At 46.2% G+C, this 223,156-nt stretch overlaps 4 protein-coding genes across 6 annotated transcripts; 1 reads left to right on the top strand and 3 right to left on the bottom strand.

Annotated features, from left to right (window-relative positions):
* Nucleotides 1–8,092: 8,092 nt before the first annotated feature.
* COLQ (collagen like tail subunit of asymmetric acetylcholinesterase) lies at nucleotides 8,093–57,875 on the bottom strand. 3 transcript variants are annotated; one of them, XM_004588312.2, is made up of 17 exons: nucleotides 57,696–57,875; nucleotides 36,598–36,710; nucleotides 35,096–35,197; nucleotides 32,181–32,225; nucleotides 31,817–31,843; nucleotides 29,861–29,932; nucleotides 27,620–27,682; nucleotides 27,149–27,175; nucleotides 26,532–26,576; nucleotides 26,317–26,352; nucleotides 22,318–22,398; nucleotides 17,875–17,980; nucleotides 14,452–14,591; nucleotides 13,422–13,541; nucleotides 12,041–12,161; nucleotides 10,942–11,044; nucleotides 8,093–9,487 (listed from the first exon to the last, which is right to left on the bottom strand). In XM_004588312.2, exons 1-17 carry the CDS (start codon nucleotides 57,799–57,801, stop codon nucleotides 9,418–9,420), a joined length of 1,377 nt encoding a protein of 458 aa, XP_004588369.2. In that variant the 5' UTR covers nucleotides 57,802–57,875; the 3' UTR covers nucleotides 8,093–9,417. The 3 variants fall into 3 exon arrangements, with proteins under 3 accessions (XP_004588369.2, XP_058513119.1, XP_058513120.1); XM_058657136.1 differs by lacking the exons at nucleotides 36,598–36,710; nucleotides 57,696–57,875 and adding an exon at nucleotides 36,386–36,521; XM_058657137.1 differs by lacking the exons at nucleotides 36,598–36,710; nucleotides 57,696–57,875 and adding an exon at nucleotides 36,220–36,329.
* Nucleotides 57,876–68,084: 10,209 nt separating this feature from the next.
* HACL1 (2-hydroxyacyl-CoA lyase 1) lies at nucleotides 68,085–99,898 on the bottom strand. Its single transcript, XM_058657248.1, has 17 exons — nucleotides 99,766–99,898; nucleotides 99,531–99,635; nucleotides 96,903–96,943; nucleotides 93,194–93,274; nucleotides 92,109–92,181; nucleotides 90,278–90,355; nucleotides 88,358–88,452; nucleotides 86,777–86,889; nucleotides 84,242–84,377; nucleotides 80,844–80,949; nucleotides 79,281–79,364; nucleotides 77,694–77,795; nucleotides 72,811–72,965; nucleotides 72,255–72,413; nucleotides 70,867–70,974; nucleotides 70,169–70,355; nucleotides 68,085–68,236 (listed from the first exon to the last, which is right to left on the bottom strand). Exons 1-17 carry the CDS (start codon nucleotides 99,853–99,855, stop codon nucleotides 68,204–68,206), a joined length of 1,746 nt encoding a protein of 581 aa, XP_058513231.1. The 5' UTR covers nucleotides 99,856–99,898; the 3' UTR covers nucleotides 68,085–68,203.
* On the top strand, nucleotides 99,770–123,096 carry BTD (biotinidase). Its single transcript, XM_004588383.2, has 4 exons — nucleotides 99,770–99,903; nucleotides 116,129–116,399; nucleotides 120,598–120,747; nucleotides 121,886–123,096. Exons 1-4 carry the CDS (start codon nucleotides 99,854–99,856, stop codon nucleotides 123,056–123,058), a joined length of 1,644 nt encoding a protein of 547 aa, XP_004588440.2. The 5' UTR covers nucleotides 99,770–99,853; the 3' UTR covers nucleotides 123,059–123,096.
* Nucleotides 123,097–136,581: 13,485 nt separating this feature from the next.
* Nucleotides 136,582–213,386, bottom strand: ANKRD28 (ankyrin repeat domain 28). The gene is made up of 28 exons (XM_004588310.4): nucleotides 212,359–213,386; nucleotides 211,294–211,377; nucleotides 191,441–191,519; nucleotides 181,801–181,871; nucleotides 178,467–178,667; nucleotides 177,114–177,201; nucleotides 172,442–172,584; nucleotides 169,583–169,795; nucleotides 166,485–166,563; nucleotides 165,570–165,684; nucleotides 163,840–163,922; nucleotides 162,442–162,505; nucleotides 160,572–160,640; nucleotides 158,617–158,757; nucleotides 156,728–156,839; nucleotides 155,399–155,425; nucleotides 154,980–155,054; nucleotides 152,867–153,068; nucleotides 149,178–149,265; nucleotides 148,365–148,482; nucleotides 147,758–147,977; nucleotides 144,054–144,141; nucleotides 143,881–143,964; nucleotides 143,393–143,538; nucleotides 142,754–142,836; nucleotides 142,157–142,239; nucleotides 139,888–139,979; nucleotides 136,582–137,097 (listed from the first exon to the last, which is right to left on the bottom strand). The coding sequence occupies exons 1-28, from the start codon at nucleotides 212,470–212,472 to the stop codon at nucleotides 136,817–136,819; spliced, it is 3,243 nt and encodes a 1,080-aa protein (XP_004588367.1). The 5' UTR covers nucleotides 212,473–213,386; the 3' UTR covers nucleotides 136,582–136,816.
* Nucleotides 213,387–223,156: the final 9,770 nt, after the last annotated feature.

Here is a 223,156-nt window from a genome sequence, read left to right on the forward strand (position 1 = left end):
CACCTGTGTAGCAGTGGGTTTCGGGCTGGAGCCCCGGGTGTCAGCTGGGTGCAGCCCTGGAGATGCGTTGGCTCCAGCTGGGGGCTGGAAGCCCAGCGTCCACCCGCACCGCAGGCTGCCCGGCTGTCACTTCCCTTGCATTTCATTTGCTGAAATCAAAGTTTCTCACACAGGCTCTTTTAGGTATGCATTGGAGCTTTCCATGGACCCTCACAGTCCACATGTTGGACACTTACAACTAGAATTTAGAACTAGACAGTCCCTAAATGCATGCGGCCAGGCCAGCAAATGAAACCAGCAGCCACTGTGCTGGTCACGTGATTCAGGTATAAGGGGGCTTTAATTCCATGTTTGGTCCAGGCTGCGTCAGTCTGTGGACACAGAGAGGGTGTGGCGACACAGCCTCTGAGCAGATGAACAGCAGAGCCGAGACGGGAGCTCTGTCGCGTAGAGCCAACAGTCTTTACGGTCTTTCTAATCGTGCCCTTGTGCTGGAGTTGCTGCCTGACTCCCAGACTATAATGTGTGTTTTGTGTCCAACCAAAAGAAAGTCACAAGGTTGCCTTTTTTTGTGAAGTTTCCAAAATGATCTGTCTTCGCAGGAAACTGGTCACTAGTAAATGCTCCATGTTGAGTGATGTGTGGCAGTTGTCCTCTAGTTTGCACATGCTTGTCTGCTTCCATGGTTAGAACAAATGTGTCCTGAGAAATGTCCATCTACTTTAATACAGAGAGCATCACACCTTAGTACTTCTGTCCTTGGGCCCCTCCACACAGATGGCCTGTCGGTCTCCTGTCAGCGTGGGGAAGGAAGGGAGATGGTCCGGAAACTCAGACCACCTTGCAGCGTTGGCTGCTGGATGTCTAGAGTGGCCCAGGGAGCTGGAGATGGTCAGGCGGCCGCTGCCACTCCACGCACGTGTAGGAAGAAGCGAGCTGGTCGTCCCGAGGGTCCGGTGGATTCAGCGGCGGGTCAGGACATATCTGGGGGGGATTACTTCTTGCTTTATGAGTCCTTGGTGATGACAGCTCAGGGTAGGTGCAGTCATGACTAGGAAACTTGAATTGTAACTATGTGGGAGTTGTTTCATTTCTCTTAACTTGCTCCTACTTGGGGCAGATTCCAGGAACTTGAACTAAAAATACCTATTTAAGTCTCTGCCTGTCTCTCTCCTCTCTCCTTTCTCCAGAAGTCTTGACTTTCATAAATATAGACAGACCTGTGGTTTGTAGCACAATGGGTCGAGAGGTTTGTTTGCACGTGGCGCTGGGCTTGGTGAGTCAAGCTTTCTGGGCCCTTCCCTGTCCCGTGTCTGACCTGGCATGGCCAGTTCTCTACCAAGGCTCCAGTTTTGCTCTGCACAAAGCCTTTGGTGGTTCAGTGCCCCCACTCCCCGGTTTATCTAAAGAGCCAAAGTGGCTCAGAGATAACTTCTCATGAGAATACTTGCGCCACCAAAATAGGAGTCAGCCCTCCTGCCGCATGCCTTCCTGGCGGCCCCTCCCCACTCCTGAGGCTGTCCCTCGTGCCATCTGCACGGCCCTTCCTGCTGGCGTCAGCCTGCGGGCAGTGCCCTCTGCGAACACACTGCGCTCTCTTGCTCCATCACTGTTTGGTGCAGCTCCTGCTGCAAGGAGCAAGGCGCTCTGTTCTTCCCAGGGGGGCCGCAGGAGTGGCCGTCCAGGGGCTCAGCCTGGTGGGGGAGAAGACGGAAAACTGCCCAGAGGCCAGACAGAAAATGTCTGGAAAGACCCTTATTGATTGCCTTGATTCTGAAGTCCCAGAAGTGATGATCTCTGCGGTGTCTACTATCCTGGGGGTCCTCTGGGGGAGGTGAAGGGAGTGAGGAGCAAGGGTGAGCCATACTGGAAACTCCGTCTAGGGGCGATGGAGTACAAATAAGTTAGAGGTTTGTCATAATGCCACTTGTGAGCTGTTGGTGCATTGTTGTAGCAGAACACCCCCTCCCCCCCGTGTGTGATGTCTGCCTCAGTGGTGGGAGAACTTGAACCTTCCAGAATCCTTACTTCCCCATTTGAAAGACTGGTTCAGCAGGGTGTGTGCGTGTGTGTGTGTGTGAGAGAAGGATGTATTTATTACATTATTTTAAAAGAATGAACCTGTTATGTGGAGATATATATGTGCATGGCATATATATATGTGTGTGTGTGTGTGTGTGTGTGTGTTAGGTACAGCCAAATTGGATGTTTTCCATTTGGCAAGGAAGATAGGATTTCTGACACTCAGGCCTTACCCAGAAAGTAGGCAGAGAAGACCAGGTGAAGCCCTAGGAACTCTGTGGTGGTTGTTGCTCCTGTTATTTCTGGCTTAGGTTCATTGTCTCATTCTTTAATGATTTTTCAAATCTTGCACCGAAAGTTTATTTTGCTTAATTATGAAGTAGACGTGCGTGTTTACATTTATGTAAAGTATTTGCTGTGTGAAGTTTTTTTTTTTTTTTGGTTTATTCTCTTGAAAGATCACTATATTTAAATTAAAAATAAAGGTCAGCAGTACATTTAATGTCTTATTCTTACAAATACTGAGCAACCTAGGGTTCTTTTTAAAACTTCAAGCTTAAACCTAATTTACTAAATTTGTTCCTTTTTAATTTGGCACTTCTGATCATTGGTATGTTTATCTTGGTTTTTAAAAAAGTGTCAAGTTCAGAACTGTAAGATGACTTTAGTAAACCCCGTGGCGTCTGACACCATTGTACTTGATTAACAGAGGCTGAGCTCTGGGTCTGAAACCACGCAGGGGTTAAACTGAATCCCTGGACACCATGTGGTCATCTTAGTTCACCTGGTTCTTTCCATGCAAGCCGCGCACACACACCCACTAGTGGACATTGCCCCTGAGACTGTCCTGCCCTGCTTGCGTCCCCCTGCTGCCCATCTCTGAGTGTGATCTTTGGTCCCCTGCCAGACTGTGAGCCCTGGGCAGCAGCGATCCATGGCGCCTCTTGGCCACTCCCTAAGGTTCAAGGAGGCATGGGCCAGCTCAGTGGGGACATAAGAGGTGCATGTCCATCCCCTTAGGGAATTTCATCTTTAGGGAACCATTGCCACGCCAGCGCTGTGTAATAAGCCATCTTGGAATACAGTGGCTTAACACAGCGTTTCTTTTGCTCACAGGTGGATTGGTGATTTAGATTTGGCCTTGCTGGACAGTCCTAGTCTTCAACAGATCTAGAGTGATATTGGCTATCATAGCTGGAGTATCAGCTGTGTTCCATGTGTCTCATTCTTTACAACCTATCCTGGGCTTGTTGTGGCAAAGGCAGAGATGGGAGAGAAAGAAAATTTGAAATACCTCTGCCACACTTGGTAACGTGTCACTGACCAAAGCAAGTCACAGGGTCAAGTTTTTAAAAGTCATGTGGTAGAGAAATGGACTCCGCAAACTGAGAAAGGGTGTGGCTACAGGGAGATGGTAAGAACTGAGCTGTTAATCTAGTCACCTTCAAAACCAACCTGCAGCAGCCCAACACCACATGTCCCTGCCACGGCTGAGACACAGACGCACCTTCTGCAAGGCGCTTTAGAGCTGGCGAGTTCTTTCTTGCCTGATTAAAGTCCCAGGAGGAGCTAAGCCAGCTTTGTGTTCATGCTTCCTGCAGAGGGCACCCAGTGCAAGCCAGTGACTGCTCTTGGTCTGACTCCCACTCTGGGTAGTTCACTGTCCTCCCTACCCTTCCTTACTGGACACTATTCCAGTTTTTGTTTTTGCTTTTTTTTATTGCTAAGTATCAGACTACTCTAAACCATAATGTCTTAAAACTACCAGCATTTTATCTCACAGAATCGTTAGAAACTGGAAAGAGTTTGGCTGCACAATTTGCTTGTAGCATCAGCTGAGCTCACTGTGCTACTCAGCTGCTCCTTGGGCTTGAACAGAAAGGTCTGAGCTGGCTTCACCGACATGTCGGGAACACTCAACCAGGAACATGTCCCGGCCCTTCAATGTGACATCTCATCAGCGTGCTCAGCCTTCTTCCATGAGAGCCAGTTCTTCTAGGAGGAGAGTTCCAAGAAACCATCTAGCCCTCTATGATGTGGCCTGGGGAGCCACATAGCATCACAACCACACTATTTGGTCCAAGCACTTAAAAGCTGGGGATTAGAGAGGCGGGGGCATGGACCCCACTGCTTTAATATAGGAGTAGCAAGGTGCTGTTCACCGAGTTCCCGGCTTCTAGTATGATCCACAGGCAAGTCACGTCACCAAAGCAGTGACTGAAGGGCTCTACCTACATCAGTATTTTCTGAGACCTTGTCAGGAATGCAGATTCTTGGGGCTGGTACAATAGCTCAACTGGCTAATTCTCCACCTGCAAGCACCAGGATCCCATATGAACACTGGTTTGTATCCTGGCTCTCCACTTCCCATCCAGCTCCCAGGCTGTGGCCTGGGAAAGCAGTCGAGGACGACCCAAAGCCATGTGGGAGATCCAGAGGAGGCTTCCGGCTCCTGGCTTTGGATCAGCTCAGCTCTGGCTGTTGTGACCACTTGGGGAGTGGTCACAGATGGGAACAGTAAAGACCAAAATCTAGAAGAGCTGGGGAGGGGCCAGCTATGCCCTCCTTGTCCTCGAAGGCATTCCAGGGACCAAAATGACCCCTGAAACTTCATGATCTATCGATGCCTTGAGAAGCAAACTTTAGGTGTTGTACATGACCCCTTTTCATTTGTACAAATTACAGAGGGTGGGGCCAGGGCAGAGGACAGTTCATCTCTTCCTTTAGTGAAGCTGTTTCTTGGGACCCAGCATGATAGCCTAGTGGCTAAAGTCCTCACCTTGCACGCACCAAGATCCTATATGGGCACTGGTTCGTGTCCCAGCTGCTCTACTTCCCATCCAGCTCCCTAGTGTGGAAAGCAGCAGAGGATGGCCAAAGCCTTGGGACCCACGTGGGAGACCTAAAACAATCTCCTGGCTTCAGACTTCAGATCGGCTCAGCTCAGGCCATTGCAGCCACTTGGGGGGTGAACCAGAGGATGGAAGATCTTTCTGTCTCTCCCTCTCTATGTAGATATGGCTTTCCAATAAAAATAAATATTGAAATAATTTTTTTAAAAGCTATTTCCTTGAGGTTTGAATCTTTTTTCTTTTAAAAAAGATTCTTTTGATTTTAAAGGCAGAGCCACAGTAAGCAAGACAGAAAGAAAAAGCAAAAATTTGCATCTGCTGGTTAACTTCCCAAATGCCTGCCCCAGCCAGGGCTGGGACAGACGGAAGCAGAGGCCAGGAACTCCATCCGGGTCTCCCACAAGCACTCCAAATCATGTTCAGCTGCTTTCCAAGGTGCATTAGCAGGCAGCTGGATCAGAAGTGGTGCAGCTGGGATTTGAAGCGGTGCCCAGGATGCCAGCATCACAGGCAGTGTGTTAACACACTAGGGTACAATGCCGGCTACACTTGTCTGACTTTAAGTCAGCTCTAAGTCAACCCTGCAGAACTCGGAGTCAATCCCTGGAGAAAAAGCACTCCCCCGAAGACAATGTGAGCCCTTCCCACCCTCCTCTGGAGGGCTGGCCGAGGTGAGGCTGGGAGTCCTCAGCCCTCGCGCAGTCTGGTACAGTCTGCAGCTCAGCTCTCTGAATTGTTCCACGTGAAGACACTCTTGATCCTGGAGCCTCTGGGGCCAAGGGTGGTCAAGGTAACGCTCGTGGATGCACAGCCACAGAGTGGAGGAACTGAGCTCCACTGACACTTCAGATTGGCCAGTTAGGAATCTTGAGAGGGGCAAGGGGCTGGGTGGCCCCCGTTACAGCCAGGATGCAGGCCGTGCAGTTGGTACAATGGATTTGGAGATCCTTTCATAGGCTGACCCGCGGGGGCTCCTGTACCGCTCTTGGAGTGACCTATGGCCCTGCTCCAAGCACACTCAGGAGACTGCCCTATGTTCTTACGGCTCCCCAGCTTCCTTCTGAGGTCATGCTAGGCTTGTAAACCTGTCACTTGAACAGCTTTCCGGGTGGGTCATGTGCTGGGGCTGAACCTTGTCCTCCTTCTTTGCTGGCTAGTCCAGGAGCTCCCGGACCAGCCTGGAGCATCACAGCCTGGCTCCTTGGCTCTCAGTCAGGCAGATCCGGGGCCTCTGTTAGTGGTGAAGGCATCCACCCCAGTCCAGCACTGCCTCCACGTGAGAGGCCACTGGGACAGCCCGGGGCCCAGCTCCTCATCATGCTGGGTTGGCCACTCACATGAAGTCAGCCTCAAGGTCATGGGATGTGGCCTTTCTCCCTCTGGAATGCCCTACAGTTACGAAGTGTCCCAGTCAGGGCTCCTTGGAGCGACCACTGTTTCCTTGAAGAGGCCAGCCCCAGCCTGACCCACCGTGAGATGCTATGACTGAAAGCTGGGAGGCTGTTACAGCTTGGCAGCTACAAATCCTCTTGGTGAGAAGGCAAGCGGCCGCGTTGGCCTGCGGGATCGCAGCCTGGCAAGTCCCTCTGATCCCTCTAAACCAGAAGCAGGGATGTTCAGACTCAACACTCCCGATTCAGCTTCACTCCCAAGTCCCCTAGGAATTAGGATCCAGGTCCACTCTGCAGCCCAGGCCTGGAGACAACCTGTTCCTACACAGCCTGCCCCACTCTTGTTCTAAACCCTGCTTCTCAGTTGGAGGAGATGCCAGCCACAGGTCAGCAACCCGAGCTTTGGGGGGCTTGTCCCTCCCTGTTGTGTATTCTGTGTCCGAGGGGCCGGCGTGTAGCCCAGCTTGGGCGCCTCCACTCCGCTGCATCGCTTTGCCATAAAGCCTGTGGTTCCAACTGCTGCTGCTCCAGTGAGCTCACAGAGCTGGCCTCTTACGGGAAGGAAGACTCCCCAGGTCTCCACAGACATCTGAGTCAGGCTGAGTCACAAAGGATGCCGTGATCAGACCCAGCACTGCTCATGCAGTGTGCTAGGTGTTGGACCAAGTGGCTCGGGAGACATCTGCCTGGCACAGGGGAACCCTTGCATGCCTGTTCTGTGATTGCCTGGTTCACTTCTGGGGTCCAGGGTGTGATCCTGGGAAACCTACTCCCTACATCACAAAGTTAGTGTTTCCAGGGAACCTAGGGGGCTTGGGGGCCGCACCAGTCTCCCCTTTGCCATTTCACAATGGCCACGGGGCAGAATTCTTGTGATTCTCCACTGGCTGAAAATGTTGACCTTGAACGCCTTCATGTCCTTAGCCCTTCAGGATCCTCCCATGAAATACAGTGGGGAACAGGCCCACCCTGGTACTGTGGGGCTCAGACAAGTATTGTCACGTATTAGATGTCTGAATAGCTGTGCTATAATCAAACCAACAGACGACTGATTCAACACCTTCTACCAGTCTACCTTGACGGAACCTCTTCCATGGGGACCCGAGGCCAGGTTCACATGTGCAGTGGCTAGACTGCACAAAGGCCTGCAGGGGGAGGGCAGGACCAAGCCCACAGCCTAAGCCCCTTTTTCACCCCCTCACTGAGGAGCCTTGTGTACTGTGGAATCCCCAGCCTGCCTAACCGGCACCACTTGCAGTCTCTACAACGGCTTCTCCCTGGCCACCCTCAGGTTCAGTGGCAAGAGCAAGCCACATCCTGGGGGACAGACATTAGAAAGAGGCCTGCACAGGTCCCGGGCACAAGCTTAGGACCGCTGCGGTAAGGGACTGTGACTTCCTGGGTGCTGCAGCCCGCTCTGGAAAAGGGGTGTGGCAACCTCCAGAGTTGTGTTGCTTTAGCCCATGGACTCCTGGTGGCAGGATTCTCTTGAGAGGACCGCCGGAGTGATACCCTGTGAGGCAGGGGACCCAGGACAGGGCCCCTCTTGGTCGGCTTCAAGGGTGCTCTTGACTCTCCAAGCGCGGTCCTAACACAAAGGCTCTGGGGGCAGGGCTTGGCTAGCAACTCCAGGCTTTGTGACTGGGCAAATCCCACTGCACCTCTGGCCTGTCTCCCCTCATCCCTGAGGAAGCTGGAATGCTGCCACATTCTAGCACCCTCTATAGAACTCAAGAAGCAGAACGAATCCAGAGCCCTCACTGTACCCAGCAGTGCAGCTGTGCCCATAAGGAAGAGACCCACAGTGGGTAAATGGACGGCCTTTATTTCTTGATTTCCCTTCCAGAAGCCCCAGCATGATGGTGGCAGCAGCACGGAGGCCAACCTCCCAGGGCATGCAGCGTAGGCAGAGGGGGCCGGGCTGCCTGACAAGCCCTGCTCTGCAGACTGCATGGGCTTGTGTCACAGCAGCGTGATCTTGAGACCCCTTCCTCCCCCCAGGAGATGGCCACTCCTGTGCACAGAGTCCCCAACATGCAGGATCACTGAATAGCTTCGTGCCCACGTCCACGGCTGTTTCTGGGTCTAGTGGCTAAAAGTCTGCTGTGCTGGTAGTACAGCTCAGGTACACACGCAACTTGGCCATCTTCCAGCACAGGGAGGGCTCTGCTGCACACATGGGAGGCCAGCTACATGGAACGCAGGCACAGCGGTGCCAAGGGGGCACGTCCCTAGAGTCCGCAGGGACGGGGGCACCTGCACAGGAACATTCTCTGTCTGTGTTGGGGGTAGACGAGGGAGCCCTCAATGGAAACACGAGCACCTGCCCACTGAGTCTCTTGAACGGAAGTAGACACGATGGGCATTTACACATCAGGAATCAAGGTGCAGTGGGAGCCGTGAGGTCCAGATGCTGCCAGGTGTTTGCAAACCACAACCTTCGGGTAACATCAAGCAGAGAAAGGCCACTGTGTGGTCATTTTCACATGACCAGTAACCTAGCGTGCCTTCACCCTCTGGCTGGGTGGCCGCCTCAGTACTATTCACAGTTGGGTCTCTTCCTGCGGGCCCCTTAGGCTGGACTGGGCTGTGGACAGTGGAGGGGTCCTTGACAGGCGGGCAGTGTGAACCACACCCAGAGAACGTGCCCAGCCTCCCTGCCTTGTGGCTCACGTGCCTTGAGAGACTTGCAGCCAGCTGCCCTTTTTGGGAATGCCCACAGGTACAGAGGTCCAAGGGGTGGGGAGGCCTGAACACCAGACACCCCCAGAACAGGTCAGGACCAACCACAGCAGCCCCACAGGGTCTATAAGAGTGTCTAACAGTGCGAAGCCAATGCACGGCCTGAGCCATGGCATTCCAGATGAGTAGGGGCATCTGGGAGCCCGGCCTTTCAGCCGTATGGTGGCAGTGGGCAAGTCCCCAGGGTGGGCATGCGGAAGGTGTTCTGGAAGTTTGGGTTAAGACAGGATGCAGTGGTCCTAAAGTCTTCCAGTCAGACTGAGTTACAAGCACATCTTAGCAGCAAGAATTCGTTCTTGTTTCTGTCACACAAAGGTTGGTGGAAGCCAGACCAGGACAGCGGAAGGCCAGCTGCAGGAGGGCAGAGGAGCTGCAGCTGGCACCGTGGGGGCCCACCCGTCCTCCCACCCTCACGTGAAGTAGCGGCAGGGAGTGGAGTCAATGTAGCAGTACTGCGTGCAGCGCAGGTCTCCATACGATCTGCGGGAGGCAAGGAAACCGGTCAGGGTGCAGGTGGGAGGCAGGCAGGGGCACCCCTGCTGAGTTCTAGGGGACTTGCGGACAGACCACCATGACTGCGGCCACCAAGGGCCACCACAGGCCAAGCACACAGCTGTGGGGAGGAATTAAGTCAGGGGGCTGATGGGCCCGGGCCTGGCAGTGGGCAGCCCTACCTGGACTGCACAGCTGTGGGGGCAGCACCTTTTGCCAAGGCTCGCACAGGAGAAGCATGGGAGAACTGTCAGAAGTCAGCATCTCCACAGGCCACGACAGCAGCCACTTGCCAGATGGGGCCGCCGGGTACTTGAAGTACATGAATTCTAACTCCATTTAGTGTGACTGGGGCTGCCACACAGCAGCGTAGATCACACCTCCACACAGCCCAGCCATGACCTCAAGACACGCGTGTTCACAGTGAGCCTGTGGGTAAGTCGTGGCTGGGCTCCACCCGAGACTCCGCACACACCCAGCTATCCACACTTAATGGCCTGCAGGAAGATTTCAAGCAGCTCAAACCTGCCCCTCTTGGCAGGTGCCTTTAACAAGCTGTCCTTGCAGACAGGGAGCAGCGCACCCACAGAGAAGTGTGAGCAGTGGGCACCTGCTCCGGCCTGAGTGGGCTTCAGGTCTGAGTGCTATACTACTCTGACTGTGATAAGTCAGCGCCATTCCACAGCAGGAGAGGAGCCCCGAAGGCTCCATTCTGGACACAGAAGCAGCACCCACAGGGCCAGTGGGGCCAGGATCCTGGGCAACGCATCCAGGAGCAGTCCTGCCGGGGAAGGTTTTCTTGGGGGGACCACAGCCAGCTGATGAGATGTGAGGGCTCGCACCACCTCATGCCCACCGGCCTGCTGGATAGGTGGGTGGGGCATTCAGAGTGCAGGCTACAGCCAAGGGTCCTCTGCCAGGTCAGGATCTGTGTACCCTCAACAGGCCACTGCCCAGGAGGCACCTGCAGCCACTGTAACCCCGGGCACAGACTCTCCCCTTGGGGCTCTGTCTGCCTAGTTCAGAAGGCATCAGGTGGCTGCTCCCATCTGCCCACAGATGAACAGAAAGCCCCAGATGAGCAGAAACCATGGGCTGTCTCCACTCCCATCCCTCGGTGTCCTCAAAAGTAACAGGAGAGACACTCAAAAATATGCGTGCAGCGTTGTGGTGCTGGGGGTTAAACTACTGCTTGTGGCGCTGTCAGCATCCCCTATGGATGCTGGTTCAAACCCTGACCATTCCACCGTCCATCTAGCCTCCCTACTGATGTGCCTGGGAAGGCAGCAGCAGATGACCCAGGTCCCTGGGCAGTAATGAGGGAGACCTGAACGAGTTCTTGTCTCCAGCCCGGCCCAGTCCTGATCACTGAGGCCACTCAGGGAATGAAAGCACACGGGAGGGCTTGCGTAAGGCTCCCGATGGCCCATGGGGCTGCCTACCCGGGGAGATAGGTCTCACACGTCAGCTGGCCAAAGTCTGAGCCGTCGCAGGCCTCCACGCCCTCATGCCGGTGACCATCTCCACAGTAGGCCCGGTGACAGTCTGCAAGCGAGTACAGTGTGAGAAGGGGCAGGCCTGGGACAGGCTTATTTAGCCTGCAAGGACTTCTGGCCCGCAACACCCGCCCAGAACACTGTACCAGCTTGAAGGCCCAGCCTCCACAGAGCTTCTGTCCCCTCCCCTCAAGGGCGTCTTGTCCTCTTGCCCCGTATCCCACAATGCTGGATGCCGCCTCCCCTGACATAACCAGCCTTGGGACCCAGGCCGTGGGGGCGTGTGGTGCTCCTTCCTGGGAGGGCCAAGCCTTGCATCTCCAGGGCCCTGTGCTGTTACAGAGGGAGGGGCTTGCAGCGCGCAAGCCAGGCTGTGTGCCCACATGAGTGAAGGGATTGCCCACAGGGGCAGAAGGGATTGCAGGCAAGGCCATTCTCCCGGTGTTGCCAGCCCCAGACACAGCACTCATAGCACCGAGCCACACGCCCACCCCTTGGCACTGACACCATCCCTGTGAGCTCTTGAGGGCACAGCACTGGCCCCCCACCTCCACTCACACACACCAGAAAGGAGTGCACACTAACCGCCCAGGTCAGCTCACTGCACCTCTGCAGATCAGCATAGTACCCATTTCACAGGCCAGTATAGCAAGGCTGTGAGCTGTAGCTGGCGCTCCATTCCCCATTCCCTGAGCCTGGTTGTCTGGGAGCCTGGCAGTGAGCTGGTTGGTGGCGCCAGAGCCTGCCTTCCCACTGCCTCCCTGGCTCCAAAGCTGCTGCTGTGGCAGGGCCCAGAGGCCGGGCTGTGGCCTGAGGCAGCCTCTGCTCCCAAGCACTGCCTGGGGACTATGAGAGGCCGGCACTGCCACCTTTAGCAACTGCAAGGTAGGTTTCCCAAGAAGTGGGACTGGGGACAAAGGCAGACTCTGGGACAGGAAGGCCTCTCTGGGGGTAGGTCCTGGCCAGCCACCCCCGTTGACATGCACAGGTGTTGCACCCACCCCACCTGCTGCCTGTTCGGTCCTCCTGGCCGGGACCTACTCACAGATGCAATCGTCCCCCACGTCGGTGTTACCGTCGTCACACTCCTCCCCGGCCTGCAGAACCCCATCCCCACAGGTGCCACGATGCTCTGCAGTGTAGTCCACAGGGTAGAAGGGCGTCAGCTGGCCAAAGAAAGGCACGGTTAGCCGGAGGCTGGAGCACCCAGGCAGCGGCAAGGGAGGGAGTTCCCTGGTGCTAGGAACCGATGCTTAGGCTGTGCTTGGCTTCCTGCTGGGGCTTAAAGATGGCAGCCTGGGACTAGTGTTGTGGCTCAGTGCATCAAGCCACTTCTCGCAATGCTGGCATCCCATATTGGAGGACCAAGGGCAGAGTCCTGGCTCCTGTGCTTTCCACTCAGCTCCCCACTAACGCACAGGGAAAGGCAGCAGAAGACGGTCCTGTGCTTGGACCCCTGAACCCACAAGAGACCCAGATGGAGTTCTTGGCTCTTGGCTTTGGCCCTGGGCTGGCTCTGGCTGCTCTGGGCACTCAAGCAGTGAAGGACTGGATGTAAGATTGCTCTTATCTCTGTATCTATCTGTTTCGCTATGCTCTTTCAAAGAAATAAATCTTTTTTTTAAAAAGATTTATTCATTTTATTACAGCCAGATATACACAGAGGAGGAGAGACAGAGAGGAAGATCTTCCGTCTGATGATTCACTCCCCAAGTGAGCCGCAACGGGCCGATGCGCGCTGATCCGAAGCCGGGAACCAGGAACCTCTTCCGGGTCTCCCACACGGGTGCAGTGTCCCAATGCATTGGGCCGTCCTCGACTGCTTTCCCAGGCCACAAGCAGGGAGCTGGATGGGAAGAGGAGCTGCCGGGATTAGAACCTGCGCCCATATGGGATCCCGGGGCTTTCAAGGCGAGGACTTTAGCCGCTAGGCCATGCCGCCGGGCCCAAAGAAATAAATCTTAAAACCAATAAAGGATGGGGGCTGGTACAGTGGTATAGCAAGTTAATTCTCTGTTGCACCAGCACCCCATCTGGGTAGCCATTTGAGTCCCAGCTGCTCTACTTCCCATCCAGCTCCCTGCAGGCGCCGGTTCAATTCCTGACTGCTCCACTCCCCATCCAGCTCCCTTCTTATGGTCAAGGAATGGAGCAGAGGATGGCTCAAGTTCTTGGGACCCTGAACTTGAGTGGGTGACCCAGAAGAAGCTCCTGAACTACTTTGAATCAGCTCAGCTCTGGCTGCTGCATCCATTTGGGGAGTGAACCAATGTGTGTGTGTGTGTGTGTGTGTGTGTGTGTGTATAAAATCTGCCTTTCAAATTAAAATAAACTAAACTAATATAATCAGGCTAGTGGCAGAGGGTGGGAGCACTTGCCCCGGCGCTGGCTCTCCCTCCCGCCTCCTGGGGATGCAGCAGGGCTACCTGGATAGGCAGCCAGCCAAGGCTGTCCTTGAAGTACAGCGACCTCTGGTCTCGGCGGAAGGCAATGGCGTTGTGGGTGCTCAACCTCTCGAGCTCTTCCTGGTTGTTGACCACAAAAATCTGCCGGGGAAGGCACTTGGTGAACATTCCAGAAAACACATGCAGGAGATGCAGGGGCACGCGTTCCCTCCTGCCAGGGCTGCCTGCCAGCAGGAGAGGGCCTCACAGGACATGTCCGTGTGATTTCCCACTGCCTTGCCCAGGCCCTGGAATCTGAGTCTGAAGGCAAAACACTGTGCTTCACCATTTTCAATCCCTGGAATGTTCCTAGGACTTGAATTAAGAGGGATGTCACACAGTCAAGTAATTTAAGATCTGGAAATGGCCTCAAGAACAGGCACACTCGAAAAAGTCCCCGAGCGAGTGGCTCAGGTGAGTGGCAAGGTGCCCTAGGAATCGCCAGGGCACCGTGGGCACCAGGGGAAGGGAGCCTGGAGGGGCTGCAGGGTGCCCGCAGGACTGCACACCCATCCCAGCGGGATGTGGGATCAGTTTGTGCCCTGTGTCTGCTCTACCATGACCCCAGGCAGCCTGGGCAACAGCGGGCTAGCCTGAGGGGCACACAAGGCAGCAGGTGAGCCCCGGATGGTGGTTGGTTAAGCTGGGTGAGGGCACACCAGCTTCATGGCATTCTCTATTCTGCCCTGACATTCATTTGACATGTTCTGTAACCAATAACCAACAATTGAGAATGGAATTTATAAGCGGGCAGAAACATGGGGAGCTTTTGGCCAGAGACCACCCAAGCACATTTTTATGCAAATGAAAATCATTCTTCACAAGACAATGACAAGATCCCAACCTGGACCTGCAATCACAGGGAAGCTGAGGCGTTGTCTCCTAATTTCCCTACGCCACAGGGTGTACCCAGAAGTTAGAGGAACTGCAAACTCCACCTAAGGATTTACAAAACCCTGAGAGCCTGGGGCCTCGTGGAGAACCGGCCTGGACCTGCTCAGAGCAGCCTTACCACAGGAACTCGGGGGGAGCTGGACCCGTACACGGAGTCCCCATAAGAAGGGTTGTTCACACTCAGTGGGGGGCCACAAAGGCATCTTCCCGGAGGCCCGGGAAAGCCTCTTTCCCCCTTGGGTCCCATGACGAGTTGCCCTAGGAAGCAAAAGAAGCTGTGTTACTAGAGTTGGAGATAAGAGCGAACAGCCCAGCAAGCTGAGAGCAACCCTCTCAACAGAGGTTCAGGACCACAGTACTTTAAGGTAGGCCTGAGGGCAAGATTCTAAGAGATGATTTTTTTTTACCCCAAATATGGAGGAGATGAGGGAAGAAACACAGCTGTTAGGAGACACAGTGTCCCACTCCTGCCTTGAATTCAGACAAGATGTCTGGTGCTTTAGCAGCCCTTTTGTGACCATGAAGGGAGAAGACTGCATCATGAGGCGCATATGAAGTCTACATTAAGACACAGATCTATGACAGACAGGAAATGAAATCATACCAGATGACAGAGTGAAACCCCAAGGCAGCAGCTGCGGTTGCAGAAGAGCTCCCCGAGGACAAATCCAGACCCCAGGAATCTTCCTGAGCTGACTGGCAGACGTGCCCAGAGCCCAAAGGGGAGAGGAGGTTTGCCGCTCTGCATGTCCGACTGGGACTGTTTGTCCCAATAATGGACAGGGACACAACTTTGTGAGTTTCAGAAAATCCCAAGCAGCTCCAGAATGTTCCAGGTAACGAAGCATCCGGGCAAACTGAAGTGAGAGATGCTCCGTAGTCATGGGCATGAAGCAGGAGCTTGGAACAGTCTTCTGGAAAGTTCTGTGACCCCAGTATCTCCTCCAGAACCCTGGATTGGAGAGTCAGGAGTCCGTCCTATTACCCAGCTAATTAGTGGTGAGGCCAGGACTTGAGTTCATGTTTGACTTAATTAACACCACGCCGCCCTAAGGTCCAATGTCCAAGAATACTGATGGCCCAGGAAGCTGGCAATCCCCGGGTGCCACACTGATTCACTTATACCCTGTCTGGGTGCAGGAAGGACTCAGCCAAATGTGTAATGTAATTACTGCAAATTACATCTTAAAGGCGTCTTGTCTTTATTCCCTCCCTGCCTGTCCCCAGCCCCTCTCTTGCTGGGACTGGGGAAGGAAGCAGTTTCCACCTCCCCAGCTCTGCCTGCACCACCTGGTCCCGCTCTGGGCACCAGAACCTGACAGGATGTGGCAGGCAGCCTGCTGCAACCACAGCAGTTTGTCGCTTCCTCCCAGCTGTCAGAGGGGCATCTATTACCCTGCCCATTTCCGGCTAGGCAACCCCGAAGGGCACAGCAGCCTGAACTTCCTCACCTTGACCTCACAGCTCTGTGCCCTTGCCTGGGGGGAGGGAGATTCCCACTTGTTCTGGCAGTGACAAGAGTGGGTCAGGAGAGAGACCTGAGGAAGGCAGGGGAGCTAGCATCCCGTCTCCCAGGGCTGCATGGGGGCCGTGGGAGTCCCAGGTAGGCCCTGAGCTGGGGTGGGCCCCATCAGCTCTGTGGCCTGTGGAATCACTTCTGAGCTTCAAGGTTCTCATCTCTTAAGAAAGGGCAGGACAGGTCTGTGGTCTCTACAGCCCTCCGATGTTACATGACGGACTGCAGCCTGGCAAACCATGAGCACAGTGCTGGGGCTAGGACGCCCACGTGCCCACCTGAAAATGGAGAAGTCCCCCTGGGGCCTGGTCCGGCTCAGATCACTATCGCGGGCCCAGGCCCACAGGTGTCTCTTCAACATTCCTCCCTTTGCCCCAAACTACCCCAACAGGATTACTGGGGCAACACTGCCCCCAAACTACCCCAATAGGATTATTGTCCCGTTCTGCCTGTCCCCTCCCATCCCCCTGGCTCTGGGCCTTGTCTCAGAAAGTAGGTGGTACAAAGGCAGGCATAGGGAGGGGCATCCATCCGGAGAGAGGGCACGCACTGCCACCCCTCACCCCTACCCAGCGCCGTGGGGTGTGGTACTGACTCAGCCTCACACCCCTCCCAGGCAGAACAGCAGAACCTGCCCTGTGTCACAGGCAGGGGAAACACGTCATCGGTCACCCTGACCGAGAGGCCACGCATGGTCCCCTCAGCCCTCTGTGAAGACAGGGCTTTGAAGAAGGCTGCAGATTGTGCTGGGTGGGGAGGTGGGGAGCAGTGTCAACTCGAGCCACACAGGGCCACAGAGAGCAAAGGAAGATGCTCCAGCTTAGCAGACAGCATGGTGTTCGTTGGGGGCAGAGGGCAGCAAAGTGGGGGTCTGGCTAGAGGGTAGGAGGTAGTGGCAGGGAGGAAGGGGGCATGCTGGGCTGGAAGGCCAGGCCAGTCAGCCGGGTCTGCAGAAGAGATGCAGTTGTCACACTCCAAAGCTGGGAGCAGCACCAGCAACTGCAGCCTGGCCATTCTCCTCCAACCCCATGCCCCGGGAGGGAACCAGAGCGCGAGTCTGATGGGGCTGGGCTTGGCAAGTGGACAGGCACAGGAGACCTTTAAGACTCCATCTGCTAAGGACCACACTTGGCATCCTCGTGTTCCTGGATTAGTTCCTGGTTTTGTGCGCTCCTAAGCACTCAAAGGCTACAAGGGTCCCGCCCAAAGATGAAGGCCAGGCTGCAGGCCACACTGTGTGGTCGCTGGAGTTGGCAGCTAATGCTCATGAGGCAGGGGACAATTACACACCAGAAATATGCAGGATGAGTCATTAAAACAGATACATACATCTCAGACCTAGTTCCCTTAACAAGCTGGGGGTCCCCGAAGGCTGTGAAAGGGACTGGGAGAGAACCCTAAAACGCCTGCTGTTGAAGTCTCTGAGTCAGCTTTAATTGGGTGGAAAGGTTCTAACACAATGCCATTCCTTACCATTCCCTGGTGGGGTACAGTGGCCAGAAACATTTGTGTAATTCTAAAATGCTTTCATTTTCTTTAGAACAAAGTTGTAATGAAATTGCTTTGATTTTTTTTTTATAATTAAAGACAAAGAAAGGAGAAATCGTGCTGCTCAGCAAACAGCCTCCCTGGCCAGGGCGAGGCTGTCTTTCTCCGGAGGCCAGGCCCCAGCAGGCCTCACATGGCGCTGGCTAGGGAACACACGCAAGGGCCGATCGAGGCCAGCAAGTTTAACAAGGACCGCAAAGGGCCGCTCTAGCTTCACTCTCTTCAGTACTAGACTTCCGGGTTCTTTCCAGACATTTCTTTCCAGTCATTCCTTTGCTATAGTGAATGAAAATACATTCAGGACACTCTCCTAACACTGTGCCAGAATGGCGATTATCCGTCTTGTGTAAAAGGTGATGAGCCCCATCGTGGAGAACTTCGATGGAGACATCAGAGAGCCCCTGATCCCTTTCTGCTGGACCCTTGGGCCTTGTCGGGGGAGGTTGGGCAGGCTCAGTGCTGTAGCACAGCTCTTACCTGCAGATGGGGTGCCCGGCGGCCCACGAGGCCCCGGGCTGCCAGGCTGACCAGGCGGTCCAGGCTTGCCAGATGGGCCCGTAAGTCCACTGTCTCCTTTTTGTCCCTGCCAAACAGAAAGAGCCTGATTTGACAGCATGCCATGCGAAACTTCCTTCCTCACCTCTCTCTATTAATCAGGCAGTGCTTAGGCACAAGAGCCCAAGACAAGATGCAGCCTTAAGTCTTGACAGCCAGCTCCTAAAACATTCAGGCCTGGTGGTGTCTGCGACAGGGACAGACGCATTGCAGGCCTAATGGCAGCTGGCCTAGCAGCATGGCATAGGACAGCCGAATGGAGCCGTTTCCACCTACTGCCCTCATGGAGCAGAGGGTAAGTGGAGACTCAGAAAGGGCCAGGCTTCAGGGCACGACGCAGCATCCAGGTGGCAGAGCTGGGCTAGGCCTCAAGCCTTCTGCCTGCTTGGCTGGACCGCATCACTTCATCCCACTCGATGCATTCCTGTTGCTCCAGGCTGCACACCAGTCAGTTCTTGATTTGCCTTGTGTTGCTCCGCCAGGTCAGACTTGCCCATCTCATGCCAGCCTTGCCAAGTGTCTGGCCTTCCAGCACCACACCTCTAGTCCCCTTCCCTCTAGTCCCTCCACCCTCCTCTCTGCCTCCAGCACTCAATTGTCTTTGTTGTAAGGCTTCGCTGGCCTTTTCACTGATGCCACTCCCTCCATTGGAGGTCCACATGACTCATCCCTCCTCTCTCAAAGTGCACGCCCTGATCATGGCAGATAGACTACGTATGCCATTTCCGCAACATCTTCTCTGTGGCCCGAATCTGTTTTGTTCGCCTCCCTTGCCCAGGTCAGATGAGGGAGGAGAAAGAAGCTGAACACACGAGGCGAAGGTAGTTTGGTTGATTTGCAAGTTAGATTTAACCTTGATGGTGAGACCTTGGCAACTCGGGTTTTGTAATCTGTAAACTGGGAATAACAGACCTACATCCACAAGGATGCATCTAACAGGTGTCTCAGGGGTCCAAATGGGGCTTGCCTGGATGAAAGGGCTATGTTAAACAGCTTGTAGGCTGGCCCATATGATGAAATGGAATCTTCCCCAGGCCTGGGAAGCTGGTATGCATAGGACTCCTTCCCAAACGCAGCTGTGACTTACAGCCTGCTGTCTTGTCAACGTGGCCCTGGGGACTGTCCTGCTCATGTGCAGGGATTTCCTGAACTCTGTATGTGGGAGCCACGAGGTCAGAGTGTGTTTACAGCTGCATTCTTCTGGGAGACTTCTCCAGCCCCAGCCCATGCTGCAGCATTTCAAGATGGGTTCCAGAACAGCAAAGGAAGTCACACTGTCTTAATATAGCCACAGCTCAGGGATGTTTTTCTGAGAGCCATGTCAGCTGGCTCTGAGCACAGAAAGTGCCAAAGATTGAAGGAGCTGAAAATGCTCCTTGACTCTGACACCAGTGGTAATGGAATATTCCATTACGGGGTCACCTGCTGGGAACCAGCCACGCCACCATCAGCAATGCTCTCCAGAAAAAACTTCAAACTTCCCTTCCTTGCCATAAAGTCGAGTAATCTAGGCCAAGAAAGGTGTTTACTATCTCCTTAACTGCTGTTTGAAGACAAGTTTATTTACTTCATCTTATGTGTTTGCAAGACAGAGTGATAGAGATGAAGAGATGAAGAGCTCTTTCTTCTGCTGGTTCACTCCCAAAACGACTGAAACAGCCAGAGCTGGGCTAGATTGAAGTCAAGAGCCCGGAACTCCCACCTGGGTCTCCCATGCAGGTGACAGGACCCAAGTTCTCGAGCCACCACTGCTGCCCCCAAGGTGCACACTACTAACAGGAAGCTGGCTCGGAAGCTGAGGTGGGACCGTATCTCAGATACTTCTGTGTGGGATGTGGATGTCCCAGGCAGTGACCTACAACAATGGCAGGTTTTTCTAATAAAGTCAACAGGTGCTTCTCCAAGTTGCCCAAGGGCAAGCTCTGAGATGTGTGTTGATGAACTGAAGATGTGTCCTTAGGAGAAGACAATCTCGGCCCTCAGAGTTCTGACCCTAGGTGGAATGGCTGAGGGGTCTTGGGCAAGAACTCCACTTACCTGACTCAAGTTTCCCCGTGGATAAATGGAGGTGATTATGCTAAAGAGCTCTAAACTCTAGGCTTACAAATTCTGCTCTGGATTTCTGACTCCTGCTTTTGGATTGGTCTACAGCAACCCCCAGAAGCTCGTGGTGCCACTGGCCCAGCACACCTGACGCTCTCCTACAAGATCGCACAGTTGGAAGTTGCATCACGCTGAAAAGAAAGCACAGTGGCAGGTCCCCAAGACCAAAAACTCAGACCTGCAATACCTCAGAGTCTGGATCTCAAGGGTCATTCCAATATCTGATAGGAAAGAGGAGCTCGTTCTCCCAACTGCTCTGTGCTCCCAAAGCAGGATCAGGTGCAGCTTTCAGGGGAGATAAAAAATGGCCTTCTGGGAACTGTGTTTGGTCTAGCGGTCAAGACAACAACTGACATGTCTGCTTCCCATATCACAGTGCCAAGGTTAAATCCCAGCTTCCTGTGGATGTGCACCCTGGCAGGCTTCAGGTGCTGACTTAGGTACCTGGGTCCCTACCACCCATTGAGAGACCAGGATTGTGTTTCTTGGCTTTGGCTTGGCGTAGCTCTGACTGTTGGCAAGCATTTGCAAGCTTCCAGCAGACAGAAACCGTCTCTCTCTCTCTCTGCCTTGAAAATAATTTTTAACTAAAAAAGAAATGGCCAGTCCTAGCTATAGCTCTCACCAGGAAAAGATAAGCACTGTTCTAAACAGTTAAGGTACACAGCCCAGAGCCTAAAACCCTCTGCGTTGAAACTATCAGTGGGTAGAAAATGATACAAGAGTCCTAATTCTTCTTTATTTTTCCTTTTTCTGGGTCTAGTGTTTAGGCACTAGCTATCTGTGGTGTCACTGTGAAACCATGACTGTGCCACACACCGGACAATTCTGGAATCTACTGGAATGCTGTGACTTGGAAAGTCACTGTGCATCTTCACCATCCAGATCGGGTGGAGAAGACCACAGTTAGAATGAGTGTTGTTGTGGTTCTGAGGCCTGCCTGCACATTAGAGTCACAGGGACAGCTTCTAAAAACCAGAAATTCTCGCTGAAGGCCCAGGACTGGGAGAGCCAGCCCTCTGGAACTAAGGCCTGGGCACTGGGGACAACCACCAGAGGCAAAGTTGGAGCAGTGGCCACTGGGCCTGATGCAGGAATTCTGCATTTTAATCAGCCCCCTGCAGTTCTTGAGGTAAGCTCAAGTTTGAGCACCAAGGATCTAGATCAAGGAAATTACTGAATGATGGAAAAGCCTTTGTCCCCAGTGGGATTGGCTCTCAGAGCCAATAGGGTGAATGCTCAGTGTGAGGTCTTTAGATGGTTTCCTCTCTCTGTTTTTCTGAATTTTCCAAGCTTCCTATGAGACTGGATATTATACCTATAAATACGAACAGAGGCAAAAAGCCAACAAACTGAATGGAGTTTAAATACTCTCACCACAAAGACATGATCAACGCTGATGGTGATGGCTATGTTCATTGGCCCGATTTTATCATTTCATCATGTATCCCATACATATACATAGTAAGGATTTATCTATTAACAATAAAACTTTAAAAGTGAAAGCAAGCATAAATTAGAATGTACTTATTAATTTTTAAAATTAAAATTAAAAAGTAAAGGGGCACATCTTGTCTCAGAAATAGTTACCCATCAGTGAAAATACCTGAAGTTTCCCTGAGGCACTCAACACAGCTCTAGTGCTAACCAAGGCTAATACATGGCTCTCCTTCCTAAGAACCACTCTCTCATGTGGCTCGAAAGAAGGGCCTGCTGGCCAGGGGCTGGAAGAATGAGCAACATCCCTGAACTCATCATCAGACCAATGCAGAAGGTCACTTGCAGACTGTGGGCCTGAGTCGGGGAGCAAACCACCCTAGACTGGAAACCCACAAGACCTTTCACCAGCACAGAAATATTTGGACTGTTCTCTGAAAAACTCCATTTATGGCTGTGACATTGCAATGACAAGCAGGCTGCCTGGGTAAATGACCACCTCTGTCTGCCACTCCCCATTTGCTTTGACTAACATAGACTTGTGCTCATGAACCAAGACCCACCCTTCCTTCTGGTCTCGGACACAAGTTGAGCAGGGCCTCCTACTCTATCCACTTCCAATGGTAGGTAGCCTGGAGGAGCCAAGAGGCACCTGGAGAAGCCAAGAGGCTCCTGGATGTAGTGTTGCTCCAGTCCACCAGCTCTGAAAAGTGTGGAGTTGGGGACGAGGGAATAGCCAGGATGTATCTCACTTGCCTGTTCTCCACAAACCCTCTGCCCAGGAGGCTCCGACCCCAGGGGTGTGGCCAACCCCAGGATCCTTACCTGCTTGCCTCGTTTCCCAGGTCTCCCAGTGGGTCCTCGGTGTCCTGCTATTCCAGGCTCCCCCTTTGGGCCCATTTCACCCTGGGAAGAAGAAAGAGGAGGAAAGGATTGGAACAAGCCATGTTCACACATGTGTTGATGCAACCAGCGGCTCCAAGAACACTCCTCCTGGACTCTTGCAACTCTTCCTGGAGGGCTGCTTGGGAGACTGATGAGACCACGCGAAAGGGCAGACACATCTTCCAGAGCAGAGCAAGACAGGAGAGAGCGAGCACCGGGTGAGCTATCTGGGAACAAGGACAGCCAGGAGGTAGCACATGTGTTGGTGACCAAATGGGAGACAGAAACCATCATGCAGTGCGCTGATGTGGAAAGCCTATGCAAATTCCATCACACAGGGGCCTGTGACACAAGAAGCTGTCCAGCAAAACACTTTCTCTTTCAGATTTTCATGTTGTGCTGTGTTGTGGGTTATTTTAAACACAAATTCAAATCCAAGGATGCCTGAATGATCGGACAGTTCTGCTCATTCAAGTATCTTCAATAAGGATCACATGTTGCCACACCTCAGAAAACATCAGTTTGAGTTTGGGCTCATATCCACTTGCAGGGCATTTTCTAAAAACTTGGAGAAATGTTCAAAATATATATTGAAGTGGTCTATACGATTACTACAAAAATGTAAAAAGCAATGTCATAATGTTTTTAGTTGAAAAGCCCTGTGTTGAGCCATCAGAATCAAATGCAACCATTGTAGAATTCCACAGTTCCATGGCAATCTTTGCAAAAAACAAATTTGTATTTTCATCTTAGTTCCTCTCCTTCCTCATATTCTTTTAGGTTTCTAACCCCACCTACTGTTTCTTTGGGGCATGAATCCACAGACTACATCATTTCTACCCACAGTAACACCTAAAGGCAGCAGCACCCATGAGTTCCTGTTGGTCAGCAGCCGGCCCCCATGAAGAGCTACCAGAGCCAATCAAAGGAGAGTACGTGGCCAGGTACCCTTCTATGTGCCCCTTTCTATGCGACAGTGGAACTCTCAGAGAACACCGGTACACAGCAAGAATCAAACAGAAAGCTCTGGAATGATCTGTCAGCTCAGCCACCATTACAATGTACTCAAGTCAAACCACCAATGTCTTGCCTCACCAAGAATCATTCTTCAATCTGTGAACTGTCTGCAGCCATGCAGGCAATGAGGGCATGAGAGGGGATATCGATCTGCGTGACCATGAGATCTGTGCACTGGTTTCCTTTGGCTGTCTAGTGGGCCAGGGCTGTCACGTTTGCTTGAGAGAAAACAGCAGCAGCAACAGCATAGCCTGTTCAGAGACTAACAGAGCGTGGCCCTTCTCTTCACAAACTGGAGGCAGCCAGTAAGTTCTTGATTTAATTTCTCTCTTAAGACCTAATTATGGTTATCATATCAGCTCTGTCTTAAAGGCAGCCTGCCATGAAAAGGGAAGAGAACTCTTCAGCAGGTGAGTCTAGTCTGCAGCCCGGTGGCCAGAGCAGAGGTCTTACTTAGTTTTACAGAAATTCATTATTCTTTGGTATTCATCATCACACTGAATGAACACCTCGCTGAAATGTGTTTAGATTGACCTTTTTCTCTTTCACGTTTCCTTTGAGTTGTTTCTGTGGGTCCACTATTTGTAAACACCCAACACTCCAGCAAGGATAGTAGAAATGATTTATGATACCTTGAAGTGGTAAAAAATCATAATCAATGAGTGGTTCGTGACTGGAAAATATTTAATCTCACTGACTAATTGGGCATGGGCAGACAATTTATTTATGTAAGTTAGGAAAATGAAACTTGAAAGTGAACTTAAAAAATTAAAAACACTAAGAAGGCAGCCCATTTTTCAAAGTTTCAAGAACATTACAGTCTGAGATCTATACATAAAAAGAATGATTGCCACCGGCAGTTCCTGAGGTGAGAGGAACTCGCACCATGGGAGCAGCGCAGGAGCTGTTCCAATTGACCATTTTAGCATTTCTCCCAATTCTGAGGCCTCCTCTCACTCCACACCCATTGGTCCCCTGCCCAGATTTTAACCATAAACAAATCTCTCCAAAAAAACTGTCAATTACTTGTTACCTTCGCAGTTTTTATCTGCATACCTCTCCATTTGCAATTAACAGATATTTTTGAGTTATCTGAAACTGTCACCTTTAATTTTTAAAAAACATTTATTTATTTCTTATTGGAAAGGCAGATTTACACAGAGAAGGAGAAACAGAAAGATCTTCCATCTGCTGGTTGGTTCACTCCCCAAGTGGCCGCAATGGCCTGAGAGAGCCAATCTGAAACCAGAAGCCAGGAGCTTCCTCCGGGTCTCCTATGCAGGTGCAGGCTTTTGGCCATTCTCCACTGCTTTTCCAGGTCACAAGCAGGGAGCTGGAAGGGAAGTGGAGTGGCCAAGATATGAACCAGCGCCTATATGGGATCCTGGCACCTCCAGATGAGGACTTTAGCCATTAGACTATCGTGCCAGATCCAATTATTATTGTTGTTGTTGTTATTATTATTTTAACTTGGAAGGGGGGAGAGAGAGATTGTCCTTCTATTGGTTCTCTTCTAAATACTTGAAACAGGCAGGTGTGGGCCAGCCTGAACTCAAGAGCCTGGAACTCCATTCAGGTCTCCCGCAAGGGTGGAAGGGACCCACGCCTCCCAGGGTACACATTCGCAGGAAGCCAGATCATAAGCACAGCCAGAACTCAAACTGGGAGACAGGGTGCAAGTTATCCCAAATAGTGACTTAGCCTCTCTGCTAGATGGCTGCTCCAGATTTCTTTTTTTTTTTCCCATTAAGTCTTGTCCTAAGCAAGATATCCACCAAATATTAAACTATTTGCATATTTAGCTATAAAAATATTTCCTGCTACTTAGTTAAAACAATGCTGTGCCCCATCCTTAAAGAAGGACTGGGTTGGGCCCGGCGGCGTGGCCTAGCGGCTAAAGTCCTCGCCTTGAACGCCCCGGGATCCCATATGGGCGCCGGTTCTAATCCCGGCAGCTCCACTTCCCATCCAGCTCCCTGCTTGTGGCCTGGGAAAGCAGTCGAGGACGGCCCAATGCATTGGGACCCTGCACCCGCGTGGGAGACCTGGAAGAGGTTCCTGGTTCCCGGCATCGGATCGGCGCGCACCGGCCCGTTGCGGCTCACTTGGGGAGTGAATCATCGGACGGAAGATCTTCCTCTCTGTCTCTCCTCCTCTCTGTATATCTGACTTTGTAATAAACTGAATAAATCTTTAAAAAAAAAAAAAAAAAAAAAGAAGGACTGGGTTAAGAACTCAGGCAGGGGTGGGCATTTGGCATAGCAGTGAAGTCACTGCTCAGGATGCCTACATCCCATACCCGGGTACCTGGTCCAAGTCCCGGCTCCTCCACCTTGCATCCCTCTACTGCTAACACACATCCTGAGAGGCAGGAGACGACGACTCAAGTGCTTGTGTTCCTGCTACCCAGGTGGGAGACATGGATGAAGCCCCAGGCTCCTGCCTTTCACCTGGCCCAGTCCTGGCTGCTGTGGGCATATGAGAAAAAACAACAGCAGATGAAAGATGTCTTTGTGTCTTTCTCTCAGTCACTTCGCCTTTCAAATAAAATGAAAATAAAATTTTTAGGAAATTGAAACAACAGTTACATTGCACCAAGGAAGCTATACTTTGCACTGGGATCTTGTGGACTGGGTGTGGCCTTGCCCACCGTAGCTCCGTTCTGAGTCTTTTGTCTAATAGTTTCTAACTTTTGAACATTACCGTGGCCTTTAAAGAACTGGGCAAACAAAGGCCTCTGTCACCCAGATGGGTGTCTGTTCCCTCCCACCAAATTAGAGGAGAGTTTTGATGGTTCCGCCAGTATGTAGGGCAATGTGCTCCCCACCTACCCAATGAATCAAGAAGGCAAACTCTTTGGTTGTGCCTGGGAGACCTGACTTTGTACACTGAGGTCTGCTTTCGCTACTTCTAGACACTCACCTTCTGTCCCAACATTCCTGGAAATCCTGGGAAGCCCTGTGAAAAGAGAAACCAGTGCTGTGATGGGCTCTGAGGACCCCCTGTGCAAGCACTGCCCGTGGATGGGCCTGGTCTGCCACCTCCAGCAGGGAGGCTGCTAGGAGATCAGGCGCCCACAGCAGGGCACAGGGCCACCACTTCCACCGGAGCTGGTCATTTTAATGGAAACGCCATACCTTTTCTCCTTTGGGACCCAGGTCACCTCTTTCACCTCTGGATCCCTAGAAGGAGACATGAGAGGTCAATGAGCCGATTTCATAGGGAAAGTCAGGGATTTCAAACTGAAAAGCTCCCTAAACCAACACCTTGTCCTACACGCACAGAGAGAGGTGCTGAGATGTCATTAGCTTGCCAGGGAAGGAACACTGTGTGAACTAGCTCCTCTTTGGAACTCAAAGACCTCGTGGATGAATCAAAGACAATCCACAGAATTCTAGGTCCCAGCTCCTCTCTCATCCTGTAGGAAGTTTGTCACTAGGTTCCTGCTCTGTGTGTGTGTGTGTGTAGCGATATGACTGAGGTCTGATTATCTTTTCCCAGCCTGCCTAGGAGAACATCTGCAAGCTGCTCCTCCCATGTGCAGGGCCTCTGCTGCACTGGGAACTCCTCCCTGCCTCACTTGCCCGGCCTCCGGAGGCCCCCACATAGCCCCCAGCTCGTGGACAATGACAGGGCATGCCAGAGCATCCCCTGAGCTGCTAAGAGAGACCCGTACCCACCCTCTGCCCAACACTGACTCCGGAGTCCGCAGCTCAGACTAGGTTGGGGAACAAAACCAGAGACACACACTAACCTTCTCCCCTCTGGATCCAGGGTAGCCCTGAAAGAAAGCAGAAGGTATGATTATAGTCTGTCCCGTAGAGTCTCCAGATTCAATGCTAGACTGGAAGACTTCCTGGAGGTGGTGGTGGGTAAGGTGTGCCTCTACACTGTACTGCAAGTCTCGGGGGGAACTACAGCATTAAACACAGTCACCCCAGAGGGCTGGCTTATACTGGATCCCAAAAGAGTATTGCTCGTCTCTTCCCCACAAAGACCCAGATAAACGTTTCCATTTGCTCTATTGCCAGAGGTTCCACCTTGGCTGTTCAGGAGAGCAGCCTGTATAGCACCCCTGGCATGATGTCCCCCAAGGGCTGGCAAAGGCAAACATCCTGGCACTGAGCTCTGTGGAACTGGTGACATTCCCCAGCCCAGGAGAGCAGCCCCTGTTCCAGAGCCTCGGGGAGAGACCTGGCCATCCCTCTCAGTGGCTCCCACTAACCTTGGAGCCCATGGGGCCTCTGGAGCCTGGCAAGCCCATCAGCCCCAGGTCACCTTTTTCACCCTGTGAGAATCAAAGGAAGGAAAAGAAAGGTCTAAGTGACACTGCTTCCAGAAACCAAACCATGGGAATCATGCACAGATTTGAATAAAATTGGACGTCAGAGCTGGCGTGTGAATCTGAGGTCCCCAGGTGCTCTCCTCCTGAGGATCCCCAACTCCACACTCTACATGACATTCTAAGATTTAATATTTAATTATAAATTGAGGGCCCAGTGCCATGGTCTAGTGGCTGAAGTCCTCGCCTTGAACGCGCCCGGATCCCATAACGGCGCTGGTTCTAGTCCTGGCGGCTCTGCTTCCCATCCAGCTCCCTGCCTGTGGTCTGGGAAAGCAGTCGACGACGGCCCACAGTACTGGGACCCTGCACCCGCGTAGGAGACCTGGAAAGAGGTTCCTGGTTCCTGGCTTCATATCGGCACAGTACCGTCTGTTGCGGCCAGTTGGGGAGTGAATCATCGACGGATCTTCCTCTCTGTCTCTCCTCCTCTCTGTTTATCTGCCTTTCCAATAAAAATAAATAAAACTTTTTTTTTTTAATGTAAACTGAACATTTCTAAAGTGGAGCTGAGTTTTTAAGTTAAATACTTAGATGAAAATGGTGACAAAACTCGATCTTTTCTGGGAAAATGCATGAGGCTGTGGTAGACTCAGAAGACGAGGTGGCTACACCAAACACTGCCTGCTGCTGTCTGCACGGGTGGGGGCTTTCAGATACCCCGTGTACTCTCCCTAGCTCAGTGACCAAGAGAGCCAGTCTCACGCTCTGGGTGGGAACTGTGAAAGTGGGGACTAAGTCAAGGGCAAGTTCTGTATTCCCTCAGAACGGCTTGCAGCTGACAATTTCAAGCACCTGATGTACTGAAAAAACTATACACCAGGGCCAACAAGCATGCCAGGGGAGCACCATGCTTAATTCAAAACTTTTCATGTTTAAAGTAGAACTAAGCAGGTGAAGTAAATATTAATGATAAATTCCATTTATTTATTGAAACATGTAATCAATGTAACAATGACTGAGACATTTTATATTCTGCTTTTCATATTAAATTCTTGAAATAGTAAGCATATGTATATTTACTATTTTAAGCACATCTGAATTCAGTCAATTTTCATCCAAAATACTTGATCTATATTTCAATTACATAAAATTTATCATTGAAAAAAATAGGTTCATGCATGCAGTTTCCTCCAAGCATAAACAGAACTGAACTGAGTAGAAGTGATGTATTAATTCATTTATTTGAGAGCAGAGACAGAGACACACAGAGAGAACTCCCGTCACTGTTTTACTTCCCAAACGGCTACAATGGGTAAGACCAGGCCAGGCCAAAGCCAGGAGTCTCCTCAGGAGAGCAAGAACCCAAGTGCTTGAGCCATCACCCTCTGTATCCCGGGGTCTGCATTAGTAGCAACGTAAAGTCAGGGGCTGGAGCTGGGCACTGAGCCCAAGCAAGCTGACACGGGTACAGATGTATTATCCTATATTATAATAACAAAGGTCTGTTATAAAATAAGACATCTCAATTGTGAAACCAAACACTTGCCCTTGGACAGTAAACTGAAGAAGAAATCTCCTTGGAGTTTTCGCCAAGAGGATTAGAAATACCATTTCTACCATTATACATGCAATGGTGCAGCAAGTCCCCTGACCCGCCCCAATCTGTGCAGGTGGAGTATCTGGCCGCGAGCTCTGCTCTCGGCAGCCTGCAGCTATTGGGAAAAAGAACGTAAGCAGAGGGGCCTGTGTATGTTTCCTTTCATATCCTGACCCAGGAAGGAACCGTGGCAGCCTCCGGTAACTTCCCTCTGAAAGCAGAACTCCATCCTTCCAGCCAGCCGACACCTGCCGAAGCCGGAGGAGCATGGCAAGCAGGAGCTTCCCAGACTCAATTCCCTCTTGTGTCACTTCAGGAAAATCAGCGAATAGGTTGCTAACTTTTCAGGGCAAAGGAGAATCAGGGTGCCTTAATAAAGCGGAGTGGACTGTTTCTCCTCGCACAGGGCTAACGCCATTACTCTGATGAAGCCCTTGTGGTCCAAGTGCCGGAGGACATGTTTGGGGACTTACAAGGAGCCCTTCCCTCTTGCGGAAGCGATTCCCTGACTATGGGCCAGGGACCAGGGGAGTTCCCATTACCCCCTGTTGTTCTGACACCACAGAGCCCAAGAACATACTTACCCTGGGTCCTTCTGGGCCTGGCCTGCCAATGGGCCCAGGCATGCCAGGAGCACCTGGAGGGCCAGGTCTACCCTTCAAAAACCAAGAATAAAAGTCAGGACAGCCGGGCACGTTTCCCCCCTTCCAAGGATGGGATCTGTCTCTGGGTCTCCAGGGATGGGTCTCCAGGACCTGTCTCCCAACTCTCCAAAGACTGATGGCCTGAAAAGCGGCTCCCTTAGCTCTAAGAGAAAGTCCTGGGTGTCACATGGTACCACCACACAAGGTCTGGTTCCACATTCAAGAAATGAAAAGGGATAGGAGAGGGACTCTAAACTTCCTTGTTTTTCGATCTTTGAACAGTCCCTTGTACTCCAGTGGATGCTCCCCCAAGGCTGTGCTGTGGAGAGACAATATTATTTTAGGTGAGAACAGTAGATGCTCCCTCAAGATCTTTCACCCGCTCATGCCCATCCCAGGTGACCATCCAGCTTGCTGCTAGCAACTCATTCCTGCATGCTGCAAATATGCAGTTCGCTCCGGGCAGCTGCAGCTGTCCAGTAATTCATGTCAAGGCAGGATGGACTGTGGGCCACTGGCACATCCACACTCCCCTAGGGATCAAGCTGCTGAGGCTGGAATGAACCTGATACTGGAGCCTTGTTTAGTTTTGCTCACTGTTTGAGTTCACCAACTTCATTTATATGATATATATATTTCTGTCTCTGCTTTTCAACCACAGCCAGGGGCCATGCTAAATAGAGTGAGAACAGGGGCTAAGATCCTTGATCCTTGCATACCCACTGGCTAGTTCCTTTCTTTTTTAAACAAGTTGATGTATCCATCTAAAAGGCACAGCAACAGAAAGTGGATGGAAGAGACAGGGAGAGCTCTTCCATGCACTGGTTCACTCTCTCAGTGACTTGCAATAGCCGGTCTGGGCTAGGCCAGTCAGGAGCTAGGAGCTCCGTCTTGGGCCATTTTCTGCTACCTTCCCTGCAGCATCACCAGGAAGACGCACTGGAAGTAGAAGAGCAGAACACTCAGATGTGGGATACCTGCACCACCCTGTGGGTCCCCGACTGGCCAGTTTGTTGGATGGAAATGTGGAGGACTCAGCCTCCTGCCGAGAAGCACCAGTGCTGCCACAGGCACTGGTTTCTGCTCTTGCCTTTCACATCTGGGGCAGACGTCATGGATCAATCATGGTCCTCGTTAGGTCTGAGCGTGAATTCCTTCCAGCTCAGCACCTCAAGCAGCAGCTGAGATAGGGCTGGGTTTCCACCAGTCCCCAGCAGAGCTGTAACCCTGCCAAGAAAGTGCCTACTTAGGGCCCGTGTTGACAGTGAAACCATTTCAATAAAACATGTAACTAGCAATGTAGTAATTGTATTTGGAGTCATGCATATCCTTCTCTTCCCAAGTTGTGCACCTCTTTCAATTACAAGACCTAGAATATCAGGACTGGAATCCTCTGACCACAGTGAGTGGAAAGGGCTGCTTCCTCCCTCTTGATGCTAATGAGAGTCTTGATGACATGTGTTTGGTTCAAAGCTGCTTTGACCTCAAGTAACTTCCATTTATTTTTGTTGAGCTCCAAAGCAGAAGTCATTTGTTTCTGTCTGCTGTGTACTTTATTTCAGTGTAATCAAAGAGACAATGACAGTCATTTTATACCACTGGAGGTTTGTTCTAATGGGTGGCAGAATGAGACAGTCTAAGGCTGGGGCCAATCTGGCCAGGCCTGGCACCCTCTAGAAGTCAGAACACTTGACAGTAGCAGACTCCAGCTAAAGGGACTGGCAGAAAGGGCAAGGTCACACTACCATCCCCAGGGCAGCAGCACCATCACTGGGTGCTGGATTTTGCAGGCCACAGAAGCGCACTGCTGGTTCACACTCCGGGAGCACACATAATCATTCACACGCCTGGGGCACCGGTGCCCATGTGGCACCAGTAGAGCAGTATGAATCATACCTTCCTTCCTGGTCGGCCAAGCTCCCCCTGTAGAAGGAGAAGACAGGTGAACCAAAGCTGCTTTGGAAGAGAAGTGAAAAAACAAAGGCTCTGGTAGGGCTGGTGACGGGAGGTAACCCACAGTTGTGTCTCTTGTCCATTCACAGAACCCCAGTCATCTCAGCAGCCAAGTTCAAACACACCATGGAACCCTCACCCACAGAGCAGTGCTGTCATCAAGGTACTGTTTTCATGCATGAAGGCAGAATCTGCACACGTTTTGAAATCTCAACTAGAAAATTCTCTGTGTCACTCGCCTCCCTCCCCTAGGAAATAGCCTGGAATCATCCAAGAGAGGAAGACTAAAGAACAGAAAGGCCCATACCTTTTCTCCCTTTGGTCCTGTCTTGCCAGGAATCCCAGGTGGACCCTATACAATCAAGGTAAGAAGCAAAGAAATACATGAGATCAAGGCAGGACTGGTGGGGAGGGAGGCACTTGCTGCCTGAAGCTCCTACAGCTGCAGCCTTGCTTGGGCTCCCATGGGAGAGCCTCCCGCTGCACCCCTCCCCCCAGTGAGCTCTCTGAGCCGTATCAGTGCTCCCACGGCTGCCGTGCTCTGCCTTCTGCCTGCAGTTGTCCTCCCCGGAGGCCTCGGCTAACAGAAACATCCTGGGTGCTTGGTGAGAGCAATTCAAGAGTCCTGAAGAAATCCTGCTTGCTGAAAGCAAGGCGTGAACCACTTCTCCCGCGTTTTCAGCGGCTCTTACCCAGCTTCCCAGGTCCTGACAAGGGGCAAGTCTAGCTCTGCTCACTGCAACGGCCCAACTCAGAAACTCCTATGTTTGATTTGTGGGTCCCAGAGATCAAATAATCCTCTCCTTCCCACTTTCAGCATCATTTTTCGTTCAAGACAGTGAGAATGTTGGCAAGGAAATAGTGCACTCTCGTCCTCTTTCCATCCTCAGGAGTGGGCTGCCCCCAGCTCAGGGGTTCAACTCATTGTACCAAGTCTCTGCACACCATCAGTCTGCTCAAGTGTCTGTGAAATGCTCGGCTGGCACCTGTTTTCCAAAATCCCCAAAAGAGCAGAGAGGAAACCCCTCAACATCCCTCAGGGTTCGTCTGCACAATGTAGAGCCTGACGTGAGTGTGTGAAACATGGTTCCTCTGAGACTTGTCCAAATGACCTACAGCCTCACCCCAGCCAGAGGTGCCCGCGCTTGCCAGCACCTACAACTCCCCTGGGGATCCCAGAAAAATCCCAAAGCCTAGGCCATACTTTTTGGCCAAGTGAAAAGCCACATTAGAACAAGGCAGAGTGGGGCAGAGAGGAACAGACTGTCTAACAAAGTCTCCAAGGGCTCACACGTACATGGCTGATTTATCCACCTTCTGCTTTGGGAAGGGAGAGGGAGAGCATTCACTCACTCTATTTTTTAGTATCTTAATTTTTTTTTTTTTTTCATTTCGTGAGCCATTTGACAAGAATGTTGTACTCCAGCCCAGTGCTTCTCAAAGTTTAGCCTGGAAGCAATTCACTCTATTCATCATGACGGGAAGGTGATTGGCTGGTAGGCCGGAGGGACATTCTGCATTTCTCATCAGCAACCATGCAGTAGCAGCGCAGCTGGTCCACAGGTCTCACTTTGAAAGAGATAAGTCCACACTGTTTTAAAGGAACAGGTAGCAGTACCGTGCAGTTTCCATGAGACTCAATGGGGCTGCACAAGGTTTGAGTATGCAGATGTGACTCAAGAGAGGTGTTCTGGGGTCAGTGAGGCATCTGCCTTCTTTGCCACACTCTGTGGGTGCCAGGTGCCTGGAGCTGGCACAGAAGATGGCTGCAGGTGGGAAGGTGGGAATTCAGCCAAGAGGTTTCCCTCTTGCCTCCCGCAGACTTTCTAGCCCCATAAATAGTAAGTAGCATCTGGCCAACTCAGGATTCAAATTCTCATTTTCTTCATTGTATCCTACAAATATGTATGGGAATAGACTTCAATCTATGCACTGCACACAGCAGTGAGCCAGATGAACAAGTTCCTGCTCCTAGAGGCCAGCGCAGAGTTCAGAGCTTCAGCTTTGTGGGCCACAACTTCTCTATCCTGCCCTTTCAGCTCATGAGCAGTCTTAGAATGTCAGAGCTTCATCCACAGCCCATGGGGATTTGACACACCGCTCATGGTTTACAGAGGAGAGACCAAAGAGACCAGGAATACCACTACTCACAAAACCCAAAGAAACTAACAGTACAAGAAGATTATGCCAGTACTAAAACAGGTCATTGTGGAGGAGTGTGATCCACAGGAGCTGGGGAAGGGCACCACTTTAGATTGGATGGTCAGGAAAGGCATGGCCAGAAGGCAGCAGGAAAACTCAGTTCTGGGCAACTAGAAGGAGCTACCCGTGATAAAAATCAGATGTAAGATTGCCCCAAGCAGCAGCAGGCGCAGGTGCAAAGGCCCTAAGACTGAAACAAGCTTCAGAGTTTGGTGGCTTAACAACCCAAGAGACACTGGGGGTGATGTAGCTGGTGTATGTCGACGGGAGATGCAGGCCACAGGCAGCAACGGAACACACATGAGGCTTTGCAAGCCCCGATAAGGGCCCTGCCTCTTACCCTGCCAGCAAGCAAAAGCACCGAAGGGTTTGCTCAGTGACACGGAATCTCAGGGTATGGAACAGCCTTGCTCCAGCATTTTGCCTGTTCCTCGTCTTGCCTTTAGCTTTAATAAGGAAGGGTAATTTACCTGTTAGCCAGCTGGGAAGCCCAGGGAAGCTCAGAATAACAAATTTCTCTGTCTCCAAGCAAAGTTTGGAAATCGACTCACACTTTTTGTATAATATGCATCTCTATCAACTTTTTAGAAAATCCTTTGTGTGCGGGATTTCAAAAAAATTCTGCACCAAAATTAATTTATTTTGATTTCATTTCCATAAGCGTCTTGAAATATCCATGCATAAAGGGTATTGTCATCAAGTATCTGATGACAACTGTAATAATAACCGCATCCCTCCAGGTGGCATCTCATTTCGTCTCCCATTCCCCACACGGCCAGTGTGGCAGGGACAGTCAGCTACTGTGTCCATTGTTAGATGAGGAAATCAAGGTTGGGAGGTCAGAAGTCACCCAGAGAACCAGTACTCTAACCAGGTGACTCAGGCTTAACTAGAGGGATGTTACAGAAGACAAAATAGCCCTGAATCACTCTAAAAGGAAGAGAGACTAAGAGGCCATGCCCAGGGGTTTCCCTGCTCTGAACTGAAGCCAGGGGACAGAGGTCAAGAGAGCGCACCAACCTGCAGGCCAGGCGGTCCAGGGGAGCCGGGTGGGCCTTGCATACAGGGGGACTGCGAGGTCTCAAGTTCCAGGAGGAGATTCTTCACATCTGGGGAGAGAAGCTTTAGTACACAACAACACAGGGTTAAAGGTCAGACTGGCCCCGAGGCAGGGTCACCTTCCTGGACACAGACAGATCCGCTTCAAGATCAGGTTCCCCAGACTGGCACTCCCATGACACTCCAATGATCATTGCAAGACGTGTCACCAGCTTCTCTCATCTGCTCTGGTTTAAATGGATCAGAGAGCTAGGATGACCACTTTGGATGGAGTGAACATCTCGTTTCCAGAACTCTCTCCCATGTTCACACAGTAATGGCCAATAAAAATACAATGTGAGCAACTGATGAGCGCCCCATTGTAGTTTTAAATTTTCTGCTAGCCACATTCTTACCCTAAAAAGAAAATAAGTTAACTTTATTTTGTTTTTTTTTTTTAATTATTTTTGAATGTGTTTTTTGGAAGCTATATTCAAAAATTCAATATAAAATTTTTAAAATTTTCTACCACCCATTGCTTTAGGTTTGATGCTTAATATCTGACTGAAAAATCCATTCTTTTCTTTTTTTTTTTTTTTAAATATCCTGACTACTTACTAACTGTCAGGCACTGTTCTCAGTGCTAAGCCCAGACAGACCAAGAAGGCTGTATGTGTGTTTTAGGAATGTTATCAGCAGCAAGTAATAGAATAGGCAATGATTGTGGCAAATAAGCTTAATTTTAACAATGTACTTTACTCAAATATACCTCAAATACTAGATTATAAACATCGTAAGACGTTAAAATATAGAAAATAAGACAAACATGTAACATGTAAAATATGGAGTATAAAAATTACCAAGACTTTTACGTCCCCCTTTTTCATACTAAGTCTTCAATGTGATGTATTTACAGTACATTGAAGTATTTTTTAAAAAGAACAAGTGCTCCACAGACCCAGGCGGGTCTGGCCCGTGGTCCTGGACAGTACAGGCCTAAGAATCTACCCAGGGCTGGGAGCTCCCTAGGCTACCCCAGCCCGTGGCGTTCCAGCCAGCATCCCGGATTCTGTTCTTTTCCTCTCCTCCCAAATTTCCTCTCACACCTCAGGGGAGCCCGGGGAGGATGATTTTCTGTTCCCCTCAAGGGAGTGGTCCATGTCAGCCACCAATTGTAGAAAGCAAATCCATACACACTTGAGGAGACGGAGAACGAAGGGGGACTTCCGGTTTCTATGCTGCCCATGGGAACTCAAAATATCACAAATTCACCTCAGAATTTTCGAGTAGGTGGTGCCCTGTGCCCAATCCAGTCCCCAGTTCAGAAGAATTTCCCTCCATCGTTTACTTAGAACATTAGGAGACCGGCAGCACCCTGCACGCGACAGCAAAGGCTCGGATCTCTCAGGGAATGTTCTGGAAGCAGCCCCGCCCCGCCCCCGTGAGCATGCGCAGCTCTCTCCCACCCGGCCCGGGGTACTCACCGATCTTCCGCCTCCTCGGAAGAAGGGCGGCGGGAAGAGCGGGGGCGGAGGCGGCGTCAGCAGGCAGCATGTCCTGTGGCTGCCTCGCTTCTTCTGATCCAGGCCGGGAAGGGCTGTTCCAGAGAAAACCGCCGCTCCTTAGCGTGGGGTGCCGGGTACAAGTCTCCGCCCAGCCGGTGGTGCCCCAGGGGAGTCCCGTGCTGCCACCCCAGCCTCCAACCTGCTGAGTGGACCGCCTGTCTGCTGCTTTCCTGCCCTGGATTCGTGGTTGTTAGACAAGCTGACGGTGGCCATTTTGTCCCTCTAGAGAGGCTGGCTTGTCGCTATTGTAGGCAGGGTAAAGAATGCCAGGTTCACGGAGACACGTGGATCCCCCAGGAGGGCCAGCCTCTGTCTGTCTTTCCCTCTTGCCTCGCTTTCTACCTGGCTGACCTGGTGGAAGCCCTCCTCTGTTCCACCCTCCACCCTAATCAGTAGGTCTGTGGGATCTTGCATCTCCAAAACTGTGAGCTGAGTAAAAATAAACGTTTTGTCCTGTTAAAGTTAATTGCTTCAGGCGTTTTGTGTAGTAACCCAATGCTGAGTAACCCTAGTTAATTTTGGTCCTCTCCTCAGAAGGAAATTGTTTAGACGAGGAGGCGATGGGGGATGGGGGGCAGCATCCATTGATTCCTGGAGCCTTCCATCTCCTAGTTTGGTGCCTCAGTACATGGATGGCACACAACATCCAGCACCCAGACCCCCTCAGGCTCCAGTCCCTCCCCCCACAAACCACCACCATCCTGAGCACTCCCGTTGGAGTCCCATGTGTGACCACACCATAGGCGTCCCTGCCTTGGACCTCTCCTTCCAATGAGGTATGTGTGGCAGCCATCCCGAGTGTCATTTGTTGTTGCTGCTGTTGTTGCTTCATCTTGTGACTCTACCACGACCTGCTCATCTGTTCTGCTGAGCCTGGATCCTACTGTGTACCTGCCAGGATGGCCTCAATGAAGAGAAAATGACTGGTGTGGCAAGGATGTGTATCCACAACTACCATGTTTGGGTGGGTGGAAGGGTCAGTTAGTGGAACATCTGTGGAAAATGGCTTGATATTTTCCAGTGAAGTTGGACACACATGGATGCTGGAGCCTAGCCGTGTCACTCTCATGTATTTGTAACTGGAAAAGTGAGTATATATTTTCACCAAACCTATGTACTAGAAGGTTCCTAGCAATAATACTCGTAATTGCCAAAGGCCTTCATCTTTCAGCTCCCAGCTTTAGTCTAAAGGTGGTCCCCTCTGATCTTACGGTCAACATGCTCACTGCCCACCACATACCTCTTGGCCCTGATTCCAGTTTGTAGTTTGTTGGTTCTCCCACCTACCACCCCCAAGGTTCAAAGATTTATTTATTTGAAAGTCATAGAGACAGAGAGATCTTCCATTTGCTGGTTCACTTCCTAAATTCCCTCAGCATCCAGGCCAAAGATAGGAGCCTGGAACTCTGTCTGGGTCTCTCGTGTAGATGTTACAGACTCAAATACCGAGCCACCATCTGCTGCCTTTCCAGGCACATTAGCAGAAGGAAGATGGATCAGAGCAGGCTAGCCAGGCCTCCAGACGGCACCGCAGGCAGGCAGCTCTGTCAGCAGCCTTTTTTTTTTTTTTTTTAAGTATCTTTTTGTTCCTTGAAATTAACTTATGCTATAGTGAGAGAGATCTTCCATTTCTTGGTTCACTCCCTTGATGGCTACATTAGCCAGGCCTGGGCTAGGCCAAAGCCAGAAGCTAGAAGCTTCATCTGGGTCTCTCATCTGGATACAGGGACCTAAGCCTTGGGTCATTGTTGTACTGTTTGTCACAGGCAATTAGCAGGGAGCTGGACTGGAAGTGGAGCAGATGGGACACAAACCAGCACCCATATGGGATGCTGACATCGCAGGTGGCGGCTTGACCTACTACGTCACAGCAGCAGACATGAATGGACAGATATAGGGACAGAAAGAAATGGACTGATCCCAACATTAGAGGGGAGGGAGAAACCGGGGCCAGTGTGCTGAGAAAGGCTAGAGGAAGAAGAGTCAAGGGTGATTTTGAAGGTGCAGGGGCCCCAGGCAGTAGCTCTTGGAGAGTGAGATAGGAAAGCCAGAGGAGCACTGGTTTGTGAGGAAAGCAGCCATTTTGGCGTTGGATACTTGTTTGAGCACACACTCTGCCAGGCCCTGGTTTGGGCCTTGTAAGAGGCACAAGATGCCTCTGACTATAGAAGGTGAGGCCCGCTCAGCTTGGTGGCCCTCCCACAGGCAGCACTGCCCTGGGTACTCCTCCCAGGTATGGGAGAATGTGTGCTGCCTCCACCAGGAAGGATTCCGTGACTTGCCAGACCAAAGTGGAGTAGCCCAGACTTGTACTTCCCTGAGTTTCCCCAGTGTCAGCTCTTCTCGAGTAGGTCAAATGCTTTCCTGGTATGTCCCTGTGGGAGCCAGGCTTAAGTCAGAGGCTAGCATTGTACCAGGCTGAGTGGTTGATACCAACATCCAACTCTTAGACTACATGCATGGTGCTCCTTGAGCAGTTCCCACATGAACTCACCCAATCCTCATGGCAGCCCCTAGAACTAGGTACCTTAATCGTCATCACCATCCCCATTTCACAGGTCAGCTAACCGAGGTAGAGGGGCTAAGTACCCTGCCCACAATCGTGTGGCTAGCCAGTGACAGAGGCAGCATTTGAATCCAGGTGGGCAGTGTCTACAGGTAAAAATGAAAGTTGGGAGGTGAGACCAAGGCGAGAGGCTCCATGACAAGTAGTTGAGATGATGCTGTGTCTCTGGAGACCGCTGGGACATGTGTGGGGACAGAGTTGAAGTGTGGTGGCTCTTCAGGAGAGGGAAGGAAGGCTTGCGGGGGGCGGGACCCGGGGCAGCTCAGGATGAGGCTGCTAGAAAGGATGCATGCTTGCTTGGGTCAGCCTTTTACCCGGTGCTTTGCAGAGGGGCTCGCTCAGGCTGCCTGGACTCTGGGTTGGAATCTGTCAGGGGACCAGGCTGTCCCCTGGGTCGCTGGCTGTCTTCATTCCTGCTTAGAAGACTGGAGTCGCACTGCTGCCGGGGCTGGTGAAGCGGCTGCCATTGTGCACATGCGCCTGGGCAGGGAAACGCGTTGTCATCCGATAGGTAGCTTGGGGCAAGTCTCATTTTATCTGCATGCAGTGATGGCCACCCTAGGGTGCTCTCGCCTTGGGCCCTGTCACAATCACCAAGAGATCCTGTCTCGTGCTGGTTTCTGGAACATTATTTATAAGCATCTAGAGTGTACCCTGCCAAGTGGGGGCCCTTGTGTGGTCACAGCACACAGCGCCAGTCCACTCCCAGAGGGTTCAGAAGCTGGTGCTGGGCAGCTCAAGGTTTCACCCTGCCTAGGTATGTGGGTGGAGAGGGCTGGCAGGCTCGCCCTCCAGGGCCCTGCTCTACACTGTTCCCTGGCCTCTGTTCTGCCGTGGCAGCTGAGCCTCCCCTAGCCAGGTCCACACATACAATTAGCACTCAGAGTCCCAGTGGGGTGTGTGTGACTTATCAGCCTCCCTCCTCACTCCCTTCCCCAGGCTTTGTATGGCTGCCTTTATCCAGCACCCTGTGCTGCTTCCACTGATGTAAAGCCAGTGCCGTTCAAAGCAATCACTTCTCTTATCCCTTCTTGGAAACCAGAGAGCTCTTCAGTGGGCATAGATAATCAGTTGCTGGGTTAGCATGATGGTGCAGTGGGTTAAGCCACTGCCCGTGACACCAGCATCCCATCTGAGCCATGGTTCAAGTCCTGGTTACCCTGTTTTTGAGTTAGCTCCCTGTCAGTGGCCTGGAAAAGCAAAAGAGGATAGTTCCTGCCACTCATGCTGGAAGCCTGGCTGGAGTTCTGTGTTCCTGGCTTTGGACTTGGTCCAGTCCTGGCAGTTGGGGCCATTTGGCAAGTGAGCCAGCGGATGAAAGATATCTCTGTTTCTTCATCTCTCGCTCTCTCTCTCTCTGTAACTCTGCCTTTCACGTAAATCATTTTAGAAAATGATCAGCTGCTTTTCCGGCTGAGGCATCGGCATTGTTCCTTCCCCATTCCCACATCACCCACCTGGCCTTCCTTCCACCCCAGCTGCCTGTCGTGGACCTACTGCATTTCAGCAAGTGAAGGCTGGCTATTTCCGCCCTCCCCCAGTGCCCGGAGCTGTTTGTTTTTAGCACGGTCTGGTTTATTTACAGCCCATTCGATCTCAGAATATTTCCACCAGGTGGACGTGTTTGGAGCAGTTCTGCCCACTCCTCCCTCCCTCCCGGTCAGCTAAGCCAGGACTTCGCATGTCTATTTTGGTGTCACTGAGTGGCCTTCGGCAACCTCTCAGGACCACATTGTCTCCATGCAAGCGTGTCTGGGCTCAGGGTCCAGTCTGGAAAGCTGGGGCGGACTCTGCTGTAATGGAAACAGTTGTGTGTGTACACAGAGCCTGCAGGAACCTGCACGCACCACAGGGCTCAGCCCCGGGCAGCCACTGTGGCAGTGCCTGCTCTCACAGAGGTCAAGATGTCTGACGATCATGCCCCAAAGCCAGCTTACCTTCCTGTGCATGGACACTGCGTCCCATGTCACGGATATGTGCCTAACGCAGGCTTTGGGCAAGCATCGTTGTTTTTCCCCTTTCCAGTTTTGCCCTTTGGACTCTATAGCCCCTCTTGGACAGGGGGGCTTTCTCTTGCTGCATTTCAGGAAACTGAGGCACAGTCTTAGAAAATGTTCTGCTCCTTGTCATTCTTGGAAATAGACAGATTTGGACCAAAGACCCCGAGACCAGGCCCACGTGGCCATGTGGCCTGATACAACTGACTTCCTCAAACTGTCACTCAGTGTCCTTATTTCTATCACAGAGGATTTGGCCCGAGCCTTCTCCAAAGTCCTTTCTTTTTCTACAGTTAGGACCTCACCTTCAGCCCATCACTGGTAAGACCCCCCATCTCTGGGCTGCTCAAAGGCAGCTTTTTCCACTTGTGTCTTCTGTGCTTGCATCAGGCAGCGTCCTTCACATCCACCAGAGGTGTCCCGAGAAGCCAGCAGGGCAGGGAAGTGACAATATCCCCAGCGCGATAGCTCAGTGGCTAAATCCTCTCCTTGCAAGAGCCAGGACCCAAATGGGCACTGGTTAGCATCCTGGCTGCTCCACTTCCCATCCAGCTCCTTGCTTGTGGCTTGGGAAAGCAGTAGAGGATGGTCCAAAGCCTTTGGATCCTGCACCCCTGTGGGAGACCCAGAGGAGGCTCCCGACTCCTGGCTTTGGATCAGCTCAGCTCTGGCAAATGCAGCCACTTGAGAAGTAACCCAGTAGATGGAAGATCTTTCTGACTCTCCTCTCTGTTCGTCCGCCTTCCAAAAAAAAAAAAAAAAAAAAAAAAAGCGCCTCCTGCTTCAGTGGGCTGGGGAAATGAGGTAGGGCCATGCCACAGGGAAATGGCTCTTTTTTTTTTCTGTTCTTCCTGCTATGGAACCTTTCTTTACTGGCCCAAGAAGGAACCCCTGGGTGGGGGTGAACAGGAGAAGGGCACTGCCAAGGGCACCCCCGAGTCGCTGACCATGAGCTGATCACGGAGCAGGGAGTCCTCAACCCCACTGCAGTTGGCCCTGGTCTGCCCTGGCCTCAGTATGTGGCTTAACCACTGTATCACAGTGTCTACTTCTTGAATAACTACAAGATAGAAAAACCAAGTGGCTAACAAAGGCTTGAATGTGTGGAAGGATTTCCAGGAAGAAGAGATGAATACCTGTTGAAGGGGAGAAACCAGGGAAGACTTTCTGAAAGAGGTGCTGTTTCAGCCAAGCCTTGACTGCAGTCTTGCTGGGACCAGGATGGGAGGAGCTTAGGGGCAAGGGTTAGGCTCCATTCCTTCCCTAACGAATTTTCCTTGGTATTTCTCAGAAATGGGGTGGAAGACATCAGAACAAACAGGCGCAGAGTCCCAGGCCGTTGCCCTGGGGCCACCTGCAGCACATTTCCCGAGATGCCTCCATCACACACACTCCCAGTTCTTGGTCACAGTCCAGCAGATCCTGTTCGCTCAGACTTCACAATGGAGACGCCAGTTTGGCCCCTTTCACATCGCGTGATTCGGCCACGTGGTAGCAGACTTCTCCCGAGAACGTCTGTGTCAGTCACACAGCTGCACTTGGTTTTGTGATTGTGAAAATGGAGGCACTGAGACGGACCATCATGTGCCTGATGGGCTCTCTACCTAATTAGTCCACCTAACCAACATATCATGCTCGTTCACTCTCCTCAGCTGATCTCTTTTCTCTGTGTTTCACAGCATCTCTGTCTTCCCAAGCAGTGATTGCTGCATTTCCTTAAGTCAAATGCCACCTTGTGTCCTTCATTGTCTGTAACACCCCTCAGCCAGGTGCCAACCGGGGAGGCTGGAACCTGCCATCTAGCACTGGTGATACCTCGCTGGGCGACCTTAGATGACTCACTGCCCGCTCTTCATCTTGACTTGTCCAGATGTAAAAAGGGGAACGTTGGACCAGATGGCCTTAATCGCTCTGCAGCATTGGCTCTTACCAGGCACTGCGATTGCCAAGACCTGAACGATCCCTCATTAGGACCCTGCCCAGGGTAGAGAGATCTTGCTCTCCTCCTCCAAGTAATCTCTGCCCTCAAGTTCCCTCTGGTGCCCTGGCCCGGACACCAGCTCAGCACAGCAGAGCTGCCTGCCAAATCAAATTTGTAATCAAAGTTTCCGGTGCCTTCATGCAGCTGTCTGCAGGTGTAATCTTCACAGTATTTTGTCTTAATTGCAGGTCTGCGATTGATCAGCCTGGCCAGAAGACCCCTCCTGGAAGACTGCCACTCTTGCGCAATGTTCCAGACGCTCCTGACCCCACCACTGCCACCCTCAGGCCAATTGCCACCGAGGGGCTCAAGAGACTGCTTCTTTGTGTCTCCCACTACATAGAGATGTGGGCTCCGGTCACTCCAGCACCCTTGCCCAGGACTCATCACCCTCATGGGCCACAAGGGCATCTACCTGTCTGGGGACAGAGCCAGGGTGCCCCAGCCCTAGGGATCAATCTACTGTCTCAACCCAAGACCTCAGCAGGCAGAGAGGTAGATCAGAGGGCCTAGGGTTTGTTCCCACCGCCCGAGACTCTGCTTGAGAAGGCTTTCCTCGGGTTCCTTGGCCCATCAAACCTTGGACTTGGGCTCTGGGTCCATCCTTGCTGAATCCAGTCACAGCAAGGTTTCAGAGACCTTAGTTTAGAGAAAATTCTTAATTTCCGGAATCTGACCAAATCCCCGATCGTTCCTGTCTGCCTTCCCACAGAATCCCATTGAGGAGGTTAATCAGAATCCCCCAACCTTGGGGTCTCCTCTTAGTAATTTTGCATCCACTCCCCAACCCACTCCTCAGCTACAAATCCACACTTGTAGGATGGGCACTTGGCACAGCAGGTAACTTACCAATGGGGATGCCCTCATCCCATACTGAGTTGCTGGGGTTGAAGTCCAGCTCCACCTCGGACTCCAGCTTCCTGCCAGTGTGCACATCAGTGGCGGCTCAAGCAGCTGAGTTCCTACCCGTTGCTGGGAGACCCGGACAAAGTGCTCGCCTCCTGACTTTAGCCTGGCCCAGCCTTGGCTGTTGGAGGCATTTAGGGGACGAACCAGCAGATGAAAGCTTGCTGTCTCTTCCTCGATTTCTATATTTTTGCCTTTAAATACACACTTTTAAAAAGAGAAGAAAGAATGGGTAACTTTTGTTTGCTTGTTTTAAATACCCACTTGTCCTTGTGTGGGTGCTGAGCTCTGTGTGCTATTGTGTTGGTCTTGACACCCAAGGCACAGCCTGAAATAAAGTCTCCCTTACCATTTTTAAAATGATGTTTTTAATGTATTTGAAAGGCAGTGCGGGGGGGTGGAGGGGAGAGGGGAGAAAGAGAGAGAGAAGGCTTCTATCCGTTGGTTCACTCCCCAAATGCACGCAATGGCCAGAGCCGGATCAAGACCTTCTTCTGGGTCTTGAAGCAGCGTCCATTGGGGATGCTGGCATCACAGGTAGCAGCTTTACTTGCTCTGCCACAATGCTGGCTCCTCCCTTGCCACTTTAACAAGCATCAGAATCCGTTTTCCTTTGATCCCAAAATCCAGTGTCTGTGTCTCTTTGGCTGAGCCCTGTAAGAACCTTCTCATCCCCACAAGCATGTGTTGAGTGTTTACTGTGTGCCATGCCACCAGCATACAGAGATGAAGAAATATATGATCTAGGGGCCCAGCACAATAGCCTAGTGGCTAAAATCCTTGCCTTGGATGCTCCAGGATCCCATATGGGCGCCGGTTCATGTCCCGGCGGTCCCACTTCTCATCCAGCTCCCTGCTTGTAACCTAGGAAAGCAATCCAGGACGGTCCAAAGCCTTAAGACCCTGCACCCGCATGAGAGACCTGAAGAAGCTCTTGGCTCCTGACTTTGGATCAGCTCAGCTCCAGCCATTGCGGCCACTTGAAGAGTGAACCAGTAGATGGAAGATCTTCCTCTCTGTCCTCCTCTCTGTATATCTGACTTTCCAATAAAGGCAGAAGTGCATGATCTAGCTTTTGGGGGACTAAGAATTTTCCTCTCATCTGCTGAGTTCCCTGGTCAGGGTGCATTTCCAGGAATACTGGTTGATGGCGGAGACTGAAGGAGAAAGGCGTTGCAAAAAGGTAGTACATTGCTGAGATGAGTGGCAGGAGGGACACTTGCTGATCCTTGTGCAGCGGAAATGCCAGGCATGAGGTGGCAGCAACTTGGCTCTGCGTTTCCCACGAATTCTTGCCTTTTCTTCCTGGTGGATGCTCCCTAAGCCTTCCCGGTCCCTGGGGGATAGCTGGCTGTCTCTTACCACTTGCCCCTTCCCTGTCATCCTCAGGACAGTTGAGGGGCAGGGAAGCTGGCTAGGTCCTGCCTAATCCTCAGACATGGCCTTGAAATCCCAGGACCTCCTGAAAGTGGGGTCTGGGCAGAGAAGGCTAGCCTTCCAGAATGTTCTCCACATTTGTTTCCTCCCCCCTGCTCATGAGCCAGAGCTACGCCTGAGAAGGCCTGTACTTCCCAGTCCTCTGCAGGGAGGACATGGAGGTGGTGACTGTGCCTGCAATGGGTCTGCCTGGTACAAGGCACTCAGCTCCAGGGAAGGTGGAAAGGACCTGCATCCCTGAATGGCGGCAGGGAGGAGCAGCCTGCAACCAGGGATGCCGGACTGCTTACTACGTGGGCAAAAACCGAACACCAGGGTCTTTGTGGTGGTGCAGTAAGCTAAACCACTTTGTGCAATGCCCAGCACCCCTATGAGTGCTCAACACTGGCTGTTCTGCTTCTGGACCAGCTCATGCAACCAGGAAGGGATGAAGAATGACCCGAGGCCTGGGACCCTGCACCTGCATGGGAGACTTGGGTAGAGTTCCAGGCTCCTGGCTCGTCTCCTGGCCAGCCCTGGCTGGCTGTTGCAACCAGCATGGGAAGTTCTCTCTTTCTCTCTGTCTCTCTGTCTGACTTTTCCCTTCAAGTAAATAAACAAATAAATCTTAAAAAAAAAAAATGCTGGCCAGCTTGAGCCCTCCAGTGCTGCCCAGGCCAGCAGACAGCAGTGGCCTACGCCCGGCAGCAGGGGACAGTGATGAGGGACGTTCTGTGATGATGTCATCCTGTTGTCCTCTGAGTGTCACCACACACAGTCCAGGAGGGTGTCAGCATCTAAGCGCCCTTGTTTTCAGACAGGGTTGGGGAGGCCGGGGAGGCACCTAGCGTCGCTCGCAGCTGGTCCATTGGAAGCCAGACCTGTGGCAGAAAGGGGCCCTCTCCTGTCTGGCTCCACCACACCAAGAGTGACCAGAAAGTTATGGGAAAACAGCAGCTGAGATAGCCAGAGGGGTCGTCCCAGCCAGCCAGCGTGGAGCAGCTCCCCAAGCCCCCAAGATCGTATCTTTCTGGCCACATCTGAAGATCAGGCCTCTGGGTCCCCATTTCCTGACCTCTAAGTTTCATGGGAACCTCAGTGCCCCCTCCCCCTCCCCGCATGCCTACCAACTATCCATGTCTCAAAGAAGGCTCCCTCTGACCTGACTTTCCCTGCCTCAGTGTGACCAACAGAGTTGCACCAAGCCTACTTGTTACCCATCGGGGCGGGTGGGTGCTTGGCACAGTATTACATCACCACTTCAGACCCTCATATCCCATTTCAGAATGCCTGGTTCAAACCTGGGCTCCTAGGCTTCCGTTCTAGCTGCCTGCAGGTGACAACTTGTCCCTCTCACCTGTGCGGGACACCTGGCTAGCAATCGGGGTCCCTGGCCTCAGCCCACCTGGCTCAGTGCCAACTCTTATTGTATTTGGAGAGTGAACCAATGGATGAATGATCTCTCTCTGTCTTTCAAATCCAAGGCAAAAAAAAAAAAAAAAAAAAAAGGAATAAAAATATTTCAAAGATAAACCCTTCAAGAAATAAGATGGATGGATGAGCAGATACATGATGTCATCGTTAAGCTAAACAACACCCACTCTGGGGATCTGTGTGTGTGTGGCTGGGAGCGGGGGTCCGGTGCGGGGGAGTGGTCTACTGGGGCCACAGGCTGGTCGCCTGACCTAGCCACCATCACTGGCTCCTGGCTCAGTCATCGTTTCGAGTTTGTCGTTATTTTGAGTGAGTCCTGGATCAGTGGTGCTTCCTATGCACGCATAGACTCAACCGAACAAACTCCGCCCCTTCTCCTCCCGCAAGGAATTATTTTGGACCTTATCTGAAGGAAGCCATCTGCTTTTTGAGTTCAAGTTCTAATTTGACCAAATGGTATGCGGTAAGTAGCGAGGAAAGAGGAGACAATGTTATTAGGAGCCAAGGGAACATAAAGAAACCTCCCCACGCTGGCTGTGCTGGGCGCTGAATTCGATTACGTTGGCCAGCATAAATCAACGAGTGCTATTAAATCTCTTCAGCCTTGACAGGGAAGGCCAAGTTCCTAGGATTACTCAGGAGCTCTGGCCTTGGGGCAAAGACAAAAGCCTGCAGCTGCATCGGGCCCAGAGTGGGTTATTTCCAACAGCTGCTGACACCTGGCTGAGCAGAAGGGCCCTGTGTGTCCTGCCCCTTCCTGCAACAGTCTTTTTCCCGAAGGGACGTTTCAGCTCTGTGGGCCCTTGTCATTCAAAACCACATGACTCATTCAACCCTTTGCCCTCGCCCCTTCATGGCCACGCAGAAGGGAAGAGGCTGCTCCTGGGAAGTCCCTTCCTGTCCACTGAGTCACTCACACCCCTTGCGTTCAGAAACCAGCCAGCCTCAAGCCGACCCGTGTGGACTTCATGGAGAAGGAGATCTGCCCAGGTGACCAAGCTGGCAAGGCGAACCCTGAGCTGCAGGCAGCCACTCCGGAAATTTTCCGACTCTCAATTCCCTTCCTGCTTGGAGTCTGTCGGACTTTGGAAAGATGGAAAAACCCCATCTTGCGTTCCAGAAGAGAGACAATACTTCTGTGTAGATGCAATGTTTGGCTTAATCCTTTACAATAGGTCAGGTACATATGCCTGGTTTTCAAAATTCAAAATCCCAGTGCCTGTGTTTCTCTCACAGTACGTGAGGCTGAGGTTATTCCCAGCTACCTTAGAGCCATTTATATCCCGGTCATGTTCCCACTAGGCTGCTTGTCCTTTTCCTTACAATGTTTTTTCTTATAAGTAAAGAATGTAGCACTTTATGATAAGACTTGCAATGCTTTTTCCTTGGTTTGCTTTGGGTTTTTTAATTTTGTTTTTGCTACACATGGCTTTTATTTATTTGTTGTATTTATTTATTTATTCATTTATTTATAGAAAAATAAGATATGGGCCTAGCACAGTAGCCTAGTGGCTAAAATACTTGCCTTGCATACGCCGGGATCCCATGTCGGGACTAGTTCATGTTCTGGCAATTCCACTTCCTTTCCAACTCCTTGTTTGTGGTCTGGGAAAGCAGTCGAGGATGACCCAAAGCCTTGGGACCCTGCACCCCTGTGTGAGACCCAGAAATAAGCTGCTAGCTCCTGGCTTCAGATCAGCCCAGCACCAGCTGTTACAGCCATTTGGGGAATGAATCAGTGGATGGGAGATCTTTTCCTCTGTATCTCCTTCTCTCTGTAAATCTGCCTTTCCAATAAAAATAAAATAAAAAATTTAAAACAAATGAACAAGCTGGCATTGTAGCACAGTGGTTCAAGCCTCTGCTTGCAACACTGGCATTTTGTAGCAGAATATCGATTCAAGCATCATCCACTCTGCTTCCCATGCAGCTCCCTACTGATACACCTGGGAGAGTAACGCAGGATGACCCAGGTGGAGCTCAGGCTCCTGATTTCGGCTTGGCATCAGGCCCCTCAGTTACATCATGGAGATGTCACTCAAGTCCAAAGCCATCCTAGCTGGACATTGTACACATGGACTCTCAGAGTCAGAGCCCAGCAGACACACACGCCCAGATCCTGCCTCTAGGTACATGCTACTTCAGTAAGGTAGCAAACGGCTTGTGAACCACAACACCAGAGAACAGCTAAGGCCAAAAGGATCCTTGCAATCTGGTCCATGTCTCTATCTAGGATGAGGACGCTGGCTCTCAGAAGACAGCAAGTGGCTTATCCCATACTGTTCACGCCTGGGTTTTACTCCTGGGCCCCGGCACCATGGTGCGATGCTCTCTAAGGACATTAGTCAACAGGCAAGCTACCAGGCCTTCTGCAAGCCTCTTCCACAAGCTTTTTCCATTGGCTGTGCACAGAAGCCCAGGCTGGCAGATGCACCCTTACTCTTGGGGCTGTCCAGCAGAGAGAGGGCAGGAGCAGTGGAGCAGTGGACTCAGAACATGGATGAGAATAACAAGGCAAGGAATGACTTGCCAGAGAAACACTGGAGAAAGATTTTTCGGGTCTTGGAGTGTGTCTCAAGCTGCATCTGTCTGCCAAAGGTGCAGGTGCACCCAGCGGGTATGGTGATGCCTAGATCAACCAGCCTTCGCAGGGCCCTGCTACTCTCCAGGTCCAGGGCCATGCATCTCTTCTTCCCTACACCGCCCCTGCATGGCCATGCCCATTGCAGCTCTTGGGAAGACCAGCAGAGGGTGAAGCTTGCTTTCCTTGCTTGGAGCCTCCCTCTATCCTGAATATAATTCTTGGACACTGGAAAGTTCGGTTTCCGAGACAGAGAATTTGAAGTCTTTGGAGGGGGCATCCCCATTGGGCTCACCCCAAAAAGCATGGTCTCCAAAACGGGGTTAGTCTTGAAGAGACACAAAGGGGGAGTCTCCTTTCAGCTCTTGCCCAATGACCTATCCCACACGCTCTCATAGTGGGGATAAGTTCAAATACAGGGAGCAAGAACAGAGAAGCCCACAGCTAAGACAGCAGCCTGCCTGGTCCAAGAGGCCTGAAAAGAGTCCTCTGGAAGTTCTGGGGCTTTCCCTACACTTCCCTGAGAGATGCCAAGATGACAGGTGGCAGCAGGAGATGGGGCTGGAAGATGAGGAGCCTGTGTGGGGGTGGGGAAGAGCCTGCACAGCTCACAGGAATACTTCCTCCTCTTTTCCCTCTCTTTCTGTCTTCAGGCCCCAGCTGGTGGCCAGGGCAAGTGGGCAGCAGCCTGGAGGCCTCCACTCCAGCTGTCACCGGCTCGTGTTTATGTTGGTTGCCATGAGAGGTAAGTGCGGTGTGAATGGAGCTGTAGGCTCCGGGGCAGGACATGGAGCAGGGCCAGGTGTATTTTTAAAGCAGCCAGGGAAAGCTGGTTGGTCACCAGCACGGAACTGCCTCTCCTCCTAGCACCCATGGGTTTACAAGCACAGAGGGGATGGACTGCCCGAATCACTGCACACTTTCAGCTCAAAGTTGCTTCGGTTGTGTTTGGAATCTTTGGCACTATTGAAAGTACTTGATGTTAAAATTAGCCACATCGGTCCTCATAATTTCTCTGAAAGTTAAATCCTACTTTGGGCCCCATTTCATGTATGAAGAAACTGACATATAGTTTGAGAAATTTGCCCAAGGTCACAGTGTGAAGAGAAATGCAGGGGCCTCTGGAAGTCTTCCTCCTAACTACCTCGTAGTTCTGCCTCTACCATGATGGGGTTTTATTTGGGGGGGGGATGGAAGTGGGGAGGGAAGAGAGAAGAATGTCCCTCTTCCAGCCATGGGAAGTTGTTTGGGGACAAACAGGACGATGAATAGTTTATGTCCCCAGAGTCAGGTGAGGAAGTATCCCCATTCGCCATCTTTCTGAAGGCCTCAAAGAATGAGCTCCAGTTGTCTTAGCTGTCTGCCTGCCCCTCTGAGCATTCCCACTGGTGACCGTCTCACTCCTCCACTGCTTTATTGGGATTGCCATGCATGGAAACTGCTAGCATCCAAATCCTATGCCAGGGTCCACTTTTGGGAAGGCACCCAAACAGTGACAGTGCAGGTGCCTGCTCCTGGGATATTCTTGGCACTGATGGTATTCGTAGGCCACTGTACCCAATGGAAAAGATATGGGGAGGGGAGATAAGAGAGGGTGAGAGAAAACAGAACCTGGAATTATTACTTTACCTGGACAACAGGTAGGTAATTAAATTAAGGTATTATTGCAAGGCAATTAAATTAAGAAGTATAATCCAAGGTGCTTAATCTGAGCTGGCCCCAAATGCCTCCACCCATGACATCCTAATCAGAGACACACTCAAGAGAGCAGTGTGACCCTTGAAGCAAGGTGCTGTGGCGCTGGCTTTGAAGACGGAGGAAGAGGCTGGGAGCCAAAGATGACCAGAAAAGCAACCTATATCCCAGACAAGGCAGGAAACCGAATTCTTCCCTGGGGCCTTGCCCACCCCTTGGTCTGTGCCTGGTAATACAAACTTCAGACTTCTGACCTTGAGAGAGCATGGGCGTGTGCTCTTGTGATTTGTCCTAATGTGGTGACTCCGGGCAATGCTGGAACAAAGGCTCTCAGAGTGCGACCACAGACCTAGCTGTATCAGCAGCACCTGGAGTGTGTTAGACATGTAGGGTCCAGAGCCCTGTTCCTGATTTACTACGTCAGAAGCTCCTGGAGGTAGGAATTGATCCCAGCGATCTGCCTTTTTCCGGGCCCTGCAGGAGGCGCCTGATATTGTCTTGGTTAGAACCCCGTGGGCAGCTGTAAGCAGCACCCACAGCTGGGGAGATTCAGGGTTCTGTGATGCGACCCCCAATGATTCTGGCTGCTGGGAAAGCCCACAACAGAGGCCAAACCACTACAAAGGGTCCTGCCCAAAGGGAGCATGTGGTGTCCTAAGGAAGGCAAGACGAGGGCACAGCTGGATGGGGCTGAGTCAGCGGCAACCCTCCGATCTGCTTGGTCCTGCTTTGCAACAGACTCGCATCAGCAGAGGCTGGTGTTGTGGCGTGGCTGGTAAGGCCATTGCCTGCAGTGCCAGCATCCCATATGGGTGCAGGTTAATGTCATGGCTACTCTACTTCCAGTCTAGCTCCTTGCTAGGTTGGAAGGCAGCAGAGATTGGCCCAACTGCTTGGGTCCCTGCCATGCGAATGGGAGACCTGGAAGAAGCCCGTGGTTTTCACGTGGCCCAGCCCCGGCCACTGCAGCTGTCTGGTTTCGTGAACCAGCAGATAGAAGATCTATCTCTGACTATGCCTCTTGCTCTCTGTAACTCTGGCTTCCAAATAAATAGAATTTTGAGAGCGAGAGATCAGCAACACTTTTCTTCTTTTAAAATGTCAGATCACTCAAGCTTCAAATACTAACTATTAACGCAATTTTAAAACTCTTCCCCACAAAAGGCTAAACATGTAGCCAGGATCTGGTCATTGGGCAGCTAGTTCAGGAGCTCCTTCTCTGCTTCTCTCATTCACTCAGACCGGCAGGCCAGCCGGGTAGCTCCAGCCTTGGTGGGAGTTTTGTCTTCTTGCTCTCAGCTGCATCTCATTTGTAGCCAGAGGGGGGGCGCTCCTCGCTCCCCAGGACAGTCCTGAGAGCGAGCGAGCCAGTCACGCCTATTGCACAGAGGAACTGACTGGCTCTTTCACAACTGGCAGGATTCAAGTCAGGATTCAAGGCCAGGGCCGCTTGCAGGAGTTGCTGCTGAGAGGTGCAGCGCAGATGAAGCGACGGCCTGCTAGGTCATGGGTACCAATCACGCAGTGCTGACGACCATGGGTGGCATTCAAAGGCAGGTCCAGCCTATCAGATGTCGGATCTGAGGCAGAGGAGCTGAGTCCATGTGGAGTTGCACGTTGTTTTTGGAGTGTGGATCTGAAAACAGGTTTGAGTGTGGTGAAGGGTAAGGTGTATTTGGTCCCAGGTGTCTAAAGGGAGAGCCCCCATTTCCTCTCACCTGCCTTCTCTCTCTGTGTGTCTGGGCTGCAGAAGAGCCTGCTGATTTATGCCAAGCCTTGGGATGAAGTGAGGCGGGAAGCCTGGGATCCCTGGAGAATCCTCTAATTTAAGAGCCTTCTCTAATGTTATTAGCAAGAGGAAATACAAGGAACTAAATTGGAGGAGACGGCTGGCAAGTGCATTACAATGCTGTAAACAGTAGCTGAGCAGCCTCAGACACCATCAAGGCATCTCCTACAACCCAGTGCCAAGAGCACGGATGGTTCCAATTGCACATCTGGCTGCTTCCGGGCCGGGGAGCACAAGGCTGGACCCTGGGCCCCACAGACCCCATAGCACCTTCCCTGGGTCAGGTCCTGGCTATGGCAGAAGGTTCTGGGGCCTGATGGCAATGACACAGCATCCTGCCGCCAGGACTGGATTTGTGGGTCTTGCTCACCAGCTGGTCTCTGAGAGTTCCTGCCCGCCGAGGAAATCCTGCATTGGAAGTCGGTTGGTCTGCAGTGCCTGAAGAGCATGTCTATGAAGTGGGACTCCCCTGGCTCCAGGAAGGGTCCCACTCCTCCCAAATCAACTGGCTGCAACTCGTCTGACTCTTTGATCATCCAAGGAGAGACAAGGCAATATCCTTTATCTTAGTATTAAGTAACTAATATTCAATAATCTTCTGCTAGGGCTTTAGGCATTGATGTCTGAAGGAGAAAGTAGGAGAGAATGGAGACTGAAGAGTCCACAGTTTTCAGAAAACAGAAGCCCAGAACTCCATCCAGGTCTCCCATGGAGGGGCGGGAACCCAACCACTTGAGCTTCCCAACCATGACTACTTCCCAGGGTGTGTGTTAACAGGAATCTGGATTAGAAACAGAGCTGAGTATCAAACCCACACTGTCAAATAGGAGATACACACAACTCAAGGAGTAACTTAACTACAGCACCAAAAGCTACCCCATTGGCAAGATCCAAAAAACCAATCTATCTGTCCAAAGACACAGCAGGTTTGGTCTCTACTAGCAAAAGCCCTAAATGTAGACAAGAGACAAGATCGCAGCCTTCAGCTCTGCCTCATAGCAGCCATGCAGCTTTGGGAAGGTCCCTTGCCCTCACTGCCAAGTGAAAAAGAAGCCGCATCCATATCAGGGTGCTGTGAAAATTACCTAAACTGGACTTGTACCCTTCTCTCGATACTATTGTCCTCGGGTCTGTGCTTCTACCATCTGGAAACTGTGCAAGCTGCATCTGTTTGGATAAATGTTGAACTGAGTAAGTCTACAGACCTTCAGTGAGCCAGCAAGCGCCAGCCAAGCCCAAGCTAGGTCAGCTGACCCTTGATTGGTCCACAACTGTGCATATCAGTAACAAATGACATTCAAACCACCAAGTGTTAGGGTGATTTATTAGCTATAAAGACGAAGCTTAAAGCCCAGATTCAGAACTCCTGACATTCTTACCAATTGCCTTCTTTGACAGAAACCACCCTGAGCTGATTGTCAGTCAGCTCTGCTCTTCAGCGGATCCTTCAGCGGATCTTGCCTGTTGCTCGTGCTAAAGCCCAGTCATGTATTATAAGCCGGCGACACCCTGGGGTTAGCTGCATGACAACCGTTCCACATTATTCCTTGGGAAACCTCAGACCTCATCCCCCGTTCGTCATCACTTGTCTTACAATCTGTCTTATCTTGCTGTTGTCACTGCATCTACAGCTGCACTGTCTCCCTCTCCAATCTACAGGAACTCACCACACTTCAGAAAGGGGGCCAAAGTCAGAGGCAGTAGGCTATGAGTAAGGCGCAGAGGTATTTTTTTGTATTTGTGTTTCAACTGCTTGTGTACTCATACTGGGATTCTTGTCTACAATGGCCTCTGATGCTTTTGGCTCCCATCCTGGTTCTCCTCTGCGATCCAGCAGTGGTGGCTGCAGGCAGTAAGTTTCTACCCAAAGAGCTGGTACCTGGTTGGAAGGGCTGGCTGAGCCTGCAGAGGCCCACCTCCATTCCTGGCTGCCTCTGGGGCACTCAGCCCAAGGTTGCTCAAGTACCGGATGAAGGAACCCCAGAAGGCCCGTGGAGTAGAAACCACATCCTCCTAGTCTCTGGGTCCCCGGTGGACTCATCACAGCGCCAGGGACTCAGCAGGACTCACGAAGGGAAGGGGTTAGAAGAAAAGAGTTTCCTGGAGGCTGTCATGTCTATGCCCGATAGAGCGCCCCCTGGCTTCAGGTTGGGTTTGACCAGTGTGTGGCTGTGACAGCAGGTGTAGAACGAGAGGAGTCTATTCTCCACTCTCCTGCTGGGGGGCCTCTCCTACAAGGCTCCACACTTCCCTGGGATCACTTCCCGACTTTATTCTCTTGCCCTTTCAAGCACAAAAGCACAGATTCTGGCAGGTGCTCATCTCTAGGGGCCCCAGTCCCAGCTCCGGCTCTGAAAGTGATGCCCTCACTTAGGTGTTTGCTTTTTTCCCTGGCATTGCCCTGACTGGCACAATGTGCCAAAAACCCATGCCCTGAGATGTGTCTAAGCCATGCCAAGGCGTTCTGTAGAGCAAGGGGTTTGAACATAGTCACAGGATTGTATCCTTCCAGCTTTCACAACTCCTCAGTCACTTTGGTTTTATCTAAATATAGTAATGAGGGGTTGGGCATTTCTTACTTGAAAGGCAGATTTACAGAGAGGAGAGACAGAGAGAAAGAGAGATCTTCCATCTGCTGGTTCACTCCCCAAGTGGCCGTAGTGGCTGGAACTGAGCTGATCTGAAGCCAAGAGCCAGGAGCCTCTTTCTTTACTTGTCTCCCACACAAGTAAGTGAAGGGTCCCAAGGCTTTGAGCCATCTTCCACGCCACAAACAGGGAGCTGGATCAGAAGTGAAACAGCCAGGACATGAACCGGCATCCTTATGGAACGCCAGCAAGAGGTTGGGCATTTCATACAAGTGTTAAGATGAAACACTTGTATGGGATGACTGAATTTTGTACTGGAGTGCTGGGAAGAGTCCCAGGTCGGCTTCCGCTTCCAGATTCCTGCCAGCGTGTACCGTGGGCAGCAGCAGATGGTGTGCAACTACTTGAATTCCTACCACCCAGTGGGAGGCCAGGATTGGGTTCCGGGTCTTGGGCTCCTGGCTTTGGCTTAGCCTAGCCTTTGCCTGTCTCTTTCTCCCTTTCAAATAAAAATTTAAGAAATGTAAGAAAGTAATACAACATGATGGTGTCAGCTTAGCAATGAACAAAGTTTCTATTAATGAATCCATCAGTTATTGTGCCAGGCATTTGCCTTCACCCTCCTCCCACCCCAATTATTAATAATTTTTTAAAGTCAAGGCGATATGCAAAGACAGAGAAATTCCATTCACTGGTTCAAATGTCTGCAACTGCCCGGGACTAGGTCAGGCCAAGCCAGGAGCCAGGAACCCAGTCTGGGCCAGTGATGTAGGCAGCAGGGGCCTGATGGTCACAGTCCTTGCCCACAGGATGCTTCTGATCCAGTGCTAGCTGCCTCCTCCAAGTCTGAGAGCCCACCCAAGGCAGGATAGGCACCGGAATCCAATATTCCTTAACCTCTGAACCTTCAGCCACTTCTTCTTTAAGAAATCTATGAGCCAAACAAGCTTGTGAACAACCGCATGGCACCAAACTCACTACCTTAACTGGAAAATAATGATTTTACCCTCTGACCAGAGTCTGGTGGGAGGCAGCTTGCTGCTCTCGGCTGGAATCCATCGAGGGGGAACCACTTGGCACACCCCCAGGTGGCACAGCCAGCCTCCCTCCCCCCACATTTTCCCTGTTCAGCCCTTCATGCTTTTATAATTAGCTGCACACCAGCAGTCAGATCACTCCCTTGGGGCATGTAACTCACCCAGGGGGAGGAGCTGGGTTTTTTATGAATGGGCTGGGGTGAGGACTGGATCGGGAGATAAACCTCCCCAGCCAGAATGGCTGCAAATGACAGCGGGACTTCTGCCTTTACATTCAGGCCCCGTGGGAGGGAGAGAGGGAGGGCTCGACTCCCAGCCTCTGGGGGTGCAAGGGTGGTGTGAATGGTGGGCAGTGGAACCTAGGGTCTGCAGGCCTCTCCAAAGCTCCCCTCATCAATCCCCAGAAAAGTCTCAACGGGTTACACCAGCGACTCAGTGTGTCCCCTGCCAGGGTCAGGCAGGACAAGGACAACAGCTTGGAGCCCTCAGCGGGGACGGCCAGGCTGGCCCCCTTCCCACAGCTCCACTCACACGTGGATGTTCTCTGCAGCCCCCGGTTTAGGTCTGTCTGCACCCGCAGCTGCCTTGTCTGAGGCCAACAGCAGGCTCACCCTAACAAGGTTTGCAGGCTCAAGAACCCATTCCTGCAGCCGCAGGGAGACCCCGGCCTCACTGTGTGGGCAGGGACCCAGTCCCCTCGGGAGGGGTCAGCTTGGAACTCCCCCGAGGAGTTCACATCTCTCTCCTTGGCACATGTCTCTTTTGAGCTGTGTCTGGAGGTCCTGACCAAAAGGCGACCACAAGACAAACGGGAAGAGAACGAGAGAGGTAGCAACAAATGCTAGAGAATCCGGGCAGGGGTCAGTGGCAGAGAGAACAGGAACGGCTTTCAAGGCCAGCTCGGGTGACAGGAAGCAACAGAGGTGGCTGGTGGTGCCCTCCCAGTCTCTACCCGCAGAATTATATGGACCCCTCACGCAGAGCCCTGAGAGAGAGGGAGAGGGGAGATCCAGTCAGTATCGTTTACCTGCTGAGATGGGGAGGACGCTGCTAATGAACGCTGGTTGAGACACGATGGAGCGCAGGAAAAGCTGAAGATAAATTCCCAGGGTCATTGGATTCAGGACCACCATGCTGGCCGGGGGGCTGCAGGACGGCAGGGGAGCCAGGCAAGGCTGCCACCGAGCCCTGCTCACTCCTGCCTGGCTTCCTCCTTCCTCGCTGCTGCCTCTCTCTCTCTCTCTCTCTCTCTCTCTCTGTCTGTCTCTCTCTTTCTCCCTCCCTCTCCCCCTCCCACTCTCCCTCACTCGCCTTTCCCCCCTTTCCCCCCACCAGAAAGAATGCCAACCATTTCCCATTAAACCTTTTCCATACTACACAGGGTTATATTTATCTCAAGCATTGGATCAAATGCCCACATTAAAATGAAGCTGTCAGAATTTTCTTTTTTGGAGGCTGAGGTCAGTGCCGTTGGAGAGAGTGGATGAAGAGGCAGCCGTGGCTCTGCCGCTGCCAAGGGCAGGGGTGTCTCCTGTTGGATTACACGTCACATCCACCTGCTGCGAGCTCAGCGGTCCTGCAGCCCCAGGGCCACTGGGTCCCATGGTCTCTCAACACCAGTGTCCCTGTGTCCCAGAGGCAAGACCCCTGCCACCAACCCCAAGATGGTGCTACCCCTCCAGCTGATCAGCCTGAAGGTGTGTTTGTTTTCCTTGCCCTACAAGAGGGGATTGCTGTTTCTGAAACTGCGTCCCTGTTGTTCCAGAAATGCCACCTTTTCGTCCCACACGAAGTCCCATGCAGGACAGCAGTAAATGGTTAGGAAAGGAAATGATTGCTCTGCAAGCCAAGCCAGAAATCTCCAACAAGTTTATGAAAAATACGCATTATAAAAAATAAACCTGCCTGGATTTTGCATTTCTTGCACCCAAACTTCTCTCTTTTTAAAGAGATTCATTATTATTTTTATTGGAAAGACAGATTTGCAGAGAGAAGGAGAGGCAGGAAGATCTTCCTACTGCCAGTTCACTCCCCAAATGGCCACAACAGCAAGAGCTGAACTGACCCAAAGCTAAGAACCAAGAACTTCTGGGTCTCCCACATGGATGCAGGGTCCCAAGGCTTTGGGTCATCCTAGAGCAGCCAGGACATGAACCAGTGTCCGTATGGGATCCTGGCGCTTGCAAGGGGAGGATTAACCAGTTGAGCCATTGTGCAGGACCTCACCCTCCCCCCCAAAAACTCATCTTTTAATTCCATTTTCACAGACTTTCTGGGGTTCCATCATATGTGTGGCAATCACATCGTGGATGTGGTCTTTGGCTAGATGAACTTCTTCACATAGAAATGATTACCTCCTTTAATCAAATACCTTTCATGAATTCACACAGCCTGCCATAGAGATTCCTAAAATAATTAAAAACAGTAGTTCACAGCATTGTTCATTTAGCCTCAATATACACAACCTGTTCTCAGGGTGTCAGTGGAGTTGATTCGGAATCGGTTTTGGGTTGGTGGGTACAGGGTGGGCCCCGCACTGACCCTCACCCTCGGAGCAGGTGCGGCGGCCTCGCGTGATCACCACAGGTTTTTCACCACGCTTGAGCTTGGCCCCGGCTCAGAATGCTGGTGGACAGATTGATCTCGCTGAAAAACCAATTCGTCGGTGTTGCCTTTCTAGGTTCAGCAGGAAGGTTAACCACAGGATGAATCACACGTGAATTAGACGTTTTCTGTGGAGACGGTGGACCTGAAACCCAAGAAGCTCTGGTGGCAGCTCCAACAGCGCTCCTCCCCTCCGCAGCAGGCAAGCCTGGTCCTGTCCACTAGGTGGCTCTGCTTCCCATCGTGCCAGCCTGGGCTGGTTTTGTGGCTTATCTTGACCTTGGCATGGGCTCTGTGTGCCATTTCCACACCCACATCTTCTGAGGCCCGGTAACCATGGCTTTATCTCGTAACTCATGCAGGCAAGCTTGGATTATTACAGAGCTGAGCTCATCCGAAGCCAGGGACCAGGAGCTTCTTCCGAGTCTCCCATGTGGGTGTAGGATCCTAGGGTTTGGGCCCTTTCTACCCTGCTTTCCCAGGCCACAAGCAGGGAGCTGGATGGGAAGTGGAGCAGCCAGGACACGAACTGGCATCCATATGGGATCCCGGTGCTTGCAAGGTGGGATTGCTTTTTACCAGGCCCAAAAGCACAAATCTTACACATGAAAGTGGCACACTGGATTTCCTTTTTTTAAAGTTTAAACTTTATTTTTAATCTATAATAAACTCAATCACATGCATGCAAGAAGACTTGCAAATACAGAAGCAAAAAAAAAAAAAAGTAAATCCGTAATTTGGAAAGTTAGCTCAAAAACTAGTATAAAATACTTGCCAAACACATGTATAATGGAAGATTTGTATCCAAAGTGTATCAAGAATGTTTACTACAATTCAATAATAATATGAACAACCCAACTAAGAGAACTGGGCAAAAGATAAAAATAAATATTTCATCAAAGAAGATACGTAAACAGCAAAGACAGGAAGTGCACCCTCAGGGGTGACTCAGGGACAGCCATTTTGGGGACATGGGAAAGAAGGTATCATGTTTTCCTCTGGGAGTGCAAAAAAAACCCAGCAGCCCCAGAAGCCTGCAGGCCAGGACACCGCTTCCTCGGCCAAGTCCCTCCCCTTTGCACAGGTGGGACGGGACCCTGCAGATGCAAGGAGCCCACAGCAACAGGGGCAGCAATCCAGCTTGTGATGGCTCGGCACACCTCGCCACCCCTCCAGGCTCTGGGTAGGGAGTCTGTAGTCTTCTTTGCCTGTGCATTGCCTGCTGGTTTGCAAGCGGTCCCTGGCCAGTTGGAAAGGAACTTCCTTCGCTCTTGTCCACTGGAACCATGGAAACAAGGGGAAGTAGGGAGGAGAAATTAGACTGCACCACAGGGAACCTTGCCTCAACCTCAGCTGATATGAAGTGACTTCAAAATGTGTATGGAAAAAATGGCATGAAAGTATAATGGGACTGGTGTTGTGGAACAGTGGGTTAAGCCACTGGCTGTGACCCAGGGTGCCCCTGTAAGAGCTGGTTTGAGTCCCAGGCACTTTACTTTTGATCCAGCTTCCTGATCGGTACCTGGGGAGGCAGTGGAAAACGGCCCAAGTACTTGGGTCCCGGCACCCATCGGGGAGATCTGAAAGGGGTTCCTGGTCCCTGATTTTGAACTAACCCTTCCCTGACAATCGCAGCCATGTGGAGAGTGAACCAATGAATGACAGATCCATAACTCTGTCTTTCAAATAAATGAAACAAATCTTCAAAAAGAAAAGTTTACTTTGATGCAAAAAAGTGAAATCCATTCAGTTTATCTTCCATAGCTTCCAGAAACTTCCCGAGCACCCCTTCAGCTGCATAGATTTCTAGCTCATTCGCACCAACATTCACTTGTCCTTTCATTGCATTTTCTGTTAAATTTTTGAAGTCCATTTGTAGGATTCAGATGAGTGTGACTGGACTGGGTGTGGAAGAACCTTCTGGAATGCTAATCCTGTTTCCCACCCACACCTAAGGGATGGGGACATGGACAGTTGTGTGTGTAATAGCACAGGGAATGGAGCGCAGGAGCTTGTTTCTGTCAAGGTAGCCGTGTCAAGTTCAGCAATTCTGTGAAGTATGTGTCTGCCACCACGCCTAGGCACAGGCAGGAGAGAGTGTGTGCCAGGCATGAGGTATACAAACACTCACTAAGGAAAAAGCATTCCTTGTGAGTCTAAACACTAAGTGGCCGACAAGCCAAAGGGGAACGTGATGGACCATGAAATTTAAGACAAAGATAAAAAATAGAGTGGCTGGCATACTCATTCTTAACTCCTGCTTTAACTCATTCAGTTTGAAATAGAGGGACATCACTTTGGGGTCATTGTCTCTGCAATTAGAGCTGGAGGGAAGCTTTAAAATCATCTCATACTGGTTCTCAAATGGGGTTCCATCCTGGCGTCACCTGGGGAACTTTCAGCCTGGCACCTGTCACACCTGTGAGATTAGGCTGTAATTAATGGGAGGCTGACCGGAAGCCTGGAGTTTTTCAAGCTATGCTGATAATTCTAACATAGCAGGGTATAGCCAGCTAGTTAAAGTTTAGGTATTGGAGTTTTGCGTGTATGTGTGTGTGTGTGTGTGTGTGTGTGTGTGTGTGTGAAACACGTTCATACATAGCATTAAAAAAAAAACAGTTTATTTATTTGAAAGGCAGAGGTACAGAGAGAGAGTGGAGACAGAGAGAGAGAGATCTTCATCTGATGGCTCACTCTCCAAAGGGCTGCAAAGATCCGGGCTGCTCTAGCCCAAAGCCGAGAGCTTCCCCCACGTGGGTGCAGGGTTCTGAGCACTTGAACAATCCTCGGCCACTCGCCCAGGCACGTTGACACGGATCTGGATGAGAAGTGGACAGCTGGAACTTGAATCGGCACCATACGGGATGTTGAGCTGAAGGCAGTGGCTTAATGCACTGTGCCACAAGGCTAAAGATAGAATTCTTGTATTCCTGTAAAATGACATTATCTATTTACGGATTTGATCTGCCTACCCTCTCAGGATCTGTTGCACCTGGGACCAGGGTGCGGGCTCAAACCCCATTTCATTCGCACATCCCGTCGAGGCACCACCCCCTTCCTTACAAAAACCAGGTGGCTGGTGGGAGGAAGGACCCTTCTCGCTTTAGACCCCAGGGCATCACTCTAGTTTTCTCCCTTTCTGCTGTGGAGCGCCTTCACGTGGCTGTCTCCCACTCTCCCATTCCCGCTCATGGATGAACCATGCCAATGACAGGTACCAACGTCGGGTTTTCCTTTCTCCGAAGTTCATGGGCAACTCTTGGACCCAGTAGCATTGGGGATTTCTGTGGGTGGGGGGATCCACACTTGTGCATGAACGTGTTTATTCCTGCTGTGCTAAATAAATTCTGCTGCTGTTTATGCAAGATGCCCACTCTTTGCAACATCAACATCCTCATCGCCCACAGCAGCGGGGCTGGGGCCAAGAACCCTGGCAGCCGAGCTCCACCTGCCTCACTGAGGAGCGCCCAGAGGCCCTGCGTGGGCAACTGGTGCGCTCTAACTCCGCTAATTGGCGACAGCCAGTTTTCCCTGATGTGCCGGCTAGCGGCATGGATAATCGTAAGGAACCAATCATTTGCAGATAATTTCTGTTGGGGCCGGGAAAGCAGCACATGACTTCCTGGCTGCAGACTGGCCTGCCTAATTCAGTTTGTACCAAATGAATGTGCCTTCGCCTGAGGCTGCCCAGCTTCTAGCCCCGCGCTGAGGTGTGGGAGGAGGTGGCCAAATTAAATGCCAACCAAGGTCAACTCCCTGGCGGGCAGCGAGCAGGCTTTCAAGGGCATACGGCGATGATAATGGATATGGGGGACTTTGCTTGTTAGAAGGATCCACAATGTGGCAGAGTTGACTTGCTCCTGTGTGAGAGCTGTAGCCTGAGGTGGAAAGGGAGATGGACTAACGATCGTAAAGGAGTTGTGTGAAGCTGGCTTGGTGTAAGAGGCATGCGGCAGAGACAACTCTGTAAGGAGGACCTTCTGTCCAACACTTACACAGGTGGGCAAACTGGAGCTTGCGGTTCAGCTGCCCAAGTAGAGCCGGGCTGGGTCACTGAGCTACTGCCTCCAATGACAGCAGCGCCACTGCGCCCAAGCCTGGCTGCAGGCTGTCCAGTGGGCCGCCCAATAGGAGATGGAGGATGCCCCTGATGGACAACTGTGCCCAGCCCACCTGCCTTCCCTCCATCACCGCTTCTCACTCAACCTTGCATTCGGCGGTGGTGCTCTCCGTGTTTGTCCGGCTCCTTCTCTGTTGTCTCTCACCTGAAGTCCTTGCTGTTTACTCTCACTCTGGCCTCTCCCAAAACAGTATCCCTCCCTGCTGGGACTCCTGCATCCAGGGAGAGGGTGAGGAGGAGTCTGCTGACTTTCTCAAAGAGTCCGCGAGCCTGAAGGAGATAACGGTGGAAGAGACTTGCCTTCATCAAGAGGAAGCCAGGTTAGATGGTGCCGGATGACCAGCACCTGCCACAAGCCTGTCTCCTCCTTAGAGTAGGCTGCTTCACTTCCAAGATGGCCACAACCATCAAGGCTAGGGTAAGCCAATGCCAGGAGTTACATCCATGTCTCCCACATAGGCGGGCCATCTTTCATTGTTTTTCCTGGGTCATTAATGGGGAGCTGGATCAGAAATGGAGCAACTGGGACAGGAACAGGTGCCTATGTGGGATGCTGGCATCACAGGTGTTGGCTTTACCCACGGCATCACAGTGCCATCCCCTAGGTCGTCACAAGATGGCAGCTGGCCCAGGGACAGTAGGTATTCTTCCTGCACATTGGCATGCACCTTGAGGGTAGCCAGCCAGCACCATAGCACCACTCAGGTTTGCTCATCAGCCTTTATTCCCCTACAGGAAGGAAGTTGATCAAGGCTGCGTGGAGTCTGAAATTGCCCAGAAACTCCAATGAGTCTCGTTCTGAAAGCATCAGCTAGAGTCAAAAGAGAAAGGAAAGAGAGCGGTTTTTGTTGTTGTTTAAGATTTGTTTATTTTTATTGGAAAGGCAGATTTACAGAGAGAAGGAGAGACAGAGAGAAAGAGCTTCAATCCTCTGGTTCACTCCCCAAGTGGCTGCAATGGCTGGAGCTGAGCTGACCCAAAGCCAGGAGCCAGGAGCTTCTTCCAGGTCTCCTACGCGGGTGCAGGGTCCCAAGGCTTTGGGCCATCCTCTACTGCTTTCCCAGGCTACAAGTGGAGCAGCTGGGTTACGAACCAGTGCTTGATTGGGATCCTGGCTGCGTGTCAAGGTGAGGATTTAGCCACTGAGCCATCACAGCAGACCCCCATGATAGCTTTCTCAATCCCCCAAAGCACCCCTGAGAGGGTGAAGGATTTTGATAATGCAACCCATAGAGAAGCTAATCAAAGAAATTACCTCCATCATGTTACGAAGTGCAAATATATGAGGCCCTGGAGGTACTCACATGTTTGGGCCATGCTCAGCTTAAAAACCAGGGACAGGACCCCCGCCATAGCCTGGTAGCTAAATCCTCGCTATGCATCCTCCGAGATCCCATACAGGTGCTGGTTTGTATACCAGCTATTCCACTTCCCAACCAGCTCCCTACTACTGGCATTGGATTGGCTCAGCTCCAGTTGAACCAGCAGCCGCAAGATCTTACTCTCTGCATTATCTTCTCTGTATATTTGTCTTTCCAATTAAAAAAAAATTTTTTTAAAACAAATAAACAGTCAATGCATTGGGGAAGACAGAACAAATCGATCAGCTCCCCCAGTAAAGAGTTCGCAGTGAATACCCAGGCACAGACTCTAAGGTGGACTATGGCAGCCAGTGGAGTCTGGGGGGATTTCCTCGTGATTGGGGTGGCGAGATCGGCAGCGATGTAGAGCTGTTGAACTATCAAAACCACTTGGGCAAGACCCTCGGAGCGTATGTAAAAATTATCAAAAATAAAATATATACAATTAAAAAAAACCAAACCACTGCTCGTGGAATGATCCGTTCTTTATGCGTTTAGCCTGCCCTCTGCTGACACTCTAATGACCTGCAACATCTTTCGCTTCAAGGCAAAGTAGTTAGGAAAGGGGCGTTTTCCCCAAGTTTAAGTTAGTATTTATGAACAGATTTATACAATTCAATTCACAAACATTTAGTAATAGTCCACATCACTCTTCATCTAGCTCTCGTATTGCACTTGGCCGCCAGAGGCCGTGCGTAAGGGCACCGAGGAGCTGGTGGGCACTGCCATGTCTGGACGCTGGTTTCCATCTCCACTGGCCGGGTTCCTTCACAGTGTACGCCAAGCAGCCTGCTCCCAGGGCCGGAGCCAAACCACAGCTCCCTCCAGCTCTCTCCCAGGCTCCCAGCTAAAGCTGGAGTCCACACCCTGAGATGGTCACATGGGCCCCTGTCGCCACCGTCCAGCAACGGCAACACTAAAGCGACACAGCAAACTCTTGAGGGTCTGGGAAAAGTCGGCAACTGGGCTTCTCACTGCCAAAAGCAGCTGCGTTTAAAACCTTCTCTCCGCTGCACCTATACCCATTGGTTTAAGCTTTCCTACCCGCTTCTTCCGCCACCCTTCTTCCCACATTTCTTCCCTTACTCTGCTTCATTCCCCAGTCTCCTTGTCGCCCCCCAGTCTGTCTCCTCGTCACCCCCCAGTCTTTCTTCGTTGTTGTTGTCTGTTCCGTCCGTCAGTCCTCTGTCTTCATCCATCTGTCCTCCCACTAGCTTGTACCTGCTTTTATATAGTTCTCCACCAATCACTTCTCCCCGTGGGTCCACTTGGCGCTACGTGATAGGCCAGTAAACACAGGGAGGGGGGAACTAGCTTATCCTGTTTACCTGCTGGAGAGACCAGCTCCGCCTCCTGGCCCTGGGCCAGCTGCCATCTTGCAACGTCCCTCCCAGTCCCAGGGGTGGCTTTAGCACCCCGCCCCCCACAGGCCCCAAGCTAGCACATGGAGTTCGAGTCTGAGACATGCTGTACATGGATGCATTTTATTATGAAGCCGTAGGCATTGATTCACAGCTGCAGAAAGGTTGTGGGGAAAATATTATGAAAGGATTATGTGTGGATTTCCAAATGTTTTGTACCACAAACTTACCTTTCATTTGATTTTCTAAGAACTTTTTTGAAGTGTCCCTGTGTATACATGAATGGCTCTGAAAATGGATATTTTCCATTTGTAACATTTTATTTGTTTATTTTTCTTTATAGAAAGGTTTCTTTTTTTTTTTTAAAAGATTTATTTATTTTATTACAAAGTCAGATATACAGAGAGGAGGAGAGACAGAGAGGAAGATCTTCCATCCGATGATTCACTCCCCAAGTGAGCCGCAACGGGCCGGTGCGTGCCGATCCGATGCCGGGAACCTGGAACCTCTTCCGGGTCTCCCACGCGGGTGCAGTGTCCCAATGCGTTGGGCCGTCCTCAACTGCTTTCCCAGGCCACAAGCAGGGAGCTGGATGGGAAGTGGAGCTGCCGGGACCAGAACTGGCGCCCATATGGGATCCCGGGGCTTTCAAGGCGAGGACTTTAGCCGCTAGGCCACGCTGCTGGGCCCCATTTGTAACATTTTAAAATGTTTGATGATATATACCTTATGCTAAAAAAGAAAAAAACCTATGCTTCAAAAAAAATAGCTATAATCCCATCATAAAATGCCATTTTGGTTTATTTTGTACCCATCTTTTTTCTGTGTAGTTACATGTTTGTACACGGTATTATTTCCTTATTTGGCTCCATGTCATTCTATAGCTTGCCCTCTTCATATAATACAGTTTTTCCATTCAAAAAAAAAAGGTAATTTAATTCATGTAACCAATGTCCCATTAAGTATTAGGGTTGTTCCTAAGTAAAACTAGGCCGAATGGCCTTTCATACAAACATCCTCGGGACAGCATCGTTTTTCCAGGACAAACTCCTCAGCCTTGCTGCTTCCAAAGTTACAGGGTATGAGGTTTTTTCGTTTTTTTTTTTAAGATTTCTTTATTTTTATTGGAAAAGCAGATTTACAGAGAAGAGACAGAAAGATCTTCCATGCCCTGCTTCACTCTCCAAATGGCCGCAATGGCCTGAGCTGAGCTGACCTGAAGGCAGAAGCCAGGAGCTTCTTCCAGGTCTCCCACGCGGGTGCAGGGTCCCAAAGCTTTGGGCCGTCCTCTACTGCTTTCCCAGGCCACAGCTAGGGAGCAGGATGGGAAGTGGAGCAGCCTGAACACGAACCCGCATAGGATCCTGAGATGTGCAAAGTGAGGATTTTAGCCACTGAGCCATCGTGCCAGGCCCAGGGTATGAATATTCATAAGATTCCAAACATAGGCACTGGCAGAATAACTCTACTGAAATGCACCCATTTCAGTACTGCCTGGAGCACAGGAGTCCACCTGTCATTTCCCATGCCTTGAGAGTAATTTTCAAAGTCCTTTGTGAAGCAGAAAGTCAAAGGTTTTCAGCTTAACTTTCACATTCATTTATAATTACTTCTACTGACCATTTGTACTTCTCTGAATTATACCCGTGTGCCTTTTCACAACTGTTCTCATTTAGAAGAACTCTTTATGTATGAAGGCCAACTCGGCTGGACCCACCCAGCACGAGAGAGGTAAGGTGTGGGGTGATCAAGAGATGATAGGCAAGTGGAAAGACCTTGCACCCCAACTTAGAGAAAATGAATCCACACTGGATGATTCTTAGTTGCTTTCTTTAGAAGATGTTTTTAAAAAGACATATAACTTTGAGAACAGATTTACTTCAAGAAATATTAATGTAACAGCATTTATACAATTACAGTTTTATTTATACAACTGTCCATACTTTCTAAGTGATCACTCCTGTGCTAGACTGCTAGTACTCTTTCATTTTTATTGAACTCTCTTTCTTCTTTGTACAATTACAACTTGATTGCAATTTTGCTGTGAGAAGTAAAATGTGATCTTGCAGACCTCCATCAGCATCTTCATTTACATATTAGAGCGCGTGAGCCAGTGGAAATCCTAGAAAAGGCAAGACGACAAACATCATTGAAGACAGCAACTGCCTCAAACCGGACCCGCCTCGCTCTGACACGCCACAGTCCCACGCAGCTGACACCAGCCTCAAACCGGACCCGCCTCGCTCTGACACGCCACGGTCCCACGCAGCTGACACCAGCCTCGAACCGGACCCGCCTCGCTCTGACACGCCACGGTCCCACACAGCTGACACCAGCCTCGAACAGGACCCGCCTTGCTCTGACACGCCACAGTCCCACACAGCTGACACCAGCCTTGAACCGGACCCGCCTCGCTCTGACACGCCACGGTCCCACACAGCTGACACCAGCCTTGAACCGGACCCGCCTCGCTCTGACACGCCACGGTCCCACGCAGCTGACACCAGCCTGTGCTTGCTCCCGTGCTGTTCCCAAACGGAATTAGAAATCCACTAGAGTACTTTGCTGCCTTTTTCTGCCAAACACCTTAAGATGATGCTGAGTCCTCTCCCGCCAGCACTCATCAGGGCACAACCAACTGGAGTCTGGGTGAAGCAGACAGGACAGCAGATGAGGGAGGGTTCCCAGGGCTGAACTCCTGATCTGTGAGGCCACAGCAAGACCTGTGTGCCCTGGTGCACAGGCACCGCAGGACGAGGCAGCGGGCCTATGGCAGGTGGTCCACCTTCGGCTGGCCTACAGCGTGCAGCTGACCAACAGCATGCAGCTGGCCTCCGGTGTGTAGGAAGCCTACAGCATGCAGCCGACCAATAGCATGCAGCCGGCCTCCGGTGTGCAGCCGACCAACAGCAGGCTGCCTTCAGCGGTCAGGCTTTTGTTCCTGGGGCAGGTGTGCTGCATGCTGGTTACACTGCCCAGGTGCGGCCCTGGTGCTCCAATTCCAGGTCAACTTGTGTAACGCACGCCCTGGGAAGGCGGCAAACAGGAGTTAAGATTTTGGGATCTTTTCTGCCCAAAGCAGAGACCAGATGGCATCCCAGCCTAGTCCGGCCCTGGCTGTCATGGGCATTTAGGGAGTGACCCAGAGGACGGAAGATCTGTCTCTTTTTCTCTACCTTTTAAATATATTGAGAATATTTTTTAAAAAAACTAAATTTTAGATTTTTTTTTTTAGGAAAAGAGATGATGAGAAATCCTTCATCCGTTGGTTCACTGCTTAGATGCCCACAGGCAGCTGGGGCTAGGACAGGCAGAGGCCTGACAATGGAGCTCAACCCAGGACTCCCATGAGCGTGGCAGAGACCCAAGTATTTGTAGAGTTGTGTTCTGCCTCCCAGGATGTGCCCCAGCAGGAAGCTGCCCCAGAAGCTCAGCAGGCTGCGTGCAAAGCAGGCATCTGATATGGGATGCGGGCACCCCGGGTGCGGCTTCCTCCCTGTGCCATGTCCCTGTCCCAAGGTAACTGACTCAGTGCACAGCCCATCACTGTGCCACTCCCAGTCCCTCTGCTCTCCTTCAGCTCTCCAGGTGGCCCTGCCACCTCCTGCCACAGGCCCTTTGCATGTCCCTTTTCTTCACTCAATCACCCCTGTCTCATCTCTGGGGTTTCAGTTTCAGGGTTATTTTCTCTGCTAAGCCGTCACTGCAGCCCAGAGGTAAATCCAATTCTTCCGCCATGTGCTTGCTGGGAACTAGGTTTCTTTCTTTCCGAGCCATCACCTCCGTGATGTGCACTTGGGTCAGGAACTCAGGGACAGTCTCTCTGCTCTGGCGGCCTGTAAGCGCCACGGAGATGACAACTCGGCTTGGATTTCCTCAACCACGCTCTTCTGAGCACCTAACACAGCACACCAGTGTCTCCGCAAATCCTGACTAAATAAACAAAGCACCACACTCAGCAACGGCTGGGAGAGCACTGTGGCTCCCAGCAAGCTTTCTGAAGCGGGTAGGGTCAGGTGCACCTCTCGCTTCCTGCTCGGCAAGCGTTATGTACCTGGGCTTTCCTTGTGCTCTGTGGCTCAATCATGATGTTGATAAGAGAGGGTTTAGTTGTGTCTGCCAGTGCCTGCTTCAGGGATTTCTGAAGTTCTTCCGGTGTTTGCACAAAATACCCTTGGCCTCCAAATGCAGTCATGACCTGCTCATAATGCGAATTTGGGAGGAGACACATTGGAGGGGCCCTGAAAAAGAAGGCCTCAAGGTCGATGACATTGGAATCTGAAAGGATTCAGAAAAGAGCCACTCTTGGAAGTGACACAGAGAAACACGATAAGTGCAAGATAACCTTAGATCGCCAACACTCAAGGCTGAGAAGCTAGCACACTAAATTTACGCAAAGTCCGTACAATAGACCTCAGTAATGGTGGTAACGCTTTATAGCTGCCATCTGGCACAGCTGCCATCAGCCATCTACTGGGGTGAGCACTGGAAATGTGATAAGAACTGAGCAACTCAAATTTTATTTTAGTTGATTTTAACTAATACCATGTGACCCAGACAGCGCAGAGCACAGATTCTACTACCCGAGCCCGAGGAAAGCGCCGAGAATTACGAAGAGTTTCTGGCCCTTAGAGGGACTGATGATTTAAACTAACAATGCTCACACCATGCAAACACCTGCTAACACAGACACCTTTTTAGACCAGAATTAAAACAGATGAAAGTTAATACGCACAGCTCTGGACTGCTTACCCCACAGCAGCATCTTGAAACTTTAACATTTCTTTCCAGGTATCTTCATTGAAACCTTGGTAAATTCCATTATTATTCACCACCAAAATCACAATTGGCAAGTTGTACCTAAAAACAAAATGACACGAAAATAGAAAGAAATTCTTTAGTCTCAAGAAATTTCTTTTCTCTGGGCCCAAGTTTTAAAGTTTTCTATAAGCTTTTTATAATGTTAGAGTAACACCAAAACTTATTCTAGTAAAGATTATCAATGAACAGAAATATTAATAAAAATCTTAACGCACAGAAATCTCACAGAACAGTAGAGAGAATTCACGACAAGGAGTTGGTAGACCTGGTGCCACGATTTAGCTGTAGGCCTCTGGTACGTATCACTGAGCTTTTCTGTCTTGATTTCCACAGATCCAGCTGGTACTAGGAAAAGCACCTTCCATCCGGAATCCTCCCTGGCACAGGGCTTCTGCAGGGCCCTGGCAGCACTGTGTGCAGAGCACAATCTTTCCCTCATGCCTGCTGGGAGGGACTTACCCGCGGTGGGCACACTCAGTCTTCACCCATCATTATAAACATATCACATGGTGGACTCAGTACGGAAACAACCCAAAGAGGCTCATTATTGAAAGGCGGAAAATATTGTGGACTTTATTTTCTACAGATGCAACAATGCGGGCAGCTGGTAAAGACAAAAGCCAACTGCACCCTGTCAGTGAAAGGACTGTGGTCCCAGTGTGCTCTCTCCACTGCAGAGAGAGCTGACTTCTCTGTGCTGTCACTGCAGGCTCCGATATGCTCGAACAGGCACATACTTGGCCCTGATCTTGGGAGTTTAACACAGCCCTAGAAACCCCAGAACGCAATTCACAAAGGCTTCCAGACTCCTGACTAAGAACAGAATGGATTTATCCAAGTTTAAACACAGCCAGGAGAAAAAATGCCCACTTCTCCCCCTGACCATAACTGTCTGAATGACTCATATTGACCTGTGTGTCTGCTTGGAAGGTACTGGATCAACTCCCTCGTTCATTACAACCACCTGTGCCGTACGCACTATTCCTGCTCCAGCTTTACAGGAGAGGTGACCAGGCTGGTATGACTGGTGGGAGAACCAGTAATTAAAGCAAGGCTGTACCAGATCTCCCTGCAGGAAACCAGCCTTTCTCAGGCCAACACTTATCCTCCAGTGACCTCAAAATGACTCGTTAGTTCTGCAGCCTTTTACCATGCAGTCAGGAGGCTGGGAGCCCACCGTCTTGGGGAGAAAGACTGGTCTGATTGACTCCACAGTGTATGCACAGGACACTGTGTGGGGGCTGCATGCCTGCCTAGCACTTGGTAGGCAAGCCAGGCCTGTGTGAGGGGCAGCTCTGTGGTTCAGGGTTCTGCCTTACCTGCAGATGGTCTCCACCTCCATGCCAGAAAATCCAAAGGCGCTGTCTCCCTCCACACAGATGACCCGCTGCCCCGGGCTTCTATCTTTAGCCACTAGAGCAGCTGCAATCGCAAATCCCAAACCGACTCCCATTGTTCCAAAAGTACCAGCATCAAGCCTGTCAGGGGAACAAGGCTAAAATAAAACTCTGGCATGTCCAGAACCGCGGTTGGAGCAAGCTTAGTCATACCCACTACATGGTTCATGGAAAAATAAAGAACTGTAAAAACATTCTTTGTTAAAAAAAAAGTTGCAGACTGTGAGAAGTTATTTGTCAAGAATAAGCTAAATGCGAGACAGTCACAGCAACTGCCTGGCGACAGTAATACACCCTTGGACGTACCCAGCACAGACTGCACAGGGCACCATGGGCACGAAGCGCCATGTCTCTATTCCACTTCTCATGCTACTTCTGTGAAGTCCGCCCGCATCGTTCTCCAACGTCTTCTTCATCCGCATTACTGCAGTTGGAGTTAGACACAATCTAACTGCCACTGCCTTCTGGCGAGCCTCACCTGTGCCGAGGAAGGTAGTTGTGAAGCACGGTGCGTCCAATGTCCATCGTGTTTGCTCCTTCACTTACTACAAAGCAGTCTTTGGGTAGCTGTTCCTGAACACTGTAGAACACTGTGTAATAATTCATGGGCACAGACTTCTGGGATGCTAATTCCTAAAACAGTAGAGGGGGATTTCATCAAACTGGACAGGGATGACATGAAAATGACTACGGAGCCAACTGACCTATCAACAGTCCAGGACAGGCCAAAAATGCATGTCCCCAGTCCCAGCCTGAGACACAATCAGTATGCCTGGGGACTAGCCCTCTTCCCGGAGCCTATGATGCACACTGGCATATGACAGCACCTAAAGCCAGCTTGGAAACACTGGATTAACCCCAATAATCCTTTGGAGAACTCGTAAGAAAAGTGAAATTTTCATTCTAGAGTATTTTCCCTTAAAATCTGACCCTAAACTTGAGACCCAAGGCTTTAGCCTAGTGGGGATGAGGCCAGCTAAGACCACCCCGCGTCCCACACGGGAGTGTCTGGGTTCAAGGACTAGCTCTAGCTACTGACTCCAGTGTCCCAACAGGGCAGAGCACGGGACGTGGCAGTGACAGTTCAGGTGACTGCTTCCTTGCACCCATGCAGGAAACCTGAATGAGCTCCTGGTTCCTAGCTTTAGTCCTAGCCTAACCCAAGCTATCACAGGCATTCATACCAGTGAATGGAAACTGTCTCTCAAGGAAAAACAAAAAGCAGAGGTTGGGGAGGGGCAGGACTGGTGCAATGTGCTAAGCTGTGGCCTGCAGTGCTGGCATCCCATACAAACGCCAGCTGTTGTCCCAGATGCTCCACTTCTGATCCAGCTCCCTGCTAACGGCCTGGGGAATCGGGGCCCCTGCCCCCTATGTGGGAGACCAGGACAGGGTTGCCGACTTGGTTTGGCCCAAGCTTGCGGCGATGGCCAATCGGGGATGAATTAGCAGACGGAAGCTCTCCTCCCCTCTCCATCACCCTGATTTTCAAAATAATATTAAAAGTTCAGGAAAATGCAATTAAAAATAACATGAACTTTATTTTTAAAAAAGACTTTATTTATTTATTTATTTATTTTTATTTTTTAAGATTTTTTTTATTATTATTGGAAAGCCGGATATACAGAGAGGAGGAGAGACAGAGAGGAAGATCTTCCATCCGATGTTTCACTCCCCAAGTGAGCCGCAACGGGCCGGTACGCGCCGATCCGAAGCTGGGAACCAGGAACCTCTTCCGGTCTCCCACGCGGGTGCAGGGTCCCAAAGCTTTGGGCCATCCTCGACTGCTTTCCCAGGCCACAAGCAGGGAGCTGGATGGGAAGTGGAGCTGCCGGGATTAGAACTGCCGCCGATATGGGATCCCGGGGCTTTCAAGGCGAGGACTTTTAGCCGCCGGGCCCAAGACTTTATTTATTTATTTATTTGAAAGGCAGATTGATAGAGAGAAGAGGAAAATCTGTGTGGACCCTGCTATCCATGTAGGAGACCTGCAAGAAGCTCCCAGGGTCAGCCAGGCCCAACCCCCGTGGCCATGAAGGGAGTGAGTTAGTACCTGGGAGAGCTTTCTCCCTCTCTCTCTCTGTAACTCTGCATTTAAATAAACAACATCTTTAGAACAAACAGCTCCACTGAAGGCTCTGCTCCTGTCCGCAGCTGATGTGGACACAAAGGTTTGACACCTGTGCAACAGCAAGTTTGATTCCCTCTTTCAGAATCACACGAGCTGAGCCAGCCGAGATCTCTACAGGCTGAGCTGTTGTTTCTGCCGCTAATCACTGGTCCTCTTCAGGTAGGGCAGCAAAAGGATTAAACTCTTCCTCAAACTGAACACCACCTCATCCTTCTCAAAATGGGCTGTCTGAGCCCGGCGCGATAGCATAGTGGTTAAAGTCTTCGCCTTGCACACGTTGGGATCCCATATCGGCGGCAGTTCTAATCCCGGCAGCCCCACTTCCCATCCAGCTCCCTGCTTGTGGCCTGGGAAAGCAGTCGAGGACGGCCCAAAGCCATTGGACCCTGCACCTGTGTGGGAGACCCGGAAGAAGCTCCTGGCTCCTGGCTTCGGATTGGCTCAGCTCCAGCAGTTGCGGCCGCTTGGGGAGTGAAACATCGGATGGAAGATCTTCCTCTCTGTCTCTCCTCCTCTCTGTATATCTGCCTTTCCAATAAAAATAAATAAAACTTTTTCAAAAAAATGAGCTGTCCATTGGTAAACTGGATACTTTCCCTGTAATGTTTTTCCATAAAGCATCAAGAATCTCATTATTCTTCGCCTCAAGCTTCACCGTTAATTCGCTGCTTGTTCTTGTTTCAATGTTAGCAGGATTCATGCTGCTGTCCAGGACTTATTAAACTGACATCCTTCTACTGCCTCACATGTAACACTGTGAAGACATCTTAACGAGTTAGTATGACGGTTTATTTGTTTGATTGTTGGTTTTTGGTGGAAATGTTGAATTCCATGCACATATTCATCCATGCAAATATTCAAGATGTGCAATATGCATCTTCCGTGAATTATTTGAAAACCCCACCATTATCTACACAAAGCCTTTATCTTTCCTTTGAAAGGTCTATTTATTTGAAGGAATTAACAGAGAGAAAGATGGACAGAGTGCCGGTTCACTCCCCAGATGGCTGTGACTACCCAGGGGCTGGGCAGGCAGAAGCGGGGAGCCCTCTCCAGGTCTCCTGAGAGGCGGCAGGGCCCACACACCTGGGCCACCTTCTGCTGCTTTTCAGTAGCGAGCTGATGGCAAGTGCAGCCGTGACAGCAGCACTCGTGTGATCCTCTACACCACAATGCAGGCCCACACCAGGACTTCCAAATGAGCTCACCAGGGCTGGCATTGTGGTGCAGTGGGTTAAGCCCCTACCTATAACACTGGCATCCTATACAGGCACCGTTTTAAGTCCAGACTATGTTAATGTGCCTGGGAAAGCAGTGGAAGATGCCTCAAGTACTTGGTCCCCGACGTCCATGTGGGAGACCCAGATGGAGTTCTGGGTTCCTGGTTCCCACCTGGACCAGCTTCAGCTGCTGGGACCATTTGGGCAGTGAAGCAGCAGGTGGAAGATCTCTCTGTCTCTATCTCTGTGTGACTCTGTATTTCAGAGAAATAATAAACCTTTAAAAAAAGTTCACCCAAGCTTACAGCAGGTGCACATTTTTATTCTAGCAATGGATGATGTGAGTCTCAAACATTGTTATGGCTTACAAGCCGTGGCGATGAGGCAAAGCCATGAATACACATGAGAAAACTACAAGGAATTTTCAGCAGTGACACCAAAATTGAATGAAAAAGGTTGAATACTGGATCAAGTTTTCAATTTTTTTTCCAAGTCAATGGATCTTTTTTATTGCACTACTGAAATATAAGACAGATTCATAATGTGGGTTCCTATTTCTGTAGCCAAACAACTTGCATATCTTATTCATCAACCTGCTGAACTGCTCCTTTTTCAGGGACAAAGATACCAACCAAAATTCTTCCGACACCCCCCTTTTTTTTAACTGTCACTGCCTGCTGAATCAAAGCAGCTGAACTTGAGATAACTTCAACGTCATTTCCTTCCAGGACTAATTCATCTTTCTGGGCCGAACATCCTGAACCAGTCAGTAGCGCCTGGCTGCCTCTAAACCTTTCAGAGGTGCTTTTCTTCCAAGAGACTGCGGGTTCCAAGCAGAGAGCCGTTCTCAGGAATCGCCATGTTGATGCAGAAGTGAACACGCACAGACGTCGCCTTGGAGCGGAGCCCACGGAGCCCCCTCGATCCTGCTCTGCAGCTGATTACAGACGATGTGCAGGGGACCAGTTCCTCGCCAGCACCCTCTGCAGCCTGGAGCCTCCTCTTTTTCCTTTCCAAGGAGGTGGAGTTCCATACTGATGTGTCTCAAGTACCCTCCACACTAACTGCGTGCCCCTTCAGATTGGTGTCAACATGTTCTGGAATGTCAGGACATGACTGCTGAGAGTCATCTTCATTCTCACAGCAGATGTGACAAAGAGAGCACGTTTTCAATTGTGATGAAACGGGCCCGGCAGCGTGGCCTAGCGGCTGAAGTCCTCACCTTGAATGCCCCGGGTACCCATATGGGCGCCGGTTCTAATCCCGGCAGCTCCACTTCCCATCCAGCTCCCTGCTTGTGGCCTGGGAAAGCAGTTGAGGACGGCCCAATGCATTGGGACACTGCACCTGCGTGGGAGACCCGGAAGAGGTTCCTGGTTCCCGGCATCGGATCGGCGGGGCATCGGCCCGTTGCGGCTCACTTGGGGAGTGAGGATCTTGGGGACGGAGGATCTTCCTCTCTGTCTCTCCTCCTCTGTGTATATCTGGCTATAATAAAATGAATAAATCTTTTTTAAAAAAAAAAAAAAAGAAGGTTCTTGATTTAAAAAAAAAAATTGTGATGAAACAGTTACCTACTACACTCGCCTGCCTTGCAGGGAAAAACATGTCCTAAAATACCTCAGCATCTAAGGTTCCAAAAGCCCACGCACCTGTGACGTTCTGTGTCCAATAACTGCAGCGTTTCCCTTCTGCTCTTACGACTTTTGACCAGGCCTCAGCCATGTCAGCTCCTTATCACAGTCACCCACAGGTTGCAAGCATGGCTCCCCACACCCACTTCTCCAAGAAACCTCACCTGTTTTTCAAGGTAGATTCCAGACTTACTTTTATGTTTTCTTTTACAAGGGCTTTTAAACTTATGCCCCACCCCTTCCACCACGAGGCCTGTGGCTCTGGCTGTGTGATTTCACAGTCAGTGACTTTCAGGACTGCGTACACTACATGGTGTGGCAGAACTAATCACGCCATAAACTGGCAGCTCTTGGATTTCTGGGAGTCCCGTATTACCTTGGATGCGGCTTCATTGCTTGCCATTTTCTCCCTCAGAGTTCTCCACCACTTACTCTCTGGGGGATACTGCCACATTGTTTTGTTGAATTGTTCCAAAAGCTGAAAAGCAAAGCCGGTAATTTTAAGTCTTGGAAAGAAACTTAAGTCATGTTAACATAAACATCTCTTCCGGAAGAAGGCAGTGCTGCTATACCTTCTATGCTTCACGTCATTGAAACCGATTCCCCCTGGGTAGCAGTCAGCTTCCGTTAGTGTGGGTGTGCTGTTCTTCCCCGAGGCCAGCGAAAAGCACCTGTCTTCCCCTCCCGCACAGGGAGTGCTGTCTATGGGCTCCTCAGCCTTCAACACCAGAAGAAAGATCACTCCCACCAGACACTCAAGCAGGAAGGCTGACAAACTATGATACAGACCAAATGCTCCAGAGGGGTTTAATTTGTGAGTAGGGATGGCATCCTAATACTGTATAATTGAGACAATAATACTTATTTGTGTCATACAAAATGAAGTGCAAAACGTGACTGTACTTAGAAGCTCCCATCACAGTGAAGCGTATGAATTATGTACTAAGAATCTTGACAAGCCAGATTACACTTTAAAGAGCAAAACACTCTTCATTAACTAAGGAAATATTAAGTTAGATTCTTTCCAGTGCAATCATTGCTTGGCTGTAAGTTCAGTTTCTTTGAAAGTTGCAGCATAATTCTTCAGATAGCTGGGTCCTTCCCACTGAATCAGTTTGCCTGCTGAATGACTTTAAATTTTCAACCACCTTCTAAAAATGTGTAACTTACATAAACATGAGCTATGTACAGACATTTTATTATTTATGAAGTTCCAAAGCTGTATTTTGGAATATTTTTTTCATTTTAAATTTTGTTACAATAGATATCGGAGGTTGGCATTCTGCTGTATTGGACAAAGACACCACTTGTGACACCAGCATCCCACATGGGTGTCAGTTTGAGATCCGCTGCTCCACTTCCAATCCAGCATCCTGCTAATGTGCCAGGGAAAGCAGTGGAAGATGACACAATGCCTTGGACCTCTACATCCACGTGGGAGACCCAGATGAGTCTCCTGGCTCCTGGCTTCAGCCTGGCCGTCAGTGGCATGGCCACTGAGGTCATTTGGGGAGTAAACTGGTAAATGGAAAACCTCTCTCTCTGTCTCTCCCCATCTCTCTGTAACTCTGATTTTCAAATAAATGTGAATAAAAACTGAAACATTTTCAAACTTTTTTCCCTGAAGTCCAATCCAAGGACAGGTGTTGTGCTGTTTCGCCTGGTAGACAGGACACCAGTGTCCCCACCTGGAGGACCTGAGTTCCCTCCTCAGCCCCGACTCCTGACTGCAGCCTCCTGTTAATGCCAACCCTGGCAGGTGGCGATGATGGCTCTAAGTCATTCCTGGCTTCAAGCCCTGGCCTGGTCCTATCTCAGCTATTGAAGGTGTTTGGGAAGTAAACCAGAGACAGGGATGTCTCTCTCCCACTCAAGAAAACAAAATGAAACAGGACAACTACCACCAAAACAAACAAACAAAACCCAAATCCACATAAGTTAAAATCCAGGCCAAAGTTCTCACCTGCCTGGTGACAGCATTTATGTCTCCTAGCAAGGTCACAGCAGGCTTTACGTTATTTCCCAGTTCTTCAGCACAGATGTCAACCTAAGAGAAAGACACAGCTGACAGACAAAACATGCTCATTCTTAAAACCCCTGGAGAAACTAAGCCTAAGGAAAGGAACTGTGCATCTATAACATACAAGGAAGACTGATAGGAAAGAAGTTCCTTAACAGAAGGAAAAATCCACTTATGAGTATCACTTAGTATACACAACCTCATCTACCATCACCTGGTAGATAGTGATGATGGCCCATCTGATCACAGAGGAAGACACATCCCCTTAGGGCATTAAATTATCCCTCTGTGGCAGAAGCCATTTTCACTTATGATAAGCATCTAGAAACAAAACTTGCGAGTACATGGCAGCTAATGCCAGGCCTAGGAGTGCCCTCAGAAAGCAGCTCCTGGGCTGGCAGCATCAGAATCACCTGGGAAACGTGTCAGCCACGCCCACAGGCCTCCTGCAATCAGGGACTCAGAGGTGACTCGGAAACTACGGTTTACCATGCTCACTGGCTCGCTCAGCAAGGACACTTAGGTACAACACATGGCCTCGCCTGTTTGTGCCAATTAGGTTTCAATGGGTCCATGCAGAAAGGGGGCTACTAGAAGTTGATTTCTTGGGCCTCGTGTGATGGCTCAGTGGCTGAACCCTTGCCTTGCACATGCCAGGATCCCATATGGGTGCTGGATCATGTCCCGGCCATTCTACTTCCCACCCAGCTCTCTGCTTGTGGCCTGGGAAAGCAGTCGAGGACAGCCTAAAGCCTTGGGATACTGCACCCACAGGGGAGACCCGGAAGCAGCTCCTGGTTTTGGAAGAGCTCAGCTCCAGCTGCTGCGGCCGCTTAGGGAGAGTGAACCAGCAGATGGAGAGACAGAAGTCTTTCCTCCTCTCTGCAAATCTGCCTTTCCTACAAAAATAAATAACTCTTTAAAATGAAAAAACAGTTGATTTCTTGAGAAGTGGAAGGTAGACTGGACAAGATAGCAATTATCGCTGGGTCATCAAATATCAAATGGAATGGGCCAATGGTGCCTGACAAACAGGTCTGCCTGCCACATCAGTAAGGAGCTTGGTTTTTGAAGAGGGTCCTAACAGTGCAAGAATCTTCAAGAAGTCCATGCTTGTTCCTGACCCTCTGTTTATGACACAGGTTAAAGCAGCACAGCTCCGAGATTTTGGAAGGCAAAGAACAACTTCCTAACGATACTCCAATCTGCCACCCTACTTACTTTCTTCCCACCTGAAGATGTGTTTGGACTAAGCAGAACAGGCAAATTATACTTTCCAACTATTTTTGACTTGATTTTGAAAGGTCTTCTGATTCAAAGTAAAGTGGCATATTATGTTTCATCAGCTAAAAAGTAGCTCGCTTTGGTACCTATAATTATGTTAGACAATTTATAACATTCTTCTTTGATTAAAATAAATACAATAGGAATAAAAAAGAAAGCAGAAGGAATAATGGCAGAGGGAGAGCAACGGACAGCTCTGAGTCAGCTCCCCGCACGGAATACCTGGATGAACTTCACATCTGGCTGATAGCGCGGAGGCAGTCCAAAATGTAAAATCCAATTTAGTCTGGCACCAAGTAGCACAATTACATCAGCAAACTGCAAAGCCCTATCAAAGAAAGAATCTGATATAATACACGTGTATCTACAGCTCTTATTCAAATTAGTTTCCAAAGTAGTTGTCAAGTCTTGGAACTTACATTAGAGTTCAGGTCAATATGATCTTTAAGGTAAACTAATTTATTCAATTATCCTATTTGAGTAATTAAAAGATGAGTTGCAAGAAAAATTACAAGGTGCAGCTATGCTCTATTAATTTTTTAATGACAAAAAAGTAAGAGTTCCTTGAAGGTAATTTGAAAATAACAGAACATAAATAAAGAAAAAAAAAACCAAATAATCTATCATTCCTCAATTTATAAGCTATTACTAATATCCCGACATATTTTCTTCTATTTTTGTCTATGCAAGTACATTTTTAGTTTATATTTTAAGTTCATATACTAAAATATTGTCCCATGTACTTTCATAAACTTTTTAGTCATCTATATTTGTCTTAAATTTTAAAGACTATGTATTTTGCTTAATGTGTATCCCACGATTTATTATTTTCAGAATTGCTAGGTAGTTGGTATGTTTATGCACTGCTTTTAAAGCATATTGCTAGAAGCAGATATTCCCGGAATGACTATTCCTCGGAGATATTTCTCAGACTATAAACTTATATTCCCAAATTACTTTCTAAAACATTTGTTAGTTTGGCCTTATATATCTTAAAACTTGTGTCAGTCCAACCCCTAATGCTTTCCTAATCTATCCTGACACCCTTACACATCTCTGCCCGTCTGGCTTCCCAGGCTGCGTTCACCTGGTTTCACACAGACCTCGTGCACCGCACACAGCTGTTGTTATCCAATCAGAACGCCCGCCTTGCCTCTAAGGCTCCATGACCATGACCGCGCTAAGTTCTGCTGTGACACTTACTGCTCATTCTTCTGTTACGTGGATTTTCTACCTTTTGTTATTCCCTATCTACTTTGTTTTTGTCTTCTTTAGGGATTAATTTTTCTTATCTACTTATTATTTCAAATATCTATTCAAAAATCATCTTCAGATACTATACTCGTCCCATGAGAGCCAATTTAATGATAAAAACTAAATTGCAGGGTTGATTTGCATGTTTATGCTCCAAAGTCCTTGAACTCACAGATTCTAATGTGTCTGGCACCTTAGGGTTTTTTTTTTACATTATCAATCTCATTAACACTGTTTTTTAAAACTTGGCTAGAATAAAGATAAATTCAGCTAAAGCTAAAATAAAAAAAAAGTGGTATAAGAGTTCATCTCATTACTGCACAAAGTGTTACTTGAACAAAAAGAATGGTATGTTCCATTAACACAGCATGAAATGGGCAACAATTGAAGACAAAACAACCATTACATGTCAGAAAAATCCTCACAATTTTGGCCCCTGCATAAGAATATGAGAAACACCAAGTACATGGAAGTGCTGAACTACGAAGAGGAATGACATGAATATAAGACTTCAAATAAATTTTTTAAAGGTTCTTCACTTATTTCAAAGGCGGGGGTGGGGTGTGGGAGAAGAGAAAGAGATCCATCTCTGTGCTGGTTCACTCCCCAAACGTCCGTGACGGTCAGGGGCGGACCAGGCTGAAGCCAGGATCCTGGAAGTTGTGTAAGTCTCCCACGTGGGTGCAGGGGCCCAGAGCTTGGGCCATCTTCCACTTTTTCCAGTCAGAGGGAGCTGGATCAGAAGCAGCACAGCCAGGACTCCCACGGGCCCATGTGGGATGTGGGAATCACGGGTAGAGGCTTACTCTGCCACACCACAACACCAGTTTGCTTCTTTAAAAAAAGAACCCTATGGAGCCTGGTGCGGTAGCCTAGTGGCTAAGGTCCTCGCCATGCATGCGCTGGGATTCCATATGGGTGTCGGTTCTAATCCCGGCAGCTCCACTTCCCATCCAGCTCCCTGCTTGTGGCCTGGGAAAGCAGTCGAGGACGGCCCAAGTGCATGGGAGACCCGGAAGAGGCTCCTGGCTCCTGGTTCCTGGCTTTGGAACAGCTCAGCTCTGGCCGTTGCGGCTCACTTGGGGAGTGAATCAACAGATGGACCATCTTCTCTGTCTCTCTTCCTCTCCGTATATCTGCCTTTCCAATAAAAACAGATAAATCTTAAAAAAAAAAAGAACCCTCTAGCAAATATGATATATTTATATTAAATGAAGTTCAGGAGTTGTTACCCAACATATTAACGAAATTATTTTCTTCCTGTTGATATTTTTAGACTGTTTCATAATAAAGAAATGTCAAGAAATTAAGAGGAAAAAAGCTATACTATATAAAAAGTGTCTTAGGCCGGCTACAGCTTTCTCTCTCCCACTGACCACAGCGGGAGGCCTGGAACGGAACCCAGAGCGCGCCTGAGGATCCTGAAAAGTGAACCATTGCGGGAAGCGTTTGAGGGCAGCTAAATGTCTGCAAATCAACCCACACAGTCAGTGATTTCTAAGCTTCTTCCCACCCAAGAGGAGCCAGCCCTGGTTCACAAGTGCAGGTAGAACATTCCTGGCTTTCTGACCTCAAGATCAGGGACAAGGGGTCCCTAGCAGCTGAAGATCATAGGCGGAAAGGCTCATGTATTTCTTGTTTTTTTCCCTTGCCCTACTTGGTGGGCAGCCCCACCGTACAGCTCTATCATGGTGGTTGCCAAGCAGGTAAAATTCCCAGAAAAATCCCTCAGGCAGGAGGTGTTAGGAAGGGCGATCTCCGTGGTCCCAAGAATAGGAGGCAACTCCTTGGTCCTTCGGCTTGCTCAGAGGGCAGCCGTGCTGCGTGAGGGGACTCCTGGCGGGGGAGCACGGGCCTGCGGGCTGTGGTTAAGAAACAGTTTGGGATGTCTACTTCTCGTGTCAGAGTCCATGGCTGCAGTCTTGGCTCCAGTCCGGACCCCAGCTTCCTGTTAACGTGTGTCCCAGAAGGCGGCAGGTGATGGTTCAGGTTTGTGGGTCCCTGCCATCCCCATGCGGGAACGTGGGATGAGTTCCTGACTTGAGCCTGGCCCCGCATTTGGCGAGTGAGCCAGTGGCTGGATCTCTAGCTGTCTAAACAAGAGAGGGCAGGGGAGGGAACTGGGGAGTTGGAGTAGGGTGCCTGAGAGGTCACAGGAGAGACAGGACAGAAATCACCGCCAATGCAGGGACATCGGGCTCAGCCAAAGCTGAGCATTGGCAGACAAGCCCAGTGTAGCCCAGCAAGGGCTCTGCAGTACTGCCCCAGAACCTGCAGCGGCCTAACCAGGCCACAGGCTAACCAACGGAGTACATGAGCCTCAAGTCAGCTGAGCCCTTGGACTTAAGCTCTGGAAGGCGACATACCTGGATCTGGCAGCAGCCACACAGTGTGGATGGTTGTCAGGGACAACGCCCTTCCCCATGGGCGTGGGCAAAAATGGCAGTTTACATTGTTCCACCAACTTCCTGACGCTCTCTTCTGCACGGGCATAGGCGGCACCTGGCAAAAATGCAAATGTACTGGACTGATTCAGTTAAGTGGCAGGCCCTGTAAAACTCATGTCAAAGCACTCTTCCATGGCAAATATTCCCCTGTGACCCAGCCTGTGCTGATGCATAGATTTCAAGTCAAAACCACCAGGACTGAGGCTTTTTATCTTCAGGGTTCTGAAACACTGAGGAAGGCAACGGTTTTCATTCCCCCCCCAACGATAGCCTTCATTATTTTGAAAGATGTCTACCCCTCACAGATCATCTTGCATCTCCTGCTGCCGTCACATACCCATTTAATGCCTTGGCTCCATGGATTACCCATAATTCCCTGAACATACTAGTTTTCTTGGAGAGGAGTTTGCCTGAGGCAAACAGCTGGCTCTCCATCACTAGAGACCCCATTTTGCATTCTCCTGGTCCAGGCATGGAGATTCTAAGGAGCACAAGGTCCCAAAGCTTTGCAAATCTTCTAGGTTCCTGCAGTTCTCGGACTGTTACGAGGGCGCCCCAAGAGAGACCCATCTCATTTGTTTTCACAGTTACAAGCCCACAGAACAACCATATACCCTATTCCACTGAAAGCAACTCACTGTTTCAAGTCAGAGACGCTTCTATTTCTAACATCTCAAAGGCCACTTCCTTTTTGGCCATTTGTTTTATATTCTTTTACAGAACTAGCAGAATATCACTCCAAGCTTGGAATGTATAATTCTCTACTGAACCTTAGTGTACTTTCAATATAACACTCCTCCGACAGATCACCTTACAAATCTGACATGATGAAAACAAAATGCCTTCTACTTCACCCAGTAAGTTTTCTGTATTCTCTTTCTTGCCCCAGTGTCTCTCTCATGTCCTCAGTTCTCTCTCCCTAGATATTATGGTTCTCTCTGCTCAGTGAACTACTATTAACTTCTTACGGGGTGTCACCTGCCTCTTTTTCAAAGACTGATTTTATCTGAAAAGCAGAGAGAAGGAGAGAGAGAGGTGGGAGGGGAAGAGGTAGAGTGGGAAAGAGAGATCCTCCATCCACTGGCTCATTCCCCAAAAGCTCTCAATGGCCAGAGCTGAGCCAAGCTGAGGCCAGCATCCAGGAGCTTCCTCCACAAAGGACTTGAGTCATCCTCTGGTGCTTTCCCAGGCCATGAGCAGGGAACAGGATCAAACATGGAAGAGCTAGGATTCAAACCAGTGCCCTTATGGGATGTCGGTGTCGCAAGGTGGAGCTCAGCCTCCTGTGCCACAGCACCAGCGCTGTGACATTTCGTAGTCATCACTGTGTAACAGCTGGACTGTTTTCTGCTGTCCTTGCACATCTGCTTTAGCCGCTCAGAACGCACCACTTATCAGCATCCTGCCTGTTTGCTTCCATGTCTACTTCCTCCCCAGTAAGAACCACAATGGACTGATACCCCTCAGGACCGCTTTATATAATCCTTGCGCTACAAGTATTTGTCAAATGTCTGTTAAAGGAGGACTGGGGTAGGCAGAGGCCAGCAGTTAAGATCCCCATGTGCCGTGGCAGAGGATTGGGGTGGGCAGAGGCCAGCAGTTAAGATGCCCATGCATCGTGGCAGAGAGTTTGCCTGATTCAAAATCGGCCTTTGGCTTCTTCCCAGTGCAGCCCTGGAAGGCAGCACATTACAGTTCAAGTCACTGTATCCCTACACCCACTGGGAGACAACTGCACTGGCTGTGCTCCTGGTTCCGAGCTGCAGTCCACGCCCTGCCCTGGCCACGCATGGGGACTCTATATGTGTATCTCTGTCTCTAAAAAAAGGTGCGGACCTGGCGCAGTAGCCTAGAGGCTAAAATCCTCACCTTGTACATGCTGGGGCCCCATAGGGGTGCAGGCTCATATCCCAGAGGCCCCACTTCCCACCTAGCTCTCTGCTTGTGGCCTGGGAAAGCAGTGAAGGATGGCACAAAGCCTTGGGAGCCTGCACCTACATGGGAGACCTGGAAGAGGCTCCGGGCTCCTGGTTTCAGATTGCTCAGCTCCAGCCATTGTGGCCACTTGGGGAGTGAATCAACAAATGGAAGATCTTTCTCTCTGTCTCTCCTCTTCTCTATCTGCCTTTCCAATAAAAATAAATAAATCTTTTTAAAAAAAAATTGGTTGCCTTGAAAGAAGAGTTTTTTTCCTTTCTACTCTTTTGGATTTTCTTACAGGAGAAAAAAAATTTCATTCATGAGACAAAAGCAATGTAATGGGTCAATATTGCCTTCAAGGGTTAGATATTTGGGAATCTGAGAACAATTTTATCACTTCAAAACAAATAATGCTAGATGAAAAAAACTCTTCTTCCAAACTCAAACATTATTAGTAAGCAATGCAAAATATTCTAAAAACAATCTGTGTTATTTGCAAAGCCCGCAGGAGTCCCGAGTGGCGCCCGCTGCTACCTTTCCCGATGACGAGCAGGGGCTGTCTGGCACTCCGAATGACCGATACGGCCTGGCACACCGCCGACGTGTCTGCCATGCTAATGGGAGGGGGCAGACAGCACGCCTTGTACCTGGAAAGAAGGGCCCTGTTAATAGTGAAAAACTCAAATAGACACAAAGGGAGGAGAAACGGAACATTAAACTCCACGTACCCCCCCAGATTTCACAACTAATATCATTTTACTATTTTGCCTCATACATACGCAGAGACATGCATTTTTTTCTTGAACCATTTTCAAGTAAATTACAAGCATCAAGACAGTGTGCCCTTAGAAAATTCCCCACAAAGCACTGAAGAGAACACCCTTCTCGCACACAGCCCTGACCATATCACTATGGCAGCTAGCAAATGAACGCTCACCCCCTACAATCAGCTAACAGTCAAAGGGCAGCTAATCCCCAGGAAGCTTGTACTCCTGAACTTACACAGCAGTAGTAAGAAAGCTGTTGCAACAACAGCAAAAATCATACTAAAACCAGTAGTTGACACCCATAATCTGCCAATTACTCTCAGATGATTTCAAAACACTGAAGTTAGATTTGTCCATTTCAGCAGAAACAAGAAGGACTCAGAGGAAGCAGCTTGTCCAAGGTCCTCGGGCAGCACGTGGCAGACGCTGGACTTCAGCAGTCACTCGGTTCCAAAGTTCAGGCATATAACCTCTTCTACTCTATTTCTGCTCACAGGATACGTGAGGGTGTTAGTACAAGAATTACAATTATTTGTCACAGTTAAGTATTTCTGGACACAAAGTTCTCACTTTTCACTTATTGTAGTAAAACTAAAAGAATTAGACTTTTCATATGATCCAAATATTTGGATATATAATACAAAGGGACAGTCAACCTTTGCTGCTACGGAGTTAGCTGCACTGCGGGAGGCCTGCCCCGGCCATGCTCAGGTATTCGATGCAGACTGGGGGCGTCCTTTCCCTCTGCCACACGGAGATCCCTGCCAGGCCCACTGACTAGAGAGAAACTAAGGAACCATTTGGCCGAGACCGCAAGAATACACTAATTGGCACCCAGGCTGATACGTTAACCCAAGCACTCATCATCGGGGTGATTCAGAGGCCCCAAAATGATCTTCACAGTTCTTTTCACTGTTGAGAAATGAGGGGACATGTCAAATCACGGAGACATCTGTGCTGGAGTGATTTTAAATTGCTGAGAGACAGAACTAGACAAACACTTCTCACACTAGCAATTCTTCAACAACCACCTCACCTCCTGGCTTCCACTACACTCAGTAACACACCACATTAACAGGAAGGTTAGGATTACGGCCACCAGGAGAATCACTGCAAACAGAGAACTCAGGAGGCTCCAAGTGTTTCATGATGAAAAGTATAATTACTAAATAATGCCATTTTAATTAACAGAATTAATCCTTTTAGCTAGGATTGAGGTTAATTATTACATCATCAAAAGCTAAGACGAAGGGAGATTAACTTACAGACTACTGTAAGGAAACCTTTGAGCAAGGCAAGCATTATGACGGTACAATGAAGCAAGCACTCCAGTGGTGCTCGCACTCACTTCACGGCCTCTGCGTTCACCGGCAGGGTCACGAGATCCGCAGGTATGTCAACGTAGCAAGCGCCCGGACGGCCGTACATGCTGCTTCTCACCGCCTGGGTATTACAAACGCAAGACGAGATGCTTAAGATCCAAAGCCTTATTATATGCCACTTGAAGCTAGCTTAAAATTTTGAAATAAACGCTGTCTTTTTTCTGGACATGTTTTGTTGGAGAACCAATTACCATCTACAGTGAGTCTGTATCTTTTTGGAAGGCATTTCTGTTTTGAAAAAGTAAGCATTCACTTAACACTTTAAAATTCATGTTCTAGGGGTGGGCATTTAGCCTATCAGTTAAAAGACCATGTCACATCAAAGTGCATGAGTTCTAGTCCCAGCTCCAGCTCTTGACTCCAGCCTCCTGACAACACAGACCCCAGGGACAGCCCGTGATGGCTCAAGTAGCTGGGGTCCGCCACCTGTTACTGAGCTCCCACCTCCTGGCTTTGGCCCATCCGGCCCCAGCTTGTTACTGGCATTTGGGGAATGGACCAAAGGACAGAAGGTCTCTCTCTACCTCAAAAGTATTTTAGAAACATTCATGTTCCACTACACTTCAGAATGGGAATTTTTTTTAAAGATTTATTTATTTTTATTGGAAATACAGATATACAGAAAGGAGGAGAGACACAAACGAATATCCTCTATCTGCTGATTCACTCCCCAAGCAGCCACAATGGTTGGAGCTAACTCAATCCAAAGCCAGGAGCCAGGAGCCTCTTTCAGGTCTCCCACGTGGGTGCAGCATCCCAAGGCTTTGGCCCGTCCTTGACTGCCTTCTCAAGCCACAAGCAGGGAGCTGGATGGGAAACAGGTCGCCAGGACTAGAACTGGCACCCATATGGGATTCTGGCGTGTGCAAGGCGAGGACTTGAGCCACTAGGCTACTGTGTTAGGCCCCGAGAATGGGAAATTCTTCATTAGAGTATGCTTGACAAGTTGTAATGCTGTAACACATACTTTCACCTGCTTCTCGATTCTAATGGTTTGGCAAAGTTCTCAGAAACTATCATGTTGTAATCTATGTCAGAAGGCTTCTCTAACTCACGGATTTGAAATAGCTCAAAGGTAATTTCACAATAAAAACTGGTTAGCTAAAATTAGTTTGTAACATGCTGTTTAACTAATTAACTAATACATTTATGTAATTAACTAATACATAATCTTGTAAGCACTAGCGCCAACTTTAAAAATAATCTTTTGAAACAAGATAAAAAGTTGCTTAAGAGAAAGCATGCCGCCGGGTGGGGGGTGCCTACATGCTTTTATCTTTACTTTTATATAATTAAAAAGATAATTTAAAATACTAAGCAAAGGGGAAATGGCTCCCTAAAATATCTTATCTCTCCTTTTCCATCATCAGACAGAATGACAGTGCACGTTAGAACACAAATCGCTTATGGTAACAACGGCACTTGGAGCAGCACTTGTGGCACAGAGAGTTAAGCCACTGGTTGGGACATCTGCATCCCAGAACAGGAGCTGGGTTTTAGTCTTGGCTTCTCTGCCTCCAATCCGCTCTCCTGCTAATGCATCCTGAGAGGCCATGATGGCTGCAGATGCTTGGCACTCTGCCACCCAGGTGGGTGACGGGATGGATTGCCAGGCTCCACATTCAGCCTGGCCCAGCCCTGGCTGTGTCACGTGTCTGAGGAGTGATCGGGCATCTGTCTGTCTCTCTCAGTCTCTTTCTGCCTTGCAAGTAAATGAAAAATAAATAAATAAATTAATTAACATTTAAAAATTTTTTAAAAACATTTTAAAACTTTTAATAGCCTGATTATATTCCTAGTAATTTTACTGAGAATAAAAACAATGTAAGAATGAGAAAATGAGAAAAATATCACTTGACCTGGGAAGTTTGTCGTAAATACTGTACCTTTTCGATAATAACGGGGATAGCTTCAACGCTGTTTGGCCGAGCAGAGAACTTGCTATATAATCTACAAGCTTCAACCTACATGGAAAGTGAAAATCACTTTAAAATTCAGCTCACAATCATAGTTCTCTTCTGAAGGAAGATAGAACTGTTACATCATGACTTTCTATCTTGTTTAGAGGCAAGTTGGAGAAAATACACTACTTACAGTGTTCCCAAACACAACTTGCTGCTTCAGTCTGACTGCGGTAGCAAATGAAAACAAGGCGTCATTTCCGATTCTCCTGTTGGCAGCAACTAGAACATTTCCCAGTACCCACCATGCACCCCAGTACACGACACAGGCGCTCTAAGACTGCTGTGGGACAATCAATGGAGGGAAGCTCACCCTGTCCGGGCAGAATTCCAAGGAGCACGCCCTTGGATCTAAGAGTCCCACAGCCAGGAATACACAACTTCATCTTTGACATCTTGCTACATTAACAATTTATTTTTACACTTCTGTCAGTTTTCCTTCACCACACTTGGTTGCTTGGAACATGTGAATTTAATAATAATTTTTAACGGAGCATTATACAGTTTCTCTTGGTACCTTCTGCTGTGAAATCTATGCAGCAGTTGTACTATTGGTCCCACTGGCATGTCAATGTTATCTCCCCCACCAAATTTTCAGAAATTACCCTTACTTTTTTTTTAAAAAAAGGATTTATTTATTTTTATTACAAAGTCAGATATACAGAGAGGAGGAGAGACAGAGAGGAAGATCTTCCGTCCGATGATTCACTCCCCAAGTGAGTGCAATGGCCGATGCTGTGCCGATCGGAGCCAGGAGTCAGGAACTTCCTCCAGGTCTCCCACACAGGTGCAGCAACCCAAAGCATTGGGCCATCCTCGACTGCTTTCCCAGGCCACAAGCAGGAAGCTGGATGGGAAATGGAGCTGCCGGGATTAGAACCGGCGTCCATATGGGATCCCTGCGCATTCAAGGCGAGGACCTTAGCTGCTAGGCCACGGCGCCGGGCCCATTTACCCTTACTTTTAAGGACTTTCACAAGAAATAGGCGTTTGAGGGCCAGTGTTGTGGTGCAGCAAGTTAAGCTGATGCCAGCATCCCATACTGGAGTGCTGCTTTGAGTAGCAGCTACTCTGTGTGTGGTGCAGACTCCCGCTGATGTACCTGGGAAGGTGACAGAAGATGCCCAAATGCTTAGACCGCTGTCACCCAGGTGGCAGAGCAGGACGGCGTTCCAGGCCCCTGGCTTCAACCTGGCTTCAACCTGGCCCAGATCTGGCTTTTGCAACCATTTGGGGACTCCTCTCTCTCTCCCTTCTATTCTCTCTCTCTCTGTATCTCGCCTTCTCCTCCTCCTTTCTCTCTCACGTGCGCGCACGTACAAGTACATTACCTTGTAAGCGCCTTTACTCTCAGCTATCTGCTATTTATAACTGCTGTCAAAATGCATTCTTCTGACAAATTCTTTCAGGTTTCTTTTAATTTTGACGTATTTTCCTTTTGACAATAATCTTGATCCACGTGACAATCATATTGAGGATTTTCTCTCAACTTCCTGTTCCTTAAACTCTGGCAAGCTTGGTTTAAAATCATTTTTATTCCTACTGCTCCGTTCGCTGAGGAAATTATTTTCAGAGCTTAAAATCCTGTCAAAAAGGTGTATTTCTCAAAATTTTTCTCCCAAGCAAGGATTAAGTTTTTTACCATCGGCCCTGAGACTGTCTTCGTGCGAAACCACGTCAGGTGCCTCTAATGGACTGCCCTTTCCGACCCTCCCTGGAGTGCAACTGTATTACCAACATCCCAGAGCTCGCATACCTGAGGAAATTCCTGGAAGGCTCCCATTGTTTCTTGATTTCTCTCAGAGGAACCACCAATCACAAGCAAGGGCCTGAAATAATCAGTAAAAAAATAATAATTAGAAGCAAACCCTCAGACAAACCCGCAGCAAGGTGCCCAATGCATAACGCTCAAAACATAAGGAACGAGAAAAACCCGTATCTGTGTTTAAGCATGTGTGTCTTGGGCCCGGCGCGATAGCATAGTGGTTAAAGTCCTCGCCTTGCACACACCGGGATCCCATATCGGTGCCGGTCCTAATCCCGGGAGCTCCACTTCCCATCCAGCTCCCTGCTTGTGGCCTGGGAAAGCAATCGAGGACGGCCCAAAGCCATTGGACCCTGCACCTGTGTGGGAGACCTGGAAGAGCTCCTGGCTTCGGATTGGCTCAGCAACAGACGTTGTGGCCGCTTGGGGAGTGAATCAACAGATTGAAGATCTTCTTCTCTGTCTCTCCTCCTCTCTGCATATTCGCCTTTCCAATAAAAATAAATAAATCTTAAAAAAAAAAAGGTAAAAATAAGCCTAAAAATCCCTGATTTTTAATGAATCATTTAAAACTGCACAATCATATTTATACACAGAGGAAATTCTAAAATGCTAACTGTTTATCTCTAAGTTAAAGAATTACTGAATTTGGGCCTGGCACCAAAGCCTAAATCCTCGCCTTGCATGCACCGAGATCCTGAATGGGTGTCGGTTCGAGTCCTGGCTGCTCCACTTCCCATCCAGCTCCCTGCTTGTGGCCTGGGAAAGTAGTAGAGAATGACCCAAAGCCTTGGGACCCTGCACCCGCGTGCGAGAACCAGAAGAAACTCCTGGATCCTGGCTCTGGATCAACTCAGCTCTGGCCACTGGGGCCAGATGGGGAGTGACCCATTGGCTAGAGGATCTTTCTCTTTCTCCTTCTCTCTCCACTCCTCACCGTCTGACCCTTCCCATATCACCCGTCTACTGTGTCTGTACATTTTAGTTTTCCACCAAGTCTTTCTACCCTTACCCAGCTCTGTTGAGGTCGTGCAATGACATTTGAGGAAATGTTATCAGTAATAATAATTCATTACCAACAGTTCATGTTGGCGTTTGCCATACCACCCAGGGCGTGGATGAGACCTGGGCCGGAAACCACAAGGCACACTCCTGGCCTACAAGAAAAAACAATTATTTTATTTAAACAGTATGACATCCTTCCTGACTTCAAAGGAAGCACATACAGTCGTTACTATACTTGGTAAACAATTATTAGAGTACTTCTAAGTAAAACAGAAAATAAATATCACAAGAAATATGGCATCTAACATCTTCATATTGCATTGCACAAACTTCTTTGTATATTGCTCCTGTTAATAATTGGCTAAAACAAGTTGATTGCTCGTAAAATATTGAGTACACTGGGATAGGGGAATAAGGTTCTTTTTTATTTCTTAACAAAGAAATACTAAGTATTTTCAAATAGTTTATACAAAATGCATATTATGAAAAACTATCACGGATTTAAAAATTATTTTGCACCGGACCCGGCATGATAGCCTCGTGGCTAAAGTCCTCGTATTGAATGTGCCGGGATCCCATACAGGTGCCGGTTCTAATCCATGCAGTCCCACTTCCCATCCAGCTCCCTGCTTGTGGCCTGGGAAAGCAGTCGAGGACGGCCCAAAGCTTTGGGACCCTGCACCTGCATGGAACACCCAGAAGAAATTCCTGACTCCTGGCTTCTGATCAGCAAAGCTCCGGCCGTTGTGGTCACTTGGGGAGTGAAACATCGGACGGAAGATCTTCCTCTCTGTCTCTCCTCCTCTCTGTATCTCTTCCTTTGCAATAAAAATGAATAAATCTTTAAAAATGTATCTTGCACCAAAATAATTTCTTCATTTCATTTTCCAGGAACATTTTAAAGTAGTCTCATACAATTTAAACCAATCTTCAACAGAAAGTAATTTTCAGGGCCCGGCATGGTTCAGTGGCTAAATCTTCATCCTGAACGTGTCAGGATCCCAGTTACAAGATACGGGTACCAGGATACGGGCGCCAGATACAGGTGCCAGATATGGGTGCCAGTTCGTGTCCAGGCTGCCCCACTTCCCATCCAGCTCCCTACTTGTGGTCTGGGAAAGCAGTCGAGGACAGCCCAAGGCCTTCAAACCCTGTACCCATGTGGGAGACCCATCTGGCTCCTGGCTCCAGATCGGCTCAGCTCTGGCTGTGGCAGCCACCTGGGGAGTGAAGCAGCTGACAAAAGATCTTCCTTTCTGTCTTTTCTTCTCAAGAAATCTGCCTTTTCAATAAGATAAATAAACCATTAAAAAAAAAAAACAAAACAGTGAAGCAATTCTGAATGCAGTGTTCTGCCTGAAATCTAAGAAGGAACTTGAATACTTTAATCTAGATGTCATTTTTTAAGCTGAAAGCACTCAAGGAAATCTATGTCCATACAATTTGGTTTACTATTTCACAATTATAAGGTAGTTACCTATAAATCTCTATGAAGGCAGACTTTGAAATAAGTTAACTCAGTTATCACAAGGTAAATTAACTTCCCTAACAGTGGATTCCAAGAGAACCTTCTGCAGTGCTATAAATACTTCATATCCGCCCAGCCAACTATTGCACCTGACTACTGAGCTCTTAGCATGTTTACTAGGCCAGCCTTACGGCATACTGTGTTAAGCCACCACCTGCAGTGCCGGCTTCCCAGAGGGGCGCTGGTTCTAATCCTGAATGCCCCACTTCTGAGCTGCTAACGTGCCTGGAAAAGCAGAAGATGGCTCAATTGTGTGGGCTCCTGCACCCTCGCCGGAGACCTAAATGAAGCTCCTGGTTCTTGGTTTCGACCTGACCCAGTCTCAAGAAGTGGAGGCCATTGGGGAGTGGACAGATCCCTTTCTATCTTTCCATTAAGTACTTTTTAGAATAAATAAATCGATGTTTTTAAAAAAGGGTGAAGGTTTATAGGAAGATGCAAATAATTTTTTTTTTAAAACTCAAATATAGGGACTGGTGCTGTAACATAGTAAGTTAAGCTTCTATCTGAGACGCCAACAACCCATATGGCAGCCTGTTTAAGTCCTGGCTGCTTTAGTTTTTTTTTTTTTTTTTCAGGTTTTGCTTTACTCATTTTGCTTCACTTTTAGTACAGTTCCTTGCTTAATGCTTGGGAAAACAACAAAAGATGGCCCACGTGTTTGGGCCCCTGTATCCATGTACGAGACCCTGAAGAAGCTCCTGGCTCCAGTCTGGCACAGCCCGGGTCACTGTGGCCATTTGGGAAGTGGACCAGTAAATAAAGATTCTCTGTAACTCTAAATTTCAAATAAATAAAAAATAAATCAAAAGCCCTCAAATATAATAATTGGAAAAATTATCAAAAAGAATTATTTAAACAAGTGCTTTCTTTAAGAGCAGCTATAATTTAAATGTTATTTAATTTTAATTAATTTAAATGTAAAGAGTCATATGTGCTGGTGGCTACTATACTAGCCAGCGCAGTTCAAGTTCAATTTCAAATGAAAGATTCTTCAGAATATGAGCTTGCAGGGTGGGCACTGTTACCCAGTGGGGTCAGCTGCCTTTTTTGGGACAAGCACGCCCCATGTGAGAGGGCCTGGCCTCAGTCTGCCCTCTGCTTCAGACCCAGCTGACCACTGCGCACCTGCCAGGGCTCAAGCACTCGAACCTGCCACCCGCAGGAGGGACCTGGCTGGAACACCTGCTATAGGCTTTGGGGAGTCAAAGAGTAGATGGAAAATCTCTCCCACTCTCTCTCTCTCTATTGCTCTAATAGTGAAAAAAAAAATTTTTTTTTCAAAAAAGTATAAACTCTATTTCTTAATAATTATAGCACATTCCCTTTTTTTAAAGATTTGTTTTTATTTAATCTGAAAAGCAGAGTTATAGTCAGAGAACGAGAGAGAGATCTTCTGTCTGCTCGTTTACTCCCTAAATGGTTGCAGTGACCGGGGCTGGGCCACACTGGTGCTAGGAGCATCTTCCGGATCTCCCATGTGAGTTCAGGGGCCACCAGCAAGAAGCTGGACAGGAAGTGCAGCTGGGACAAGAACCAGTGACCATACAGGATGTTAGTGCTGCAGACAGCAGCTTTACACACTATGCCACAGTGTCTGCCTCCATTATAAGAGTTTCTTCTCTCTCTTTTTTTAAGGTTTATTTATTTTACTTGGAAAGCCAGTGTTACAGTGAGAGAGGGAGAGCTAGAGAGAGAGAGAGAGAGAGACCTTCCATCCGACTGTTTCCTCCCCAAATGGTTGCAATGTCCAGAGGTGGGCCGGTCCAAAGCTGGGAGAAATGAGCTGTTTCCACATAGGAGCAAGGTCCAAGGACCTGGGCCATCCTTGGCTGCACCCCCAGAAGGACTGGGAAGTGGAGCAGCTGCGACTCAAAACGGTACCCACATGGGATGTTGACACTGTGGGTAGAGGATTAGCCAGTTAGGCCACCACACCAGTCTCCATCATAGCCATTTTCTGCATGAAGGTATCAATGTCTGTAATTTGAATGTTTATCAATATAAATAAAAAGATGAAAATACTGTTGATATGTAAATAAAGTAACAGACTGGTGAAAAGTGATGTCCCATCCTAAATGCTTTTCTGGGATGATCAACCTTTGGATCTGACACTCAGTTCTAAATTTATTCTTCTTTATTATTAATACTTTCTATAACCTTTTCAAATGAGCAAATTCTTCAACTGGAAGCCATAATGGTGCTACTGCCAAACTATCAAAGTAACAGAAATAAAGCAGATTTTAGCTTACCTGCCAGTCAGATACCCAACTGCGGAAGCAGCATAACAAGCCTGTGGAGAAAGGAAACTGCCAAGTCAGCGAGTACGGCTCCTTGTAGCAGGAGCACTTCTACAGACAGGGAGTCCTCCAGGAGCACGCGCTGGCTCGCTCCTGTCTCCTTTAGTCCCCGTCCCCTGGACTTCTGGCACAGCACCTCCCACAGTACAGGAAAGCCACCTGCTTGCGCCTGTGCCCGGGAGGACAGGAAGGCGGCGTCACTCGTTTGCGGAGCCCAGCACCGCACCCAGGCCCTCCCAGAGCCTCCACTAAGCTCCGGGGGCTGAGAGAGCAAGTCGCGGCTGTCTGCTTCCTGTTCCTGCTGGCCCCCACTCCCTGCTCCCAGGAAGCCTGTCTTCCCACAGGACACACCCAACCATGCCCCTCACCTGCTGGGAGAAACCTTCCCAGTCCTCCCGGGGAGGACTCTCCTAGCGCCCCCTGTCTCCTGATGGGTCAGCTGAACCCCGTCAGTCCTCCAGGCCACCCTTGCTGTCCCTGCTCGTCCTCACAGGCACAGCTGCTCTGAGAGATCTGAGATCTGTTCTGCAGGCACTCACTTTCCCAGAGTGCGATCACCATGAAGGCCCTCTCTCTCCTGCTCCATTCCTCTGCCCGACAGGTCATGCAGCACGGTGCGCAGCTTAAACCAACTGCGCACCACATACGTGCTGTGCAAAAAAGTGATCAGCGGCAGATATGTCACCTTGAGAAAAACTAGTAACATGCAGCCTCATGAAAAGATCCTTCACCTTCTCTCACAAATGCAAGAATGGAATGTTACTCCAACCTTGTACAAGGGAGAGCAAAGCAAATTCAAGACCCACTATTTCTTTTTCAAAAGGTGGAGAAACAGAAAAAGAAGTGGAGTCAGAGAGAGCTATCTTTTACCCACTGGTTCACTCTAAACAGCCACAACAGCCAGCCTGAGCCAGGCCAAAGGCAACAGCCATGAACTCCACCCTGGTCTCCCACACGGGCGGTGTGGGCCCAGTCTGCGGCCATCCTGCGCTGCTTTCCCAGGAGCAGGAGCAGGGAGCTGAACTGGCATTCCAATAGGAGATGTCAGCACCACACACAGTGGGCTAACCTGCTGAGCCATAATGTTGGCACCCAGGACCCTCTAGTTTAAAAAAAAAAAAAAAATACAAACCTCCACAGTGGTGTAACAGGCAGAGCTGCCAGCAGAGACACCCAAGTCCCACATCCAAGCACCCAGCTTGGATACCTGGCTGGTCCGGTTACAATCCAGCGTCCTGCTAATGCATCCTGGCCGGCACTGGGTGGTGGCTCCAGGGCTTGGGGTCCCTGCCACCCACGTGGGAGACTCAGATGGGATTCTGAGCTCCCACCTCCGGCCTGGCCCAGCACTGGCTGCTGTGGGCATTTGGGAAGCAAACGCGTGGAAGAAAGCTTTCTCCTCTGATGCTCTGCCCTTCCAGTATACAAAGTAAACAGCACTTTAAATACAAAAAGCAAACCCTAACCATGAAAAGACAGAGGACAAAACAAGTCAATCAACCACCTTAGCTATATGTTGGCAGTGAAAAACTGAGCAAATGGAGACTCTATGATGGACTATGTCAATCAGTGGATTCTCCAACGACCTCATCATGCTTCGAGTGGCGAGACTGGTAGCAATTCATAACTGCTGAACTATCAAAACCACTTGAGCAAGACCCCCGGAGCATGCCCCACATCCGGGACCTGGGGTGGGTGGGACACTGTGTGGGGCTTCTTCCTTAATATCCTCCTTTACCTCAGATACATGAAGGAAACAATATGGAAATAATAGTCTTACCCACTTTCCTGTAAACCTTGAACCTTTTTACCCTAATTAACTATGTAAAGATTGTCGAAAATATAATAAACAAATGGAAAAAGTTTAAAAAAAAACCCAAAAATCAAAACTACAAATCCCCAACCTTACAGATGAGGAATACCACTGATAATGTCTTAAGCATCTACATTATGCAACGCCCCCCTCGGAAGCCAGGCACTATGGAGATATAACGAGCACCACTGTTCATCTCTAGGGCAATGGAAAGTAGGATGACTCAGCCATGAGGCAAGAGCAACACCAAGGAGGCACAGCAAGCGAGTTTTCAAAATGTCTCAGGGTCAGGCGAGGTAGAAAAGCACGAGACTGGGATTTGGGACATGGGAGTTTCAATGCGGGTTTGCCCTGCACCTCTGGTCTCCCACCAGACCTGGCCTGCACCCACTCATCCCAAGGCTGGCCTCCTGAGCACCTGCCACGTGCAGGTGCCACCCTAGGCCCTGGGGACCCGGCTGTGAACCCTAAGAAGCAACACTCTTGCTGCCCTCACTCACACTCAGGTAGTGGAGCGGCCCCTTCTCATTCTGACCCTGGAATCTGAGCAGGGTGTAATGCGGGATGGGAGGTGGGGCATGCATGGACTTCAGGGTTTAAATCCTGGCTCCGTCAAATTGCCCTTCCAAATAACCGCTGACCCCCGGCTGATCGTCCACGGTGGCTGACAAGGCAGGTGGTACACGCCCAGTGTGGCTGGGCACACGGGCTCTCTCTGGGCAGCCATGCCCACCCACGACCCCGACTGCCCGAGTCCCGCTACTCACCGCCTGCTCATTCCTCATCCCGATGTACCTGATGCCCAGCTCCTGCGCGGCCACGGCGATTTCCGTCACCGGGATGCCCACCACACCGAACATGTACAGCACATCCTGCAGGCCGGAGCAGGAGGGATGCACGAGGGGTCTCCCCCGCCCCGGGGACCACCGGACCCCATAACCCAGCCCAGGCGCGGCCACGCCCCCCGTCGCCAGGACAGCGCCCCGCCGCCGCTCTGCACACCTGCTCTTTCAGGGCCTGGGCGATCACGCCAGCTCCGGACACCTGCTTCTCTCCTTCCTCGCCGCGCCGCTGCAAGTCGCTCTCCGGCATGTTCCTCCTGCCAGTGCTGACCCGGCTCACGCACTCCGCAGACCCCAGGTACGCCGCTCAGGGCCCTGCGAACTCGGCGCCTCCGACGGGGCTGCACGGCGGCCGACCGCGCCTAAAGAGCCCGAGGGAGGGACGGGGCGGAGCAGGGGGCAGCGCCGCCCTCGCGTGAGGTGAGGCCCGGCGCCCCGCTCGGCCGAGGGAGGCGGGACCTGCAGAAGGCTGCGGCCCACGCCGAGCAGGTGAGAAGCCGAAACTTGGGGGAAGGCCGCCATGTTCCCGGCCCTTGAAAGGGCCGCAGAGGGCGGCTGGCGCATGCGCACGGTGGGGCGCTGAGGGGCGCGCGCGTCCACACGCCTGGGGTTGCGCGGAGGCTGCTGGGAGACGCGCTGGGCGCTGGGTACGCCGCGCTGGGTCTTTTCTGGCGTCGCGCTGTTTTCACGGGGGCTCGTCGGGGGTTTGGGCCCGAGGGCCGGGGTCGTGCACGACGGCGCAGCTTCCGGGCTAGCTGCGCCCTTGGAGGATCCCGTCGTCTCCTCACACCCTTGTGTTCACGCCTCCACTGCAGCTCCCAGACCCACCACGTGTCCCACTTTTACCTACAGCCTAGTCACTCATTTTCCGAAGCTCCCCTCAATTAGCCATAGCTGGATTGCTGGCATTTTTTTATTTCTGTGTCCGGATTTAGGGTATTGTTTAGGTCAGAAGAAGAGAGACGAGCGGGGGGTGAGGGCATGGGTAGCCAATCGAATGAGCTGCGTGGGAAGTGAAAACCTTTCTAAGCGCAGAGGTTTGGCAAAGCAGGACGGGGCTTGCGTGTGGTTCCCGTTCCAAGCAGAGGAGAGAGGAGTGGCTGCCTCCGTGGGGTGGGAGATGGCTGGGGGGAGCTTCGTTGTTTGAAACTCCGAAACTTAACTACAGGCTCTGCCATGCTGCTCTAGGCTGCATCCGCGTCTCGGTGGAAACAACATGGTGCGGGGCGGGGAGAATACTACGTCGCTAAATGCTTGGGTCTCTAAAGTCATGGCAGTTTTTGGACAGGAAGTTTTGGACCTACTGTAACTAACCATCACCTCAAATAAAAGGAGACATCTTGAAACTGCCCACGTGCCAAGTCAAATTGGCATTGCAGCAAAAGGCAAAGTGTGTGCTCTGAGCAGGTGCTGGCACAATGGCTCGTGCCCCTGCGAAACGTGGGCTCTGGCCCCATCATGGTAGGGTAAGGGTGTGGATCACCACCTCTGTGCCAGCCTCTCCTGTCACTGCGAGAGAATCACTTGGAAAGGTTTTTTTTTTTTTTTAAACATCACTGCTCTTCCTTTTCCCAGACCTGCTGCAGCTCTGTCCAGGACAAGTTCAAGCAGCTGTCTGATTTTTGCCTAAGAGCCCGAAGTTCAAAGCCTTTGGCCCCGTACTCCCACTGCAGGAATCCGTTAATGATTGAATATGTGGTTGCTCAACTATTTCCACAGTGATCCTGTTGGGTAATTGGACTCAGGTTCAAGGCTGGCTTGACACTGGCAGCAAAGGCAAGTGATAGTGGGTTCACAGGACCTCGTGTGTACTTCTCACCTGGAAGACGCACTGACAGACCTCCTCAGGTGCTGGCGATGATGGAGCAAGCCCCAGAATTCCAAGCAGCTGCTTCCCGTCCCATAGCGAAGAGGAGTCAGCAAGCCTTAGATTCACTCTCACCTTTGCACCTCCGGGTCCTGGTTCAGGGCTGTGCGCTGCATGGTTCACTGATGCTGTCAAGCCTCCGCAGCCCCCCGTGCTCGCAGGGTGAAGAGCTAGGGTCCAATGCCCTTTGCACAGACTTTAGAAGCCTTAACTGCATTCTTTATTATTTTCCTTGGCAGTAGGTCACAGAATTTTGTTATCATTTTCTTTGCTTTTGTTTGTTTACCCCTTTATTCCTCCAGGGAGGAATAAAACTAACTTTTGTATTTTTAAAGAAAAGGCTAAAAATATTGATACCATACCTCCAAGAGAACCGGTCATGGAAGAGTCTACACATATCCATGCTTTGGGCTTTTGGTTTTGAGGCCGCGCAAAGGAGCTGTCTATCTGACCTTCTTCCTTTTGGATGAAAAGAAAATAGACTCCACTAAAGACTGCCACATTTCAGCAAATAACCTAAAAAAAAATGTATTTATTTGAAAGTCAGAATGACACAGAGGAGAGACAGATCTTCCATCTGCCTGTTCACTCCCCAGAGGATTGCAAAGCCAGGCTGGAGCCAGGAGCCAGAGCTTCCAGGGCTTCCACATGGGCAGCAGGGACCCAAGGACTTTAGCTGTCCTGTGTTGCTTTGCCTAGGCTGTTGGCAGGGAGCTGGATTGGAAGTGCAACGTCAGGAGCATGAACTGGTGCCCTTGGAGGTGGCTTCATCGCTACCCCAGGATGCTGTTCCAGCCAGTAACCTTTAGCCTGAAATTGTAATACATTTCAAGTTTGTAGGCTAAGGATACTGAGATCCTTGTGATCATGTTAAAGTATAACATTAGAGTCTGATATTCACACAAGCATGTTATCTTGGAAGTTGGAATGTTTGGTTATCAAAGGAAAACTAAATTAAGATTATTTGTGATAAAGGATGGGCAAAGGTCCTGTTGGTTAAAATGAAAGAACTGAAGCTGCAAATCTTCAAAACAAAAGGGCCAGTGTTGTAGCAAAGCAGGAAAGGGAGCCACCTGTCATGGCAGCATCCCAATAAAGGCAGTGGTTCGAATGCCGACTGCTCCTTTTCCAGTCCAGCTCCCTGCTAATGGCCTGGGAAAGCACAAGATGGCCCAAGTGCTTTGACCCCCCACACCCAAGTGAGAGACCCGAGGGAAGCCCCTGATCACTGGCCTGGCCCAGTGCTGCCCATGGCAGCTGCTGCGAGTGAATTAGCAGATAACAGATCTTGCTGGCTTTCTGGACTGCTTTTTTTAATTGACAATGCTGACAACCACACAGCAGAAAATGTGCTTTTGGAAGAAAGCATCGACAAAGGAGTACACAAAATAAGGTAATAAAAAGGGTTGCTGAAGTAAAATAGGTTGGATTGATTTTGTTTTGGTTCTCAATAAATGTGTGGGCTGCAAGTGCCAATGCTCAGAGGTTGGCTTACAGCAAAACCCCTGCACAGTCACTTGATTGACAATAGGCTGATGGTTCCAACTCCTGCTGCCTGCACCCAGCTGCTGGGCACCTAGGGCCTTTCCTAGGGAGCTTGTGGCTTAGAGAGGAGGCTGGATTCCTGCCCTGGGTTTGAAAACATTAGCCTTTGTTCTGAATTTTAATGCCAGGCAGACCTGGCCCAGGAGCAGAGAACCTGATGGGAGGGGGAGTGCAGGGAACAGCACTTTGCTGTTTTACTTTGCCTGCCCTCTGCTAAGTTTTGGCATTTTTGTTTTTCCCCCAAGCAAATTAGCATTTGACATTAGCAGTCAGGGAGGTTTTATTCTGTGTAAAATGCATCATGAAATGGTGACAACCCAGTTGTAAAATGAGGACATAACAGATTTGTCTCAACTGACTTGGAAACCAAAGTTGAATGTTTCTGACTGTGATGGACCCTCTTAGGGGGTTCCCCCCCCCCCCCCCCCCGACATGACACTGTGCTGGTGCTGAACAATACCTCCTATTGTTGTTTGTTTCTTCTGTGTTGCCACTGGTATTCTTCATGGCTTGAGCCTGTTAAGTTGTACCTTTTTGCTTTGCCTTGCTTTGATCCTGTTCTCTAGGTGAGCCCCCACAGTGCGGTGCAGGGCAGAAGCTCTGAGTGTGAACCCCCACAGTGCGGTGCAGGGCAGAAGCTCTGAGTGTGAACCCCACAGTGCGGTGCAGGGCAGAAGCTCTGAGTGTGAACCCCCACAGTGCGGTCCAGGGCAGAAGCTCTGAGTGTGAGCCCCCACAGTGCGGTCCAGGGCAGGAGCTCTGAGTGTGAACCCCCACAGTGCGGTCCAGGGCAGGAGCTCTGAGTGTGAGCCCCACAGTGCGGTCCAGGGCAGGAGCTCTGAGTGTGAACCCCACAGTGCGGTCCAGGGCAGGAGCTCTGAGTGTGAACCCCACAGTGCGGTCCAGGGCAGGAGCTCTGAGTGTGAACCCCACAGTGCGGTCCAGGGCAGGAGCTCTGAGTGTGAACCCCACAGTGCGGTCCAGGGCAGGAGCTCTGAGTGTGAACCCCACAGTGCGGTCCAGGGCAGGAGCTCTGAGTGTGAGCCCCACAGTGCGGTCCAGGGCAGGAGCTCTGAGTGTGAACCCCACAGTGCGGTCCAGGGCAGGAGCTCTGAGTGTGAACCCCACAGTGCGGTCCAGGGCAGGAGCTCTGAGTGTGAGCCCCACAGTGCGGTCCAGGGCAGGAGCTCTGAGTGTGAGCCAACATCGTTCTTCCTTAGGATCCTCAGCTCTTTGGAGCACGGCTGTGATACACTGTTACGCACTGAACACTTCGGACCTCTCTCAGACACTTGGGCAGGAGTGAAGACCTGTGTGCCCACCCCTTGCTGTAAGAAACACTGTGGTAGGAGCACCGGAAGCTCCCTCTGTGTCCCCCCTGGAGGACATTTGTTGCAGCCCCTTGTTTAGGCTTTCCAATGGGAACCTGCTGTTTTCTTTGGCGTTTAATCTGTCCTCTGTGTCAACAACAACAATGGCAACAACAAAAAACAAACCCCAGAAACGGAAAACAGTCATCCCTGGGGCAGAATCTCCGTAATTCAGAGGATGTAGGGTCGCACTGGGGTGAAACCCATGGTGACAGAGTAGGCACAATGTTGAACTGGTATTTCTCAGTCTCACCTTATACATTCTTGAGGACTTTGTCCTAATCGATTTGTTTTGTTATTATAACCGAATGCCTGAGACTGAGCAATTTATAAGGCTCAGGGTTCCAGAGGCATGAAGTCAGCATGCCACTGGTGTCTGCTCGGCTTCTAGCAGGGGCCTCATGGTGGAGGGGGAGCTCATGGTTCAAGGACAGGCAACATGGAAGAGAGAAAAGGACAGGTGTCCAACTCCTGCACAGCTGCCCCATTCCTGCAAGAAAAGGCGTTGCTGCATTGCCAAAGATTCCATCTCCCTGACCCGCACCTCTCCCTGCAGGTCCCGCCTCCTAACTCTGCCACACTGCAGAAGGTTTTAACACATGAGCTTTTTTTTTTAATGTGTTTATTTGAAAGGCCAGGTGACAGATCCTCCACTCATTGGCTCACTTCCCATCTCCCCAAGTGGCTGCAGAAGCCACAGGGCTGAAGCTAGGCTTCAGGAACTCCGTGTGGGTCTCTCCCACGGGTGGCCAGGGCCCAAGCACCTGGGCTGACCTGGGCTGTCACCGGCTGCTTGCCCAGGTGTGCTGGCAGGGTATCAGAAGCAGAACAGGTGAGACTTGAACTGGCCCACAGTACACCACAAGTGGTGTCTTACCTGGCTGTATGCCACAGGCGGAAGCTTAACCCACCATTTCATGGTGCTGGCTGCTAATCCTTTGTCTTTTAACATTGCTCATAATTACTTTGGAGATACAAAGTCTTTTTTTTTTTTCAATCATACTTACATGTGACAATTCTGTTCCTTTGTGCTTTGCATTTTTGGTATGTTGTTTAACAACCTAACTTAAGCTTATGAATTGTTTTCTGCATCAAAAAGTTCAATGTCTGGGGATGGGTACTTGACAGAGTGATTAAGATACTGCTTGAAACATCCACACCCCTATTGAAGTGCCTAGGTTCGAGTCCTATCTCTGCTGTCTGGTTGTAATTTCTTGCTGACACACCATGAGAGTCAGTAGGGTCTCTGCCACCCACACAGGAGACCCAGATGCAGTTCCCAGCTCCTGCCCGAGCCACAGCCTGCTCCTGGCCATTGCAGACACTGAGGGTGTTAAATACTGCATGGGACAACTCTCTCTCTCTCTCACTGTTTGCCTGTCTGCCTTTCAAATAAAAAAAAAAAAAAAAATAGAAGTTTTACTTTTCATGTTTGTATCTAATCTACCTGAAATTGGGTGGTATATATTGCAATAGTTAATTTTCCTCTATATAATGTCTGTATCAAGCAGGTTTCCTGTGTAACAAACCACCCCAAGGCTTAGGTGCTTGAAATGGCCAGCTTTGGTTGGCTCCGCCCCCCATGAGACTGGGCTCAGCTCAGCTCGCTGTGTCTGGGCTCAGCTGCCAGTCAGCTGGCTGCTCCGCGCCAAGAGCAGCGATAACTTAGTATGTTCCAACATATGTTTATCTGAAATTCCAGTGTAACTGGTACTGTATTTTACCTGGCAGACTCCCAATTGTTTTTGAGATAATAATCATCAAGCCTTCTTTGGAGCTAAGAGTATGTCATGTGGCCTCATGTGGGCAAAGGTGATCTGAATGGAGGCTACCACACAGGGCTCTTGGGAGAAAAACCTGATGAAGTTGTTGGGCACCCTCAGTAGAGCTTGGTACAGAACGCCCTTTGCAGAAGTGATTTTGTAGTCTCAGAGCACTCTGTTCGCTCCAGGCCAAGCACATGAGGCAGAGGGAGAGGAGGAGCCTGCCCAGCTCTCGCCCTTGCTGTTGCTAATGGAGTTCCATCACTATGTAAGAATCACTGTATACTATACAGACTGTATGCTGGAACACATTAGATAGTAATGGAGTTGTTTTCTCCCTTAAGAGTTAGAGAATTCGAGGCACCTTACTTCTACCCCACTGCTAGCATGCCTAGGCAGCTTCCGGAGGCCTGGGGACTCATGCTGGGGTCTGACAGAGTAGAGCAGAGTGGGCCTGGAAACTGTTACATGTGTTGGGATCCAAGATAGGTGGGTGAGGTGTTGATAGGGCCCCAGGCTGGCATGCTGGCGTGTTGTGCTGGTAGACCGGGCTTGGGAACTTGCTAACATGTTGAAGTCCCAGCTGGGAAGAGGGGTCGGGTGCCAGGCCAGCATGTGTGCTGAGGACTGGATCTGGGGTCTTGGGTAGGCAGCCAGGGCTCCAGGCCAGCACACCACGTCGCCAGAAGCCCTGATTAGAGAACACATGTGTTCACAGGCACAGGGGGTGTAGATGGATCATGGAAGGGGCTATAGGATGTATGGGAGGGGTACCACCGAGGATTATGTTACAGGCAGGTGAGGAATGACTTCTGGGGGACTTCTGCTGACAAGCCAATGTACTTGCCAGACGAGCAAGGGCGCTGAGGCCAAGCAGTGTGGAGGAGGGAAGCTGGAGGACCTTTCTGGGTCAGACCGATATACCCATTCGTGTGGGAGATGTGAGCTGGACTAGTTAGCATCGACCACCACTGATCACCATTCTTGGGTGTGCACTAAAATAAGAGCTGGGGGCCTACCTGGCAGGGCTGTCCTGTCCAGCAGGACAGTCAACGGGGTCGCAGCCACCTAGGAGAGAATGAAGGGACAAGAGACACAAAGAATGGACAGCAAGACAGTAGGTCTGATCAAGCTGTCAGTTTATTGATTTCAACTGAGGGTTTTTATATTCTTGAGTAACTAAGGCTCAGGGAAAGAGAAGCTGGGATGCAAGCCATGGTCTCAAGACCGATTGTTCTTGAGCAGCCACCATATCAACAATAGTAACCAACATATCGACAATAGCGTAGGTAATCAGTAACAAGATGTCGGTAAGTACAGCATCAATCACATTCTGAAACAGTTGCTAGGAACAATTGAAGCTAAGCGTGTAATTAGTTTCATAACTTCTTTCCCAAGCATCTAGCCAACCGGGGGTTTCCACTGTCCCATAGGTCTATATTCAAAATGGCTTCAGTGTGGCTATAGTGCACGGCTCCTGACATCTCCCCCTTTTTTCTGTATATCAATGAAAGTGGCAAAAAGAGAAAGGTTCGTGAAGCAAGGTAAGCGCTGCCTGTCTTAGGTTCATTCTGAGGGACCCTCAGCTCTTACCTGTCTCTGGGTAGCCCTGCCAGTCATCCAGGGCTCCCTGTCTTAGGTTGGCGGGGTATCAGAAAGGTGCCTGTCATTGGCTAAACACTTATCCGGCAAAGGCTGTGCCCCATTATATTAGACAAGCCTCTTTGAAGACTGGAGCCGCATGGCATGATGTGGGGGGTTATCACTTGGAGAGTCCCATCAGATCTTATCTGTCTCTGATCACCTATTAACACATCATGCTCAGCCAAACTTGAGTGCTAGGATTTTCCACAACCAGTGCCATCATGGCTTGTCCAATGACAACTTGCTCCCAGGCCTGCTGTTTGCGCATGCAGTACAGGAAGAGCATGGCAACTACTAGTGCAGCAACCATCGAGGTTTCTAAGGCCATAATCCTGCTCCATTCCTTGAACATGCAAGCTGCCAGTTTAATGCCATTTAGAATAACTTCTCCTGACATGAGTGGAACTCGGGTCTCATTTACTTTAATTATACTGGTGGCTAACTGGTGAAATTTAGGAAGGTGCTAGACCATTGTCCCCGGAGGTATTGATTGATTTCTATCACTCTGGCCGAAATATTGTGGACTTTTACTGGGGTGACACATATATGATGGTATATTGGGGAGCAGCTGGCTGGTGAGATTCAAAAAGACATACTTAACAATGTACAAGTATTGTTGAAAATACTAACATTCAAGAATCTTATAACACTAACATTGTTACATGTACACAAGACAGTTTTACCAGGAACCGGAGACCCTAACTTCCCATTATTCCATCTAGCTCCTACATTTCCAAACACAGAAATGGACCCCAGCTGCTTTTAGGGAAAAGGGACGCCGTCATCTGTTCTTAACTACTTCCTGCTGAGGGGGGGGCGCCGTTGGGTAACAGCAGCTGTAGGGGATCCATCTAGTGGTTCCTGATAGAAGGCAGAAGTCATTAGGTGTTCGATGTACATTCTGGCACTTGAAAGGTTTCTCTTTCTTGAAGTCTAAATAACAAGACATAACATAGTTAACTTTCCCAGCCTAGCAGGTTGTGAGTTCGGTTAGCAGTTTGAATACTTGAGCTTCAGAACTTAGATGTAAAAGAATTGTTAGGTTTCAATCTTTGTCAGAGTAAACTTTAATTTAAGACTATGGACTAGATTTACCTCTGTCTAAGTTAACTCCTTTAAATCTCAAATTTTGGAACATATTCAATGAGCTCAATGGAACACATGAAACTTTTTTTTGAGCTGCATAAAATTGCTAACCTAGATCAATCAGAAGGCACAGTAACAATGTAAGGATTAGCATACAGCATCAAGATATAAGCCCATCACAGGACAGGTAAATGCAAACTGACTTCTTAGAGCAAAAGAGTTAAATATTCAGACCTAACCAAAACTGAGATGATAAATCTTTATACTAAAATACAGCAAGATGTACTATTACTTTTACTATAACTCTAAATATATGGTCCTGCATGGGAAGTCAGTGTACACAGTGACTCTAGTGGATTTAACAAATTAGCACTCTTATATGTGACGTCAGTTATCACCTGAGGCTCCAGACACGCAATGTTTAGGCTGTGGAAGCCTCTTGAATCAACAACAACCCCATCAGACCTGGCAACACACAAAGTGGAAGTTCTCTCCTCCATTGAGAGAAGAGCACAACCATCCTCGGTGGTTGCTTCTTTGCACTGGGGCGTGGACCACTAAGCTCCTTCACGGAGGGACACTATTAGTAGCAGTGTCCTGGCTTTCCACACCTGATATGCTTGCTCTCTTGCTGGCTCTCCTGTCAGATAAGAATGCCTTTTGGGTTGATTCTGAGGCCACTGAATGCTTCTTAAAATTGACAGTCTATGAGTCTGCTGTAAGAGCTGTTTCCCATGTTAGAGCATTTTAGCATTCTCTGACATCTGAGTTATCATTAAACACTTGCATACATATACCCATATATTTTCCATCTAGCTTATGAGGATTTGGGCTCCCATGGCCAATCTTGAAACTGTATGCTAGCAGTAAGTCCATTTAAAATCGTGTAGAACTATTGAGCTGAACAGATCTTGTAGGTCCTAAGAAAACAGTAACAGACATGACTCTCTAAGAGCCTAATTATGCATCTATACATAATTTTTAAAAAGGATTTAGCTTAGCAATTTTCATTCATAAACATGTACATGCATATCAGATAACACACATAAAACAAAACAGCTTTTGTAACAGCTACTTGAGAATTCTGTTAAGTGTGTTAAAGTTACTAATTGTTTAGAGTTATATTTTGCTCTTACTAATCTGAATAAACCATACCTATAGTTTACAATTAAACTTTAGCTTTAATGAATACAATAGGCTTGCTGGAATCCTAGAAAATAAAATATCTATGTTTAGCGTTGTGATACCACCTGTAGAATTTTACAAACTCTTGTACTTTTTAGACTTAGCCATCCTGGCTCCCCACTGGCAAGGTTTCCCAATGTCTTTTCTGCAATTGCCTCCTCCCCCACCATTTTTTTTTTTTTACAGATCTAATCAATTATTTGTTCTATAATTAATTTCACTAACCGAAAGATGCAACCTTTGAAACACATTCTTCTGACTTTGAGACTACTAGGGGCCTATTTAAAAATTCCAGAACCAAAAGAGTTAAACCTATTAAATATGCCAAGAGTTCTTAAAGTATCTGATCAAAGATTCCTCATTATAATATCCATTCATTTAGTCAGACTGATTCAAACAACACATCAAAAAAAAATTTTTTTTATCACTTATAAATGATCACCCAAACATTTTAAAGTAAGTACATACCAGAAAATACCCTTAAACACAGTTCTTTTAAATCATGAGAATTTAACAAAGACAATATACAGAACACAAGGGATTATCTAACTGAAAGGCAAAATGTATATTTCCTTAGTCAGTCACCAAAAGGGAGATATAACCTTAAACATGGGAATTAGTGCATAAAATCATCTCTTAACTGTTTAAGAACTGTAACAAACTCAAAGGTTGGAACAAGGTCAAGCCTCACGGACTGTGACTTGTTTGTACAAGTAACATTCGTTGTATTGTTACTAGTTTACCGTGATGTTTTCACAAATTTTATATTTTTAATAGGACCAGCTTTCATGTTTCTTTTTGTACATAAAGTATCTCAAAGTTTTTGTTTATGTTTGGTCTGCTTGTTTGAAGCTGTTCTTATTTATAGTCTGTGTTGACTTGATGTTTATGTTGTGCATATAGTTTTTGTCAATCTGTGTCTGCTGTTATTTTAACTGCTTCAATTTTTTAAAAAGTTGATTCATCAAATTTCTAATACCTCATTCTAATTTATACTAACTTTGCTGACATTCGGAGTGTAACTCCTGATTTTGATTCTATTTTTGTGTTTGGCTTAAGGTTATTATTATTCAGCCACCTCAAGATCACTTATTTAATCAATCTTCCCCCCAACATTATTTTGAGTATACTGGCAAAAAAGGTGGGATTTTAAAAAAAGATTTATTTATTTATTTGTTTATTTTAAATATTTTTAAGATTTATTTATTTTTATTGCAAAGTTATATATATAGAGAGAGGAGGAGAGACAGAGAGAAATATCTTCCATCCGATGATTTACTCCCCAAGTGACCACATGGCTGGAGCTGTGCCAATCCGAAGCCAGGAGCCAGGAGCTCTTCCAGTCCTCCCATGCAGGTGCAGCATCCCAAAGCTTTGTTCGGGCCGTCCTCGACTGCTTTCCCAGGCCACAAGCAGGGAGCTGGATGGGCGGTGGGGCTGTCCTCCCCCTGGGCATCCGTGACTCGCTCCTGACGACTGCCAAGAGCAGAGGGACTTGATAAAATGATGTTGCAGCCTCCTTCTGCGCACTTAGAGACGTCATGTGCATCAGTCGCTGCATGGAATTTCTCTGCAGCCTGCCAGCCGGTGGGCACTGAGGGAGCCTTCGCCCCAGGCGGCCATGCCCTCGCAGAGTGCCACGTGTACAGTGGGCATGGGCAGCGACACTTGCTACTCCCACCACATCCTTTGTGGGGTGCAATGGTAGGATAAAGTACTGCACCAAATTCAGAACTTGGAAATGCAGCAGGTGTAACTGTTATAGTACAGGGAAGAAAAAAACAGTTTTCATGAAAAATGGTGGAAAGTCAAATTCTTCCTGTTTTTTTTTTTTTTTTTTTTTTTTTTTTCCCTGCTGTGAAACAGACAAATCATTGGACAGGAAAGGAAGAAAGAAACCATCCTTTTGCTGCCATTGAGATCCTGATCAAATCCTGCCCTTGGGTTCGTGGTATTCTGTATCCACAAGGTGGCAGTAGGGAGCCTGCAGACTCCCTTGTGGTCAAGCCTCTCTGTGCCCAAAGTATGCAAAGGCAAACAAACAAACAAAAACAGAACGAAACAAAGCAAAAACCAGTCTTTTCACATGAAACGCCTGGGAATTTCAGGAGATGCTTCTGTGATTTAAATTGCAAAGCGTCCCACCTGAGTTGTGTCTTGCAGGTGGTGGGAGGGTGTGCCCAAAGGATACCTTTTCCGGAGCTTGTTCTGGGGCCGTCGTGGCCAAGCTCCTGAGCCGCACACTCACATGGAAGGACTGGAGAAAGGGCGTGGGGCAAGTAGAGGACTTTCTGAGAAAGAAATAAAAGTTCTCTTTTATGATCTCCTTAAATGCGAGTATATCAACTCGGTGGAGATGGACGTTATTACTCCCTGTGTAAAAGGATGTAGAGGAGAAACCATACAATTGATGAAACTGGCTTTTGGACTTTGTAGAACTTTACCCTAGACTGTAGGTGGTTTCTGGGTGCTCAGCAGGTGCCCCAGTTCCTTGCTTTGCTTGTCTCCATTCTCAACCACGGGCCTGTTACTCTGTGACAGGCTCTGTTCCTGGGAAAGGTCAGTAGGTGGCTATATAAGTGCACATACCAGCCTGTGAAATCACCTCACTAAGAACGCCTTCATAATGCCCCTCCACTTTATTGCTGAAGGCACTGTAGTTTTTTAAGAAAAAAAAAAGAAAAAAAAAAAAGAACAGAAGCAGGGCTAATGAGGAAGAGAAATGGTTTAGCAAGTAGGAGGAAGGAAGATTGCCTGGTGGCCACCTCCTCCACCAAGTGGGTTTCAGGGTAACCGCAGAGCTCGGGCGGGGGGTTGGGGATCCTCCGTGGGGAGCCCGAGGCACAGCTTCCACCGGCTGTCTGGAACACCACCTGCCGATCCCCTCCGGCCGCCCCACGCCTCCCTGATGGCTGCTTCACTGCAGGACCTGGGGAGCCACTGGCCACTAGCCCGGCCCCCCACCCCCACCAGATTCGTGGCTGCTCCAGTGAGCCCAGAGGGTGGGGACGGAGCGAAGGCAGGGGGACTGAGGAAGCCCCGGCGACCCCGTAGTTCTTGCTCTGATTCCTGTCTTGCCAACTCTCCCCTTCCTCCATGCTGCTTTGCTGCGCCCATTTCTCTGCCACGTCTCCCGCTTGCTGTGTGTTTGATGCTGGCTGATGGCTCCTCCATCCGGAGTGTGGGTTCTGAGGGGAGAGGACGCCCTGCAGCCCAAACCTCCTGCCCCAGGGCCTGGAACAGCTCCCGGCTCTACACCTGCTCCTAGCAGCATCCAGGGCACCTCACGAATCACACGGCCTGCAGAAAATGCCTTTAGACAAGCCCTCCACCACCTCCTTGTGCTTCCAGGTGCCTCCTCCCATCTGTCAGCCCAGGCCCACACACCTCCAGTCACCATGTCCTCAAAGGGTCAGCCCTGGGCCAGCTCTCAAGATGAGTCAACTCTTGGATTCCCAAGATTCCCCCAGGGCTTCCAGGACCCATGTTCCCAGGGATCCCTACGCCCCCAGACATCCGCCCCCACCCTGCCCACATGGTACATCCTGTCATGAGCCGGACCAGGAAACCACTGCCTAGTGTCTGGTCTGGGGGATGCCTGGGCCCCTCCAGCGCTGCCACTTAAAGATTCAGTGTCCCCTCTGTGGTCAGCTGAGCCCTTCCAGGTACCTCACCTTCCCGAGCTTGCTTTGTGTGGTGCCAGATCAAGAGGAAAAACCAGCATTTGCACGTCTGATGGAGACGTGTGCACTGTGGTTTGGGCAGGCCAAAGTACTCCTGCCTCTTCTGCCCCCTGCCGGGCTCCCTGCAGCCCGACCACCTGGCTCAGTCTACCAAGCTTCTGTCTCACAGTCCTGGCTTTGTTCACACACAAACATGCTTGCCACTCCCCAGTCTCCTGCCAGGCTCCTTGTGGAAATAATATCAATTGTATCTTCTCAAAATAGAAAGAAATGGCTCAGCAGTTCCTGTGCTTTGCTGACCTGCAGGTTTCCTTGGACAGAACTTCCAGAACGGTGGTGCACTTGGTGCATGGCTCTCGGTTAAGGAAAGGGGATATGGCCCTAGCAGCTGGCTCCACCAGGGCCCGCTGTGCACCCACCGCCGGCCGAAGCCTCAGGCTCCACACGCCTAATGGGGCTGTGGCTGCCTTACACTGTCAGGATGACCTGGAAGCCGAAAGGCTCCCCCAGCCTCACCGGGCCCCCATCATGTCCATTCTCCAACCAGAGCCGAGATGGGCTTGGTTTTTGAGACATCTAGCGTAGCTCTCTGGCTAGCAGGTCCCTAGAGGCGACATACAGCTAAGAAAGCTGATCCGGTCTACATTATACTTCTGTGTGTGTCATGACTGCTCACTCAAAGGCCCCTCGTTCTCATCCTAAAAGCACTGTCCACAGATCTGGCAGGGGACTGGGTGGCACATGGGTTCCCTGCAGAGAGAAGTAACAGTTTGAGATGGGGCCGGCTCGGGCTGGGGGTGAGAGCTCACAGCTCAGTCTCCACGCTTAATTTGGCAAGGATTCCAACCAGCATCCTTCTGCAGCTGAGAGCCCCTGCAGGCTGGGATTTCTGACCAAACTGGCAGGAGAGCTCTGCAGACGGGGAGCTGCGCTCAGAGCGTGTGTGGCCAGGGCAGTGGCCCCTTCTCCAGCATACAAATCCCCCTCCCCGCCCCTGAAGCATTTGGGGCACCCCCTGCATGATTCCGCAGGGCAGGTGGCCCAGCTTGGGCGCAGCTGAGCACTGCGGTGTGGGTGGGGGCTGCAGCTGGAAAATCAGGCTGATTTCCCAGACGGGGTTGGAGTTTTTTCACTGCACAGCACTCAGCTGCTGGAAACAGACATGGCTCATGTTGGGATGGGGGAGGGATCGCAGAGAGGGAGATGGGAACAGAAGCACCATTGACTTCTAAACAACCGTGGCAAGGGCTGAAAACTGTGACATTTCTGGAAATTTCTGGTTTATTTTCCGGAAAATGCATTTTATCATTAAGAGAGAGAGAGAACAGTGTGGTAGCTCAACAGGCTAATCTTCAGCCAGCAGCACAGGCATCCCATATGGGCTCCAGTTCTAGTCCCAACTGCTCTGATCCAATGCCTTTCTTACGGCCTGGGAGAGCAGCAGAGGGCGGCCCACAGCCTTTCTTACGGCCTGGGAGAGCAGCAGAGGGCGGCCCACAGCCTTGGCACCCCGCACCCATGTGGGAGACCCGGAAGAAGCTGCTGGCTCCCGTTTTGGCTCTGTTCAGCTCTGGGCATTGTGGCCATTTGGGGAGTAAACCAATGGATGGAAGATCTTTCTCTCTCTGGCTCTCCTCTCTATAAATCTGCCCTTGAAATAAAAAATACATCCATAAAAAAGGATTTTATTTCCAAGGATATGCTGTCATGCCAGAGGTTTGGCACCACAGAGGCGAAGCCCAAGAAAGGCCAGATAAGTGAGGAGTCGGGCGGGGCGGGGCGGGCTGCGCTGTGATTGGGGGACACAGCCCAGTGTTGGCACATCAGGGGAAGTCAGCGGCTACGCAGCACCAAATAGAGCGCTGGTGCTGAATGAAGGGAACGCTTCGCACGGAGCCAAGGGAATGCGCGGAGATCACCCATCAGGCCCTGCAGCCAGGAGAGCTGAGCTGTATCGCTGGGTTTATGACAGCTGTAGCAGGAATGGATGGGCAGGTGACCTGTGCTGGACTGAGTGTGATCACAGACTTATGTCACATGACTGGAATCATTATTGCTGCCTCAAACTTGAGAGTGCAGCTCAAAAAGCAAGCTGTGACGCACTGCCATCTTCCTGAGCACTGGAGGAAAACAAGTCCCCAGCAAACGCGAGTGTGTCTTGGAAATATTCTAAAAGCAGCCTGTTGACACAGCGAGCCATTTTAGACCTGGCTTGCTACGTGTTTGGAGAGAAACGCGTATTCTTTTATTAGGCACACGAAGCAAACTCTTTGAGCTGGGTGAGCTTAATTGCTGGAGCGAATATATCACAGCTGCAAAAGTTACATTCTTGGCCGGTTTCTGTATTCAGCTGTCTTCCCCTCGCCCCGTTACATTCCAGAACAGCGGTCTGCAAGATGTCTGGAGCCAGCCGTCAGCTCACCCTCCTCCTCCTCCTCCTCCGCTGCTGCGTGGCTGCCCGGGAAGTCCACGCTGGGGAACAGTGCGCGGCTGCAGGCTGCGAGGCCGGGTACTACACAGCCGCCGTGTTCGAGCACCGGCCCTTCTTGAGCCCAGACCCTCTGGCGCTCGTCAGTCGCCAGCAGGCCTTGGAGCTGATCAACAGGAACCTGGACATGTACGAGCAGCAAGTGGCGGCCGCGGCCCACAAGGCAAGAGACACTCTAGGTCATAAGCCAAGCTTGTCTCCCGGCACAACGCGCCAAGCTCTCATTTAACCCTTGAGCAGGGGTTGTTGGGTCACTTCAGGCTCCCGCAGCCTCCCTCTGGGAAATCAGTCCAGCTCGTGAGCCGGAATCAGTTGGATAGCTCGTGCCTGACCACTCCCAGAGCGGTGTATGGGCCAGCAGCCCCAAGGAGCTTGTTAGGGACCAAGCATCTCGGCCCCTCCCCAACTCTGGGCTTTAGAACCTACAATCCAGTGTGCATGAGGTTAGGGAAGCTGCGCCCTGGATCCCTGATCCCAGCGTGGTAGTGCAGGGGCGTCCCCAGCTAGAAGTGAATGAGTAGGGGTTCCCAGGCCCTGGAGAGGGTGGATGGGATGGGAGCCAGTGGAGGATGAGGTCTGGGCATTGGGAAGATGTTTAGGCTCTGCTTAGAATCCCAGGGAGCAGAGACCACTGGGCCCCGTGAGCTCTCCTGCTCCTGGAGACAGAGCTGAGCAAGTAAGCACCTACAAGGCTGCCACTGGTGGCCGGCTCCTGGTGATCCCGGGGCTCGTTGTCTGGCCTGAGTGCAGTCTGACAGCTCAGCCCTGCCAACCCATCTCCCACCCCTCCCTGCCGGACAAAGGGAGTGCCCCTGCCAGCCTTTGTGATCTCTTCCTGTCGGCCAGCCTTTCCCCCTCGTGCGGAAGGGTGGGACCAAGGAAAGGCACCTCCTAGGACAGAGAAGGAAAATGGTAGTGCCAGATGCTGCCTTAGAAGACCTACTGGGAAAGCCACAGCCCAGGGCAAATATGGGATGTTCTCCTGGGGGCACGTGACCCAGCCCAGGTGCCTGTGCTGCCCGAATCTGAAGTAAGCCGGATGGATGGGAGCAAGCCTCTCCTTGCTGTCTGCAAATTCAAAGGGCAGGACCAGTCAGGCTAGGAGGTCCCCACAGCACCTGTCCCTGAGCAGGTTGTCAAGGATGGCCTGGGTTGTTGCAGTCACCCTCAGCTATTGCCACTGAAAGAAAGTAATCAGGCTGGCGATGTGGCATAGCGAGTACAGTGCTGCCCGCAGTGCAGAGACTCAGCCACTCTACCTCTGATGCACCTCCCTGCTGGTGCACCTGGGAAAGCAGCGCAGATGGTCCAGGTGCTTGGCACCTGCACCCATGTGGGAGACCCGGAAGAAGCTCTTGGCCCCCGGTTTCAGATTGGTCCAGCTCCAGCTGTTGTGCCCATTTGGAGAGTGAACAAGCAGGTGGAAGATCTCTCTGTCTCTCTGTAACTCTGCCTTTCAAATAAATAATTTTTAAACATTAATTTTTATTCACATCTATGTATTTGAGAGCCAAGAACAAAGCTCCTAACTGCTAGTTTGTTCCCCAAATGGCCAGGGTGGCTGGGGACAAGCTAGGCTACATCCAGAAGCCAGGAATTCAGTCCCAATCTCCCATGTGGATGCCAGACAGTTCCTGAGCCATCCCTTGCCTTCTCCCAGGGCGCACATTAGCAGGAAGCTGCAGCCCAGGCCAGAGGCGGGAGTTGAACCCAGGCCCTCTAGTGGGTGATGCTAGTGTGCCGAGTAGGCACCTTGAGTGCTGTGCCACCTATATTGTAAAATCCTAGCCTGTGTCCCCAGAAGTGGCGTTGAACGAGAGCTTGAAGATGTGGCCCTGTTTCTTCTGACAGGTTGACACTTCTCCCTTCTGTCTCATCCTGACGCCCGGCTTCCCCTGGGACACCGTCATTGGCCCAGAGCTCTGTGTGTCCTGGCAGGTGCACTCATTCTGGTGGTGGGGAGTGTCTGGAAGGCTCGTCCTCTCAGTGAGCAGCAGTGAGCCTCTTGGGAGCTGCCCCTGTAGTTCTGTCCTCAGAGCTAGAGGGACCACGCCACTCCCGGGCATGGCATCTCCTCTCCCTGTGAGGATGGTGTGGCAGCCCGTGGCCTTTCCCCTGCTGTGACTCCCGGCTCCTCCGCAGTTCCCTAGCACTGTCGGATTCCTGCCCCTGCCACCCAGGGAACACTGCCCAGGTCTTCTCCACATTGCTCACTGTGGGCGGGCCTGTGGCCTCGGGGCCCCACCACCCTCCTAACGTGGTCCCCGAGGCGCCTTTGGCAGCCCTGTCGCACTGCAGGTTCATGAGGCAGTGACTGTCGCTAGCCCCATGTCCTTCCCCATGCCTGGACTTCACAAAGCTTTCAACCAGAGAGCAAGACTTCTTGTGCATGGCTATTTAGGAAGCCCTTATATCCATTACCTTAACGTCATTCTCGCGTTTATCTGATACACACCTGACTTGTCTCGGTGCTGAAGTCAGTGTAAAAATATCCCAGCCGTGCCCTCGGGGCTCCTGGTGACAGTGGAGCTGCCATCCCCCAAGGGCAGCATGTTCCCCTGGCACAGGCCCTTGCCCACGAGGCCCCCGCACCTCACACACCTGACACCTTATCTGATCCCCAGGCCCTGCTGAGACGCTGGGCACATGCCACGGCAACAGTTACAGGTGGTAGCTGCCTTTGTGGCTTAAGAGCCTGCCCCCAAGGCCCTGCACTGGCCGCAGGCAGTGGCTTCCCCTTTGTGTGTGGCTGCACAGCGAAGCTGTCACTGCAACCATGCCTGGTGTTTGCAGATAGCTCAGCTCGCCGGCAGGAAGAATAGCTGCTTTTCTTTTTTATTTAATTAAAAAAATGTATTTTAATTTTCTGTGATACAGTTCCACAGGCTTGGCGGTTCCCCCTTTAACCTTCCCGATTCCCCAGGGAAAGCAGCTTTCAGAGGGCAGGTGTGTGTCCGTGTTTCATGCCAGCCTTGCTCTTGGGCAGTGTTCTGAGCAAGCTGGCTGAAACGGGTCTGGTTTAAAGAGGAGTGGGCCAGATGCCCCCGGCGTTGGGAATCCTCGTCCTTCAAGGGCTGTTGATCCCGTCCAGGTCCTTCCAAGGTGACCGGTTTGGCCCACGCCTTCCATTCTGCCCCAACCTCAGGGTGGGTTCCCGCCCCCATTCCTGGCCGGCACATGCTCAGACTACGCAATTTGTCTTCCCTGTTCATGTACACCATGAACCTAGGGAAGTGTTCATCTCCATCAGACTTCATTCTATGCTCTCCAAGTTTTGTTTCTAATGGAGGAAAATACATATCCAAGTAAAATAGAAAGTTGAAAATATGACTCGTCACAAATCCAGAATGAGCACCACTTGTTTAACTCATCAGTCAGGAAACCAGCAAGATGGGAAGCTGCTTTGAAAGAGATGCGAGGGGCTGGCACTGTGGCACAGCACGGTAAGCCACAGCCTGTGACTGGCATCCCGTGAGTGCCAGTTTGAGTCCCAGCCATTCCACTTCTGACCCAGCTGTTACTGAAGCACCTTGGAAAGCCGCGGAAGGAGAATCGAGTACGTGACCCTGGCCACCTCTGTGGGGGATCTGGAGGGGCTCCAGGCTCCTGGACGCGGCCTGGTCCAGGTCCAGCTTTGCTGCCGTGGGAGAACAGGTTGTGAATGCAGGATAGAAGTGAGGCGCCTCTCCTGCTGCTTGGGACTCGTGCCTGCCCTGCTTGCCTGCTCTACCTTCCTATGGTGCTTGGTACTTAGCGCTGACTAGGTGCAGAGCCACAGAAGGACAGGACTGCGGTGCCCAGTGCTGGTGGCTGCCCTGTAGGCGTTTCCTTGGAGGGCTGTGCCATCACAGCCAGGGAGCCCAGGGTGTCCCCAGGTGTGGGAGAGGGCACAGAGTCCCACGGGTTTCTTCCTAGCTCCCAGTTGGGCAGTGAATGTTCCCAGTGACTCCATGTTTCTATGTTGGCATCGACACATCTGGCTGCTACTGTACAGTCCCCAGGTGACCCACAACCACACATACACACACACCCAGCTACTGAACCAAACTTTAGGGGCAGGCCCCTTGGAGTTTGTTCAGAAATCCCGCAATGAGTTGAGAGGCATGGGGGCTGAAGATACCGCATCTGCTAATGGGCCCAGTGGTCCCCCGTGGCACCACCCAGCACCCTAGTCTCCTCCCAACTGTGCGCTTTGGAGTCAGGCACCACCCCAGAACTCCAATCCCTGCTGGAAGCCCATCCAGCCACCATGTTTGTAGCCCCAGCTCCGGGCCAGGACTTCCTTCCTGCGGGTTGAGAACAGCGCTGGTGTCGTGCCTCTTCTGCCCAGTGAGAGACATGACCGGTGTGTTGGTTTGCAGGGCGCCCAGATCCTAGTGTTTCCAGAAGATGGCCTGCATGGATTCAACTTCACAAGGCTGTCCATCTACCCGTTTCTTGACTTCCTGCCACACCCCCCTTTGCTCAGCTGGAACCCGTGCCTGGAGCCCCACCGTTTCAACGATACGGAGGTGTGTGGGGACCCCAGATGTCCTTCCCTCTCAACATGCTGGGCCCCAGGGGAGGACTAGACTGGGTACATCTCCTAGGATCTGAAAAGTGAAACCTCAGACTGCACCCACACATTCCGTTTAAGAATGTTGGCTGTCAGGAGGGTCCTGGTTCTTTCTCTGTATTGTACAGGAGTCTGACTTGGTTGAACAAACTGGCCAAGTAAAAGAAACAAAAGCCTCCCCTGGTGCAATGGCCTAGTGGCTAAATCCTCACTTTGCACATGCCAGGATCCCGTATGGGCAACGGTTTGTGTCCCAGCTGCTCCACTTCCCATCCAGCTCCCTGCTCGTGGCCTGGGAAAGCAGTCAAGGACGGCCCAAAGCCTTGGGACCCTGCACCTATGTGGGAGACCTGGAAGAGGCTCCTGGTTCCTGACTTCTGATTGGCTCAGCTCCAGCTGTTGCGACCACTTGGGCAATGAACCAGAGGAAGGAAAATCTTTTCTTTTTCTCTCTGTAAATTTACTTTTCTAATAAAAATAATCTTTTTTAAAAAGTAACAAAAGCCAAAGCCCCTCCTCCCCACAGGCCACCCTCGTGTGATTTCCTTTCCAAGAGAATCTGTCGCTGGCACCTCGGTGTGCGGCCACCTGTCTCCTGTACATTTCATATTTATTGATACGCTGCTTGTGGCATGTTACATGCTTATTCTTTTCTAACTCGTACAGTGGCAAACAGTTTTCCAATGACTATTCTCAGATGTGAGATTTTTGCAAACTTTCCAGAGGACGAAATTTCTAGAGAGGAAATTTTTTGAAGTAGGTGCATGAATGTTAAATGCTGACTTTTGCCTTCGATTTTAATTGCAGTAGGAACAGTGTGTAAATGCCTGTTCTCTTCAAATTTAGCCCTTGCAAGATGCAGTAAGTTTTAAAATTTGTGCCAGTCTCAGCAGGGTGACATGATGTCTCATTGTTTTAATGTTCCATTTCCTTATTAGCCTGAGCAGCTGTCCAGTTGCTTGCTGGCCTTCTCTGCCTCCCCTACCCAGCAGCCTTTGCTGCTCTTCATTGATCTGTGACAGTTCTTTATATATTGTAGACACAATACAGGAACTTTTGTGAAAATCACTTACGTAAACCTGTTTTTCTCCCAGGTCCTTCAGCGCCTGAGTTGTATGGCCATCAAGGGGGAGATGTTTTTGGTGGCCAATCTTGGGACCAAACAGCCCTGCCTTGGCAGCGACCCCGGGTGCCCCGAGGACAGGAGATACCAGTTTAACACCGATGTCGTGTTCAGCAGCAACGGAACCCTGGTCGGCCGCTACCGCAAACACAACCTCTACTTTGAGGCAGCTTTCGATACCCCGCCTACCGCGGACCTCACCACCTTTGAGACCCCGTTCGCCGGCAGCGTTGGCGTCTTCACCTGCTTCGACATCCTGTTCTTCGACCCCGCCGTGAAGCTCATCCGAGACACTCGGGTGAAGCACGTGGTGTACCCCACCGCCTGGATGAACCAGCTCCCACTCCTGGCAGCCATCCAGATCCAGAGAGCTTTTGCCATTGCCTTTGGCATCAACGTGCTGGCCGCCAACATCCACCATCCCTCTCTGGGCATGACAGGAAGTGGTATTCACACTCCTCAGAAGTCCTTCTGGTACCATGATATGGAGGACCCTGAGGGCCGCCTCCTAGTCGCTCAGGTACCCAGAGATCCACTGAGTCTCGTCAGCCCAGAGAATGCGGTTGACAAAGTGGACCCCTCCCACCATCCATTTCTAGAAGTCTTGGCAGGTGACCCATCCTGCGAGAGGGACAGCGGAGGAGTCCCTTGTGAGGAGGCGCCCACGCACAGCCTGCCCACAGCCCCCACGTTCCACGCTGAGATGATGTACGACACGTTCACTCTGGTCCCTGTCCACGAGAAGGCGGGCTACCTCCAAGTGTGCTCCAGTGGCTTGTGCTGTCATCTGCTTTACAAGAGGCCCAGCCTGTCCCAGGAGCTGTACGCGCTGGGGGTCTTCGAGGGCCTGCACACGGTGCATGGCACATACTACCTCCAGGTCTGTGCCCTGGTCAAGTGCGGGGGTCTGAGCTCCGACACCTGTGGCCAGGAGGTCACAGAGGCCACGGGCGTTTTCGACCTACAGCTGTGGGGGAACTTCAGCACTCCTTACATCTTCCCTTTGCTTCTGACTTCGGGGATGGTTTTAGAGACTCCTGACCAGCTGGGCTGGGAGAGTGACCACTATTTCCTGAGGAAGAGAGAGCTGTCTTCCGGCCTGGTCACGGCAGCTCTCTATGGGCGCGTGTATGAGAGGGACTAGGGCCAGGCCATGTGCTCTTCGGGGTGACACGGGCCTCTGTGCCCACAGCCTTGCCTGAGGCACCAGGACTGCCTCTGTGCCCCAAGGTCAGGGCCAGCTCCTGGGGCCGCAGACCCCACCCTAGGAACGTGGGAGAAGTGAGAGAGGCAGCTTCCCTTTGCCTCTTAAACTTCAAACACAGAGACAGTTTCTGGCATCTTCTGTTCACATTGGTTTTGAACTAAAACAAAAATAAATATCAGTTTGTTTTATATATCCATAAAATAGTGTTTTGGTTTTTTTTTAATATTTAGTTATTTGAAAGGCAGAGTTACAGCAAGAGAGAGAGCAACTTTCCATCCACTCGTTACATCCCCAAGTGACTGCAGTGGCCAGGGCTGGGCCAGACTAAGGCCAGGAGCCTGCAACTCCATCCGGATCTCCTGTGTGGGTGGCCAAAGTCTAAGTACACAGGCTGTTACACTGTGTTCCCAGGCACATTAGCAGGGAGGCTGAATCGGAAGTGGAGCAACCAGGACTTGAACCCATGTTGATATGAGATGCCTGTATTGCAGGCACAGGTGGCCACTTACCAGTGCCTGGGTTCTTTCTTTTGTCAGTGAGCAGGTGGCACCCAGGCTGTGGAAGCAGTTTACAAACCCAGTCAGTTTCCAAGGGAAGAGCAAGACAGCAGCCTTATTAGAGACAACCACGCGGGGCCTGCCACAGTCCCTCACTCCACCCACAAAGTGACACTGCCAGGGCAACCTCCAGAAGGCACACCTTGGAACAGCTTTTAAGACCAGAAGGACAGATCTTCTGGGTGGCTCACAGGGAATGGAATGTTTGGGATAACTCAGAGCAGTGCCCAGGGGCAGGGCGAGGGCGCTGGGACATGTGGCAGACAGAGGGCAGTGACAGTGGCGCAGCCCCGCGCTCCATGGGGTCTTTGCTGGCTGGGGACCCTGGAGCACCCATGGCTACGGGCTGCAGCTTCGCCCGGGTGTAGCTCTGGGTACAAAAATCGTCCTTCATTCTGCTGATTCCTGTACAACGCATACCCAACACTTCAAAGCCACAGGGTTTCAGCTCTGTGCCTGGTAACCTTGCAGGCCACCAAGGGCAAACTATTAGTCTGTCTGATGTTGTGACTATTTAATCTTAAAAATTAGCCTTCCAGACCCTTCCATGGTTTGAGGCAGGAAGATGCAGAGCACAGATTCTAGAGTTCAAGCCTCAGGAAGGCCTCACCCATCACACTCCCCTGGGCAGATCTCAGGCATTCATTAAAACCTTCATGAGCCCCAGTTTGCCGGTTCCTAGTGTGCAAGCAGAGTGAGCCAAGGGGGAAGGAAGCGGCCTGGCGCTGGCCCCCAAGCACTGACTCACGGCTCCTACTCAGAGGTCCGAGTGACTCAAGTCTCCAGGAAATCAGCAGCAATGACTCAGAATTTTGGGATCCCCACGCCCCAGGGAGGTCCCCCTGGAACGCAAGCAGGACCTCTCCCACCAGATGACGGTGCTCGCCTGCCCTCCCAAGCAGATCAGCAGCGGGAGGAAGCTGGCAGACCGGATATGGCTGCACATGTGGCTGTCGGCCAGCCGCCCACTCGGCTTCCCTCCCAAACCCCAGGGAGACACATGATGGTAAAAATGCGTGCTGTTGCTCTGTGCCAAGACGATCCAAGGTGGCCTGAGAAAGAAGCAGAGAGGCCGGTCCGCATCGCCTAAGCATCTACGGGAGTCCTATGCTGCCCAGCTGAGCAGAGGGGCCTGGGCTGCTTCCTGCTGAGACAGGCCAGCTCCTGAAGCAAACTGGCTGTGGCCAGAAGTCACAGCAGGAAGGCAGAGCAAAGTGGAGGACGTCAAAAGGAAGGGAAAGAGCCATTTACAGAAAAGAAGTCACCCTTTGACTAATGGCTGGAAGTGGTTTTGGTTGGCTGTGATCCTGCAGGGCAGTATTGCCGGTATGCAGAGGCCCGGAGTTCGGGGCCAAGGCATACATGAAGGGAAGCAGCTTGATCCATTCACACCAGCTGTGCAAACACCTGCTCCCAAGGAAAGCACACACCACACCCTGCTCGCAGACTGTCCAGCCTGGAGCCCCCAGCCCTGCTGAGGGAGTCTCCCCCTGGCTTTGCCCCTCCATGGGGACCCCATGCCCTGGCCCAGGCACAGTGGGTGTGGAGCAGGCCCCCTGACCAAGGACAGCAATGGTGGGCCTAGGAGAGGGTGCCTACTCAGAAGTCCTGCCCACGGCAGGAGCGCAGTGGGGCAGCCACCCCGGCCCTCAGTGAAGTTCAGGACTACTGACACACACAGCCGTGCTATACACCGATGTCTTCTCGCCCACACGTACTGACACACAGCAGAGAGAGCGAGCTGCCACGGTCCGAAATGCCATGCCGTGTCCTGGATCCATGAGCTGGGACCCTGCACGGCTTCATTCTTCCCTAGTGGCCAAGCCCCCTAGTTGTTCCCCCGTGCATAACCAAGTACCCCAGCACCCAGTGGCCTAAACTCGCCATGCATGCTTGTTGCTTAACTTGTATGACAGGCTATTTTTTTTTTTTTTTTGGAGGTATGGGTTTGTTATTTTTGAGAGACAGCAGAGAGAGAATCTCTTGCCTACTGGTTTCATTTTCTAAATGTCTGTTATGGCTGGGTCTGGACCAGGCTGGAGCTGGGAGCAACAACTCAGTCCAGGTCTTCCATTGTGGGTGAAGAGGCCCAGCTAACCACTTGGGCCATCACCTGTTACCTCCCAAGGTCGACATTAGCAGGAAGTTGGAATCAGGAGCTAGGGCTGGGAATCGAAGCGACTCCAACAGGGGACCCAGGCATCTTAACTGCTAGGCCTGATATGGCATCAGGAGGCAGACATTCTTGAATCCCTACAGGGATGCTGTTCCTTTAACAGCCAGCTTGATAACGGCTCCCCAGGATGCATCTGTCACATACAGCACCAGGGCACACGCTCAGACCCACTTCATTTGTATATCTGATTGGAGCACCACCCCTTTCCTTATAAGAAGAGATGGCGTGGCAGGGGCTGCAAGGGGCTCCCCTGCTGCACCACTACTCCCACTGGTGAGCATGACAGTTGGGATGGCATGGCTACATCACCTGTTGGTCTCATGTGAGCTGGATCAGGGGAAAGCCAGGCTAGGTTGATTGTTCCTACTGGTGCATGCATAAGCCAGAGTGAGTGGGGGTTCATTGAGCTTTGCCACAGCCTCAGCAGGCAGATGCTGGCACTGAGGGCTAATTCTGTTAAGTTAAACTGCAGAACCACCTGGAGTGTGCAAGATTCAGAAGTGGGAGTAGGTCCACCAGGAAAACAGTGGGCACCTCCCTCTTGAGTTGCCACTCCCACTGAACCAGGACTAAGGGCAGGCATGGCTAGACAGTGTGGTGCCCGCTGGCACTAGTGTGGACTGGGATAGTAGGGTTGGTTGGGTTGAACTAGGTTTCAATGCCCATTGACATGTATGAGAACTGAATGGGACAGACTGAACCAGTCTGCTGCACATATTGATAAGCACAGGAACCAGGGAAGGGGGCAGGCCTAGTGGGAGTTATTGTGGATTGCTCCAACTAGACTGAAGCTCCCACTGCTTTACATGAAGGCTGAGTGTGTGGTGGACTGGACCGCAACACCCATTGGTTTGTGTGGAAGACAGGGCTGGAGACAGAACTGACCCAGCAATTACAACCACCAGTGTATGTGTAGGCTGACTGGGGTGATGGACTGTGCTGGATCCTGTATTGGTAAGCACACACAACAATTAAGTCTGGGATCATCTCAGATGAAGTTTCTTTGGGGATCCCCCCCGCCACCAACTGAACCACTGGACTCAGGACTCCAAACATGGAAAAAATTGCAGGTTCCATTGCTGGCCCTCCTCAGTGACTTAGAGCAGTGGACAGCATGGCCAGGTGCACATGGAGGGTACGGCAGTACATTAGAACCTGCAGAGGACACCTGATACTATGACAAAGGGTGAAGGACAGAACAAATTGATCAATTACCCCAGCCACGGGTTGGCAGTGAAAATCTGGGCAAATGGAGATTCTGAAGTGGACTATGTCAGCCAGTAGATTCTGGAGAGATTTTATCATGTTTGGAGTGGCAAAATTGGCAGTAATTCAGAATTTGAGCAAGGCTCTTGCAGCATGCCCCACCTCAGGGACCTTGGGAGGCTGGATGTGGCTTCTCCCCTTGTCTCCCCCTTTCCTCAGATATGGCAAGGAAAAAGAACGTGGAAATCATGGTCTTACCCACTTTCTTCTAGACCGTGACCCTTTGCATCCTAATCAACTATGTCAAAAATCCTAAGAAAAGGAGGAGGAGGAGGAGAAGAGGAAGAGGAAGAGGAAGAAGAAGAAGAAAGAGGAGGAGGAGAAGCAGCAGCTTCTTTCTTGTTCTTGGGGAACTCTTTGATCCACTCAGGTTGGGTATTTGTGTGGGGTGGCGACCCACACTCATGCATGAGTGAGTGTTTATTTTCTCGCTGTTGCACACCATACCAATTCTTACTGGAGAAAAGAACCTAGTTTTAGAAATTGATGCATTCTGGGCCTGTCTATTCAGCCTGCGGTGCCAGGATCCCATGTGGGACTCCGTTTGCATCCCAGCTGCTCCACGTTCACTTCAGCTTCCTGAAAAAGCAGTGGAAGTGCCCGGGTTCTGGCTACCCACATGGGAGCCTGAGAGGAAGTTCCTGGCTTTGGTCTGGTACAGCCCTGACTGCTGCCTCTGGGGAATGAACCAGCAGATGCAAGATTTCTCTCTCTCTCTGTAGTTCTTTCAAATAAGTACATGTTTTTTTTCTTTAAAGAAATTAATGTACTGGGCCGAGCATGGTAGCCTAGCAGCTGAAGTCCTCACCTTGTGTGTGCCGGGATCCCATATGGGCCCCGGTTCGTGTCCTGGATGCTCCACTTCCCATCCAACTCCCAGCTAATGGCCTGGGAAAGCAGTTGAGGATGGCCCAGGTGCTTGGGTCCCATGTGGGAGACCCAAACGGAGTTCCTGGCTTCAGCCTGGCCTACTCTTGGCTGTTGGAACATCTCTGGGGAGTGAACCAGTGGATGAAGATCTCTCTCCCTTTCTGTTGCCAACTAGGACAGGAAAGTACCAGCACAGTGGTTGACATTGCTTGGGGTTATCATAGTTCCGTATCAGAGCACCTAGTTCAAGTTCCTTCTAATGTGCCCGGGGAGGCAGCAGATTATGGCTCAAGTATTGGGGTCCCTGCCACCCATGTGGGAGACCTGGTTTGAGTTCCTGTCTCCTGGTTTGGGTCTGGCCCAACCCTGGGTATTTGGACAATGAATTAACAGATGGAAGGCTTTTCTCTCTGCCCGTCTCCTTTCAATATATAGGTATATATACCTATAATGTATGTGTGTGTGTATATATGTGTGTGTGTGTGTATATATATATATATATATATATATATATATATATATATATACACATATAAAAGGCCTTGACCTGTAGTCAGAGGTTAGTAACCAGCATTCATATAAGCATCCAACCCCCCAAGTGGCAGAGGGTGTGGTAGAACTGATCTTTCTAGGATGGCTACAACACTATTTCCAGCTCCACCTGCTCTTTCAGAACTTTGCCAGTCTTGGCCGTTGGGGGCGGGGTGGGGGAGGGGTGTCTGAGTGACACAATGCTGCTTCCAAACCTAGGTCATGAGCAAAGGCTCTCGCGCCTTTGGCGCTGGGAGCTCAAATACCACAAGCCTCTAGGAGCACCTTGTCAGCCCTGGCAGCGAGGGACATGCCAGGCCTTCCCCAGGGCACTGAGTGCACTTGTCAGCGCAGCCAGTGACCGTGGTGATTGTAAGTCGCTAAATGTCAGGCTGTCCTGTGGCATTCATATAAAGTCTTGGCAAACGTGAAGAACTAAGCCCTTTAGAAATGTGAAAGGCCGGTGAGGCTGCGGGGGCTGGTGACTGTGAAGCAAAGAGCGGGGTGGGGGTAGGGAGAGTGGGGTGGGAGGGTGGGAGTGGGGGTACGAGCGGTCACTGCCGAAGGAGCAGAGTGGGGGCACAGGGAGGGGCAGGCAGTCACTGCCAAGACCTGCTGGCTGCTCGGAGGGGTTGCAGGCACGCTCCCTGAGTCATTCACACCTTGTGACCAGCCCTGAAGACTCACCAGGGGGAAGCACGAGAAAGAGTAATTTTCAAGGGATAAGGTGGTATTTTTACAATGCACAGTAACTAGAAAAAGACAAGGACTGTCTGGAGTTAACTGTGAGCAAAGTACTCTCTCCTGCAGCCGTGCACCTGCTTTTAAAGAAGAAAGACCCCTCCATGCACAGAGAAGAGAAGGGCAAAGGTTTTGGCACCCACCCCCATCTCCCGGGATGCCATCCCAGGCTTTGAGCAGCCACGGAGAGAACAAAGGCAGCTGTGTGTCTAGTGAACCCGCGTAGGCATTTCAGCGGAGCTGCTGCCTCGGAGCGGGCGAGCCGTGCTGGGAGCCGGACCCTCCCAAGTCCAACGCCCGGGTTGAGGGAACGGAAACATATGCTTAGGATAAGAGGCATTGTTAGCGCGGTAAGCATTATCATGCGTCTGAAAATGGTGACAAAAGTGCACTGTTTTGCAATGAAAACACCATGATGGGGTTCCTGTGCCATTCTGGTCCCTGCAAATTCTGTTTCAGAGCTTTCCGAGTCCGGGAGCAGTGTATGTTGGATACATGCAATAAACACATCCTGCAAAACAGAGATTTCTGTAGCTTTACTCAACACAAATAAACAAATATGCAACGACTGCAGGCAAAGCTCGGAGGCGTTGGCCTGGGAATCCAGAGACCTCCTAGTTGCTGTGTGGCCACCGGCGCCTGGGTACCGTTATGCCTCTGGACTCCAGGTCCACTTCTCCATAAAAGGGGTGGAGCTAGATGCTGTGCTGCCACATGCCTTGGCAGACTCATTCTTTCCAGTCTGCTCACAAAGAGCAAATAAGGTGCTGAGTGCTGGTCACACGTGGCAGAGAATACTTGGTAGAGCAAACAAAACCAGACTCGGTTTGAAAAAATGAGTCATCCCTCTCCCAACCCATTCATCTGCTTCGGGTGTTTAGATCTGAATAATCAGTGTTGTGAGGATCTGTTGCTAAGCGAGGGACTGCTGTGAGACGATGGCTTGATGCCAGCTTGATTTCGTTCATGAACTTAAGGCCTCAGCTGTGCAGCTTGCCTCTTTGCCCCGGGAGGGGCTGCGGCTGGAGCCCCCACTTCTGCAGTACAGGCAGGCAGATGGGGTGGCTGGGGGTCCCTTGGGGCCTGTCCATGTGGGCTACCAGCTTGAAGGCCCCAGGACGGTTTCCAGTGGGGGGACATGACACCCGAGAGCTCTCTGGGACAGCCTGACAAGGGTGGGAGAGCTGGTGCTGCCTGGATTCATCCCCGCTTGTGGGTGGGAAGAGGGACAGAATTGGTAGCGATTTTAAGTCACCCCCAAAGCAAGCTGCCAGACCGGTAGCAGTGTTTTCAGTTCTCGCTATTCCAGGCTCTGTGACATGTTTCATCTTTCCCACCCTGTATCTTGATTATTTTCACTTTGAGAGGCTAAACCACCAGCTCAAGGCCACGCAGCTGTTTGCAAGTCTTCTGGAAGCTGAGCCCTTGTAATCCAGGGTCCCCCAACACCAGAGAACCTGCTGGACAGCTCAGACCCTAGTCCAAGCCCCAGAGACTATTGTACCTCTTGTGCCATTCTGGGGGGCAAAGGACCCGTCCTCCCATCTGGAGCAGAGCACCCCTGGGCTCACTGGCTGGACCCTCTGCATGCACCCTCTGCATGCACCCTCTGCTGGGGCTAGAGCTGGGGCTGATCACAGTATGTGCTTGAATCAGGCTTGTAACGCTGAGGGCATGCTACTCCAGGGCTGCAGGGCCCAAGGCAGTGGCTCCGAGTTCAGCTGGACTCTATCTCTACCCACCTCCCATGCCACTGTAACTGGCTCAGGGCTCCTTCACCCTCGGCGGTCGGCAGGTCACTTCTGTGCTAGCAATGAAACTGGGACTCGCTCCAGCTTCTAGCTAATGACTGAACTGCAATGGGAGGGGGTCCTAAAGCAGACCCAGTGTGGGAAAAGATGGAATGCAGGTCAGCCGGCAGTGTATTTTATGTTTTTTTTTTTTAAGTTTTTAATGTAATACAATTTTATTGATTGTTGCACACATTTTTCAAACAGTGCTTCTATGTGGAAAATCTGCAACTTTAATCATAGGGTGAGGCAAAGTACGGAAAAAGAACCAAGAATTTAATTCTTTTTTTTTTTTTTTAAAGATTTATTCAGTGTATTACAAAGTCAGATATACAGAGAGGAGGAGAGACAGAGAGGAAGATCTTCCGTCCGATGATTCACTCCCCAAGTGAGCCACAACGGGCTGGTGCGCGCCGATCCGAAGCCGGGAACCAGGAACCTCTTCCGGGTCTCCCACGCGGGTGCAGGGTCCCAAAGCCTTGGGCTGTCCTCAACTGCTTTCCCAGGCCACAAGCAGGGAGCTGGATGGGAAGAGGAGCTGCCGGGATTAGAACCAGCGCCCATGTGGGATCCCGGGGCGTTCAAGGCGAGGACTTTAGCCGCTAGGCCACGCCTCTGGGCCCAAGAATTTAATTCTTATACATTTAGATTATGTGCTTTAAAGGGCTGAAGAAAGATATTAACTAGATTTATTTTATTTTTATTAGAAAGTCAGATATACAGAGAGGAGGAGAGACAGACAGGTAGATCTTCCATCCGTTAACTCACTCCCCAAGCAGCCACAATGGTTGGAGCTGCGCCAATCCAAAGCCAGGAGCCCAGAACCTCTTCCAGGTCTCCCACGTGCGTGCAGCATCCTAAGGCTTTGGGCTGTCCTTGACTGCTTTTCCGGTGTGGAAGCCTAGTGGATAAAGTCCTTGCCTGCATGCCCTGGGATTCCATCTGGGTGCCAGTTTGTGTTCCGGCGGCCCCGCTTCCCATCCAGCTCCCTGCTTGTGGCCTGGGAAAGTACTTGAGGACGGCCCAAGGCCTTGGGACCCTGCACCTACCTGCGTGGAAGACCCGGGAAGCAGCTCTGGGCTCCTGGTTTTGGATTAGCGCAGCTCCGGCCATTGTGGTCACTTGGGGAGTGAATCAGTGGATGGAAGATCTTCCTCCCTGCCTTTCCAATACATCTGACTTTCCAATAAAGAGTAAATCTTTAAAAAACATTATTTTGTTTGTGCTTTGGTTTCCTGTTTGCTACTCTGTACTAAATTCCTTCTTCCTTCTCTAGTTTTCCTAATGTGGAAGCCTAGATGGTTTTTAGATCTTCCTTTTTTTGTGGTATCCCTCAATTTTTTTTCATTTAGTTCAACTGTCTTAAAAAAATGTCCCTTCCAATCTCTTCTTTGACCCACAGAGTGATTTAATTGAAGCTACTCTAAGCATTCCACATTGATATATTAAAGTGCTGTCCCCCCAGAACACGGAGGACGCTGGTGACTGTGTCCTTTGCACTTGCAAGGTGAAGATTCAGCCACTGAGCCACTGCGCCGGGTTCAACATTTCAACTCTAAGTGACAGGCATAAGCACCCTAATGGCTGGGGTGGGTAGTTAAGATGCTCACATCCCACACCAGAACAGCTAGGTTCAACAACCAGCGTTGCTTGCTGGTGTGGACCGTAGACGGCACTGCTGATGGCTTACATGAGTGAGGTCCTGTCAGCCACGCACAACTGCACAGGCTACGGGGATGTCTACCTCTCTCAAGAAAAAAAAAAAGGGAAAACAAAAAACCGAGGGCAGAGGAGTAAGAGAACAAGGAAATGAAAAATAAAGCAGAGACAAAGCAGTGCTACAGGACAACCCCAGTGGGACACCAGCAAGGTCACTGGTGTCACCCCTTGCACTTCTGGGACAGTTTAGGTCCAACTAACCAACCAGTCCTGCTGCACCAACGAAGCACTTAACACAGGGAAGAGACTGGATGTAAAGGAAGCACTATGAAGCACGCACATGGGAAAACTGAAGACAACACATACGCTGGGTCATCATTTCTGGGTTAAGTGAATTGTGAAAACCGAACCCAAATTATCCAGGCGCACGTGGTGAACAAATGATGTCCCACCCCACTGAGGCTGGACTGTTGATGACAGACGCGACGTGCCCGACATACACATTATGTGCCAGAGGGTGAGCTTGTCTTCTTTGCCTCTGCCATCACTGTAACGACTGCTGTGCAACGTTTGCCCTCCAACCCAGCTCCAAGCACACGCACAGATGGGGCAGACCCAAGCCCGACTCTCAGCAGGGAGCCCCTTGCTTGGAGCAGTCATCTAGGCAAACCTGAGAGAGCCAACCTGCAAAGTTATGAGCGAGAATGATTAAAGCAGCTGAGGTTTGGGGTGGGTCCATGGGAACAGAAGCTGAGACACGAGTAGATCATTTGTTGAGGATGCATTCCGTTTCACCTCCTGATTTAGTGCTCCATGGCCAGAGCACAGTAGTTTCTGGCACCCAGATTTTCAATGATTGTGCCTGTATCGTTTCTTCTAGAAACAGTGACCTAGGAGAAAACGCTGAAGGCAATTCACATAGTTCAGCAGTCTCAACTTCAAAACCATCGATTGTAACAATAATGGGTCATATTTGGAAAGTCTACTTAGATGGGTTCATCCAAAGTCTATTAAAATAGCTCTGCTGACAAGTTACTCAGTTTTAAAATAGACCCAGAAACTTGCCATAACTGAACACAATTATTAATCAGACATTTTAAGATAAAAGTGGCTTGCGTGTAAAAAAAGAGGAACACTTAATTTACTGCATTAAAAAACTTTATTTCATTTAAAAGGTCCAATAGAAGCCAAATGAAACCCGAATTTACAGCTACATTTTGAGATTTCCTGAACTAAATGGCACGGTTTGAGCTGAACACCTTGTTAAGGAAGTTATTTGCCAGTACCACCATTTTCCCCATAATATTTCTGAGCAGAAGCTGGTATTACTAGAATACACATTGGAGATTTCGGTTGTCATCCTTCATGCAGAAGTTAAAGAAAGTAAACAGGCTTTTCCATTCTGTGAGGTCAGGGCCTAACTGCTTCTGACACACAAGGTGTAACAATAAAGGAATTCACTGCGGTGCTGAGCTGGTTCATCAAGCACCCACGTCTGCATGCCTGCAATACTGCTGATGCTCAAACACTACTCTGCAGAGACTCGGGGACTTCCCCCATCAGGTACAGACCAAAGCAAGCGGGCTGTCTGTCAGGCTGGGGACAGACCGTCACAGATGCAGTGACAAAGCAATGAAATCATTTTCCTGGTGGGCCTGGAACTGCATGAACCACTTCACACATTTCAGTCACAGCATCATTTACAGAAAGTGATGCAGGAGCTAAACTCTGGTTTAAGTGAGGCTAAATTAAACAGTGCGTTACTTTATAGCTACACCTTGGATTTCATCAGACACAGAAAGTCGCAGTGTGTCCAAGGAGTCCTTTTGGAAATCACTTCAGCAGAGAAGGAGTCAGACAGCCTGTGAAAGAGAAGACATGGCAGAGGGCACGAGGTCCGTCCTCTAACGTTCTCTCCGAGGACAGAGCAGTGCCAAGACAGAAGTTACCGGGAGGGAGGCTTCAGTTCCATCTAAGGAAGACCTTTCTAACAGTGAGAGCTGCTCAACACCTGAATGGACTGCTTGCTGAGGTAGAATCACTGAAGTGTTCAAGGTGGAAAGATCACCCTTGGAGAAGGGACGCCTGCACTGGTTAAGAGGTTAGACTGGATGAACCTCAGGTCTCTTTCAATTCTGAGATTCTAGAAAATTCCCTCAGGGAATTCAGAAGAGAATTCCTAAAAGGAAAGAGAAAGCACACACACACATATATATATATACTTTTAGAATCCTCTTGAGTTTTCTTTTTTTCAAAAGGTACAATAGAAAATGCAGTCCACTGTGTCTAAAATGCATATTCACCTTCCTACTACTAATAATTAGGAAGGGTTCATTATGACTTCTTTATATTATAAAGAAAAGATGGAAGATTACATTTATAATTTTTGTAAATACTTTAAAAAAAACTCCTTAAAATCTAGTAGTCAATGCCCTAGAAACTTTATAGATTTTTAGATAATATGCACAGATACAAATACATTATCATTAAATACAACTCACATTTGTGTTTTATTATACTCTAAAATATACAGGAATTTTGATGTACTGAAAGAGTGCAAGTAAATACAGTATTCAAGCAGTCACTATTTCTATGTACATGCTCATTAATTCTTCAAAAAACCCACAAAATTATCAAATAGATCAAAATACTGTTCTGTGTTTTCACACTTTATATTCAGAAAAACCAGCTGATAATTTACAATGTCATAAAGTTTCCAGTTTCACAATACAAAAAGGATAAGATGAAATTTGATATCATTTTGTTGCAGTCTATGGAACTTTACCCAGATCTGCAAGACCCCCTACATATGCAAAATCATTTGTATTGGGAAAATGAGTTTACAGTAAAAGGAGAATCACTTATTTTAAAGCCTCAACACTGGCTTTTTTCCTCTCGGAAATTTGAAAGGTCGTCTTCCATTTGGCAGGAAACTGCTTCTGTCTCCAATTGCAATGGGTTATTAGAACACACTGACGCAAAGCCACGTAGGACCAGAAGGCTTCACTGTTGGCAATCGCACCCAATAGAGAAATGCCTTCCGAGAGACCCAGCACTGCCTAATCTATGAGTAACAATGGATTCTGTTGCCTTCTGATTCCCCACTATTTCAAAACGTAAAGATCAAAATAAATGACAACAAAAATTGCCCAATCCATTGTGGAGGCACAGAGGCAAATGGTTCGGCTGAAGCTTCCATTCCCAGGCCCTTCCCTGCAGCAGGGTGGAACCACCTTTTCATTCCATGGATTTCTTTTTGTAGGAAATCCTTTGCATCTTCAAACAAAAACAGTTTATTTTTTAATGCAAACTATTCAAAACTGAGCAACAGCCTCGATGCCAAGCCTCCTCAGGTCTATGTCAGGTGCACTTCCACCCTTACTACACCCAGTCAGCTGGTTTTCAATTCTAGCATTATAAAAATTGGAATTTTAAAATTTTTATGTAAAAGAAAAAATGTAAAAATACATCTGCTTTCTTGCATGGTTAAATACAGTATTGGAAGGCTTTCAGATGCTTTTGTTAAAAAAAAAATCAACATTTAAAATCAAATCTCAGCTTCATTTTTAGAAATATCAAAGTTTACATAATGTCTCTTATTCAACCTACCCCAGTTTCCACAGAATGGCATTCTAGTGAAAGAACCTTTAAATGATTTGGTCCTTTGGCAATTTGCTGTGCACACAATGCCTACTTTATCAAACTTTTATTGCCTTTAAACTTAGCTGTAATTTTGTTGGTAAAATTTAACTCTAGTGTCCTTATTCTTTTGAAATAGTGTTGGCTTGTGTAAGCAAGGTTAGGGTGGCACAGTGTCCCAATTTACTTCTGGCACTGCAAAACTGAATTAAACAATTCCACAAAGCAATCTGACATCAATATGCTTTTATCTGGTCAACTCTATGTCAATATTTTAGAATTTCCTTTTGCAAAACTTGCCTTGAAAATTCTTCTTCCTAGTGTCATCACATCTCTTCCATTCACTCACTGCGCGATCCTGCTTCTTGGGTTGACTTTGTGCGTGAATGAGAAAGCGCCTTTTTCCTGAAGCTCAGTGTGAAGCTTTAGTGTCGGAACTCCTGCCCTCGACCTCCGGCTCGGCCTCTCAGTAGGTTTCAGAATCGGAGTCATTGAGCTCATCCACATCTGTGTACAAATACTCCTGTTCCCCACCAATGTTGTTAAAACTGCAGTAGGAGCTGGAGTCATTCCTCAGATTGGGCAAAGCTTCAAAGCTGACAGTTTTCGAGGCGTTTGTGTAACGGGTAATGGCATTGAATGACGATAAAGGGCTACTGGAAGAGACAGGCATCATTGTGGCCAAAATGAGAGCCAGGCAATCAGCCACATCCTTGTTGGGAGCACAGGCCAACGCTGGGGTGTAACCTAGAACCGAAAGATAAAATTAGAAGTTGATATCCTACATGTGCTTCATAAATCCTAGACACAGAGCTCCAAGGCCCCCAACGTCACAGTTTAAATTACTCATGAACTGTTCTAGCCAGAAAGCTCTTGCAGCCTGGGTAACAATAGAAATCAAAGTTCAGAGATCCCAACATATATCCGTATGTCTAAATGCACAGAAGCAACTGAGCTAGAATAAAAGGAAATCAAAAAGCCTTCCATGAGAATGGTGAGCAGAGGTTTGCTGTCCATCCACAGCCTTGGAGCCCCTTGCTGAGAAAGCTGAATGAGTACTGATCTGCCCTGGAGGCACTGAGCAGGCCCTCCAAAGTCATGTTTCCAGTGACTCTTGGTGAGTAATTTAATTTTTCTCTTGGAGAAAAACAAGATAAGTTGGACAGATAAACCAAGACAAATGTTTCCTTTGTAGCCTCTCCTGCTATTTTTAGTAAGCAAAAAAGACTGACTTACGACACAGGGTCCCACAAAGTATCAGTGCAGCCAGCGGAGGAGCACTGGGTCTGATGGACTGGGGCCTATTCCGCAGGGCAGTGCCCTGCCCACTGTTAGCTAGGTATACTCTTAACACTTCATTCTCTCTGCTTAACAGTTCATTCTCACGTTCCTTCCCCACTTTTTTCTTCTTAGATTTTTGGCTCAGAAGCTCCTTTTTGGATCTTCATAAGGAAGGGTCTGAAGACCCTCATATGGCGTCAGAGCATGCCAGGTTTAATGCAATCAAACTCTCTCAGTGAGATCTGCAGCCTCTTGCTCTGCTCTTACTGCAGCCTGAGGACGCCCGGAGCGCCTGGCATCATCACACTTACAGAGCGCTTGTGAGCAGATGCAGAGCTGACGGAGACACAATTAAGACAAGTTCAATTCATCCACAATTTTCCCATGGCATGCATTCTCCATGAACTCTGTGCGGTGCCCTCATAGTCACTGAACCTCTGCAGAAGCCAGGCAGGCCTCTCAGCACTTCGAACACATCCCTGGAGGTAACTGACAAAGATTGCTGGTTCTTATGGAGCACACAGTCATTCTAGTGGGGAAGACCCAAAATAAGCCATATATAATGTTAAAAGAAAAGCTCAATGGAAAAAATCAAAGAGAAAAGAGAGTAGGGCAGGTTGAAAGAGACTGAAGACACTACGATGGCAGGAACATGTAGCAGGCTGCTACACAAAGTGGTGGTTAGCATAAGCTTTATCTAAAAGATGAAATTTGAGGTAAGACTTGCAAGGGCTGAGGATCAGTCAAGAATGCTCAGAAGGCCAAGTATTCCAGCAAGAGGAACTGCCAGAGCAAAGACCATGCCTAGAATGACTGGGAGAGAACTGACATCCAGATCCAGACAGACCCACCAGAGGGCCTGGTGCTGTAACCTAGTGGCTCAAGCTCTTGCCTTGCATGTGCTGGGATCCCATACAGGTGCCGGTTCGTGTCCCGGCTACTCCATTTCCCATCCAGTTCCCTGCTTGTGGCCTGGGAAAGCAGCTGAGGATGATCCAAAGCCTTGGGACCCTGCACCTGCTCAGGGGACCTGGAAGAAGCTCCTGGCTTCTGACTGGCTCAGTTCTAGCCATTGCAGCCAGAGGACGGAAGATCTTTCTCTCTCCCTCCCCTCTCTGTAAATCTGACTTTCCAATAAGAGTAAAATAAATATATCTTAAAAAAATAAAAACCAACACCAAAACAAACAAAACTCCCTCCCCCCAACCAACCAGGGTAGTAGCAGTAGATACAAGAGCAGGCAGACGTTTGGGGTTCCTTTTCAGATGGACAACAGCACACACTGCGTGCACACTGCGCCCAACAGGCTCACGACTGCCTCCTGAGTGTTGGCCTGGCGTTGACAAGGACAGGGTCTGTCCTCAACTGCGCTCAAGACGGCTGATGAGAACACAGGGAGAGAACTTACTAGTTCAGGTTTCGGACATGTTAGCTTTGAATTAGTCATTAGATAACCATGTGGTTAGGTGGATATAAAAAAACAGAACTTAAGAGAGATCAATCTGGGCATTCTTAGCATTAACTCCTTCACAGTCCTTAAATAAGCGGGTCAGCTGTGCCAGAGGCTGACCTGCCCAGCACAACAGAGCCAAGAGTCCCATCATCATCATCATCACCATCATCATCGGGGTTGTGCACATTTATGGGAACAGTCCGCAGTGTGCCGGGAGTGAAAACCTGACTGAAGGAGATGGAAGAGCATGAATGAACGAGAAAGGGGAGTTCTTAAGTAGTTTTGCCGCCCAAGGGAATGGAAAGATATGGCACAGTACAGGGCTGACATGGTGTTTCTAAAATGAGAGAACTAATGTTTACATACCAAGGGAAATAATCCAGAAAGAGAACAAAAAACAACTACGCATAACCCAGAAGGGAACGATTATTAAAGTGATCTGCTCAAGGTGGCAAAGGGGACAGAACAGTTCTGGCATTACGAAGGACACACATAGGGTCCTGGTAAGTTTTTCTGGTCAGCAACATTTTGGCTATGATGATGAACAGAGGCAGCAAATGTACGCAGTAAGCACTGACTCTAGTCTAACACATGACCCGTTAATCTGAGTTCATCTGATACATGGCTCTGTCCTGCCTTTCTTCTCCTTACTCCTTTGCTAATATTACTCGTATTAACTACCTCTAATTTGCCAAATAAAAAACATATAAGATTTTTTGTTTTGTACTTCAACTAGAGATCACAAGGACATCAAAGCTTCTACCTGACACAGGTGGAAAGAGGAGAATATGGACTCGACTCACCATTTTCATCGACTGCAAGCACACTTGCTCCTTTTCCCAGAAGCTCCTGAACCACCGTTGTTAGCCCATTCCGGGCAGCAACATGCAGAGGTCTAAGGAAATAGAAATTCTACATGTATGTAACACGTATGTGTGCACACACATGCCTCTGGCTATGGCAGAGCATGCCTGTCAAGCTGTGGACACCCGGAGATACAAACTTCAGGTATCTTGTCCCAATGGCAAACAAATGTGCGTGGGGACAGGACCTCTGAAGGCACCGTTATCACACCTCATTAATGTATACAAGCTTAGCCCTGGGTAACAAATGCAGGTTCCCACCTTCATCAAATCTTGCTCAGTTTTGTTTTAAAACATTAGTTTATTTTTATTGGAAAGGCAGATCTACAAAGAGGAGGAGATCAGAGAAAAAGATCTTTCGTCTGCTGGTTCACTTTCCAAGTGGCTGCAATAGCGGGAGCTAAGCCGATAGGAAGCCAGGAGCCAGGAACCTTCTCCAGGTCTCCCAAGTGGGTGCTGGATCCCAAGGCTTTGAGTCGTCCTGGACTGCTTTCCCAGGCCACAAGCAGGGAGCAGGGAGCTGGAAGGGAAGTGGAGCAGCCGGGACAGGAACCAGCACCCAGATGGGATCCCAGTGCATGCAAGGTGAGGACTTAGCCACTGGGCCATAGTACCAGGCCCACTGTTTTCTTAAAAGACTCAACAGTTACAAAGATTATGCCAATGAAACTGCATTCATTTAAAAAAAAAGGTTTATTTTTATGTGAAAGGTAGAGCTAAAGAAGAGGAGAAAGAGATGTTAAAGCCAGCAGCTCAAATGTGTGCAAAAGCTGGGACTGGGCTGGGCTGCAGACAGGAGCCAGGAACTCCATCCAGGTGTCCCATAGGGTGGTATGAACCCCAGTACTAGGTTATCATGTCCTTCCCCTCCGGAAGCTGAGCTTGACACTCTGATACAGAATAGGGTGTCTCAAGCAGCAGCTTAACATGCTATTCCAAAAAAACCCTTGTTGTGAAACTGCTTAAAAATTGTTGTTAAGACGGCACTGGCAAACACATAGCAGAGTTATAAAAATGATGAACAGCAGCAGTACACATTTTAATACGCTTTGAGAATGGCTGTAGGTGCCATGACTAATCTCTAGGTCCTCAAGGAATGTGATGCTAGATTGTGAGTAAGCATTCTAAAATTCCTTTTTTCTCCTTTTCTTTTTAAAATCATGTCTGAAAGTGTCACAGCAATGGAAGTGAGGGGCGGTGCTGTCAACCTGGAGGCTGGCGGCTCTCATGACTGAAAATCTTTCTGAAGCCTATCTGCACCACACACACACACTAAAGCTGTATGCCTCATTTACCGCCAGTGTCACATTTATCACAGTTGACTGAGTACATAGAACAGTACTATTTTCCTTTAGAAAATTAACCAGGTAAATGATAGAGAAAAAAGTGTAGTACTGTTAAATGTTCTAATAAAGTTTCAGTTAAAAAACTTTTTAGTGCATCTTAAAAAAATCTCTACTTATTTATTTTCATTCTATTCGAAAGCTAGATGCAGACAGACACAGACACAGAGCTTTTCCATCTTCCAGCTCACTGTCTGAATGACTGCAACAGCCTGGACTGTGACAGGCCAAGGTCAGGAGCTAGGAACTCGAAATAGGTCTCCAATGTTAGCGATAAGGACTTGAACAAGTTGTTACCTAGAATCATAGGGGGAGCTGGGACTGGACCCTAGGCACTTTAACATGTGTGGGTATCCTGAGCAGCAGCTTAACCCCTCACCCAATGCCAACAGAGTGTAACGGGCCTTTGAATTTGATGGTTTTAGAAATTATTTTTGTTGGGGCTACTACTACGGCCTGGTAGGTTAGTCCTCTGCCGACAACATCAGCATCCCTTATGGGAACTGCTAGAGTCCAAGCTGCTCCATTTCTGGTCCAGTACCCAATTCCTTGGCCCATGTACCCACAGACAGGGGAGATCCAGAAGAAGCTCCTGGACCCTGGCTTTGGAATGGTCCAGCTCCAGCTGTTGCAGCCATTTGTAGAGTAAACCAGTGGACCAAAGAGCCGTCTCCTCTCTCTGTAACTCTGCCTTTCAAATAAAAATAAAGAAATTTAAACAGAAATTAGTTTTATGATTGTGAAACTATTTTTTATTTTTAAGCCGCTTCTATAACTAATGAAGGCTAACCCAATGGTCACATATTTAAAACTTTTCTTGGTAATTATGGATCAACAGAGTTTATGCTAGACATTGAAGTACTCACGTTTGCAAGGCTGCGTTGGTTGCATTGATGAGGTTTCTATCTGTTATCTTTTCCAATATTAACAAGGCACTAGTTTCATGACCCTAAAATTGCAGCAAAATAACTCTTTCAGAAACTTGGAGCACTATTAAAAGTAAATGTATATACATCTAAAACCCCAGTTGTAAATCATTTATGTACAAGACCATATATGGCACAGATTTTCCTAGCTAATGAATTAAATATTTGCCTGAATATATGTTAGGGGTAGGAGTAGACAGAAAAGATGGACAAGACCATATATGGCACAGATTTTCCTAGCTAATGAATTAAATATTTGCCTGAATATATGTTAGGGGTAGGAGTAGACAGAAGCTGGAAAGAATTAAGAATGACACACAATCACTTTGTTCAGGCTCTATAATAGTCTAAAAGTTACTTGGCTTACCAGAGACTTTCGTATATCACGGTCTAATAAATTCAGTGTTTCTGTACAATAAACCTGATGTCAATTATCATTAAAGGTTCGGTGCCTGGCCCTATCCCTATTAATGAAGAATAAAAACTTGCAACTGCTGCTCTCAGGAATGGAAAGATGCCCTTACGACGTGTCCTTACCTTGCTGCAAGCCAAATGGAGGGCGGTGTTTTTACTGTGATCGTGGAGAGTCAGATCTGCACTAGCACTGCTCACCAGCATCTCTGGGAGGAAAAAGGGCGTCAGTGCTAGGTTATGGACCTGTCTTTAGATTACCAACAATCACTGCAGACAAATGAAGATAGAAAGCCAAAAAAAAAAAAAAAATCCCTTTCACAAAACTTAAGTACAAGAAAAACATTGCAATATAAAACATGTTACACTGTCTTGTAAGTGGTAAAGAATCTCTATTGCTGTATAAATCACAGACAACAGCTGTTACTATTTTTTTGAGCCCTTACTAAATTTTAAATACTATTTTACAAGCTCTGAATTTATAGTAATTTATTTTACCTAAACCACAACCCTTTAAGTAGGTATTGTTATTTTTCTCACTTTAAAAATGCACTGAGACACGTAATGACTCATTTAGAAGATCCAGGACTCCTGTTCCAGGCAGTCAGACACCACAGTCATGTTCTTAACCACCATGAGACAGTGCATTCTAACCAACCACAGCATTACACTCCCTTAATAAACGTGAGCTGCGAGCAGAGCAGAAAGTGGGAGGTCCAGACTGGGCTCTAAAGGCACACCAGCCTTGGGCAAACTGGTCCTTACCGACGGTGTTTGTCTGGCCGTTTTCTGCAGCCATCATAAGAGGCGTTTTCCCAGAGGAGTCCACAGAATTGACCTGAGCGTTGTGGCTCAGCAGGAGCTGTAAACACTCAACGTGGTCTGTGAAGGCAGCTGCATGCAGAGGAGTTCTGTGAAACAAAAATGGCTTTAGATCAGCTCAGCTCCGGCCACTGCGGCTGCTTGGGGAGTGAATCAATGGATGGAAGAGATTCCTCTCTGTCTCTCCTCCTCTCTGTACATCTTTGTCATAAAAATAAATAAATAAGAAAAAAAAAAAACCCAAAAAAGGAAGACAGGCTAAAAGCCATAAACACAAAACTCATAATGCAAAAAGATTTTTAGGACAATTTTTGCTTGCAAATATAAAAATTAACTCAAGTAATACTGTCCATAAATTCTCACACATTAAGCTAATGGCTGAAAACTCTTCCTACGGAAAGCAAATGTTTTCTGCACAGCTGAATTCTCACCTTCCTCTGGAATCAGTAGCGTTCACGATGCTGGCTCCTAACGTATCAATCAACATCTCAGCAGCACCTTCGTTGTCATTGATCCTGCGTAAGGTGAAAAGGTGATCACTCACAACAGTGGTGTCTCTCTTAACACATTCAACCCAACCCTAATTCATTCTGGCTTTACTTACACAGCACAATGCAACGGACTGAAAGCATTCCCTTCTGTTTTCTGGAAAACTTCCTGTTCTAATAGAAGTTCTACACACGTCTCATGACCTATGTAGGTAAAGAAGACCAGGTATTAAAATCCAGAGAGGATAGTGGCTAAGGCCTCAGATACTCAGTAATCCAGTTCCTGTGATCCTGTCCCCTCCCTAGATGACAACCACTGTGCTTCCACTGCTGCAGAAAATCTCTAGGCAAACAACGGCACATACGCAAACTGTCTTTTTAAAAGGTAAATGAAATTATTTGTTTTGCACTTTGCTTTTTAACATGCATAAAAATCTTATTATTAAATGTTTCAAAAAATTTCAAAGTATGAGGGTCCATCACCAATGATTTAATCTATGATGTTTTTGAGGTGACTTAAACAGATCCCTGTGTTATTATTAATGGTGCTATAATGAAGTATTTTTATGCTTTTTAAAATCAAGTATTTTTGTAAGAAATATAGCTTCTACGAATGATATTACTGCAGTAAAGGATAAGTATCCAGATTTCAAAACATTACATCCATATCCCTGAAGTCCCTGAAAAATCCTTTTGATGCACAGAACAATTCTGAAGTTTTGAGAGACATCCACTGTGTTTTATAGCTTGCTGGCTGCTTCAGAACATCCTTGCCATGTGGTCCGGCCTTCCGGCAGGACCGCACCAACACAGTAGGACTGTGTGTGTGCACACAGGAAGCTCTCAACACTGGTTCTTCCTGCTCACTGCCTGCCGTGTCTGTAGCCAACAACAGCAATTATGATACAAAACGCAAACTAACACCCCAAACTGGATAAAACCAAAACACCTAGCACTAAAACAAAAACTCATTTTTGCCTAAAGGCTTGGGAGTTATTTCTTCAATTTCCCTTCCATCTGCCATGTCCTGAATCAGCACCACCATGGCAATGCCTGCTGGAGCAGGAGCCCTCAGCTTTGAACAGCAATTTGTAAAACAACAACAACAACAACAAAAGAGAAAGCGCAAACCCAGATTTCCTTAACCCAATTTTCAAAACCAGGGTTTTAGCAAAAACACCCTAATGGCTGCAAAGAACTATTGCTTCTTCTATTCCATTAGACATCTCAGATCCACTGTGACAATCAATTAGATTCCTACACAGTCTCTTTATTTAAATGGCTTAAAGTCTGACAAAGTGATGCTTCATTTTCTTTGTTAATTATCCTAACATATTCAAACAACAGCTCAACTTAAACATCATAATTGTTTCACCAGGACAGGGGTAATTTCTACTAAGACTAAACTGTTTTGTCAGTTTTTCCACTAATCCAATGGTTCTGTGTAACCCTTATGCCTGCCAGAAGACATTTGTAAGTGTTGGAGACAAGTGGAGTATGGGAAAATGCTTTTGGTGTCTGGTGGGTAGAAGCTAGGATTACAGCTAAACATCCTGCATCTTGCAGGACAAATGGGCCTAACACGTCAACAATGCTGGGACTGAGAAACTGTTAATTCTCTCTCTGAATATTAACTTACACTACTGCTTTTAATTCCATCTAAGTGAAAATTCATCACTGAGAAATAAAACAGAAACAGAAACTGATCAATATTGATTTAAGAACCTCCCACTCTACTGAAACATGGATTAAGGTGCTACCTGGAAAACGCTGGTTTTTACTGAGAAGGAGTATTACAGATGGGGCACACAGCCAATAAGGGTGTCAGTTCACTCCCCAGCTGCTCTACTTTCAACTCAGGTTCCTCCTAATGGCCTGGGAAAAGCAGCAGCAGTTGGCCCAAGTATTCTGGAGTCTAGGTACCCAGGTAGGAGATCTGGATGAAGAACTTGGTGCCTGGCCCAGCACTGGCTGTTGTGGCTACCTAGGGAGTGGACTAACAGATGGAAGACTCTAACTCTGATTTTAAAAATAAATAACTCATAAATAATAAATCTTGGAGAAAAAAACCAAAACCAAAAACTAGTCATTAAAAAGTTTACCACTTATCACTGAAAAAGTATTCTAAGTTTTTTTTTAAATAAATTTTATTTACACCAGTATCCAAAAGACTATTTTAAAATACATCTATAAACATTTTAAATTTGTCAATGTTTCTAATACAGTCAATATCAACAGACACAGGTTCTGAGACCACACTGTGTGATAGCTGACATCTGAGCAAAAGGGCCTATCACAGTTAAGGACAGAATAATAAAGCTAGCCCTGTTCACGTTTCAGAGTTAATTCTAAGAGTGCTTACAGTGTCATGAAAACTGATCAAACTTTAAAGGGAACAAACAAGGTAATTTCTGTGCTTAAACGACTAAACTAAAAATTCTGACGTTTAGCATGTATAGCCTGTTCCTTTCTAAAATCTGGCCCTCACTTCAAGAGGATGGCTGTTTTCTGTTTTGCTGGTGCTTCACCAATTCGCTCTTTACCCACACAATGATTAACAGCTAAGTGTAAGCCATTTTACATACTCTACTTTCAGAATACCAAATTACAAACCAGGCTTTCAATGATGAAAATGGTTTTAATTTTAGACTGCCTGTATAGTCTCTTCTTTCATACAGCCAATACATATTTAGTTCCTTCCAGCTCAATTCAGAAACACATTTTTGCCTCACTTTGAAAATTAGGCATATCCGCTATGATTTTTTTTTTCAGTGACAACCAGGCATGTGGTTCACGCAGAATTCTGCTTCTGAACAAAAACAAACTTAAAGTGCCTAAATTGAGAAATCATGAGTAAGAACAGTGTTCTACATATAGACCTGGGTAAGAAATCCAAAAGACAGGACCCAGCACTACAGCCTAGGAGCTAAATCCTCGCTTTGCATGCCTGGGATCCCACATGGGCGCTGGTTCGTCGTATTCTGGCTACTCCATGTCCTATACACTCTACTCCCTTGCTTGTGGCCTGGAAAAGCAGTAGAGGATGACAACAAAGCCTTAGGGACCCTGCACCTCCAGGAGGAGGCTCCTGGCTCCTGATCAGCTCAGCTCCAGGCATTGTGACCACGTGGCGAGGGAACCAGCAGATACAAGTTCTTTTTCCCTGTTTATTTGCCTTTCCATTAAAAGTAAACCTTGAAAACAAAAAAAAACAAAAAAACATGTAAATGACAGCAACTCCCTCTTAGACAGTGCTTGAGCATCTCTAACTAAATGCTCCATCGAAGGCACTTGCCTTGTACCCATGTAGCACAGCTAAGCTGTGAAAAGTCTCTAAGATCTATTGAGTATGTTGAGCACCGATGTCAGCGGTGACATGGGGATTTTGTGATATGCTCAAAAAGCATACAGATTTCAGTTTGGAATGTCAGCCATTTCACTGTTTCCTCTGTCCTATTCACTTTTTTTCTGATACAAACACATTTAGAACACAAAACAGTGCAGTCAAAATAAAGCACACTATACAAAAAGAAATGGAAACATAAAAAAACCTTTGAAGGCGCCACATTTTGTTTGAACTAAAAAAAAAGGTCTAAGAAGAAACTTCAAGACATTACACGGATTATCTCAAAATATCTTTGACAGAATCGGCTTCACTATGACAAAGGACATGACAATGGGACATTGTTCCCATGCTCTCTGCTCTTTTCAGACTTGACATTCCCCGTATCAATGTATCATCTTCACTAATCCAAGAGTGCCTGACAGCTGTCTGCTCAGCACATCTACAGGAAAGGAGGCAGGCTTCCATGTACTTAACCGTTGTAGCAGGCCCAGTGAAGTGCTGTGTATCCGTGATTGTCTGCTAGGGCTGGATTTGCATCTGTTGAGGCTGCTGCCTGCAAGAGGGCTCCAAGAACTCCAATGTGTCCACAGGCAGCTGACAGGTGCACAGGTGTTCGACCTCTGCTATCACGAAGCAAGCACTTAGCACCGTGTTGAAGCAATGCATCTACACATTCTTCATGGCCTGTAACTGCCTGAAAGAAAGGTAATCCATATAGGGTAGACCTCCTGCCAACTGAAGCTGATTTCAACAACCTGAAGTACGTATTACACCTTTCCATCAATTAGGCTGAGTATTTCAATTTTTTTTTTAACTGAAAGTGACATAAAAATCCAGTTACAGTAACAACATACAAATTGTATGAAAAATAATCCACTGAAAATAATAAATCTGAAAAGTTAAGATTAAAATATGTAAGAAAATGGTTGGGATAATGGAAGAAAAGTCAAAATGACACTAATTCTTCTCAAGATCTTAGGCTTTTATGATTTAAAAAGCCAGTAAGCAAAGTCTAGTTCAGTTCTAGAGAGTAGGAGCTTAGGGCCGGCTCCTCTGCAGGCCATGTGGCAGTTCGGCTCACCCCTCTGTGCAGTGCGGTCCTTCCCCACTTGTCTTTGGCATCCACACTGGCTCCTTTGTTCAGCAGTGAGTAGACACAGTCCGTGTGCCCATTGAGAACAGACAGCATCAAAGGGGTCCTGAGCCGCAAGAGAACAGGTTCAATGCCATCACTAAGACTCTATCAGCAACAACCAAATAACGTGACAGCCAGTCTTCCAAACATGCTTTTTTTCTGATGCAACATTAAAGCATATTTAAATTTTAAACACTTCTGTTTGGGAGTGGCACACCTGCTTTCTCTAAATCATAATCTTCCCATTCAAGTTGATTCACACTGATTTTATCCTTTAGAGGTAAAACCATTCCGTATCTTGAAAGGACTCATGTCTGAACCAGCCTCTCTGCCTTCTGTCTTTGAGATGAGCCCTCTATGAGAAGTGTCTGAGGGGACACTCAGGCCTGAAGTGGAGAGAGGAATGCTTACACACTGGATGCAGTAGTTAGAGGTTGTGTTGAGGACTTCCACACGCCATACAGGAATGGCTGATGGGAGTGCTGACAATTCTGCATCGTGCCAGCTTCCTCTTCTACCCTGAGAGCAGCAGAAGAGGGGCTCAAGCACTTGGGTCCCTTTCTCCCATGTGGGACACCAGGAATGAGACCCAGGCTTTGGTCTGTAGAGCTGGCATTTGGGGAGTGAACCAGTGGATGGATGCTCTCTGTCTTCAATTTTTCTACCTCTTAAAACACAATATTTGATCCTACTCAGCAGCATACTAGGAGCATATGAACAGTCATCTTAAAAGTAATTTAAAAAATTCCTGAAACTTACTGTCCATTTCCATCTTGAATATCTACAGCATTCTGTGGTTCTGCATTTCCTATTAACAGCCGTAAGCATTCTGAATGACCATTTGTTGCTGTAAAGTGAAATTAAAACATTTTAGTGATTATGACAAAATAAAAAAATGTGTATCTTTATAGCACATTTTATAGTGCTGAGTTTGGAGGGGTAGTTTCACTGGATTTAATATGAAAGAACAAAAACTAGAGGCACAAAGGAAGTTTCTACTGTCTTCCGTGTCATAAATCCTTCAGGCTAACTCTCCTGACCTCACCCCTCACACCCCAGCACCCACCCTGACCATTCGCAAGCTACTGGAATGTTTAGCTTAGCAGCCTTCTGGCACTGTGCACAGGGAAGGAGGCTTGCTTCCAATCACCGGATGAAATCGTGGACAGACCAAGTCGATGCCAACACCCCTGTTCTCTGACTGTAGTCAGTGTCCACGGGAGCACACGGCCCAGGTCTAACGACAGGGTTTTGAAGTCTACAGGGCTTCTGGGAAATACACACACACACACACACATATATTTTGGTTTGATAATGAAAACCACTCCTTTTTCTTGATTTTGGATGAGATCCTGTGAAGAAGCAGTGACCATTCTGCAACCTGATATAAAAGTAAGCATGTGAGAAGTAAATCAGCAGATGGGACCGTGTTCAACTTATCTCTCAAATAAGTTAAAAGACATCCTCCTTTCTATCCTCCCTTTCCAGCTTTTTTTTTTTTTTTAAAACAAATAAAGAGAATAAGAATTCAGCCAGAATGGACTCAACCAACCCTGCAACTGTATCTATCTCTGCCCAGTTTTTAAAGATTTATATACTTTCTTGAAAGGCACAATTTCAGAGAGAGAGAAAGAAACAGATCTTCCATCTAGTGGTTCACTCTCCAAATGTCTGCAATGACCAGGGCTGGACCAGGCTGAAGCAGGAGCTTTGCCCAGGCCTCTTCCACATGAGTGCAGGGGCCCAACCACGTGGACTATTTTTTACACTGCTTTTTCTAGGCCATTAAGTGCAGGCAGCTGGATTGGAAGTGAGCAGCCAGAAAACAAACAAGTACCTAAATGGGCTACCACTGTTGCAGGCAGCACAGCAACCATCTATAAAGATGTGTCATGTATCTGTATCTCTATCTATCTATCTAGTTTGAAGCTTAAAAGAATTTACAAAAATATTTATCAGCCAAATGACAATACAGAAAATACTGCTAATTAGAAATGATAAACTAGTAAAAACTAGCTACCACTATTCTACAAAAAGTTTTTGACAGATAAGTTAATTTCTAAAGCAGTTTGTAGCTCTTGAGGCCGGTGTAGTGGTATAACCAGCTAAGCCTCCAACTACAGAGACAGCATCCATTATGGGCACCAGTTCTAGTCCCAGCTGCTCCACTTTCGATTCAGCTCTTTGCCTATGGCCTGTGAAAGGCATGGAGGACGGAGCAAGTCCATGGATCCCTGTGCCCATGTGGGAGACCCAGAAGTTCCTGGCTCTCTGCTTCACAACTCTCAGCAGCTCCAGCCTTCACGGATGCTTGGGCAGCAAATCAGTACATGGAAGCGCTTTGTCTCTCCTTCACTTCGTAAATCTGCCTTTTAAATTAAACAAACCAACCAATCAGTAAATAAATCGCTAAAAGAAAGCATCCCGTAACACCTGGGCATGGTTCACGGAGACCTTATCTGGCCCACTGTTTTTGAAAAGATTCATTTATATTCAGTGCATAGTAGCTACTGAAGAGGCTTATCAGAATATCAAGTGGGAAGTGATCTGAAAAAGATTTACAGAGCAAGGCTTGCACTGATGGAACAGGTAGGTGCTAACATTAACCATAGCTTTTCTTTTCTTTTTTAATATTTATTTATTTATATTGAAAAGGCAGATACACAGAGAGGAGGAGAGGCATACAGAAAGGTCTTCCATTCACTGGCTCATTCCCTAAGTGGCCGCAACAGCCAGAGCTGAGACGATCTGAAGCCAAAGCCAGGAGCCTCTTCCGGGTCTCCCAAGCAGGTACAGGGTCCCAAGGCTTTGGGCCGTCCTCGACTGCTTTCCCTGGCCACAAGCAGGGAGCTGGATGGGAAGCGGGGCCGCTGGGACTAGAACCGGTGCCCATATGGGATCTTGGCATGTGCAATGCGATGACTCTAGCCACTAGGCTACCGTGCTGGGCTCAACCTATAGTTTTTTGTTTTTTTTTTTAAATAAGTAGAACGTACACTGGACCTTACAGCAATGATGAACCGTGTCTTAGTTCAAAACTCACTTATTAAGGATGTAAACATTCATGAAAGCTTTAATTAGTCCTACAATTTTTTTTTAGTTGTTGATGGATAGAACTTTATTCTTTTACAGAATAAGACATTACAAATTGATGGCATTTGACCGTCAGATGTCAACCTGCTTAGGGCCTTTAACTATTATGAAAATATTTGTCCTTGTTTAAGCATTCGATGGTCTTCAAAGTCTGCTCTGGAAGCAACAATTGGGACTACCTGTGGTTTTCTACTATAATGCTAGCTTCCCGAGTAAAATAGAAATAAAACCCAAATAAAATAAAATAAAACTTTTGCATTTATGCAAAAGTTTTAAATTCCATAAAAGGCAGACTCAGCAAATTCAACGTAATCACATAAACAGCCCCCCAAGGATAAGAAAACACTCGGTTAAGTTCTCCTCAATTTTAGCAGCCTCGGTTATTTACAACAGGAGTAGGCATTTGCCGTAGGGGAGCAGAATGAAGTGCCTGGTCCGTGTCCTGGCTACTTGGCCTCTGATCCAGCTCATGCTAATGTGCATGGTGGGCAGCACAGAAGGGCTGGCGGATGAAGGATGTCTTTCAAAGAAAGTAGAAATAAATTCAAAAGAAAAAATTTAATTCCCATACAGAACTGTGCCTCTGTACTCGCTAGTGATAAACAGCTGCTTTAAGTCACTTTAATGACGTGGTTAGGTTTTTGTAGTTTTCACATTAGCAGCAACATCACAAAATTAAAACATGAATTGATTTTTATAAAGTTGTTGACTTAAAATTTTGTCTGGAAAAATGTTTAATGCAGAACATTGGTATAGTAAGAATGTATTTCAACTGTCAAATCAAAGTATGTCTAGAATAACTTCCATCAAAAAGTCAAACAAACTGCTTTGACAAAGAATTTAGCACTTATGTAAATCTAATATTAAAAAAAGATTTATTTATTTTACTTGAGAGTTACACAGAGAGATCTTCTATCCACTGGTTCACTCTCCAAGTGGCCACAATGGCTGGAGCTGAGCCAATCCAAAGACAGGAGCCAGGAGCTTCTTCTGGGTCTCCCATGTAGATGCAGGGACCCGAGAACTTGGGCCACCCTCTGTTGTTTTCCCATGCCATAAGCAGGGTGCTGGAAGAGAAGCGGAGCAACTGGGACTAGAACTGGTGCCCAAATAGGATGATGGCACCAGAGACATAAGACTAGCCTGCTATGCCAGTCCCTATAAATCTAACTTTTAAGGCAGAAAAGGATTTTTTTTAAAATAGGTAGATCTGTTTGGTTTTCCCCTAAGAATATAATTATCTGACCATTTAAAATTAAAAAAAAAATTGGACAATCACTATAAATATGCACTAGACACTCAAGAAAGTATTAGATGGAAAGTGGTGAATAATTCCAGGATAACCTGTGGCGTACCTGCTGCGTGTATAGGTGTTCTCTTCAACATGTAGTCTTTCACTAAGATTGAAGCTCCCTGGTTAATGAGCACATCCACACACTCCACATGGCCCTTAAAGGCTGCCAGATCTAACGGCGTTCTTCCACTACTGTTCCTCACATCAAGATCTAATAAAGATTGCACTAGTACCTCCAGTGCTTGGTGGTGACCATGATAGGCCTAGAAATAAATACAAGTATCAATTAAAAACACATATGTAGACTGATTTCCTGCATATTTGAAAAAATTTAAAGAAAACATATCTTCTCATTATATCTGACATAATACATTTTCTATATTGAAAATTAACAAAGTAACTATAGCTTTTTATAATCATTAATATAGTAAGCTACACTTTTGGAGCAGGTTTTCTGCAAAAATCAAAATTGAAAACGACAGATGATTCTTTGATGAGCACATAGTGCCTGCTTCCCGGCAGATATTCAATGGCTGCTGGGACAGGGACTCCTGTAACAATGCTAAATGTGCTGTTTCCAAAGCCTGTGTTCTCAGCCAGGACCGGGCACTGCATGCTAACTCTGACACATTTCACTGCTGTCAGAAACCACAACGACACCTACAACAAGTTGTCAGTGCTTGGGTTTTTCTGAATTAAAATGAGGGTCTTCAACTCATCACGTGCCATGTTTTAAAAAAATCAATGCTTCTTTTAACAAGGAAATACTCAATTAAGCCTTGTTTGAAGTCTTGTCATGTACCAGGCTTTATCACAATTGTGTAAGAAAGCAAGATTTGAAGGTTTGTTAGATTGAAACCTTCCCTTTTACATAGCCTGATAAACGTGTTTCTTGGAAAACTTATTTTTAAAAAAGTCAGTATACATTTTTATACTGGAAAGGATGCTGAGCAGGACACAAAACAATAAGCTAGAAAAGAATATAGAGCAATTTCTTGTGGAAGATGTCAGAAAATATATCAGCCAAAGATAAACTAGCCTGAGGCCTCACGAATGGTCTAATGCTTTTGTGTTGGAAATCTCAAAATCAAACTGATTACAAGTCAGAGGATTCTAAGACTAACAGAGGGTCACATTTAGCGTTGTTCTTTCATTCCAGGTCAACAAAATCACGCTCTACAAGAAGGAACTTTCAGGCTCCCACGGTATATTCCTTAAGACAGAATTAAAAACAAGGATGACCATGAAACAGGATGATTTGTCACAGGGCTCCTCCTACTACTATGAGTAAAATTAGGAAGGAAGACACACTTCCTGAAATATGCTTATTATACCAAGTCGTCGTGATCTAGATCATTCTGGGAACTTGTGAACACCTCTTGAGATGGATATGAATTGTAAAAGTGACAGTATTATAACATTTCACTGAATCTAGTAAACCACAGAATCATTTCCATTTCAGTCTAAAAACAATAACTGGCATGCTCATATTTATTTATTTTTCTTATAGTTATTTTCTGTAATATGGTTTACAGGTATAGGGATTTGCCCCTCACTGTTTTCCTCCATATTATTACAATAGCACTGTGTCCTTCAACAACAGTCACAAGCTCAACATTCTGCTATTTAAGTGTATCATGGCCTTGCAGGTGTAGACAATGGCACAAAGTCTAGTATCTTACTGTCAAAGTATATTTACTTAGCATTCCATTGGGAGTCCTTCTTTTATTTGGAAGTAGAGATGCATACTACACCATAACTTCACTTCTCAGTATGCTAATCTCTACTATACAGTTCATCTATGAGAATATATGTATATACATGTTTACCTAAATATTTATTTATCTTGTACTTTGCATGAAGGTTGCCTTATATCTGAGATACATGAAACCACTCACTGAAGTGGCCTATTTTAACACCACACAGGCTTCTCTTCTTTAGGGCCTTGGAGTAAGGGGTGGTGGGAAGACTCTGAAGATCACCATTTTAAAGACAAAAGCAAGAAACAAAACACTATAGAGAATTCTCTGAATTAAAAAGGCTCTTGAAGGTTTAATATCATGGCTTAACTACTACACAGATCAAAAGTTCAGGGTACTAGTTTATGTTAACACAAATAGACTAAGCATTTGTCGTAAAGCAATCACCAAGTGGACTATGAAAGCAATACTCACAGCCAAGTGTAAAGGGCTTATTGTTGCTCTATTATCCAAATCACTTAGCATATCTGTCCCCGAGGTTTCCATTAGCTGAAAAAAGAAGAAACATTTTAACTGTTACTAAGTGATGTTTTTAGATAGAATAGAATAATGTTCTCCCCCCCTCCTCAAAGCTATTTCAAAGTACAAGCTGGTATCTGCAAGCCCAGTGAGCAGGACTGAGGGCATGCGAAGGAACACAGCATGGCTACAGAAGCCAGACGCCAGGAGGCAATGCTGCCGTGTAACTCTCCCCGAGTGAACATCTCCACTCTTTACCCACGATCTCTGACTATCTTTGTTCCCACTACCATGTAAAAATATCTTCGGCTCTATAGAAACCAAAGAAATAAACACAGGATTCTGAATGGTAGGAAGAATCAGTGAATACTTACAACATCTAATGGCGTTTCACTTGCAATCTGAAATAAAAGTTGAAAGAAAATATTTACTCACATAGGGTTAACACTGTTAACTTTTAACCTATACTGCTTTTTTCGCCAAAACACTAAGTCTTAAAATCACACCCACTTTTTTTTTAAGGTATATTTATTTTTATTGTAAAGGCAGTTCTACAGAGACACAAAGAAAGCTCTTCCATTCCATCTGCTGGTTCACTCCCCAAGTGACCACAATGGCCAGAGTTGAGCTGATATGAAGCTAGGAGCCAGGAGCCAGGATCCAGGATCCAGGAGCCTCCTCAGGGTCTCCCACGCGGGTACAGGGTCCCAAGGCTTTGGGCCGTCTTCTGCTGCCTTCTCAGGCCACAAGCAGGGAGCTGGATGGGAAGTGGAGCAGCTGGGACATGAACTGGCACCCATATGGGATTCTGGTGGTTGCAAGGCAAGAACTTAGCCACTAGGCTACTGTGGCAGACCCATACCTATTCTGTTTTAACTTTCTAAGAGAAGCAAAATTTAATAATAACAAGTCTAAATAAAGGAAATTAAACCTGAAGCATTGGTTACATACTTCAGCATTTTTAATTGATCACTTTCCTTTTGGTCTGGGAAAGTGGAATGTTCCACATTGAAATCATGCTTGAAATCAAAGACTTCCTTCTAAAAGTGCAGCTTTGGGGCAGGTGATCTACGTGACACTGAAGTCATCACGTATAATGTCTGATCTGCTTCAGGTGCGGCTTCCTGCCCGGCAGGCAGCAGGTCATGGCTCAGGCAGTTGGCCTCAGCCGACTGCAGTGCTGAGCTCTGCATCTGACCTGACCTCACCCTCGCGGCTGCAGGCATTGTCTGAACCAGCAACAACAGACAAAACAAAACAAAATACACAGAAATAAAACAAAGCAAACAAACAAGTCTTTTTTTTTTTTTTTTTTTTTTTTAAATTATGAAATGAAAGGACCCATCAGAACTAATGGTTGGAATCTTCCACTTACTGGAACATTTATTTCTCATATGACATGGTTATAATTTAGAAATTCCTAGAAAACATTTATTTAAGGGAGAAGAACGACAAACACATGGGGCGGTGTAAGGGACGAAGGCTGCAAGCAGCCCTTTCTAGACACTTCCTTTTCTTCCTTGCTATCTAAAATGGAAGCAGGAGGGAGGTCTGTAACTGAGGTGAGCACTGATATGAGAGGTATACAGATTCTACAGCCGTTAAAAAATGAAAATTTGTTTTGGATGCATGTCTTCACATATCTGTTATAATACAGACTATAAATTCGTATTATTTCTTCCACAAGAATTCAGGAATCTTACCAGTTGAAGACATAGACGGTGACCATAAGCAGCTGAATAATGAACCGCATTGTAGCCTTGCTTGTCCCGGATCCCTGGATTTGCATCATTTCTTAGTAAATATTCCAGGCACCTACACACAGTAATAGTAATAACACAGTGAAAATTTCCAAATTTTTAAACATTTTCTTATGTTTGAATAATTTACCAGCCATAAATATAGTTATTCCATAAACATCTATACTTTGTGACACTGATTGAAGTACCACAAAGATGCAAATGAAATGTTCATAAAAGCATTTCTTCATTCAAACTGGGAGCCTGGAAGTCTCACGATTACTAAATAAACTCACAGATGTGGTGAGCAGTCACTGTTGGCAATACTACTGCTTATCTATATAAAACAGACAGCAAATATAATTTCTCATCAGGAAGATCAAGAAAGTTAAGTTTAAAACCATTCCCTAGAATCCCAGGGGAGAAGTTCGTGCCGTTAAGGGGCAGGGTCAACAGGTGCAGACGCAGACACACTGGCAGCACAGAACGGGAGCACAGGCTGGCTGTTACGGGATTCCACTCCTCTTAAACAGGATTTATTTTATATATCTCAAAGGCAAAGACTGATACAATGATCCACTTGTTCCATTTCCATGCTACTAAAATATGAGGTCACAATTTGTTACAAGAAATTTTGTTATGGTGGCAGAAAAGGGTACTGGGGTAGAAATGAAAAGATTTTCTTTTAGTTGTATGGTGAAATGGCCTCTATCTCTATTAACTTAATAAAGTGGGGGTGCACTAAATAATCTATAAAGTCCATTCATGTTCAAATTCCATATACAGTAATTTGTCTTGCATTCTAATAAGCCTACCTAAATATTAATGGAAAACAATCAAATATTCCTTGCTAAAAATTCAAGTTTCCAGGGTAGGTCATCTGGAACATCCGCATGCTGTATCAGCATGCCCATATTTCAGTATCATCCCTTCTTTACTGATAAATTGCCTAAAACTCTTCAGATCTCTTAGAATTTACAATTTTCATTCACAAAAGCTTCAATGTTACCTACTATGAGCAAATAGAACACAGGCAGTTTTGCCTACTGACACTTGAATACAGGGCATATTCTATCAATGGTACAAACTATTTTAAGAAAACGACCAGTGATACATGAGCACGGAAGAAATGATTTATTTAAGGAAAGCAAAACAAGTAGGTTTAAGTTCATGCTTACTTTCTAAAGTAGGAAAATATGTTGCTACAAATTTACAGTGACTACTTTCAAGTTTGCAGCAATAAATGATTTCAAATCATATAAATATTCTGTGAAGTATTTCTTCTACATGAATATTACTTATGAAGTATCACTCATTCTTTTAGTCTCATTCATGATGGGCAAACATTCACCAGCTCTGTTACTGAATTGCATTTTTGGAATCCAGTTTACAAGGATTGCCGGTGAGCCTGAGCACTACCTCCAAAGGATATTTTCGTTCCAATCTCTACCAAACCTCTCCTGACACTGCCCCTCTCTGCTCTCTCCCTTCCCCACACAGCCGAGGCTTTGCCCTGGGAAGAGAGACGGGAAAACATGACAGTGGTATTAAGGTGTTCTTCTGTCGGGAGGATGAGATGCATCTTCCTCTTTCTTCACCAGATCAGTCATAAAAACAGCCTGTTTCATAGAACGAACAGTAACAACGACGCTTTATGAACAATTAAATCATTTAATAATTACGAAAGATTTAAATCTCAATTCAGCTGAATAATTATTTAATAATAATTATGAATAATTTAAAAACCAATTTGCTTCCAAAACTGGAGAGCCAGAGAAAGATAAAAATGACAATGCTACCAGAAGCCAACCTGCATTAGCAGTAACCATCCTGTGCCCCTGTATGGTACTTACTTGCCATCTGTGTCTGATGTTGCTGCATAGTGCAGGGGTGTGCAGCCTCTCTCATCCAGGTCATTCACACTTGCCCCTGACCCCACAAGAGCAAACAGGCACTGGTAATTGCAGTTGGCAGCCGCGTAGTGCAGTGGAGACCTTTCGTGCGCAAGTCAATGAAAGACAAAAGCCAGGACATGCACTAGTGAACAAGAGCACAGATGACCCTCACTCCCACCCAGTGTCAAGCACTGCACCACTAGGAGCCTCAGGCTGAACTCTGTCATATACCGCATCTCTGAAGGGCAGAACATAAAGCTGGAAAGACACAGTAAGATGGCATAGGCTTTTAAAATAGGAAGTAAGACTGAAACACGAACTATTTCATGGCTGTCAGGATTTAAACTGATTACAATTTCACATACTTTGATTTTAACAAAGCTTCCCTGTACTAATAGAAATGACAGTACAAAAGGCACTATCGCGTGTCAGAAGAGGAATGAAGGTAAGGAAAAAACAGAAGCATTAAATAATTATCCTTGTTTATATCAACTGCATGACACAGCTCCAGAGTAACATCAAAATTTTCAAGCAATAACCAGTTATGAAGACTTCACTATCAAAATAACTTTTAATTTCTAAATGTGAGTGTAACTCATGTCTTCCTGGTCACTCAGATGAAATAACATTACTAACTTTACGACTTGATGTTGCCTTACAACTTTATGATTCCATGATTTCATTGAAAAAATATTAAACAGCAAAACAATAAATTTAGTTATGGTATAATGTTTCATAAAATATTTATACAGTGAGATAACATAACACTATTTTGTGTCAGTGGATAACACAAATACCAGAGTGACTTTTTAAAACAAACATGCATGGAGCCCTGAATGAATCTTAGGCTTCTAAATTCAGAATACGCTTCAGAAACCCTCTCTGCTATTTGAAATATAGAATGTAAAAAATGTTATAAACTAACTAATGTGAATGGGATTGAAGTATAATTATAAAAATAAATTATCTATGAAAATACTGAAAATTTGACTTGGTGGGCCATAAGTTTCATCAATAGACTTTTAAGGGTGAACTGTTCCCCAAAATTATTTTCTTCTTTTGTTCTGGTCATTTCCGGTTTCTTACCACACTTAAGTCTTTCTACATCTCTTCTGACACATTTACACGCACACACACTCCTTCTAATATACACCCTTCCCTGTCATACACTTGGATGTGTACAATTCCCAAACTTTTGACACATAACTACACTTACTGCCACACCTATTTTTCAAGGCAGGTCAAACTGCCTTCAATACTTTCCCATACAGTAATAATCCATTCTGTTTTATCAACTTCTATCCTAAGTAACTTAATAAATAATGGTATTTTAATTACAACAATCATAAATATTAGTATAACTGAAGCCTATCTAAATTGGTGACAGTGAGCACTGGCTGACTACAAGGAAACTGCCATATCACACACACATTTGAGTATGAAATTTTTGTATGTAAGAGGAGAAAAGAAAATGTTTATGTTCATCATCTATTTCCTACTGTCCTAGTGCTTTGTAACCAGAGATGGGTAGCAGACTCTCACAAAGGAATTCCCTGGAGGAAGGGAATTCCAGTACCACTATCTTCTGGGCATTATGAGTTTCTTGAAGGAACACAGGTACCTCTGGACTTGTATTTCTATAGCTATAAATACAGGAAGGGAAGATGTGGTATCAGAAAGCACCGCAGAACACCTAAGGGAGATAAGGCCGTGGCTGGCAATGTGGGGCTGTGGCCAAGATCCAAACAAAAGAACAAAGTGGTGAGAACGACTCAAGTCACCGACACTAGCAGGGTGATCACGGCAGAAAAGATGCTGACCAGCTCAGTCTATTCTCCAAAGTCAGAAAGGCAAACAAGTCATTCATAAGTAAATCAAATTAGGCTCAACAGAGGAACTGTATAATATCCTACCTCCCAAATTTGTCCTTTTTGTTGAAGTCTGCACCAGTATTCAGCAGAAGGTTTAGGCACTCCAAATTCCTATTCAAGGAGAATACAGTTTGAAAAACTTAGTTTTCAAAGATTTTTAAAACAAAATTGGTAAGTTTAATAAGTACAACAGTATGTTATTAAACAAAGACTGAAAGTGAATGAAATGGCAGCACATATCTTATGAAGACTAAAACATGAAAATTCATCTAAAGTTTTAAGTTACATAAAGCATGTGAGAAGATGAAATAAGAAGCTGCACTGTGGTGCTGAGGCTGAGCTGCGGCCTCCATTTCAACTCCAGGCTGCTCAACTTCAAACCACCCTGTTAGGGACTGGCAGGCAGCGGGAAGTGGCTCAAGTACTTGGGCACTGCTGCCCACTGCAGAGATGGAGACGCGGTTCTTGACTCCTGGTTCAGTCTGACCCTCCCTGCTTGTTGCAGTCAATGACAGATCTCTATCGCTCTGAATTTCATGTAAGTCTTCAGGGAAAAAAAAAGGACAATGCATTTTCCCTGAGCTTTTTGAAACACCACGTTTCATACTGGCACATAACGATAATGAATGAATCATGTTGTCTTTTTTTAAAAGGAAGATTATGTTGTAAAACAGATTTAGAAGATATTTAGGGAACAATGAACATACAATGGTTTAAATTGGAGTTTAAATATTCTCTTTAAACTGGGTTAAAAAGCAGATCTGAAAACGTGACAATGTTCTATTCTAGTCAGCTTTACCCTCTCCTAACCTAGGATTGTTTACTCTGATGTCACTTCAGGTGAGAAAGAGCACAATACACATGCAGGAGTTACTGTAACATGAACTTACTATGCCACGATGGAAACCTGAGCTGCCTTGAGCTCAGACACGCAGGACTCTAACCTCTCTGTGGGCAAGTTATAGGAATTTAGGTCATGAACTGGGAGAGGGGTATTCTATGACTCTGGGAGAACATGAAAGCCACTAGGACATCCAAAACCCATCTCTACGACTTAGACTGGTCTGGTGGTATTCTTGGTTTAGAGCAATAATCCTCTGAAATCACTGGGAATTTTTAAGGGCTATCATAAGGGACTTCTAAGGATTGTCATAAGGAGTAACATTCTTGGAAAATGTCCTTTTGATAAATCATGAATGAAATGGATTTTTACAAATCTAAATTGCTTTACATTAGTAGCATCCCTTTCACAAACCAAGAGTTTTAGTTGAAATTTGTTGTTTAGTCAAATCAAGATATTTGTTTCCCCTAGGAGCAGTGGTACTTTCTAAAACTTGGTCACAAATCTTTTGATCTCAAAGTTTCTTCTTCTATCGAAATAAAAAATACATCAACATGATTTTCCTGAAAATATGATTTAGAAAACCTGGAGCAGTGGTAACAGAATAGTCCAAATATGCTCTCCCATTTGGATGCCAGTGACCCATTTATGTGAGTCCTCACTGCTGCCTCCCTGCATCTGCACTGCGGGAAGCAGGAATTAGCAGCTGGAGCCAGGAAAGGAATCCAGGTGCTCCAATTCGAGACGTGTCTTAACTATATACAACTATGAAACTTCATATGTGTGTATGTATGATATATAGATACAGAAAATCAGTTCATTATTCTTTCATTTATTCAGGCAGTAATTTCCTTATGGAAAGCAATTTTTCCTTTGTAGCTTTGTTCTCTCTCCAACTCATGACCTATGACTTAGTTTGGAAAAAATGACAATAGAAATTTTTGCTATTCTATATTTTCTTTAATGAAACTATTCATGTTGCCATTTGTTTTCTATTTTGTGAACAGAAACTAACACTGTCATGAATGGATGTTTTTTCTTCTTTAAGAAACAAAGATATGATTGACATACCCTCCAGCTGCAGCTGCATGTAGACAGGTCCTGCCAAAATCATCTGGAGTATCTATATCAAATCCTATAAAAATGAATACATCTCTTCTATTATGTGACTATGACAAATGATTATTTTAAAATATTATGCTAAGATTTGCATCTTTTCCCCCAATGCCAAACACTATGAGTTCTAGATATATAAAATGATTGATGAAAAAAATATTAATAACGTACAGTGCTACAGAAATATAGGCTAGGGTCTTGGCCAAATCTAGAATGCTTGCTTACAAGGCCAAAGAGAACAATGAAATACTACTTGGCAATAAAAATAAAGTGCTGATGCTGATACACGAAAGACCCTTGTGAAAATATGCTAAATGACAGAAGCCATCACAAAGACTTTATTTTGGATAATTCCATTTATACCAGGGGTGGAGAATATATAATGCTTATGAAAAATTTGATCTGGTCCTCCCAGGCAACAACACATGGAACTTGAAATGCAATTAGGCTATATAGCAGTCTAATTTTTAAGTTGGTAATTCGTATGGTCTGTGAATCATGTTACAAAATATCCAAATGTTCCTAGGTAGAAAATAGGTTCCCCACCCCTGATTTATATGAACTGTTCAGCACAGGCAAATTTAGACAAAAAAGTGGATTAACTGTTTGGGGCTGGTAAAGGGAAGTAATGAAGCCTGACAAAGGTTCTTCTTTTACAGGGAATGATGATGTTTTAAAACAGAACAATGGTTAAATAATTCCATGAATATATTAGAAATACTGAACTGTATACTTCAGGTGGATGACTGGTATAGTACGTGAATTGTATTTAAATAGAACTGTCAAAAAGTAATGGGAAATGAGTATGTGAATACTTGTGGACACATATACACTTGAAAAAAAAAGAATTAACTCACTTAAAAAATATCATTAAGAAAAACTCAGATGTATCTGTCTCACTCCATAAGTGAATTTTCACTGAAATGTTCTAATTCTTCCAGTAAACACATGAGTATAAATATATAAAAAATTTTCAACTTTGTTAACACTATGAGAAAGAGAATCATTTAAAATAAATTAAGTCTTATTTTTATCTTCAGTAATTCTTATATTTATATAAAGATACTAATTCTACTAGTTCTTGAAATACTGCACACTCCAGTTTCCAATACAGAGATCACTAAAAATACAAAATATATCCCACAGCTTAAGAGAAAACTAACTTATAGAATCATTTACAGAAACAACACAACATTTTCTGAGAAGTTAATAAATGATCTTGTCTATGCAATTCTGGGAAATTAGCATAAAGAGGTTGTCTTAAAATCTTAGGGAGATTTAAAAAAAAAAAGGAAACATAAAACAAAAGAAAAAAACCAAACCCACACAGTAGCCTATAAAGGTTCAGCTCACCTGAAGAAAGAAGCTTCCTGCAGCAATCTGAAAAACCACTTAAGGCTGCCAAATGGAGGGGGAACATTCCATGGACGCCACGCCTATAGTGAACAGGACAGAAGCTTCATTACAATACATGTACGTAAAGGTATGCACACTAAATAAGTTACTGAAAGATAATTAAACTCATCAAAATCCATAACATTGTGGATAATAATTTTGCCGGCTCTTAAACAGAAGATGGACACCATTTATCACTTAGCTACTGTTCAATAACAAACAGGGCTTTAAACTTATGCACTATTATTACAGGTTTTACTCTTAGGGCTATCCTAGGCACACTGGACACTGTGAGCATTTCTCAGCCACACATACAGGGCAGCAGCAATGCCCTCCTTTCTAAATTAGGACAAACTATGTCTTTGTACATTTGCCAATGGGACAAAACCCACTCTCACGCAACACCCACCTCCCCCACCCCAGCTGAAAAGCATTATACTGTGGCATCATATTCCAGAACTGTGCATTGAAGTAACTCTTCAACAGTGAAAAACAGTGAAAACTTGTTGAGTGAACTGTGAAATTTTCAGGTAATCATTAAATTCCATGAAATGAATGAGCCAGAACTTGCAGAGGTGCAAAAAAAGGGCCTACATTTATGTCTGCAAGTCCAAATCATTACATTAATGTACAATTCTTTTTTAAATTTTTATTTATTCATTCATTCATTCATTCATTCATTCATTTTTGGGAATGGGGGTGTAGGGGAAGAAAACTGGAAGGGAAATGTCCCCTGCCATGGTGGCAGGACAGGGGCTGCCAGGGGAAGGGGACCAGAGGGACGAGGATGGAAAGAACCAGGTGAAAAAGGAAGGGAAGGGAGAGGGGAGAAGGGAGGAAGTGTGGGCTGCCAACGCACAATTCTTTTGAGGGGCCAGTGGTAAAGCACCTGCACCTCCTCCAAATAAACACATAGATCTTTACACAGAAAGAAGTGCATGTAAAATAAAGAAAAGCAACTTGTTCCAATCCAATTAAACTGGGATTGGGGAGCAAGGGATTCTTTGTAGAAGCCACCAAGATATCTCTGAGCTACACACAGAATTTAAAAACTATTATTGACAAATGGTATTTGCATGAGGAAGAAGCACCTAGTGCACACAATAAGAAGCATTAAAATACTGTCAAGGGCCTGGTGCAATAGCGCAGTGGCTCAAGTCCTCGCCTTGAACACACCAGGATCCTATATGGGCACAGGTTCTAATCCTGGCAGCCCCACTTCCCATCCAGCTCCCTGCTTGTGGCCTGGGAAAGCAGGAGAGGATGGCCCAAAGCCTTGGGACCCTGCTCAGCTCCAGACGTTGCAGCCACTTAGGGAGTAAACCATTGGATGGAAGATCATCTGCTCTGTCTCTCCTCCTCTTTGTATATCTGCCTTTCCAATTAAAAAACAAAACAAAACAAAACAAAACAAAAACACTGTCTAGATTAGATTACAAAAATTAAAAACTGTGTATTGTTTACTTACATGTGAGAGAAATGGGTTAAAAATACTCCATGTTGGCTTAACAAATAAAATCCTATTTAAGCATTCTAATCTACCACACAGTCAATACAAAATTCGTTTAAAAATTAGTACAATATTAAAGACAAAATCCACATTTCCACTTTGGCCATCTAGAAAAATTGCAGCCTACTTCCCTTGTGCTTCCCCGTGGCAGTGGGCATCACCTTGAAGCGCCACTTACTTTGCCGTGTCAGCACCACTTGTAATCAGAGTGTTGATGAGCAGCTCATGGCCGTACCGTGCCGCTATGTGCAAAGGGGTGTTTCCATTCTTATCCTCACAGTCAATCACAGCGCCTGAGTACAGGACAGACAGTCACTCAACTACATCCCGATCACATCAAAGCTATTACACAGAAGGTGATACACAGTGCTGTTCAAGCACTAATTGTAACCTGATTCCATTCAAATTATACTTATCAAGCCACCAATTTTATACTAAAAGCAGTTCTTGGAACTAAATCAAGGATTTTAATACAGTATTTTAATACACATCCTTATGGCAAGACTTCTTGGAGATTTATTCTGCACACTTCAAGACAAATGCATACAGTGCTTCAAAATTATCTGGTCATGAATTTATTCCTGTTTTCTCATACAAAACCATGGCCTCTAGGGACTACTAACAATTCCTTGGAATATGGATGGAGAAACACTGCTTTAAGTGTTCACTATACCTAAAAGTTCTTTATATTTAAAATTTAGTTTGTCTAGTACAAATTCAAACAGAAAAGAATGTAAGTTCAGAAGAAAACCCTAAAATCCTACACAACATGCAAAATACTCAAAAGAGGAAAATAATAAAACACAAGAGTACATATATTACTACAGAATATGAGAAAGCCAGTTCTCTAATTGGCAGCACTGGAAAAAGTCAATATAAGCTGTTACAGAAACAAAACTTATGACTCGAGGAAAGAAAGCAAAAATGAATAGAAAACTATGAAAGATATGTATGGAGGGTATTTTATACTCTAATATTTGATTTTCATGGATGTGAAATCAAATATTAAACATATACAGACTGTTAATACCACTTATACTGTGGATGTTTTTACTATAGGTAAGAAATAAAAACAAACAGAAATACTTTTTACCACTCTGGATAATGGTCTGTGACCTGGAGAATCTACCGTGGAGGGCAGTCATGTGCAGGGGGGTTTTCCCATCTTTACTCTGAAATAATGGAACAAAATACTTTTTAAATTTCTCTACTACATCCACTATAAATATTATACAGCTCATTTTAGTTTGAATATTCTGTTTCTTTACTTACCCTGACTTAACTCACTAAACCATGAGAGTCAATTATTCTGAACTAATTATTTCAGAAAGTAAATAATACAAATACACAGACTACTTTATGCCCACAATCTTACCAAGCTACCGACGGTCTGTACGGGGCAACTCGGTATCATTCCATGTGTGGGGAAACTGAAGCAAATGCACACTGCATGATTTAAAAAGATCGTCAACCAGGAGGTGTTTCCCCAGCTCAGATATATGATTTGATACTGTTTCAGCGCTTTCCAGTCCAAGAAACCCCAACTTTTCCTTGTTCCCAGTCAACTAGTGAAAACTGACTACGAAAATTTCAGCCATTACAATTCATTTAAATACTGTATGTACTGATTTAGAATTAGTATTACTGTTTAATTACTTAAAATAAGTCAGCCTGGCTGTTTCTTCTCTAAAGCCTTCTGGTTAAACAAAACACACAAAGAAAATAGTGTTTTGTAGCGTATAGCCCCCTAATCATAAGCAGCAATCTTCCGTGTATGAAATATGATTAGTGTCTGGAATTTATACTAACACTATGCAATGCATATCTCCTTAAGCAAGATTATAATGGCTAGGTATTTGATTTTATGCTGTCTTATGAATATCATGAGCCAAGACGTCACCAATGTGGCAAGGAATATTAAAGAATTCCTAATCTCTTGGAAGCAGTGTGAGGAGGGAAGGGAAAAATACCACGTACACAGGCTCTGCAGTCAGAACAGCCCAAGCAGGAGCTTAGTCCTGCTACTCACAACAGTGCCCGAGCTCTGAGCTTGCAATTCTTCAGCTGAAAATGGGCATGATTTTATCTACACTTTGTAGATATCTTTACAGAGTAAATATAATCACCTTTGTGAAAAATCCCTACTGCACACTAGTACCTTAGCAATACAGATTACCAGCTTACTTGGAGTTTTGTAATGTACCACTTGGCATCCAAATCTAAACACAAAGCACAGATACATTTTAACAAGATTCTGGTTGTGTCTTTTCAAAATGTCCCCTAAATGGTGTATATTCATTTTTAGTGTTAACCTTTTAAATAGTTATTTTTAAACAAACATAATGCATTTCATCATATATGTTTTCCCATGATACTTAACACAAATATCTTACCTACAAATGTTTTATAATAAATTGGCCTAAAAAACTGAAAATACACAAAAAATTAGGCTGTGAACTTTATTTTAGTGTCAAGATGATTTCAAAATTTCTATTGGTAGGCCTTTAAGGAGAAACTTTTTCCTCTGCACCAAATTTATATCATGTTTTAATAGACCATGTTTATCCAAAAAGCCAGAATTTTTGAAATTAAAATAAACAGGACAAATTTATCATTAATACATTTTAAGTAATTAAATTATTAAATAGTAGGTGGTTTAAGTGAGAAGTAAAAACTCTAAATGTGTATTTCAGTGTATTAAAATAGTCATTCTAACCCTAGACATAATAATACAAAAACTTTTTTTCAACATCCCAATGCCCTTTCTTCCATGGATATGATATGAATAATTTTTTCCCTTAGCTGGAAGGAGGAAATGTAAAGCAATGACCTCGTTACAGATAGACATACTGCTGAACTCTCAAAGTAGGGAAACAGCAACATTATAGGATTCACTGAAGTCAGAGAGAAAGTGAACTTTTTTCTACCAATGTGAAAGACACTGGCGTATTAGAACCTACAGAAACAGGCCAATCTGGTGTAATTAAGTCTTTCTAAGCGACATTGCAAGCTTAAATGTCTTCACTGATCTTAAATGTTTCACCTTGGCTTGTCTTTATACCACAAGCTATCACTTAGTAAGCACTTCAAGGGTCAACTAGTAAATTAACATAGTAACAATCAGAAAAAAGTATTTTGGAAAATCTGAACTGATGATTAATAAAATAGCTACGTTGGCTACATGTGCTTCCATAGTTACACCGAGGTGCATTTGTCTGGCTCCAGATTTTTCACTTATTTCTAAAATCTAAATGGTTCTTGAAAATAACTGTCACCCACCCCCCCAAAAAAATCCCCAACAGTAACTATCCCTCACATGTAACGCACTCCCACTGCTGCTTCCCAGCACTAACATTTTAATATGTCCTTTATTAAACCTCCATCAAATCATCTGATTTTTTAAAAAAAGATTTATTTATTTTTATTTGGAAGGCAGCTTTGACAGAGAGAAGGTCTTTCATCTGCTGGCTCACTCCCCAAATGCTTACAATAGCTAGAGCTGAGCTGATTGGAAGCTGGGAGTCAGGAGCTTCTTCCGTGTCTCCTATGTGGGTGCAGGGTCCCAAGGAGTTGGGCCATTCTCTGCTGCCTTCCCTGGCCATAAGGATAGGAAGGGGAGCAGATGTGACAGAACTGGTGCCCATATGGGATGCTGGCGCCATATGGATTAACCTGGTGGAGGATTAACCTGCTATATCACCTCGCTGCAACCTCCAACCTTGATGCTTTTTAAAGAAGTAATCCAACATCACTGCATATCACTTCTAAACATATCAATGTGCATACAATTTCCATCTAAGTGAAAATTCATACAATGAAGTATACAAATCTTAAAACTTACCAGCTTATGAGCTGACAAATGTTTATCTATATAATACTAAGACCTATTAAAAAGACTGCCATTAACTGTATTTCACCAGCTCATATCTGTTTCCAAGTTGATCTCCGCACTTCTCCCCTCTAGAGGGTACAACTGTTCTGATATTTATTCACCTACACATTTAGAACCCTGTTTTAATAGAATTTTGTTATGTTGTAGAACTTTACATCCATGGGAACAGGAACAGTGCACATACTCTGGAAGTTTCCCTCAGCATACCATTTTATAATTATCCATGTTCTTCAGCCTGTCCTTGTTATTGCTGAATGATCTTAATTACTGATATTATTTCAGATATTTCCATCTCCTACCTTCATATTGACATCGGCACCATTGCCCACCAGAAGCTCTAGACACAGTGCTCCATGTGTCGAAGCAGCAGCGAAGTGCAAGGGAGTAAACCCTTTTTCATTCTTTTGATTCACGTTAGCACCGCAGTCTATGAGTTCATTCACTACAACATCCTGTCCATTATAGCAGGCTACGTGAAGAGGTGTATTTCCATAGGCATTTGGCTCATTCATCTGTTGGAAGAAATGTAAAGGTTAAAGCAGCCCTGGTAATTTTCACGGTGAGCTATTTTCAGCAATTCTGGTTACAACATGTTATGAAAGTGAGAACAGATGAATATTACACAGCTGAGGCTTACAATTCTGAAATTCTTATAAAATAACAATACACTAACAATAATTTTGAAGTTACAATGGGTTTTATACACTCTAGAAACATAACTCACATATCCAATGTCTATTATGACAAAATGGAATGATTTTAAGAGAGACACTTTAGGAAGACGCAAATCAAAATAATGCATTTAAAGATTAATTAATTAATTTGAGAGAAAGAGAGAACTCCTACCCACTACTTAAATACTTTCAACAGCTGAACAGGACCTGAGGCTGAGTGGGATCCAGGAGCTGGGAACTTAATCCAGGTCTCCCACATGGGTTCCCACAAACCAGTGACTCGAGCCTTCGCTGCCGTCTTCCGGAGTCTGCACTGGAAAGCAGCAGGCACTGGGAATGGAGCCCAGGCACACCATGTGCAGCACAGCCATCTTAACTACTAGACTGAACTTCTGTTCCGTAAGTGCTTGTAAAAGGAACTTACCACACAATTAACTCTAAGGAATCATAAGAAAATGAATTTACAAACTGTACATTTTGAGATATTCAATAACATGCTTATTTTCAGTTTTTTCACTTTGCATTGACAAAAGACTAAAGCTACTCAGTAATATGATTTAAGGTGGGAGTTTTGGTTATGAGGTATAAGTGGACTTGGAGACAGGCAATCATTCAGTCAAGTCATGCCTGGAGAACTGAAAAGAATTCTGAAAATGCACCTCAGGCAAGCATTCCTACCCGGCAACACTTCATGTGCACTGTCACCAACTGATACTGGGACGGTCAGGCATTATTTCACCAGGAAGGGACAACGGCAACTTTGTTTTCAGAATACTCCTTGACTACCCCATGTGTCTCTTCATCGGTTATCTTAATTTGCATTGCTCTACTATACTAGTAAACTTTTTTTTAAAGATTTATTTATTTTTATTGCAAAGTCAGATATACAGAGAGAGAGGAGAGACAGAGAGGAAGATATTCTGTCTGTTGGTTCAATCCGAAGTGGCCACAACGGCCGGAGCTGATCTGATCCGAAGCCAGAAGCCTGGAGCCTCTTCCAGGTCTCCCATGCGGGTGCAGAGTCACAAGGCTTTGGGCACCCTTGACTGCTTTCCCAGGCCACAAGCAGAGAGCTGGAGGGGAAGTGGGGTTGCCAGGATTAGAACCTGCGCCCATATAGGATCCTGGTGTGGTTAAGGCAAGGACTTGAGCCACTAAGCTACCATGCCGGGCCCTAGCAAACTGTTTTTATTGAGTTCTGTGAGTTCTTCTAGATAATTATTAGACCTGAAGATGGTTTCGGGAGCCCCCCTCAAACTCACAGTTAGCCAAAAGTGAGGGCGGCATTGTGGAGACACTATGCCCTGTTTTCTGAGATTATTGGCAATAGAAATTATAGGAAGCAAAAAGTAATACAACTGTAATCGAAATTATCTAGATTTTTGTCACCAGAATTTAGCATGCACATGCAGTTTCTCCCTGTTAGCACCTAGAAGGAATCAACCTTGTGATTACCTGGATTTGGGACATCTGTAACCCACAACTCTGAGATTAAACCCTATTGTTATTGGTCCTCCAGATTATGAATTTGTTATGAATTGTTGGAAATTTAGAAAGCTACCACATTTGTAGGTCACTTACTAGAAAGAACACTCTGTCATCAGAATGTTATTTTACTTTCAATACAGTATGTGTGAGAATTATATAAAATGGACTGAAAACAATGAGTAGACACTATTGTGAAATGTACCTCAGGAGTCCGCTGAGTTAAAATAAAACTTCATCCATTTTGCACTCTGTGGGTCAATATGTCTGAACTGTTACAAGTTCTTGTGATGCCTACATTTTCAGTACTGACTTGTTGAAGGGCCCAGTGCTCCACAGGGCCATTAAGAGCTGTGTTATTCTCCCACCCCACCCTTTTTTATCTGTAGCTGGTCTCTTTCCAGCAGAGCTTCATCCTCTCTACTGCTAGTAAACCATTCTGTAGAACAGCTGAGTCTGTCAGAGCTGCATCTAGAGCAACAGAAAACACACTAAGAGACAGAGGGGGAAATACATGTGTTTAGGAATAAAGACAGCCTGGGAAAGCTGCAAGGATTCTTTGCCAGCTCAATTCAGGCATCATATACACCCAGATAAAGCAGCATCCCTTAACCAGTAGACTACTACTAGACTAAGAACATCTACACTTGACATGTAAGAACCCTCTTGCTTTCTTGCCTAGCTCTTGTCAACATCTGTAATATCACTGCTGCACAATAATCTAGTCACTTAATCCAAGTGTGCCTAGCTATAGTGAAATGGACCTGCATGGGAAACCTGATGGCAAGGAAAACTTGGGGCAACCATTATTTATCGTCTGAATGTGCTTTATCTCTTCACATTCTGAGTAAGTACCTTGAGCATAAATGAGTGCACTAGATAGCACGTGATATAAACATGTGTTTAGAGTACAAAAACATTATCGTGTAAGATTTATCTTTTAGACTGTAACAATATAAAACACTGCATTATTTTATATTGCTCAAGTTATATACTTACATCAACTCCAAGATCTAGAAGGTATTTGACTACGCTGATCATTCCACTAGAGGCTGCTGCATGAAGAGGTGTGTAAGATTTCTTATCTTTGCATGTCACTTCAGCTCCATGTGCCACAAGTAATTTCACTACATCAATGTGACCTGAAATATGTTCATGAATATGGTAAGAGATGAGCACATGGAAAACACTAAAATTAATCCTGAATATCTTTAATGAAAGGTAGAAATGAAAACTAACTAGATAGTGTCATAAGTCAACCAGTAAATCATAAGAAAAAAAAATTTTAATGCAGGATAATTTGATAAATTTCAGTTGAGATAACTAATAAAACAATATATTCCACTATTTTATAATCCTGCCATCTATCATAATTTTTTTGCCTACATCTTTCCCCCAAACTGCCTGGGGGCCCAGTGTGGTAACCTTGTGGCTCAACTCCTTGCCTTGAACACATTGGTAACCCGGTGGCCCTGCTTCCCCTCCAGCTCCCTGCCTATGGCCTGGAAAAGCAGTCAAGGGCGGCCCAAAGCCTTGAGACCTTGCACCCGCATGGGAAACCTGGAAGAGGCTCCAGGCCTCTGGCTTTGGACTGGCTCAGCTCTAGTCATTGCGGCCGCTTCGGGAGTGAATCAGCAGATGGAATATCTTCCTCTCTGTCTCTCCTTCTCTCTCTGTATATCTGACTTTGCAAAAAAAAATAAATAAATCTTAAAAAAAAAACCTGTATTTTTAAGTAAATTCGTAAGTTTTGAAGTTAGCTTTCTACATCGCACAAGGTATTACTTTATATTCTTTACCCTATTGGAATCTTTACCTGTAAACCTGAAAATGAAGAATGTTAAGTCGTTAGAACACGCAGCTGAAACATCTTTCTCTTTATTGGGTCTACCACATCTCATTGATGAGCGCAGGCTGTTACTCAGCTTTGTACTATGATTAACCACTCACATATCATTGATTTGAAAATTCACATTTTTAAAAATTTATTTGTATTGGAAAGTCAGATATACAGAGAGGAGGAGAGACAGAGAGGAAGAGCCTCTGTCCACTGACTCAGTCCCCAAGTGACCACAATGGCTAGAGCTGAGCCGATCCGAAGCCAGGAGCCCAGATCCTCTTCTGGGTCTCCCATGTTGGTGCAGGGTCCCTAGGCCCTGGGCCATCCTTGACTGCTTTCCCAGGCTTCAAGCGGGGAGCTGGTTGGGAAGTGGGGCTGCCGGGATTAGAACTGATGCCTATAAGGGATCCTGGTGTGTTCAAGGCAAGGACGTTAGCCACTAGGCTACCACACCAGGCTCAAAATGAACATTACTACAACAGGCTGGCAACAGGAGTAAGTTCAGTAGTTGACAACTCAGGTTCAGGTAGCTTACATTAACTTGAAGGTGGCTATTCACTGAAGAGTCCCACATCAATGATGAAATGTTCTGACCCAGAATGATACTGCCACCAATGTTATCAGAACTAGTGTTGGGTTCTAGTTACACGAGGAGAGTAGGAAAGAGACAAAGTATTGGAACCTTGAGAGAATCACAATTATTTCATAATGCCTTACTTCTTACCAGACTAGATTATATAGTGTGACCCCCTTGACTAGTTCCTTCCATCTCTATCTTTGTTCTGAGACTTCTGGCTTCATGCATGTCTACCCTTAGTCACGGCTGCTCCTTGGAGGCCGTGTCAGATCCCAGTGTACTTTGCATCTCAGTCATCTCTCTCCATGTGCTGCCTTAATGCCTATAACACAGCAAGACCATCGCCAGACACTGGTACCTTTCTCACTCTTGACACCCCCAGATTTATGGAGAAATACATTTTCCTTCATTAGCTCAGATACTGTTAGAGCAGCACAACACAGACCAGGATAGGTAGTGAGGCCCACGAAGCACAGGATCTTTCCTCAGCAGTCAACAGATCTGACCTAATAAGTAACCCATTCTTGGCCCTCTGAGACACATTTACTTACTGTGGAAGCTCAATTAAGGGCAATCACAAAATACCGTAGTCTTCAATTATGTGATAACAGCTACTAGCTGAGTAATTTTTTGGGAGATAAATGCCTGGAAACATTGTTTAACATGTAAAACTCTGAATGTTAGCTATACATTTTACAAGTCACACAGAGTAGCTATTTCTAAACTGTCTTTTAAAGAATAGACAATGGACTAGTTTACAGGTTGTGAGGAGTAAGGAGACTTGCCCTTAGCTGTTTCACATTCAACTAACACAAAAGAATTACCCATTAACCTAACTAGAGACATGTGAATATGAAATACCAGGAGCCAAATTCTTCAGTTTTTTTCAAGAAAGAGACATCTGAAAGCAAGCCAACTTTCATTTTTAATTTTTTCTATATTCTGATCATAGATCAGAATTGCAATTCAAGATAGGGTGTTACTAATGGGGCCAGTGTTGTAGTAAAACACATTAAGCTGCCATTTGCAATGCCTGTCTGTGTTGCCATCCCATCCTGAAGTGTCAGTTCAAGTCCTGGCTGTTCCACTTGCACTCCAGCTCTCTGCTAATGTACTGTGAAGCTATGGAGGATGGCCCAAGCACATAGGTCCCTGTTGCCCAAATGGGTAATCCAGAAGGAGTTCTGAACTCAAGGCTTTGGTCTGGCCCAGCCCTAGTTGTTGCAGCCATTTCAGTAGTGAAAAAGCTGAAAAGAACGCATCTGTGTGCACACTGTCCCTCTTTCATTCTGCCTGTCAAATAATAACCATAAAAAGAGTGTATCATATCTCTTTCCTGGATGTTGAGGATATCTATAAGACATGACAGATATAAATATATAAGGGTACTTTTGTGGAAAATGAAAATAGAAGACAAGTTTATTTTGGTATAAAAATTGTAAAATCCATGCATAGTATTTTTACATTTGCATTTTTATCAGTTTAGGAAGACCTCCTACATGCATCAGTTAAGTTCTCTGCACCAAAATAAATCGATCTTTTGGTTCAACAGAGTATATTTTAACTGGTCTGCATATATTTTATATTACTTTTTTTTTTTTTTTTTAAAGATTTTATTGTTATTGGAAAGCCGGATATACAGAGAGAAGGAGAGACAGAGAGGAAGATCCTCCATCCGATGTTCCACTCCCCAAGTGAGCCGCAACGGGCCGGTGCGCGCCAATCCGATGCCGGGACCAGGAACCTCTTCCGGGTCTCCCACGCGGGTGCAGGGTCCCAAAGCTTTGGGCCGTCCTCGACTGCTTTCCCAGGCCACAAGCAGGGAGCTGGATGGGAAGTGGAGCTGCCGGGATTAGAACCGGCGCCCATATGGGATCCCGGGGCTCTCAAGGCGAGGACTTTAGCCGCTAGGCCACGCCGCCGGGCCCACATTACTTTTTTAAAAAAAGATTTATTTATTTTTATTGGAAAGGCAGATTTACAGAGAGAAGGAGAGACGGGGAGAAAGGTCTTCCATCCGCTGGTTCACTCCCCAAGTGGCCACAAAGGCCGGTGCTGAGCCGATCCAAAGCCAGAAGCTTCTTCCGGTCCCCCACACGAGTACAGGATCCCAAGGCTTTGGGCCGTCCTCGACTGCTTTCCCAGACCACAAGCAGGGAGCTGGAGGGGAAGTGGAGCAGTCGGGAATATGAACCGACGCCCACATGGGATTCCCGGCATGCAAGGTGAGGAGTTTAGCCACTAGGCTACCATACCAGGGCCAACATTTTACAAACTTATAAAGTTATCATATTTGGAATGAATCTTCACTGAAAACTGTGGGATGACTAGTACTACATAAAAGACATGTCAGTTCACACATGATTTTTTTCCACAGAGGAGTCAAAAAGACCAGAAGCAGAATTATAATCCTTGGCAGGAAGAGACAAAAACCTGAGCTTTATGACTGTTTAAAAAAACTTGTAAAATGAAGGTCTACATGCGTGACTTTCTCCCACAGCGACAACCCCAGCCTTACAGGATCTTGTAACGAGCTATCCTTTCTCCACACTTAGGCCATGCACTTCCATTTGCAGGGTCTCAGATCCACAAACCAGCATTCTTACTCTACTGTTTTTGTGCATTTAAAAATATTCTTAGATCGGCTGACATGGCTTTCGTGGCTCTCCAAGGTATCTTAAGAAGCACTGAATGTTGCTGCTCTGATCACCATCATCTATAGGCTTTGAGCGGCCCACCCCAGCACTATTCTCCCCATGAGCTTTAATATTTTTAGAGCCACAGTTAAGATTTTTTTCTTTTGGATCACACATTCATGCTAAAAAAATCAGTATTCTAAAAAAAACTTCTTCCTGTGAAATTGATGTTACATATACCAAATAGGATAACACATATTAGTGTGCAGTTTACAGCAATTAATTTCTTCATGTATTTCACTATTCCTACACTAATATTCCCATAAACACAAGGGGAGGATAAGAGAAGGGACTTGTAGAAAACACCAATTCTTCATCTTACACCCTAGCCTGTGTGTGAGATATTTCCCCCTTAAGGGCAAACATAATTTCAGAGAGTTTTTACATAAACTAGTCCCTGCACTCTTGTTGTAACAAGCTTCTCCAACTTCAGGGCTCAAAATGGGTCAGCAAATTCAGATAACAGTGACTTTCTTTCTACTAACACAAAAATAGCAGAAACTAAACTATACCTTTTCCTAGATACATAGTATAAAAATTAATTTGAAAAGAACATACCCATATATGCCGCCCAGTGTATAGCACGCCTATCTTTTTTGTCAAAAGCATTAATATTGGCACCTCTTGATAAGAGTAATTTGACCATCTGGAATCAAAGTAAACATTAGTTTCAGTGGAAAGAAGCAGAATTATTCACGAATATCCTGGAGTAGATGTCTACTCACCTGATTTTTTCTGGCACTGTGTCTCTACAGCTGTAGAAAGGAGCTCGACCAAATATGACAGGTTATTAACATGACATAAAATATGAAAAAAGTTTCACTTTCATTGTTAGTGAAGTCAGGTATTAGTATCTTTCTAAAATGTCTCATTGGCACTTTCTAGCAAGTGTAATTTTTTAAGCTGAAATCTGAAATACTTAACAAGAAGTTTCTTTCCTACTCACAGTCTGAACCACTACTGAAACAACACACGCAAAGTGCATTCTCATCCCAGAAATGGCTGCAATTCAAGCTCAGCTGCAGCGTGTCTGCTGCATGATCAAACCTGCAGGGCACCGCGGACTACAAGCTCACAGTGCTCCTGCAACAGTAACTATGCCTAAGCAAATTCACAACAACTTCTCAACTGAGAGACCATTCTGTATTTCAAATGGTAACACATCTTCTGACCTTAACTGTAGTGGAGGCACGGATTCTTTTTGCTGGACAACCAGATGAACAGTGAAAAGACCCCCAGCCACTACCCCCGTTCAGCCAGTACCTCCCCAGGCACGGACTCTCGGGAAGGCTATCTATCCACCTCTGCCTGTCTGGGTCTGCAGGACACTGGAGGACTGGACAAGCTGCCTGACACGGCTCTCTGTTCTCCTCCTCCCCAGGCTCCGACGCACACAGATGCCACTCTTCCCTGCGTTAGGGAGCAGCGGCGATGCCTGGGCCTAAGATAGCCACACACTGTTTACACTAGATGTTTTCATGATTCTGGCACTAAAGCATGCTTTTGACTAAATGATGCCAATAAACTCAAAGAAACTAAGTTTTCTAAACTTTGCCTGTTTTGCACAGCACTAGTGGAGCAAATAATGCAACCACTGCTTTCCCAGATGACTTTTTTCCCACAAGCATAGACATTTCATGTTGTATTAGACTCAGCAGTGTTTGGCACACGAGGCTGACTATAAAACTCAAGTGAAACGCCATGTATTCCAAATAAATTTTTATATTTGAAAAAGTTGTGTCACCAAAAAAAAGTGACAGCTTGCTAAAGGCAAACTTAGATAACACTGAGCAAGATAAACATTTTTGGTTATTTTTACCATGGGCTGATGAGCGGCTAGCAAAGGCAAATTAATTAACAGCTTGGAGGTGGAAGGAGTAAAGAGAATCCCTCTCGCTGAAGGCCACCTACCTCCCCGTGTCCGCTGAAGGCTGCATGGTGCAGCGCAGTTCTCCCAGCTCGGTCAGACACATTCACATTGCTCAGCAGCGGGACCAGCGCCTCAGCACACTTGACGGCTTTATTCGCGGCCGCGATGTGTAAAGGGGTTTGCCAATTCTTGTCTCGTGCATTCACATCTGCAGAATGTTTCAGAAGCACCTGAACTGCTTCCTAAGTCACACGAAGATAAAAGTTAGAAAAGACAAATGAGTTAACAGTTTCAGAAATCACATATATAAAATTACCTAAGTAAAGTTTTGATAGAACTCACTATAAACAAGTCAGAATGTACCCAAGAAAAAAAAAGTATTCTGAACTTAAATATTCAGAGTCGTATGATGCTTTTAGATACGACATTCTCTTTTTCCTATCTTCCTGTTAAAGATCTCACAATTCCTATTAAAACATACAGAAAGAAATACTGCCAAACATGCTTCAAAAACATCTTATTTTTAACAGTAAGATACAACTCACTTGGTAAATGAGTGTATTAAAATAAAATTAAAAACACACTATTTCTCAAAGTGTTACACAAACTGTATTTTACAAATGAAAAGCCTTGGGCCCAGTGCAATAGCCTAGTGGCTAAAGTCCTCGCCTTGAACGCATGGCGACCCCATATGGGCACTGGTTCTAATCCTGGCAGCTCCACATCCCATCCAGCTCCCTGCCTGTGGACTTGAAAAGCATTGGAGGACGTACCAAAGCCTTGGGACCTGCATCTGTGTGGGAGATCTGGAAGGGGCTCCTGACTCCTGGCTTTAGATCGGCTCAGCTCCAGCTGTTGCAGCTGCTTGGGGAGTGAATCATCAGAAAGAAGATCTTCCCCTCTGTCTCTCCTCCTCTCTGTATATCTGACTTTGCAATAAAAATAAATCTTTAAACAAAGCAAAACAAAAACAAATGAAAAGCCTCTAGAACCTGGTTTGCAAAAGCAAACACAGAACAAAGGATGTCCATAAGGTTTTGGGCTCCCTACAGGGAAGCCTGGCCCAAAGGCAACTTAACAGGTTACTCTCCAGAGCACACGGAAAGGCTTTACAACCACCTTCATGAACTAAACTCACGGCAGGATTTCAAGGCATTCATTATGCCACCAACATAAAGCAATATAATCAGAGCTAAATTTAGCAAAGTCTTGTTCCTCACTGTGACAATCCTAACTTTGGTTAAAAAGTGCCAAAGTGGCTACAGGAATGAATGAAAGGACTAGAACCAGAGCAGATTCTCCATTCCACTAATTGTAAGGCATACTCTACAAGTCCCTCTAAACTGGGGAGGGGACGGCGTAACACCTGTACACCATTCTGTCCTCGAGTGCTGTAAGGCACAGTAAATGAACATTCATGACAGGTGTAAGAACATGTAAATGACACATACACAATCAAGGACTACGCAAATACAACCATTCATGAAGCACCTATGGCTTTTGAAAATCTGAGATGAAGTGTAACATGTAAATAAGGGGAACAGAACTGGTATCTAAAAGGCTGGCAAAAGACTCTCAGCCCAATCCTCTATCACCCTGTGAAGGAAGCTGGCCTGCTAATCAGACATATAGACCCACTGACTCCCTGATCCCACTCGAGTTAATCACCAATTAAAAAAGAAAAATCAACCTAACAGTGTACAAAGCACTTTCACTTATTTATAACCACAAAAACAAAAATGCAAATGCCCAACAAAAGAAAAACAAACTGTGGTACATGTTTACAGTGACACTACTTATCTCTGGGAATTAAAAACGGCCACAAAGTACTTGCTGGGATACTGGACTAAGCCTCAATTTCAGACACGCTGCTAACTCTTATGAAGACAAAGTGCTAAGGAGAGAGGGTATTTCCACTCCTCTGGACAGCAGACCACAGCCCAGCTTTATCCACCTGTGTGTTTGCTACCAGAGGAAGGTAGCTGCTCCCTCTCTTCTATACCACCAATCACAAACCTGATTAGGTTAAAAAATTGTGTTTCCTGGAAGGAATCTAGCATTATTATACTGCTTCTTAAAATACTGATACTCTTCGCTCACACAAAATAGTCAAATAACCTTAATATTCAGTAACTGGTTTATTCAGGGAAAGTTTTGTGCAGCAGGTATATACCACTTTGGATGCCTGTACCCACTATGGGAGTTCCTCGGATCCAGTCCCAACTCTGCTTCCATTTTGGCTTCCTGCTAATCTGTGCCCTAGCAGACAGTAGAAGATGGGACAAATACTTGAATCCCCGACCCCCACGTGGGAGACTGAGACTGGACTCCAGGCTCCTGGCTTTGGCATTTCCATTCTTGGCTGTTGCAGGCATTTGACAGGTCAATTAGAGGGTGAAAAATTTTCCCTTTCAAATAAAAAAAAAAAAAAAACCTGTTTTAAATCTTAAAAAAAAAAAAAAACCTGACTCAGAAATCATAGCCTTTACAGAAAAGCTGAACTTGCATGTTCCCCTCCAAGAAGGAAAGTCCCAAGTCAGAGCAGCATGCTGGAAGCACTACGTGCAGCCGCAGTGGTCAGCCTGAGGCCATCTCCAGCAACCTAGGTGCGGGGAAGGCAGGAAGCGCATAGGGCAGATTACGCCTCCTATGCCTCAGTGTGTGTCCTTGGAATAATTTATAACATAGTCACCCGTTCGGCTTCTCTCATAATCTCGAAAGCATAAACAAAGGGCTACTGAGAATTCTGCACTTGAAATCCCATCTTTTCCACCTCGCCTCCACAGCCACAGTTACAGTTCCTGCTCCACGACTTAAGAAGCTCCCTTTATTCTCAGGTGCAACAGAAGAAACCAGCAAAGCTGATAATCCTAAACAGCCTCTAAAAATGTCAGTTTCTTTGATGAACAAACTACACAGGGCTACAAGGAAAAAGGAGCTGTCCCTTCCTTGAATGGCACTTCAGCTATTTACAGACTGTATTGTTACAGCTGGCAGAGTGTACAACGAAACATTTTTGACTGATCCCAGTGTTTTATGAAGTGATTATTTCAGATAATCAGAACATACTGACAGGATTATTTATGGATAATAATCAGTGGAACCTTCATGACAGGAAAGTCTCCTGAGGATTTTGTAAGGTTAAAAAGTAATTCCTCCAGTAGTGGCAGCAGAAGTGTCCCACTGTGGCTTCCAATCCCAGGAGGTTTTACATAAAAACAGGACAAATGAGTACTTAACTTGATCAGTACATCCTAAGGACCAGTCTAGGTATTTCAGTTGTTTTCCTCTGAGAACGGAATACTTGAATATAGACTCACGGGTGACCTACTTAATGTTCTCACACACGATGTATGACTAAGAGATGTTTCATACCTCACTACAAGATGCAACTGCTCTGTGTAAAGGTGTCAGCCATTTGCTGTCTTTGGCATTAACTCTAGCTCCTGCAACAAGAAGAAAAAAGTCAATTGAAATACTTACGTAAACTATTTTTAACAAATCTCCTAAAATAATAGTTTTATATACAGTCCAAATTGGATAAATAACATCTGAAAGTAGTGAATTTTTTTACACTTTGTGCTAACAAACTACCCTTAAAATTATAAAACTGTCCTTTTAAATTGCCGTAATTGTCCAATAAGGCATTATCTTTTTATCAAACAGTTTATATAAAGGCTAGAAAAGCCACCTTTATACAGAGCATATCCAAGGCAAAAAAAAAAAAATACATCATTTTCGAATATATGTTTAAAAACTCAAATACTTAAGGAAATGATAATGCTAAAGAGATAAAATGTAAATTATTCCAATGTTTTCTTTACACTTATTAATGAATGTATGTCATAAAGTAATAACATCAAAATGGTTTTCCAGTTATGATTAAAAACGTATTATTATAGATATTACACAAATTGGATAGAATGGATATACATCTAAGGAAAAAATGAGAAACAAATGAGTCAGCCCTTGGATTACACCTTGATTTAAAGAAGAAATTTTAAAAATCAACTGATTCTTTAAAAATCATTAAGTCCTAAAATCATTAATCCTAGCAGAATGTAAACAATATTTATTGTGACACAAAGTATGTCATATAATTTGAAATGAGGATCCATTTTCCAGATAAAATGCACTGATTTAGTACACAAATTTCAACCAAATAAAAGTAACAATGGCAGGATCACTCTAAGTATAGGGGAGTTAGCCCCAGGTTTTGGAAGTACAGAGGAACTGATTAGCGGGTGCTCTCCTATGTAAACAACCCTAGATTTATACCCCAAATCCTAACTCTCTCCTTATTCTGTAAATGATGAAATATAGGCACAAAACACAACACAACACCAGAGCCAGCCCTGGCAGAAGCAGGGCTATAGATCTTAACTCGTGATGGTTATTTCCTGTTACACCTTTACAATTACTAACGATCAGCACATTCATGAATTTCTTCATCTATAGAAGTGCTCATTGTCTAGATACGTTAGAGATAGACGACAGCTGAGTTCTCTCTACACAGTAACACTTAGGACACTGAATGAATCACAAGCCAAGGAGATAGCCAGCAAGACAGAAAACCAGTCAGAGTGATAAATTCACGTACTTGATATCTGAGCAACTTTATGCCAGGCACTGTGCAGTCTAAGTTAAAATACAGTCTCCCAGACCATAGTCAGGTCAATGTTTGAGTAGACAAAACAAACATCTGAAATGTTTACCAACTGGAAGGTTAGGGTCCTAGTGCTAGTGAATGGTCAGTACACAAACTAGGGTCTTTCATTCCACCATTTATCAGCTTAGAGGGTTCCAACAATCCCAGCGCCTCTTTCTATAGTTTTATATGTGCACCTCTGTATCTGTACAATAGAAGAGCGAGCCCTGACAGACAAAGACAGCAGAGAAAGCAAACTGTATCAACAAAGGAAAGGAAGAATGAAGTCTCATAAAGGGCCTTACGATGTTTGTAAAGGTATTAACAACAGAATATGACATGGCTACAACAACAAAAAGAAAAAAATCGAGGGAGTCCTCTACATGCAATTTGAGACACAGAAAGCAAAAAAAGAAGTATCAATGACAAGCCTTACTTTTATGCAGAAACAGGACTAAGTACTGATCATTGCTTTACATCACAAGGAAACTCTGGGAATGCTACCACACAAGAGTGGTGTCTGCTGGTAGGGAAGTGCACTAAAACTACGAGGAACTGGGGAAGGACTACCTCACCATCTAGTGTGTACTTTGAAACACATACACATGATGAATAACCCTACCCAGAAAATCCAAAAACTGAAATGTTCCAAAACACAACTTTTTGAGCTTTGACATGACATTACAACTGAAAAATTCTGCACCTGATTTCATGTTGACAGATGAACAGTTAAAATGCAGCCACACTAAAAATACTGTATAAAATGATCTTTAAGACTATGCGTACAGGTTATGTTTTTTTAAAAAAAATTATTGTTGCCTGGCACAGTAGCTCAATGGCTAAATTCTTGCCTTCCATGTGTCAGGATCCCATATGGGTGTTGGTTCGTGTCCCAGCTGCTTTACTTCCCTTGCAGCTCCCTTGCTTATGTTCTGGAAGGCAGCAGGAAATGGCTCATGGCCTTAGGACCTTGCACACACGTGGGAGACCCAACCGAAAGGCTCCTGACGTCAGACTGGCTCAGCTTTGGCCACTGCAGCCACTGGGGAATGAACCACCAAATGAGAGGACCTTCTGGCCACTCCTCTCAAATCTGCCTTTCCAATAAAAATAAATACAACTTTTTAAAAAATACATGACATAGGGCCTGGCGCAATGGCACAGTGGTTAAGGTCCGCGCCTTGAATGCGCCGGGATCCCATATGGGCGCCAGTTTTAATCCCGGTGGCTCCACTTCCCATCCAGCTCCCTGCTTGTGGCCTGGGAAAGCAGTTGAGGACGGCCCAAAGCTTTTGGACCCTGCACCCGCGTGGGAGACCTGGGAGAGCTCCTGGCTCCTGGCTTCAGATCGGCGCAGCACCGGCCATTGCGGTCACTTGGGGAGTGAACCATTGGACGGAAAATCTTCCTCTCTGTCTCTCCTCCTCTCTGTATATCTGACTTTACAATAAAAACAAATCTTTAAAAAATTACATAGAATAGTCTCCTTTTAAAAATACATATATGAATAAATCTGGTTGCAAATATTTCAGTCTATATAAACATACATTTTTTGCAAGTAAAACTGAAACTTTCCCATTTAAGACACCAAATACATTTGTGAGAATAAATGAAATGACCATAGAAAACACTCTAAGAATTCAGCCTCAATTGCAACTGAAAAATAAGTGGAATGTAAGACAGAATTTTTTCTTTCTTAAATATTAAATTATATACACTACTTCATAAAGAAAACATGGTTTTAATGGTACATTTAGAAATCAAAATAAGAAATCCTGCTAATATCATTCTGTCATTTTAAGTTATGATAATTAATCTTTAACATGTAATAACATAATCCAAGTTAATTCACCAAAACATTAAGTGATTACAAGATTACACTAACTGCTGCGTGAGAAGGATATGCCATATTATAAGGAGTTATAATTCTCTATACCAATAGTGCTACTTGTAAATAGCAGCCACTTTGAGAAAAATTTCAGCTTTCGAAGATTCCAAATATGGAGCCAGCGTTGTGGCTCAGCAGTTGAAGCCACCATCTGTGACACCAGCACCTCCCAGAGGTGTCAGTTGGCACCCAGGCTGTTTCACTTTGAACCAGCTCCCTTCTGATGCACCTAGCACAGCAGGAGAACTTGGCTCAATAACTGGGACCCCTGCACCCATGTGAAAATCCCACAGGAAGCTCCAGGTTCCTGGCTTTGACTTTCTTCAAATAAATACAAAAATGTTTTTTATTAATTTCTTGTCATTTTATTTGAAGGGGAGAGAGAGATCTTCCATCTGCTCTTTCATTACTAAAGGCCTGCAATGACTAGTGTAAAGCCAAGAGCCTGAAGCTGAATCAGGGTCTCTTATGTGGGAACCTGGAACCCACTCTATATCAACCATCACCTGATGCTTGCTACCAAGTGCACCAGCAGGCAGATAGGCAGGAAATGGTGAAAGGCCCTTAAACCAGGCACTCCAACTTGGGATGGCATCCCAAGCGGGCACCTTGATTGCTGTGCTAAATAAAGTGCACCTGGTTTGCTGTGTTGATTTTGAAGACATTCATCTGCAGGAAGGTCAGCTCAATGGGATTTTAGACCTAACTCATAATCTTTCCCAGAAGAAATCACACCTATAAATATAAGTTAAAAGAGTTTCATATGGGATCCCAGCATTGCAGGCAGCAGTTTAATCCATTATGCCATAATGCTGGCCCCCAAGATTTTAACAGGAGCAATAAAACATATCAATTCTTTGCAAAATAAAGGTCAACTATATGAGGAAATGGTTGGGCTATCTTTGAGAGTACCAACAAAACAAATCTTTCTCCTGCACACACTGGATAATCAGTGTGCAATTCACATATTGACAGATAAATATGGCACAGCAACAGATACCCTAATAACAGGAGTGGTTACATTCTCATAAAATGAGGAACAATCCAAGAGCCATGAACACGGCAGTACTTCGAGGGTTAGACTCCATAGCCCAGCTTGGTGTATGCTTTGAAGATAGAGACTTGCATTCCACATAGAGGATTTCAAAGTCAGCTTCATATTCACCCACACCAAATTACAAGGTCATTCCGTCAATGGAAAAACAGTGGCTGGGCCCGGCGGCGTGGCCTAGCGGCTGAAGTCCTCGCCTTGAAAGCCCCGGGATCCCATATGGGCGCCGGTTCTAATCCCGGCAGCTCCACTTCCCATCCAGCTCCCTGCTTGTGGCCTGGGAAAGCAGTGGAGGATGGCCCAAAGGTTTGGGACCCTGCACCCGCGTGGGAGACCCAGAAGAGGTTCCAGGTTCCCGGCATTGGAACGGTGCAGCACCGGCCCGTTGCGGCTCACTTGGGGAGTGAATCATCGGACGGAAGATCTTCCTCTCTGTCTCTCCTCCTCTCTGTCTATATATCTGACTTTGTAATAAAAATAAATAAATCTTAAAAAAAAAAAAGAAAAACAGTGCCTGAGCACAATTAACTAGTCCAAAAGCCAGTCAGACTATAGAAAAAGAGTCAACAAAAGTTAAAGAGATGGAGACCAAAACAAACTAACAAAAACCCAACTTACAAAACAGTCCTCAAGAACAAAATACAATTGAATGTGACAACCTCCACTGGTGCCTCACATGCTTTATGTATGCCAAAAAAAACCAAGACGACCTTAACTTGGCAGTAAGGATTACTTACATTACTATTTTCTAGTCCCTAAGATTGAAAAATAATGTAAAAAAAAAAAAAAGGCAGGTGCTATCTGCTAAAGTTAGGCTACTCACAGACCCTGTGCAAAAAACTGAAAACAATAAAGTTAACAATTTAAGAAAGATGTCATGATTGGTGCAAACTCAATATTTACAGAAAACCTCTTATGTGATAGCAGTACATCTCATAAATCCCAAATACTAACATCTAATTCTACAATCAACATTTTCTTTAGTAGATTTCTCTTCCCACCACAAATCCATGCATATCGGATGAATTTTCTTATGTGATAAGCAAGTTGTTTGGGTCTTCACACAAACACCTGAATTTGAACTCATCTTTCTGCAATTTTGAATTCATCTTTTAGGCGACCTAATAACTGACTAGCATCAACAAAAACCAATGGCAAGATTAGCTAAACAGCTTGTATCTATCTGATATCACATAATTGTGACATCTATTTGATATTACAGTTATATAGAAAACTCCAGCTAACTAGATTTATCTCACCCTCTAGTACACTAAGACAATAGTTTTTAAGAAGAAAAAGTTAACTTTACTATTTGGGGTTCTAAATGGCAATGGGGCTGAAAAAAAAACACAACAGTTCTAGGAAGAGACTCCATAGCTGAGTGCAGGAGCCTGGACGAGCAAGAGCCTGCTTCTTAAAGTTATCCTTTTAAAGATTTATTTGAAAGGTACACAGTGATGTGGGAGGACGGACAGATATCAATGATCTTCATCTGTTAGTTCACTCCCAAATGGCCATTACAACTGGGAGTGGCCAAGCCAAAGTGAGCAGCAAGGAAGGAATTCCAGGTAAAGGAGCAGAGAGCTGGATCGGAAACAAACAGCCTAAACTGAAACTGGGTTGCAAGCATCCAGAGTGCTACTTTTTTCTTAAAGATTTATCATGAGTGCTGTGGAGCGGCTGGGACATGACCCAGTGTCTGCTTAGGATGCTGGTGTTGCAGGCAGCAGCTTTATCCACTATGCCGCAATGCTGGCCCCTCAGAGTAGTAGCTTAATCCACTGTGTCACAATTCTCCTAGGCTAATCAGTAGGATCTTCACTTTAAAAACCATAATCCTTGAATAGATGCGTGGGGTTGAGCAGGTGAGAATGGGTTCCATACAACTAAATGAAATCCACACCAGCAACTCCAATCAGGAATTTTCCATCTGACTTCAAGTCTCAATCTACAAAATGTTGGCTCATTTTCTTCCTAATGTAACCAATCAACTTCAGTCAATATTTTTTGGTATGTTGACACTCTGCTACAAAATTGTAAAGCTGAGCTCTGTAACAATAACAACAAAAATACACATTTGGGTTTGCCTTAACACCCAAGTCAATCTGAAAATCTTAATATAAGCCACCTGAAGTAACACATTCACATCCACGAAATTTCAACAAATTTGTACAATACATATGGAGCTTACTAATTTCTGTACAGCTTATTTTTAATAATTTGGATTCAACTAGTCTAATGTATTATGACTCAGTCAAGTCTCAACTGAAATCTCAGAGCAGCCACAGCAAAAGCCATGGAATTACTGAAGAATTAGGTATTTCCCTAATAAGATCAAGGTCTATGAGGGGCAGGATCAAAGATTCAAGGATTTAAAAAAATCAGTTTTCTATCTGGGTTGGGAATTAACTGGCATGGGATCATGAAAACTCCCAACTTTTATTTGGTATAATAAACACAATACAAAAAGAAAAAAACCAACAGAGTTGTCTGATACCTTTTTTTCCCTAAATGAGATCCTTCACCAGAACAGGATAAAAGATCTAAAGGCATATTCTATACAATAAGCAAATACGTATTTTTTTTTAAATGGGTCAACAATTTGAAGTCATAGTGACGACATCATGATGCACTTTGGTTGTGCATGTCACATTCAAACAGCTGGCCCATCACTACTACTATCCACAAGGTCCAAGTGATCTGGCCTGTCTCTTTCGTTCTCTGACTGCTTGTTCCACCTGCTTCCAAATGTGGACCCACCTCGTGGCATCTGCTCCTGCTGTTTTCTTAGTTTCCTCTAAATATCTGCCTGATGTGTAAAGATGGCTCCCTCAATTTTTTGTTATCTGTTCAGAGGTCATATTGCCAAAGTGTTTCATGACAACTGAATATGAAATAGCAACTATCCTTAGTCCCATTTAAATTTTCGTTGCAATTATTGCTGTAAGCTATGTTTATGTGTGTATGTATATATCTACTTATCTAGATACATACATATATGTATACACAAGCATATCTGTTTCTAATTCCTTATTCACATATAAGGTGCACAAAAGTAGAGACTTCATCCATTTCATCCAATGCTGTATCTTATTCCTGGCACCAGAATCAGTGGTTGAAATGGTCATCAAATTATATATTGAATGAATAAAGGATGGGTATAAAGAAATAAACTATAGCTAAATGAAAAAGAGTTAAAGGGAAGGATGCATGTAGTACATATGCATTTATTTTGTATCATTTTGTGTAAGAGACTTTAACAACAACTTCTGATGACCAAAGTCCTGGAACCATTCTCCTTTGGAAACCCAGGGGCATTTTACATATTCAGCATCATCTTAGGCTCTGTGAGTAAACACGTTGGGAAATAAGTAGGCTAAATTCCTGCCTTCTGGCAGTTCAATATTGGCAGGGAGAAAATGACAACAAAGCATTATTTCAGAAGGCTATCAGCAACAAGACAGCACAGAATGGGCCAGGATGGGGGCAACGATCAGTTTATTGATGAGTGGACATTCCAGCAAGGACACAAAGAGGGTGAAGGGACAGTCAGTCATGTGTCTTTGTGGCAAAATCAGGTTTGAGGCAAAGGAACAGCAGTGCAAAGGCCCAACAATGAGGACACTCGGCACAACAAAGAAAGTAGCAGAAACTAAAGTCTGTAGAAATCTGGGTGGGCTAACGGCACAGAAACAAGCCAGAGACCAATGTAAACACTCGGGATTTAATCAGAGAATTGTGAAAAACTAAAATTGATTTAGAATTTTACTTTTCCTTTGAAGAGTTAGCCATGAGCTATATTATTACTGCTAAAAAAAATCAGCAGTACTTTTCAAAGGCAAGTTGAAATAACTTTTTAATATAGGTACTCTGCTTCATTTCACACATAATTTTGAATTATTCAAAAGAAATTAAGCATTACACTCAATGCCTATTCCAAAGCTGACATCTGATATTACCACTTTCCTTAGGCTCATCTGACTACCAACAAAGCCTTGGCAATCAAGTAACTAAAAAATCCTTGTTGTGAACAGTCAGTTTTTAAGAGATTAAGGCAACTTTGAGCAGTTGGAAAGCTTCTTCCATGAAAAAAAAAATTGTCTTTCAAGTTCTTCCATATTGAAACATCTTTAAGCAAACGTATTAGATACTCTGCTGGCTCTGTCTTCAGACCAGAGAGGGTACACCTAAGAAGCCATTGAACTTGACTGGACAACAAAATAATGGACTCTATGTTTGGTATATGCTTGCAATGGGGGAATCACAACTGAACTTGAACTGTGGTTATGCAACAAGGTGGAGGAATCCACCATGGTGGGAGGGTTTGGGGAGGGGTGGGGAGAATCCAAGTACCTATGAAACTGTGTTACATAATACAATGTAATTAATGAATTAAAAATAATAAAAAAAAGAAGTAAATTTATAGAGACTAATAGATTAGCTGAGTCCATTATTAGCCACATTTAATTTCATGACACAATTAAAATCATGTTATAAAAACCACGAAAGATTTTATGAATTTGTAATAAAATAATTTTATTTGATTCTACTTAATGGGAATTAATACAAAATGTGTCTTAGCCCTCCTTTATGCATAATTTCAGAGTGATGTAAATTCTCCAATGTTATTATATGTGTATCTATGCAATCTGAGAACTCAAGCTCAAGTCAACTAAATCAACTACATGCATCATTTCCCACTAGATAGCGTGCCAATCATCTGACTGTGTAACGAAAACATTTCTAAGCTCCGACTGCCTGTTTTAGGACTTAGGTAGTTTGAATCCTATAGCATGTAGTTATAAGAAGAGCTGCTTTCTAAGAGTTCCAGCATTGTTACATATTGTAAAAAGCAACACAGTTTAAAGTACAGTTTCATTAAGAAGAGTTTCAAAAGTCCTCAAATAGAATTACACAAAAGCTATTTAAGATGGGAATCTTGCTGGCATTGCTTTCAAAACATAATTAGGCTATTTCTGACCGTTCCCACTGCCGCACTTCCCCTGGGAGGGCTGCCATCATCTCCTAGTAACTCCATGTTCAGTAAGACCTACTCCAGGTACTCTACGTGAAACTCCACAGTACTTGGCAGATTTCCACTACCTGGGCATAACCCTGCACTTGGCTGTAGCCCTTGTCATCATCTAATAGATAATACAATTTGCCCCCATTTATTAGTTATTTTTTCTGCATGGAATATAAACTTTGCAAGGGTAATTTCTGTTTTGTTCACTATTGTACTGTAATCATACAGAATGATTACAACAGGGTACGTGCACAGTATTTGTAGGATAAATGAACACATTTCAGCTTTTGAAATTAAGATTCAGAAGCAGGTCATGCACCAAATACTCAATTACGTTTGAGAAACATTCATGATTTATGACAAAAATATACATAATGTGTTCTTACTAGAAAGGTACCATACCAGATAGAATAAGCAGTTCAATGATTTCCGCATCTCCAAGATAGGCAGCAGCATGCAAAGGGGTTCTCTTTTCACTGTCCTGTATTAAGGAGGGAAGGCAGAACGTAAGTTTTAAAATAGGGTTAATTTCACTATTTTGTAAATGAAGGAAAACTATTATTTAGCTACAAAGATGACTTCCACAGCTATAGTCTAATTTTCAAGTCTCAGTAATTAATACCCTCCTATAACACGCAATCTTAAGAAACAAAAACAAAAACCAACTTCTGGACTTAAAATAGTTGCATAAAGTGAAGCAAAGAATAAAAACCAAGCTCTAACATGACAAAGAAATAGCTTCTTGAGTTTTACATGAATAAAGAAAGACTCATGCTGCTAATACACACTGATAAGCTTTTTGTTTTTTAAGATTTATTTATATATTTTAAAGGTAGATTTACAGAGAGGGAAAGACAGAGTAGCAAACAGTGAGAGACAGAGAGAGAGTCTTCATTCACTGGTTCACTTGCAACTAAACAGAAACCACCCTACAAACATGATAGCCGGGGCCTGGAACTCCTTCTGAGTTTCCTGCACGGGTGGCAGGAGCCAGGACTACAAAGAGCACAGTGACAGGGAATGCGAGTCGTTTGCATTTGAGATGTCTGCAATTTTGTGAATCTTGGTCACGTGTTTTACGAGTCATACATTCATGATTTTTATTCTCTATAAACCAAAATTAAAAAGGAGAGCTCGCCAATTCTGAAAGAAAAATTTATACACATTTTTCTTCACTATAGTTAAACGTTGGAAATTAGGTAACAAAAGATTTCCTTCAGAAAAATCTGTCAAAATGAAAAAGAACTATCCCATATATTTCAAAAACTTTTTAAAGATAGCACTACTATGTGAAAAACCACAATGTTTATTTATCAGATGATTATAGCAAATGCTGGAAAGAATTTAAATGTCCACCAGTTACCTAAAATTATACATGACAGAAGTTTTTAAGCAACTTTATTTAGCTGACATATCTAGTCAATATCCTTGATTTCCTGAGTATAATAATGACCGTGGCACACCAAGCATTTTAACTAATAGTCTACACCAACCACTAAACTCACACATCTTTGCTTTCATATGGACTTATGTTTATCAAGAGTATCAACCATATGCACTAAGTGTATGTTATCATAATGCTATGGTTTAGTAAACATTGTTTAAGGAAAAATAAAGTTATTCTTAATGGCATAGCCATTAAGAAAGCCCCTTACACTCCCGGATCCTCACCAAGGACTATCAGTATGGGCACCAAGGACTACATCTCAACTGCCAAGGAGACCACGGGGAACTGGAATGCCTTTGGAGGCCAAGAACTCTGAGGTCATCCACCCCCGCTTGGATTTACCACATGGGATGGAAGAAGTCCAAACCCTTCCTTGCAGGATCCAAGGTCATCGGAACAGTAAGCTTCCTTCAGGACTGTGGAGAGGAGCTTTCTCTGGTCCTCACATAGTTTCAACTTTGGATCCCGACCCTATCTTGCAATGACCATCAGGGTCGCTCTGGAGTCCCTCACCCCAAAACACACACAAACACACAAACACACACAAATTGGAATAGACAGACAGAGAACAAGGAAAGCAGGAAAGCTTGCAACCAGACAGGAAACGGTCAGCGTGGACTCACACATGCCTTACTAGGTAGGACACAAAGATTAGTTACTCCTCACTATGGTATTGAAGATTTCTCTGCACACCCCTCCTAAAACTGTCCTGCACTGCAACTGTTGACATATGCCTTGTTAGAGTTATAAGCCAGTTTAGTCTACCCCAAAATCTGCCAAGTTCAGCAAAATTAAGCTTCAACACTATAAACTGCTGAATGCTAAAATGAAAACAGTCACGAGACAGCTGAATAGTACCCTATAGCCATTTTAAGGTGTATAGCAGCCGGTTCTGTGTATAAATTAAAATAGAAATGTCAATGAAGTAGTCACAGGATGTGGTTAAGAACTTGCATTTTTTAACGTATTGGTTACTCAATACCATGTCAATTAATTCCATAATGTTGTAAATTGATGTTGATGTTATGTTGTGACTTTTAATTGATCGGGATGATATTCTGCCAGCTCTGCTTTCAGACCAGAGATGGTCTCCCCAAGAAACCATTGAATTTATCTGGACAATAAGATGCTGGACTCTATGCTTGCAATGAAAGAATCTTGACTGAATTTGAACTGTAATACTGCAACAAGGTGGAGGAATCCACCATGGGGGGAGGGTATGCGTAGGGGTTGAGGGAATCCAGAGCCTATGAGACAGTGTCACATAATGCAATGTAATCAATAAAAAAAAAAACCACAGATTTATTCATGTTTAAAAAAAAAATAGCTCAGATATGTTATCAACCAAATCAAGCCTGTATTCTGTTTAAATGCTTTATTTGCAAGCAGTCATGACATTGTGACAAAAAAAAAAAAAAAAAAGAAAGCCCTTACCTCCCCTATAGGTCCACAGTGGAGCACAAGGGTTTAGTTCCCAGTCTTGCACCCAACTCCAACTTCCCGCCTATTCTAACTCGAAAAGGTAGTGGTGATAGCTCAAGTAGTCAGATTTCTGCCACTTAGTGAGACTCAGGATTGAGTCCACCGCTTCCAGTTTCAGCCCTGGCCCACGCATGGCGGTTGTGGGCATTTGGGGGAATGAACTCTCTCTAAAATAAAATATTTAAAAACCAAGAAAGCAGGGACAGACAGAAAAAGGAAAACCATACTTTCAATTTAAATTATGGAGTATACCTCAATTAGTCTTCTATCAACGGAACTGCTGCTAATGCTCAGTATTAAATAAAGACTGTAGGCTCAGACCCACCATGTATAAAAACTTTTAGTAAGTATCATAAACTACATCTGGAAAGATACTGGGAAATACATACTGTGATCACCTGTGATTGCTGAGTAGGGTTTGAAATGTGAGGACGTTATTTCCCACTACTTGTCAGTTTTTAAACTGTTTAGAATTCTATGTATTAAAAAAATGCAAACAAACAAAAAAACTTATTCTGGGCCCAGTGGCTAAATCCTCGCCTTGATCGTGCCAGGATCCCATATGGGCGCTGGTTTGTGTCCTGGCAGTCCCACTTCCCCTCCAGCTCCCTGCTTGTGACCTGGGAAAGTAGTAGATGGCCCAAAGCCTTGGGACCCTGCATAGGAGCCCCAAAAGAAGCTCCTGGCTTCGGATCAGCTCAGCTCTGGCCGTTGCAGCTACTTGGAGAGTGAACCATCAGATGGAAGATCTTCTTCTCTGTGTCTCCTTCTCTCTGTAAATCTGACTTTCCAATAAAAATAGCTGAACTAAAAAAAAAATAAATAAAAAAAATAAAAGCTATTATGCAAACTAGTTCTACCAAAAAAAAAAACCAAAAAACTGCCATGCTCAACAAAAACAAAAAATTAGCAATTATAAAGCAATTTGGCTCACAGCTCTTGTGTAAACAATTATGCCGAAAGACAGAAGCAGAAACATACTACATATCTGTATTAAATGAGACCAGCCATTGCTAACTACTTTAGAAGGGTTTGGTAAAAGATGGTTCATTACCAAAGAGCTACATAAGGGAGTTCCTTTGTAGTCATGGCCTAAGCCTGCATCTTGAACAAACCAGTGGTTACACAGATCTACGTATGTGCCAAAATGAAATACAAAGACATTAACAACATTACAATCTCTTGACAGCCTATGTCTCAAATGAGTGCTTACAAAACTGCTAAAATATAAGTAAGGTCTGTAGTCTAATTAGATAAATTGTGTCATTGTAAGTTTCCTGGTTAGGAAACAAAAATGTCACATTTGGAGGAATCGCTTTGATGAAAACACAGTATCACTCTGTATCATTTCTACAATTTCTGGTATGCTCATAATTTCTTTAAATAGGTTTAAACAAAGTATTCAGAAAAACCCTGAATTGCATTTACTTACAAGTTATGTATGTCACAGTTAACTGTGAAAGTAGGTTTCAAAACACCAGGAAAAGATAAACAAGCTAGAGAACCAGGCTGTGAGAACACGAGTCTATGGTGTACCCCACGCATGGGAGAAAAAGATTAAGGCGCAAAGCTAATCTAATCAGATCTTGGGACCAAGACTGCACTTGCACATTCTCAACATTTGCTGCAGAAGTTTTAACTTAGACACATTTCAAAACTCAAGTCTGAGTAAAAGGAACACACACACACACACGTAAGGAAGGGAGCAACTCAGCAAAGTAAAAGACAATATTCCTGTAAGGTAACCATCTATTTACATGTATGTAACCACAGCCTTTCAAGTAATGCTTAAATTCTGCCAATGTGTCCTTGCCTAGACCTTGAAGGTGTTCCAGTACGTTAATTTAAACTCTCCCTGTGAAGAGCAACATTAACAGTAACTGCAACAACCAATACTCAATCTAAGTGCTTATTCTGTGATTGAGCAGCTTTATGCCTTGTAAGTATGTTACCATGTTTCCTGCCTATTTTTTGGAAAAGGAAACTAAATCATGGAACAGCTTAAGGAACTTCTTAAAGACCAAAAAAGCCTCACACCCAGGTGTTATACTGCTAGAAGAAAAACAGCCAGTAGCTGGTGAATAGTTCACTCATTTGTTCGTTCCTTCTTTCCTGATCATCCTTTTTTCCTTCCTCCCTCCCTTCTTTCCTTTTGAAAGGTAAGTGAGGAAGGCAGGGAACTGTAGATTGCCTGCAGAAGGGGATCTGGGGACGGAGCAGCTGAGAGCATATCTGACGGGGAGGAATGTCTTCTGGGGTCTTCCATGGACTGGGCCACTGCACTCGCACGGAGGCGAGGGAGCTGAGACAGAGTGGTTTAAATGGGGGAAACCAAAGGGCATGTCTGGGTGAGGTCAAGGCACCTGGCCACATGGGAAACCTGTGCCGGGCTAAAGAGCATCTCCTGCCACCTACTGGTGCACAAAAGCCAGGCCTAGGGGGCATACCTGGCTGGAGTTTTGGGGCAGGGGGTATGCCACGTCACACGAGGCCACAGCACCCACCAGAATGCCTCTTACATTTCCTGAACTGGATCTACGGGTGGATTCTGTGCAGGAATTGTGGGTTTGTCTCTGTGGGACTGCAGCACCCGCTGTTTATGCGGAGCACTGGAGACAGTGATGGGCCAAGCCAGGTTGGCCCTAGGAACTCATCTGATCGGGTCAGGCCTCAGCACCCACTGGAATATGCATGGGCCAGAACTAAGGGCAGACCATACCAGGGAGGGCCACTGCCCCCACTGGTATGCATGAGATCTAGGGCCTGTAGCAGGCTTGGCAGGGGAATTTAGGGAACTCTCCTAATAGGTCACAACTCCTGCTGGGGAACAAAGACCTGGGGCTGGGACTATCCTGGTCAGGACTGGGGAGAGCTGGGCTGTGCTGCAACACCCATCAGCATGTATGTACGACAGGCTAGGCTAGGCTGTGACACCCAAGGGTCCATGTGAGAGCTGGAATGGATGTGGACCAGCTGGGCAAGGCTGCAGTACCCACCACTGAGTGCCAGAATTGGGAGCTGGCCATATCAATCTGGGTAGTAGCATGCTGGCACACGCGAGTTCTGTTACTAGGAAAGAGCCTGATAGGGGAACTCCCCTGCCAGGCCACAGCACCAGCTGGCAGGTGCCAGGACTGGATGTCAGTTCTGTCAGGCTAGACTGCAACATCCCTTATTATGTGTGAGATCAACAGCTGGTAACTTTTCGGGCAGGGGAACTATGGACACTCCCCTGACAGGGAGTACCTATTACTGGTGAGCATAAGAACTAGGACTGGGGTGAGCCAGGCTGGACAAAGTGGCAGTACCTATAGGCATTTATGAGGGCTGTGTCTGGCAGCATGTCAAGCCAAGCTAGGCAGTACCCACAGACGCGCAAAAGAGCTGGATGGAATGTGGGCTGGGCTGGGCCACAGCAGAGGCTGACAAGCACAAAAAAAAAAAAAAAAAGGGCTGGGGGTGGGCTTGGTGGGGATTACTGAGGGTCACTCAGACTAAACCACAGTTCCCGCTGGTATGCATGAGGACCAGGTCTATGGTGGCTGGGTGAGCTGGGACAAACCACCCCTCACTTCGTGTGCATCCAGCAGTGAATGAATTGGCTGATGCAGGTGACAGACTGTATCTGACCCTGCACTGGCTGGCAAGTCTGAGGTCATTTCAGGTGAGATTTCTTGGGGATTTCCTAACTAGACCACTGCACTCGGACTCTGGCCACAAAGAAATCATAGGATGTGTGGTCCGACCTTGTGGTGCATATACTGAGACACAGCATCCTCAGTTGTTGATGCCTGTGTGGCTGGCAGCATGTCCAGATCCACGGAGGGGATATGGTGGAGAGTCCATCTAGGAAAGCAGGGCATATCAAGTGTCTTGTCAGAGGATGGAAAGCAGAACAGGTTAGAAAACTTTCCTGGCCAAGCTCTGCAACATGATCCAGGCCTGTGGATGCACTCACTATGATAGACTTTGTCAAGCAACAGACTTTGAAAAGATTTTCTCAACCCTGGAACAGTGAAACCAACAACTTTTCAGAATTACTGAGGCCACTCTAGTAATAACACCCTGGGAACCCTCTTCCCCACATCATGGTCCATCTAAGGTGTCACCAAGTGCCTGTCCCCCATCCCTGGATGCTGATGTAGTTTGGTACCAAGGAACAGCTCCTCTCTCCCTCCTCTTCTTCGGATACAGGAGAAGAAAAAACAAAACAAAACAAAAAAACCTGAACCATTTGTCCCATCCACCTTCCTCAATATCTGAACCTGCCACCCTGACAACCCATAAGAGCATGCATCCGTCAACCACACAAACAATACTAAAAAGAAAATTTAAAAAAATGTAAAAAAGATCAAAAGGAAGTGCCATAATCACAATTGAAGCACAAGTTGTTAGGCTTCAGGGTCCACTTATACTGCCATATTTATACTTCTGTTTAAACATGGGTTCCTTAAACTTAATCAACACCTCTCAAAAACATTCTGCAGATTTTTTAAAATTGTCAACAGAAGCACAATTTTATTAGCAATTTTTTCTTTCTCTACCATCCCCATTTACATCCACTGGCCACTCTTTCTTGCTCCTTTCACGTTGGCTTTTGCTTTTATTCATAATGTTCTTCAAACTTTCCAGCTGAACATCTGTGTCTCATTTTAAAAATGCTCAGCACCTAGTCTGCAGACATAGATTTAACCTGCCCAGGACTGCGCACACTCATTCTTCTCCACCTTTATATAAAAATGTATGACTGCCCAGCTGTCCTAAGACCCTGTACTGAGAGAAGTTTTGTCTCATCTGCAACAGAGATGTTCTAACAACCCGATCTCTGGGATTCCTTTCCAGTTAACAGCTATCCTACAAGATGAATGGTTCTTTCCCAGAGACAGGAATTTTAAACTCTTACCATGTTTTAATCCAGACACTGCTGCATTATAAAACAACATTACAGAAATAGTAAGTACAGTGGACATCCAAATTTAGCAGTTACCAGATTCCTCCCAGTAAGACTTTGATGTTTTTCACACTAGAAACAAAACACCAAAGCTACACATCATTAACACATCTTGCACAAGTCAGAAGTGATGTCATGACCTTCCAAGAACAGGGAGTCCCCTGGTTCCCCTCACAGAAATCCAACTAGCATCTATCCACAGAGAAACAAGTATCTGTAAACAGAACTCTACATTCAGGCTGGTACCCCTTGGGTAAAGAACTGAGGAAAGCCGTGTTACAAGGCTAGGGGGCATTTTACCTTGATGACATCACGCCTCCACCATGTATGGCACAGTGCCACAGAGACAACTTTTCTGGGAACATAGTTTGTAAAGTGAGAAGAGAAAACCAGAGGTGGACACTGAGCATCCCCAGCATTCTGATATGCTTCACAGAGAGTCACACTTCTGTATCAACCCACAGGAATCACCAGAGTAATGAAAGAGCTAAAGCCACTTGGAGTCAGTTACAAAGAGAAGCACTCTCAAGTGTCACCCCACAGAACCAAGCACCACTCGGTAAGCAGCGCAGTAGATGGCTTTACCCAACTGGAGAGCCCAGTCAACTTTCTCAACCAGGGGGCAAGTGCGTAACTGCGAATACATGCATAGGGTAGCATGTGACCCTACCTGATCCTAGCTGCTCTTTAGAATTCAACTCAGACTCAAAGCTCTGTATTAAGACTTCCTAAGGACAGTGAGTAAGACTATGTCCATATTGCTATGACTGGCAAGTGCAGCGAGCATAACTTCTGGCTCTGCTTAACACAATAACTAAACAGTTAACCCAAGGCCTTGCCTAGCCTCAAAGCCCAACCTAAGGACCTGCTGGAGGACAGATGCAAACAGCAGTACTATTCAGCCAGGGAATACAACCTGAAACTCTCAGGGGTGATTACGGAATCCAGTCAGCATTTACTGTGCCACTGGACCACAGCGAGCAGCTCCATTCAACCTCAGAGGAATGACAGTAGCCAGCCAACTACAGAAATACACAGCAAATTATGCCTGTCCGCAGAGGCCATCAGTTTCCCTGGCAAGAAGCCAAGGCCAGACTACTGGAAGTCTATCATCACCAAAGAACACCGGCAAAAGCTAAAGAAGCAGTGGTCTTCCCCCACCAAAATGCAGACAGCAACAACAGAACACAAGAATTAGGAATAACGGAACTGTGGCACCACCAAAACAAACTAATAAAGCCTGAATAATGATCCCTGAAGAAATGCAGATCTGCGAAATAACAAAGAATTCAGAATAATCCTAAAGAACAGCAACTACTATGTGGTGGCACAGACAATATACCTCCTGCCCTGTGGCACCTGCATCCCATATGGGCAACAGCATGTGTCTAGGCAGTCCCACTTCCTATGAGGCTCTCTGCTTATGAGCTGGGAAAGCAGCAGAGGGTGGTCCACAACGGAAACCCTGGCTCCAGGTCAGCTTAGCTCTGGTGTTGTGGCCATCTTGGGAGTGAATCAGTGGAAGCAAGACTCTCTCTGTCTTGAATGTGTAAATCTGTCTTAATAATAATAATAATAATAATAATAAAACTTTAAAAACAAACAAAAATTCCCCAAAAACCAAGACAAATGAAAACTGGAAACACATCAAACTTAGTGATAAGTACCTATATCAAAAAAGACATAAAACAATCCATTATTACTCAACAAACCAGAAGAAAGAATAAACCAGGCTCAAAGTTAACAGGAGACAGTAACAAAGCAGGGTAGAAATAAGTCAGATATGAGAGAGAGAGAGAGATAAAGCAAACAATTTGTTTTAAAGAAAAAAAAGAGACATCCTTTAACAACATTGAGAAAAACAGAAGACTCAAATTAAAAAAAAAAACTTAGAAAAGAATGATACCACAGAATTTTTATACAAAGGAGACAAAGGATCATAAGAAATTACTGTGATCAGTTATATAACAAACTGACAGCCAAGACAACTGCGTAAATAAATTTATTCAGTCTACCAAGACTGAATCAAGAAGAAACAGAAAACTTGAATAAAGCAATGATGATCCAATACTATTACTGGATCAATAACAGCAACTTTGCCAAGAAAAGCTTGAATGTACATCAACGGATAGATGGACAAGGAAAATGTGCTGTGTGTGTGTGTGTGTGTGTGTGTGTGTGTGTGTATCCATGGAATACTGTTCAGTTATTTAAAAAGGATAAAATTTATCACCTGTGGATAAACAGATGGAATTGGAGACACTATGTTAAGTGACATAAGCCAGTCACAAAGAAGACAAATACCCCATGTTAACACTTATATTTGAAAGCTTGAAGAGTTGATCTCAAAGAACAAAAGACTAAAATAGTTGACTTCTAGGAGTGAGGAAGGGTAGGAAGGTAGGGGAGGAGGAATGAAAAAGGTTTACTAACGGTTACCAATAGTAAAATAAATAGAGTAAGCTTTAGTGTTCCACACCAATGCAAATGACTACAGTTTAAAATAACTGGGCCTGGCAGCGTGGCCTAGCAGCTAAAGTCCTCGCCTTGAAAGCCCCGGGATTCCATATGGGCGCCGGTTCTAATCCCGGCAGCTCCACTTCCCATCCAGCTCCCTGCTTGTGGCCTGGGAAAGCAGTCGAGGACGGCCCAATGCATTGGGACCCTGCACCCGCGTGGGAGATCCGGAAGAGGTTCCAGGTTCCCGGCATCGGTTCGGCGCGCATCGGCCCGCTGCGGCTCACTTGGGGAGTGAATCATCGCACAGAAGATCTTCCTCTCTGTCTCTCCTCCTCTCTGTATATCTGGCTGTAATAAAATGAATAAAAGCTTTAAAAAAAAATAACTTACTAAATATTTTATGAAAAGCTGGAAGAGAGGTGTTTGATGGTCCCAAACACAAATTGAGATAGAAATGCTAGTTAGCCTGATCTGATCATTATACAGCATATACACGCACTGAATTATCACACTGTACCCCATAAGATTACATAATTATGTGTCAATTAAAACGGGAGGGGGTAGTATTGTGGCACTGTGAGTTAATGTGTCTGGGAAAGAAGCAGAAGATAGCCTCAAAACTTGGGCCTGTTCCATCCACTTGAGAGACCAGGACTGAGTCCAGGGCATCTGGCTTCAGCAGGCCTGGCTGTTGTGGCCATTTGGGGAGTGAAACAGCAGACGGAAGATATTCTCTCAAATAAATACGTTTTAAATGTTTGCAATTAAAAGGAAAAACTGGGGAACAGGCATTTGGCCTAGTGATTCAGATACGTGCGTTTCACCTCAGAGAGCCACGGTCTGATGCCTGGCTCTATTTCCTGCTAAGGCAACACTTCGGGAGACGGCAGTGCCGGCTCCACAGCCTGGGTTCGTAGCTTCATCCTTGTCCCGGCCTCAGCTGGTAATGCATGCAGTGTGGGGGCCCAGCCATCTGCTTGTCCCTGTCTCCTTGCCGCTCAGGCAACTCAATTTTTATTTAACGTGGAAGAAAGAAAACAACTTAGCTGTTTCAAACCACATTTGCTAAACGTTTTGCACAAGTGTCATTTGGTGGTAGAACTTGGCTAAAAGCCTACAGTAACCCAAGAAGCTCAGTATCAGTGGAGCCCATTTCATGAACACCAATTTAACAAATATGTCCCTGTCTAGGACATTATTATTAATTATTAATCCAGAGATAATTGGCTGAAAAATGCTCACTCCTCTTCCTCACCTTAGACTAAAACAGGGTAACTTAAAATAATAAATACTTCCTTTAAAAATATTAACATGAGTAAATTTTATGTATGTAAACGATATTTCCAGACTGTTAATTTTGAAAATAAAATTCTCAAAATAACAAAAGGCAGAAAGAATGAAAGAAAGAAAGAACAAAGAACAATGGCAACAAATAGGTGATGGTAGCAAAACTGTTAAGTGTTAGCACTCCAACTATGTCAGTTATTAATTTATGAGGATCCAAAAACACCAGTTTAAAACAAAATCACAGACTAGTTAAGAAAACACTGACTAGAAAGTATGTGTAAGAAGCCTCCTTTGTTGTTGTTGTGAATAGGAGAAAAAAAGCAGATGAACGGAGACTAGTCTGGGAAGGCAGTATGAGATACCAAACACCTGTTTTGCCAACTTGAAAACAATCAGACTTGGGGAAATCTGTCCAATTTAACTATTTTAGAACTGCAGCTTACTGCAAGTTTACAACTTCCAGGGGAAGGACTAAATGGGAAAATTTTAACATATTTTAATCAAACTCAGTTTTTCACACAGTACCAGCTACCCATCCCCTAACCTAGGCACAGGGCAGGCAGCTGTATAGATGCCCATGTGCGTTTCAGGAATGTTCCCAAACACCACATAATGGAACCAGGGTGGGTAAAAAGGAACCTATCTTCCAAATATCTGGGACTTTTACAGATTCTAATGGCTGCTTCTAATTATAGAGGAACAAAGGGCTGGTAATGGCTATTGCTCAAACTCCCTCCAGGGCTACCAACTTCTAGTGACTTCCGGGAGATTTAAAGGGGCAGTGCTCTTTTCTACGGCTCTTCACAGTCCCCCTTTTCCTTATGGGAGCCAGACATTAAAGACTAGAAAACTCAAAAGCCACTAGATATTCATGGAAAATTAGGAAGTCACAATGCATACTGAGAAAAGAGCTGAGAAAGCAGTTGACCTTTAAGACTGATTCTGAGCACAGTGACAACCTCAACTATAACAAAATCAAAATAAAAAACTGCAAGGGGTGCAAACTCTATGCAAGTAATTAGCAGAAGTAATACATGAGCCTTAACTGTCCAGCTTATACTACTACAAACAACAACAAATCACAAGTCATAGAAGCAAACAAGAAAATATGGCCCAAAGAGTTTGAAAAAAAAAACTAAGCAACTTCTCTTTGAATAAGACCTAATAACACATCTACTAGACAAAGATGAACAAAAAGCTAAAAAATGTGAAGGAAAAAAATACTTGAAAAAATTAAAATATCAAGACAGAAAATCTTGAAAAAAAAACTGTATCTCAAAATTAGAATAACTGAAATGAAAAATTACCCAGAGGAACTCAAGGGCAGGTAGGAACAGAGAACCTGAAAACAGGACAAAGGAGGTAAGAGTTTCAGGACAGAAACAAGTATAAACAGAGAGAGAGCGAGCAAGCCAGCAAAAATAGAAACAAAAATTTTAAGGTAAAACTACTCTATGAAACTAGATGGGGGTTACAAGTGTCACACATTTGGGCAAATGTGCCCACTGTACAACACCAACAGTGAACCCTAATGCAAACCACGTTGCTTTGAGCCATGATGCTGTATCGTCAGTGTAGGTTCCTCAGCTGCACACGTCCCACGCTGGTGGAGAACAAAAGTGGAGTAGCCTATCTCAGCGTTCTAGCAAATGGAAAATCTCCATATTTTACTTCCAATTTTTCTGGGAACTTAAAACTTCTCTAAGCAAAATTATACTAAAAAGTAAGATTTAAGACAAAAAAAAGTAAATATAACTCTATCTACATAGAACTCTAGGAAGTTATAATTACAGAAGCCAAGTCACTGTTGAACAGCTGAGGAACAGAGAGGCTTCCAAAAGGGCAAAGAGAACTTTGGAGTGGCAGCAACGGTTTCACGGTTGTACCCATGTAACAAAACTTATGAAATTGTACACTTTGCATGTATGAAGCACACTAAGAGTGTATTTCATAAAAGTTTATAGTATTAAAAGGTAAGCTTATTTTGCCACACAAAATTTGAAATCCATGCCTACGAAGCGATTAAGAAAGTTATTCAAAGTGTGATTATTATAAAGAAAGTATATATGGTTTTCAAAATTTTCTTCACCAAATCATTTTATTTCATTTTCCATATTACTGAAGTACTCTAGTATTCCAATTACATCTCAATAAAAGTGCTTAAAAACATAATCAGAACAGTTAGTAACTTCAGTCTGAAATTTAGGATGTAATTTTATATTTTTGCTATACTATAAAACTATCACTATTTACAGAAGTACAACAATCAGAATTTTCCCCCCTTTTATGGTACCGTCTATTTACTTATGTGGAAGGCAAAGTTAGAGAGAGAATCTTCAACCACTGATTCACACCCCAAAAGGCCTGTGCAAAGCAGGGGGGCCCAAGGTCTTGGGTCATCTTCCACTGCTTTCCCAGGCACATTAACAGGAAGCTAGATCTGAGGCGGAGCAGCTGGACTCCAATCTAATGTTATATGGTATTTCACTTGATCTTAGCCAAAAGGCTGAGAAGCGATATATGGCATTTCAGATGACAACTTTTATTAGCTACACAGCACCAGCCCCAGGAACAATTTCTACAAGTGTAGATATCTGATGTCTATAGAAAAATGCCAGTATTTACCTGTCAATGATTTATATAAATCTCTGTGTGTGTGTTTCACCACCAAAATTAACTTAAACACACCATCAAGGAACATGCAGCCTATATGGGGAGCTGATAATATATTTAATAGTTCAAATAACTCTAATTTTTTTTTGCTGTCCGCTAAAGCAGAACTGTTTATATGATGAACAGATAGTAATAGCTCTAATGCCCTTTAAGAAGGAATTAGTCAAATAAATATATAATTACATAATGAAATATTATGCAGATACAAATAATGAGAAATTCTCTACAGACTAATGTGGACTGACTCTCAATACATATTGAGAATGAGAAAAAAATTCAGAACACATATAACATGCTAAATAAAGGTAGCCACATGGATTACAAACATTTATCACCAATTTCTAGCTACAAAAACGGCTAGCTTCAATGCACAATACCCTCTTTCTTTCAAAACTACCCTAAATAGTCATTTACTCACAATGGCATAAGCCATGATGGGGACAAACCAAATATGTGTCAATGAAAAAAGTTCAAACTTAAATATTTGCAGTTGAATTCTAGAAGCACTGCTTCATTTGAGGATAGGCATCATTTTCAACTATGAGAAGTTACTGTGGAATTCTCTCTTGGGTGGGAGCTGAATTGGCTCTCCTGCCTTACCCACCCTCCATTTCCTCCCCTATACAAACCAACCGGAGGCTGGGTGGATATACCTGAGACAGGGATTGAAAGCTGTAGGTTCCAACATTTCTAACTGTGAGCTGCTACAAGAGAAGGACCATATGCATAACAAGAGTTTAAAGCTGGAAACTCCATACAGCCTCAAATAGTAAAGAGCTGTTAGAAACACTATCAGCTTGATGTACAGATTCTGGTCAGAAATGACATATAGCCACAGGAAAGATATGTTGAAGATCATGAGCATGTTTGACCAGTTTCTGAAAAAGAGGTGAAGACATTGTGAAGGACTGGTATAGGTGGCATCCAGACAATTTATGGAAACTTAGAATTTTTCACCTTGTATCTTAACTACAGCATTACTTCTAGTGCAATAATAAAAACTAGTGAGATGCTGGATATACTAACACACATTCATGTATATGCTTTTTGTTGCTCATTTAACCTCACAGAGTAAACTCAACACATTCCAAATATCTCAAAAGGTATTTTCGAACATTTAAGAGATTATTTGTAATTTGGAAGAAATTTAGCAAAATCAACTTCAAAATATTTGAATGATAAAGTATAATTTATCCAAATTCAAGAACCAATAAGCACAATATACAGGGTATTACTTTGGAAAATATTAATTATATGATACAGCTAAGACCTACAACCTAGCTCAGAAACCAACTATTTTTTAAGAGCTTAAAAAAAGTCCCTCACAATCTTTTCTTCTACTTGAACACTAACAGCAGCTTTGGCTAGATTATAAATATTACTAAGTATTATTACTTTTTTTTTATGATACTACATATAATTTATTTTTTTTGTATAAATTTTAATTTTTGTGACACAGTTACATAGATACTTGGGTTCTCCCCACCCCTCCCCAAGCCCTCCCACCATGGTGGATTCCTCCACCTTGTTGTATAACCACAGCTCAAGTTCAGTTGAGATTTCCCCATTGCAAGCGTATACCAAACATAGAGTCCAGCATCTTGTTGTCCCGTCAAGTTCAACGGCTTCTTAGGTATACCCTCTCTGGTCTGAAGACAGAGCCAGCAGAGTATCATCCCAGTCAATTGAAAGCTCCAACAAAAGTATTATTACTTTTAATGACTTTTCATTCACCCAAAAATATGGTGCTGAGGGAGGTTTGTGCACATACATTTTTGCGATGCTAAAATTTAACAGCACTTGCTATTAGAAAAATAACAAGTGTCACAGCTTAAAAGGCAGGAGTCCAAAGGACACAGTGAACTTCAAAGGTGAAAAATCCATTTTGAACTACTATCTTACGACAATGTTTTTCAACAATACGCTTCATTTCCCTAGGTATCAATAAGTCTGATAACTGTTCAAATTTCTGTTCTGTTGTACTTACTGATCTGGCAGATGTTAAACCTCTTCTGAATTTTAGTTGTTGTCACTTATTATAAATGAAGGTAACATAAAAATAATTATGTATATTTCCTTCCTTTTTTTTTTAGATTTATTTATTTTTATTACAAAGTCAGATATACAGAGAGGAGGAGAGACAGAGAGGAAGATCTTCTGTCCAATGGTTCACTCCCCAAGTGAGCGCAATGGCTGATCCGGAGCCAGGAGCCAGGAACTTCCTCCAGGTCTCCCACACGGGTGCAGGGTCCCAAGGCCCCGGGTCGTCCTCAGCCGCCTTCTCAGGCCACAAGCAGGGAGCTGGATGGGAAGTGGAGCCGCGGGGATTAGAACCGGCGCCCATATGGGATCCCGGGGTATTCAAGGCGAGGACCCTAGCCGCTAGGCCACGCTGCCGGGCCCTATGTATATTTCTTTCTAGAAGTAAATTCTACAATAACAGCAATTTCTATCACTCTGGCAGACAGAAAAAATATAAACAAGAGTTGGATTTTTTTTCTCTCTGATGTGCTACTTATACTTCAGCTTAAACCAGAGGAACTGGTGCTTAGTGCAGTGGCTGACGCCAGCTGGGATGCTGCACACCATACCAGAATGCCTGAGTTCAAGTCCCGACTCTGGCTCCCAACTTCAGCTTCCTGCTAACGCACACCCAGAGAAGCAGTGGTGATGGCTCTAGAGGTTGCATCTCTGCCACTCACTTGAGAGTTCTGTATTCACCTCCAGTGAATGGCTTTTACCTGGCCCACCCTGCTTATTCCAGGCATTTGAGACGCAAACCAGCAGATGGGAATTTCTGCATGTATTTTAGGTCTTGCAACAATCATGCAGAATTCTTTCAGCATCCTAAGTCTGGGGCTGGGAAGAACTCTAAAGATCATCAAGGTAATCGAACGTGTTGTAAGAGAAGAAAAGCGAGTTTTACAGAAAGCCACCCATATTCACCCTAGTTATATGGTTAAGATATCAAAACCTATTTCTTTAAACTTATCAGTCCATTGATATACACACACGATTCTGGCTTCTCAACATTTTGATTGGATTCTATTCCTTCTTTCTGGTTTATAGTGTTTTTCTGATGGTTTTCATTTTTCCAAAAGTTTGCTATTTCAATGGATCAGACAACCAATTCTTTTCTGTTAGGTTACTGACTCAAGCAACTATTTACCTTTCCTTTCTACAAAAACCCTGATTTACCCCAGATATGAAAATATATTTGGGAAGATAAACTTCTATTCCCACCCCAGGGCAAAAACCAGGCAATGATGGAAGCTAACCTCATTCTACTTTGCTGGTGGATTAACATTGACTTGTACCCACTAGAAACTCGGTGACGGGGGCAAGGGGGGTGAATGGGAAGGATCATTTGTGCAGATTCAGGAGGATACATTTTTCCTTGGTTTGAAGAAAAAAAATGTGTAAGACCTTTCTCCACTTTCTCTGTTTGTAATAAACATATAATGCAGCTGTCATGATCTCTTATGACCCAGAGAAAGCCAAGAGTCACGGAGAAGCTCAGTCAGGGTTGACATTGCTCTCTTCATGAACCACCTTGCTCTAGATTACATAATTCATTGGAATTTAGTCAGATGTGCAATTATTTATGACCAAAAGCCTCTAAATACATAAATTCTACAATGTCTAGTGAAATCACTTTATCTACTCTTTATAATAGATGAGGATACTTCCTTCTCAAGCTAAATAATGGGGGTGCATAAATTTTTTATGTTAAGAGTTTTGTTAAAAATATCAATTAGGCAATGTTACTAAGAAAGATGCTATTTAGTGATCCACAAACAGAAAACTTCAGGCTTTGACTAAAAACCAAGCTAAATAAGCAATGGCTTAGCTGTTAAAGAGACCAGTTGGGCTAGCTTCCTCCCATATAATTTGGGTTTGAGTTCTGGCTTCCTGTTCCTGTGTATTCTGGGAGGCACTGGGTGAGAGCTCAGGTCCGGGTGCAGTCAGGTCCCTGCAGCACACACAGCAGCCCTGCACTGCATTCCAGGTCCTGGCTTTGGCTAATCCACTTACAGTTATTACAAGGATTTCAGATGTAAACCAGCAGACACAAGCTGTCTCTGCGTCTGACTTTAAAATCAATCTAAATTGGAAAAACAAAAGTGAAAAACTACAATGCAGAAGCAAATCTGAACTAAAAAATTCTAAAAGCTGAAATAACTTAAAAAAATTCATAGAAAGCTGTGTTATAATATTTGTTATTTTCAAATAAATATTTAAATAAGTTTTCATAAGTCATGATGACATAAGGTTTAAAAATACTTTACCACCTATCATAAAACAGTACATTTTTAACATCCTGCTTTTAGAAAATCCAGTATGGTGAAGAACGAAGACAAAAAAAAATTACCATCTTAAATTAAATAATAGCCAAACATTTAACAACTCAATATTAAGACAACGTTTCCAACATCTAAGAATCATAAGAGAAAGGCCTACAAGCAGGCATGGAGGCACCTGTCAAAACAGACCTATCACTCTCACAGGCACCTCCGGAGATCCACTGATGGATAGACTGACACTCGAATTACTGAGCCTGAACCAGTCTCTAAATTTTAGGTCAATTGGTGTATAACAGAAAAGCAATGTTGTCTGTAATAAACTTTGTAGTGATCAAGAAATTAATCAGAGAGTAGGATTACAGCTCAAACTTTCTCACCAAGATAGTATTCATTTGGACTATAAATAATAAAACAAGCAAACAACAACAACAAAACTCCTAAGAGTTAAACAGAACATAAAGTTTGCTTTCTTCCTTTTCATAAATCTGTATCCCTAGATACATACCCTCGAGCTTTTTAAAGTTTTTGTCTTAAGAAACGCAGACTCCCAGGACATCCTAATTAGGTAAAGTGACAAGATGTTCCACTTAAACAAAATTCTGAATCAGGTTCAGGTTTCTAACTAAATATAAATATGAAGGTAATTCACTTTGAAGAGGTTTACGAAAAAAAAAACAACCCAAAAAACCCCAACATTTTAGCCAATACCCAAGATCAGAATTAAACATTTCAGCCAGTGATTCAAGTTTACTAAGGTAATCCAAGTTTTAAAGACAAATTTTCAGTTTTTTGTATTTATCAAATATCAAGTGATCACAATAGTGCTAAATGAAAGGTAGGAGAAAAGATGTAATTTAAAATGAACTTTCAAGGTGTGTATTCTCAGAACTGTAATCACATTTTTCACTTCTCCATAACACAGACTGTCTGTCTCCAATGAAAATATAAGCATTAATGAATTTGATCTTACTGGACTAAATTATGTACATTCAGCCACAATTTAGTAAGTTAGTCACATAAAAAGAAAAAAAATAATCCATGTCTCCACCTTTTCTAAAATTGTCCTGCCATATGTTGAAGTTTGAGACTTTCAAAGAAAAGTATGTACCTTCACTTACTGAAAGCCAATCAAAACAGAACCAAGAGTTTGCAATGCACTCACTGTGATTATTTATAGAAAGCAAATATGAGCTCATGATCAAGTTAGGTATATTCAAAACTTTAAAGAGGATCTTCAATTTCAAGTTCATAAAAAGGAACCCTCATCTGAAAAGCATACTGAAGTATTCCACAGCGAAGTGTCATGGTTTCAAGTAGAAAAAGAGAAAGCGCAAACGTGGCCAAATTTTGTTAAAGTCAAAGCTAAGTGAAGAACATCTGGGTGGTTTGAAGTTTTGTTTTTTCTCCCAACCTTCCAGTACTTGAATAATTTCAAAGTAAAAAAGCTTGGAGAATTTTGGTTCTAGTATTTTTGCACTTTTAGTTATTTTCCTAAATATATGGCCAGCATTTTCATTTTTGCCTCAAGACCTTTCTGTCCTCATTTAAAATAGCAGTTACAGAAATGTGTTATGCATTTGCAAGAATCACAATTCTGGGAAATAGCTCTTAAAAATAGGTTTTAAAGGCTGCTATTAATGAATTGTTTTACCTGGAAGTTAACATCTTCTTTCTTAAATATTAGTGCTCGAACTTCATCAGGATCTCCATTGAATATAGCTTGCACGAGTGATGGCTAAAATACAAAACAATAAAAGCATTAGTCATGCTGCCCGGGTGATTCTAAGGGTATTTTTGTATAACTCCTAAATCTCAAACTTTTCTTCGTGAACATTAATCATCCTTTGATAGTAGCCAGAAGTTTCATTTAACTAAATCATATCAAAGTACAGGATTCGTCCTTAGAAAAAGAGCACAGATTTTTAAAAAATAGATATAATATTTGATTTTTTTATAAGTGGAAGGTTTTTATTTATAAATGCTAAAAAGAGACTCTTGTAAATCTCAATCTGACATTTCAAAATCTACTTCCGGAATAAAATGTGTTAAATAGCCAATTCCCAGATCATATTAAGGCCCACGAGGAAGGGCCCTTTACAAAGCTCTAGGTAGGGCTAAACCTACCTGACAGTTGATGAAATAACTACTCAAAATTCCATACACTGAATAACATGAAAAGACAAACACATGCATGTTTACATACAATATTCTAATAAATAACACAGCCTCTTTTGTATCACATTTTACTAGTCAAATAAGGAGCCAGTTGACAATACTATCACAAATACAGTTAAGGATCAAGCATGATTTCACTCCATATGAGACCCTGCATGTGAGTACAGAAAGGTGAGGCTGGCATTGCTGGCAGCCAACCTCTGCTCAAACACGCAGAGTTCCTGATTCTTGTTACATCAGCTTCTAAAACCGCAAGATGAAAGCAGAAACACGGCTGCCATTACTACTAATATTATTTTTAAAACACCTTTTTTTAAGAGATTAAGAGATAGTAAAGCCTGAACTGTTACTCACGCATTTGAAAAGCTAAAAAAATCAGAAATGTGTGCATTTTACAAATGTAACACTACAAATTTATACACATCATTGCATTAAATTGGTTTTTAATAAAATTAGTGGGAACTAACTTATGCTTACTCTTTAAGTAAAATTTACAGTAGTTCAACAGAATGTAGTAAACACATAAACTCTCATATCTTACCAATACATTTCCAGATGGAGGATGTAGTGATTTATTTTCCTGTGGCAATTTAGAAATGAACGTAGGAGGTTCATCTTCTACCTCCTCCAAAACAACAATACAGACTCGACTCATTGGGTCTGTTACAGCACTGACTTCCAAGCTGTGGGATCAAAGTCACAGCTGGCAGAGCACAGGCAGGGTTCCTCCTCCTCTGTACAACACTTACAAACATTCTCTGCAGAGCAGAGCTGGCTGTTTCAAGTTAGTAAGCACTGTCAGGAAAACTGAAGTTTAAAATTATGTCTACAAAAGCCCATGAAATCCTAAAAACAACAGAATTCGATTAATCTTGCACTACGTTATGTCACTGATTCGTGTGACACCAATATGTTAATGACTAACGCTGAGTCTGAAACAGGCTCCCTCAGCGTTTCTCCCTGCCCAGACACTCACACTGCTCTCTCTGACATTCACTTGCGCAGAGTGACCACTGGCTTGTTGATACAACAGCATACAACGAGGAATCAAATGAGGAGCAACTGCTGTGACGGAGATGGTCACAGCAGACCCACTCCTGCCTGCAAGGTCATACAGTTACCAGGAGCTGGCTTGCTTACAATTGAAAATTAAAAATAAAATCTCACTAATCCCGCTTCTGATTTGTCTTCATTTCCTCAGCTTCACTGGTTTAGCACTATCCAGAGAACAAAATGAAAAACAACAACAAAAGGAAAAAAAAAAAAAAAAGAAAAAGCCAAAAACCAGACCTAGAATTCACAAATTCACAAAATGAACATTAGAGGTTGGCAATTTTTTCAGTGCTTGGGAAATGGAAAAAAAAAATACAAAAACAAAACAAGCCCCCACTCTGTATTAATAGCAAAGCTGCAGTACATTTACATGCGATGAGTCAGACCACAAGAGACAATAGGGCTCTTGGTACTGGAACACTGCTTGATTAATCCAAATTTCCCATATGACAGAAGAAACACAGATCGCTTTATTCCCATCGGTGGCACGAGAAAGGCAGAGCTGTTACTCCATCAGGCAGCTGTCTGTGGCTGCTGCTCCAGCACCGGCAATGGTGTCAGAGGAGGATCCCAGCAGGACACACAGCCTGCAGAAGGAACTCAAGGGCATCTGAGCTCAAATTACTGCTTCAGGTTTTTCTTTAAAGACCAAAACCAAAACCAAAACCTAGCAGTTTATCATTCTAGTGTTTCCTCTGATCTCCACACGAATACAGCTTCCATTAACTGGTCTTCATTCAGAGTAAAAACAGCAGACCGCGCATCTTCTTTGAGCCAACTACTTTATTCAGTCATCTGCCTCTGTGCCAACAGTTTCTTTCCACTGCGAAAACCGCTACAGTTATTCTTGTCGGTAGATTTCAGATGTCTTCGTGTTCCTCAGGTAATCTTGCAAAAATGTCACCGACATCCCCACTGAATAGATCCTTACAAAACAATCGTTTAACCTCAGCGTTGGCCCCACGGAAGCATTCCAAGTGAGCAACAGCCTTAAGAGCAAAGACCGCAGACCCGCAAGATGAAATGCCTAGTAATGCTCACATGTTACACTTACCAGAGATCTGAGCTACTGCTCAGCATGTAACTTCCTCTAGCAGGAGAAAAAAACTGTACGTTTGGACAGCTTTCACAATTAGAAGGCTGATGCCAGCTCTGTGACTAATCCAGATCAAACCGAAAAATTCTATAACTGAAAAACGAGTGCGCTTTTAACATTTTCCACTAAAAGCCACAAGGAAATCTGGTGTACTGCCTCTGCTGACTAACACTGGCTTTAGCCAAGTAAACAATTCCAACAGCTTAACTGCTTTCACATGTACAGTACAGCCAGCGTTTAATCCCATGAGGGCAACCACAGTAAAAATAAAACTTCATGGAAATTAGGAAAAAACTTTTTCAAAAATATTCTATGAGACTACACAAAAACAACGAACCAAAGTTTAAGCAAAAGATATGTAAGATTTCTCAATGATTTCTAATTGTTGAATTCACACAACAATTTAACAATTTCATAATATAAACATCCTAACTAAAATTCTATGAATCATGTTGATTTTCACTCAAGGAATGAACACTGCTACCCTACCCTCCTATCCAAATGTGGACATAAAACTTTGACACCTGTTTAACAGCTACATACACAACACAAAGAGAACACTCTCCTACCTCTGCCAAATGATTTTCCCAAAGCTACAACCAAGGCTCAAAACAACCACTGGTGACCAGCTCTTCTCCAAGACAGGGACGCCTCCCAAGAGAAAAAACGCCAAGAAAATGCCACGGTTTCCTCCAATCCGCTTTCTCCTATCAACTAGTATGTCTATTACTAAACAATATAGTTATTTTTGAACATTTATGATATACAAGGATTGTATACTCTCATTTAATTATCAAACCATTAAAAACAAGAGATACAGATAATGCAAGGACAGCAGAATTTAAGAACAGAAAGACTTGATGCCTGAATATAATGCCAATCTGAAAGAGACGCTTTAACACATACTGTGTCAAGATTAAAAAAAATGCTGAGAACTCACTAGCTGTATTTTAACATATATTACATTTTCAAAGACATGCAAATACTTTAAACACTTTATGCACCTCTGTGTGCCTAAATCAAAATATCATCTTAACATCTGAAACACACAAAGATGAAACTACTATAGTAACAAATTCCATATATCCATCTTGTAATTTTTCCACCAAAGGAAAATCTCTCTTTTTAAAAAAAGATTTATTTTTATTGGAAAATCAGATATACATAGAGGAGAGACAGAGGAAGATCTTCTGTCAACTGATCCACTCCCCAGGTGACCGCAATGGCCGGAGCTGCACCAATCCAAAACTAGGAACCCGGAGCCTCCCCAGGGTCTCCTACACGTGTGCAGGATCCCAAAGCTTTGGGATCCTCGACTGCTTTCCCAGGCCACAAGCATGGAGTTGGATGGGAAGTGGGGCCTCCGGGATTAGAATCGGTGCCCATATGGGATCCTGGCATGTTCAAGGTGACAAGTTTAGCCTCTTGGTTTTCATTCCAGACCCAGAAAATCTCTTCTTAATGCAAAATATCTAGTGCATAAATGCACCTTCTTGGACCTAAGCAGGTACACTTGTCACTTACTTAGATCTTTCCCAACCCGAAAACAATCTCTTTGAAGGCAAGGACTGTGTTACATATTGCACATATTGTTTCCTTACTCTTTAGCCACCTGTAAATAATTTTACTGAAGTGAGCTCTTACATAATCCAAACCTCTAGAACAGAGGGATAGAGCTATACCCATAAAAAAAAAATGGGTGACAGAATTACAGGAAAATGGGTGATGGGATTACAAAAACATGGTATTTAAACAGGAAATTTAGGAGACATTAAGGTGTAACAAAAATGAGTTTGATGCCTCTAATAAACGAACAGCTAAAATTAAAAGTTAATAGGTTATAAAAAAAGTGTTTTAATGTGATGGCTTTAGCCAATGGCTCAAAGATAGTCTACCTGAAATTCAGATTCCTTCACTTCCTAGCTGTGTCCTTGCAAGCTACTTCAAGCCTCTAGGCCTAAATTTTTCACACTCACAAAATGAGGCTAATAATCACTAGAGATTTTTATTGAGGACATACTGTAACAGCACTATGGCTTAAGAAGATTGGTTTTATAGTCAAAATGCCTGGTGCTGTAATCCCAGGCTATCCACTAATGGACCAAACCTTGTGACCTTGAATTTAAAAAGTACTTAATCTCTTTATTTTTGATTCAACATCTATTATACGACATTAAGGGAATCTATTTCAAAGTGCTGTGACATTTAAACAATATTAGGTATATCTGAATGACACTCTTTGTGACGCAGTGAGTTGATATTACAGGCTGCTGGTTCCCACTCCCCAGTGCAACAGCCCCAGGCACCCAGTCCCAGTGACGGAATCCAGACAAGCAGCTGGAGACAGCCCTTTAAAGCGCTCAATCTTCACTTTTTCACTTTTCAGAGCTCTCTTATTCTTTCTTTTTTTTTTTCTTTAACTTTATTTTTGATGATACTTACATAGTAGGTTAGGGCGGGAAGGGTTGTGGATTAGGGGGGAATGGGTGAGACGGTTGTTTTCAAATTTTGTTTTTCTTCTCCCTGTATCTGAAGGAAATGGGGAGACAAGAGGAGAAGCTGCACTCAGCCTCCCGACCTCCTCAGTGCTCGGGGAACAGGAAATGCCACCCGATGTCATCCCAGGGTCCACAATCTGCAGCATGCTCCAAGGGTTCTGCTCAAGTGGTTTCAGTAGTTCTGACATGCTGTCGATCTCACAGATCCAAGAATGAGGAAATCCTTCCAAGGTCCATTGGCTGACATAGTCCACCCCAGAGTCTCCATTTGTCCAGATATTTGCTGTCAATGCTTGGTAGGGTAGTTGACCAATTTATTCTGTCCTCCATCCTCTGTTATGGTACCAGATGTCCTCTGCAGGCCCCAATGGCCTGCCATATCTTCCATGTGCATCTGGGTATGCCATCCACTGTTCCATCTGAGCCACTGAGGAGGTCCACTTTGGACACATGTACTCCATAGTCAGAGCATAGATTCTGTTATTCTCACCATGGTTGGAGCTCTGAGTCGAGCAGTTCAGTTTGGGGTGGGGGGACCTCCATAAACAAAACAAAACAAAACAAAAAACTCATCTGAAGTAACCCCAGAGCTGACTCTTGGGTGTACTTGCTAGTACAGGGTCAGGCTCTGTCCATTAACCATTTTTGCCTATGCACACAATGACAGCTGCAATTGCTGGGTCAGTTCTGCCTCCAATCATGCCTTTTACGTAAAATCACCAGATGCTGTGGTCCAGCTGAGCCCCACCACCATACACTCGCATCTCAGGTACACCAGAGGGAACTGTAGTACAGAGTGACCCCCAATAACCCTCACTATCCCGCCCCAGCTCTGACTCCTGTGCTTCCTGGATACACAGCAGACTGGTTCAGCCTGTCCCACACCCTATTCAGTTCTTGAACACTTCGGTGGACCATGAATGTCTATAATCGTACCATGGAGCAGGACATGGCACGTGAACTTACTAATTAATTATGGCCAGCATATAAAGAAATCTTTCAACCTCACTGCTAGCTTTCCTTTTAATTTATTGGAAGGGCACTTTTTCTTAAAGAAACTAATGATCTGCCAGCTGGAATATCTAACACCAAAACTCATCTTGATCATTATATTTTGCAGAAAATGTTTGAAACTTAAAAACTATCACAATGCATGAATGTTTAGGTACTTTATACACACACATGGCTATAATATCTTTTTTTTTAACGATTTATTTATTTTATTACAAAGTCAGATATACAGAGAGGAGGAGAGACAGAGAGGAAGATCTTCCGTCCGATGATTCACTCCCCAAGTGAGCCGCAACGGGCCGGTGCTGCACCGATCCGATGCCGGGAACCTGGAACCTCTTCTGGGTCTCCCACGCGGGTGCAGGGTCCCAAAGCCTTGGGCCATCCTCGAATGCTTTCCCAGGCCACAAGCAGGGAGCTGGATGGGAAGTGAAGCTGCCGGGATTAGAACCGGCGCCCATATGGGATCCCGGGGCTTTCAAGGTGAGGACTTTAGCTGCTAGGCCACGCTGCCGGGCCCACTGCTATAATATCTTAAATCGAAAGAAATTCAGTAATATTTTGTGCTCCAACGTAAAAATTTTCATTTCTAAATATGGATATTTTAAAAATTTGTCCATTTTTATTTGAAAGGCAGATTTTACAGAGAAAGAAGTAGCGACAGAGACAGAAAGTGTCCATCTGCTGGGGCATTCTCCAATTGGCTGCAATAGCCGTAGCTAAGTTGATCAGAGGCTGGGAGCCAGGATCCTCACTTTGGTCTCCCACATGGGTGCAGGGTTCAAAGGATTTGGGCCATTCTCTGCTACTTTATTAGGCCACAAGCAGAGAACTGGACAGGATATGGAACAGCTGGGACACAGCTGGCATCCTTATGAGATGCTGGCATCGCAGGGCAGATTATAGCACACTGTGTTATCACACCGGCCAATTAAAATCTAAGCCAATTTCTGAATTTTAAAAAATTTTCAAAACTTGTACATTTTTATATTTATTGCAGCTTTTAACAAAGATAGTAAAATTTCACTGGATATCACCAAAATGTACTTAGATTTCATAAAATTTACATTTGAGAAAGCAAATACATGTGGCCAACTTGAATTATACTTAAGTTTTCCAATTATAAAGTCTTTTTAAAATTTAAATCAGTAAAAATTCTACAAATTTAATAAATTTGTTCTTCAGTTATGTTAGCTAGTCACATCTGACCAGGGACTATCATACTGCACAACACTGGTTTAGACCTAAAAAGACCAACTTTAGTTACAAACTGTGCAGACAGAAAGAAAAAAAAAAGCAAGTATGTCATTCACACTACTGTGCTAAGGAAGAAAACATAGTTTAGGTTGTGTGTTTTAAAGAAAAGAATGATCTGATAGGCAGTTACACAAAGAAAGAGGGGGAGGATGGAAGCGAGATCTTTCGTTCACTGGTGTCACAACGGCTGAGACTGGGCCGCACTGAAACCAGGAGCGAGGCTGGAATCCATCCGTGTCTCTCCTCTGGCCACCTTCCCTTGCTTCCCGAGGCAGGTTAGCAAGCAACTAAACGGGAAGTGCAGCAGCCAGGACGTAAAATGACACTCAGAGGGTGTGAGACTCACAAGCAGCAGCTTAACTTGCTGCACCAACAAGCTGGTCCTGGTCCCTGCCTGAGGCTTTCACGGTAGCCCAGGGTCAGTAGAATGACTATACATTACTCATAATTATACTATAAAACATTCTAACAATGTACTTATATGTTCACTTCATACATTAAGACGGGCTATGGTAAGCACCTACTTCAACTGACTTGTCTTAATTCTGCCCTAACTCGGTACTTCTTACTACTTCTCTTTTTTCTGTGCCTCTCCTTTCAAAATACACTTGTCAGGTCTCCCACGCAGGTGCAGGGTCCCAAGGCTCTGGGCCTCGACTGTTTTCCCAGGCCACCAGCAGGGAGCTGGATGGTAAGCAGGGCCTTTGGGATTAGAACCAGCACCCAAATGGGATCCTGGTGCATGTAAGGTGAGGACTTCAGCCACTAGGCTACTGTGCTAGGTCCGACTTTTCAGTTTTTAGGTGCTTTCCTTTTATTATTGCAAAGGAAACAGACAAAATTATTTTTCTAGTTGTTTTCAGTTTTAGTATGTATGTTATAAATTTATGTTCTTTTTCTCTATTTAAAAGAATGGGTTGATTAATGAATGGGAGAAATGAAAAGATGTTGAATGCACAAATTAGTTTTTTCAAGTTTGATCATGAAGACGGAGTAAATCAGGCAACTGCTTAATAAGGGTTTTTAAAGCTTTTTTTTTTTTTAGATTTTATTTATTTTTATTGGAAAGGTAGATTTTACAGAGAGAAGGAGAGACAAAAAGATCTTCCATTCACCAGTTCACTAAGTGGCTGCAATGGTTGCAGCTGAGCCAATCTAAAGCTGGTGGCCTCTTCCAGACCTCCCACGCAGGTGCAGAGTCCAAAGCTTTGGGCCGTCCTCGACTGCTTTCCCAAGCCACAAGCAGGGAACTGGAAGGGAAGTGGGGCAGGCAGGACATGAATTAGCACCCCTATGGGATCCTGGCACTTGCAAGTGAGGACTTGGTCACTGAGCCATAGGCCAGTCCTAAAAAGCTTATTTTAAAGATCAAGACAAACATTCTTAAACACAAGAACTTGCAGTTCTCAGTTGTGGGAATGATGAATAAAGAGGGCACAAAGACAAAGAGGCGGCGGCAGTCTAAGAAAGGACAGCAGGACCTGAGTTATGAAGGGGCGTCTTCCTGCTCTGAAACAACAACGGCTGATGTGGGTAAATCAACAGAAGACAAAGGACTAAACTGAAAAGGAGTCTAGGTGGGCAGTTGGATAGCTCAGAGTAATAACTCACGGCTTCTAGGATGGGCAAACACACACAGCAAGTACAGAGAATTTCAGCAGGCAGGCAGGCAGACAGACATGCTGTGCCCCTGCAGTAACTAATGCCAGGGGATAGAGCCACAAGGACATGATCAGTGATGTGGGTGTGAAGTCCAATGTGGCATCTAAAACAAAAGGAAATGACCCCAAAGAAGGAAAGAGAAAGGGGGAGCGAGATTTGGCAGCAAGAAATAGAAGGCTGGATGGCATGTGTTTCAGAAGAAGACTTTGCTCACATCCAAGGCGCACATACACACAGAGGCGTGCTCAGGATACTCACTGAAAAAGGAACACTAAGACTAGAGAAGACTGCTGGAAATACACGTACTTACAAAGTCACTGGGCTTCAGTTAAGCCAAATGCCAAACTTCTGGAGAAGTGTACACTTAAGATACATATCAACATTTAGCGTATAATTTGCAGAAATCTCTTTTCAAAGGAATACAAGTAAAAACATTAACAAACCAAATAGCACAGGTAAGTTTTCTGGAATATACTTAATGTGCCATAAGTACAGGAGAGGAAGAGCAAATATTCTTAATAACTTCAATATCCTCAAGAAGCAATTTGAAATGAAGAAAAAAGCATCCATCATTCAGAAGGGACTGAAGGTGAGTGTGAAGGATTTCTGCTGTCCTCATTGAGCTGTAACACTTGCAGATGTCCTAGTCGCTCCATTAGCATAATTCTTAGCTTGGATTTATGTGACTTCTGGTATACCTAGTATACGGCTTATGTTCTTTCAGATCCAGGAGAAAAACATTCTCTGAAATCTAATTACAGTTATCTGTATAATTAATTACCTTTCAGCCACTATAAAGACAATTTAGCCTCCTCTTTACAAATCAGTAGAGTGTAAAAATATTTCAAACAGGCTACATTTTGTCCTTCTTAAAAAAGCCTGCAAGAAGGTTATTTCTGATTCATTCTGGTTTCTACACTGTGATGATACTACGGTGGATGTAGTATCAACTTACAGCACTTTAAAAAGCTGAAGAGAGAAAATTTCCAGTTTAAAAATAAGTTACCATGGTTACTCAGCATTTACCTTTATAAGCAATGATTACAGGAGATGCCCAGGGAATTACCACAAGTACTCCAAGATCAGAAGCTGAAACACACTGGTTATTTCACACACAAATTAGGACTGCATGTACTACTTCATGTCAACGCGGCTAGCACTGGGAAATCTTGAGGAAAGTGATTTAAAGTCTTTCTGAATCCTAAGAAGGGTAGAGATAAAAAACACTTAATACAGCTACTTTAAAATTTATGTAAGGACCCAGTGTAGGCCACTTTTTGTCATCTTTAGTTTCCTTTATCAAAAAGTGTTACAATTTTATAGTAACTTCTAAAAGAAGAAAAAAAAAAATCTGCTTTCCGGTGCAGCTTGTTTCACATTGATTTTCATGCCTGAAAAACTTACAGAAAGCACGCTTACAACAATGTTAAAAGTAAAATATCATAGATATTCCTTCAAATGCAGTCAATTTTTGTGCTTGTTAAATAGAAAAACATGAAAAGAAAAAGAAAAAAGTGGCTTCCGTCAGAATTGTTAACGAGCCCTCTCCTAAAGAAATTTTTGTTACATTCAGAACTTTCCATGTTGTAAAAATAAAGCTTTCATAAGCAACACCATTCTGATTTCAATTAGAAAGCTCATCATTACATCTTAATGACTTCCACAAAATGCCTACCTTTCAATGCAGCAAAGTATTACATATGTTTGGTTCTCTACCATTAGGACTATACGAAACTGAAAGTATTTTTTAAAATGACATATTACACTCAGCTGGTTTAAACACTGCAGAGGTTTAGTATCACAGCCAGCACCTGAACTAAGGCAGCTGGTAGGGCCCTGAGGCAGTGCGCTCACACAGGACACAGGCCTAGCTTCCTCATCTTCAGATTCAAGTTGGACCACAGACCTGCCTTCATTGTCACAGAACACGTGTCACAGCCCCTGGCACCACATCAAACACTTACTACTGCACAGAAGGGACAGTTTCTCCCTAGGGCTCCCTCTTTAGGCAAAAGGAAACCTTGCCCACAGCTCCAGGAGCTTCCTTCCCTTACATGCACGGGGCCAGGCTCAGCACACTTCCCTTCCCAAACAAATCAAGTGAAAGCCGAGGATGACGACCATGATTGGCCTGTACTATTCAGGGTTTCCCCAAGTCACACTGGATAGATGTGAACATCCAAATGAAACTAAAGGTAATCCTGCAAGAAGAAAGGACAATGGCCAGGAAGGAGACGGCTAGTACTATGCCATGCAACACATGGAAAACTAAGCTGGCCATCTTCTGCCAATCATGAATTACGAATGATTCATTGCATGCTAGTACCACTGGAAGACACTGAGGGCAGTAAAGATAATTTAAAAGAAAAAAAAAATCAGTAATCACAATTCATCTTAACATAGACTAAAGGAACTCATTCCCAAAAAGTCAAACATAATAGAATAATACATTTTAAAAGATGAATAGTAAAACTACACCTGTTTTAATCAGTTAAAAATCAAAGTTTTATCTCCAAAATGTTTATTACTGATTTCACTTTTTTTCCTTTGGGAAAAGCAAGGGTAGACACCGGGCCAACTACACCAGAAGTCATGAAGTTAGTATGCAATCAAGACAGCGAACACAGGACCCTGTCAACTCGGTAATACTCAGGCTGTTCTGCCTGACCAGCAAAAAGAATAGAGCAGTTTTAAAATGTGTGGAGCCCCACCATAAGCTCAATGATCAAAAGCAAGAAGATAAAATATTTTCAGTACTTTCC

This window comes from Ochotona princeps, chromosome 30, assembly GCF_030435755.1.
Source record: "Ochotona princeps isolate mOchPri1 chromosome 30, mOchPri1.hap1, whole genome shotgun sequence".
NCBI lineage: Eukaryota > Metazoa > Chordata > Mammalia > Lagomorpha > Ochotonidae > Ochotona > Ochotona princeps.

Coding starts and splice junctions, on each gene's coding strand:
- COLQ (XM_004588312.2), bottom strand. CDS start 57,801: ATGGTGGTCCTGAATCCAATGACCCTGGGAATTTATCTTCAGCTTTTC. Junction 32,226..35,095: donor CTGGACCGCCTGGCCTGCAG/GTTGGTGCGCTC, acceptor TTGATTGTATAG/GGTCCACCTGGGATTCCTGG. Junction 26,353..26,531: donor TGGGTCCCAAAGGAGAAAAG/GTATGGCGTTTC, acceptor CTCTTTTCACAG/GGCTTCCCAGGATTTCCAGG.
- BTD (XM_004588383.2), top strand. CDS start 99,854: ATGTTCCTCCTGCCAGTGCTGACCCGGCTCACGCACTCCGCAGACCCC. Junction 99,904..116,128: donor ACGCACTCCGCAGACCCCAG/GTACGCCGCTCA, acceptor GTTACATTCCAG/AACAGCGGTCTGCAAGATGT. Junction 116,400..120,597: donor TGGCGGCCGCGGCCCACAAG/GCAAGAGACACT, acceptor GTTGGTTTGCAG/GGCGCCCAGATCCTAGTGTT.
- HACL1 (XM_058657248.1), bottom strand. CDS start 99,855: ATGCCGGAGAGCGACTTGCAGCGGCGCGGCGAGGAAGGAGAGAAGCAG. Junction 72,414..72,810: donor AACTACCTTCCTCGGCACAG/GTGAGGCTCGCC, acceptor TTCCCCTGACAG/GCTTGATGCTGGTACTTTTG. Junction 70,356..70,866: donor TTTCAAGATGCTGCTGTGGG/GTAAGCAGTCCA, acceptor CTTCTTTTTCAG/GGCCCCTCCAATGTGTCTCC.
- ANKRD28 (XM_004588310.4), bottom strand. CDS start 212,472: ATGAGTCGAGTCTGTATTGTTGTTTTGGAGGAGGTAGAAGATGAACCT. Junction 148,483..149,177: donor ATTCAAGATGGAAATGGACA/GTAAGTTTCAGG, acceptor CTTGCGGCTCAG/GACCCCTTTGATGCTGTCTG. Junction 143,539..143,880: donor GCTACTGATTCCAGAGGAAG/GTGAGAATTCAG, acceptor TTTGTTTCACAG/AACTCCTCTGCATGCAGCTG.